The 288358-nt window shown below is 46.3% G+C and overlaps 3 protein-coding genes across 6 annotated transcripts in view; 1 reads left to right on the top strand and 2 right to left on the bottom strand.

The window, feature by feature from the left end:
• The window catches only part of PPIL4 (peptidylprolyl isomerase like 4), a 159921-nt gene extending 128932 nt beyond the window's left edge, over nt 1-30989 (bottom strand). For both annotated transcript variants that reach the window (XM_075338233.1, XM_075338234.1), the window contains exon 1: nt 30820-30989. In XM_075338233.1, the coding sequence (XP_075194348.1) occupies nt 30820-30889 (70 nt within the window). In that variant the 5' untranslated portion in view covers nt 30890-30989. The remainder of the gene's footprint in view (nt 1-30819) is intronic.
• Nucleotides 30990-31372: 383 nt separating this feature from the next.
• On the top strand, nt 31373-91621 carry GINM1 (glycosylated integral membrane protein 1). Of its 2 annotated transcripts, none has more exons than XM_075338232.1 (8): nt 31373-31548; nt 37037-37093; nt 54687-54783; nt 65795-65940; nt 73056-73215; nt 82857-82987; nt 86275-86438; nt 90493-91621. In XM_075338232.1, the coding sequence occupies exons 1-8, from the start codon at nt 31417-31419 to the stop codon at nt 90599-90601; spliced, it is 996 nt and encodes a 331-aa protein (XP_075194347.1). In that variant the 5' UTR covers nt 31373-31416; the 3' UTR covers nt 90602-91621. The 2 variants fall into 2 exon arrangements, with proteins under 2 accessions (XP_075194347.1, XP_075194346.1); XM_075338231.1 differs by having other exon boundaries at nt 31374-31548; nt 82854-82987.
• Nucleotides 91622-120238: 28617 nt separating this feature from the next.
• On the bottom strand, nt 120239-236871 carry KATNA1 (katanin catalytic subunit A1). Of its 2 annotated transcripts, none has more exons than XM_075339789.1 (11): nt 236752-236871; nt 193149-193312; nt 176691-176848; nt 158444-158627; nt 153593-153714; nt 153004-153109; nt 140231-140389; nt 129732-129858; nt 124902-125036; nt 123603-123729; nt 120239-122941 (listed from the first exon to the last, which is right to left on the bottom strand). In XM_075339789.1, exons 2-11 carry the CDS (start codon nt 193305-193307, stop codon nt 122743-122745), a joined length of 1476 nt encoding a protein of 491 aa, XP_075195904.1. In that variant the 5' UTR covers nt 193308-193312; nt 236752-236871; the 3' UTR covers nt 120239-122742. The 2 variants fall into 2 exon arrangements, with proteins under 2 accessions (XP_075195904.1, XP_075195905.1); XM_075339790.1 differs by having other exon boundaries at nt 236777-236855.
• Nucleotides 236872-288358: the final 51487 nt, after the last annotated feature.

Here is a 288358-nt window from a genome sequence, read left to right as displayed (position 1 = left end):
GAAAAAGTGGAGAAAAAGTGGAGAAAAAGTGGAGAAAAAGTGGAGAAAAAGTGGAGAAAAAGTGGAGAATAAGTGGAGAATAAGTGGAGAATAAGTGGAGAATAAGTGGAGAAAAAAAATGGAGAAAAAGTGGAGAAAAAGTGGAGAAAAAGTGGAGAAAAAGTGGAGAAAAAGTGGAGAAAAAGTGGAGAAAAAGTGGAGAAAAAGTGGAGAAAAAGTGGAGAAAAAAATGGAGAAAAAGTGGAACACCCTTTGGTACCTTTCATGTGGCACTAAGGGGTGCTTAGCTTTGTATTTAGCCAAAAAAATGAAAAAAAAATGACATAGGGTTCCCCCTAGTTTTGTAGCCAGCTAGGGTAAAGCAGACGGCTGCAGCCTGCAGACCACAGCTGGCAACCTCACCTTGGCTGGTAATCCAAAACTGAGGGCACCCCACGCTGTTATTTTAAATTAAATAAATAATTTTAAAAAAAAAACACGTAGGGGTCCCCCAAAATTGGATCACCAGCCAAGGTAAAGCAGACAGCTGGGGCCTGATATTCTCAGACTAGGGAGGTCCATGGTTATTGGAATCTCCCCAGCCTAAAAATAGCAGGCCGCAGCCGCCCCAGAAGTGGCGCATCCATTAGATGCGCCAATCCTGGTGCTTCGCCCCAGCTCATCCCGCGCCCTGGTGCGGTGGCAAACGGGGTAATATTTGGGGTTAATACCAGATGTGTAATGTCACCTGGCATCAAGCCCTGGGGTTGGTGAGGTCAGGCGTCTATCAGATACCCGACATCACCAACCCAGTCAGTAATAAAAAAAAATACACGACAAACACATTTTTATTTGAAAAAACACTCCCCAAAACATTCCCTCTTTAACCAATTTATTAGATTGAAAAACAAATCCAGGTCTGGTGTAATCCAAGGGGTTGCCATGACGATGCACACTGTCCCAGTCAATGAAGAGCAGGATGTTCCCCATTGGCTGGGAGAGCAGTGCAGTGACCTGAGCTAACATCAATGGGTCAGCCCAGGTCACTGCAGGGGGGTGACAAGTGCTGCTGTCAGTGAGGTACATTACCTGCGCTGATCTCCAGCACACTGACAGCCCCTGTCACTGAGGTCAATGACCGGCGCCTTCACATCAAGTATCGCGAGAGGTCCGTGACGTCACCGCCAGTGTCAGTCTCGGGTCGGAAGCGATAGGTGATGTGACAAGCGGCGGCCATGGAGGACAGTGACAGCGCTGAGGTCGGGATGGCGGGACTTCATCACCGCAGGTAAGCCGAGCGGGGGGGGGGGTGTATGTGTGTGTGTGTGTGTGTGTGTGTGTGTATGTGTATGTATGTGTACATGCCGCGGGCATGAGGAGGTGGAGCGAGCTGAGCGGGAAAGTGTGGGCTTCCTGCACGTAACTAAGATAAACATCGGGTTACTAACCAAAGCGCTTTGCTTGGATACCCGATGTTTATCTTGGTTACCAGCTTGTGGCAGGCTGCCAGCGATGGCTCCTGCTCACTGTAGCTGTAAAAAGCCCTGCTTTTTGCTGCTAGAACCGTTCTCGAACGTATCTAGAACTATCGAGCTTTTAGCAAAAAGCTCGAGTTCTAGTTCGATCTCGAACAGCCCAAAAATCACTCGAGCCTAGAACTGGAGAACCACGAACCGCGCTCAACTCTACTCATGAACTCCTGGGTAGCTTTGGCTGTATGCTTGGGGTCATTGTCCATCTGTACTATGAAGTGCCGTCCGATCAACTTTGCGGCATTTGGCTGAATCTGGGCTGAAAGTATATCCTGGTACACTTCAGAATTAATCCGGCTACTCTTGTCTGCTGTTATGTCATCAATAAACACAAGTGACCCAGTGCCATTGAAAGCCATGCATGCCCATGCCATCACGTTGCCTCCACCATGTTTTACAGAGGATGTGGTGTGCCTTGGATCATGTGCCGTTCCCTTTCTTCTCCAAACTTTTTTCTTCCCATCATTCTGGTACAGGTTGATCTTTGTCTCATCTGTCCATAGAATACATTTCCAGAACTGAGCTGGCTTCATGAGGTGTTTTTCAGCAAATTTAACTCTGGCCTGTCTATTTTTGGAATTGATGAATGGTTTGCATCTAGATGTGAACCGTTTGTATTTACTTTCATGGTGTCTTCTCTTTACTGTTGACTTAGAGACAGATACACCTACTTCACTAAGAGTGTTCTGGACTTCAGTTGATGTTGTGAACGGGTTCTTCTTCACCAAAGAAAGTATGCGGCGATCATCCACCACTGTTGTCATCCGTGGACGCCCAGGCCTTTTTGAGTTCCCAAGCTCACCAGTCAATTCCTTTTTTCTCAGAATGTACCCGACTATTGATTTTGCTACTCCAAGCATGTCTGCTATCTCTCTGATGGATTTTTTCTTTTTTTTCAGCCTCAGGATGTTCTGCTTCACCTCAATTGAGAGTTCCTTAGACCGCATGTTGTCTGGTCACAGCAAAAGCTTCTAAATGCAAAACCACACACCTGTAATCAACCCCAGACCTTTTAACTACTTCATTGATTACAGGTTAACGAGGGAGACGCCTTCAGAGTTAATTGCAGCCCTTAGAGTCCCTTGTCCAATTACTTTTGGTCCCTTGAAAAAAAGGAGGCTATGCATTATAGAGCTATGATTCCTAAACCCTTTCTCCGATTTGGATGTGAAAACTCTCATATTGCAGCTGGGAGTGTGCACTTTCAGCCCATATTATATATATATATAATTGTATTTCTGAACATGTTTTTGTAAACAGCTAAAATAACAAAACTTGTGTCACTGTCCAAATATTTCTGGCCCTGACTGTATGTACTATAAGGTCCCCTCTGTAATACATGTACAGAGTAACGGCAGACAGTGTGTGGGAGTTCAGCTCTCAGGGACTATGCACTATAAGGTCCCCTCTGCAATACATGTGCAGAATAATGGCAGACAGTGTGTGGGAGTCCAGCTCTCAGGGACTATGTACTATAAGGTCCCCTCTGTAATACATGTGCAGAACAATGGCAGACAGTGTGTGGGAGTCTAGCTCTCAGGGAATGTGTACTATAAGGTCCCCTCTGTAATACATGTGCAGAGTAAAGGCAGACAGTGTATGGGAGTCCAGCTCTCAGGGACTATGTACTATAAGGTCCTTCTCAGTAATAGATGTGCAGAGTAATGGCAGACAGACAGTGTATGGGAGTCCAGCTTCCAGGGACTATGTACTATAAGGTCCCCTCTGTAATACATGTGCAGAATAATGGCAGAGAGTGTGTGGGAGTCCAGCTCTCAGGGACTATGTACTATAAGGTCCCCTCTGTAATACATGTGCAGGGTAATGGCAGACAGTGTGTGGGAGTCCAGCTCTCAGGGACTATGTACTATAAGGTCCCCTCTGTAATACATGTACAGAGTAAAGGCAGACAGTGTATGGGAGTCCAGCTCTCAGGGACTATGTACTATAAGGTACCCTCTGTAATACATGTGCAGGGTAATGGCAGACAGTGTGTGGGAGTCCAGCTCTCAGGGACTATGTACTATAAGGTCCCCTCTGTAATACATGTGCAGAGTAATGGCAGACAGTGTGTGGGAGTCCAGCTCTCAGGGACTATGTACTATAAGGTACCCTCTGTAATACATGTGCAGGGTAATGGCAGACAGTGTGTGGGAGTCCAGCTCTCAGGGACTATGTACTATAAGGTACCCTCTGTAATACATGTGCAGAGTAAAGGCAGACAGTGTATGGGAGTCCAGCTCCCAGGGACTATGTACTATAAGGTCCCCTCTGTAATACATGTGCAGGGTAATGGCAGACAGTGTGTGGGAGTCCAGCTCTCAGGGACTATGTACTATAAGGTCCTTCTCAGTAATAGATGTGAAGAGTAATGGCAGACAGTGTGTGGGAGTTCAGCTTTTAGGGACTATGTACTATAAGGTCCCCTCTGTAATACATCTGCAGAGTATTGGCAGACAGTGTGTGGGAGTCCAGCTCTCAGGGACTATGTACAATAAGGTCCTTCTCAGTAATAGATGTGCAGGGTAATGGCAGTGTGTGGGAGTTCAGCTCTCAGGGACTATGTACTATAAGGTCCCCTCTGTAATACATCTGCAGAGTAATGGCAGACAGTGTGTGGGAGTCCAGCTCTCAGGGACTATGTACTATAAGGTCCCCTCTGTAATACATCTGCAGAGTAATGGCAGACAGTGTGTGGGAGTCCAGCTCTCAGGGACTATGTACTATAAGGTCCCCTATGTAATACATGTGCAGAGTAATGGCAGACAGTGTGTGGGAGTCCAGCTCCCAGGGACTATGTACTATAAGGTCCCCTCTGTAATACATGTGCAGGGTAATGGCAGACAGTGTGTGGGAGTCCAGCTCTCAGGGACTATGTACAATAAGGTCCTTCTCAGTAATAGATGTGCAGGGTAATGGCAGTGTGTGGGAGTCCAGCTCTCAGGGACTATGTACTATAAGGTCCTCTCTGTAATACATGTGCAGAGTAAAGGCAGACAGTGTGTGGAAGTCCAGCTCTCAGGGACTATGTACTATAAGGTCCCCTCTGTAATACATGTGCAGAGTAAAGGCAGACAGTGTATGGGAGTCCAGCTCTCAGGGACTATGTACTATAAGGTCCTTCTCAGTAATAGATGTGCAAAGTAATGGCAGACAGACAGTGTATGGGAGTCCAGCTTCCAGGGACTATGTACTATAAGGTCCCCTCTGTAATACATGTGCAGAATAATGGCAGACAGTGTGTGGGAGTCCAGCTCTCAGGGACTATGTACTATAAGGTCCCCTCTGTAATACATGTGCAGGGTAATGGCAGACAGTGTGTGGGAGTCCAGCTCTCAGGGACTATGTACTATAAGGTCCTCCTCAGTAATAGATGTGCAGAGTAATGGCAGACAGTGTGTGGGAGTCCAGCTCTCAGGGACTATGTACTATAAGGTCCCCTCTGTAATACATGTGCAGGGTAATGGCAGAGAGTGTGTGGGAGTCCAGCTCTCAGGGACTATGTACTATAAGGTCCCCTCTGTAATACATGTGCAGGGTAATGGCAGAGAGTGTGTGGGAGTCCAGCTCTCAGGGACTATGTACTATAAGGTCCCCTCTGTAATACATGTGCAGGGTAATGGCAGACAGTGTGTGGGAGTCCAGCTCTCAGGGACTATGTACTATAAGGTCTCCTCTGTAATACATGTGCAGAGTAATGGCAGACAGTGTATGGGAGTCCAGCTCTCAGGGACTATGTACTATAAGGTCCCCTCTGTAATACATGTGCAGAGTAATGGCAGACAGTGTATAGGAGTCCAGCTCTCAGGGACTATGTACTATAAGGTCCCCTCTGTAATACATGTGCAGAGTAATGGCAGACAGTGTGTGGGCGTCCAGCTCTCAGGGACTATGTACTATAAAGTCATTCTCAGTAATAGATGTGCAGGGTAATGGCAGTGTATGGGAGTCCAGCTCTCAGGGACTATGTACTATAAGGTCCCCTCTGTAATACATCTGCAGAGTAATGGCAGACAGTGTGTGGGAGTCCAGCTCACAGGGACTATGTACTATAAGGTACCCTCTGTAATACATGTGCAGAGTAATGGCAGACAGTGTGTGGGAGTCCAGCTCCCAGGGACTATGTACTATAAGGTCCCCTCTGTAATACATCTGCAGAGTAATGGCAGACAGTGTGTGGGAGTCCAGCTCTCAGGGACTATGTACTATAAGGTCCTCCTCAGTAATAGATGTGCAGAGTAAAGGCAGACAGTGTGTGGGCGTCCAGCTCTCAGGGACTATGTACTATAAGGTCATTCTCAGTAATAGATGTGCAGGGTAATGGCAGACAGTGTGTGGGAGTTCAGCTCTCAGGGACTATGTACTATAAGGTCCCCTCTGTAATACATGTGCAGAGTAAAGGCAGACAGTGTATGGGAGTCCAGCTCTCAGGGACTATGTACTATAAGGTCCTTCTCAGTAATAGATGTGCAGAGTAATGGCAGACAGTGTGTGGGAGTCCAGCTCTCAGGGACTATGTACTATAAGGTCCTCTCTGTAATACATGTGCAGAGTAAAGGCAGACAGTGTGTGGAAGTCCAGCTCCCAGGGACTATGTACTATAAGGTCCCCTCTGTAATACATGTGCAGAATAATGGCAGACAGTGTATGGGAGTCCAGCTCTTAGGGACTATGTACTATAAAGGTCCCCTCTGTAATACATCTGCAGAGTAATGGCAGACAGTGTGTGGGAGTCCAGCTCCCAGGGACTATGTACTATAAGGTCCCCTCTGTAATACATGTGCAGGGTAATGGCAGACACTGTGTGGGAGTCCAGCTCTCAGGGACTATGTACAATAAGGTCCTTCTCAGTAATAGATGTGCAGGGTAATGGCAGTGTGTGGGAGTTCAGCTCTCAGGGACTATGTACTATAAGTTCCCCTCTGTAATACATCTGCAGAGTAATGGCAGACAGTGTATGGGAGTTCAGCTCTCAGGGACTATGTACTATAAGGTCCCCTCTGTAATACATGTGCAGGGTAATGGCAGACACTGTGTGGGAGTCCAGCTCTCAGGGACTATGTACTATAAGGTCCCCTCTGTAATACATGTGCAGAGTAATGGCAGACAGTGTATAGGAGTCCAGCTCTCAGGGACTATGTACTATAAGGTCCCCTCTGTAATACATGTGCAGGGTAATGGCAGACAGTGTATGGGAGTCCAGCTCCCAGGGACTATGTACTATAAGGTCCCCTCTGTAATACATGTGCAGGGTAATGGCAGACAGTGTGTGGGAGTCCAGCTCACAGGGACTATGTACTATAAGGTCCCCTCTGTAATACATGTGCAGAGTAATGGCAGACAGTGTGTGGGAGTCCAGCTCTCAGGGACTATGTACTATAAGGTCCCCTCTGTAATACATGTGCAGAGTAATGGCAGACAGTGTGTGGGAGTTCAGCTCTCAGGGACTATGTACTATAAGGTCCCCTCTGTAATACATGTGCAGAGTAAAGGCAGACAGTGTGTGGGCGTCCAGCTCTCAGGGACTATGTACTATAAAGTCATTCTCAGTAATAGATGTGCAGGGTAATGGCAGACAGTGTGTGGGGGTCCAGCTCACAGGGACTATGTACTATAAGGTCCCCTCTGTAATACATGTGCAGGGTAATGGCAGACAGTGTGTGGGAGTCCAGCTCTCAGGGACTATGTACAATAAGGTCCTTCTCAGTAATAGATGTGCAGGGTAATGGCAGTGTGTGGGAGTTCAGCTTTCAGGGACTATGTACTAGAAGGTCCCCTCTGTAATACATCTGAAGAGTAATGGCAGACAGTGTGTGGGAGTCCAGCTCTCAGGGACTATGTACTATAAGGTCCCCTCTGTAATACATCTGCAGAGTAATGGCAAACAGTGTGTGGGAGTCCAGCTCACAGGGACTATGTACTATAAGGTCCCCTCTGTAATACATGTGCAGGGTAATGGCAGACACTGTGTGGGAGTCCAGCTCTCAGGGACTATGTACTATAAGGTCCCCTCTGTAATACATGTGCAGAGTAATGGCAGACAGTGTGTGGGAGTCCAGCTCTCAGGGACTATGTACTATAAGGTCCTTCTCAGTAATAGATGTGCAGAATAATGGCAGACAGACAGTGTATGGGAGTCCAGCTTCCAGGGACTATGTACTATAAGGTCCCCTCTGTAATACATGTGCAGAATAATGGCAGACAGTGTGTGGGAGTCCAGCTCTCAGGGACTATGTACTATAAGGTCCCCTCTGTAATACATGTGCAGGGTAATGGCAGACAGTGTGTGGGAGTCCAGCTCTCAGGGACTATGTACTATAAGGTCTCCTCTGTAATACATGTGCAGAGTAATGGCAGACAGTGTATGGGAGTCCAGCTCTCAGGGACTATGTACTATAAGGTCCCCTCTGTAATACATGTGCAGAGTAATGGCAGACAGTGTATAGGAGTCCAGCTCTCAGGGACTATGTACTATAAGGTCCTCCTCTGTAATACATGTGCAGAGTAATGGCAGACAGTGTGTGGGAGTTCAGCTCTCAGGGACTATGTACTATAAGGTCCCCTCTGTAATACATCTGCAGAGTAATGGCAGACAGTGTGTGGGAGTCCAGCTCCCAGGGACTATGTACTATAAGGTCCCCTCTGTAATACATGTGCAGGGTAATGGCAGACAGTGTGTGGGAGTCCAGCTCTCAGGGACTATGTACAATAAGGTCCTTCTCAGTAATAGATGTGCAGGGTAATGGCAGTGTGTGGGAGTTCAGCTCTCAGGGACTATGTACTATAAGATCCCCTCTGTAATACATCTGCAGAGTAATGGCAGACAGTGTGTGGGAGTCCAGCTCCCAGGGACTATGTACTATAAGGTCCCCTCTGTAATACATGTGCAGGGTAATGGCAGACAGTGTGTGGGAGTCCAGCTCTCAGGGACTATGTACAATAAGGTCCTTCTCAGTAATAGATGTGCAGGGTAATGGCAGTGTATGGGAGTTCAGCTCTCAGGGACTATGTACTATAAGGTCCCCTCTGTAATACATCTACAGAGTAATGGCAGACAGTGTGTGGGAGTCCAGCTCACAGGGACTATGTACTATAAGGTACCCTCTGTAATACATGTGCAGAGTAATGGCAGACAGTGTGTGGGAGTCCAGCTCTCAGGGACTATGTACTATAAGGTCCCCTCTGTAATACATGTGCAGAGTAATGGCAGACAGTGTGTGGGAGTTCAGCTCTCAGGGACTATGTACTATAAGGTCCCCTCTGTAATACATGTGCAGAGTAAAGGCAGACAGTGTGTGGGAGTCCAGCTCTCAGGGACTATGTACTATAAGGTCTCCTCTGTAATACATGTGCAGAGTAATGGCAGACAGTGTATGGGAGTCCAGCTCTCAGGGACTATGTACTATAAGGTCCCCTCTGTAATACATGTGCAGAGTAATGGCAGACAGTGTATAGGAGTCCAGCTCTCAGGGACTATGTACTATAAGGTCCTCCTCTGTAATACATGTGCAGAGTAATGGCAGACAGTGTGTGGGAGTTCAGCTCTCAGGGACTATGTACTATAAGGTCCCCTCTGTAATACATCTGCAGAGTAATGGCAGACAGTGTGTGGGAGTCCAGCTCCCAGGGACTATGTACTATAAGGTCCCCTCTGTTATACATGTGCAGGGTAATGGCAGACAGTGTGTGGGAGTCCAGCTCTCAGGGACTATGTACAATAAGGTCCTTCTCAGTAATAGATGTGCAGGGTAATGGCAGTGTGTGGGAGTTCAGCTCTCAGGGACTATGTACTATAAGGTCCCCTCTGTAATACATCTGCAGAGTAATGGCAGACAGTGTGTGGGAGTCCAGCTCCCAGGGACTATGTACTATAAGGTCCCCTCTGTAATACATGTGCAGGGTAATGGCAGACAGTGTGTGGGAGTCCAGCTCTCAGGGACTATGTACAATAAGGTCCTTCTCAGTAATAGATGTGCAGGGTAATGGCAGTGTATGGGAGTTCAGCTCTCAGGGACTATGTACTATAAGGTCCCCTCTGTAATACATCTACAGAGTAATGGCAGACAGTGTGTGGGAGTCCAGCTCACAGGGACTATGTACTATAAGGTACCCTCTGTAATACATGTGCAGAGTAATGGCAGACAGTGTGTGGGAGTCCAGCTCTCAGGGACTATGTACTATAAGGTCCCCTCTGTAATACATGTACCGAGTAATGGCAGACAGTGTGTGAGAGTCCAGCTCCCAGGGACTATGTACTATAAGGTCCCCTCTGTAATACATGTGCAGGGTAATGGCAGACAGTGTGTGGGAGTCCAGCTCTCAGGGACTATGTACAATAAGGTCCTTCTCAGTAATAGATGTGCAGGGTAATGGCAGTGTATGGGAGTCCAGCTCTCAGGGACTATGTACTATAAGGTCCCCTCTGTAATACATGTGCAGGGTAATGGCAGACACTGTGTGGGAGTCCAGCTCTCAGGGACTATGTACTATAAGGTCCCCTCTGTAATACATCTGCAGAGTAATGGCAGACAGTGTGTGGGAGTCCAGCTCACAGGAACTATGTACTATAAGGTACCCTGTGTAATACATGTGCAGAGTAATGGCAGACAGTGTGTGGGAGTCCAGCTCTCAGGGACTATGTACAATAAGGTCCTTCTCAGTAATAGATGTGCAGGGTAATGGCAGTGTATGGGAGTTCAGCTCTCAGGGACTATGTACTATAAGGTCCCCTCTGTAATACATCTACAGAGTAATGGCAGACAGTGTGTGGGAGTCCAGCTCACAGGGACTATGTACTATAAGGTACCCTCTGTAATACATGTGCAGAGTAATGGCAGACAGTGTGTGGGAGTCCAGCTCTCAGGGACTATGTACTATAAGGTCCCCTCTGTAATACATGTGCAGAGTAATGGCAGACAGTGTGTGGGAGTTCAGCTCTCAGGGACTATGTACTATAAGGTCCCCTCTGTAATACATGTGCAGAGTAAAGGCAGACAGTGTGTGGGAGTCCAGCTCTCAGGGACTATGTACTATAAGGTCTCCTCTGTAATACATGTGCAGAGTAATGGCAGACAGTGTATGGGAGTCCAGCTCTCAGGGACTATGTACTATAAGGTCCCCTCTGTAATACATGTGCAGAGTAATGGCAGACAGTGTATAGGAGTCCAGCTCTCAGGGACTATGTACTATAAGGTCCTCCTCTGTAATACATGTGCAGAGTAATGGCAGACAGTGTGTGGGAGTTCAGCTCTCAGGGACTATGTACTATAAGGTCCCCTCTGTAATACATCTGCAGAGTAATGGCAGACAGTGTGTGGGAGTCCAGCTCCCAGGGACTATGTACTATAAGGTCCCCTCTGTTATACATGTGCAGGGTAATGGCAGACAGTGTGTGGGAGTCCAGCTCTCAGGGACTATGTACAATAAGGTCCTTCTCAGTAATAGATGTGCAGGGTAATGGCAGTGTGTGGGAGTTCAGCTCTCAGGGACTATGTACTATAAGGTCCCCTCTGTAATACATCTGCAGAGTAATGGCAGACAGTGTGTGGGAGTCCAGCTCCCAGGGACTATGTACTATAAGGTCCCCTCTGTAATACATGTGCAGGGTAATGGCAGACAGTGTGTGGGAGTCCAGCTCTCAGGGACTATGTACAATAAGGTCCTTCTCAGTAATAGATGTGCAGGGTAATGGCAGTGTATGGGAGTTCAGCTCTCAGGGACTATGTACTATAAGGTCCCCTCTGTAATACATCTACAGAGTAATGGCAGACAGTGTGTGGGAGTCCAGCTCACAGGGACTATGTACTATAAGGTACCCTCTGTAATACATGTGCAGAGTAACGGCAGACAGTGTGTGGGAGTCCAGCTCTCAGGGACTATGTACTATAAGGTCCCCTCTGTAATACATGTACCGAGTAATGGCAGACAGTGTGTGAGAGTCCAGCTCCCAGGGACTATGTACTATAAGGTCCCCTCTGTAATACATGTGCAGGGTAATGGCAGACAGTGTGTGGGAGTCCAGCTCTCAGGGACTATGTACAATAAGGTCCTTCTCAGTAATAGATGTGCAGGGTAATGGCAGTGTATGGGAGTCCAGCTCTCAGGGACTATGTACTATAAGGTCCCCTCTGTAATACATCTGCAGAGTAATGGCAGACAGTGTGTGGGAGTCCAGCTCACAGGGACTATGTACTATAAGGTACCCTGTGTAATACATGTGCAGAGTAATGGCAGACAGTGTGTGGGAGTCCAGCTCTCAGGGACTATGTACTATAAGGTCCTCCTCAGTAATAGATGTGCAGAGTAAAGGCAGACAGTGTGTGGGCGTCCAGCTCTCAGGGACTATGTACTATAAGGTCATTCTCAGTAATAGATGTGCAGGGTAATGGCAGACAGTGTGTGGGAGTTCAGCTCTCAGGGACTATGTACTATAAGGTCCCCTCTGTAATACATGTGCAGAGTAAAGGCAGACAGTGTATGGGAGTCCAGCTCTCAGGGACTATGTACTATAAGGTCCTTCTCAGTAATAGATGTGCAGAGTAATGGCAGACAGTGTGTGGGAGTCCAGCTCTCAGGGACTATGTACTATAAGGTCCTCTCTGTAATACATGTGCAGAGTAAAGGCAGACAGTGTGTGGAAGTCCAACTCCCAGGGACTATGTACTATAAGGTCCCCTCTGTAATACATGTGCAGAATAATGGCAGACAGTGTATGGGAGTCCAGCTCTTAGGGACTATGTACTATAAAGGTCCCCTCTGTAATACATCTGCAGAGTAATGGCAGACAGTGTGTGGGAGTCCAGCTCCCAGGGACTATGTACTATAAGGTCCCCTCTGTAATACATGTGCAGGGTAATGGCAGACACTGTGTGGGAGTCCAGCTCTCAGGGACTATGTACAATAAGGTCCTTCTCAGTAATAGATGTGCAGGGTAATGGCAGTGTGTGGGAGTTCAGCTCTCAGGGACTATGTACTATAAGTTCCCCTCTGTAATACATCTGCAGAGTAATGGCAGACAGTGTATGGGAGTCCAGCTCTCAGGGACTATGTACTATAAGGTCCTTCTCAGTAATAGATGTGCAGAGTAATGGCAGACAGACAGTGTATGGGAGTCCAGCTTCCAGGGACTATGTACTATAAGGTCCCCTCTGTAATACATGTGCAGAATAATGGCAGACAGTGTGTGGGAGTCCAGCTCTCAGGGACTATGTACTATAAGGTCCCCTCTGTAATACATGTGCAGGGTAATGGCAGACAGTGTGTGGGAGTCCAGCTCTCAGGGACTATGTACTATAAGGTCCTCCTCAGTAATAGATGTGCAGAGTAATGGCAGACAGTGTATGGGAGTCCAGCTCTCAGGGACTATGTACTATAAGGTCCCCTCTGTAATACATCTGCAGAGTAATGGCAGACAGTGTGTGGGAGTCCAGCTCCCAGGGACTATGTACTATAAGGTCCCCTCTGTAATACATGTGCAGGGTAATGGCAGACAGTGTGTGGGAGTCCAGCTCTCAGGGACTATGTACAATAAGGTCCTTCTCAGTAATAGATGTGCAGGGTAATGGCAGTGTGTGGGAGTTCAGCTCCCAGGGACTATGTACTATAAGGTCCCCTCTGTAATACATCTGCAGAGTAATGGCAGACAGTGTGTGGGAGTCCAGCTCTCAGGGACTATGTACTATAAGGTCCCCTCTGTAAAACATCTGCAGAGTAATGGCAGACAGTGTGTGGGAGTCCAGCTCACAGGGACTATGTACTATAAGGTCCCCTCTGTAATACATGTGCAGGGTAATGGCAGACACTGTGTGGGAGTCCAGCTCTCAGGGACTATGTACTACAAGGTCCCCTCTGTAATACATGTGCAGAGTAATGGCAGACAGTGTGTGGGAGTCCAGCTCTCAGGGACTATGTACTATAAGGTCCCCTCTGTAATACATGTGCAGGGTAATGGCAGACAGTGTATGGGAGTCCAGCTCCCAGGGACTATGTACTATAAGGTCCCCTCTGTAATACATGTGCAGGGTAATGGCAGACAGTGTGTGGGAGTCCAGCTCACAGGGACTATGTACTATAAGGTACCCTCTGTAATACATGTGCAGAGTAATGGCAGACAGTGTGTGGGAGTCCAGCTCTCAGGGACTATGTACTATAAGGTCCCCTCTGTAATACATGTGCAGAGTAATGGCAGACAGTGTGTGGGAGTTCAGCTCTCAGGGACTATGTACTATAAGGTCCCCTCTGTAATACATGTGCAGAGTAAAGGCAGACAGTGTGTGGGCGTCCAGCTCTCAGGGACTATGTACTATAAAGTCATTCTCAGTAATAGATGTGCAGGGTAATGGCAGACAGTGTGTGGGGGTCCAGCTCACAGGGACTATGTACTATAAGGTCCCCTCTGTAATACATGTGCAGGGTAATGGCAGACAGTGTGTGGGAGTCCAGCTCTCAGGGACTATGTACAATAAGGTCCTTCTCAGTAATAGATGTGCAGGGAAATGGCAGTGTGTGGGAGTTCAGCTTTCAGGGACTATGTACTAGAAGGTCCCCTCTGTAATACATCTGAAGAGTAATGGCAGACAGTGTGTGGGAGTCCAGCTCTCAGGGACTATGTACTATAAGGTCCCCTCTGTAATACATCTGCAGAGTAATGGCAGACAGTGTGTGGGAGTCCAGCTCACAGGGACTATGTACTATAAGGTCCCCTCTGAAATACATGTGCAGGGTAATGGCAGACACTGTGTGGGAGTCCAGCTCTCAGGGACTATGTACTATAAGGTCCCCTCTGTAATACATGTGCAGAGTAATGGCAGACAGTGTGTGGGAGTCCAGCTCTCAGGGACTATGTACTATAAGGTCCTTCTCAGTAATAGATGTGCAGAATAATGGCAGACAGACAGTGTATGGGAGTCCAGCTTCCAGGGACTATGTACTATAAGGTCCCCTCTGTAATACATGTGCAGAATAATGGCAGACAGTGTGTGGGAGTCCAGCTCTCAGGGACTATGTACTATAAGGTCCCCTCTGTAATACATGTGCAGGGTAATGGCAGACAGTGTGTGGGAGTCCAGCTCTCAGGGACTATGTACTATAAGGTCTCCTCTGTAATACATGTGCAGAGTAATGGCAGACAGTGTATGGGAGTCCAGCTCTCAGGGACTATGTACTATAAGGTCCCCTCTGTAATACATGTGCAGAGTAATGGCAGACAGTGTATAGGAGTCCAGCTCTCAGGGACTATGTACTATAAGGTCCTCCTCTGTAATACATGTGCAGAGTAATGGCAGACAGTGTGTGGGAGTTCAGCTCTCAGGGACTATGTACTATAAGGTCCCCTCTGTAATACATCTGCAGAGTAATGGCAGACAGTGTGTGGGAGTCCAGCTCCCAGGGACTATGTACTATAAGGTCCCCTCTGTAATACATGTGCAGGGTAATGGCAGACAGTGTGTGGGAGTCCAGCTCTCAGGGACTATGTACAATAAGGTCCTTCTCAGTAATAGATGTGCAGGGTAATGGCAGTGTGTGGGAGTTCAGCTCTCAGGGACTATGTACTATAAGGTCCCCTCTGTAATACATCTGCAGAGTAATGGCAGACAGTGTGTGGGAGTCCAGCTCCCAGGGACTATGTACTATAAGGTCCCCTCTGTAATACATGTGCAGGGTAATGGCAGACAGTGTGTGGGAGTCCAGCTCTCAGGGACTATGTACAATAAGGTCCTTCTCAGTAATAGATGTGCAGGGTAATGGCAGTGTATGGGAGTTCAGCTCTCAGGGACTATGTACTATAAGGTCCCCTCTGTAATACATCTACAGAGTAATGGCAGACAGTGTGTGGGAGTCCAGCTCACAGGGACTATGTACTATAAGGTACCCTCTGTAATACATGTGCAGAGTAATGGCAGACAGTGTGTGGGAGTCCAGCTCTCAGGGACTATGTACTATAAGGTCCCCTCTGTAATACATGTGCAGAGTAATGGCAGACAGTGTGTGGGAGTTCAGCTCTCAGGGACTATGTACTATAAGGTCCCCTCTGTAATACATGTGCAGAGTAAAGGCAGACAGTGTGTGGGAGTCCAGCTCTCAGGGACTATGTACTATAAGGTCTCCTCTGTAATACATGTGCAGAGTAATGGCAGACAGTGAATGGGAGTCCAGCTCTCAGGGACTATGTACTATAAGGTCCCCTCTGTAATACATGTGCAGAGTAATGGCAGACAGTGTATAGGAGTCCAGCTCTCAGGGACTATGTACTATAAGGTCCTCCTCTGTAATACATGTGCAGAGTAATGGCAGACAGTGTGTGGGAGTTCAGCTCTCAGGGACTATGTACTATAAGGTCCCCTCTGTAATACATCTGCAGAGTAATGGCAGACAGTGTGTGGGAGTCCAGCTCCCAGGGACTATGTACTATAAGGTCCCCTCTGTTATACATGTGCAGGGTAATGGCAGACAGTGTGTGGGAGTCCAGCTCTCAGGGACTATGTACAATAAGGTCCTTCTCAGTAATAGATGTGCAGGGTAATGGCAGTGTGTGGGAGTTCAGCTCTCAGGGACTATGTACTATAAGGTCCCCTCTGTAATACATCTGCAGAGTAATGGCAGACAGTGTGTGGGAGTCCAGCTCCCAGGGACTATGTACTATAAGGTCCCCTCTGTAATACATGTGCAGGGTAATGGCAGACAGTGTGTGGGAGTCCAGCTCTCAGGGACTATGTACAATAAGGTCCTTCTCAGTAATAGATGTGCAGGGTAATGGCAGTGTATGGGAGTTCAGCTCTCAGGGACTATGTACTATAAGGTCCCCTCTGTAATACATCTACAGAGTAATGGCAGACAGTGTGTGGGAGTCCAGCTCACAGGGACTATGTACTATAAGGTACCCTCTGTAATACATGTGCAGAGTAATGGCAGACAGTGTGTGGGAGTCCAGCTCTCAGGGACTATGTACTATAAGGTCCCCTCTGTAATACATGTGCAGAGTAATGGCAGACAGTGTGTGGGAGTTCAGCTCTCAGGGACTATGTACTATAAGGTCCCCTCTGTAATACATGTGCAGAGTAAAGGCAGACAGTGTGTGGGCGTCCAGCTCTCAGGGACTATGTACTATAAGGTCCCCTCTGTAATACATCTGCAGAGTAATGGCAGACAGTGTGTGGGAGTCCAGCTCACAGGGACTATGTACTATAAGGTCCCCTCTGTAATACATGTGCAGGGTAATGGCAGACACTGTGTGGGAGTCCAGCTCTCAGGGACTATGTACTATAAGGTCCCCTCTGTAATACATGTGCAGAGTAATGGCAGACAGTGTGTGGGAGTCCAGCTCTCAGAGACTATGTAATATAAGGTCCCCTCTGTAATACATGTACCGAGTAATGGCAGACAGTGTGTGGGAGTCCAGCTCTCAGGGACTATGTACTATAAGGTCCCCTCTGTAATACATGTGACGGGTAATGGCAGACAGTGTGTGGGAGTCCAGCTCTCAGGGACTATGTACAATAAGGTCCTTCTCAGTAATAGATGTGCAGGGTAATGGCAGTGTATGGGAGTCCAGCTCTCAGGGACTATGTACTATAAGGTCCCCTCTGTAATACATGTGCAGGGTAATGGCAGACACTGTGTGGGAGTCCAGCTCTCAGGGACTATGTACTATAAGGTCCCCTCTGTAATACATCTGCAGAGTAATGGCAGACAGTGTGTGGGAGTCCAGCTCACAGGGACTATGTACTATAAGGTACCCTCTGTAATACATGTGCAGAGTAAAGGCAGACAGTGTATGGGAGTCCAGCTCTCAGGGACTATGTACTATAAGGTCCTTCTCAGTAATAGATGTGCAGAGTAATGGCAGACAGTGTGTGGGAGTCCAGCTCTCAGGGACTACGTACTATAAGGTCCTCTCTGTAATACATGTGCAGAGTAAAGGCAGACAGTGTGTGGAAGTCCAGCTCCCAGGGACTATGTACTATAAGGTCCCCTCTGTAATACATGTGCAGAATAATGGCAGACAGTGTATGGGAGTCCAGCTCTTAGGGACTATGTACTATAAAGGTCCCCTCTGTAATACATCTGCAGAGTAATGGCAGACACTGTGTGGGAGTCCAGCTCCCAGGGACTATGTACTATAAGGTCCCCTCTGTAATACATGTGCAGGGTAATGGCAGACACTGTGTGGGAGTCCAGCTCTCAGGGACTATGTACAATAAGGTCCTTCTCAGTAATAGATGTGCAGGGTAATGGCAGTGTGTGGGAGTTCAGCTCTCAGGGACTATGTACTATAAGTTCCCCTCTGTAATACATCTGCAGAGTAATGGCAGACAGTGTATGGGAGTCCAGCTCTCAGGGACTATGTACTATAAGGTCCTTCTCAGTAATAGATGTGCAGAGTAATGGCAGACAGACAGTGTATGGGAGTCCAGCTTCCAGGGACTATGTACTATAAGGTCCCCTCTGTAATACATGTGCAGAATAATGGCAGACAGTGTGTGGGAGTCCAGCTCTCAGGGTCTATGTACTATAAGGTCCCCTCTGTAATACATGTGCAGGGTAATGGCAGACAGTGTGTGGGAGTCCAGCTCTCAGGGACCATGTACTATAAGGTCCTCCTCAGTAATAGATGTGCAGAGTAATGGCAGACAGTGTATGGGAGTCCAGCTCTCAGGGACTATGTACTATAAGGTCCCCTCTGTAATACATCTGCAGAGTAATGGCAGACAGTGTGTGAGAGTCCAGCTCCCAGGGACTATGTACTATAAGGTCCCCTCTGTAATACATGTGCAGGGTAATGGCAGACAGTGTGTGGGAGTCCAGCTCTCAGGGACTATGTACTATAAGGTCCCCTCTGTAATACATCTGCAGAGTAATGGCAGACAGTGTGTGGGAGTCCAGCTCCCAGGGACTATGTACTATAAGGTCCCCTCTGTAATACATGTGCAGGGTAATGGCAGACAGTGTGTGGGAGTCCAGCTCTCAGGGACTATGTACAATAAGGTCCTTCTCAGTAATAGATGTGCAGGGTAATGGCAGTGTGTGGGAGTTCAGCTCTCAGGGACTATGTACTATAAGGTCCCCTCTGTAATACATCTGCAGAGTAATGGCAGACAGTGTGTGGGAGTCCAGCTCCCAGGGACTATGTACTATAAGGTCCCCTCTGTAATACATGTGCAGGGTAATGGCAGACAGTGTGTGGGAGTCCAGCTCTCAGGGACTATGTACAATAAGGTCCTTCTCAGTAATAGATGTGCAGGGTAATGGCAGTGTATGGGAGTTCAGCTCTCAGGGACTATGTACTATAAGGTCCCCTTTGTAATACATCTACAGAGTAATGGCAGACAGTGTGTGGGAGTCCAGCTCACAGGGACTATGTACTATAAGGTACCCTCTGTAATACATGTGCAGAGTAATGGCAGACAGTGTGTGGGAGTCCAGCTCTCAGGGACTATGTACTATAAGGTCCCCTCTGTAATACATGTGCAGAGTAATGGCAGACAGTGTGTGGGAGTTCAGCTCTCAGGGACTATGTACTATAAGGTCCCCTCTGTAATACATGTGCAGAGTAAAGGCAGACAGTGTGTGGGCGTCCAGCTCTCAGGGACTATGTACTATAAAGTCATTCTCAGTAATAGATGTGCAGGGTAATGGCAGACAGTGTGTGGGGGTCCAGCTCACAGGGACTATGTACTATAAGGTCCCCTCTGTAATACATGTGCAGGGTAATGGCAGACAGTGTGTGGGAGTCCAGCTCTCAGGGACTATGTACAATAAGGTCCTTCTCAGTAATAGATGTGCAGGGTAATGGCAGTGTGTGGGAGTTCAGCTCTCAGGGACTATGTACTAGAAGGTTCCCTCTGTAATACATCTGCAGAGTAATGGCAGACAGTGTGTGGGAGTCCAGCTCTCAGGGACTATGTACTATAAGGTCCCCTCTGTAATACATCTGCAGAGTAATGGCAGACAGTGTGTGGGAGTCCAGCTCACAGGGACTATGTACTATAAGGTCCCCTCTGTAATACATGTGCAGGGTAATGGCAGACACTGTGTGGGAGTCCAGCTCTCAGGGACTATGTACTATAAGGTCCCCTCTGTAATACATGTGCAGAGTAATGGCAGACAGTGTGTGGGAGTCCAGCTCTCAGAGACTATGTAATATAAGATCCCCTCTGTAATACATGTACCGAGTAATGGCAGACAGTGTGTGGGAGTCCAGCTCTCAGGGACTATGTACTATAAGGTCCCCTCTGGAATACATGTACCGAGTAATGGCAGACAGTGTGTGAGAGTCCAGCTCCCAGGGACTATGTACTATAAGGTCCCCTCTGTAATACATGTGCAGGGTAATGGCAGACAGTGTGTGGGAGTCCAGCTCTCAGGGACTATGTACAATAAGGTCCTGCTCAGTAATAGATGTGCAGGGTAATGGCAGTGTATGGGAGTCCAGCTCTCAGGGACTATGTACTATAAGGTCCAATCTGTAATACATGTGCAGGGTAATGGCAGACACTGTGTGGGAGTCCAGCTCTCAGGGACTATGTACTATAAGGTCCCCTCTGTAATACATCTGCAGAGTAATGGCAGACAGTGTGTGGGAGTCCAGCTCTCAGGGACTATGTACTATAAGGTCCTCCTCAGTAATAGATGTGCAGAGTAAAGGCAGACAGTGTGTGGGCGTCCAGCTCTCAGGGACTATGTACTATAAGGTCATTCTCAGTAATAGATGTGCAGGGTAATGGCAGACAGTGTGTGGGAGTTCAGCTCTCAGGGACTATGTACTATAAGGTCCCCTCTGTAATACATGTGCTGAGTAATGGCAGACAGTGTGTGGGAGTCCAGCTCTCAGGGACTATGTACTATAAGGTCCTCTCTGTAATACATGTGCAGAGTAAAGGCAGACAGTGTGTGGAAGTCCAGCTCCCAGGGACTATGTACTATAAGGTCCCCTCTGTAATACATGTGCAGAATAATGGCAGACAGTGTATGGGAGTCCAGCTCTTAGGGACTATGTACTATAAAGGTCCCCTCTGTAATACATCTGCAGAGTAATGGCAGACAGTGTGTGGGAGTCCAGCTCCCAGGGACTATGTACTATAAGGTCCCCTCTGTAATACATGTGCAGGGTAATGGCAGACACTGTGTGGGAGTCCAGCTCTCAGGGACTATGTACAATAAGGTCCTTCTCAGTAATAGATGTGCAGGGTAATGGCAGTGTGTGGGAGTTCAGCTCTCAGGGACTATGTACTATAAGTTCCCCTCTGTAATACATCTGCAGAGTAATGGCAGACAGTGTATGGGAGTCCAGCTCTCAGGGACTATGTACTATAAGGTCCTTCTCAGTAATAGATGTGCAGAGTAATGGCAGACAGACAGTGTATGGGAGTCCAGCTTCCAGGGACTATGTACTATAAGGTCCCCTCTGTAATACATGTGCAGAATAATGGCAGACAGTGTGTGGGAGTCCAGCTCTCAGGGACTATGTACTATAAGGTCCCCTCTGTAATACATGTGCAGGGTAATGGCAGACAGTGTGTGGGAGTCCAGCTCTCAGGGACTATGTACTATAAGGTCCTCCTCAGTAATAGATGTGCAGAGTAATGGCAGACAGTGTATGGGAGTCCAGCTCTCAGGGACTATGTACTATAAGGTCCCCTCTGTAATACATCTGCAGAGTAATGGCAGACAGTGTGTGGGAGTCCAGCTCCCAGGGACTATGTACTATAAGGTCCCCTCTGTAATACATGTGCAGGGTAATGGCAGACAGTGTGTGGGAGTCCAGCTCTCAGGGACTATGTACAATAAGGTCCTTCTCAGTAATAGATGTGCAGGGTAATGGCAGTGTGTGGGAGTTCAGCTCCCAGGGACTATGTACTATAAGTTCCCCTCTGTAATACATCTGCAGAGTAATGACAGACAGTGTGTGGGAGTCCAGCTCTCAGGGACTATGTACTATAAGGTCCCCTCTGTAATACATCTGCAGAGTAATGGCAGACAGTGTGTGGGAGTCCAGCTCACAGGGACTATGTACTATAAGGTCCCCTCTGTAATACATGTGCAGGGTAATGGCAGACACTGTGTGGGAGTCCAGCTCTCAGGGACTATGTACTATAAGGTCCCCTCTGTAATACATGTGCAGAGTAATGGCAGACAGTGTGTGGGAGTCCAGCTCTCAGGGACTATGTACTATAAGGTCCCCTCTGTAATACATGTGCAGGGTAATGGCAGTGTATGGGAGTCCAGCTCCCAGGGACTATGTACTAAAAGGTCCCCTCTGTAATACATGTGCAGAGTAAAGGCAGACAGTGTGTGGGCGTCCAGCTCTCAGGGACTATGTACTATAAAGTCATTCTCAGTAATAGATGTGCAGGGTAATGGCAGACAGTGTGTGGGGGTCCAGCTCACAGGGACTATGTACTATAAGGTCCCCTCTGTAATACATGTGCAGGGTAATGGCAGACAGTGTGTGGGAGTCCAGCTCTCAGGGACTATGTACAATAAGGTCCTTCTCAGTAATAGATGTGCAGGGTAATGGCAGTGTGTGGGAGTTCAGCTTTCAGGGACTATGTACTAGAAGGTCCCCTCTGTAATACATCTGAAGAGTAATGGCAGACAGTGTGTGGGAGTCCAGCTCTCAGGGACTATGTACTATAAGGTCCCCTCTGTAATACATCTGCAGAGTAATGGCAGACAGTGTGTGGGAGTCCAGCTCCCAGGGACTATGTACTATAAGGTCCCCTCTGTAATACATGTGCAGGGTAATGGCAGACACTGTGTGGGAGTCCAGCTCTCAGGGACTATGTACAATAAGGTCCTTCTCAGTAATAGATGTGCAGGGTAATGGCAGTGTGTGGGAGTTCAGCTCTCAGGGACTATGTACTATAAGGTCCCCTCTGTAATAAATCTGCAGAGTAATGGCAGACAGTGTGTGGGAGTCCAGCTCACAGGGACTATGTACTATAAGGTCCCCTCTGTAATACATGTGCAGGGTAATGGCAGACACTGTGTGGGAGTCCAGCTCTCAGGGACTATGTACTATAAGGTCCCCTCTGTAATACATGTGCAGAGTAATGGCAGACAGTGTGTGGGAGTCCAGCTCTCAGGGACTATGTACTATAAGGTCCTTCTCAGTAATAGATGTGCAGAATAATGGCAGACAGACAGTGTATGGGAGTCCAGCTTCCAGGGACTATGTACTATAAGGTCCCCTCTGTAATACATGTGCAGAATAATGGCAGACAGTGTGTGGGAGTCCAGCTCTCAGGGACTATGTACTATAAGGTCCCCTCTGTAATACATGTGCAGGGTAATGGCAGACAGTGTGTGGGAGTCCAGCTCTCAGGGACTATGTACTATAAGGTCTCCTCTGTAATACATGTGCAGAGTAATGGCAGACAGTGTATGGGAGTCCAGCTCTCAGGGACTATGTACTATAAGGTCCCCTCTGTAATACATGTGCAGAGTAATGGCAGACAGTGTATAGGAGTCCAGCTCTCAGGGACTATGTACTATAAGGTCCTCCTCTGTAATACATGTGCAGAGTAATGGCAGACAGTGTGTGGGAGTCCAGCTCTCAGGGACTATGTACAATAAGGTCCTTCTCAGTAATAGATGTGCAGGGTAATGGCAGTGTATGGGAGTTCAGCTCTCAGGGACTATGTACTATAAGGTCCCCTCTGTAATACATCTACAGAGTAATGGCAGACAGTGTGTGGGAGTCCAGCTCACAGGGACTATGTACTATAAGGTACCCTCTGTAATACATGTGCAGAGTAATGGCAGACAGTGTGTGGGAGTCCAGCTCTCAGGGACTATGTACTATAAGGTCCCCTCTGTAATACATGTGCAGAGTAATGGCAGACAGTGTGTGGGAGTTCAGCTCTCAGGGACTATGTACTATAAGGTCCCCTCTGTAATACATGTGCAGAGTAAAGGCAGACAGTGTGTGGGCGTCCAGCTCTCAGGGACTATGTACTATAAAGTCATTCTCAGTAATAGATGTGCAGGGTAATGGCAGACAGTGTGTGGGGGTCCAGCTCACAGGGACTATGTACTATAAGGTCCCCTCTGTAATACATGTGCAGGGTAATGGCAGACAGTGTGTGGGAGTCCAGCTCTCAGGGACTATGTACAATAAGGTCCTTCTCAGTAATAGATGTGCAGGGTAATGGCAGTGTGTGGGAGTTCAGCTCTCAGGGACTATGTACTAGAAGGTTCCCTCTGTAATACATCTGCAGAGTAATGGCAGACAGTGTGTGGGAGTCCAGCTCTCAGGGACTATGTACTATAAGGTCCCCTCTGTAATACATCTGCAGAGTAATGGCAGACAGTGTGTGGGAGTCCAGCTCACAGGGACTATGTACTATAAGGTCCCCTCTGTAATACATGTGCAGGGTAATGGCAGACACTGTGTGGGAGTCCAGCTCTCAGGGACTATGTACTATAAGGTCCCCTCTGTAATACATGTGCAGAGTAATGGCAGACAGTGTGTGGGAGTCCAGCTCTCAGAGACTATGTAATATAAGGTCCCCTCTGTAATACATGTACCGAGTAATGGCAGACAGTGTGTGGGAGTCCAGCTCTCAGGGACTATGTACTATAAGGTCCCCTCTGTAATACATGTACCGAGTAATGGCAGACAGTGTGTGAGAGTCCAGCTCCCAGGGACTATGTACTATAAGGTCCCCTCTGTAATACATGTGCAGGGTAATGGCAGACAGTGTGTGGGAGTCCAGCTCTCAGGGACTATGTACAATAAGGTCCTTCTCAGTAATAGATGTGCAGGGTAATGGCAGTGTATGGGAGTCCAGCTCTCAGGGACTATGTACTATAAGGTCCCCTCTGTAATACATGTGCAGGGTAATGGCAGACACTGTGTGGGAGTCCAGCTCTCAGGGACTATGTACTATAAGGTCCCCTCTGTAATACATCTGCAGAGTAATGGCAGACAGTGTGTGGGAGTCCAGCTCACAGGGACTATGTACTATAAGGTACCCTCTGTAATACATGTGCAGAGTAATGGCAGACAGTGTGTGGGAGTCCAGCTCTCAGGGACTATGTACTATAAGGTCCTCCTCAGTAATAGATGTGCAGAGTAAAGGCAGACAGTGTGTGGGCGTCCAGCTCTCAGGGACTATGTACTATAAGGTCATTCTCAGTAATAGATGTGCAGGGTAATGGCAGACAGTGTGTGGGAGTTCAGCTCTCAGGGACTATGTACTATAAGGTCCCCTCTGTAATACATGTGCAGAGTAAAGGCAGACAGTGTATGGGAGTCCAGCTCTCAGGGACTATGTACTATAAGGTCCTTCTCAGTAATAGATGTGCAGAGTAATGGCAGACAGTGTGTGGGAGTCCAGCTCTCAGGGACTATGTACTATAAGGTCCTCTCTGTAATACATGTGCAGAGTAAAGGCAGACAGTGTGTGGAAGTCCAGCTCCCAGGGACTATGTACTATAAGGTCCCCTCTGTAATACATGTGCAGAATAATGGCAGACAGTGTATGGGAGTCCAGCTCTTAGGGACTATGTACTATAAAGGTCCCCTCTGTAATACATCTGCAGAGTAATGGCAGACAGTGTGTGGGAGTCCAGCTCCCAGGGACTATGTACTATAAGGTCCCCTCTGTAATACATGTGCAGGGTAATGGCAGACACTGTGTGGGAGTCCAGCTCTCAGGGACTATGTACAATAAGGTCCTTCTCAGTAATAGATGTGCAGGGTAATGGCAGTGTGTGGGAGTTCAGCTCTCAGGGACTATGTACTATAAGGTCCTCCTCAGTAATAGATGTGCAGAGTAATGGCAGACAGTGTATGGGAGTCCAGCTCTCAGGGACTATGTACTATAAGGTCCCCTCTGTAATACATCTGCAGAGTAATGGCAGACAGTGTGTGGGAGTCCAGCTCCCAGGGACTATGTACTATAAGGTCCCCTCTGTAATACATGTGCAGGGTAATGGCAGACAGTGTGTGGGAGTCCAGCTCTCAGGGACTATGTACAATAAGGTCCTTCTTAGTAATAGATGTGCAGGGTAATGGCAGTGTGTGGGAGTTCAGCTCCCAGGGACTATGTACTATAAGTTCCCCTCTGTAATACATCTGCAGAGTAATGGCAGACAGTGTGTGGGAGTCCAGCTCTCAGGGACTATGTACTATAAGGTCCCCTCTGTAATACATCTGCAGAGTAATGGCAGACAGTGTGTGGGAGTCCAGCTCACAGGGACTATGTACTATAAGGTCCCCTCTGTAATACATGTGCAGGGTAATGGCAGACACTGTGTGGGAGTCCAGCTCTCAGGGACTATGTACTATAAGGTCCCCTCTGTAATACATGTGCAGAGTAATGGCAGACAGTGTGTGGGAGTCCAGCTCTCAGGGACTATGTACTATAAGGTCCCCTCTGTAATACATGTGCAGGGTAATGGCAGACAGTGTATGGGAGTCCAGCTCCCAGGGACTATGTACTATAAGGTCCCCTCTGTAATACATGTGCAGGGTAATGGCAGACAGTGTGTGGGAGTCCAGCTCACAGGGACTATGTACAATAAGGTCCTTCTCAGTAATAGATGTGCAGGGTAATGGCAGTGTGTGGGAGTTCAGCTTTCAGGGACTATGTACTAGAAGGTCCCCTCTGTAATACATCTGAAGAGTAATGGCAGACAGTGTGTGGGAGTCCAGCTCTCAGGGACTATGTACTATAAGGTCCCCTCTGTAATACATCTGCAGAGTAATGGCAGACAGTGTGTGGGAGTCCAGCTCACAGGGACTATGTACTATAAGGTCCCCTCTGTAATACATGTGCAGGGTAATGGCAGACACTGTGTGGGAGTCCAGCTCTCAGGGACTATGTACTATAAGGTCCCCTCTGTAATACATGTGCAGAGTAATGGCAGACAGTGTGTGGGAGTCCAGCTCTCAGGGACTATGTACTATAAGGTCCTTCTCAGTAATAGATGTGCAGAGTAATGGCAGACAGACAGTGTATGGGAGTCCAGCTCTCAGGGACTATGTACTATAAGGTCCCCTCTGTAATACATGTGCAGGGTAATGGCAGACAGTGTGTGGGAGTCCAGCTCTCAGGGACTATGTACTATAAGGTCCCCTCTGTAATACATGTGCAGAGTAATGGCAGACAGTGTATGGGAGTCCAGCTCTCAGGGACTATGTACTATAAGGTCCTTCTCAGTAATAGATGTGCAGAGTAATGGCAGACAGACAGTGTGTGGGAGTCCAGCTTCCAGGGACTATGTACTATAAGGTCCCCTCTGTAATACATGTGCAGAATAATGGCAGACAGTGTGTGGGAGTCCAGCTCTCAGGGACTATGTACTATAAAGTCCCCTCTGTAATACATGTGCAGGGTAATGGCAGACAGTGTGTGAGAGTCCAGCTCTCAGGGACTATGTACTATAAGGTCCCCTCTGTAATACATGTGCAGGGTAATGGCAGACAGTGTGTGGGAGTCCAGCTCTCAGGGACTATGTACTATAAGGTCCCCTCTGTAATACATGTGCAGAGTAATGGCAGACAGTGTATGGGAGTCCAGCTCTCAGGGACTATGTACTATAAGGTCCTTCTCAGTAATAGATGTGCAGAGTAATGGCAGACAGACAGTGTATGGGAGTCCAGCTTCCAGGGACTATGTACTATAAGGTCCCCTCTGTAATACATGTGCAGAATAATGGCAGACAGTGTGTGGGAGTCCAGCTCTCAGGGACTATGTACTATAAAGTCCCCTCTGTAATACATGTGCAGGGTAATGGCAGACAGTGTGTGGGAGTCCAGCTCTCAGGGACTATGTACTATAAGGTCCCCTCTGTAATACATGTGCAGGGTAATGGCAGACAGTGTGTGGGAGTCCAGCTCTCAGGGACTATGTACAATAAGGTCCTCCTCAGTAATAAATGTGCAGAGTAAAGGCAGACAGTGTGTGGGAGTCCAGCTCTCAGGGACTATGTACTATAAGGTCCTCCTCAGTAATAGATGTGCAGAGTAATGGCAGACAGTGTGTGGGAGTCCAGCTCTCAGGGACTATGTACTATAAGGTCCCCTCTGTAATACATCTGCAGAGTAATGGCAGACAGTGTGTGGGAGTCCAGCTCCCAGGGACTATGTACTATAAGGTCCCCTCTGTAATACATGTGCAGGGTAATGGCAGACAGTGTGTGGGAGTCCAGCTCTCAGGGACTATGTACAATAAGGTCCTTCTCAGTAATAGATGTGCAGGGTAATGGCAGTGTGTGGGAGTTCAGCTCTCAGGGACTATGTACTATAAGTTCCCCTCTGTAATACATGTGCAGAGTAATGGCAGACAGTGTGTGGGAGTCCAGCTCCCAGGGACTATGTACTATAAGGTCCCCTCTGTAATACATGTGCAGAGTAATGGCAGACAGTGTGTGGGAGTCCAGCTCCCAGGGACTATGTACTATAAGGTCCCCTGTGTAATACATGTGCAGAGTAATGGCAGACAGTGTGTGGGAGCCCAGCTCCCAGGGACTATGTACTATAAGGTCCCCTCTGTAATTCATGTGCAGGGTAATGGCAGACAGTGTGTGGGAGTCCAGCTCTCAGGGACTATGTACTATAAGGTCCCCTCTGTAATACATGTGCAGAGTAAAGGCAGACAGTGTGTGGGCGTCCAGCTCCCAGGGACTATGTACTATAAAGTCATTCTCAGTAATAGATGTGCAGGGTAATGGCAGACAGTGTGTGGGGGTCCAGCTCACAGGGACTATGTACTATAAGGTCATTCTCAGTAATAGATGTGCAGGGTAATGGCAGACAGTGTGTGGGAGTTCAGCTTTCAGGGACTATGTACTAGAAGGTCCCCTCTGTAATACATCTGAAGAGTAATGGCAGACAGTGTGTGGGAGTCCAGCTCTCAGGGACTATGTACTATAAGGTCCCCTCTGTAATACATCTGCAGAGTAATGGCAGACAGTGTGTGGGAGTCCAGCTCACAGGGACTATGTACTATAAGGTCCCCTCTGTAATACATGTGCAGGGTAATGGCAGACACTGTGTGGGAGTCCAGCTCTCAGGGACTATGTACTATAAGGTCCCCTCTGTAATACATGTGCAGAGTAATGGCAGACAGTGTGTGGGAGTCCAGCTCTCAGGGACTATGTACTATAAGGTCCTTCTCAGTAATAGATGTGCAGAGTAATGGCAGACAGACAGTGTATGGGAGTCCAGCTCTCAGGGACTATGTACTATAAGGTCCCCTCTGTAATACATGTGCAGGGTAATGGCAGACAGTGTGTGGGAGTCCAGCTCTCAGGGACTATGTACTATAAGGTCCCCTCTGTAATACATGTGCAGAGTAATGGCAGACAGTGTATGGGAGTCCAGCTCTCAGGGACTATGTACTATAAGGTCCTTCTCAGTAATAGATGTGCAGAGTAATGGCAGACAGACAGTGTGTGGGAGTCCAGCTTCCAGGGACTATGTACTATAAGGTCCCCTCTGTAATACATGTGCAGAATAATGGCAGACAGTGTGTGGGAGTCCAGCTCTCAGGGACTATGTACTATTAAGTCCCCTCTGTAATACATGTGCAGGGTAATGGCAGACAGTGTGTGGGAGTCCAGCTCTCAGGGACTATGTACTATAAGGTCCCCTCTGTAATACATGTGCAGGGTAATGGCAGACAGTGTGTGGGAGTCCAGCTCTCAGGGACTATGTACAATAAGGTCCTCCTCAGTAATAAATGTGCAGAGTAATGGCAGACAGTGTGTGGGAGTCCAGCTCTCAGGGACTATGTACTATAAGGTCCTCCTCAGTAATAGATGTGCAGGGTAATGGCAGACAGACAGTGTATGGGAGTCCAGCTTCCAGGGACTATGTACTATAAGGTCCCCTCTGTAATACATGTGCAGAATAATGGCAGACAGTGTGTGGGAGTCCAGCTCTCAGGGACTATGTACTATAAGGTCCCCTCTGTAATACATGTGCAGGGTAATGGCAGACAGTGTGTGGGAGTCCAGCTCTCAGGGACTATGTACTATAAGGTCCCCTCTGTAATACATGTGCAGAGTAATGGCAGACAGTGTATGGGAGTCCAGCTCTCAGGGACTATGTACTATAAGGTCCTTCTCAGTAATAGATGTGCAGAGTAATGGCAGACAGTGTGTGGGAGTCCAGCTCTCAGGGACTATGTACTATAAGGTCCCCTCTGTAATACATCTGCAGAGTAATGGCAGACAGTGTGTGGGAGTCCAGCTCCCAGGGACTATGTACTATAAGGTCCCCTCTGTAATACATGTGCAGGGTAATGGCAGACAGTGTGTGGGAGTCCAGCTCTCAGGGACTATGTACAATAAGGTCCTTCTCAGTAATAGATGTGCAGGGTAATGGCAGTGTGTGGGAGTTCAGCTCTCAGGGACTATGTACTATAAGTTCCCCTCTGTAATACATGTGCAGAGTAATGGCAGACAGTGTGTGGGAGTCCAGCTCCCAGGGACTATGTACTATAAGGTCCCCTCTGTAATACATGTGCAGAGTAATGGCAGACAGTGTGTGGGAGTCCAGCTCCCAGGGACTATGTACTATAAGGTCCCCTGTGTAATACATGTGCAGAGTAATGGCAGACAGTGTGTGGGAGCCCAGCTCCCAGGGACTATGTACTATAAGGTCCCCTCTGTAATTCATGTGCAGGGTAATGGCAGACAGTGTGTGGGAGTCCAGCTCTCAAGGACTATGTACTATAAGGTCCCCTCTGTAATACATGTGCAGAGTAAAGGCAGACAGTGTGTGGGCGTCCAGCTCCCAGGGACTATGTACTATAAAGTCATTCTCAGTAATAGATGTGCAGGGTAATGGCAGACAGTGTGTGGGGGTCCAGCTCACAGGGACTATGTACTATAAGGTCATTCTCAGTAATAGATGTGCAGGGTAATGGCAGACAGTGTGTGGGAGTTCAGCTCTCAGGGACTATGTACTATAAGGTCCCCTCTGTAATACATGTGCAGGGTAATGGCAGACAGTGTGTGGGAGTCCAGCTCACAGGGGCTATGTACTATAAGGTCCTTCTCAGTAATAGATGTGCAGGGTAATGGCAGACAGTGTGTGGGAGTCCAGCTCTCAGGGACTATGTACTATAAGGTACCCTCTGTAATACATGTGCAGAGTAAAGGCAGACAGTGTGTGGGAGTCCAGCTCTCAGGGACTATGTACTATAAGGTCCCCTCTGTAATACATGTGCAGGGTAATGGCAGACAGTGTGTGGGAGTCCAGCTCACAGGGACTATGTACTATAAGGTCCCCTCTGTAATACATGTGCAGAGTAATGGCAGACAGTGTGTGTCAGCTCAGTTTCCATGTATATACCTCTAGGCCTTTCCTCTGTGTACAGGTCTATGACTATATCCCCCAGCGTCGTCTCCAGGAGGACAGCCATGGTAACAGGACCGGCGTCGCTGCCTTTTACTGTGCAACACCGAGAAAGGCCATTTCCTTACGTCACAGTCACATGACAGCCCTGTTCTCCGTATCCTGCAGTTCTGACAGGAAAAGGAGGGCGGAGTGCTGTGATTGGACGTTCTCGTTCGTGGCCACGCCTCTTAAGCCCCGTATGTTCGGGAAAATCCTAGCGGCTAAATGATCCGGGGTCGCGAATGAGCATCGCTTATTGCGCATGGTAGCGGCGCATGCGCAATAAGCGATGCTCATTCGCGACCCCGGATCATTTAGCCGCTAGTGCGTGGCAGGAGAGGAGGAGGCGGTAGCGGTAGCGGCGCATGCGCAATAAGCGATGCTCATTTGCGACCCCGGATCATTTAGCCGCTAGTCTGGTAAAGGACCTTTCGATACGTCACGGTCACATGACGGCCATGTTCTCCTGATTCTGCCGATCTGACAGGAAGAGGAGGGCGGAGTGCTGTGATTGGAATTTCCCGTTGCTGGCCACGCCTCTCCAGCACCCGTATGCTGGGGAAGATGGTGTGGTGTGGGCTGTACTCTGCAGGGCCCTGCTGCCTCTACCTGCAGGTGGCTGCCCTTCTTCTCCTTGCTGTGCCTGGCAGCACCCAGGAGTATGGGGTCCGGACACGTGTGCAGGTAATGCGGCCATCACTGTCGTCAGGTTGGTAGGACGATCACAGCTCTTCCCGATCATGTTCCTGCACAGGATGCAGTGGCAGGTGACGGACGTCTGTGGCTGGCGGCGCTTCTATGCAGGATGTGCGGATCCTCCGTCCAATCCTTCCTATAGAGCGTCCCCCTGTGGCCCAGGTATCTGCTCGCGCTCCAGCTGTGCATGTCACCTCCGATGTGTCATCAGTTTTCTGTACACCACAAAAAGGTTCCTCAGACGTGTCCCAGGGACTAGTCCGTGATAAGCCCCGCTGTCCGTATTTAGCTACATGTGCACGCTGCAACCACCTTGTCACAGAGAGCCTGGAAATGTAAAAAAAAAATATTATATGATAGCTAGAATAGATAGATAAAGAAAGAAATAACCGAACAGCTCAATAGAGGGATTCCGTAGATAGCTTAGACAGCTGATTGTTGTTTTTTTTTTTTGGGGGGGGGGGCTGGGTAAATGACGTGGGGTTCCCCCTCTTTGTATATCCAGCACATGACCAGCTGCAGGCTGCAACCCTCAGCTGTCTGCTGTACCTTGGCTGGTTATGAAAATTGGAGGGGATCCCATGACTTTATTAATTTAATTATTTGATTTTAATTTTTTTTTTTTTTAATGACGTGGGGTCCCTCTCTATCTTTCTAAAACTAAACAAGGTACAGCAGACAGCTTGGGGCTGACATTATTAGGGTGGGAAGGGCCATTGTTATTTGGTCCTTTCCTGCCTAACAATAGCAGCCCGCAGCCGCCCCAGAAGTGGCGGATCCATTAGATGTGGCAATTCCTGAACTGGACCCAGCTCTTCCCGATTACCCTGGTACGGTAGCAATTGGGCTAATAAGGAGTTAATAGCTGCCACCAAGTCCTAGATTAGTGATAGAAGGCATCTATGAGACACCCCACATCACTAATCTGTAAATGAAAGTAAATAAACAACCCCCTAAAAATCATTTATTTGGAATAAAATAAAGAGCGCTCTCTTGCACCACTTTTTTAACCCCCAAACACCCTTGCATGTCCGAAGGAATCCACACGAGGTCCCACGGCAATTCAGCTCTGCTACATCCCTGTCCTGTCACAGCGAGCGTCATAGAGCATGACTGCCAGCTGTGAGTGTTGACAGATCCGCAGCGATCAGAATGAATTGGAGTGAACCCCTGACATCACAGCTACCTGTCCCGCAGTATGGTGTGTATTGCAATAGTGACGTCATGGGCTCAACACTGAGGTTCAGGCAGTGACTGGAGTGAGTCGCGCGATCAGCAGTGAAGTCACTTAGGTGAGTCCTCCACCTGCAACTCACTCCCTGATTTGTTGTCACTGGTGGAGGACTCCAGCTGTGGTTAACTTGAGTGACATCACCGCTGACCGCACGGCTCATACCAGTTGCTGCGTGGTGCTCACAGCTGGCAGCCGTGTTCTATGGCGCTCGCTGTGAGCGTCAGATGTAGCAGTACTGGAAGTGTTGTGGGACTTTGTGTGGATTACGTCGGATCTGCAGGGGTGTTATTGAGGATAATAAAGTGGTAAAAGAGTGGCTTTTTTGTCTTTTATTTCAAATAAAGGGTTTTTGGGGTGTTTGTGTTTATTTGCTTTCACTTACAGATTAATGATGGGGACGGGGTCTCATAGACGCTGCCATGACTAATCTAGGACTTAGTGGCTGCTGTGGGCTGCCGTTAACTCCCTCAGTACCCCGATTGCCACTGCACCAAGGCAATCGGGAAGAGCTGGGGAAAGTGCCTGGATTGTCACATCTAATGGATGCGGCAATTCCGGGCGGCTGCTGGTTGATATTTTTAGGCTGGGGAGAACCTAATAACCATAGGCCTCTCCAGTCTGAGAATACCAGCCCCCAGCTGTTGGGCTTTATCTTGGCTGGGTATCAAAATTGGGGGAACTATATGGCTTTTTTTTTTTATAAATATTTTATTGTATATAGACACGCCCACCAGCGTCTGTGACTGGTTGCGGTCAAACAGCTGTCACTCAGCGTGGGGGTGTGTCTGACTGCAACCAATCACAGACGCGGAGGAAGCAGTGAATATGTATGAGCCTAATGAGCGGCCTGCTTGTGAAGAATAAAGAGCCGCCCTGGTGATCGGTAAGTATGTAGCACCTGGAGAGAGAGACACCAACACCCCAAAATCGCTCCAGCATTGATTTTGTCATTCTGGAACTAAGTTGGTGAGCTGAGGATTTGTTGGCAAAACCGTGCGTAAAACGTATGCAAAACCGTAAACAATTTATAACCATGAGTTTTGTCAAGCGTTTTTCATCCCCTCATTAATTTCAACGGGTGACAAGAGTTGACAAAAACGCAAGAGGAATGGACATGCTGCTTCTTTTTTGTCACAAAATTTTGTCAAAAAAACTGCTGACAAATAAACTGCAACATGTCCACAGCAAATCTCACTTCTCATAGACTTTGCTGGGAAGTCAAAAGTAAGAAAGTTCTAACAACAAAACTGCACCAAAAAAATGCAACAAAAACTGCAGCCTGCGCATATAGCCTTTCATGTGGACCTGTTCTCTGAAGAAGGCGAGTTTGGTTTGCAAACCATCTGACCTCTTAAACAAAAAAAAGCCAATCTGTGTCTACAGAACCAGACAACACATGAAGAAATCCTGGTGTCTTTATCGGGCTCAGTACACACTGCGTTTATGGCCACTGTTTAGTGTACTGAACCGATGGAGGCCGAAAATGTTTTCTTTGCCTATATTCCTTCTCTCCCGGTGGGGGCCACAGAGGTGTGCTTTGCTTATATTCCCACTCACTCAGTGGAGGCCACAGAGGTGTGCTTTGTCTATATTCCTACTCACTCGGTGGAGGCCACAGAGGTGTGCTTTGCTTATATTCCTACTCACCCGGTGGAAGCCACAGAGGTGTGCTTTGCTTATATTCCTACTCACCCGGTGGAGGCCACAGAGGTGTGCTTTGCTTATATTCCTACTCACCCGGTGGAGGCCACAGAGGTGTGCTTTGTCTATATTCCTACTCACCCGGTGGAGGCCACAGAGGTGTGCTTGACCTATACTCCTGCTCAATCCCGTGCGGGATACGAAGGTGTGCTTTGTCTATAGTGCTACACACCAGGTGGGTTCTCTCCTGCACAGTAGTGATGACAGAGAAGACAACATTGTTAGAAGCGAGGAGAGAGTGATTTGTGGGCTTTCTCCTGCTCTGAAGTGATAGCAGAGGAGATAGCAATGTTAGGAGGAGAGGGTGATTTGTAGGTTCTCTCCTGCACAATTGTGATGGAAGAGGAGTCTACAGTATCAGAAACAAGGAGAGAGCGATTTGTGGACTGTCCTGCATAGTACATAGCAGAAGAGACTGCAATGTCAGAAGGAGGAGAGAGTGATTTGTGGACTGTCCTGCACAGTAGATAGCAGAAGAGACGGCAATGTCAGAAGGAGGAGAGAGTGATTTGTGGGCTCTCTCCTGCACAGTAGATAGCAGAGGAGACGGCAATGTCAGAAGGAGGAGAGAGTGATTTGTGGGCTCTCTCCTGCACAGTAGATGGCAGAGGAGACGGCAATGTCAGAAGGAGCAGAGAGTGATTTGTGGGCTCTCTCCTGCACAGTAGATGGCAGAGGAGACGGCAATGTCAGAAGGAGGAGAGAGTGATTTGTGGACTGTCCTGCACAGTAGATAGCAGAGGAGACGGCAATGTCAGAAGGAGGAGAGAGTGATTTGTGGGCTCTCTCCTGCACAGTAGATAGCAGAGGAGACTGCAATGTCAGAAGGAGGAGAGAGTGATTTGTGGGCTCTCTCCTGCACAGTAGATAGCAGAGGAGACGGCAATGTCAGAAGGAGGAGAGAGTGATTTGTGGGCTCTCTCCTGCACAGTAGATGGCAGAGGAGACGGCAATGTCAGAAGGAGGAGAGAGTGATTTGTGGACTGTCCTGCACAGTAGATAGCAGAGGAGACTGCAATGTCAGAAGGAGGAGAGAGTGATTTGTGGGCTCTCTCCTGCACAGTAGATAGCAGAGGAGACTGCAATGTCAGAAGGAGGAGAGAGTGATTTGTGGGCTCTCTCCTGCACAGTAGATGGCAGAGGAGACTGCAATGTCAGAAGGAGGAGAGAGTGATTTGTGGGCTCTCTCCTGCACAGTAGATGGCAGAGGAGACGGCAATGTCAGAAGGAGCAGAGAGTGATTTGTGGGCTCTCTCCTGCACAGTAGATAGCAGAGGAGACTGCAATGTCAGAAGGAGGAGAGAGTGATTTGTGGGCTCTCTCCTGCACAGTAGATAGCAGAGGAGACGGCAATGTCAGAAGGAGGAGAGAGTGATTTGTGGGCTCTCTCCTGCACAGTAGATGGCAGAAGAGACGGCAATGTCAGAAGGAGGAGAGAGTGATTTGTGGGCTCTCTCCTGCACAGTAGATAGCAGAGGAGACTGCAATGTCAGAAGGAGCAGAGAGTGATTTGTGGGCTCTCTCCTGCACAGTAGATGGCAGAGGAGACTGCAATGTCAGAAGGAGGAGAGAGTGATTTGTGGGCTCTCTCCTGCACAGTAGATAGCAGAGGAGACTGCAATGTCAGAAGGAGGAGAGAGTGATTTGTGGGCTCTCTCCTGCACAGTAGATGGCAGAAGAGACGGCAATGTCAGAAGGAGCAGAGAGTGATTTGTGGGCTCTCTCCTGCACAGTAGATAGCAGAGGAGACTGCAATGTCAGAAGGAGGAGAGAGTGATTTGTGGGCTCTCTCCTGCACAGTAGATAGCAGAGGAGACGGCAATGTCAGAAGGAGGAGAGAGTGATTTGTGGGCTCTCTCCTGCACAGTAGATAGCAGAGGAGACGGCAATGTCAGAAGGAGGAGAGAGTGATTTGTGGGCTCTCTCCTGCACAGTAGATGGCAGAGGAGACGGCAATGTCAGAAGGAGCAGAGAGTGATTTGTGGGCTCTCTCCTGCACAGTAGATAGCAGAGGAGACGGCAATGTCAGAAGGAGCAGAGAGTGATTTGTGGGCTCTCTCCTGCACAGTAGATGGCAGAGGAGACGGCAATGTCAGAAGGAGCAGAGAGTGATTTGTGGGCTCTCTCCTGCACAGTAGATAGCAGAGGAGACGGCAATGTCAGAAGGAGCAGAGAGTGATTTGTGGGCTCTCTCCTGCACAGTAGATAGCAGAGGAGACGGCAATGTCAGAAGGAGGAGAGAGTGATTTGTGGGCTCTCTCCTGCACAGTAGATGGCAGAAGAGATGGCAATGTCAGAAGGAGGAGAGAGTGATTTGTGGGCTCTCTCCTGCACAGTAGATGGCAGAAGAGATAGCAATGTCAGAAGGAGGAGAGAGCGATTTGTGGGCTTTCACCTGCTGTGAAGTGTTAGCGGAGGAGACATCTGTGTGTAAACACCCAAATCAGACCAATTTATCATCTGTGAGAGAAGTCTACTCTTTCCAAAACCTAAGTGCTGAAACCCAACTTAACACTGATGGGTTTTTTGTTTTTTTTTTAGGAGACTGTAACTGTGAATGTGACAACTGAACATGGACAAGAGAAGGTGACAGAACAGGTAACTTATTGTACGATTCAGAATAATAGACAAACAATATGGTAAAAAAAATGCATAGTGACAAGGGATTGTTTCACAACAGTTGAATTCCTGGGTAAAACTGTTAACATGGGGATATTTCCTACATGGGAAATGTAGACTTACTTGGCAGCCATTTGGATAATGGACAACCTAAGTCTACCAAAGCTGTGGCCTCCTTTTTTTAGCAATGCTTCGCTTTGGCTCATGAAGCAATATAGGGTTCTTTTTGAAAGGGTGCATTTGCTCAACCGCTTGAATTGGTCCAATATCAGACCACAATGCTCGGACTGGCTGCAGCTCTCCTGACCTGAGCGTGATGGCTTCATATAGTTCTATACAGCTGTCATACTCTGGTCGGATGACGCCCATTTTGAGCATTGCAGTCTGATATAGAACCAATTTATACAGTCTAAATAATTAATAATGTCCTTAGGATATCAATCCCCAGTAATGGATAGCACCTCAAAATAACATGAAAAAGCATCACCTTGAGATATATAAATAAATTCTCAAAGAAAATTGAAAATAAGTGACAATTCAATAAAAGTTTATAAAAAAAAAAGTAAAAAAAAAAACCAAAACAATAAAACGCAACGTCATTCCTTGTTATGAATTAACGTAATCACAAAAACCACACTTCCACTAAATTTCAGCCCTGTCATTACAAAGACCTGCTTCCATCATTACTGAGATCTTGTCATTAGCTCAGGAGAAACTGTAAATCAGCACTCTCAATAAATTTATCCTCTTAATATATTGCAGTCATCATATTTATATGGCACTTGGTTCTTAAAATTGCTCATTTTGCCCTTCTACCCAGTTAATTCTTCTCTTTTACATTAGGTCTATGCTCACGTGATTAAAAACAGACCAGTTGAATCCTTTGAAGTTCCAGGTATAAGAGTATCACTCATCTTCTGACCCAGCTGATCCGCTCATTCCCATACCAGTGATTTTGCACTGATGTAGAACTGTAGTTCAAAAGGAGAAAGAGTTCTTGTTTCTACATAGTACTTAGACGGATTCAGCTTGTCTGTTTTTAATCACATAATGTCATAAACCTAATGGAAAACCAGAGCAGGCTGTAGGAGTTTACAAACAAATGCTGCCAGTATTCGCGAGATTGCCAGAAACTGGCAAGCTCTTGGAAATCATATTATCAAACCAACAGGTGCATGATAACATGGAAAGAAAGCTGATTAGTCTGTGTAAACTAATGCCCCATTGTTCTAATTAGCATAGAAAAAGCAGAGGCTATCCTTTTTTAAATCATTGGTTTTAGTGAATAACATCATTCAGAGCTGGTTAGGCAGGGAATTTAGTCATTCAGAATGCTGCTGAGTAGGAGGGCACAGGGTACCTCACAGGTTATCTTTAAAAGAGGGTGCTTGAAATTATCTTTTTCTGTTAACCATGATCACCTTCAAGGATAGTAATTATTACCGTATTTTTCGGACCATAAGACGCACTTTTTCTTTGTCGCTCCATTGGGAGACCCAGACAATTGACAATTGGGTGTATAGCTTCTGCCTCCGGAGGCCACACAAAGTATTACACTTAAAAGTGTAAAGCCCCTCTCCTTCTGCCTATACACCCCCCCGTGCATCACGGGCTCCTCAGTTTTTATGCTTTGTGCGAAGGAGGCACACATGCACGCATAGCTCCACAATTTAGTCAGCAGCAGCTGCTGACTATATCGGATGGAAGAAAAGAGGGCCCATAACAGGGCTCCCAGCATGCTCCCTTCTCACCCCACTCTGGTCGGCGGTGTTGTTAAGGTTGAGGTACCCATTGCGGGTACATAGGCAGGAGCCACATGCTGTTTTCCTTCCCCATCCCTTAAGGGCTCTGGGTGAAGTGGGATCCTAATCGGTCTCCAGACACTGGGACCGTGCTCCCTCCGCAGCCCCTGGGGAATCTGCTGGACAGGAGCCGGGTATCGTCAGGGACAAGGCCCTGCTACTGTGAGGTACTCTGTGTCCCCTTGGGGACGGCGCATAGAGCGCCTGTGTTATACACGCTGCAGCACTGCTGGGTGTGTTGGTGCGCCGGGACTGCCGCGCTTGTTTGCCGGCCGCGCTTATAACTTTAGTCCCCGGCTTCTGCGGCCTAGTACCACATACTCCCGCCCCCCGGCCTGCCAGTCAGGGGAAGGGAGGGACGCTGCACTGGACGTCAGCGCTGAGGGCTGGAGCATACTTTGTATCCTCCTCCCCCCTCACTGAGCACAGTGGGGCACCAGATTCCCGCACTTTTTAGGGCACGCCTACGGCCCCCTCCTCCTCACAGAACGCTGACAGCCATTCCTGTCAGCACTTCAGAAGCTGGAGAGGAGAGACAACACGGCTCTGGGAGGCCCAGGCAGGGAATCTGGTGGTCACACAACCGCTTTGGGCGGTCGGTAAGCCGCACCTGTTACTAGGTGCTGGCCCCCCTGGGTGCCGAAGTTTATATATATATATATATATGCTTATAGGCTATACATATACTCTGTACGGTCGCACTGTTGATTTTTGGCTATATACCCTCCCGGATTGTACTCTGAGGAGACAACAGCATGTCGTCCGCAAAAAGCAAGGGTGCCAAAGCACAGGCTTACTTTGCAACCTGTACCTCATGTGCGGCTATGCTACCGGCAGGTTCCACCTACCCTCATTGTGTACAATGCTCGGCCCCTGCGGCACTTACTCAGCCGGAGCCTCTGCCACTGGTGGCCCAGGTGGAACCACCTGCTACCACTGTCCAGGTGACAGGGACGGAGTTTGCAGTATTCGCTGACAAACTTTCTGAGTCTATGGATAAATGGTCTGCTAGGATACTAGAAGCTTTGCAGTCCAGGCCGGTAACACAGGCCCCGGGCACTGTGGAATCATTGACCCCAGGCCCCCCTCGGTTGGAGCAGCAAAGTGCTCCTGGGGTGACTCATAGGTCCCAAGGTGAGGTCTCCGACACGGACCGCAGTCCCAGACCGCCTAAGCGGGCTCGCTGGGAGCTTCCCTCGACCTCATCACACTGCTCAGGGTCTCAGCAGGAGGACTCTCTAGAGGATGAAGCGGAGGTGGCAGATCAGGATTCTGATCCTGAAGTCGCTCTCAACCTAGATACACCTGAGGGAGACGCCATAGTGAATGACCTTATAGCGTCCATCAATCAGGTGTTGGATCTTTCTCCCCCAGCTCCTCCAATTGAGGAGTCAGCTTCTCAGCAGGAGAAATTCCGTTTTAGGTTTCCCAAGCGTACAATGAGTACGTTTCTGGATCACTCCGACTTCAGAGAGGCAGTCCAGAAACACCGAGCTTGTCCAGATAAGCGCTTTTCTAAGCGCCTTAAGGACACACGTTATCCCTTCCCCCCTGAAGTTGTCAAGGGTTGGGCTCAGTGTCCCAAGGTGGATCCTCCAGTCTCCAGACTGGCGGCCAGATCCATAGTTGCAGTGGAAGATGGGGCTTCACTCAAAGATGCCACTGACAGACAGATGGAACTCTGGCTGAAATCCATCTATGAAGCTATCGGCGCTTCCTTTGCTCCGGCATTCGCAGCCGTATGGGCACTCCAAGCTATCTCAGCTTGTCACTCGCAGATTAATGCAGTCACACGTGTCTCTGCTCCGCAAGTGGTGTCCTTAACCTCTCAGGCGTCGGCATTTGCGTCCTACGCCATTAATGCTGTCCTGGACTCTGCGAGCCGTACGGCGGTAGCATCCGCCAATTCGGTGGCAGTCCGCAGGGCCTTGTGGCTACGTGAATGGAAGGCAGACTCTGCTTCCAAAAAGTTCTTAACCGGTTTGCCACTTTCTGGCGACCGCCTGTTTGGTGAGCGATTGGATGAAATCATTAAACAATCCAAGGGAAAGGACTCATCCTTACCCCAGTCCAAACCAAACAGACCTCAACAACGGAAGGTACAATCGAGGTTTCGGTCCTTTCGGCCCGCGGGCAGGTCTCAATTCTCCTCGTCCAACAGGCCACAGAAGGGTCAGAGGGACTCCGATTCATGGCGGTCTAAGTCACGTCCTAAAAAGACCGCCGGAGGAACCGCTCCCAAAGCGGCCTCCTCATGACTTTCGGCCTCTTCAAACCGCATCCTCGGTCGGTGGCAGGCTCTCCCGCTTTTGCGACGCCTGGCTGCCACAGGTACAAGACCGTTGGGTGAGAGACATTCTGTCTCACGGTTACAGGATAGAGTTCAGCTCTCGTCCTCCGACTCGTTTCTTCAGAACATCTCCGCCCCCCGAGCGAGCCGATGCTCTTCTTCAGGCGGTGAGCACTCTGAAGGCAGAAGGAGTGGTGATCCCTGTTCCTCTTCAGCAACAGGGTCACGGTTTTTACTCCAACTTGTTTGTGGTGCCAAAAAAGGACGGATCTTTCCGTCCTGTTCTGGACCTAAAACTGCTCAACAAACACGTAAAAACCAGGCGGTTCCGGATGGAATCGCTCCGCTCCGTCATCGCCTCAATGTCCCAAGGAGATTTCCTAGCATCAATCGACATCAAAGATGCTTATCTCCACGTACCGATTGCACCAGAGCATCAGCGCTTCCTGCGTTTCGCCATAGGGGACGAACACCTTCAGTTCGCGGCACTGCCTTTCGGCCTGGCGACAGCCCCACGGGTTTTCACCAAGGTCATGGCAACAGTGGTAGCAGTCCTACACTCTCAGGGACACTCGGTGATCCCTTACTTAGACGATCTGCTTGTCAAGGCACCCTCTCGAGTGGCATGCCAACACAGCCTGGACATTGCTCTGGAGACTCTCCAGAGATTCGGGTGGATCATCAATTTCCCAAAGTCAAATCTGACACCGGCCCAATCACTGACATATCTTGGCATGGAGTTTCATACTCTCTCAGCGATAGTGAAGCTTCCGCTGAACAAACAGCGTTCACTACAGACAGGGGTGCAATCTCTCCTTCAAGGCCAGTCACACCCCTTGAGGCGCCTCATGCACTTCCTAGGGAAGATGGTGGCAGCAATGGAGGCAGTTCCTTTTGCGCAGTTTCATCTGCGTCCACTTCAGTGGGACATTCTCCGCAAATGGGACAGGAAGTCGACGTCCCTCGACAGGAACGTCTCCCTTTCTCAGGCAGCCAAAGCCTCCCTTCGGTGGTGGCTTCTTCCCACTTCATTGTCGAAGGGGAAATCCTTCCTACCCCCATCCTGGGCGGTGGTCACGACGGACGCGAGTCTGTCAGGGTGGGGAGCGGTCTTTCTCCACCACAGAGCTCAGGGTACCTGGACTCAGCCGGAGTCCTCCCTACAGATCAATGTTCTGGAGATAAGGGCAGTGTATCTTGCCCTGAAGGCGTTCCAGCCGTGGCTGGAAGGCAAGCAGATCCGAATTCAGTCGGACAACTCCACCGCGGTGGCATACATCAACCACCAAGGCGGAACACGCAGTCGGCAAGCCTTCCAGGAAGTCCGGCGGATTCTGCTGTGGGTGGAAGCCACAGCATCCACCATATCCGCAGTTCACATCCCGGGCGTAGAAAACTGGGAAGCAGACTTTCTCAGTCGCCAGGGCATGGACGCAGGGGAATGGTCCCTTCACCCGGACGTGTTTCAAGAGATCTGTTGCCGCTGGGGGATGCCGGACGTCGACCTAATGGCGTCACGGCATAACAACAAGGTCCCGGCATTCATGGCACGGTCTCAAGATCACAGAGCTCTGGCGGCGGACGCATTAGTTCAGGATTGGTCGCAGTTTCAACTGCCTTATGTGTTTCCTCCTCTGGCACTGCTGCCCAGAGTGTTACGCAAGATCAGGTCCGACTGCCGTCGCGCCATCCTCGTCGCTCCAGATTGGCCGAGAAGGTCGTGGTACCCGGATCTGTGGCATCTCACGGTGGGCCAACCGTGGGCACTACCAGACCGACCAGACTTGCTGTCTCAAGGGCCGTTTTTCCATCTGAATTCTGCGGCCCTCAACCTGACTGTGTGGCCATTGAGTCCTGGATCCTAGCGTCTTCAGGGTTATCTCAAGAGGTCATTGCCACTATGAGACAGGCCAGGAAACCAACGTCCGCCAAGATCTACCACAGGACGTGGAGGATATTCTTATCCTGGTGCTCTGATCAGTGTTTTACTCCCTGGCCATTTGCCTTGCCCACTTTTCTTTCCTTCCTTCAATCCGGATTGGAAAAGGGTTTGTCGCTTGGCTCCCTTAAGGGACAAGTCTCAGCGCTCTCTGTGTTTTTTCAGAAGCGCCTAGCCAGACTTCCACAGGTACGCACGTTCCTGCAGGGGGTTTGTCACATAGTCCCTCCTTACAAGCGTCCGTTAGAACCCTGGGATCTGAACAGGGTGCTGATGGCTCTTCAGAAACCACCGTTCGAGCCAATGAAAGATATTTCTCTTTCACGCCTTTCGCAGAAAGTGGTCTTCCTAGTAGCAGTCACATCACTTCGGAGAGTGTCTGAGCTAGCAGCGCTGTCATGCAAAGCCCCTTTCCTGGTGTTTCACCAGGACAAGGTGGTTCTGCGGCCGGTTCCGGAATTTCTCCCGAAGGTGGTATCCCCCTTTCATCTCAATCAGGATATCTCTTTACTTTCTTTTTGTCCTCATCCAGTTCACCAATGTGAAAAGGATTTGCACTTGTTAGATCTGGTGAGAGCACTCAGACTCTACATTTCTCGTACGGCGCCCCTGCGCCGCTCGGATGCACTCTTTGTCCTTGTCGCTGGCCAGCGTAAAGGGTCACAGGCTTCCAAGTCAACCCTGGCTCGGTGGATCAAGGAACCAATTCTCGAAGCCTACCGTTCTTCTGGGCTTCCGATTCCCTCAGGGCTGAAGGCCCATTCTACCAGAGCCGTGGGTGCGTCCTGGGCTTTGCGGCACCAGGCTACGGCTCAGCAGGTGTGTCAGGCGGCTACCTGGTCGAGCCTGCACACTTTCACGAAACACTATCAGGTGCATACCTATGCTTCGGCAGATGCCAGCCTAGGTAGGCGAGTCCTGCAGGCGGCGGTTGCCCACCTGTAGGAAGGGGCCGTTTTTACGGCTCTATTACGAGGTATTATCTTACCCACCCAGGGACTGCTTTTGGACGTCCCAATTGTCTGGGTCTCCCAATGGAGCGACAAAGAAGAAGGGAATTTTGTTTACTTACCGTAAATTCCTTTTCTTCTAGCTCCAATTGGGAGACCCAGCACCCGCCCCTGTTCCCTTCGGGCTGTTGTTCTTTGTGTACACATGTTGTTCATGTTGAATGGTTTTCAGTTCTCCGAACTTCCTTCGGATTGAATTTACTTTAGAGCAATTTATAAGTTTTCCTCCTTCCTGCTTTTGCACCAAAACTGAGAAGCCCGTGATGCACGGGGGGGTGTATAGGCAGAAGGGGAGGGGCTTTACGGTGTGTGCGCACGTTGCGTAAATTCATGCAGTTACGCTGCGCTTTGCAGCGCAGCGTAACTGCATGCGTCCTGCGTCCCCTGCACAGTCTATGGAGATTGTGCAGGGGCCGTGCGCACGTGGCGTCTCAGAGCGCAGCGCTTCGGCTACTGCCGAAGCGCTGCGCAAAAAGAAGTGACATGTCACTTCTTTCCTGCGCTTTGCCGGCAGCTCCTGCTCTGTCTATGGCAGGAGCTGCAGGCAGAGCGCATGGAATCGGCGCTCACTACGGACATTTCTGCAGCGATCTAAAGCGCACATGTGCTCTTCAGATCGCTGCAGAAATTTCTGCAGGCTAGTACGCAACGTGCGCACATAGCCTTACACTTTTAAGTGTAATACTTTGTGTGGCCTCCGGAGGCAGAAGCTATACACCCAATTGTCAATTGTCTGGGTCTCCCAATTGGAGCTAGAAGAAAAGGAATTTACGGTAAGTAAACAAAATTCCCTTCTTTTCCCCCAAATGTTGGGGGTGCGTCTTATGGTCTGACTATAGGGCTGCGGCCGGGAATGAGGGTGCTGCGGTGGAGCGGGTCATCGGGGGCACGAGCAGGCAGCAGCAGCGCCTGCCTAGACCACGTGGGCCCGCTCATTACATATGCACGCCCATCCTCCCGCCCATCTCTCAGCGCAGAAGTCGGAGCTGACAGGTGGGCGGGAGGATGAGCGGGGACGCGCGCATAGTAAAGACCCGGTCCGCATGATCACCCCTGGCAATTACAGCCTGGAGTGATCATGTGCGGCTGTATTCACTGCCCCCCGCGCGTCGTCATCATCAGCGCGGGGTGCAGTGAATCAGTACACTCACCCGTCCCCGTGTGTGGAGCTGTCCCCCTGCAGCACGCGATGTCTTCCTGTCTGTGCCGGTCAGCTGATCTGTGCTGATCAGCTGATCGGCACAGACAGGAAGACATTGCGATGCTGCAGGGGAACGGCTCCACACACACAGGTCAGTGGCGCAGAGAGGAAGATGATCGGTGCTGGAGGGAGTGAGGAAAAGGTGAGTATAAACGTTTATTTTTTTTTTCTCTGTGCTATAGGATACAGGCCATATACCAGGATGGTATATGAGCACGATGGGGGCATATAGCAGGATGGGAGTATATGAGCAGGATGGATGGGGGGTATATGAACAGGATGGGGGTATATGAACAGGATGGAGGTATATGAACAGGATGAGGGTATATGAACAGGATGAGGGTATATGAACAGGATGGGGGTATATGAACAGGATGGGGGGTATATGAACAGGATGGGGGGTATATGAACAGGATGGGGGGGTATATGAACAGGATGGGGGTATATGAACAGGATGGGGGGTATATGAACAGGATGGGGGGTATATGAACAGGATGGGGGGGTATATGAACAGGATGGGGGGGTATATGAACAGGATGGGGGGGTATATGAACAGGATGGGGGGGTATATGAACAGGATGGGGGGTATATGAACAGGATGGGGGGTATATGAACAGGATGGGGGGTATATGAACAGGATGGGGGGTATATGAACAGGATGGGGGGTATATGAACAGGATGGGGGGTATATGAACAGGATGGGGGGTATATGAACAGGATGGGGGTATATGAACAGGATGGGGGTATATGAACAGGATGGGGGTATATGAACAGGATGGGGGTATATGAGCAGGATGGATGGGGGGTATATGAACAGGATGGATGGGGGGTATATGAACAGGATGGGGGGTATATGAACAGGATGGGGGGTATATGAAGATGATGGGGGTATATGAATATGATGGGGGGTATATGAATAGGATGGGGGTATATGAGTAGGATGGGGGTATATGAACAGGATGGGGGTATATGAACAGGATGGGGGTATATGAACAGGATGGGGGTATATGAGCAGGATGGGGGTATATGAGCAGGATGGGGGTATATGAGCAGGATGGGGGTATATGAGCAGGATGGGGGTATATGAGCAGGATGGGGGTATATGAGCAGGATGGATGGGGGGGTATATGAACTGGATGGGGGGTATATGAACTGGATGGGGGGTATATGAACTGGATGGGGGGTATATGAACTGGATGGGAGGTATATGAACTGGATGGGAGGTATATGAACTGGATGGGAGGTATATGAACTGGATGGGGGGTATATGAACAGGATGGGGGTATATGAACAGGATGGGGTATATGAGCCGGATGGATGGGGGGTATATGAACAGGATGGGGGTATATGAACAGGATGGGGGTATATGAACAGGATGGGGGTATATGAACAGGATGGGGGTATATGAACAGGATGGGAGTATATGAGCAGGATGGATGGGGGTATATGAACAGGATGGGGGTATATGAACAGGATGGGAGTATATGAGCAGGATGGATGGGGGGCATATGAACAGGATGGGGGCATATGAACAGGATGGGGGTATATGAACAGGATGGGGGTATATGAACAGGATGGGAGTATATGAGCAGGATGGATGGGGGAATATGAGCAGGATGGGGGTATATGAACAGGATGGGGGTATATGAACAGGATGGGGGGTATATGAACAGGATGGGGGGTATATGAACAGGATGGGGGTATATGAACAGGATGGATGGGGGAATATGAGCAGGATGGATGGGGGGTATATCAACAGGATGGGGGTATATGAACAGGATGGGGGTATATGAACAGGATGGGGTATATGAACAGGATGGGGGAATATGAGCAGGATGGGGGAATATGAGCAGGATAGGGGTATATGAGCAGGATAGGGGTATATGAGCAGGATGGATGGGGGTATATGAGCAGGATGGATGGGGGTATATGAGCAGGATGGGGGTTTATAGAAGGATCATATACAAGGCAGGAGGATCATTACCAGGATGGGGTACCTTAGTAAAGAATTTGGGGACATTACCCCCATAACAGTGTCAGCAGCAGATCCTCACCCCATAACAGTGTGTCATGACCACATTTTTTTGCTTAAAGTTTTATTTTCCTCCTCTAAAACCAGGGTGCGTCTTATAGTCCAGTGCGTCTTATAGTCCGAAAAATACGGTACTTTCCATGAAAAAGGCTTTACTGCTTGTAAGATTGCCCATACATCAACTATTTATCGGATCATCAAGAACTTCAAAAGATAGAGGTTAATTTGCTGTGAATAGATCTTGTGGTACCCAAAAAAATCCCAGTAAGTGCCAGGACCGTCTCCTAAAGAGAATTAAGTAATGAGATCAGTTCAATGCTATTGCAGAGCTTGCTCAGGAATGTCAGCAGTCAGTTATCTGTGCATTTGTAAGCAAAGGCTTTTGGAGTCTGGCTGTGTGTCAAAGGCAGCTTCTCTAAAAAAAAAAAAAAAAAAAAAAAATTCAGGACAGACTGACATTCTGCAGGAAGTCCAGGGATTAGAGCAGAGGATGGGAGTAATGTTATTTTTTTTTCTCTGATGCAGCCTCATTGGGGCAGTTTGGGACATTTGGAAGAATAATTGGAGAAAAATTGTGAGTGCTACCATGAGTTCTGTGGCATGCCAGCAGGAAAGCATCCTGAGACAATTCATGTGTAGTGTTGCTTTTCATCCAAGGGAGTGGGCTCACTCACAATTTTGCTCAAGAGCACTGGCATGAATACTATCTAATCATCATCCAAGAGCAACTTCTCCCAACAATGACCCAGGAGTACTTTAGTGATGAACAATGCTTTTTCCAGCACCATATCACAAGGCAAAAGTGATAGCTAAGCGGCCCAGTGAACAAAATAGTGAAATATTCGGTCCATGGCTAGGAAACGCCACACATTTCAATCCCATTTAGAACCTGAAGTAAGTCCTCAAATGTGTAGACAGACAAAAACTCAGGAATTGTAATAAACTGCAAGTACTGATTAAATAAGATTGTGTTGTCATCAGTCAGGATATGGTGCAGAAGATGATATCTAGTGATCAGTCCACGTGCACACATTGAGTATTTGGTGAGCCTTTTACCTCCCTGTATTTGTGAGGCAAACCGGGAATGGGTAATAATACAGAAGTGGTGCCAGTGTTTCTATTGTACTTTTCCTCTGAATGATCTACTCCTGGCTTTGTCTTACAAATACAGAGGTAAACTCACCAAATACTCAATATGTACACGTGGCCTTACAAATACTGAGGTAAGAAAACCTCACCAAATACTCAGTGTGCACATGGCCTTACAAATACTGAGGTAAGAAAACCTCACCAAATACTCAGTGTGCACATGGCCTAGAGGTCTTGAATAACTGTCAAAACTGCAAGTATTGAATCTTTTGCATAAAGTTATTGTATTTGACAAAAATATAAAATGCTTATAAGGCTATGTGCGCACTTACCGGATTTTGCCGCGGATTTTCCGCGGATTTGCTGCATGTTTCGCTGCAGAAAATGTTCATAACATCTCTGCAGTGAATCACCAGCAAATCCTATGGAGAAAAAAAATCCTGTGCGCACTGGGCGGAATTTGACAGCTGCATGTTTTGCTGCGGGAATCCCGCAGCAAAAACAAGTGCATGTCACTTCTTTTCCGCACATCGCTGCGGGATTTCACTCCATTGACTCAATGTTAATCATGAAATCCCACAGGGAATAACGCAGGCAGCAAATTCTGTGCGGTTCACTGCGTTTTCCTGCGTTATTCCCTGCGGTATTTTGCGGTTTACCTCCGGTAATGTACATCACTTGCTTGCGGTTTTGCAGGGAAGTGATGTCATTACAGGAAGAGGAAGCGGAGCAGAGACTAAACACACAGATCACAGACACACACACACAGACATAGATCACATAGACACAGACACATAGAACACACATAGAAAGAAAACGGAAATATAGAAAAAAAAGAACGTGGGCTCCGCTGCACATTCACCTTCCAGCCGAGGTAAGCACACAGCGACGGCCGGTATTCTCAGGCTGGGGAGGGAGAGGGGCAGGGATAATGTCCCCTGCCTCACTCCCCCTCCGGCAGCCGAGAATATCAGCCGCAGCTGCCCCGGCACTGTCGCATGCATTATGCGGCAATACCGGCGTGTCCTCAGCTCTTCTTGCCACCGTGTAGCAGTGGTGGCAAGGTAATACAAGGGGTTAATGGTGATGGGGGACCACCGCCATTAACCCCAGGCTTGATCATGGCAGCGTCTATGTGACAGCTGACATGATCAACCCGTAAGTAAAGTGAAAAAAACACACCGAAAAATCCTTTATTTTAAATAAAACCAACAAGCCTCGTTCACCCTTTTATTAACCCCCCCCAAGCAAAGCTCCGGCGTAATCCACAGCTCCGACATAATCCACAGCTCCGGCTCCTGCGTCCTGCACTGCTGACATCCAGCCGCGACTGTCACAGACACAGCGCTGAATGCAGCAGACAGCAGAGGTAATTACCGGTCATTTCCCACGGCCGGTAATGTGAACTCACTGCCGACCGTGGGAAATGCAGCGATCTGTCCTCTATTTATCTATCTATCTATCTATCATCGATCTATCCCTCTATCTATTCTTCTGTCTCTTTATCTATCTATCTATCTATCTATCTATCATCTCAGAATTAAATGACTTTTTTTTTTTTTTCAATGTGCTTTATTGCATTGAATGCAATAAAGCACATCCCAACCCGCACGTGGCAAAACCGCGGCAATACCGCGAATAATACCGCGGTAAAACCGCAGCAAACCGCATGCGGTTTTCGGGTGCGGTTTCCCGCATTTTTTTTTACCGCGGGTGCGGTAATCTTTGAGAGCATGCGGAATTTTCTCAAGGAAATTTCATTTCCCAGTGCGCACAGAGCCTTATTGTACTTCACTAACCATAGAAACATCTGACTAAAACGATCTTCAGTGCTGGCCAAAAGTATTGGCACCCCTACAATTCTGTCAGATAATACTCAGTTTCTTGAAAATGATTGCAATCACAAATTCTTTGGTATTATTATCTTCATTTATTTTGCTTGCAATGAAAAAACACAAAAAAAAATGAAACAAAAAGCAAATCATTGATCATTTCACACAAAACTCTAAAAATGGGCCAGACAAAAGTATTGGCACCCTTAAGCCAGCTTTACACCTTACAATTAGGTATGCGATGTGACACGCCCAGGTCGCATATGCGATTGAATGAGATTGCACGTAGGTCGTTCATTTGCTGTCACACGTGCGTTAGTAGTCTATGTTAAATTGATCAATTTTGTGTGCGATCCTTTAAATCATGTGTTCTGTGACGTATGCATTGGGCACCCTTTTTTTTTTTTTTTATTTATTGACTTGCCAAGCGTGTGTAATGTGTAGGGATGCGTTTTTACTATGTCATCTGCCTTTCAGCTCTGCTACATGGCCGCTAACAGCAGACACAGACAGCCATGTAGCAGAGCTGAATGGCAGATGACAGCAGAGACAGACAGAGCCGCACTGTCAGAATGAACTTGGGTGAACTTCACCCGACTTCATTGTCATGCTGCGGCTCTGTCTGTGTCGCACTGATTAGCGGTCACCAGTGAAGGACTCACCGGTGACCGCTAATCCCCTGAGTAACTGAATTGAGCAGCCCTCTCTCATACTCACTGATCCCCGATCTCCGGCTCTGCACGGCATTCACACTGCTCCGGCGGCTTTTACTGTTTTGAATATGCCGGCCGCCCATTAAACAATCTCGTATTCCCTGCTTACCCCGCCCACCGGCGCCTATGATTGGTTACAGTGAGACACGCCCCCACGCTGAGTGACAGGTGTCACACTGCACCCAATCACAGCAGCCGGTGGGCGGGTCTATACTGTGTAGTGAAATAAATAATTAAATAATTAAAAAAAACGGCGTGCGGTCCCCCCCAATTTTAAAACCAGCCAGATAAAGCCATACGGCTGAAGGCTGGTATTCTCAGGATGGGGAGCTCCACGTTATGGGGAGCCCCCCAGCCTAACAATATCAGCCAACAGCCGCCCAGAATTGCCGCATACATTATATGCGACAGTTCTGGGACTGTACCCGGCTCTTCCCGATTTGCCCTGGTGCGTTGGCAAATCGGGGTAATAAGGAGTTATTGGCAGCCCATAGCTGCCAATAAGTCCTAGATTAATCATGTCAGGCGTCTATGAGACACCCTCCATGATTAATCTGTAAATTACAGTAAATAAACACACACACCCGAAAAAATCCTTTATTAGAAATAAAAAACACAAACATATACCCTGGTTAACCACTTTAATCAGCCCCAAAAATCCCTCCATGTCTGGCGTAATCCAGGATGCTCCAGCGTCGCTTCCAGCGCTGCTGCATGGAGGTGACCGGAGCTGCAGCAGACACAGCCGCTCCGGTCACCTCCACACAGCAAATAAAGACAGCCGCGCGATCAGCTGAGCTGACACTGAGGTTACCCGCTGTCACTGGATCCAGCGGTGGATGCAGCGGTAGCCGCGGGTAACCTCAGTGACAGCTCAGCTGATCGCACTTCTCACCTCAGTTGCTGCTTGGAGGTGACCGGAGCGGCTGTGTCTTCTGCAGCTCCGGTCACCTCCATGCAGCAGCGCTAGATGCGACGCTGGACCATCCTGGATTCCGCTGGACATGGAGGGCTTTTTGGGGCTGATTAAAGTGGTTAACCAGGGTATATGTTTGTGTTTTTTATTTCTAATAAAGGATTTTTCGGGTGTGTGTTTACTGTAATTTACAGATTAATCATGGAGGGTGTCTCATAGACGCCTGACATGATTAATCTAGGACTTATTGGCAGCTATGGGCTGCCAATAACTCCTTATTACCCCGATTTGCCAACGCACCAGGGCAAATCGGGAAGAGCCGGGTACAGTCTCAGAACTGTCGCATATAATGTATGCGGCAATTCTGGGCGGCTGTTGGCTGATATTGTTAGGCTGGGGGGCTCCCCATAACGTGGAGCTCCCCATCCTGAGAATACCAGCCTTCAGCCGTATGGCTTTATCTGGCTGGTTTTAAAATTGGGGGGGACCGCACGCCGTTTTTTTTTAATTATTTAATTATTTATTTCACTACACAGTATAGACCCGCTCACCGGCTGCTGTGATTGGGTGCAGTGTGACACCTGTCACTCAGCGTGGGGGCGTGTCTCACTGTAACCAATCATAGGCGCCGGTGGGCGGGGTAAGCAGGGAATACGAAATTGTTTAATGGGCGGCCGGCTTTTTCAAAACCGTAAAAGCCGCCGGAGCAGTGTGAATGCAGTGCAGAGCCGGGGATCGGTGAGTATATGAGAGAGGGGGATAGACTGACATGGACAGAGAGTGAGGGACAGAGATAGTGACCGACTGACAGAGATTAGTGAATGACAGACATTGTGAGGTGCTTCAGAACGCAGCTTTTCAGCTGCGCTCTGAAGCGGACCTTTTTTAAGCTGCGGTGCAGAGCGCACACCTGCGCACATAGCCTCAGACACCAAAATCGTATGAGGGATGTCACACGTTACAATTGCCTAGGTTCATACAACAAAACGTCCAATGTATGAGGAATAAACGACGTGTATGCGATCACCGTATTTGCGTTCAATCTTGATCACACGTAGGTTTCACACGAAAATACGTCACGAACGATGCCGGATGTGCGTCACTTACAACTTGACCCCGACGACGGATTGAAAGATTTATTGAAGCGTGTAAACCAGGCATTAGCCTAATACTTGGTTGCACAACCTTAAGCCAAAATAACTGCGAACAACCGCTTCCGGTAACCATCAATGAGTTTCTTACAATGCTCTGCTGGAATTTTAGACCATTCTTCTTTGGCAAACTGCTCCAGGTCCCTGAGATATGAAGGATGTCTTCTCCAAACTGCCATTTTGAGATCTCTCCACAGGTGTTCTATGGGATTCAGGTCTGGACTCATTGCTGGCAACTTTAGTAGTCTCCAGTGCTTTCTATCAAACCATTTTCTAGTGCTTTTTGAAGTGTGTTTTGGGTCATTATCCTGCTGGAAGACCCATGACCTCGGAGGAAGACCCAGCTTTCTCACACTGGGTCCTACATTATGCTGCAAAATTGGTTGGTAGTTTTCAGACTTGATAATGCCATGCACACGGTCAAGCAGTCCAGTGCCAGAGGCAGCAAAGCAACCCCAAAACATCAGGGAACCTCAGCCATGTTTGACTGTAGGGACCGTGTTCTTTTCTTTGAATGCCTCTTTTTTTTTTTTTTCCTGTAAACTCTATGTTGATGGCTTTTCCCAAAAAGCTCTACTTTTGTCTCATCTGACCAGAGAATATTCTTACAAAACGTTTTAGGCTTTCTCAGGTAAGTTTTGGCAAACTCCAGCCTGGCTTTTTTATGTCTCGGGGTAAGAAGTGGGGTCTTCCTGGGTATCCTACCATACAGTTCCTTTTCATTCAGACGCCGACGGATAGTTTGGGTTGGCACTGTTGTACCCTCAGACTGCAGGGCAGCTTGAACTTGTTTGGATTTTAGTCGAGGTTCTTTATCCACCATACGCACAATCTTGCGTTGAAATCTCTCGTCAATTTTTCTTTTCCTTCCACATCTAGGGAGGTTAGCCACAGTGCCATGGGCTTTAAACTTCTTGTTGACACTGCGCACCGTAGACACAGGAACTTTCAGGTCTTTGGAGATGGACTTGTAGCCTTGAGATTGCTCATGCTTCCTCACAATTTGGATTCTCAAGTCCTCAGACAGTTCTTTGCTCTTCTTTCTTTTCTCCATGCTCAATGTGGTACACACAAGGACACAGGACAGAGGTTGAGTCAACTTTAATCCATGTCAACTGGCTGCAAGTGTGATTTAGTTATTTCCAACACCTGTTAGGTGCCACAAGTATGTTACAGGTGCTGTTAATTACACAAATTAGAGAAGCATATGATTTTTCAAACAGTGCCAATATTTTTGTCCACCCCCTTTTTTATGTTTGGTGTGGAATTATATCCAATTTGGCTTTATGACAATTTTTTTTTTCTTCATTGAAGACAAATTAAATGAAGATAATAATACCAAAGAATTTGTGATTGCAATCATTTTCAAAAATAAACTGAGTATTATCTGACAGAATTGCAGGGGTGCCAATACTTTTGGCCAGGACTGTAAAGCCACTGGTACAGAAAAGTTTGTGAAAAACAATACTTATGTCTGTCTCAACACATTGGCTCTGACTGTAGCAGGATAACTTGGCCTTCCTTATCTGTTCAGTGCAACTGGCATTTTCCTTCTTTCCACGTTTTCGGGCTGTGATAATTTCTTTTTCCCATTTAGGTCAGTTCCAATATTAGCTTTGTAAGCGGACAAATACACCTAAATGGATTTCCCGTAAACAGAGGTGTTTCTCGCATAACCTGCCCAATGGACACAAGTAAGTTTTCTGTTTCATCAGTTCTGTAAACTCGAAAAATTGCAGAACAACATGTATGTAATCCTTGGAATCCGCTACATGATGGTATCCTTGTTCCAGCAGCTCTTAGGAATGAGGCGAAGAGTAAGTTCACTTGAACCTATTTTTAGTCTGACCGTTGTACATGTGGAAAACAGACAGCACGCTGACCAGTGTTAGTGAATGGGTATGTTCACATGAACAATTTTGTACACGGTCCATCGATTGGAGTAAAAAATCTCAGCGTGTGCTGTTCAATTTGTTTTTCAGTTGAGACTGTTATATAATATAATTGGCACATAAAAGAAAAAAAACGCCATACGGACATTATTATCTGTATTTAAAAGAACTAATGTCATTAGGAAGTTATAGTTGATCTTGTATAAATTTTTGAATTGTTGCATAAAAAATAATGCCATAAATATACAGTGTGAGATGAAGTCCAGCGCAGGAAAGAAGGCACTCTTCAATATAAATTTCCATATGGTTTTTTCCATGTGCACACGTATGAAGGTAGGTACAGACAGCCCCTAAGCAGGGGGAAAATGACTAGCAACGCGTTTCGACCGTATTACACGGTCTTAGTCTTTGACTAAGACCATGTAATACGGTCGAAACGCGTCGCTAGTCATTTTTCCCCTGCTTAGGGGCTGTCTGTACCTACCTTCATACGTGTGCACATGGAATAAACCATATGGAAATTTATATTGAAGAGTGCCTTCTTTCCTGCGCTGGACTTCATCTCACATGCTTGCAGCTGCCCGGCCGATTGTCCGTGCTGCAGAGAGAGGGCCTGGAGACTTGGAGTGGGTGAGCTGAATTCCTTTGTCATTCATAAATATACAGAGGCATGCAAAAGTTTAGACACCCCTGGTCAAACTTACTGTTATTGTGAACAGTTAAGCAAGTTGAAGATGAGATGATCATAAAAGGCATACAGTGAAAGATGACACATTTCCATTTGTATTTCAGGTAAAAATAAAATAATTATCTTTTTACATTTTTAAATTTAACAAAAAAAGGAAAATATTATCCAATGCAAATGTTTGCACTTGGAGATTTGTGTGCTCAGATAACTTTGGCCAAGGTTTCAGACCTTAATTAACCTGGTAGGGTTATGGCCTGCTGACTATCATCATTAGGAAAGACCAATGCACATTTTACAGCTTTATAAAAACCCAGCCACCTCAAATCTTGTGCCAAAAAATAGCAGCCATGGGTTCTTCTAAGCAGCTGCCTAGCACTCTGAAATTGGTGAGAGCCCACAAAGCAGAAAAAGGCTATAAGATGATAGCAAAGCGTTTTCAAGTTGCCCTTTCCTCACTTCAAAATGTAATTAGGAAATGGCAATTAACAGTAACATTGGAGTTCAAGATAAGGTTTGGATGATCAAGCAAAATATCTGAAACAGCTGCTTGTAGCATTGCTAGAGAGGCAATCAGAACCCCCACTTAACTGCAGAAGACCTTCAGGAACAGTTAGCAGACTTTGGAGTTGTGGCACATTGTTCTACTGTTCAGAGACAAATGTTACCTTCATGGAAGAGGCATCAGAAGAAAACCCCTCCTGCGTCCTCACAATAAAATTCAGCTTTAGAAGTATGCAAAAGAACATGTAAACAAGCCTGATGCATTTTGGAAACATGTCCTGTAGACTGTTTATGTTAAAGTAGAACTTTTTGGCCACCGTGATTAAAGGTATGAGTGGGGAAAAAGGGACAATTTCAGGAAAAGATTATCATGACAACCATTAAGCATGGGGGTGGATCACTCATGCTTTGGGGTTGTGTTGCAGCCAATAGCACAGGAACATTTCACTGGTAGAGGGAAGAATGGATTCATTGGAATTTCAACAAATTCTTGATGCAAACATAACACCATCTGTAAAAAAGCTGATGTTTAAGAGGATGGCTTCTACAAAGGGATAATGATCCTCACAATCCCCTTCTCTGAATATCATTGAAAATCTGTGACTAGACCTCAAAAGAGCAGTGCATGCAAGAAGAGTCAGGAATCTCACAGAAATGGAAGCCTTTTTTTCCAAGGTAAAATGGATGAAAATCCCTCAGACAAGAATTGAAAAACTTGCCTGGCTGCAAAAAGTGTTTACAAGCTGTGATACTGGCCAAAGGGAGTGCTACAAGGTAGTAACCATGCAGGGTGCCCAAACCTTTGCATCTGCCCATTTTACTTTTTTAAGTTTTTTATTTTCATCTTTTTAAGTTTTAAAAAAATGTTTTGCCTAAAGTACAGGTAAAATATATCTTTGTACAGTGTTGGCCAGTAGAGATAAAAAAAAAGTTTGTTTAAAAGAACTGAGAGTCCTCAGTAGTTGATACCTTTTAATGGCTAATCAGAAGTGTCTTTAGTTCCATAAAGATGCGGTACATTCTGGTTTCCTCCATTTTGATACAGGTAAAATATATCTTTCTACCGTGTTAGTCATTAGAGATAACTTGTCTTATTTACTGCCTCATTCTATGTCCTGTTGTGTATAAATATGTGACTCTTCAGATTTTGTGTTATACCATGCCTGATGAAGAAACCTGAGAGTCTCGAAAGCTTACTATTATTACCACCTTCTCAGTTAGCCATTAAAAGGTATCAACTACTGAGGACTTCAGTTCTTTTAAACAAACTTTTTTTGCCTAAAGTACAAAGGAAATGTGTCATCTTTAACTTTGTCTTTTAGAGCTGGGGGTTATTCATAGTTATCCCGTCCCTGTGTTAGAATTAGCATAAGTATTATACAAACAGGGGGAGGGTATATCTATTCATACCCACCCAGATATTATCTCATCCTCAGCTGCTGTCACTCAAGAAGCTGCTGATTTTATAAACTTTACCTTCTTGGATTTCAAAACCTAAACATCAGAGCTGACCACTAAAAGTATGTAGAGAATCAAATATACAAAAATATCCATAAGAGCTAATAAATTATCAAATCAAAGTACATAAATAATGCAACAAGCATTGATAATAAACATGGAGAAACCTGTGTGGAAATCCATGTAAAGTTCTGCAAACCACTAAGGCTGCTTTCACACATCCGGTTTTTGCAGTGCGGCTCAATCCGGCTCAAAAACCTATTCAACGGATGCGGCGAAAAAAACGGATCCAATGCATAGATTTTTCCATGCGGCCCGTCCGTTTTTTGACTGATGCGGCTTGATACTGAGCATGCACAGTGCAAAGAAACGTGGCGGCCGGATGCGGTTCTTGCCACAGGACGTCGCATCTGGCGTCCATAGGCCTTTATTGTAAATTGCGCCGGATCCGGCGCAATGCGTTTTTTTCGCCGCACAAAAAAATGTGCCAGGCAACGTTCCATCCGGCCGCCGTATGGGCTAAATATGCCGCATCCGGCAAAAACCGGACGCAACGCAAGGCCATGCGGCACAATACGGCGCTAATGCAAGTCTATGCGGAAAAACGCAACTGGCAAAAAACGGTTGCGTTTTTTCTGCAAAGCGCCGTATTGTGCCGCTCAGCAAAAACCGGATGTGTGAAAGCAGCCTAAAACATTCAGAAAAAAACAGAACAAAAGTGTATTTGATGCAAAAAATATATGTAAAGGTTTATTACATCATATAGAAATAAGGCACATGGTTAACATATACGTGCAAAGACAAAGAGAATATTGGCACAAATAGAAGTCATATGGCAATGATAGAAAATCACAAATTGTATTGTAAAAAGCATTGGCCCAAAGTATATATAGTATATATAGTATTGCAAAGTATAATCCGTGCTACATACCAAAAGCCGTACAGTTAAAAAAATCGCTAGCGAATAAAGTGCCAATAGTGCAAGACAGAAAGACCTGGAGTCCACCCTGGGGAGGGTAACGCGCGTTTCACGTGTTATGTGTATAACGCTTCATCAGACCAAGGCGGGATGAAGACTCCTCTGTTCCAGGACCTTTTGTATACATCGTGTGACTAATCATATGATTGGGAGTGACCAGCCAGCAATGATTAGTATGGCGCATGCGCGGTCAGCATCAGTCACCCCAGCGAGCGCGAGCAGCGTTAGGCACAGGAGTGCACGGGAGGGGGCATAATGACGCGTCAGGTACAGCCCCCACACGTGCACAGCGCCGCCCCAGAGACACTGCCGAGCACGCCGGGAGGCCACGCAGGCCACGCATGTGCACACATCAGCTGCTGGGACTTAGAAGAAAGAGACTCCAAGAAAGCAAGCAATACAGGAGAGCAGATGAAAAGGCCAGTAACAATACATATTCAATAATAACAACAATAATGGTTCATGTTGTAGCCAAAAAATCCAATGCCCAATCCAAGATGTAACGGAGCAGAGATCTTCTTTTTATCAGTCAGACTGTACGATGTGTCCAAGCAATCAGATGGTAAGGCAAAAGTCCATGTAAAACAGGAGAAAAAAGCTGACAGGCCGGAATACGTCTGCGTCTCCTCACTCCGCATCTCCTCACTAGAATCAGTCTGATACTGCCAGTATAGCATTGGCTTTAGGTTATATATGAAAATCCTGGTGATTTGGTTCCCGTTAACTGTTCACAATAACGGTAATTTTGACCAGGGATGCCCAAACGTTTGCATGCCCCTGTACATATGGATGTGAAAATCTGATGATTTTTTTCATAAGCTTGTGGGAACCTAGCTTAATGTAGAGCATATAGTTTTTGTTTGTTTTGACAGCTGGATAAAAATACTCCTATTAGTATTTTTGAGGAGTGTTTTTGTTTTTTTTTTATTTGTTGTTTATTAACCTCATAACGACTGCAAGCAGTAATATTACGTCCCTGCTGTCAGTGTTAATCCCCACCTGTGCTGCAGGCGGGGATCCGCGCACATGTCAGCTGTTTTGTACAGCCGACGTGTGCCTGGCAGGTATGAGTGGCTTTGCTATCCATCCGTACCTGTTAACCCCTTAAATGGCGCTGTCAAGATGTGACAGTGCCATATTAACGGTGATAGCGGTAGAAGTTTACTCACCGCTCGATACCAGAAGTCACGTGACAGGATCACGTGGATCTGGTGGTTATCAGTTCTGAAAAATTAAAAATACCTAAAAGTTCAAATCAGCCCCCTTTCACCCCATTGAAAATTAAAGTGTTTAAAAAAATTTAAAAATATACACATATTTGGTATCGCTGTGTTCAGAAATGCCCGATCTATCAAAATATAAAATCAATTAATCTGATCGGTAAACGACGTAGCAGCAAAAACATTCCAAACGCTAAAATTAAGTTTTTTGGTCGCCACAAATTTTGCGCAAAATGCAATAACAGTCGATCAAAACATAGCACCTGTTAAAAACGTCAGCTTTCGACATAAGAAATAAGCAGTCACTGATCCATAGATCTTGAAAAATAAAACCGCTACAGGTTGCGGAAAATGGCACAAAACGTACGCCACTTTTTTCAAACAAACTTCAGATTTTATTTTTTTTTTTACCCCTTAGATAAAATTAAACCTAATCATGTTTGGTGTCTACGAACTCGCACCAACTTTTCTTTGCTATTTTTCCACATTTGGAATCTTTTTGTTGTTTTCCAGTACACTAAATGGTAAAACTCATGGTTTCATTTAAAAGTACAACTCGTTCCTCAAAAAACGAGCCCTCACATGACCAGATTCGCTGAAAAAATAAAAAAGTTAAATCTCTCGGAAGAATGGCGGAAAAAAGAAAAAAAAACTTGAAAGCTCAAAATCGGCCAGTCGTGAAGGGGTTAAATGACATCAATTTTTATTAAACAACTCAGTTTCCATTTTATACCAACATATAAGCAATTCATACAAACGGTGTAAGGGGGGCTTTACACGTTGCGACATTACTACAGATATATCGTCGGGGTCACGTCAGTAGTAACGCACATCCGGCGCTGGTAGTGACATCAAAACGTGTAAATTTTAGGTGAGACGATGAACGAGCACAGAAGCGTACAATATCGCTGATCTATGGAACGTCGTTCATTTCCATAATGTCGGGTCGACCGCAGGTACAATGTTGTTCGTTGTTCCTGCAGTTCCACACATCGCTGTGTGTAAACCCGCAGGAGCGACAAACATCTCCTTACCTGCGTCCCGGTGGCAATGCGGAAGGGAGAAGGTGGGCGGGATGTTACATCCCGCTCATTTCCGCTTCTATTGGCCGCCCGATTTATTGACGTCGCTGTGACGTCGAACGCACCTCCCCCTTGAAGGAGGGATTGTTCGGCAGTCACAGGAACGTCGCCGACCAGGTATGTGCGTGTGATGCTGCCGTAGCGATTAATGTTTGCTATGACAGCAAGCACCAGATATCGCATGTGCGACGGGGGCGGGTGCTATCGTGCTGGACATTGCTAGCGATAGCAACGTGTAAAGCCTGCCTAAGTATTTTCATTTTAAACCGCAACTTGGTCCCTCCCTTCCGTACCAAATGTCATGTCGCTCATTCTCTACGTAACTGCTGATGGCAGGCCAGGAATATCCAGCCACGGTCCCCACATCTTTTCATACTTGTGCTTGGCGATCCAATCAATTTTTATATATTCCTTTTTACATTCTGATTATTTAAATTCATTTTCAATTTTTAATTCAGTCAACATAGGTGGTAAGGGTTGTATCCATCTTCAAGCAATAATACTTTCTGGCTTGAAATATTTAAATTCCTGAACTTGACATCATAGTCCATTTCTCCTATATCAACCCTAGAACACATTATTGGTTTTGACTGTAAAGAAGTTATGTTATATATGATATGGATTATATTAATTATATTTTTCCAATAATTCCCCAAAGAATGGCATTCCTATAACATGCAGTATACGAGTATTTTCAGAGTTGCACCTGGGACACTTGTCATTTGCTTTCAGGCTTTTTATGTAAGAAGCTGGGGGTTCTATGCTTTCTATGGATCCGTTATAGCTGTGATAGTCTACAAACTTTACACAATAATAATTGTGGAGTAAGTTCCAAGATTGTATTCCACTGGTTATCATTTAGCTCGCCCAGCTCTACTGCCCATTTGTTTTCTACTGACAGTACGAATTGTTTAAAGTATTCTGTTATCAAAGATTGATATGTAAGGGGACCCTTAAGGTGGTGTCACACATAGCGACGACGACAACGACGTCGCTGCTAAGTCACCATTTTCTGTGACGTAGCAGCAACGTCCCGTCGCTCCCGCTGTGTGTGACATCCAGCAACGACCTGGCCCCTGCTGTGAGGTCGCCGGTCTTGCTGAATGTTCTGCTTCATTTTTTGGACGTTGCTCTCCTGCTGTGAAGCACACATCGCTGTGTGTGACAGCGATAGAGCGACGAACTGAAGCGAGCAGAGAGCCAGTGTCTGGCAGCCTGCGGTAAGCTGCAACCACGGTAAACATCAGGTAACCAAGAAGCCCTTTCCTTGGTTACCTGTTATTTACCTTAGTTACTAGCGTCCGCCGCTCTCACGCTGCCAGTGCCGGCTCCCTGCTCCCTGCATGCGTAGCTGGAGTACACATCGGGTAATTAACCCGATGTGTACTCTGGCTAGGAGTGCAGGGAGCCAGCGCTAAGCGGTGTTCTCTCACGCTGCTAGTGCCGGCTCCATGCATACGTAGCTGGAGTACACATCGGGTAATTAACCCGATGTGTACTCTGGCTAGGAGTGCAGGGAACAGGGAGCCGGCACTGGCAGCGTGAGAGCGGCAGACGCTAGTAACTAAGGTAAATATCGGGTAACCAAGAGAAGTGCTTTCCTTGGTTACCCGATATTTACCTTAGTTACGCTTCCACATGTCGCTGGGGGCTGGTCGCTGGTGAGATCTGCCTGTTTGACAGCTCACCAGCGACCATGTAACGACGCAGCAGCGATCCTGATAAGGTCAGATCGCTGGTCGTGATCGCTGCTGCGTCGCTATGTGTGACACCACCTTTAGAAGAGTTCGCTCCAGTAGCCATATCAACAAAAGGATGATAATTTCCCATAATCACCACTTGTGTTTTTGTGTATTATAAGCGTGTCTAAACTCTAGATACAGTGCCTTGCGAAAATATTTGCCCCCCCCTTGAATTTTTCAACCTTTTCCGACATTTCAGGCTTCACACATAAACATAAAAATGTTAATGTCATGGTGAAGAATCAACAAATGGGACACAATTGTGAAGGTGAACGAAATGTCTTGCTTATTTTAAACTTTTTAAAAAAATAAATAACTGAACAGTGGGGCGTGCAATATTATTCGGCCCCTTTAAGTTAATACTTTGTAGCGCCACCTTTTTGCTACGATTACAGCTGCAAGTTGCTTGGGGTATGTCTCTATCAGTTTTGCACATCGAGAGATTGAAATTCTTGCCCATTCTTCCGTTGCAAACAGCTGGAGCTGAGTGCGGTTGGATGGAGAGCGTTTGTGAACATCAGTTTTCAGTTTTTTCCACAGATTCTCGATTGGATTCAGGTCTGGACTTTGACTGTCTGTTTTGGGTTTTTTTTACAGTCTCAGGTCTTTTGAAGACTCCCAACAGGTTTTCTGCAAGAATGGTCCTGTATTTAGCGCCATTCATCTTCCCATCAATTTTAACCATCTTCCCTGTCCTTTCTGAAGAAAAGCAGGCCCAAACCATGATGCTGCCACCACCATGTTTGACAGTGGGGATGGTGTGTTCAGGGTTATGAGATGTGTTGCTTTTACGCCAAACATATCGTTTGGCATTGTGCCTAAATAGTTCAATTTTGGTTTCATCTGACCAGAGCACCTTCTTCCACATGTTTGGTGTGTCTCCCAGGTGGCTTGTGGCAAACTTTACAAACACTTTTTATGGATATCTTTGAGAAATGGTTTTCTTCTTGCCACACTTCCATAAAGGCCAGATTTGTGCAGTGTACAACTGATTGTTGTTCTATGGACAGACTCTCCCACCTCAGCTGTAGATCTTTTCAGTTCATCCAGAGTGATCATGCGCCTCTTGGCTGCATCTCTGATCAGTCGTCTCCTTGTTTGAGATGAAAGTTTGGATGGACGGCCGGGTATTGGTAGATTTGCAGTGGTATGATACTCCTTCCATTTCAATATGATCGCTTGCACAGTGCTCCTTGGGATGTTTAAAGTTTTGGAAATCTTGGAAACAGTATCACAGACCTGCCTGTTGTGTTCCTTGGTCTTCATGACGCTATTTGCACTTTAAACAGAACACTGAGACTATCACAGAGCAGGTGCACTTATACGGAGACTAGATTACACACAGGTGGCTTATATTTATCATCATCAGTCATTTAGGACAACATTGGATCATTCAGAGATCCTCAATGAACTTCTGGAGTGAGTTTGCTGCACTGAAAGTAAAGGGGATGAATAATATTGCACAACCCACTTTTCAGTTATTTTTATTTTTAAAAAGTTTAAAATAAGCAATAAATTTCGTTCACTTTCACAATTGTGTCCCACTTGTTGTAGCACCCACCCCCGTCGTATGTGCGACATTTGGTGATCGCTGCCGTAGCAATCATTATCGCTACGGCAGCATCACATGCACATACCTGGTTAGTGACGTCGCTGTGATCGCCGAACAATCCCTCCCTCAAGGGGGATGTGCGTTCGGCGTCATAGCGACGTCACTGCGGCATCACTAAGCGGCTGGCCAATAGAAGCGGAGGGGCGGAGATGAGCGGGGCGTAACATCCCGCCCACCTCCTTCCTTCCGCATTGCCGGTGGACACAGGTAAGGAGTTGTTCGTCGCTCCCGCGGTGTCACACTTAGCGATGTGTGATGCTGCAGGAACGACGAACAACATCGTACCGGTGGCAGCAGCGATATTAAGGAAATGAACGACGTGTCAACGATCACCGTATTGGAACGATTTTGCGATCGTTGATCGTCGCTCATTAGTGTTACACGCTGCGATGTCGCTACGGGCGCCACATGTGCATCACTAACGATGTGACCCCGACGATATATCGCATGTAGCGATGTCGCAGCGTGTAAAGTACCCCTAAGTCTTGCAGTCTTGCAATTTTTTTTTTTTTTTTTTTTTATTTTTTTTTTAAAAATGATCGAAATAATCCATGAAGTTTTATAGAACTGCTGTTGTCAGATAAGATGAAAGTATAATTTTTGGGCAGAAAGCAAAATACTGTGTGGCAGAAAACTAACACTGCACATCACCATAAATAACACCGCCGTCAAACGTGATGGTTGCAGCATCATGCTGTGGGGATCCTTTTCTTCAGCAGGGACAGGGAAGCTGGTCAAAGTTGATGGGAAGATGGATGGAGCTAAATATAGGGTAATCCTGAAGGAAAACCTGTTAGAGGCAGCAAAAGACTAAACATAGTGTCAGAGCTTCAATAGAATGGTTTAGAGCAAAACATATTCATGTGTGTGAATGTCAGTCCAGACCTAAATCTCAATGAGAATCTGTGGCAAGACTTGGAAATTTCTGTTCACAGCCGCTCTCCATTCAATCTCACTGAGCTAGAGCTAGTTTACAAAAAAGAATGGGCAAACATTTAAACGGCTAGACTGCTGAATACAAGTGCATGTCCCAATTTTTAGATTTATATTTTTAAAATACTTGAAAAACCATGTATCATTCCATTACGCTCCACAGATACTTGCTGCTTAGTGTTAGTATATTGCATAAAATCCCAATAAAATATATTCAAGTTTGTCGGTGTAACATGAAAAAAATGTGCAAATGTTTACGGGGTATGAATATTTTTCCAAGGCACTGTAGGTGTACGCTACAAGGACAGGCACCCTAGTTTACAAGGCCAACATTGTTGGGCCTGGATGCATCTTTCATAGAAATTAAAAAACGGGCAGTAAAATATTAGTTAAAAATACATAAGCTCGCAACCCACATCAAGGGTCCTCCTTGTCCACACTTTTTACAACATTTTTTTTCTTAGTAAAAAGTGAGTCTCAGAAAAATACAGTAACTTTTTTGTCTCTAAAATGTTGTGAATTACCTGTAAGTTTGCATTTGAATCATAAAGTTGTTCTCTTTAGTATTTACTAAGAATTTGCTTATTCTTTTTTGCAGAAGATTCTGAGACCTCTGGCGAGCAGCAGCATGCTATTCATAATGTGTTGGTCAGTGTGCGCCTTCTTGTCCTCCACAACCTTCTGAACTACAGTAGAACAAGTATAATTGTTCAGCAGGAGGTCATCGCTATTAGTGGTAATAAGGTAAGCATAGCCTAAAGCTAAATACATACACAGAAAGTTTATTAGAGCAAAAGAGAGGGAGACCGCACCTTTAGGATTAAACATTTTCCACAGAACAGAGTACAGGTCATTAAAATGGTTATCAAGGAATAGGAAAAAATAAATTACTAAAGGAAATGTCAGATAAATTCCTAAACATATTTAATAAGCAAATCACAATCATTTTGTCTATGGAAGTCACTACTACAGAATTATAATGGCCACTGCCATTACAGGGACAGAAACCAGTCCTAGAAGGTTAGGACAAGATGCCTGTGAGCATGTGTAGTCATGAGCTATTAATGTGACCTGAAGATACTTATATTGTCATTCAGAAAGACCGGGTGCACTGACGTTTGAGACCTTTTCTTACCTCTTAATTGAGTGCACAAAGTCAGAGTGGATCAAAGACTCTTCATATACATTAAAAAAAAAAAATTCCACAAACCCTGCGGCCGGCTTTTATGAAGATCAGCTGATTGCCCGGTGGCCGGCTTTCATTAAGATCAGCTGATTGCCCGGCGGCCGGCTTTTATGAAGATCAGCTGATCGCCAGGCGGCCGAACGATCAGTTGATTGCTCACAAAAGCCGGCCGCCAGCTGATCGCCCGGCGGCCGGCTTTTGTCAGCGATCAGCGGATTGGCTGGCTTTTATGAGCGATCAGCTGATCAGCCGGCGGCCGGCTTTTGTGAGCAATCGGCTGATCGCCCAGCCAAACAGTAAAAGAAAAATAATAAAAAACATCCGTTTTTTTTTGTTTTTGGTTTTTTTTTGCAGTATTCGTCACATAAGTTGTGCCACTATCTGCAACGCATCCGTTGCATCAGTCACACAACGGATTGTGACTGATGCAAAACTGGAACTGGGAAAGTAGCCTTACCTATAGTCAAGCATGGTGAGGGGAGTGTCATGGTTTGGGGCTGCATGACTACTGACGTCTGTGAGAAGGTCCAATTCATTGAGGGAACCATGTGACAACCTGAAGCAGAGCATGATCCCCAACCGCTCATGGCTTCTGTGAAGCTCTAATGAACTACAGTGCCTTGAGAAAGTATTCAGCCCCCTTGAATTTTTCAACCTTTTCCCACATTTCAGGCTTCAAACATAATGATAAAAATTTTAATGTAATAGTGAAGAGTTAACAACAAGTGGGACTCAATTGTGAAGTCGAATGAAATTTCTTGCTTATTTTAAACTTTTGTAAAAAAAACAATAAACTGAAAAGTGTAGCGTGTAATATTATTCGGCCCCTTTACTTTCAGTGCAGCAAACTCACTCCAGAAGTTCATTGAGGATTTCTGAATGACCCAATGTTGTCCTAAATGACTGATGATGATACATATAAGCTACCTGTGTGTAACCTAGTCTCTGTATAAATGTACCTGCTCTGTGATAGTCTCAGTGTTCTGTTTAAAGCACAGAGAGCATCATGAAGACCAAAGAACACAACAGGCAGGTCCGGGATACTGTTGTGGAGAAGTTTAAAGCCGGACTTGGTTACAAAAAGATTTCTAAAACTTTAAACATCCCAAGAAGCACTGTGCAAGCGATCATATTGAAATGGAAGGATTATCATACCACTGAAAATCTACCAATACCCGGCCGTCCATCCAAACTTTCATCTCAAATAAGAAGACTGATCAGAGATGCAGCAAAGAGACCCATGATCGCTCTGGATGAGCGAGATCTACAGCTGAGGTGGGAGAGTCTGTCCATAGGACAACAATTAGTCATACATTGCACAAATCTGGCCTTTATGGAAGAGTGGCAAGAAGAAAGCCATTTCTCAAAGACATCCATAAAAAGTGTTGCCACAAGCCACCTGGGAGACACACCAAACATGTGGAAGAAGGTGCTCTGATCAGATGAAACCAAAATCAAACTTTTTGGGTATGATGCCAAACGATATGTTTGGCGTAAAAGCAACACAGCTCATCACTCTGAACACACCATCCCCACTGTCAAACATGGTGGTGGCAGCATCATGGTTTGGGCCTGCTTTTCTTCAGCAGGGACATGGAAGATGGTTAAAATTGATAGGAAGATGGATGGAGCCAAATACAGGACCATACTTGAAGAAAACCTGTTGGAGTCTGCAAAAGACCTGAGACTGGAATAGAGATTTGTCTTCCAACAAGACAATGATCCAAAACATAAAGCAAAATCTACAATGGAATGATTCACAAATAAACGTATCCAGGTGTTAGAATGGCCAAGTCAAAGTCCAAACCTGAATGCAATGGAGAATCAGTGGAAATAGCTGAAAACTGCTGTTCACAAACGCTCTCCATCCAACCTCACTCAGCTCCCGCTGTTTGCAAAGGAAGAATGGGCAAGAATTTCAGTCTCTTGATGTGAAAAACTGATAGAGACATACCCCAAACGACTTACAGCTGTAATCGCAGCAAAAGGTGGTGTTACAAAGTATTAACTTAAAGGGGCCAAATAATATTGCACGACCCAATTTTCAGTTATTTATTTTTTAAAAAAGTATAAAATAAGCAATAAATTTCGTTCAACTTCACAATTGTGTCCTATTTGTTGTTGCTTCTTCACCATAACATTAAACATTTTTATCTTTGTGCTTGAAGCCTGAAATGTGTGAAAAGGTTGAAAAATTCAAATGGGTCGAATACTTTCGCAAGGCACTGTACATGCCAAACAGAGTTGAGGCAGTGCTTGAAATTAATGGTGGCCACACAAAATATTGACAATATTTAGCTATTTTTACTTATGGCTGTACTTACTTTTGTAATGTTGTCATTGGTTTTTACATTAATGGCTGTGTTGTTATATAGAGGGCACACCAAATTTACACGGTTATACAAGCTGAACACTGACTACTTTTCAAAGTGTCACATCTTCATTGGTGTCCCATGAAAAGCTATGATAAAATGGTTACAAATATCTGAGGGGGTGTACTCACTTTTGTGATATACTCTAGTTCTCTCTATCTGTGTAATTAATACAGAGCAGGAGGGACTGAGCTGAGCTTACTATCAGGTTAGTGAAAGCTTTTGTCCACATGCACATGAGGGTTAATAGAAAGGATCTTTGGTGCACAGGCTGAAGAAAAGTGTAAAACTGTCCATGTAGTTAAGTTTATTCACCCCCTAGGAGAAGAGTCTCGGTATCACTGACAAAAGCCGATCTGCATTTCCACATGTTGCTCAGTCTGCACCATACCGGATTCATATGTGATGCCGTCTTTGCCCACATTTATGTGCGGTCACAAAGGGCACAGGACTGCTTGATATAAAAACTGCATTAAGCATCCTTTATATTTTGGGGATTAGAATAAATTTATAGTGTACAGCTGGCTGAATCATGTAAAGGGAGTTTACATAGCATAAATGAAAGACCTTACACATGTAAGACACCAGCCACATACCCTCCTAATATTCGTCTACCACTCTGGAATAAATTCTTACCCCCTGCTCTTCTACCCTAGAGCACCAAGAAATGAGCACAAGTGTAGACCACTAGTGTTAGTGACTTTACCCCCTTCCATCACTAGGGTAGTTGTAATATTAATATTTTCTTATTTTCTGTTGTCCAAACCTTTTATAGTGTGAAAAATATTGTGTATTGTCAACACTCTGGATGTCGCCTCCTAGTGGTTACTTGCATTTTTATTCTTGAATTATTTTAATTAATATCTCAATAAAAACTAATGTTTTATTATTAGGAAGGCTTTATAGCACGTTTTTCCCCCATTCGGGAATGTCCCTTGGGTTCCTTGACGCATTATCTATTTTTTGCATTCCCCGCCATGACTTTATGATCAATTAAGGTTTGATATGTACCTGTGTCGCCCAGGGAATGGGGTACTCGTTCCCGGGCAATGTATCACTGGGGAATGTCACTTTGGTGGCCATTGCCCAGTCCCGTGCCCTGGATGCTTTTTAATGGGGAGTATTTACAGGGGAGATAATGCGGGATGTGGTTAATGTTGTGGAACCGCCGCTGCTCAAGTGGGTACTCCTAGGGCTGGCGATAATGGCAGCTGTGGGGGTAGGCCCTCCGCAGGTAGGGCTGAGCCTGGGAGGTATGTGATGTAGTAATAATGGAGGCCACACCGGGGTTGTAGTTAACAGTCTCTACTCACTCCGGACTCTTGGACAGCTGGTTCAGTTCCCTGTACTTCCAGTGCCAGTTGATGACTCTGTTGCTCTGTCCCCAGCACTCTGTGTGGTTGGGTCCCCGTAGCGTAGAGCGTTTGGGGCCCGACTGTCCCTTTTCGGTGGCAGTCTCCTTCTCCGTACGGCGGGCAGCGTGGACCCTGTAGGGCTGGTCTGTGTCTCGAACCCTTATCCTTGCTTTACTGCTGATGCCCCCAGATTTGTGGTTCAGTGAAGTCTGTGAAGGTCCCCTCACTGTGCAAGTATTTGCCAGGCCGTCGGAAACTGTCGCCTAAGCTAGGGCCCTGTGCCTCGTGCGTGCTCTGGTCCCAGCGGTACCCGTGTGTACCTGCCCTGGCGACCACTCTCCTGTGTCCCCGGCTCACTGTTACACGACCCAGCTCTCAGGTCCGTCTTTCTACTTTAACTTCTACTTCAGACTGTTTGTAGACTGACTGCAGTCCCCTCCCACCAGGCTGTCTAGATCCCTGGTCAGGCTCTGCCCTCTAGGTGGCCCTCCCCTTGTCTGACTAGGCAGTGGTCCCTGGGGTGGAGTGGTAACTAGGATTTTGGTGTGTGGGTGTTTCTGGCACAGGTGTTCCAGGTCCCAGGGGGTAGGTCCTGCATCCCCGAGAGGATGCAGTTCCCTTTAGTGCCCTGAGTAGCTCAGGGGCGCTACATACCAAATGTGGTGTATACCTCAGACTGTGTACCCTATGTGCTGTACACATCCTGAGATATACATTACATTAAACATCCTGTGGTATACAGACCTTTTGGAGGGGGAAGGAAAAGCTTGTTCAGATATAACGTCTGGTTTAAATGCTATAATGGCATGAGGAGGTAAGGAGAGCATGGCTGTTCAACTCTTCCCACACATAATGTCCTAATGCTGGCACAAGCCAGCATCGGACATATCGTGCACACATTTAAAGAGTTAATCTTTCAACAGGTGAAAATTGGCAAGTTCTTGCTTGTATTTTATTCCCACTGCTCCCGAGTATTCTTTATTTTTTTTCTTTTAAATACAGTTCCAGAGATGTAGGCTTTTCTAATTAGTGCTAATATTTTATGTTGTTTTCCAAGGGGGCTTGGCTCACGGGGTAATAATGCAGAGCAGCCAAAAGACACTCGATCACAGAATGCCGTGAGCACTGACCACTTCTAAAGAACAAGCTCTAAATAATAAAGCCCTTAGCTCTTGAACCATATGGAAGATTTAATAAAAATCTAAAACATTTACAGTATTTATTGGAAAAATACATTGAAGAATCTAATTCAACGTACATAATAATCAACTTCTGCAGCTATATAATAGTAACTGTGTCACTCTGTAACTGCAGACTTGTGAATCCTCACATCGCACGCACCGTGTCACTCTGTAACTGCAGACTTGTGAATGTTCACATCGCACGCACCATGTCACTCTGTAACTGCAGACTTGTGAATGTTGACATCGCACGCACCGTATCACTCTGTAACTGCAGACTTGTGAATCCTCACATCGCACGCACCGTGTCACTCTGTAACTGCAGATTTGTGAATCCTTACATCGCACATACCGTGTCACTCTGTAACTGCAGACTTGTGAATCCTCGCATCGCACGCACCGTGTCACTCTGTAACTGCAGACTTGTGAATCCTCGCATCGCACGCACCGTGTCACTCTGTAACTGCAGATTTGTGAATCCTTACATCGCACGTACCGTGTCACTCTGTAACTGCAGACTTGTGAATCCTCACATCGCATGCACCGTGTCACTCTGTAACTGCAGACTTGTGAATCCTCACATCGCATGCACCGTGTCACTCTGTAACTGCAGACTTGTGAATCCTCGCATCGCACGCACCGTGTCACTCTGTAACTGCAGATTTGTGAATCCTTACATCGCACGTACCGTGTCACTCTGTAACTGCAGACTTGTGAATGCCCACATCGCACGCACCGTGTCACTCTGTAACTGCAGACTTGTGAATCCTCTCATCGCACGCACCGTGTCACTCTGTAACTGCAGACTTGTGAATCCTCGCATCGCACGCACCGTGTCACTCTGTAACTGCAGATTTGTGAATCCTTACATCGCACGTACCGTGTCACTCTGTAACTGCAGACTTGTGAATCCTCACATCGCATGCACCGTGTCACTCTGTAACTGCAGACTTGTGAATCCTCACATCGCATGCACCGTGTCACTCTGTAACTGCAGACTTGTGAATCCTCGCATCGCACGCACCGTGTCACTCTGTAACTGCAGATTTGTGAATCCTTACATCGCACGTACCGTGTCACTCTGTAACTGCAGACTTGTGAATGCCCACATCGCACGCACCGTGTCACTCTGTAACTGCAGACTTGTGAATCCTCTCATCGCACGCACCGTGTCACTCTGTAACTGCAGACTTGTGAATCCTCACATCGCACGCACCGTGTCACTCTGAGAATTCTCCAGTGCCAGAGCTGGGAATGGCCTGTTATGTGAATGTAAGTATGTGATATATATTCTCCATACCCAAATCCAACTAAATGGGCACGGCCTCATTCAGTACATGCGCATTGATTAAAGCTGTAACCTTCTAGTCAGACTTTGGACAGGAGTATATATATCGCATACTCGCAGCCACATAAATGCTGTTCCCAGCTCTGACACCGGAGAATCCTCACAGTGTGTGTAATGTGAGGATTTACAAGTCTGCAGCTACAGACAACTGTAGACTTGTGGGTTTCGACTAGAAAACTCCTTTGCATATCAATATTAGTTTACAATTGCTCTATACATGTATACTACCTTATAAGGGGAGTTATCTAAAGTATATAGCACCCTTGTGAGCTGTATTATACTGGTGCAGTGTTCTCTAAATACTATAGATTAAGTCTTAACAGTGAGAAGAACCGATCAGCACATGGAAGTGTCCAGCTCTGTTCACACCTGCATTTTGAGCTCTGTAAAATTATCACTGTTTATTGTTTTTAACAGGTGAATGAAAGTCAGATAGCAGAAGTGGAATTCATAATGAATAAACATATGGAAATTCTCTGGTATACAAGTTCAACATTAAACCTTGAAGATTCACACCTCTCCTCCATTCCTTGGGACAATGATGTCTTATTTACCTTTCCAAATATCCCAGAATCGGGTAAGATTCCTTAGGATCTTCTTATTTGTAGAAATATATTTTTTGGGGGTCATGTATAGCTTACTAAACTAGTGTATGAGAAAATTAACTTATTTCATCAGGATAGTGGTCAATGTTTCTCACACAGAATTTACTCTTCTTAATTACACTCCAGTTCATTTTTTTTTACCTATAATGGTTTACTTATACAGTGCTGTATACCCCTATAACAAAAAATAGCAAGTACACAGTATAAAATATGTAAAGTTTATTGATATATAAAATAAAAAGCAAGGTAAGAAGTAATGCAAAACAGCACCACAAACGGCACAGCAAGGGACAATTGCAATTGTCATCTGTTTATTTGTTATATCAATAGCAGTGTAATGCACCACAAAAAAACATATATTTGTTTATAGTATGTGGCCAGTTACACGAAATGTAACACCAAGAGGAGTACAAACAACCTCGATAATAGCCAATATGTACTATACCAATAACAATAAAAGAGATATTAATCAAACATTTTACACACCCAATTAATAAATATCTGTATATTACAATATATAGTAAGGTGACGTATGTGCAAACTGACAAAGGAGCTAAACATTGAATGGTAAACAGCCCAATACAGAAATATTTACCACAAGATATAATAAATACATGATGTAATGTAGTATATAAAAAATAACCCAGAAATGGTATGTGTGTGTGTGTATATGTATATATATGTGTATGTATGTATGTATATATATATATATATATATATATATATATATATATATATATATATATATATACTAGAAGGTGGCCCGATTCTACGCATCGGGTATTCTAGAATTTACGTATTGTGTAGTTCATGTATGATTTTTGTTATATATATAGATGTTGTTGTGTGTAGTTACCAAGTGTTTGTGTAGGGCGCTGTACATGTTCTGAGTGTCGCGGGGGGTGAGAGCGGTGTTGTATGTGTGTTGCGTGTGTTGCGTTGTTTGTGGAGCGCTGTGTGTCTGTAGCGTTGTGTGTGTGTGTGTGTTGTGCGGTTTGTGTGGGTGTGGTGTGTTTTGGGGGAGGTATGTTTTGAGCAATGTGTGTGTTGTGCAGTATGTGCGTATATTTGTGTGTGCAGCGTTGTCTGTGTGTGTGGGTGTCTGTGTAGGGCGTTGTTTGTGATTCCTAGTGTGTGTGTGTTGTGCAGTGCGCGTGTGTGTGTGTGTTGGGGGGAGGTGTGCACCTCCCATCGTGCTCCATCCCCCATGCTGCGCACCCCCCATCGTGCTGCATCCCCCATGCTGCGCACTCCCAAACGTGCTCCATCCGCCATGCTGCGCACTCCCAAACGTGGTCCATCCGCTATGCTGCGCACTCCCAAACGTGCTCCATCCGCCATACTGCGCACTCCCCATCGTGCTGCATCCCCCATGCTGCGCACTCCCAAACGTGCTCCATCCGCCATGCTGCGCACTCCCCATCGTGCTCTATCCGCCATGCTGCACACTCCCAAACGTGCTCCATCCGCTATGCTGCGCACTCCCAAACGTGCTCCATCCGCCATGCTGCGCACCCCCTATCATGCTCCATCCGCCATGCTGCGCACTCCCAAACGTGCTCCACCCGCCATGCTGCGCACTCCCAAACGTGCTCCATCCGCCATGCTGCGCACTCCCAAACGTGCTCCATCCGCCATGCTGCGCACTCCCAAACGTGGTCCATCCGCCATGCTGCGCACTCCCAAACGTGCTCCATCCGCCATGCTGCGCACTCCCAAACGTGCTCCATCCGCCATACTGCGCACTCCCCATCGTGCACCATCCGGCATGCTGCGCACTCCCAAACGTGCTCCATCCGCCATGCTGCGCACTCCCAAACGTGCTCCATCCGCCATGCTGCGCACTTCCAAACGTGCTCCATCCGCCATGCTGCGCACTCCCAAACGTGCTCCATCCGCCATGCTGCGCGCTCCCAAACGTGGTCCATCCGCCATGCTGCGCACTCCCAAACGTGCTCCATCCGCCATGCTGCGCACTCCGAAACGTGCTCCATCCGCCATACTGCGCACTCCCAAACGTGCTCCATCCGCCATACTGCGCACTCCCCATCGTGCTCTATCCGCCATGCTGCACACTCCCAAACGTGCTCCATCTGCCATGCTGCGCACTCCCAAACGTGCTCCATCCGCCATGCTGCGCACCCCCTATCATGCTCCATCCGCCATGCTGCGCACTCCCAAACGTGCTCCACCCGCCATGCTGCGCACTCCCAAACGTGCTCCATCCGCCATGCTGCGCACTCCCAAACGTGGTCCATCCGCCATGCTGCGCACTCCCAAACGTGGTCCATCCGCCATGCTGCGCACTCCCAAACGTGCTCCATCCGCCATGCTGCGCACTCCCAAACGTGCTCCATCCGCCATACTGCGCACTCCCCATCGTGCACCATCCGGCATGCTGCGCACTCCCAAACGTGCTCCATCCGCCATGCTGCGCACTCCCAAACGTGCTCCATCCGCCATGCTGCGCACTTCCAAACGTGCTCCATCCGCCATGCTGCGCACTCCCAAACGTGCTCCATCCGCCATGCTGCGCGCTCCCAAACGTGGTCCATCCGCCATGCTGCGCACTCCCAAACGTGCTCCATCCGCCATGCTGCGCACTCCGAAACGTGCTCCATCCGCCATACTGCGCACTCCCAAACGTGCTCCATCCGCCATACTGCGCACTCCCCATCGTGCACCATCCGGCATGCTGCGCACTCCCAAACATGCTCCATCCGTCATGCTGCGCACTCCCAAACGTGCTCCATCCGTCATGCTGCGCACTCCCAAACGTGCTCCATCCGCCATGCTGCGCACTCCCAAACGTGCTCCATCCGCCATGCTGCGCACCCCCCATCATGCTCCATCCGCTTAGGAGTGCGCAGCATGCCGGATGGTGCACGATGGGGAGTGCGCAGTATGGCGGATGGAGCACGTTTGGGAGTGCGCAGCATGGCGGATGGAGCACGTTTGGGAGTGCGCAGCATGGCGGATGGACCACGTTTGGGAGTGCGCAGCATGGCGGATGGACCACGTTTGGGAGTGCGCAGCATGGCGGATGGACCACGTTTGGGAGTGCGCAGCATGGGGGATGCAGCACGATGGGGAGTGCGCAGTATGGCGGATGGAGCACGTTTGCTCAGCCTCTCTCCTTCCAGCCTCCCTCAGCATCAGCCCCCCCCTCCCAGCCTTCCCCAAGATCAGCCTCTCTGCTCCCAGCCTCCTCCAGCACGCCGTGCTCCTCTGCCGACACTCACCCACACCCGATCGCATCCACTCACCCACACAACCGATCGCATCCACTCACCCACACAACCGATCGCATCCACTCACACACACAACCGATCGCATCCACTCACACACACAACCGATCGCATCCACTCACACACACACCCGATCGCATCCACTCACACACAGAACCGATCGCATCCACTCACACACACAACCGATCGCATACACTCACACACAACCGATCGCATACACTCACACACAACCGATCGCATACACTCACACACACAGACACTGACGATATTGCACATACGCGCTGATACTCACAACATCCGGGGATATCACATGCTTCTGGCCATGTGATCCTCCGTCAGGTCCTGGAAGCTCACAGCACAATATCGCCGCCGAGAAGCAAGCGATATCCCAGGATGTTGTGAGTATGTGGATGCGATGTGATGTGTGTATGTGAGTGAGTGTGATCTGATTTGTGTGTGTGTGTGTGTGCTGTTATGTTATGTATGTTCTGCAGCTGCAGGACCTTGATGTGTGGATGCGATGTGATGTGTGTGTGAGTGTGAGCCGGTGTACACTGGTAACTATGATACACATCGGGTAACTAAGGGACCTTAGTTACCCGATGTGTATAATGGTTACCAGCTTTCACGGCCTCCGTTAAGATCCCAGCATCGCAAGGTTATGTCTGGCGCTGCCGGGATCCTGACGGAGCCGGTGTAGAAGCAAGCGATATCCCAGCATGTTGTGAGTGTGTGGATGTGATGTGTGAGAGTGAGTGTGAGAGTGAGTGTGATCTGATGTGTGTGTACTCACCTGGGAATCGGAGCCCCGTGTCAGTTGGGCCACAGCGAGCGTGCATTGCGTGAGGGGGCGGGGCCTGCAGAGAGCCGGGGCGAGAGGCCAATCCGTGTGGGGGGGCGGGGCCATGGCGAGCCCAGCGGCCAATCAGCTTTGTGTCACCGTAAGGACACAATTTCGGAGCATGACAGACAGACAGACAGATAGACAGACAGACAGACAGACAGAATAAGGCAATTATATATATAGATATATAATATTATACACACTAGATAAGTTGCAAGATTAAATGTGTCAATATAAATATCAACATGATGCACAGTAATTCTAAAGATAGTTGATAAAGGAAGCAACTAACAATGGCAGAGCACAGTGATATGTAAAGATGATATATAGCTAAATGAATGGCACGGTGTCGGGACTGCAATTGTGGGACATGCCCTCGGGTAAACTCTTGTTCATTTAGTTATATAGCACCTTAATTTTCAGCACCTATCTTTTTTTTTTTTTTTTTTTCTTGTATTATTCCACTGTACTAGGTAAGTTATTTTTATAAGGATGTTTATTATACCAAGATCATTTGATCAGTCATTGGTACCTGACATTTCTTTATTGCATTGGTCTTTTATTATCTAGTTTTGTGTGCCATTTCATTTAGTCTTCCTGACTACTGCGAGAGGTCCTTTAAAGAGACCCAACCAGCAGGATTTTGCTATAGGAAGTATAGGCAGGGCCATACTGGCACTAGGATGCTGTATCCACGCATACCTGTTGTATAGATGGGTTGCTTGATTGCTGAAATAGCTGTAATCAAAGTTACAGAAATGCAATGCACTTTGATTGACTTGTGCATTGTGGGTGGGGTTCACCCGCCCCTGTCTGCTGTCCAGGCCACCCCCCCATTCCCTTCCCAAGACAGCAGACAGGGGCGGGTGAACAGAGCAGAACCCTACCCATAATGCACAAGTCAATCAAAGTGCAGTGCATTTCTGTAACTTTGATTACAGCTATTTCAGCAATCAAGCGTCCCATCTATACAACAGGTATGCGTGGATACAGCATCCTAGTGCCAGTATGGCCCTGCCTTTGCTTCATATAGCAAAATTCTGCTGGTTCTCTTTAGCGATGTAGGAATTTGGATTCATAAGTCATATTGTCATTACCATGGGAGGTTTGTAATCGGGGCAATCTGGGTGACCGACCAAGATTCCGGCAGAACCAGGGCCAGATTGCCTTCATTATAAAGTTTTTTGTGCGCTGGGCAAGAGGGAGCTTTCCTTTTTAGCTCCGTTGCCGGCAAGACAGAATAGCAGCAAAACGCAGGTTAACAGCAGCGAGGTGAGTATGTAAAGGTGTTTGTGTTTTTTGTTTTTTTTTTTGTTTTTTTTTCATCATGTGGAATTTTGCCTGTTTATAGAGGGATATGTGAGGGCTTTTCCTTTTATATAGGGCGCTATGCAAGGGCTCAGCATTTATATAGGGGAACTGTGTGAGGGCTCATCCTGTATTTAGTGGGCTATGTGAGGACTCATCCTGCATATAGGGGAACTTTTGTGAAGGCTCATCCTGCATATAGGGGGCTGTGTGAGGGCTTATCCTGAATATAGGGTAGTGTGTGAGGGCTCATTTTACATATAGGGAGCTGTGTGAGGGCTCATCCTGCATATAGGGGTCTGTGTGAAGGCTCATCTTGGATATAGGGGGCTGCGTGAGGACTCATCCTCCATATAGGGGGCTGCGTGAGGGCTCATCCTCCATATAGGGGGGCTGTGTGAGGGCTCATCTTCCATATAGGGGGCTGTGTGAGGGCTCATCCTCCATATAGGGGGCTGCATGAGGGCTCATCTTCCATATAGGGGGCTGCGTGAGGGCTCATCCTCCATATGGGGGGCTGCGTGAGGGATCATCCTCCATATAGGGGGCTGCGTGAGGGATCATCCTCCATATAGGGGGCTGCGTGAGGGATCATCCTCCATATAGGGGGCTGCGTGAGGGATCATCCTCCATATAGGGGGCTGCGTGAGGGCTCATCCTCCATATAGGGGGCTGCGTGAGGGCTCATCCTCCATATAGGGGGCTGCGTGAGGGCTCATCCTCCATATAGGGGGCTGCGTGAGGGCTCATCTTGGATATAGGGGGCTGTGAGAGGGCTCATCCTCCATATAGGGGGCTGCGTGAGGGCTCATCTTGGATATAGGGGGCTGTGTGGGGACTCATGCTGTATATAGGGAGGCTGTCCAAAAATAACAAAACTTGTTTCACTTTTGCCAGAAAGCATCTAGATCAGAGGTCTGAAACACCAGCAGACACCTAGACCGCGTGACCACCAGTACTTTCCTTCCAGCGGCACTGCGCAGAGCAGCATGCCTCTACACAGTTTTACTAATGGCAGCTGCCACCGGCCAATCAGAGGCCAGTAGCTAATGTGGGTGTATTCTGATTGGCCAGCACGGCTGCCATTAGTAAAGATGTGAGGAGAGCAGCAGTGCCGCAAATCACTCCCCAGTAGGAAAACGCTGATGGCGGCCTTGTGTACCAGACAGCAGTTGTCACGACCCTCACGGGGTCTAGGTACCTGCTGGCTGCAAGACATCAAGGGAACGGAGGAATGGTGAGAAAAATCTTTTTTTTTTTTTTTTTTGTGTGTGAACGTTATAACGGGATACTACAGGAGACATTACTACAAGGGGACAATATGGCCACATTACAACAGAGAACAATATGGAACAAAGCAGCGAAAGCATCCAGCTGGACTCCAAAGGATAAAATAAAAAACTTTTCTGTATTTCATCTTGATTAAAAAATATCCATAGTAAATGTAAAGACGACGGCTTGTACACACTGATAAATGGCAGATGTATACCAAATCTGGAGGACCTGAACAACTATCAAAAAATCCTGCTCATCAGTATGTAACATTGGGTTCTCGATGCATCAGAAGCACCCAAGCAAAATTCCTTTGTACCGTATGTTATCAAAGGTTTAACTTTTGTTGTTACTGCCACGGATGACATAACCAGTTATTAGGTTTTGGAGCGGCCATTAGTCTTTCACATCAGAGATGTATTTATTCAGTAAGTGTCTATCTCCAATAAATGGAATGATCATTTTGTCTTTATATTACATTCAAATTGGTTACATGATCTGAAAGATGTAAAAATGACAAATGTAGCAAATATAGAATTATTTGGGAGGGGAGAAATACTTTCACAGCTCTGCATGTGTAATGTCCTGGAGTTTATGATTGGCTTCCTGAGCTATTCTAAAGCCCTGGAACAGTAGTGCCAGTGTCACACTCGCCGCCGGTGATGGTGGTACTGCAGCGAGCAGAAGGGGACCACGGGTCTACCCTTTTAGTGGGAAGGGCTTGACTAAGCACCCACCGCAACGCGGATGCCAGGTGTTACTCCCAGGGCAGGGATCGGGACTGTGGCAGCTGACCCCCAGGGCATGGGCGGGCACAGGAGAAGACAGGGCTGAGTCTCGAGTGTAAATAGGGATCACGAGGGAAGCAGAGGCTGGAGGCATAGCTGAGACGGACAGACAGTCTCTGGTGTGGTGATGGCCACTGGGATAGCTGAGGCTGGAGGCTTGACCGGGCTGGACAGGCACAGTCTCTGGTGTGGCAAGTGCCACCAGTGTTGCTGAGGCTGGAAGCACAGCCGGGCTGGACAGGCACAATCTCTAGTTTGGCAAGGGCCACCAGGGTTGCTGAGGTTGGAGGTGTGGCTGGGCTGGACAGACAGTCTCTGGTGTGGGGAGGGCCACTGGGATAGCTGAGGCTGTAGGCACAGGCACAGTCTCTGACATAGCGAGGGCCACAGGAGCAGCTGAGGCCAGAGGCACAGCCGGGCTGGACAGGCACCGACAGGACCAGACTGACAGGCAGGGAACCAACAGGACTAAACAGACGGAACAGACAAGGGGACCTGGCAACTAGCTAGCTGGAGTAGTGGACACTGACTAGCTTAGCTAAGGCGTTGATCAGGCAGCTCCCCTAGTGGGAGCCTGCCCTAAATACTCAGTATCTCTCAGCAATAGGCTGAGGTGCAGCGGTGCGCGTGCACGCCTTAGGAGAGCACCTGGAGATGCAGTGACGAACGCACAGACTTAGGGAGGCGGGAGGAGAACCCACGTAGAGAAGAAGCAGGGACGCCGGCAGCGTGGAGGGACCCGGCCTCGGCAGTGAGTCAGAATGTGTCCCTGCAACAGAGCAAGGAGTGCAGGGACGCAGTGTTACAGCTGACTTGTCAGGCACTGCTGTGCTTCCAGAGCTACGGTAGATTAGAAGTGGTCTCTTCAGCTCTAGCTACAAAGGAGGTATTATATAAAATGTAATGCATATAGTATATAGAATCAACTCCGATGTCTATTTGGACATATCGGAAGAAAGGAAATCCTGTCCTATCCTAGTAGTTAACCCTAGACCTGTACCCTATGCATACTCTATCTGAATGTTACATGTGATCATGGCTGGCTCCAGGTTTTTGTGGGCCTGGGGCGGAAGAGTCTCACTGGGCCCCATCCACATGCAGACACGAAAATACACAGATACGTACACATACATGCATACGTACATATACATATTTGAAGACAAACTCACAAAAATACATATAAACAGACAAATCTATACAGAGTCATTTACGGTGACATACATACAGTAGAAACACATCATACATGCATACAGACACATTCTCGCTTGTCTCCATCCAGCTCCTCCTGGGCATGTGGCTGTGCTGCATGATGGCCGTCACTAACAGATACACACTCGGCCCTGCTGCACCCAGACACACACTCACACACACTGTTGTAGTTATCTCCTTTTAATGCAGGGGGTTGTAGCTTATGATGGGACAGCTGAGAAATGTGCACACGAGGCTCTGGGGGCCCCATAAGCGGCACTGGGGGCCCCACACACGTGGCTCTGGGGTGCCCGAACACGTGGCTCCGGGGGCCAGCACATACATCTCTGAGGGGGGAGCCAAGACATACATCTCGGAGGGGGGGGAGCCCATACAGCTCACTGGGGCCCATAAATCGGGGGGCTGGGAGGGCACATACAGATCGTGTGGGGGGGAAGGGGGTGCAACATACCCCTCAAATCACGGTGGAGAGGGAGCCCACACAGCGCCGGAGGGTCGGTGGCTGGCACTGCTCCTTGTTTTCATCTGTGGGACTGGAGCAGCACGCCGTGCAGTAGCTCCACCCACAGATTAAGTTCAAACAAGGAGGACGCAGCGAACGCTGTGGACTGCGCGCCTTAAAGGGATGGCAGCCACAGTTTCCTGCCGAGGACAGTGGTCCCCGGAACTCTGCAGCAGAACTGACTAAGGCGAGTGGGCCCCCCCAGCTGTCCAGGGCCCTGGCATTTGCCCCGGCGTGCAGGGTGCTGACGCCAGCCCTGCATGTGATGATAAGGGACATAATGTTGTACTTTTGATTTGATGGTGCTAATTTAAAAAAAAAAAAAAATTTTAAACTTCTATCACAAGCACATTAGATCTGTTATTAATGTCTGTCCAATAGATTAAATATCTTGGTTTTAAAGCTGATATCTACAGATGGCATGTGCTCTCTGATACAGCAGGGGATAGTGTTCCACAGCAGACGACCAGAGAATACAGCATTGGCCAGAACACTACGGTGGATGAGGAGCCATTTCCGGGCAAACTCCCAGAGACTCCAATCAGAACCGTTATACCAGCCTCCTCTTATAAGGTGACCTGATATTTGTCTTGCAGTATACTGACTTTGCTGAGTGCGGTTAGCTGTGGTATGGCAAACTCTAGCTCAGTATATCCATACCACCACCATTCACTCAGTGGAGCTTAAAAAGTGGGTTTTGCCTACATGAGGCTCAAATACACTCCTCAGAAATATTTGGACAGTGACCAATATTTTTTATTTTGTATTTAAAATGAAATAACTGATGTAATTGTAGTGGAGACTTTCAGGTTTAATTTAAGGGGTTGAACAAAAATATCCTGTGAAACGTATAGGAATTGCAACCATTTTTCTACAACGTCTCCTCATTTCAGGGGCTCAAAAGTAATTGGACAAATTTAGTTTATAATAAAATGCTAATTTTTAATACTTTATAGAGAATCCTTTACAGACAATGACTGCCTTGAGTGTGGAAGCCATGGACGTCACCAAATGCAGGGTTTCTGCCTTTTGTAAGGCTTTACTGCGTCCGACTTAAGTTGTTGCTGGTTTGTGGGTCTTTCTGCCTTAAGTTTTGTCTTATAGAGTTTGTCCCATCAACAAAATATTATTCCAAGACCTATTGATTAAAATTTAGGTTTCACAATTGGATGTTATATAAAATGTTCCTGTGCCGAGATAATCTTATATATGTCTCCCTGTTATGTGCTGTGTAATGGCCGTGTCTGACCGTGCAGGAACATGGTCTGATCATACCACATCTCCTGGACAGAGCAGGAAGTAAAAAAGTATACAGACAGTTCTGCATGAGATTGCAAGTTATTCTTTCTATTTGTCCCTGCTGTGTATTGTGTAATGGATGTGTCTGACTGTACAGGGACATCGTCCGATCGTACCACCACATCTGGGCAGGAAAGGAAGTAAAAAAAAAGTATATGGACATACGAGATAGCAGCTGATTCTTCCTTTGAAGTAAAACTTTAAAAAAAAACAAAAAAAACAGGCAGGGAAATGCTTTACCTCACAAAATGATTCATCTATGACCCCGTGCTGTAATGTCTGTTTACTCTTGTTTATCCTCCCCTGCCCAGGAGCTATGGTATGATCAGACCATAGACCTGTACGGTTATCCATTACACAGTACATAGCAGGGGCACATATATAAGATTTAAAAAAAATGTTCCTGTGCTGAGAAATTATTATTCCAGGATCTATTAATTAATATGAACTTCAAAATGAACTTTGTTCTTGTGAACACCCTTACTCCAATTAGGATTTGATTACCCTCAAATTAAAGCGGAGTCTCCACTGTAAGCCCATATTGATTATATAACTGTATCTTGAATATGAATATGCCAAAACCTGTCACTGTCCAAATATTTCTGTATATATGTATAATGTGTGTGATATATACTGAACAAAATGATAAACGCAATACTTCTATTATTGCTCCCAGTTTTCATGAACTGTACTCAGACGTTTTCTATATACACAAGAGGTCTTTTTCTCTCAAATATTGTTCAAAAATTTGTCTAAATCTGTGTTAGTGAATGATGAGCGAGTTTCGAAATGCTCGGATTCACGATACTCATAACGAGTACTGTCAAAACTCATGTATTCATTACGAATAGTGTGTGCAATGCAAGTCAATGGGGAAAAACTCGCAAATTTTATTACTATTTGTGTGACTAGCGAATAGTATGGCATTTGGGTTACTCGTTACTTTGCGAGTTTTCCCCATTGACTTACATTGCACACACTATTCGGAATGAATACGCGAGTATTAGACAGCACTCGTTATGAGTATCGCGAATCCGAGTATTTCAAAATTCACTCATCATTATTAGTGAGCACTTCTCCTTTGCTAAGATAATTCATCCACCTGACAGCTGTTGTATATCAAGATGCCATTTAGACAGCATGATTATTGTATAGGTGCACCTTAGGATGTATGTATATAACTGTTTGAATATTTACTGACGTACCAAGATGGCCATCACATGGGCCTTCTGCAGACCTCCAGTTGGCATTTTAACCCACGGGTGTATCAGCGTACTGTCAACTAATCCATTTAAGTGCAACTGTTGGAAATTGACTAAATGATTAATGGCTTGGGTCCGATCTGTTGGAGACAGCCGTCGTCAACTGTATGTGGAATGAGCCTGCTCCACATTTGCCGACCTCAGTACTTAATGTACAGTTCCGTAACTTTGCACTAAAGGGTTAAAAAGTGATATTTTAGGAATTGAATACATTTTTATTCTCTACTCCCTTCTGAAAATAAAAATATACCTTGATCTCCATCTTTTCCAGATTACAGTGCTGCTGCAGTCTTTCTCTAGAGCAGGGGTGGGGAACCTCTGGCCCGCAGGACGTTTATGGCCCATGATGACTTTTTCTGGGGCCCCTGGGCATATTCCAGGAACCGCTGTGCTCGAGCGCAACTACGCTTTTGCCAGCTGCTGGCCCTTTAAATCCCACTGCATCATGCGAGAAAGTGCACGCACTCTCGCCTGTGGGTAAATGCTAGAACGTATGGGTTCCTTCAAGGACCTGACTGCAGCCCGTACATTCTAGGCTCAACCCTGGCCTGTGCTAACGTGCTCAGGGCTTACCTTGTGGGCAGGGTAAGCAGTGCGCTGCGCTCCTGTCACAGAAGGAGAGATCCGGCAGATTTACCAGCCTCCCTGATGTACATGCCTCCCAGACCTGTGCTGTGTGACTCCTACTCCCTCCCCCCCGTACTGCGAATCTGCTATCCATCGCTGTACCCAAAGTGCTGCGTACCGCCTCAGTGCTGTGTAACCCCCACTGCTGTCCGTGCCACCAGCCCCTCCTGGGATGTCCGCGCGCCCCCAGCCCCTCCTGGGATGTCCGCGCGCCCCCAGCCCCTCCTGGGATGTTCGCGCACCCCCAGCCCCTCCTGGGATGTCCGCACGCCCCCAACCTCTCCTGGGATGTCCGCGCACCCCCAGCCCCTCCTAGGATGTCCGCACGCCCCCAGCCTCTCCTGGGATGTCCGCGCCCCCCCAGCCCATCCTGGGATGTGTACTCCCAGTGTCTCCAGCCCGAGACAAACCTGGAAAAGCGGCAGAGTGGCAGCTGCTTTTCTCATATATGATTATGGAAAAAAAACAGTTCTTGAGCTCCAAAAATAATTACACACCCAAGTTTTATGTATTTATTTTTTTAAGCAGTAAAACAAAATATACATTTTGGTATTTCTGTATTCATATTGAACTGAAAGCTCAAGTGACGAGAGGAATTATCCCACAATGAGAATGAAAATAGAGTAGATTTGTTTGAGAATTTTATTTCTCTTTTTGCTGTTTTCATTACAGGTAATGTGCGAGTTTGCAGATGAACTGAGAGACAAGTTGTGCCTTATCTGGTCCAGGCTGTATCCTATTATGGTTGACATTGCACAAGTTCTTATTGTTGGAGTGATAGGAGCAGCCGTTGTGCTTGAATTTCTTAAGATATTTTATCCATTGAAAGAACCAAAGTAAGCAACCAATTTCCACAAAAAATTACCCCTCCCTTTTTTTTTACTAGTTTCTAGGCAAAAAAAAAAATAAACCGAATTGTAAATATAAGTAAAAAAAATCATTAAGAATAGGGCTGTTAATACTATAAGAGGATATGCAAATAATATGGTAATACTGCTATTGGTAAAAAGTCACTGCTGTGTTGCGACATCTAGCGGCACTTCATTGCTCCGCTAATCTATATGCATACACATTATAAGCATGTGTGGCACAGAGGAATTGGTGAGAAGCTTTGCCATCCAAAGATGCAGCGAGCTGTTATTGAGAAATAGGGGCACACAAACCAAAGGGTTTTATATAATCTTTTTAAATGGGCCCTATCAGGGGCATACATACATACATGCACACCCAGAGTTTGGTTTACCAACAGTGCCTGCCCCACAGTTTCGCCCCACATATATATCATATTTTCCCATGTTTTTTGGATTATAAGACGCATTTTTCCTCCTAAACATTTGGGAGGAAAATAAAGGGTGTGTCTTATAGCCCGAATATAGCTTACCGGGAGGTGGTGGAAGAGGCAGGTGCTGTGCTGTGGGCTGTTGGTGCTGGCGGATGGGGACTGTTGTGCTGGGGGGTCAGTGAGGCAGGGGCCATCCTTAGGTCAGCGGTGCGGGTTCAGATAATGGCACCCGGAGTTGGCGGAGCTCTCGGATCAAGATCTCATCTGCGCACGCTCCACTTCCACCCCAGCAGCTGACTTAAGGAAAATGGCGCCCGGAAGTGGTGCGTGCGTAGATGAGATCTCGGCTTCTCATTGAGCCGATAGCTCAATCTGTGCATTCGCCGACTCTGGGCTCCATTTCTTTGAAACCCGCACCGCCTACCTAAGGATGGCTCCTGCCTCACCTCACCGACAGCAGCCCCCAGCACAGCAGCTCACAGTAGTTTCTGGATCTTGCCTGCCTCAAGCCACCCGCGGCAAGCATCTTGGACCCCGGCCACGCCATTGCCCTGCTCCACCACCGTCCCTGCCTCTTGTGACACCGCTCCACCACTGCCACCCCCTTCCCCTCCAGTAAGACAACACCAGATTATAAGATGGGCCATCTTTTTTTTTTTTTTTTTTTTTTTTTTCCTTCCTGTAAATTTGGGGTGCACCTTATAAACTTGGAGAGCTTTTACAGCTTTGACTATGGCTCTGTGATTTCTATGTACGCTACTGGTTACTGTTATTTCATCAAGATTTTCATGTATCAGTAGTTTAAGCAGAGAAATCTTTTTTTCCCACTTACAAGTGACTTGTCACCCTCCCATTCCCCAACTGATTTTACCATCCACTCTAAAAATCAGCTCAAATCCTTCTTGGGCAAGTAAAAATAAATAATAAAAGTAGGATGGACTTTGACTGGAGGCACAATGAGGTGTCAAGTTATAGAGCCTATTACTCTCAATGGGAAGAAGGCGAGGAGCACTGAGAACTTAGGCAGACATGGGCAGATCGAGCTGCAGCTTTCAACAGATGTATTTCACTTCAGTGCTGGAATCACAGCCACGCAGCTCAGTACTACTGTATGTCTTCAATACTGCTACTTTTATCTGTGTGCAGCAGAGAAAGTAGAGCGTACTGTGTATGCAAGAAATCATAGTAGCTAATCTCCAATAGGTCTGATATATCAGAAAATTATTGATAGAGCCTGTAGAGGGAAACTTGTGAAAAATTCGGGATACATCATACGTCATAATGGCCAGTAATTTAATTAATGCTCTTCTGAACACACATATAACCTATTCTGAAGTTACCAGAAACAACACTGTAAAGGCATATCCAGTTTCCATACTAGGCAAAGGGAATGTGTCATCATGAAAATACAGTAGATTGTAAACTGCAGGCAGGGGAGCGGAGTAGGTGAGATTCAGTATAACCTGTGACTTAATCCTCTGCTCTATATTGGATATTTGACAGCTTTCTTTGAGTCCGCACATAGAGGTAAGCTGCCAGTCACTGATAGGACCATTTATTGGGCCACAAATTCAACAAAGAGCAAATGTTTAAATGGTAAAACACAGGTTATACCATATCCCTTCTTCCAAAACCATATATCTGCCCTGCTCTCTAAAATGATGTATGTAGATTGGACTGCATTTCATGGTAACAAGGCGCTTCAGTGAACCCTTGGCATGGCCTATGTCTCCAATCTGCTGGTACCTTACATTGATTGACTTGTGTCTGAGGCCCAAAGCGAATGCTGTTTTTCTGCCTGCGCACTGACACTGGATAATCGTGGTGACGCGCTCACACAGGCAGTGCGGTTTACGCTCTGGGTCCCGCACTCAAGGAGCCAGACATCAAAGCGCGCCCGCAGCTATTGTGTTCACGCCTGCCCTGACACTATGAACGGCTGCCACAATCTGTGGCCTCTGCCTGTAAAGCCTTTCCCTTTTTGGAGGTTGCTTTGCCATTGCCTCAGAAGTGCAGCTATTGTCACTTTGATATGCACCAAAGCAGATGAAATTGATTCACAATAGATATGTGCTTCCTAAATGGCCAAATGGATATCCTTAAAGATTAGAGAGCCAGCTGCTCTAACCCCTTTAAACCACTTTTTGAGGCTTATAGATTGTTGAATCGCCATAAAATTAGTTTTAAACTGTCCCACCAATATAATAATTAGTGAGCGACTAGCCTTGGGGCATTAATTTCCCCAGAGTTCTCCTCCCAGTAATCATGTTCTCATGCCTCTGTGGGAGTGAGTGACATAACTTGTAAGAGCGATGTCTAAGAACATGCACAGGATTTTCAATCTCCTTGGCAAAATGCAGTGGAGCTATGTATCACTGAGGCTATGTGCATACCTTGCCATTTTGTCCCTACAAAGATGCAGCGTTTTTGGCGGCTAAAAATGCATGCATTTTTACCGCATTTTTGGTTGCGTTGTGCTGCGTTTTTGATCACTGCGTTTTCCTGCGTTTTTCCAATGAATTGTATGGGTGGAAAAACGCAGGAAAAAAATTGACATGCTCATTTATTTTTTTCCAGCTCAAAAACGCAGCCAAACAAAACTGCACTGTGCGGACAACAAAAATGAAATCTCATAGGCGGGGTCAGGTCAGGTCACTGTCAATCAGTGGCGGGGTCAGGTTATAAAGAGCACAACAACATGGAGGGCCACCTGGTGGCAGGTTTACTAGTCCTCTAGTGATCTCATGCACTAATTTTATTGAAACTCTATTAGGCCTCTGTCACACGTCCCTGAAAAACACGCACGTTTTTCACGGACGTGTCAGAGGTGCAGATTGCCCTTGATGTGCTGTGTGTATGGCACACGTGTGTTCTCCATGTGTTATCCGTGATAACACACGGAGAATGGGAACTTTGTACTCACCTGTCCCTGGCGTTGCTGTCCGTGGTGCTGATCTTCGGTCTCCGCTCCTGCCGACTCCCCGCTGCTGCTGCTTCCGGCCGCAGTGAAGTGAATATTAAACGAGCATAATGAGCAGCGGTCGGCAGCAAGTGACAGCAGCGGCAGAGACAGGAGGGCTGGAGAAGGTGAGTAAAGGTTTTTTTTTTTTTTTTTTAAAAGACACATGTCTTTTCTCCGGCGCGTGCGTTCCGTGTGACATCCGTGATGCCAGAGAAAAACTGACATGTCGGTGTATGGAGCACACGGGCACACATAAGTATGGAACGGACACACGTTCCGTGCAAAACTACTTACGTGTGTCCAAAACCATAGGAATACATATGTCAACGTTTGCCTGTGTCTCCGGTACGTGAGAAAAATATCCATACACGTACCGGAGGCACGAACGTGTGACAGAGGCTTTAAGCAGCTCAGTAAGTGACACATCGCTGGAATCCGGGTCTCTGTCTCTACAGATGGGGTGGCAAAGATATGGTGACAGATTCCCTTTAATGTATCCACTAATACCTCTGTTTGAATTAAAAAAAAAATGTATTGTGACTCAGACTGCAGAGATGCAAAGATAAGGGAAAAAAAAACTGCATTCTAATGAAGTAAACGTGCCCATAACGTGTTTTTAATTATTCTTCTCATTTATTTTGTACAGGTGGACTCTGCAAGCCAGTGACTTCAAGGACGCCCCTCTATATGTTCCTTTATTACTAAGCAGCAGCGATACAAAGGAGGCACCCCAAGACACAGGAAACGTCTCCTGAATGTGAATTCTCCAGTTTTCGTCAGGGTTCAATGTTTACGATTGGATTTCCTGCATCCAACTGTGATTTTTAAGCTTGCGGCTTAAAAGCCTTTTCAATGATTGTAGGAGCAGCTCATGAGAGACTGATATACTGTACACCTAGAAGGACACGTGGGAAAACAGACTCTAATTGCCATGGTTGACCGTGGCCTCTAAACACTACAAAGGCATCTGACTCTGCAGTGCACTCGCTTGTGTGAAAGCTTAAAAGGACATTTTTCAACAAAGGTTGATGGTTTCACAACAAATTTGTGTCCCTTGAACCTGTTAGTCTTATCTAACCATAAATATAGTTGTTTAAAATATTCTATTTTACAAAATGTTTCATTTATATTCCGGATAAAGCATCTCATTTATGAAAAGGTTGTATTTATAAGTTTTAATTAAAAAACCTCAGATTTCATTATTTCCGCACATAATTTTGAGGAATTTTAGGGTATTTAAAATAGGTTAACATTACATCAAGTGCTTTTTAAGCCATGGATTTTTAAAACTGGAAAATTAGTATTGGTGTGATGTCCAGACAATAGCTTTAATTAAATTAGCGGTTCTTTGGGATCCAGGTTTTATTGACACAAGCATATTTTTTGTTTAATATTTTATTAATCTTTTGGACCTGCATCTATTTCTTGATCGATTTTCACGAAGCAGTTTATGTGGCATAGTTGAGGGTATCTGCATATTCTCATATATCAGGACAATGCTATATCATCAAGCCAATAATGTAAGTTGTATTGTAAAGTAGCCACCTCCAAATATTGGTGTCCCCATTCCTCAGGAACATGTAATGACAGGCCATATTCCAGTTTTTCATCGTAAGTTAAATATGGCAAACCATGAAACTGTTTATCTAAATTAAAAGCTAAATAACCAAACTGATTTGTTTTTGCTTTTACACAATGCACTTAATCATTTTACGGTGTCAAGCAAACTTATACGGTGAATATCCTTAATAAAGAGGTTTGTATATACAAGTGAATCTGTTTCCGACTACTTTTTCTCAGTTTGTACAATACGCTGTAGAAGAATATGTTATTGATGTGGAAGACAGAACAACCTTTTGGGAGAAATATTGGGACAGCATTTTTACAACAATGCCCTTGAAGATTAAGGCGGGCTTTGCACACTACGACATCGCAGCTGCGATGTCGGTGGGGTCAAATCGAAAGTGACACACATCCGGCGTCGCAGTCGATATCGTAGTGTGCAAATCCTTTTTGATAAGATTAACGAGCGCAAAAGCGTCGTTATCGTATCATCGGTGTAGGGTCCGACATTTCCATAATGCCGGTGCAGCGACAGGTACGATGTAGTTCCTCGTTCCTGCGGCAGCACACATCGCTGAGTATGAAGCCTCTCCTACCTGCGTCCCGGCTGCAATGTGGAAGGAAGAAGGTGGGCGGGATGTTTACATCCTGCTCATACCCACCCCTCGGCTGCTATTGGCCGCCTGCCGTGTGATGCCGCACGACCCGCCCCCTTAGGAAGGAGACAGGTCGCCGGCCAGAGCGACGTCGCAAGGCAGGTGAGTGCATGTGAAGCCGGCGTAGCGATAATGTTCGCTACTGCAGCTATCACAAGATATTGCTACGGGGGCGGGGACTATCGCACTCGACATCGCAGCATCGGCTTGCGATGTCGCAGCGTGCAAAGTACCCCTTAGGGCTCATGCGCACGTTGCATAATTGTATGCATTTACGCTGCGTATAGCACTGCAGCGTAAATGCATGCATCCTCCATCCCCAGCACAATCTATGAAGACTGTGCATGACATGTGCGCACGTTGCTTTTATGAACGCAGCAATTTGGGTGCTAAAATTTTGACCCAAATCCGTGCGTTCATAAAAGCAGCATGTCAATAATTTGTACATTCTGAATGCAGCTCCCACTCTGTCTATGGTGGGGACATCATCCCAAGCGCATAAAATTGGCCTTTTTTTAATAGAAAAACTGCATCCATTATGCAGTGTTTCTGCAGAGATTTGAAGTGCACATGTGCTGTCAAATTGCTGCAGAATATTCAGCAGGTATGTGCACATTAGCCCTTAAAGGAATCTGTCAACAGTTTTTTGCTACATAATCTGGGTTAAAACGCAGATGCTTCTCTTTAAGCTCAGTGCTGTTTACTTGTAATGATTGTTTTAGCACCAGGAGATAATCAGTGCTCCGAGTCCAACACACCCCTCCTCTGATGAGCAGCTCACTGTCCATAGACAATGTACGTAGATACCAAGCTTCAAAAATGGCCATGTAAGTATAAAGGGGAAAGTTCCCCAACCAGAAAGCTCCGCTATAAATACTGAACAAATTCAGGCAAAAACAGATTTCCTAAGGAAAGGAACCAAAACTTGGAATAAAAGTAATATATTTTGATATCATAATAAAATATATAGAATAAAAAAAGTACAGCAATAATATGCAATAAGGGACCTGAGGAAATGTGCAAAAATGTGTTCTGCCAGACCCTCAAGTATAACACCATCCAAACTGAAGAACAAGCTCCATCAGATCTCCATGACGCATGAATACAAGGTGAGTATTAATAAAGTGACAAGTGACTATACACAAAATACAATGTTATGTATATAAGTTAGAAAGTGTTAAATGTAGTAGCAAAAAAACCTCACTAATCACCAATAAATCATACAGAACCTTGTAGACTAACGTTATAACCACGAGGTGGCAGCATTGCTCTCTATTAATGTGGTTCTCAATGAAAGCTGTACTACACAGTGCATACACAACCATTAAGGTTATGATCAACAAAACCTGCACAGCCTTGTGGGTTATACGATCAGGAGAAATACAACGTAGGTGCTGGCAGAGAAGTATGTAATCCTCAGATCCCTCCACACCTTAAAATATATAGAATAAAATGTTTTCAGAGGGCTCTGAAGATTACATACTACTCTGCTAGCACTTAAGTTCTATTTCTCCTAACCATGTATTACTAACCTATTGATGATATACATATTGTATAATCCACAATGCTGTGCACATATTCTCTATCATAATCTGAATGGTTGTGTATGCACTGTGTAGTACGGCTCTCATTGAGAGCCACGTTAATAGAGAGCAATGCTGCCACCTTGTGGTTATAACATGTTAGTGTAGTTTACAAGGTTCTGTATGATTTATTGGTGATTATTAGTGAGGTTTTTTTGATATTACATTTAACACTTTCTAACTTATATACATAACATTGTATTTTGTGTATAGTCACTTGTCACTTTATTAATACCTTGTATTCATGTGTCATGGAGATCTGATGGAGCTTGTGCTTCAGTTTGGATGGTGTTATACTTGACGGTCTGGCAGAACACATTTTTGCACATTTCCTCAAGTCCCTTATTGCTGTACTTTTTTATACTATATATTTTAATATTATATCAATACAATTTTATTTGTAGTCAAAGTTTTTGTTCCTTTCCTTATGGGATCTATTATCTCTTATTTTTGTTCAGTATTGTACATGGAGAGCCTGGTGTGGAGAAGGTTAGCTTTTTCAGCCCTGATTGTGTTCTAACTGCTTCACCCAGTAAACTAAGTGATACATTGTTGGAGTCTGGGTTTCATTCTTACGTTATGGGCCTCTTAGGTGAGGTACCAAAAACCTGCTGACAGATTCCCTTTAATAGGCAGAAGAATTTGCAGGAAAGGGTAAGAAATCACCATGACAGAGGGCAGTCAATGTAGATGGCTAAAAGGGGAGAGAGACACATTGGAAATGTAGATAACTGCAGCAGTTGGCAATATTGGTGGGTTTCATGAGGCCATGAAGTCGCCTTGTTTAAGTAACATAACCAGTAACTGCAGAGATTCCATCTAGAACCTTTTAATGCTCAATTTAATGTGTCAAGAACCATTTCAGGTCATCTTAGAAACTGAAAAGATTCAAAGAAAACCATTGGAAACGCTAGAAGATCCCTAAACCCTGGGGGATCCATAAACCCTGGGGATAGAGAGCATGAATAGCTTAGAAAAATTAAACCAATATGCAACACTGTGAGTAATCTCCATACCCACTTGAAGGGGATGTGTTGCACTACCATCCATTCCGTGTGTGTCTGCACTCGTTCATCAGGTGAAATTTTATTTAGCGCAGCACAAAAAAACCAAAAACATTCTTGGCGGTGGCGCCATCCACCGTAAACAGTACCTGCACTGTCAAGAACTATGGCAGCATATTCACTCTGAGCATCTAGTATAGCTCGGTCAGTGCACATCATTTTCTTTAATCTGCCTGTGTATACAGGCATTTAAATAATCGCTGATAAGTGAAGGTTTGCCCTATTTGTGGTCATATCGTGCCACCTGTTGGCTCCTAAATTTAAGAGTCCGTTTGCATGGACCAAGGAACAAGCCTGCCAGGGAGGCATGGGCCTGAAGAAAGTTCTTCAATAGAAAGAATATTTGGTGCTCTCAGTTCTTTGAGGAAAGAAGTCACAAAAATGGCAAAATCTTTGTTGACATGCAGTGGATCATTCCGAGGGAGAAAAAAAAAACAAACTTATACCACTGGTGGCTTTACAGTTTTCTCATCAGAACAGTTTGCCATTAGAGATAAGGAAAGCTGTAGAAGCATTTTGGTGGCAGAGTCCACCTCCCAAAAGTTAGCTGTTGCCCTATTAAAATTTTCTGACTACAGAAAGGCATTGCAGACAGGAATTGTGAGGCACGCACTACTAGATCCAATACAGCTGTTCTTGCAGAGACTCATTGCTGAAGCATTAGCCTACATGCGCACGCTGCGGAATTTTCTGCACACAAACTGCAACCAAAACTGCACCTTGTCACAGAGAGCCTGGAAATGTCAAAACAAACGCTTGTGATGATGATGATGCATTTTTGTTGCTTTTTTTGGTGCTTTTTTTGTTGCGTTTTTGTCAATTCTGACTGCAAGTGTTTGTCAGTATAGAAAGTGTGACAAAACTGCAACAAAAAAAGCAAGAGGAATGAATATGCTGCATTTTTTTTGTCAGAGGTTTGAGAGAAACTGCACAGAAAAAAAATGCAACATGCGCACAGCAAATCTGAGTTCTCATAGACTTTGCTTGGAAGTCAAAAGTCAGAACTTGCTGACAACAAAACTGCACCAAAAAAAAGCGACAAAAAAGCAACAAACACTGCAGCGTGCGCATATAGTCTTATGGCCCAAACCATTCAGGCCAGTGCAAGTGAATGACATTTAGGCCCTAAGGCCAATTTAAACATTTTAAACTGGTTTAAAAAAAAAAAATCACACCCAACCCCTAATTCTCCATCCAAAAATAAATTACAAAATAGTATTATAAAAGCATATATTAATAAAAAAAAAACCCAGCAATTATCTTTTTTTTAATTGCTGCACTAAGCTATGAAAATATTTCATTTATCCCAAGTGATACCATTAAAACCATTGCTTGGCACACAAAAAAACCCGAGCCCTTCTACAGCTCCACTTACAGACAAGAAAAGTTATGGAATTTTTTATTTTTTCAGAATTTTTTTTAAGCCACTAAAATAATTCCAATAATAATACTTTACAAGTTTGAAATCCTGTGAATATGGGAGTTATGGGGGCCTTTAAGAAATGGACAGCAGCATTTGATTGGAACCTGATTATTGTATTTGTCCATACTATATATACCCCTATTCACTTGTAAAGTGCCATGGAATAAATAACTTATGTAATATAAAAAAGGGAGAAACCTCTTAACCTGCAGATATGGTGACCCTGAACTGTGGTGAGGTTGCTGATGCCGCCTCTCTTCAGAGGTGCTGGGTCTGCCTAAATGCAGCATGACCCAGAATTGCCTGTCAGCAAAGGCTATGGAGTGACAGAACGATGCTCCATAGGTTTTGTTTGTCTCTTCAGTTTTATTCTTGATGGAGCATTTCTCCCTAAACAAATTTGGTGCATCTTATGCCAATGTTACCTTGATTAGGACTGGGATGCAGAATGCCAGTTTTAATGAATCAAACCCAAAGTATCTGCAAAAGAAAAGACAAAACTAGGAATAAACCGCTTCTGTCTTCTCAGGGTCCCCAAATATATGCCTGCAATACACAGCAATGGCATGAAGTAAATTAAGAAGGCAATACAGGGTGTATTCATTTTTGACTGGGCTTACTTGACTCTGCTGATTCCAATTACCTATGTGCAGTACAGAAGACAGTATTTATCACTATGGCACGCTCCCTAAGGTCATCATATCATTGTGAAGTGCTCTACACTCTTGATAATAGTAGGGGATGGTAGGTGGAGGGGGTTTCTGAAGCTAGAGGGGACATTGGGGCCGTGCATAAAGCAGAGTGTGGGACACTTGGCAGACTGCTGAAGACTGCAGGGCAGAGGCCCAAATCCAGACCTGTCCTACTGTATCTGACGGTTGGGACTTATGAAGTTTTTATACAATTTAAATTTCTTAACAAAAACAATGTTATTTTGAAAAGTTACCTGAAATTGCAGTTATACTTTAATGTATCTATAATTTCCAGCTTAAGGCTTCACTTCCCAGAAGATTATATGACAGGCATGGGGGGCCTTCAGCTGGCTCCTGTCTGTCATAGTAAACCATCTGCTCCCCGCAATTGCGTTACGGCTCGATCAGTGCCCAAACTAATGTCACTACGTACCCAATTCTGTATCAAGCTGTGTAATCATTGGATATGAAATACTCATAATACTATTTAAAGCATCTCCACATGCATTTTGTTGTGCAGTTTCTGCCTTCTATATTCAATAGTTCTACAGAGCTCAGTGGTTGACCCCAAAAGGAACTTGCACCCGAAACAAGCTTCACTAATTTCACAGGGTGTGCTGCCTACTCATTTAATTACCCTACTTCATGCACAGCCTTTAGTCCATATTTCCAGACTCTAAGATGGCTAATAGATGTGTATGCAGCAGCTAAGACTAAATATATTATTTAGGATGCTTTATCTTTAGGCCCGCTCATTAATGTTAGAGATGTCATCTACAGCCAGAAAATTAATATTTAAGACTTATGAACATCCTGAAACCAAAATAATTGTGATGGAATTTTTAGACATGGCATCATGCCCATGTAATGTAAACCGTGTTAACAATACATAATGTAGACTGGAAGATATGCAACGTACTCCGCTGGCTATGTAGCTAATGTGCTGGGAAAACATGATACAGTGTGGTCAAGAATTATAATTTGAGAACAAAAAATGCATCCTGTGCAAGGTCCCTGCAATTTGATCCATCTAATGGTTGAACATGGATATATTTGGAAGACCTTATTGCTTGCATTCACTGTCATATTAAAAAACATTAATTCATAAGAATACACGGCACTTTACATTACTGGGAATTAGAGATGAGCGAAGTCAAAGTTTGGTGTTCGTACCAAACACAGACTTGACAAACAAAAATATAATTTGGGTTCGGAGTTTGGGTGATTTACTTATGCAAACCATTCACGTGAGCATCGCTGTGCTTGGGTACGCTCAGTGCTCAGCCCTCAGCCCAGTGTGAGCCGCTTGTAGTGTTTGAACTGCTCGCATAAGGCGTAACAATGTTATCAGATGTAGTGTCCACAAAAAAAAAAATCCTGCCCACCCTCCCCCGGTAGAGTTCTTTTTATGGCTGGCTGCATGTGGGGTGGAAACCTGACCTGTTTAATTGTGACTTTCACTGGGGTTCAGGTCAAGTCCAGCGGCACTTTTCAAAAGGTTCACTATGATACACGCTGTGTGCGTATCTTGGGCATGACATTTACTGCACCTTTGGCGATTTTTGAGGCAGTACCCAAGGCCTTTCACCCATACTCCCCTGATGATTGATCCCAAGAAACGCGTTGGGAGTGAGTGTTTCTGACAGACATGTGGAGTTTCATTCTGTGGCATTCCTGTGGGATCTGAAGAGCTGATTGACAGCTCCCCTAGGAGACCTAAGTACTTTGATACAGTCGCCCTGCCATCTCTTCAGGATCTGGTAAGAACGTTCCCTATAGGGGATCCAATGAGAAATACGTTTTCCCTGATCCTTATGAAGCAGTCTTGAGACACTATTGCTTGTCATTGTGGTCTCTAGTATTTGGCAACAAGAAGGTATGTGTCTCTGTTTGTTGTTCTGATCATCCCTTGGGTAATCTGTAGGAGGCTCCCTATTTCTTCTGAAGGTTGCCATCTTGGATTCCTATTACCAAGGTTGATCTGATTTGGGCTCGTCTAGATATGCCCTGATATAGCACTGGTATATACTGTGTGCTGTTTTGCTCTTACTCACTTGTGAGCTGCTGCTCATTTTTATATGTATATTTATTAAACGTTATATTTTAGGTCTTGTTTATCCTATTGTTCACTGCTCCTCTTGGATTCAGCTATTTACACTCAAGTCCAGGATCCAAACCGAACTTTATCTAAAGTCCAGCTGAACAAGTCGAATTGAACATCCATGGGTCCGCTCATCTCTACTGGAGATAGAAACTATTGAAACATACAAAAGCCATTTGCTATCACTTGAGAAGACTGTTGAAATTACCTTTTATAATTGGGATGCTCTAAGGCACGGGTGGGGAACCTTTTTTTTGGTGGGGGTCATTTGGATATTTCATCTGACCTTCAGGGGCTGCACAAAATTATGAACTTGAAAATTACCCTGCTATATTTGGTCAGCAATTAACTCACCCTGCTGTGGTGGCTAAAACTGCTTCTCTTCGGTGCGGCTGTGATGTTAAGGGGTATTGATCATGTTGCTTCTCACAACAACTTTTCCATGTTTTCATTAGTCTATAGCGCAGTCAACTCGTTGTGGTAAGTTTTGTAAAGCATATACATCAAATAGGAGATGATGGGACTGCTGTACATACATCGGATATGAGATGCTGAGACTGCTGTTTATACATCACATAGGAGACACTGAGACTGCTGTATATATCTCATTGGAGACACTGGGGCATCTATACGTCACAAGAGATGCTGTGGCATATACATCACTGTTAGGGGGTTGGAGAGTGCTAAAGCATATACATCACTGGGAAATGCTGGGGACACATGCATCACTGGGAGGCTGGGGCACATACATCACTAGGGAGGTTGGGGCACATGCATCACTGGGAGGCTGGGACACATACATCACTAGGGAGGTTGGGGCACAAACATAACTGGGGATTCAGGGGCACATACATCACTGGAGACGCTGGCATCATACACAGCACTGTGAAGGTTGTGGCTACCGCTGCTCTGTTCATCTGTGGTACGGAAGCGCATCAAGCCATCTCCATCTACAATATGGACAATAAGTCCCTCACGCTGGGACTTGTCAGCATGAGGATGTAATCTTTCAATCCATGTGTATGCAGTGTTCAGTAGTGAACACTGTACGTCTGCTCGAAACGCAAGTGGGAATTTAAAGAGCACGTGTGCTGCCCCCGGTAGACCTCTGATGTCACCGTGGTGGCTCCGAGTGGCGAGGTGGCAGTGCCGGGCGTGAGTGACAGGCTTTTGTAATTGGGGATAAAAACATTTAAAAAGGGAGAAAGAAAATAATAAATAAAACAAATAAAGAGTTTGTGACGCCAGTTGGGATGTTCGGCTTTAGTATGGCTGGGCACTGCTGGAGGTCCCCAGGAGTTACGTGGTGATGCGCAGTATCAGAGGGTTGTCCTCTGACACTGGTGCAGCAGGGAATAATTCAGCCATAAACAGGATAGGGAACTTGTACTGTTTTAATGGAGCTCTGCAGAACTTTTATCACAACATCCAACGATGGGGGTACTTTCTGCCCTTTTGAACGTTCACTTCTCTGCTGTATGGTGATGGTATACTCTTCCTCTGCTACTAATTCACTACCTGGGAATAGGTATCTTGGTATCCTGGGATTTCCAAGACAAGAACAATTCGTATTTGTAATCCCTTCTGGCGAGCAGGTGACTGGAATCCTGAAGGAAAACTTACTATTTCTTCTAGAAGTTTCCAGTCTCACTGTGTCACTGTGCTCCCAGCAAATTCACTGCTACTTATAAATACAGAAGTTCTGTCACTTATCCATGTTATGTAAATAAAAGCTTATAACCTGACTTTAAATTCATCCATTGGTAGGCCCCTGAGTAGTGCTGCAAACAACATCCGCTCCCGTTTGGATTTGCGATATGAAACGAGTGAGCCACAGATTTCTTTCTTCCTTGGTCACACTTCCCCGCCTGACTTCCTTCCACCTCTTCCCTCCACCCATCCTCTCACATTCCCCCTTTTTTTTTTTCCTCTTTCCTTTCTTTTATATCTCACTGCTCTATCCTCTTATGTATATCTATTTTCTTCCTGAAGTTATTAACCTTCCTAGAAGGCATGTACATTTTTTTTGTTTTAGTGAAATGCTTTAATCAAATGGTTTGTAATTGATACTTCATTTCTTACCATGGACAGTTCACCCGGACAAAACCATGTTGAACTTTTTGTTTGGTCCTGATTGTTTGGATGTGACTCGTGTCCTTTGTTACTTACGTGTTCATCAAACTGATATACTACTATTCTTTGTTTGTTTAGGTCATGGACCTTTCTGTAAATGTTTTCAATTTTCAAGCCTGATTATTTCTCTATCGTTTCATTGGGGGACACAGGACCATGGGTTATGCTGCTGTCACTAGGAGGCTGACACTAAGTAAACAGAAAAAGTTAGCTCCTCCCCAGCAGTATAACCCCTGAGCCGGAGGCGGGTTCAATCAGTTTTTTGCTTAGTGTCGTAGGAGGCTGATGTGGGCCGACTGGGCCCCCTTCAGCCACTTGATTTTTTGCGTATTTTTTTCTTTTTTTCTCGGCGACGCTGGTCGCTCTCATCTGTGGTACTTTTCTGTTTCTGCAGGTATCGTACTTATCTTCCTCAGCTCTCGCAGCCCGGTGGGTACCACTCCCTAGGGTCGCAGAGGTTTGAGTCTTCGGGCCCTCGCCCCCGTCCATTCCCGCGGTACCAATCCCTGGTGTGTTCGTGCGGGGCAGAATCTTCCTGGGCACCCCTATCCGCACTGCGGTATCACCCCAAAGGGCGCAAGGGGCTCGGCAAATAGGGACTGGACCACAGCGCATCACGATCTGGATGGGGCCCGCAGCGCTGCTACGTTTTTTAGGGGTTTCTATCCCCACCAGGTCCACCTCCCTGCCTTCTTCAGCCAGCTCCCTGGTGCCCGCAGCCATCCCTTCTGCGAGCGGAGCACACAGGAGTATGTGCAGAGTCTCAGCCTGCACTCTAGAGCGCGCCGAGGATCAGGTAGGACACCCTCTCCTACCTTCTCCCCCTCGGGCGGCTGCAAAAATTTAGGCCCCGGTCTGGGCCTAGTCGCCGGGCACCCCCGCAACATCCGCGGAGCTCCCTGAAGACTCCTAGGCCGGGCAGATTCGGATCGCTGCTGCGGCGCGGCAGCCTCAAATTTAGCCCCCGGCTTCGGCCGGGTCCGTGGGGTCCCAGGCCGCGACGCCGCCGCCTCGCGGCCAGGTACGCCGGCGCTGCCTCTGCCGCGCGGCAGCGTCATAATTTACCCCCCGGCTTCGGCCGGGTCCTCGGCGTCCTAGGCCGCGCCGCCGCCTCGCGGCCGGATCCGCCGGCGCTGCCTCTGCCCGCGCGGCAGGGTCATACCTTAGCCCCCGGCTTCAGCTGGGTCCTCGGCGTCCTAGGCCGCGACGCCGCCGCCTCGCGGCCGGGTCCGCCGGCGCTGCCTCTGCCGCGAGGCAGCGTCCAAATTTAGCACCCGGCTGCGGCCTGGTACTCGACGTCCCAGGTTGCGACGCCGCCGCCTTGCTGCCGGATCCGCCGGTGCTGCCTCTGCCCGCGCCCGCGCGGCAGCGTCATAATTTACCCCCCGGCTTCGGCCGGGTCCTCGGCGTCCTAGGCCGCGCCGCCGCCTCGCGGCCGGATCAGCCGGCGCTGCCTCTGCCCGCGCGGCAGCGTCATACCTTAGCCCCCGGCTTCAGCCGGGTCCTCGGCGTCCTAGGCCGCGACGCCGCCGCCTCGCGTAAAAATTTAGCCCCCGGATTCGGCCTGGTCCTCGGCGTCCCAGGCCCGCCTCCTGCGCAGCGCTATTGGCCGCCGGCCTCTCCTTCTCCGCCCTCCGCTCTGCCCCAGGCATCATCAGGGGGGTGGGGGATATTTTTTCCCGCTCCCTCAGCGTTCATTTTATTTAAAAGACAAAAAAAAAAAAAAAAAACAACAAAGATTATGGCAGACTCCCGGATCTGCGGATTGCTGAGGCTGCAGCAACCTTTTTCGGGGAAAAACAAAACACACTCTTTTGGTAGTGTATATTTTTTTATATGGGTCGATTTTTTATTATAGATACGTGCACGATCTTTCATACATTGACTCCTACATTGCTTATGCGGGCACTTGTTTTTCTATCACGTTTTTTAGTACATACCGTTTCCAGCTCGACTTTTTAGTGATTTTGGGCCGGTAAGCCCAAGACTCGGTCCCCTTTTTTGTGAGTCAGTTTCAAGAAGATGTCAGTTTGCTGTTGACCCCTGCCGGCTTGTAACGCCCTGTCTCAGGCCACAACTCCCCTCGCTACGTCCCTCGGGTTCGTGCGCATGCGCCGCGTCTCCGGCCGATGCTCGGTCATACCATCCATAGGACTGGCGCAATCCCCTCGGGGAGGGGAGTCCCGTACCAGGGACCTTTTCTCCTATGCTGGAAGCGGACCCGCCAGGTCTCGTCCTTGTGGCCCCCCAGTTTCCACTTATCCCCCAGGTCCAGACTGTCCTTCCTCTGGCAGTCTTCCGACTCTGGGGTGATGGCCCAGGCTTCCACCTCCGCTGGATTCCGAGCAGGACCCGGATGTCTTGGCGCATGACGAATAGCCTGCTACAAATGGTGAGTCAAGCCGTAAGGCTACGGACAGCCCTCTTCTCTCCGTGCATGCAGGTCTCCCTTAAGACATTTGAAGCAGACCCTTACGTGCTCAGAGGACATCCAAAGCTCGCCGAGTTACCGCGGGCTCACAGACAACTACCAGACACGGAGTTGACCAGCAGTAAGTCTTGTCATTGTCTTTTTTCCCTTCTCCAAGGCGATTTCGGAGAGAAGGGGCACACTATACTGGAGTCGCTAATGATCACAGACGGCAACCAGACACGGCGTTTACCAGCGGTAAGTCGTGTTATTGTCATTTCATCCCCCCAAAGGGCTCTGGAGAAAGGGGGCATGCCTCTTTGCAGGGAACAAGGTGGGGGCCACTGCGTGATCATGGATAATCCCCGGACGTGTTTTTTCCCAGTGGTAAGTCTGTTTATTTGTCTTGCCCCTTCTCGAAGGGGGCTCCGAAAGGAAGCGACACGCTACCCTTTATGCGACCCGCCTGGGTTCCTCTGGGCTTCTCGTCACTATCGTGCCGCTCCGCAGGGACTTCCCGGACACCATACGCAGCGGTCCACGTCCCACCTATGCCGACCCAGGGCTGGGTATCCTCTTGAGTGAGTACCCTCTTTCACAAACCTGATGTCTGCCCGATACTCGGCCTGAACCTCTAGCATCAGTGTTCCCACCATCGAGACCTCTGTCTCGGGATCAGGAACGCAGATTCGATATCTAGGAAGTCGCTGACTTTTTTTCCGACTTTCGGGAACGCCCTTTCGGAGATAGGTCGAGTCGAGTTTATCCCTAGGCTACGTCAGGGTAGGCTACTCTCCTCCCTAGGCTACGTAAGAGAAGGGTATATCCCTTTCCCGGCATCGGCCCTGACGCACCAGGTTCGTTCCCTCACGCAAACCCGTCTGGAAGCCTTTATCCCTACAACAGCCATCTCCGCCTTGCAGGGCTGCGGTCCGTTCCAGCCTTTCTAAAAACGCTTACAGGGATCACCGTCCCTACGTATCCTACTCTGCAGAGCTGCTAGGCTTTCTCCGCCCAGAAACGACCGGGAGGCCCAGAGTCTCCCTTCAAGAACCATCGCCTTGAGGCTCAGACCATCATCACCCTCTAGGAAGCTACCCCTTCCTTGCTACTAGGGTAGCTGAGCTACCGGAAGGAGCCCTCCCGGACCCGGTCCGGTCCATCATCCCTCAGGCACAGTATTCGAGCCGTTCAAGGGTGGCTACTCCTCACGCAGGAGTAGTTTTTTCCCTCCTGGCACAGAGTCCCGCGTGCTTTTTGCCTCCTGCGCCCGTTTCTTCCCTTCGGTTTTTTGGCTCCTTCACAGCCTGTGGTGGTGATAGCGACGGTGCTCATACCAGATTTCATCCCGGACTCTCCAACGGAGCGCACTGAGGAACGGAGACAGGAAGGTTCCGTCGTCGCGGGTGACCCGCCAATCCCCTCCTAGCGGACCAGTCTTCGCAACCATCCCTGGGAAGCTCCCTTTCCTCCTCTGGAGCTTATTATCAACCGTCACCAGCCCCCCGTGCTAGGGTTTGCTATCCCACCATTCCTCGGCGGGGTCCCGAGGGACACTCCTAGAGAGTCGTCTCTCCTTCAACATTCCGGACTTCAGAGGCAGCTGGCTAGCACAGTTACAATTTATTCTCTAGGTCGCGGTGACCCAGCCAGGTTCCAGCCGGACCATGCCACAGCGGTGGTTACATCATCCACCAGGAAGTTGCAGAGAGTGTCATGGCAAGGGAAGAGGCCAAGAAGATCTTGCTCTGGGACGGGTCCCTTCGCTCGCTAATCCCGGCAGCACATCCCTAGCGTGGACGTTTAGACGGCCGATGTCCGCGGTAGGATGGACCTCGCGTAGGTAAAGGGCTCCAACGCGGAAATCACCAGCCAGATCTCTGGCGAAGGAAGACCTCCGGTCGTGGACCATTTTTGGCCTTCCGATCCAAATCTCAGTCAAGGGTGCTTAGAGTATGCACCTGCTCTGGACTAGATGTCGACGCCCTAGTCCGGTCGTGCAGCCTGTTCAGGCTCTCGTGTATCTGCCCGCGGCTTCCTATGATATCGAGGGTTCTCAAGATGGACCAAGGCAAGCGATAGATCGGGAGTGACCCAGGCGAGCATAGTTTCACATCATTTACTCATCTCCTCGCAAATTCCCCGTGGCCCCTTCCAGACCGCAAAATTCTTCAGTGTCGGGGCCCCTCTATTCTACCAGGGCTCAGAAGTCCCAAGTTACATGGCCTCATCAGTGGATCCCGGATGCTGGCTCGTCAGGACTGTGGACAAGATGATGGCAGGCATTGAAGAGGGCCGGGAATCAAGTTTCCTCGAAGATTTATTTCTTCGTTCACTAGAGATGTGGGACCTGAATCCAGTGATGGGTTCGATCAAGGTTCCCCTTTTTCTTCTCTGCTCCCACCTGTTGTGATAGGTGGGCTCCTCGTGGCCATCGGGTTGTTACAGATGACATCAGGGCGGACAGCCCTCTTGTCGTTTTTTCCCCACTTTTCCGGCTCCGCCAGCAGGACAAGGGGGGGCTACATCCAGAACCTTTCGTTTCTGTCCAAGACACCTCGCTGTTCCTTCCAGCAGAGGACTTTGGTTTTCGGTTTTTTTCGGTTCTAGGCTCCTCTCTCGGCCTAGAAGGGGCATAGTTCGTTCCAGGGCTGGTGCGAGCCCTCAGTTTTTTGTGCCTGCAGGACACCATTTTTCGGTCTCACCGTCCGTCAATCCATCCTTCCACCCTTGCCCAAGAAGCGTGTGCTGGCGCCAGGGGCCAGAATTTCACATGGATCCTTTCCTCCATATGTGCAGACTATCGCATGAAGGACGGACTTCCGCCGCGGTCTACCGGGCAAGGGGCACCCTCGAACGATTGGACTCCAGTCGTCGTTTGACCAGGGCCGCTCTGGCTGGCATACCTTGACTTTTTTCTACCAGGTTCACACCCAAGCTTCGGCAGAGGCCAGTCTTGGCGTAGGGTTTGCGGGTGGCATTGGCACACCTGTAACAACATTAGGCGCTTGTAGGTCTTGGTCAAGCCCAGCAAGGGGGAAGTGGCTTCCTTCCTATCTCCGGTGATGGTTTTTCTTCCCACCCAGGGACTGCTTTTGGACATCCCATGGTCCTGTGTCCCCCAATGAAACGATAGAGAAAGAAGGATTTTTGTGTACTCACCGTAAAATCTCTTTCTCTGAGTCTTCATTGGGGGACACAGCACCCACCCTGCTTGTGTTTTTTGTTATATAGGACATGCCTGTTGCCCCAGTGCCTGTATTCCCAGGTCACTGGTCACACGAAGGATCGTCATAGTTTCTTACCTTGTTTTATTCAGGATTGTTTGGCTCTCCTCCTACTGCTTGTGCACTAAACTGATTGAGCCCGCCTCCGGCTCAGGGGTTATACTGCTGGGGAGGAGCTAACTTTTTCTGTTTACTTAGTGTCAGCCTCCTAGTGACAGCAGCATAACCCATGGTCCTGTGTCCCCCAATGAAGACTCAGAGAAAGAGATTTTACGGTGAGTACACAAAAATCCTTCTTTTTGTAATAATGAAAATCAACTTTAATAAAAATAGATTGAACATAAATTCATCCATTGGTTTCATAAATTACTCTATTGAAAGCTGAAACCCTCCCAAATTTGTTTTAGGTTATGAAAATAAAGTTGCTGCAAAGCTAAAATATTGATCATGTAATGAACACAGAAAGGTCAGATTTTGGCAAGACAAAAGTTTTGTCGCCCACAGAAAGTAATGTGAAATTCAAACAAATAATTAACTTTTAATGCAAAGATATGTTGCATAACATTGGTGAATGAAGTTGCGGTGCTATTAGAGCCATATTTAATATTTTGTGTGACTATATGAGCTTGAAGGACTGCATCCATGCGGTTCAACAATGATTCATACAATTTATTGATGAAGTCATCAGGAATAGTAAAGAATGCAGTCTTACATGCCTCCCAGAGTTCATCTAAATTCTTTGGTTTTGTCTTCCAAGCTTCCTCTTTCATCCTACCCCAAACATGTTCAGTGATGTTCATGTCTGGTGACTGGCTGGCCAGTCCTTGAGCACGTTGATCTTCTTTGCCAGAAGGAACTTTGTTGTAGAGATGGATGGATGAGATGGAGCACCATCCTGCTGCAGAATTTGACCCCATTTATGATTGGGAATGTAAGAGGTAGCAATTACTTCTTGATATTTTAGGCTTTTGATATTGCCTTCCACCTTGCAAATGTTTTGCACACTCCCATACTGAATGTAACCCCAGACCATGATCTTTCCACCACCAAACATAACTTTTCTGGATCCAAACAGGCTCCAGTAGGTCTTCTGCAGTATTTGCTGTAGCTGTGGTGTAATTCAACTGAAAATTCATCAGAGAAATCCACCTTCTGTCACTTTTCCAGCGTCCATCTGTTCAGCAGGCTGTGGGACTTGGCAAATGCCACACAGTTTTTTAATTGCCTTTTGTTTAGTGCTGGCTTCTGGACACTGATTCGACTATGGAGGCCATTTCGAGACAGAATCCTGCAAACTGGTCTAGTTGACACAGGGACTTGAGGTGACCAGGGCTTTTGGAGCTCTGCTGCAGTGGAAGAGGGGGTGTCTTTGGATTTTCTAACCAAGAAACGTTCCTCCTGAGCTGTTGTCTTGTGGAGTCTGCTGGACCTGGGCTTTTCAAAAACATCTCCAGTCTCTTCAAATCTTTTTTTTTAATCCTTTGTACTTGACACTGAGACACATTAAAGGTGCCAGCCACCTCTGCAGTGGATCTGGTCTTCAGCCTCTTTATAATCAAAGCTTTGGTCGCAGGGTAGATTTTTGGCATGTTGTCAGAGGTCAAGTTGCAGTTCAACTGAAGGTGTTGGGTGCTGGGTTTCTTTTTATACACACCCACTATTTAACCAATCATTTAGTGAGCACAGGTGAGGATGTAAACTAAGATTGGGTGCATTATATGACAAGGCGACAAAACTTTTGTCTTGCCAAAATCTGACCTTTCTGTGTTCATTAAATGATCAATATTTCAGCTTTGCAGCAACTTTATTTTTATAACTTAAACCAAATTTGGGAGGGTTTCAGCTTTCAAAAGAGTAATTTATGAAATCAATTGATGAATTTAAAGTCAGGTTATAAGCTTTTATTTACATAACATGGATAAGCTTCAAGAACTTCTGTCACGGACTGTAGGCTAATAGCAGTCTCTCAGTTTGCTACTGACTTTAAAAGTACTGGTGGCCTAGGGACTGATACCCGGCCAATGTGTAGCTGGCCCTCCAGAGGTTTAAAAGTTACCTCAAGACAGGACCATCTCCATGTTACACTCCTCTCTTCACCTCACACACCGACTGACTTTACCTCAGAACTAAGCTCCCCCCATATCCTTCTAGGGTTCTCACTCAAAGATTGGTTTGATCTCAAGAGAACAGCCCTAGTAAGGGAGTGTATGCAAATGTGTGTTTTGTGCTGAAAAGCAGAGAAAACCATATTTCATTAAAGCTAACAATACATGTTATACAGATTGAACTGCACATTTAGTTATCTGTGGAGACTAGGCACAGGGCTAGTGGCAGCCAGCAAAATACAGCTGTGGGCCTGGGGCCACAAAAAGGTCATCACGGGTAGCATGTGGCCCCTAGGCCAGAGGTTCCCTACCCCTCCTCTAAAGTCATGTTTTTTTTAGTACATTTGAGGAAGACACTTGGCGCCATGGAAAACATAATTAAAAGCCTATGACAAAAGTTCACAGTTTATTTTTGCACTCAGTTCTTCAATTCCTTAATGTTTTTCTGCAGTCGAAGGTCCAATGGTACATCACTTGCACTTTAAACCACAACAAACAACCCCTTCATTATTTTATAAAAAGTATAAATTTTATTCAAACTAAATCAACAAAGTGAAGGTTAAAAACCAATCTGTTGGTACATAGCTTATGGTCAGAGGAGAGTCCTTGGGCACCTTCCCTATTCTCCCACTTCCTAATAGTGGGGGTCGGCACCCTAATAAATATCGTTTTGGTGCCCCCACTCCACGTTGACTGATCCTAATTGACCCTTTACTGTTCACTAGTACGTGCTGCTATTCTCAGTGGGGGGCCTTACCAAAATTACAGTGGTTCTCATTCATGCCTCTCACCATACAGTTATGATGGTATCAGTAAAGCCAATATTCCATTGTATTCCATCCAGGGTACAAAATTACTCAAATTCTTTAGGGTGCAGTCATATTACTATGTCACAATTTCATCAATAATTCATCAATATGCCAGCATAATAGCTCATCCTTAATTATGCTGGCATATTGATGAATTATTGATGAAATTGTGACATAGTAATATGACTGCACCCTAAAGAATTTGAGTAATTTTGTGTGGGTATGTGTGTATATATATATATATATATAAAAAAAAAATTTTTATATATTTTTATACACTTTTTTTTTTATATATATATATATATATATATATATGTTTTTATATGGATATTTATATATATATTTTTCTACATACACGATTATACTTTAGGGAAAATTGTATATATTCACATACTGCCATTTCATTTCACTTATATTTTATTATGAGTCTTTTTCAATTTATATTGCCGCAATCTAATTCTATTTTTTTACATATTTAGATGGGCATTCTTGTACTTTTATTTGTAAATTTTCTCCTTGATGATGCTGTATATGTGCACATGTATATATATATATATATATATATATGTTTAAACATGGTTATATTTATATATTTATATGTATGTACATTATTAATAATTAATATGCACATTATGGAGCATCATTTTTCTCCCGGAGTAGTTTGATGTATTTTTTCAAATTTTTCTCCCTATTGTATTCTTTATATGGTGAGAACGCTTTTACAGGGATGAGATTTATTATTTTAATGTTGTTTCGTCTTTTAATTCATGATACATACAAAAGGCTTTCTTTACTTATAAATCGGCGTCTTTTTTGTGTCTGGGTCTGTGCGCATGCGCTGTCCCCGTGCATTGCGCTGTCTGGGGGCGTATCTTGACCATGTTTTGGTGGGGCCGGATTATTTCGCATCACAGGTACCACGTGATATGATCATGTGTGATCGTGCAACGAATCTCCGTGCACCCACTTGGTGTTGACGCGCCTGTCCTGTCCGTGCATTGCATTGGTGAGTACAATGCGCATGCGCCGAATAACATGACTTGATTGGCTGGGACGCCGTATTTAATAGCTTACTCTGCTGATATGACGCCACGCCCCCCTGACGAAGGCTAGCGCCGAAACGTGCGTAGGCGTGATCTGGCGTCATCTCTGCGGTAAGGAAGTCTCCGGTTTTTATTACTTTGTGCACATTTAGCCGTTTGGGTTCGGTCTTTGACCACAGGGTCTTACAGTCTGACCGTTTGGTCTGTGGTTCTTGGTACTTTTTGTCCCTTATTAGGCTGCATAGTGTTTTCTATCATTACCGGATATTTGTCCCTCACCACGCTAGTACGCCACCTTGTGCACTGTCTTATTATGACACCCCTATTTGTCTTTTAATATCTATTTAATAAAGATTTACCTTTTACATTCTGGCTTCTGATTCTTTTTGTGCGATTTGGTGTACTTACCCAGTCAATGTCTGGACTATATTTTCTATTCATTATGCAACTCATTTGATTAATAAAAGGATGGTTTTCATGAAAAAGACAAAATTGTCTGGGTGACCCCAAACGTTTGAACAGTAATGTATGTATAATAATGATGTAATTAATACAGCACGATAGAAGTTACATTGCACTGGTCCAAGATGATATTGCACTTAGATTCACACTGAAAATAGCCCAAGAAATAAATTAACATAAAGGGTGGAAGGGTAATGTGTATATGTGCAAGTACCAGGATCCAGAATAGGACTATGCTAGGCAAATTATACTTGCAATGAGGAAAAAGTCAAAGAAATGGGTATATAAAAATATTATACAGTGGGTAACATCCTGAAGTGCAATACTATTATTTCTATTGTTTTTACACTAGATATCAATTTTTTTTGCATTGACTTTTGATTGTAGTTAGTAAATGGTTAGTAATTAGTAGCACTCCTTTTTTGTCCAGTATCACAGCTTGCAAACACTTTTTGTAGCCAGCTAAAAGTCTTTCTATTCTTGTTTGAGAGATTTACATCCATTCTTAAATGGGAAAAGTCTTCCAGTTCTGTGAGATTTCTGGTTCGTCTTGCATGCACTGCTCTTTTGAGGTCTAGCCACAGATATTCAATGATGTTCAGATCAGGGGACTGCAAGGACTATTCTAAATTCTTCAGATTGCACCTTTTTGTGGTCTGAAACACACTTCCGCATAAAAAACGTACGTGTCTCACGTTCCATTTTTCGGGTCCGTGTTCCGTTTTTTATGGGCGTTTCTCCGGTACGTGTGACATCCGTGTGATGACATATGCTTGTCGTGTGTGCGTGTGGAATGTCTGTGTATGCGTATGTGTAATGTCCGTGTGGTGTCCGTGTTGATCTGTGTGTATTGTAAAATGTCATTGCTACATACCCGCTGACAGCCGACACAGACAGAAACGAGCGATGAGAATGAACTCGGGTGAACCTCACCCGACTTCATAGTCATACCACGGCTCTGTCTGTGTGTGGCGTCCTGATTAGTGGACATCCGTGATGGAATTACCGGTGTCCGCTAATCCCCTGAGTAACTGAAGTTAGCGGCCTGTTTAGGGCTGCCATCACTCAGGTTACCCATGGCTTGCTGGAGTCACCCACCCGACACCACCACAACTCACCTGTGACTTCTTCGCTGATCGTGCAGCTAACTTCAGTCACTTTGGACGACTCGCTGTCACAGGTGGAGGATCCAGCGGTGGCCGCGAGTCACGTGACTGACATCATTGGTGATCGCGCAGCTCATCTCAGTTGCTGCGTGGAGGTGATAGAGAGCGGTCATTGTGTGTGGCCGCTCCTGTTACCTTCATGTAACAGAGCTGAGAACGTTGTGGGACATCCATGGATTACGGCGGACCTGGATGGGTTTTTTGGTTTTATTAAATTGGTGAACGAGGGTGTTTGTTTTAATTATTATAAAGGTTTTTTTGAATGTGTGTGTTTATTTAATTTTAATAACATGTTAATCATGGAAGTTATCTCGGGGAGACCGCAGCCATGTTTAACCTAGGACTTAGTGCATGGGTCCCCAATTCCAGTCCTCAAGGGCTGCCAACAGTGCATGTTTTCAGGATTTCCTTAGTATTGCACAGGTGATAATGTAATCACCTGCACAGTTGATGATTCCAACACCCATGCAATGCTAAGGAAATCCTGAAAACATGCACTGTTGGCGGCCCTCGAGGACTGGAGTTGGGGAACCCTGACTTAGTGGCAGCTATGAGCTGCTGCCATTAACTCCTTATTACCCCGATTGCCACTGCACCAAGGCAATTCAGGATGAGCCAGGTAAAGTCCCGGGATTGTCGCATATAATGGATGCGGCAATTCCGGGCGGCTGCTGGCTGATATTGTTAGGGTGGTGGACTCCCCAAAACGTTGGGCTCCCCATCCTGAGAGTACCAGCCTTCAGCCGTGTGACTTTACTATGGCTGGTATCAAAAATGGGGGAGACCGCACGCCGTTTTTTTTTTAATTATTTATTTTTTTTAACTGCACACTATAGACACGCCAACTGGATGCTGTGATTGGCTGCAGTGAGACAACTGTCACTCAGCGTGGGGGGGTGTCTGAATGCAACCAATCATAGGCGCCGGTGGGCGGGGAAGCAGGGAATAGAGGATTGAATAAAGAGCGGCCGGCATTTTCAAAATAATTAAAGCCGCCGTATCTTTTGCACACATGTTCTTCGCCGCGCTGGTGATCGGGGATCGGTAAGTATGAGACAGGGGGAGATACAGACCAACCGACAAAGGGAGATTGACTGACCACAGAAAAAAAGTTAAATTGACTTATAACCAAATAAAAAATAGATTGACCGACATTGCTCAATTAAAAACGCACACGGACGGTACGTGTAGCACACGGACATGCTTTGATTGATATGTGCAGTGGGGTGTGCCTTTGTGGGTTGAGTGTAAATTCCTCCTCTGGCATCCACCTGGCTTGCCCCTTTTCTTTATTTAAATTTCATGCTGCACTGCCATTAACTCTATTGGCAGCCCATGTACATTGCTAGCGTAATGATGTCTTCATTAAAATGGCGCCAGAGTCGGCGCATGCGTGTACCACGATCTCTGGCACCGTTTTATTGAAGACGCTGAGGACCTGACCCACAATAGCCCGCCCCGCTGCACACGTCAATCAAAGAATTCACCAATTTCTGGACCTTAAGGCCATGTGCCCACGGGCGCTCGTACCTGCGGATATATTCGCAGGTATGGCCGCATGTTTCCCGCAGCTGCCCGCCGGCATCCGCAGCTATTTTTAGCTGCGAGTTTCCAGCGGAATAGCTGCGGGAAACATGCAGACTTTCACGCAATTTACCTGCGGACGTCCCGACCTCTATCTCCATAGCGGAGGGCCGGGATCTCCGCAAGTAAATCCGCAAGAATAATTGACATGCAGTTAGGTGCGGCTGAGGGATCTCCGCAGGAGATTCCGCAGCCGCACTTTCCGCAGCGTGGACACAGACACTCCCCATGTCCCATAGGGTAACATGGGGAGTGCCTGTACATGCTAGAACCTGCGGATTTATCTGGAAAATCCAGAAAAATCCGCAGGTTTAAGAACGTTTTTTTCCGCAATCAAAGATCCAATCTGAAAACTTTTAAATCACCATATTAGTGCAAGTAAGGCACTACATACCTTTATTTCTATATGCGGAAAATAAAAACAACTTTTGACCCTTACTTACAATCAGGTGTGATTGCCTGCAAGGTACAGTAGGTACGGAAAGAATTCAGATCCCTTTAAAATTTTCACTCTTTGTTTCATTGCAGCCATTTGGAAGATTCAAAAAAGTTCATTTTTTTTTCTCAGTAATGTACACTCTGCACCCCATCTTGACAGAAAGAAACCAAGAAATGTAGAAGTTTTTGCAAACTTATTTTAAAAAAAACCCAAAACCTGAAATATGACATTGGTCATAATTATTCAGATCCTTTGCTCAGTATTGAGTAGAAGCACCCTTTTGAGCTAGTACAGCTATGAGTGTTCTTGGGAATGATGCAACAAGTTTTTAACACCTGGATTTGGGGATCCTCTGCCATTCTTCCTTGCAGACCCTTTCCAGTTCCGTCAGGTTGGATGGTGAACGTTGGTGGACAGCCATTTTCAGGTCTCTCCAGAGATGCTCACTTGGGTTTAGGTCAGGGCTCTGGCTGGGCTAGTCAAGAATGGTCACAGAGTTATTCTGAAGCCACTCCTTTGTTATTTTAGCTGTGTGCTTAGGGTCATTGTCTTGTTGGAAGGTGAACCTTTGGCTAAGTCTGAGGTCCAGAGCACTTTGGAAGAGGTTTTCTTCCAGGATGTCTCTGTACTTGGCCGCATTCATCTTTCCTTCAATTGCAACCAGTTGTCATGTCCCTGCAGCTGAAAAACACCCCCATAGCATGAAGCTGCCACCACCATGTTTCACTGTTGGGATTGTTTTGGGCAGGTGATGAGCAATGCCTGGTTTTCTCCATACATACTGCTTAGATTTATAACCAAAAAGTTCTATCTTTGTCCCATCAGACCAGAGAATCTTATTTCTCATAGTCTGGGAGTCCTTCATGTGTGTTTTTGCAAACTCTATGAGTGCTTTCATCTGTCTTGAACTGAGGAGAGGCTTCCATCGGGCCACTCTGCCATAAAGGCCCGACAGGTGGAGGGCTGCAGTGATAGTTGACTCCTTTGATAAAAAAAACAAAAACCTTCCTTCTTGATACGGGGGATTTTTTTAAGCTTATTAGCGGTCCAGACAATATACCCCAAGATTCCCCCTTGGTCACCTAGGATGTGGGGAGTTTGTACACGTCAATCGCACATTACAAGATTTGTAGCCAAACTGTTATCTGATCACAATTTTTTTTGCGCCACATGAAAGACATTTTTGTATGGATTTACTGAATATTGTCTTAAAAGAGAACTTCTTATTTCAGGATGTGTTTTACCTCCAAACTCAAAGCACGGCAATGGGGTCCAATGTACCCCCTTCACCTTATGCTAACTGCCACATGTCATTCTTTGAAGATGTTTGTATACTCCCATCATCTATTATAGCTCAACTGAATTTGCTGGTGTTTTTACATAGACAACATTTCCTGCATATAGATGGGCCCCTTGTACTCCTTGCTGACCTTTAATGAACATTTGAACTTGTGGCTAGAAATTCCGTTTACTATGCACTACAATCTAACTAATGTGAGTTTCCTTGACACCATGGTACTTAAGGGACCTGGGGGCAAATTGGAGACTGATTTGTTTACGAATTTAACTTGCACTTCACAAGTTATCACCTGCTAGCCACTAAGAGATCCATACGAACCTCACAATTCTTGTGAGTGGATAGTATATATAGCCAAAAGGATGTTAAGACCAGTAGACTAAATGAAATGTTTTCTAAATTCAAAGCCAGGGATTATCCTGAAGGCATTCTGAAATAAAGCAGAATCTTGACCACACATACCACAAAATCAATTGTCTGCGTAGCATCATCTGGTCACTCCTACAGGGTACATAGGTTGACCCGTAGCCTTAGGTCATTCCTCAGCTGAGGGAAGCCAGATATTGCAGAATTCCAAAATCCAATCTCCCCTGCTTTCGTTGGGCCCCCAATTCAATCAACACACTGTAAGGGCCAACATTGGTATGACCACTACTAGATGTGTGCACTCATCTGTCCACACTTTAGAAAGGTGCATTCCTTTATCTGTATTGACTCCAGTCCAATAATGTCTGCAAAGGGGATAAACTATTCCATCCACATACAGAATGCGTGATCCCATAAAAGGATTCCTCATGTATGAATCATCGTATGTGATCTATACAAATGCCCATGTGGTTTAATGTACAAGGGGGAGACCACACAGCAGATACGGGATAGAATTTTAACACCCAAGTCCATAATACGTTGTGAACGGCAATCCCTCCCTCTTCCTTCCAATTTTCATAAAATGGGCCACAAACTCTCTCAACTCAAATCTCAAGTTCTCAAACAAATTCCACATTGGTCCATTCAGCTTCAAAGGGAAGCTTTCTGGCTGTTTTAATTACAGACTTTTTTTTTTGCCAATTTCAGCTCTGTCCCAACCACCTAAGAGCACGGGAACACTCCCAGCAACAGTGGGCAAAACTAGTCTTTACCTTTTTTTTCCCTTTCTTTTTCACCAACATACGATGTTATACTATTTTTCATTTCCTATTTGTCATTCTGCATTTTTTATGTGTTTCAATATTTTTATTACATAACAATCATAGAATTTCAAACACTTATGTAAATATATCTGAAAGTAGATAAGTAATCATAAACATGTTTAACCATTGAAATTTAAGGGGGAGAAGGATATTGGGAGGGAAGAAAAATAAGGAAAAAGGTTTTTATTGGGGGAATTTTGGAAATATATAGGGAAAACCATGGGGGGGGGGAATGAGAGAACATATATGATTAAACTATTTACAAAGATTGTTAGAGACTAGTGAATATTGTAGACTTGCAGATGTTGACACCCATAATATTTTCAATTGCCTACTTCATTATTTGACAGTGTGAAGACAAATTCAGATGCAATAACAAGCAAAGAATGAAAAAGAAAAGAAAAAGAAAGAAAACAGAAAAAAAAATGTGGGACGGACGGGGTTCATCCCATTTATGTTGAGGCATTACTGATGATTGTAGGCCATAAACTCCATCTTTTGTAGTATGAACCGGAAAGATTATTGTATATTGCATACTTTCATATTCTTTGGTGTGTATTCATGAGCTTAATTATTTCAGAGGTGGTGGGGATAACATTACTTCTCCAGTTTACTGTTAAAAGTTGCTTAATAATCAGAAAGATATCAATAAATATGGGAACTAAGGCAGGGTCAGTGTCCTCCAAATCTAGAGACAGAAGAGCCATTTGTGGGGAGACTGTAACCTTTGAAGTAGATATTTGATTCAAGAGGTTGTTGATCTCTGACCACACGTTTCCAATCTTAGGACACTCCCATAGGATATGCAATAGGCTACCCTTATCTCCACATCCTCTCCAAGAATCTGGAGAGTTTGATTTATCAAATTTGTTTAAACGTACTGGAGTAATATACCATCTTGATAATGTTTTACAAAAGGTTTCTTGCAAGACAGTGGAGATGGTGGAGGAGTACGTAGCTTTTAGGCAGTTTTGCCACTTCTCACCAGAGAAACACATCTTTAAATTCTTCTCCCATCTTTCCATGTAGGTTTGCTTATAAAATATATAGTCATCATTTAAGAATCTATAAATGATTCTAAATAAAGATTTTACAAAAAAAAAAAAAAGAATTATATATGGTATTAGTACTCCAGATGCTTTGCTTCTCTAAATTGCAGAATAGGGTACTAAAAGTCCAGGAGGAGGTAGTTAGTATTCAGAATTTTCCGGAGGGAGGTCCTCAGAGAAATTAGGAACTTAAAAATCAGAGTCAGGTATATCATATTTTATTTTAATGTCCAAGAATGAGATGAAATCTCTGCCATTGTGTATGTCTTTTATTAGTTTTAGGCCTAAAGTATTCCATGTTTCAGGAATGGTCTCATTTGTCACTAAGGCAAGGAATTTTAGGGGGAAATTACTGATTTGTTCAAATTTGGTTAATTTGGATTTTTGCTTGGTAAAGTTTTTCCAGATTGATATAGTGGATGCAATTGTAGGGGCGTTTGGAAGAGGTAGCTTATGATTCAGGATATGAAGTAGGATAAGGGATCGCAGGGAATAGTAGTTATTGAGGGATAATTCCAAATCGAGCCATGGGAGGGTGTGAATGTTTAGTATCCAATTTATACTCTGTTTGATATTAGTCTTATAGTAACATATGTTAGATAAGCTGAACCCACCTCTTTTGTCAGTGTGTTCATGGCAATTCTTGGCTTTTTCTTGTCCCAGATGAACTCATTCAGGAGACTTTGTAATTTGTATAGATAATTTAATGGGATTAACAGGGGGATAGCTCTAAAGTAGTATAAAATCTTACGTAATATAATCATTTTGAATGCCATAATTTTTCCCAACCAGCTTATATTATTCTTGGGCATATCTGTAATCTTTCTCCGAGTAATCTCGACAAGGTCCTCCATATTTGTTTCGATTAAAGAATCCAGGTTATCGGTAATTTTGATCCCTAAATAGGAAAATGAGTTTTCTTCCCAAGTAAAAGAGGAAACTTTTTTAATGAGACTAATAGTACTAATGTTTAGGAAAAAGTGAAGAATTTTAGATTTATTGTTGTTTAATTTATAATAGGAGGCCTTTGAATAGTCATTCAGAATTTTTTGGGCTTCTATGATAGAGTTTAGAGGTTAGAGAGGGAAAGAATAATGTCATCCGCAAAAAGTCCAATTTTATGATGGCGGTTACATGTTTTTATACCAAAAATGTTGGGATTGTTTCTGATTAATTCTGCGAGGGGTTCTATAGCCAGGACGAAAAGGAGGGGGAGAAAGGTGGCATCCTTGTCTGGTACCATTTGAATATTGGAAAGGGGTTTGATAAGTGATTATTGGTGTATATTTTTGCAGTGGGATTAGAATAGAGGACCAAAATGGTTTTAACAATTTTTTTGTCGAATCCAAATTTTATAAAGCCAATTCCAAATATTTCCAATTGATTCGATCAAAAGCCTTCTCTGCGTCCAATGCAAACAGTAAAGAAGGGATTTTTCTACTGTTGATATGGGAGACTAGATTTATTACTCTTCTTATACCATCAGAAGTCTGTCTGTTTTCCACGAATCCCATCTGGTCATTATTGACAATATCAGGTAGTATTTTTTTTTTAACCTGTCCACAATCATCTTGGCATAAATTTTACAATCGGTATTTATCAAGCATATAGGCCTGTAGTTGCTTACGAGGTCTTAATTTCCCTTTGATTTTGGGATCATAATAATTGTGGCTTCTAGCATTTCTTTGGGAAATGTTCTTGTGTCAGCGGCTTTATTAAAAATCTTGACCAGATGGGAGGAGAGGACAAGGGGAAAAGCTTTATAGTAGTCATTGGTAAACTCATCTGGCCCCAGGGATTTTTTTATTTTTTGGATTTTAAGTTTGATATCGCTCTAATAATTTCTAAATCTGTATTCTGAATTTTTTATCATTATTTATTTCATTTTATCATGCACTCCATTTTCATTTAATTATTCTTCCAATTTTTATTTCTTTATTTTTCCGCATAGGTATTTTATTTTCATTTTTCCTTTTTTAATTTAATTTGTCATATGTTCTTTACTTATTTCCTCGTTTCCTTTTTCCTTTTCACCTTTATTTCATTTATGTAAATCCCCCCCTTTTTGCGTTCTTCCTACTTTTTCATTTAATTTACTCCTTATCTTCTCTTCTTGTCACCTTTTTTCTACGGTCACCCCTACCCTTTAGCCCATGATTTGAACTATTTCGTCCACCTACAACTACATCAACAACTACATCACATCCGTATATTTTATCCGGATGTGTGTTAACAGCAACTATTGCTATCCAAGATAGTGGCTTCCAGTTTCCGAGGCCAGATTCTTCTAGAATACCAAATATCGTCAGCATCATGTAACAGGACGTGATACATCTACCAATTAGTGCTATTCAACTCACTTCCAGTCTTCATGGCTGCAATTCTCCCCTATATATATAATGCTGGGCTATTAAATGGCCACAACACTATCATTTGTTAGCGCTCTGCCCTAGCAATGCTGTCGCCATTCCTCTAATGCTGCATGCCATCATGTATACCTCTAAATCATCAACCTTGGTAAGAATATATGATTGATTCTTTTCTTTCTCAGACAGGGATCAGGGATTCTTTTCATACTTACATTATGGAAACTGTCTCAATAGGATGGTAGAAGCTTCCTTATTTGCCTATGAATGATGATCTCCTTGTTATTGCATGACGTACAATCCATTGACATAGATTTGCTCTATAGTTCTCATCTTTTTGTTTAATTTTGGATATGTGGGCACTGTAGACTTTGGTCAGCCAGAATGCTGGTATGCTTCTATGTACATATAATGCAAAAGTTCCAATTTGTTATTCTTGATTTTAATTATATTTTTATTTATCCTGTACCATCTTATATACAGTTTGTCTTGTTATTTTGTAGTGCATGTTTGACAAACAGCTAAGATTGACCAAAACGTTACACTATTTTTACACAATTTTTGTTGGTCCATTAAACAAAAAAAGCACCAATGGTATGAAATATATGTCTTTTTGAGTTCCAGATTTTCTTAATATTTTATGGTACAGAAGAAGATTACAATACAGGTTGGAATGCAGGTCTAGGTTATTCAGCAAAGTCCTGCTTTTGTCTTCCCCACGTGGTCTCCAGACCAATATCCGGCTATCATTGTGACCGACACCATTAACAGGCCTTCACGAAGGAACGCCTCACTGGTCCTACTCCAGCAATCATATTGTGTTGGATGGAATAATGTACAGTAGCTCAGCATTATAGTACATCCATTTCTCCAAAGTGGACCAGGAGCCATTTTTCAACAAAGGAGGGGAGCAAGGACACCAAACTACATAGGTATACAGTAAGTACACAATATATGAGAAGTTTAGAGTGCGACAGTTGGGTGCTACAGTCTGGAAGAAAAAAAAAACCTGGGAAGGATTCTTAAACCCCTTAACAACCAAGGACATATATATGCGTCTTTGGTTAAGTATGGTCCTTTAATTACTGCCTGTACATATCTGTTGATCTGATCAATAGCTAACAGGTGTGAGTGGATCTAACATGCTCCGGCAGGCATCGCACTGTTGCCTGTGGCCCCGTGATGCAATCACAGGGTGTCAATGGCTTGTCTTGACAGAAGCGATCGGACGGTGCAGGCATAAGGTCCCCTAACGGGAATAGTAAAATCAATCTAAAATGTAAAAAAATAAAACGTTTTTAAAAATCTGGAAAACCCCTAAAAAGTTTAAATTCCCCTCTTTTGCTCCCACTGAAAATAATACAATAACAAAATACACATATTTGGTGTCGCCCCATCTATCAAAATATAAAATCAATTAAACTGATTGGTGAAGAGTGTAGCAAGAAAAAATTCCAAACGCCAGAATTACGTTTTTGGGTTGCTGCAACATTGCATTAAAATGCAATAACAAGCAATCAAAACATTGTATCTACACAAAAGTGGTAGAATTAAATATGTCAGCTCAAGATGCAAAAAATAAGCCACTAAGTCACTGAACCCCAAATCCCAAAAAATTAGAACACTATGGGTCTTGGAAAATGGCAAGAAAAGTTAAATTTATTTTTACAAACTTCGGAATTTTTTTTAACCACTTTGATAAAAGTAAAACTACACGTTTGGCATTTGTAAACTCATACTGACCAAGGAAATCATATTACAAGGTCGGTTTTACCATATCGTAAGCATGGTAAATAAATAAAAAAAAAACCTGAAATTTCACTTTTTTTGCAATTTTTCCACACTTGTATTATAAAAGGTGAAAAAAAATTCCAATATAGGGCAAAATGAATTGTGTCATTCATAAGTACAACTCGTCCTGCAAAAAACAAGCACTTATATGGCTATATCGATGGAAAAATAAAAAAAGTTACGGCTTTTGGAAGAAGGGGAGGAAAAAGAAAAAACAAAAACAAAAAATTGCCCTGGGTGAAAGAGGTTGAGAATCATTTTGAAGGTCAGAAAAAAATGTACACCCACATCTATTCGGGTTAGTTAGGATAGAGCTAATTTTGTATTTGATGATCTGAATGCTCACAAAGTTTGCAGGAGCATACCTTGTCTGATACAGGAGTGGATAGGTCACAAGTATCACTCAGTAGTGCAGCCTCAGCCATTGGCCTTCAATTTCATGCAATCTTAACATAAATAATCTTATATTTTAAAGATTCACACATTTTTAAGACCTGTATTCATAAGCATCGCTTCTAAAAAGCTATTGTTGAGAAATCAAACATTAAGGCTGGCTGACTCCTGCTGATTAACATAAAAGGTAATAGAATAAAAAAATGCTTTCTTTTTTTTATTTTAAGAATCATGATAGTTTACAAAGAATTAAAAAAATAACAGCAGCCAGTGCCAACTACATAAACTACAGAAAAAATTAAGACTTCAGGGAAATTGATATCTTTAACATCAAGTTTTTAAGAGTCATGTTAACAAGACCCAAACTCTTCTATCCACTTTTCATATTTTTCAATATCTGATGCAGACACGGATTTGGATACTTTCTTCAATGCCATCTCAAAGTCTTCCATTGTAGTGGGCATGTGCATATCATCTCTGGAAAGATTGCGAATTTCTTCTGGAGTTAAACCTTCAATACGTCTTCTCATTGCCATCAAAGAAGCATCTCTGTGGAGATACGTACATTTAAATGTCAGAAGTATTCATGAGAATCTGCTACATTTTGCCACCTAATCTGAGAAAAGCATAATGTAAGTGTACAGACCCCGATTACATTGATATGTCACTTATTGGGCTGCTTGCTGTAGTTATGATAATCTCCTGATGATAAAACGTTGATTTTATCACCAAGTTTTCTGCCAAATAGTCCTTCATACTTTTTAGTGCTGTGGAACCCCACCAACATCACTGATTGTTCACTGTGCATAGACAGAAAGGTGCCAAAGGAAACTATCCATCAATGGTGGGGACAGAATTACGCAGAGCTAAGTATTCAGAGAACTGGTAAATTTGCAGCAGTTTTATCAAAACTACAGCAAACAGCCAAGCAAGTGATACATCGCTAGAATTAATGTCTCTGCCCCTACATTATGTTGCTCTCAGGTTAGAAAACAAATGACAGATTCTAATCTTTGTCATAACAAATGTGTTACTACAGGGGCTCAACCAGGTAAGTTAGTAGTGAATTTCTCCACTAAAGAATAAGTTTAATTCTTATATTTGCATTATTGTTAATATTTTGAATAAGATAAATGTAGTATAAAAGTTTATCATTAACATATCCACTGTCTTGGTATTAACTTTTGCACATTGGTTTTGTAAGACATACCTGCATACATTGGTAATATCTGCACCAGAATAACCATCCATGTTTTCTGCTATATTGTCAATGTCAACATCATCTGCCAACTCCAACTCTTTAAGATTTATTCTTAAGAGCTCTCCTCTGCCTTTGGCTGGAAAAGAAAATGCAAAAATTAGACACAATAAAAAGGCAGATTCATCAAGACTGGCGCATTCCCACTATTCCAGTCTTGATGCAGTGGAAGAGGCACAGAAATTCATTGTGAGGCGCATGCCACTTAATCAATTTAGCATCTACTCTAAGTAGAGTAGCATGTCTAGCAAAAAAAGAAAAAATATGCTTCCACTCTTCAGGAATCGGACAGCCGTGCATGACCATGACCAGTCCCGCTACTGCCATTTTGGTGGAGTTGATTTAAAGTAGTGTGTAAACACCATAGGGCATAGTTTTTTTGAGGAAATCCGTTTGCATAAAAGAGATTGCAATTTTTAAGAACTCTTGTAGCATAAAAACAATTGATGAATCTACCTCCAAGTATCCAAAAATTAGATATATATGAAAAAGATCTTACCTACAGTATGTTTCCATTAAGGGAAAGACAACCTTTTTTACTGCACTTAAAAGCAGTCAAATAGCCTGACTATTGCTACAGGAGTGATAGCCACACTCGTATGATCGAGCAGGGATGCCTGATCACTATAGTGTATATGGGTATTATGTCATTACTAGTACAGCTACTGGTACTACAAACATGACAATAAGGCCTAAGACACACGGCATGAAAATCGGAGCCAGTGGAATGCGATGTTTTATCGCATTCCACTCGGACCAATATTAGCCTATGTCCCACCACCCATGAGCGATTATTTTCTCAGCCTTAATCAGACTGCGAAAACAATCGCAGCATGCTGCGACTGTAATGCGAGTCTTGTTTCTCTCGCACCCATTCAAGTCTAGGGGGCGAGAGAAAAATCACACTGTACTCGCAGTACACCCGGTGTACCGCGAGTGCAGGGAGAGAATGGCAATAGCTGAAAACGGAGGAGAGGGGGAGATAAATCCCTCCCTCCCCTCCTCAGTGCCGCCCTACCCCCCCCCGCAGCTGAGGTCCAATCGCATGATCGGACCTCAGTCGCAGTGACACTCGCATGACACTCGGTTCCTGCTGTGCTGCCAGCGTGAGCAGAGTGTCATGCGAGGATCGCAGTAGATCCCCGTGTGGCCCCGGCCTAAGAAATAGCACCACATAATTCCGTAATGGAAAAAAAATCTTGGAGAACATTTCAAGCAAAAGTTAGGGGAAAGAAGAAACTGTCCACATACCACATGGCAAAGGGATGTAAATCCGCTTTTCCAAACGCCTCCTTAAAGCTTCATCAATATCCCATGGAAAATTAGTAGCAGCAAGGACCATTACCATTTTAGATGGATCTTCATTTTCAGAAGCACCACCAACACCTAAAAAGGGAAGACTGGTTACTTTCTTGTTGGAATTACATTTCTTGCTCTAAAATCTTGCATAGCTATGTCCAACATTTAATCAGACAGCTTATCTAATAATCTTGTGTTTGCAAAATTTCCCCTTCTATAACTTCAGAAATCCAAGCTTTCACTCAAAGGATGATAATTCTTATTTTGATTTAACATTTTTTTCCTGTTTCATTAAAAGCCAGTGCACTTTTCAGCGCAATTTGCATTAATGGGTATATGACAATAAGATCACCTCATATTAGCTATGGGGGTAGGGGTGTCGATCTTATTGAGATTTCCTTTAAGAAATCCCAGTAGCCTAGATCCCTGGCTTCCCTTGTGCCTGGCAAGATGGCGGAATCAAGTCAGAGAATGAATGAAGAGATAGTTGCACATATGTCAACATTGTGTGTGTTGAGTGGGCTCAGAAGCTGTGTGATCTGTTTGATACAAGTGCAACTACGAAGTGCTGAAATTGAGAGGGTGCCATGGTCAGTTTCAACCCCCATCAGCGCCCCATGCAACACGATTGTGGGAGGGTCAGTGGGTTGCCATGACAGTCAGAATTCTTTTGAAGATCTGATCACCATCATATTCATCACATTACTCTTATCCCACTTGCAAATTCAGACATGGCAATTTTTGTACTATATTGTTTGAATGAACGTAATATAGAGTTCATGTTGAGCAGCAGTTGAAAGCCACTTCTTAAGAGCAATAACTGGGCACTGAAATAGCACTGCACTATAGAATTTGGGTAAGGAGGTGGCTAAATAAGTTAAAGTATATGGAATCATGGCCGAAAGTGATGGCATCCATAGTAATAATAAAGTTTATTTTTATAGTGTCATCATATTCCGCTGCACTTTACAATCAAGGGGAGGCTTATACAGATAAAAACAATACAAAGTCATACATAGTTCAGTACCTACAAAAGGAATGAGGGCCCTGCTTGTAAGCTTACAATCTATGGAGAAATATAGGGACACAAAAGGTAAAGCATGCTTGTAATGTCTGGTCGGCCATTATTTTAATAAATTATTGAATTTGTGTAAAGTTGCATGATCCGGTCATCTGACAGTGATCTTTTAAGTTCACTTATGTGCTATTGGCTGTAGGGAGTATGTGAGTACATAAATAGGAGGGAGAAGGTTATGATTACCATTTAGAAGGCGGGGAACATGGAAGAGTTAGGTTAGTGAGTTAAGATGACAGGATTGTCTGAAGAGATGTGTTTTTAATGCACGCTTTAAAACTTGAGGGCTGGATATTAATCACATAATTTGGGGTAGTGCATTCTAGAAAACTGGCGCAGCATGAGAAAAGTCCTAAAGACAGATGTGTGAGGATCGGACTATTCACTCCTTGAAATTGTTGCAGAAAAGGAAGTATTTTTCCTAGAAAATTACAGCAATTTCATGTTTTGTTATACACGTTTGTTTCCTTTGTGTGTACTGAAAGAGCACACACACAAAAAAATAAATAAATAAAAATAAAAAGTTGGCACCTTTCCAAAATTGTGGGTGAACAACTTGGTTTCCAGCATGTGATACTCGTTCATACTCACCTGCGCAAGTAACAGGTGTGGGCAATATGAAAAGATAAAAAGGGGAGAAGTTAAAAGTCAAATTTGGTGGAGGGTAAAAGATGTTTTGGGGCTGTTTTGCTGCCTCTGGCACTGGGTACCTATACCGTGGGCAAACCATCATAAAATCTGAACATTACAAAAGGATTTTGTGTCGCAATATAGTGGACACAGTGTCGGAAATCTGGGTTTACGTCCTAGGCCATGGGTCTTCCAGCAGGTCAATGACCCCAATCATGCTTCAACAAGCAACGAGGGATGGATGGAAACAAAGCGCTGGGGAGTTCTGAAGTGGCAGCAATGAGTCCAGATGTCAATCACATTGAACAACTGTGTACAGATCTTAAAATTGCTGTTGGGAGAAGGCTCTCTTCAAATTTGAAACCTGGAACAGTTTGCAAAGAAGAGAATGATCCAAAATTCCAGTTGAGAGGTGTTAGAAGCTTTATTGATGGTTATAGGAAGTGATTGACTACAGCTATTTAATTTAAAGGGTATGCAACCAAATATTAATTTGACAACAATTTTGTCTGGCCCATTTTTGAGTTTTGTGTAAAATTATGGTATGTCCAATTAACTTTTTTTGTGTTGCTCCAATACACACAAAAGGAAATAAACGTGTGTAATTGCAATAATTTGATGGGAGAAATACTTTGATTCTGGAACAATTTCAAAAGGTGCTGACACTTTTAGCCATGACTAGCAAAAATTCATAACTTTGCAAAGGCTGGAAGATAATTGGAGGAAAAAATGTGGTCACTATTTTTAAGACTTTCCCATATACATTGTATCATAATTTTTTTAAGTTATTTACTTTTTAGGCTGTGTGCGCACGCTGCGTTTTTTGGTGCAATTTTGTGACACAAATGCATATCTATCCATGGGCCAGCAAAGTCAATGAGAACTCGGAAGTGCTGTGCGCACGTTACTTACCGTATTTTTCGCTTTATAAGACGCACCTGATTATAAGACGCACCCCCAAATTTGGTGAAGGAATAGAGAATTTTTTAATAAATGGGGTCCGTCTTATAATGCCAGTGTCCGTCTAACAAATAATATAGGGTATATGTCCCTCATTGCCCCCTCATCCTAAAATTAGCCACCTTAATCTGGATATGGCCACCTTATATTGAACACGTCCCCCAGGCCCACTGTTTGCAGGCCCACAGGCCCACTGTTTGCAGGCCCACAGGCCCACTGTTTGCAGGCCCACAGGCCCACTGTTTGCAGGCCCACAGGCCCACTGTTTGCAGGCCCACAGGCCCACTGTTTGCAGGCCCACAGGCCCACTGTTTGCAGGCCCACAGGCCCACTGTTTGCAGGCCCACAGGCCCACTGTTTGCAGGCCCACAGGCCCACTGTTTGCAGGCCCACAGGCCCACTGTTTGCAGGCCCACAGGCCCACTGTTTGCAGGCCCACAGGCCCACTGTTTGCAGGCCCACAGGCCCACTGTTTGCAGGCCCACTGTTTGCAGGCCCACAGGCCCACTGTTTGCAGGCCCACAGGCCCACTGTTTGCAGGCCCACAGGCCCACTGTTTGCAGGCCCACAGGCCCACTGTTTGCAGGCCCACTGTTTGCAGGCCCACAGGCCCACTGTTTGCAGGCCCACAGGCCCACTGTTTGCAGGCCCAAAGGCCCACTGTTTGCAGGCACACAGGCCCACTGTTTGCAGGCACACAGGCCCACTGTTTGCAGGCACACAGGCCCACTGTTTGCAGGCACACAGGCCCACTGTTTGCAGGCACACAGGCCCACTGTTTGCAGGCACACAGGCCCACTGTTTGCAGGCACACAGGCCCACTGTTTGCAGGCACACAGGCCCACTGTTTGCAGGCACACAGGCCCACTGTTTGCAGGCACACAGGCCCACTGTTTGCAGGCACACAGGCCCACTGTTTGCAGGCACACAGGCCCACTGTTTGCAGGCCCACTGTTTGCAGGCACACAGGCCCACTGTTTGCAGGCACACAGGCCCACTGTTTGCAGGCACACAGGCCCACTGTTTGCAGGCACACAGGCCCACTGTTTGCAGGCACACAGGCCCACTGTTTGCAGGCACACAGGCCCACTGTTTGCAGGCACACAGGCCCACTGTTTGCAGGAACACAGGCCCACTGTTTGCAGGAACACAGGCCCACTGTTTGCAGGAACACAGGCCCACTGTTTGCAGGAACACAGGCCCACTGTTAGATATCGCCCCCATGTTGCTGCTTTTAGTAAAAAACTCCTTACCTTCTGCAGCAGTGTCCTGTCTAGTGTCACCCTCCTCGGGGTTGAGCTCCTCCAGCGTCTCCTGCACTTCCTACTTACTGGTTCTAGTGCCAGTCATGTGATCGGGACAGCAGAGAGAGATATCTCTGCGTGCAAGATCACAGCAGCAGGAGGGAGACCGGGCAGACACGCTGGAGGAGGTGAGTAAAGAGTTTATTATTTTACTATGGGCAGCAGCATGGGGGCCATAGCTAACACAGGGGGAGGGGGCATGTGCGATCAAAGGTAAGCACAGGCAGATAATATGCGCAGCTCCCCCAGCCCATCGCCGCGGTGCAGTTTCAGCACCATGGTGGTGGACAGCAGCTGTGCATATTATATGAGCGGATGCAGGAGATCAAAGGCTGCCGCCTGCAGCTTCACAAGCCTCTACCAACCCCCCCAGCACCGCTCCAGAGCGGCCTCCACCTCCCCTGGACCCTGCAGTATATAATCTGTATATTCGGTTTATAAGACGCACCCCCTACTTTCCCCCAAAATTTGGGGGAACAAAAGTGCGTCTTATAAAGCGAAACATACGGTATATTTTTCCTTGCAAATCTTGGTGCAGAAAAAATCTGCGGCATGTAAATTGTTGGGGAGTTTTTTTTCCCTGCGTTTTGTAGCCCACCCAGTCATTGACGTCAAAAAGAAAAACAACAAAAAACGCATGTAGCAAAAATGCCCCTAATGCAGCAAAAAAAATTTTTGATGCACTTTTCTGCCAAAAAGTGCAGAAAATTTCTGAACCAAATACTTAGCGTGCGCACATCACCTAAGACAACTTGTTTTCCCATTAGGTAAATAAATCAAAGTTTTCTAAATACTATACATTGTAATAATTACCATCCATCTGAACTAAAAGCTCTGCTTTCACTCTCCTACTGGCTTCATGCTCTTCAGAGGTACCTCGTCGGCTGCATATTGAGTCAATTTCGTCAATAAATATAGTTGTTGGAGCATAAAAACGGGCCTAAAGTGAAAAGTTTAATTGGTATTAAGCAAAAAGGAAATGCAGTGAATGCCTATGTGCAAAGTTCCCAAACCGTAAAATAAAAATGTAAAAAAAACATAATTAAAATAAATAAAATAAAATCGAAGGACTTTTCACCAAATTTTCCAGAATGGAATAAAGAAGTTTTTTTGCCTTTTTGTTGTTGAGATAAGCAATCACATTTTTACCACCTAATGAGAACTTTAGTGTGGAGCGATTAACTTCAGTTAATATTTACAGAACTTCTGTGGAGTGTAATGTATCTTCAGTGCTTATTAAGGCTGCACATTCCGTCTGGCAGGACTTGCGGACTCTGGTCATGTGACCCTGATGGCATCATCACAGGCCTGCTTCACGCCGCTGCAGTTGACCCGCCGCTGCTAGCACATCCTCTGCTTCCGGTGACCTTGCTCCACCACCACTGCTGCCCCCCTCCGGTAAGACAACACCGGAGTATAAGACGGACCCTATTTTTATTTTTTTCTACTTTTTTTTTTTTTCTCTCTAAATTTGGGGTGCGTCTTATAAAACGAAAAATACGGTACTTCTTAAAGCAAGTCTAAACTTTCAATAAACTGTACATAAATCAATAGTCCAGCATATATATGTTCTCTCTGTTGATCAAGCCAATTGGTGGGGCAGCACTTATTTAATTATTGAGCTTTTACTTAAATTGAAACCCTTTCTTGTAGGCATGGCCAACCCTCAGGTAACACTAAATAAAAGTTAATGGACACAGGTGGCTGAATTGAAGGAATTGCTTCCTCAACGATTTACACTGCCTAAAAAATTACAAGTTGAGGATTTAAGTCCTGGCATTTTCATAAAGGAGTGGAAGAATCTGTTTTACCTGTCGCAAAAAGGAGGTTTAATCACAGATGGCATTGCTGCTTGAATGAAATGGAGAGAGACACAGCTATTAGATAATAAAATTCTTCTGGCAGCTCTGTATGTGGACCCAAGTCATCGTATACTGCTTGATGATCAACAGCTTACTAAAGGAAAAGAACCTCTGACAGATAGTGGTTAGGATGAATGGCTACAGGACTGCCCAGAGTAAAGTAGGCTTTACACGCTACGAGATCACTAAAGCGATCTCGTTGGAGTCACGGAATTTGTGACGCACATCCGGCCGCTTTAGCGATGTCGTTGTGTGTGACACCTATGAGCGATTTTGAATCGTCGCAAAAACGTTCAAAATCGCTCATCGCTATGTGTGCTGCCGCAGGAACGACAAACATCTCCTTACCTGCGTCCACCGGAAAAGGAGGAAGGAAGGAGGTGGGCGGGATGTTCTGGCCGCTCATCTCCTCCCCTCCTTTTCTATTGGGCAGTGGTTCAGTCACGCTGCTGTGACGCTGAACGCACCGCCCCCTTAGAGAGGAGGCGGTTCACAGGTCACAGTGACGTCGCAGAGCAAGTATGTGTGTGTGACGCTGCCGTAACGATAATGTTCTCTACGGCAGCGATCACTACATATCGGCCGTGCGATGGGGGCGGGTGCTATCACGCTCGACATCGCTAGCAATTGCTAGCAATGTCGTAGCGTGTAAAGCAGCCTTTAGAGAACTTGGGTCCTGCCAGTGCTACTGCTGCTGTATCTTCAGGCTCATCAGATGAGGAGTTTAATTTTGAAAAACATTTGAATGACATGAGCAGACAAAGCTTTACAGCAGGGAAAAAGATTCCACTCCCATAGCACACAGTTTGACCATATTTTAGCTACAGTATTCACTTGCTCTCAAAGAAGTAGAAGAATTCAAATGTTCATCAAAACTGACTGTGCATGAGGCAATTCCTTTATCCCCAGAGATTGTTAGAGATGTTGCCCATGTGGTTACGGCTTTGCCATCAACCCAAGTTAATGTTGAGAGGTTGTTATCTAGCCTTAAAATAATTAGATCAGATTTGAGGTCATCTATGAAGGAGGATCTGATGGAGGCGATACTATTTCTCAGAACAATATTCATAGATTGCACAAATGTTATTCCATACATTATTGTTAAAAATGTTTTTTTTTTCCCCTCACTTCTTGCATAGTGTATTGCATATTTACAATTCATTAAAGTTTTTTTTGTGTTCTAAAGTTGTCTTTCTATAAATATATGTTATGTTATATCTAAATCGCTTGACTATTGTATCATAGTAACGATTAAAAGCCTGATGCTACCATTTTACCACAGTAAGTTCATCACTTAAACATGAGCCATGTATGAGGGAGTCAGAAGTTTGGATTATCGACTCCACAGCTCTGGTAAAAATAAAATAATAATAATAATAATAATAATAATAATAATAATAATAATAATAATAAAAAAAAAAAAAAGTTAAAACAAATGAATATGAATAAAATAATAAAGCCTCCCCCCCCCCCACCCCAAAAGTTCAAAACACAACTAGTGATGGTCGGACGTGGACTGTAAAAGTCTATTACTAATCTAGAGCTGTGAACGGTCGTTAACCCCTCGGTACCCTTGCTACTGCTACTGCACCAGAGCAAGTGAGATGAGCAGGGTAAAGTTCCGGGATTGTCGGGTCTAATGGATGCGATAATCCTGGGCGGCTGCAGGGACCCAATAACCATGGGTCCTCGCCAACCTGAGAATACCAGCCCCCATCTGTCGGCTTTATCATGGCTGGGTATCAAAATTGGGAGGGTGGGTAAAGGGGGTACATGCCGATTTTTTTAATTATTTTTTATTTATTTTTTTAAAAAAAGCCTCCTGCAGTCCCTCTTATTTTGATAAACAGCCAAGATAAGAGCACGGCTGGGGGCTGCACCCATATGCTTCATCTGTGCTGGATATCATTATATGGGGGACCGTATGCCAATTTTTTAAAAATTTCTTTTGATGCTATAGCAACGCACAGTGTCTGTGATTGGTTGCAGTCAAACACGCTATCACACAGGGTGGGGGCGCATCTGAATGCAACCAATCAGAGACGCCGGGACTGCTGGTGGGCGGGGTAAGCAGTGCATATGCATGAGGTTAATGAACGGCATCGGGAGTAGCATTATAGCAGTGCGGGAGACTGGTAAGTATAACGCACTTGCTCTTATTCCCCTATCCCTTCTACCACCATTTTAAAGCGCCAGATTCTGGTCACCATAGACTTATATGGGGATCGGCATCCAGGCAGATATCTGGAATCAATTCTGGGCCTAAACGGTTTTGTTTTTTTTTTTCTTGGTAACCTGGTTGAAGCCACGAGTCCCGGGTATCTTCTAGGGGTCCGCCCATCACTAATCACCACCCCTTTTGCCCCATTGAAAATAAAAATTTAAAAGATACACCTATTCGGTATTGCCACAATTAGAAATATCCGATCTATCAAAATATTAAATAAATTAATTCAAATCGGTAAACAACTTAATGAAGAAGAAAAAAAAAAGGCGAAAATTAAGTTTTTTGGTCCATGCAACATTGCAATAAAAGGTGATCAAAACATTGCAACAACCCAAAAATGTTATCAGTAAAAACAGCTAAGTACAGCTGATTGGACTGGCAAAAAAACAGGACCGGTGGATCACTGCTCAAAAAAAAAACAAAAAAAAAAACCCCGATCCGCTCCGGAATCTAGTGCCCATATAAATCAATAGGGACCAGAATCCGGAGATTAAAAACGTTGGTGGAAGGGATAGGGAGGTAGGAGCGCGCGCGGTCTACTCACCGAGGCTGTGTCATAGCGGCAAACTCCTTCCGGGTTACACTTTTCCCTTCTGGAGCCGACAATTCAATATTCACTGTTTTGCCCCACTAGCACGTGTACTTCGTTGCAGCTAGACGCGCCCCCACTCTGAATGGCAGCGTGTCAGCTGACTGTAACTAATCACAGGCGCCAGGACGGCCGGTGGGCAGGGAAAGCAGTGGAAGTATCTGCAGGTCAGTATGGTAAATGTGCATGTAGACAGAAACACATGCGGCCCGCTCCTGTCAGAGTGTGCGGCTGTGTCGGTGATGCGATGTCAGACTCGTGCAAGTCTGGTCGGGCATGACATCACCCGGCACGGCCTGCCGCTCTCTGAACATGAGGTCCCCTCGTGGACAGGCTCCCCTGAATCTCCTCTGCACAATCGGTAAGCCCTACTCTTTGGTCCACTTACATAACTTATATTGCGGTAGTGGTCATGACCACTTGATGTAAATTACACTATACGCCTAAGTGCATCGAATTGTGACCCCACTACCTGCTACATTCTTCACTTACACTTTATATTGTATGTTGCCTTTTTGAGAGCCTTACCTCAAGTCAGGGTGGATAAAAATATATATAATTTTTTTTAAAAAAATAAAAAAAAAAATTGGATTTTTTTGATTTAAAATCGGATTTTTTTCAATAAACTGCTTTTTGAGGAAAATATTTTACCATCCAAAGGTTCTTCCATCATGAGATAAAGCTGAGTTGTTTAACTCAGTAGAATAAAGGCTGTATATGTGTAAGATTCACAATGCCATGCTCTTCCAGAGGTTTCTGTAGGATTAGTGTGCAGTTTCTCTCCTATATTATCACAGACGCTCGCTTTACTTACGCAGCTCTCAAAACTGAATTTGACTCCGCAGAGGTCCCAGCCTCTTCTTCACGGCAAAAATATTACAACATGAACAGAGTTGAGAAAAAGACCTTAATCCTATTGTTCTACAAACCTATGAATACAGAATCAACCCCTTCAGTGCCAAGTCCAAGAAGTTAGACAATATGTTTCTGATTGTTTGGAGTGGAATAGATCTGCACAACATAAGAAGAATGTGAATCTAAGTGTGAGGAGGAGGAAGGGCAAGCAGACAAGAAAATGAAAGTGAAACTTTGAGCACAATACTGCAGCATAGCCACAGACAGACAAGTCTGGATCTGTTTGTGTGTACGATCTGAGGTTTATTACATTCTTTCCTTATAATGGCAGCAGGCCGTAAAAGAGACCCAGTTTGGGAATATTTTAATGAAGCTCCTTCGCCTATCGGTAAGGCAGGCATGCGTGCAAAATGCAAACGATGCAACAAAGAGATGCAAGGCCTGGTGGCGCGAATGAGGCAACATCATGAGAAGTGCAGTGATGAAGATGACCAAAGAAACACTTCTGAACAGGCAGGATCTTCAGGTTGGTAACCATTTTTATTGAATCCTATTTCTAAAGACTGAACTGTCATGTGTGAGAAAAATTATATTTCTTATTATTACTGCATGTTACTGTCATTTGGTACAGTTATGAAGAAAAACAAATATTCCTTTTGGGGCAGGGGCAGTGATGTGTTGTGTACAATAAGCAGAAATTGTATAATAAACAATAAAATAACAGCATTGACTTTTTTTTTTAGGGGAATTCATGGATTCTGGAAACTATCCACCTCTATCTACAGTTTCAGAGTAATCTATCCAGGATAGTGCTTCATTAGCAGCAGCATCATCATCAGACACCCACAACCACATATCACCATCACCCAAAAGGAAGAAAAAACCTTTACCTCCTGGAACCACCATAGATAGGTTTGTGATAAGAACTAGCAGATTAGAAAAAGAGTTGATTGATGAAAAAATTGCCCAGTTTATTTATGCAACGAACTCTTCTTTCCGTCTGACTGAGAACCCACATTTCATTAATATGGTTCAGTCACTGAGACCAGGATACAGTCCACCCAGCAGAGCTGATGTTGCAGGGAAACTGCTGGATCAAGTGTATGACAGAGAAATGGAGCAATGTGCAACAGCTCTGGAGGGTAAAATTGTTAACCTAAGTATTGATGGGTGGAGTAATGTCCACAATGATCCTATTGTATGTGCTTGTATAACAACAGAAGAAGGTAAAGTCTTCCTTGCACAAACAACTGATACGTCAGGAAATGCACACACAGCAGAATACTTACAAGAAGTGGCAGTAAAAGCTATAACGACATGTGAACAAAAATTCAAATGTCTAGTACGCAGTTTGGTCACTGACAATGCTGCAAACGTATCCAAGATGAGAAGAGATTTAGAAGAGCAGGGAGGGAATACAAAGCAGCTAATAACATATGGTTGCAGTGCTCATTTGCTGCACCTCTTAGCCAAAAACTTAAGTGTTCCAGAAATAAAGGCTAATGTTGTTGAAATTGCTAAATACTTCCGTAATAATCATTTTGCTGCAGCAGCTCTGAAAAGGATGGGTGGAACCAAGCTAACGCTCCCACAAGATCTTAGATGGAACTCTGTGGTGGACTGTTTTGAGCAGTATATCAAAAACTGGCCTATTCTGATGACACTTTGTGAAGAAAATCGAGATAAAATAGATGGCACTGTCACGGCCAAAATCCTCAACATTGGGCTTAAGAGAAATGTTGAACATATGCTGAGCTTCCTGAAACCCATCTCTCAAGCTTTAAACAAAATACAGAAAAATAGCTGTTTTATTGCGGATGCTGTTGAAATTTGGAAGGAACTGAGTGAACACTTAAAAACAGAACTACACATGGACAGAATTAAATTACAAGTAGCAAACAAACGAATGGGACAAGCACTGACTCCAGCTCATTTTTTGGCAAATATTGTCAATATCCAATATCAGGGTCAAAACCTAAGTGCTGAGGAAGAGGAGTTAGCTATGACATGGGTATCCAGCAATCATCCATCTTTAATGCCAACTATAATAAACTTCAGAGCTAAGGGGGAACCATTCAAGAAATATATGTTTGCTGAAGATATTTTAAGGAAGGTCACACCAGTAAACTGGTGGAAGTCACTTAAGCGCTTGGATTTAGAGACTGTTCAAGTAATGATTTCACTTTTAACAGCAGTAGCTTCTTCTGCAGGCGTTGAAAGAATATTCTCTTCCTTTGGACTCATTCATTCTAAATTGAGAAATCGGTTGGGACCCAATAAAGCAGGAAAGCTTGTTTTTCTTTTCCAGATTATGAATAGGAACAAAGAAGAAGATGATGATGAAGATGACGACAAGTGAGCTACAGAGGACAGCAGGGACAGTAGTATTTAAGTTTTTCATGTGTCGGCTGGGCTGACAGTCTAAGTTTCTTAAAATATATATATTTTGTTTAGCCAAATTAGTTAACAAACATGGATGTTTGTTTAAGCAAATAACTTATGCTGTAATGTTGTTATTGTTTCAGTTGAATAAATCTATTTAAATTGTTATTAAGGTCAGGATTATTTTTCTCCTTCCTAAGTACAACAGAACAGTGGTGTCCAAATATGAATGATTAACCCATTAAACTGGGGAGAAAAAAGTAATATAAAAAGTGATTCTAAAAATCTTCATCTACTTGCATGTTAAAGTAGCAAGAACTAGTTTAGGTAGAAACTTTGATTTAAATCACTGATTTAAATCAAGCCTTACTGACTAGTGATTTAACTCGTGATTTAAATCGTGATTTAAATCAGTTCGATTTAAATCAAATCCACCCTGCCTCAAGTGTGCTTTTTCATCTCCCAATATATAACTGTTGCTTGTGCTGCTCTTTATCTTCAGGTTTATGGGACCTTTGTGAGACCCCTAGGGTCTTGGTTCTCGTGAACCATTGTTGTGCTTTGGGGTATTGTTATCATACATTTTTGACTATATATATTATCAATATTGGTTATTTTATTCTGATTGCAATCTCTTGCTCTCTGATCCAAGTATTTGTATATCTAAGGATACCTTCTACAGATGCCTTTTTATCTTGATGACATCTATACAGATTTTTTTATATATATATGTCACTACATTTTTTCTGTATTTTGTAACCAGCACTCAGGCACTTTAAAATTGATCTACCTGTCACGCTGTACAAAGGCTAATAAGTCATAGCATAGCATAATCCCCACTAGGTGGCAGCAGAGTAGTGAAGGAGAGACAAAGAAACACTGTAAAGAAAAGGCAGCTGAAGTATAGCAGAGTAACTTCAGCAGGCAGTAAACAGGCGAACGATCAGGGGGCAATAGATTAGTCAAACAGTCAGGGTCTAGCCAGGAAAGTTGAGTCACAGCAAAGGGAGGATCAATATCAAAGTCAGAAAACAGAACCAAGATGGAAGGCGGGAGATCAGGTATGCAGAGGGAAACACAAACAACAGACAGGAGAGAGAAGTCAGGGACCAGAACAGGCAGACGAACGGGGTAGGTTCAAAGTCAGGACACAGTAGCAGGGAGACAGAACAGATCGGGAACACTCACCAGAGCCAGTATACAAGCTGCAAAGCAGAAATATCACTGGCAGTGAGCCATAGGTAGGGAGGCAATATATAGCATCCTGGAATCCAGAACGAGGCAAGGGAAGTTAACCTCTGACCTGACCAGGCCAGAGATGGGTGTAACTAGCAGCAGGGAAAAGTCGGCCTGGATCATGACACTACCATCATTTTTTCATGTGGTTCATGGGATCCTTGTGATTTCTCTCCATCCTTTGCTTTTTTCTGTCCTGTATACTAATTTTTTACATTTAATAAATTATTCTTATTGCACGTATCAGCTCTGTTTTCTCCTTTTTTTGTCAATTGGTATTTGGAGGGTGCTGTCTCTTGGTCATTCTGGGGGGCTTACTTATGCCCTTTTCCAGTATGACCTGCTTGAGACCTTAAGGTGAAACCAAGTGGCTCTTTGTGTGGATCGTGCAAGTCTGCCATGACATCAGCCGGCACGGCCTTCTGTTCCCTGAACATGAGCGTGCATGTCCCTAGAAACACATGCATGCTCCTGTCAGAAGAGTGTATGGCTGTGCCGGTGATGCAATGTCAGACTCGTGCGAGTCCCTCGCAAGTGTGACTACGGCCTAAGATAAACCACATGCGGCTTTTTTTTTTAAATTTAAATAAATAATTTAAAAAAAATAAAAAAAAACAACCCGTGCGGTCCCCCCTACTTTTCATCCCCAGCCAAGATAAAGCCAGCTGGGGGCTGGTATTCTCAGCCCGCAGCTGCCCAGTATTGACGCATCCATTAGATGTGACAAACCCAGTGCTTTACTGGCTCTTCCCAATGCCCTGGTGCGGTGGCAATCGGGTAATGAGGGGTTAATAACAGCACACAGCTACTACTAAACCCTAGGTTATGATGGAACAGGCATCTATGAGATACCTGCATCACTAATCTTTAAGTGACAGTAAATAAAGACAAACAGAGAAAAAAAATCCTTTATTTGGAAAAAAAATACAAAAACACACCCTCTTTCACCACTTTATTAACCCCCAACACCCTGCAGGTCCGGTGTAATCCACACGAGGTCCCATGATGACGCATCCAGCTCTGCTACATCTCACAGCTAGCAGCCATAGAGAACGACCGCCGGCTGTGAGTGTAGCCTATAACTGACCCGCGATGACCAATGACTGCAAGCAGACACTGTCACGGGCTGGGGGCGCGTCTGACTGCAACCAATCACAGACGACAGAACGGTCGGTGGGCGGGGAAAGCTGCGCAGTACAGGATGTGAATGCGCGACCTGGAAGCAGTTTGCCGCCATGACTCCGTAAGTATGAAACTCTCACTTAATTCTTGTTTTCTTTATTTTTCAATTAATTTCCCCCAGTGCCGGAACCAGACCGTGCACCCGTATCCCGGGTCCAGCACCCGGGCATCTTTTAAACCTTGCGGATCTGGACCTTTACAGTCCAGATTCATCAGCCCTACAGCTCAGGGATCAAAAAATAAGCCATCACTTACTTAACCCCAGATCCTGAAAAATAAAAATCTTACGGTTCTCGGAAAATGGCACCAAAAGCAAACTTTTTATTATTTTACAAATTTCTGAATTTTTTGTTCACCACTTAGTTTAAAAGAAAACTATACATGTTTGGTATCTATGTATTCTTACTGACCTTGAAAATCATACTACAGGTTAGGTTTAGCATATAGTGAACATGGTAATTAAAAAACCCAAACAATTGTGGATATTGTACTTTTTTTGCAATTTCATCGCATATGGATTTTGTTTTCCTGTTTTACAGTACATTATATGGTAGAATGGTTTAATTCAAAAGTACAACTTGTCAAACAAAAAATAAGCCTTCATACGTCTATACTGAAGGAAAAATAAAGTTATAGCTTTTGGAAGAATAGGAGTGGAAAAGAAAAAAAATGGAAGGGTCATGAAGGGGTTAAAATTATTTCTCAAGTAAAGATAGGTTGTACATAAATTTGGTCCCCTTAAGGTATTTTATTAGTTTGAGCCAAAATCATTTAATTCATAAAGTGATCAGTAAAATGTTTTTGTCACTTCTATTTTTTTTCCCAATGAAACAGTATGGAGCGCTTGTATGTTTTATAGGACAAATTGTATTTACAATTACAAACAACATTAACAACTATTTTGATGGGTTTTATTCAGCAGTTAGAGCTATTTTAAATGCACATAATGGATTAATCTATAATCAAAATGAAGGTTTACCATTTCAAACAAAAGACGGACAAGCTTCTCAGATTCTCCTCTGTATTTGGATGTAAGTGTAGAGGATGAAACATTGAAAAATGTAGTCTTGCATTCTGTTGCAACAGCTTTGGCTAAGAGAGTCTTCCCTGTTCCCGGTGGTCCAACCATTAAAACTCCCTTTAGAGAAGAAAAAAGAAATTTCAAATTGCACATATCATATCTAATGCAGTAACCACTAAAACTATAAAAAAAAGGGGTATTGCCATGTCAGCCATTCATCAAGTGGCCAGAACTTCGGCTGGCCATATTGTTTCTGTAACTCCTATAAACTGCTATAAATGTTTAAGGGGTTGTTTGGTATGACAAGTCTGCAGTCTAGGGAGTGACTGCAGACTCCAAACATTTCATTGCTTATCTCTATCTAGTTGGATTTTGGCTGGGAGTATGCACATATGACCGCTGTTCCTGGCTCTCACACAGTGCACGCGATGTGCGGAGTAACAAGTTAGAAAAACTTGTCATTTTAGATATAGACCTTTTAAGACACTTATAGCTCAAGCAGCTTGGGGAATTCTAAAGCTCCAACCACTTTTGTCTGGCATATAGGGATACTTAAACTAACAACTGCAAGTGCTTTTTAGCCTTCCCCCTCAAACAAACAAAGAAAAAAATGATCATAATAATTGAACCTAATGGGTATCTGGACAGATTCTGAAAATATAATTAGACTTACCAGTAATTTGGTTTCCAGGAACCCTCCACGACAGCACCACAAAATGGAGGGATAGGAAACACAAAAGAGGTCAAATAGCATCTCCCGGCAGTCTATCTCCAATGTTTTAGAGGACCACGCTAGCATGAATTTTTCACATACCGTATTTTTCGCTTTATAAGACGCACTTTTGTTCCCCCAAATTTTGGGGGAAAGTAGGGGGGTGCGTCTTATAAGCCGAATATACGGGGGGAAGGGGGGTTGTGTGTATATATACATATTATATTGTATTACATTATATAGATAGATAGATTATATATATATATATATATATATATATATATATATATATATATATATATATATATATATATATATATATATATATATATATATATATATATATATATATATATATATATATATTACACACACATACATATACACGGACACACACACACACACACACATATATACACACTGCAGGGTCCGCTCTGGAGCGCTGCTGGGGGCAGGTGAACGCTGTGGTCGGCAGTGTTAGATCTCATGCTCCCGCTCATATAATATTCACAGCCGCTGTCCATCACCGTGGTGCTGAAACTGCACTGCAGTGACGGGCTGGGGGAGCGGTGTATATTATATGAGCCTGCGCCCCCCTGTGATCACACATGCACCCCCTGTGTTAGATATGGCCCCCATGCTGCTGCTCATCCTAAAATCAAAAAGCTTTACTTACCCCCTCCAGCGTTTCTCCCCCGTTTCTCTGCTTCCACTGTGATCAGGCAGGCACGCAGAGATGAAGTCACTCTGCTGTGCCGATCACATAACCGGCACTAAGAACCAGGAAGTGGAGGAACAGAAGCACGGAGGGAGACAGGAGGGAGATCAGCGCTGGAGGAGGTAAGGAAAGAGTGTTTTACTATGGGCAGCAGCATGGGGGCGATATCTAACACAGGGGAACGTGTATAATCCATAGGGGGCCATAGGCAGCACAGGAGAACGTATGCAATCTATAGGGGGCCATAGGAAGCATAGGGGAACATATGCAATCCATAGGGGGCCATAGGCAGCACAGGGGAACGTGTGCAATCCATAGGGGGCCATAGGCAGCACATGGGAACGTGTGCAATCCATAGGGGGCCATAGGCAGCACAGGGGAACGTGTGCAATCCATAGGGGGCCATAGGCAGCACAGGGGAACGTGTGCAATCCATAGAGGGCCATAGGCAGCACAGGGGAACGTGTGCAATCCATAGGGGGCCATATGCAGCACAGGGAACGTGTGCAATCCATAGGGGGCCATAGGCAGCACAGGGGAATGTGTGCCAGCAAAAGGGGGCTATATTCAATAATGGGGGCCATATCCAGATTAAGGGGGCTAATTTTAGGATGGGGGGCTATGAGGGACATATACCCTATATGATTTGTTAGATGGACACTGGCATTATAAGATGGACCCCATTTAACATTAAAAAAAAAATTCTCTTTTCCTTCACCAAATTTGGGGGTGCGTCTTATAATCAGGTGCGTCTTATAAAGCGAAAAATACAGTATTTATTTACAAAAAGTAACACTGGATAAATACAAATAAGAAGGGAGGGAACTACCTGTGCTGTCGTGTACAGTTACTAGAAACTAAATTACAGGTAAGTCTAATTCTATTTTCTCTAGTCACTCTCCATGACAGAACAACAGGCAAAATACCAAAGAAATAATGCCAGGGAGGGATAATGGCCTGGAGAACTTTTCACCCAAAGGCCAAATCTTCATTGGACATTATATCTAATCTATAATGTCCAGGAAATGTATTGACTGTGGGCCAGGTAGCGGTGCTGTAGACCTGCTCGATGGAAGGACTAGCTTTCTCAGCCCAGAAAAAAAAGACAGTGTCTTAGTGAAATGAGCGATAAACTTCCCTGGAGGTGATAGATTCTGGTTTCATATGCTCTGTATATTGCCTTCTTATTCCAGCCAGCGATGATACTCTGATGGCTTTTTGCCTTTATTTTGAGGGTAGTACTGAATAGACGTTCTGATTTTTCCTCCAGGGTTTTGATAGTAGAAGATAATTATGCACCACTCTGAGAACATCTAAAGAGTGAAACTCTTCTTTCTTGTTTGCAGGGTTTTGTCAGAGTGAAGGCAGGACAATTTCCTGAGCCATATGGAATTCTGAAGTTACTTTAGGTAGAAAAGATGTATCCAGCGGGAGAACAATCCTGTTTTCTAGAATTCTTAGCTAGGGTTCCTGGATTGAAATTGCCTGAAGATCACCGATTCTACTGACTGTTGTGATTGCAACTATGAAGGCAACTTTCCAGGATGCTCTATTCAAGACTACCAATGGTTCAAAAGGTGAAACTGTTAAAACCTTTGAGAACGACATTCAGGTCCCACGGTGGAATCAAGCTGTCTAATCTTGGCTGTAAACTGGAAGTTGCCATCATGAATTTTCATATCCAGTGAAAGCTCGCAAGGTTTTTCATGAAAGAATGAGCTTAAGGGTATGGTTCCACTTGCATATAGCTTCCGATGTGAGATCGCTAATGTGCTAATGACCCTCTGCTGTGTAAGTCAGCAGAGGGTCATGGGACTGTGATGGGATCTTGCGATCGTATCACAGCTGTGGAGAAGAGGGAGCACTTTCTCCCCATCTCCTCCGCAGCATGTCTCTGTGTACATCGCACTGCAGTCGGATGACATGTGAGTGCAGTGCTATGTTTCACACACTATAAATAAACTTGTATGGGGGTGCGTGAGCCGAGACTCAATGCCAAACGCAGCATGCTGCGATTCATTCCCCATGCTGCTGTGGCATGAGAAATCAATTGCAGATGGACACTGTCCTACAGCTTTGCACTAGAGAGAGCAATCCGATGTTTTATCAGATTGCACTCGTACATGCAAAATGCAAGTGGAACTGTACCGTAAGGCTGAGACCTGTACCTTATGGACGCTGGTGCCCAAAATCTTCTCTAGATCATCTTGAAGAAAGTCCAGAATGTGGACTAAGTCTGGGTGGAAGGACTCTGGAGGTCTAGATCCACACCATGATAAAAAGTCTTCTATATCTTGGAGTAGATGGTGTTTGTTACCTGCTTTTTAGTCTTTTGCAGGGTACCAATGACTTGGTCTGAAAGGTATATAAGCTCTTAGTCTCAAGAACACAGAAGCCATGCAGTCAGACGTAATATCTTAGGATCTGGATGGTAAATTGTAACCTGGTGAAGAAGATTGTAGACTGGTGGGAGAATGAAAGGACCTTTCAGTTTTAGACTGTTTAATGCCCCTATCCAACTTTTTATGACCAGAGAGGTGATACCAGGACTGCTCGACTCCTGATCTTCTGTAGAATTCTTGGTAGAAATATGATTGGTGGGAAGGTCTGAACCCCCAGGGGTGTATCAAAGCGTCTGCTGCTATACAGGCGTCGCTTGGGTATAAAGAGAAATGTTGGTCTACTTTTGCATTCTGCGTGCCTGCAAACAGGTCTATCTCTGGATAGCCCCATGGATAGCCCCACTTATTGACTAACATCTGGAAGACTTCCATATCCAGACGCAATTATCCTGGTTGTATGATTTCTCTGCTTAGGAAGTCTACCTGAATGTTGGTGGAGCGCTGAGAGGGAGAGGAGATGTTTTTCTGCCCAAGAGTAGATTTCTGAAGAAATAGATTTTACATGTTCGTATTTTGAACTCCCCTGGTGACAGCGGTAAGTTACTGTGGTTACATTGTTGGATACGATCTTCTGCTTTCAATTCTCTGCAGTTGGAAGATTGTAGACTGACATCATTAGTCCAAGTTCCCTGATGATAATTCTGGGAGACCACAACTCCCCATCCTTTCTTGTTGGCATCTGTAATGACTTGTCAAGAGGATACTGAAACCAGGAGACCCTCTTCGTCAGGTTTATTGGTTGGCGTCACCAGAAGAGAGAAGATTTCACCTGACTGGGCAAGGAAATCCTCTTGTTTAGGTACCATGGGGATTGCTCCCAGCAAAGGAGGATGAAAGACTGCAGAATTCTCGCATGAGCCTGAGACCAAGCCACTGCCTGAATGCATGAGCTCATGGACCCCGTACTGACATTGCGAACCTTACTGATACTGTTATTTGATTTTGTAGGACAGATATTCTGGATCTTATCTAACTCTCAAGTAGGAATGATGTTTGCTTCTGAGAATCTAGTAAGATATCTAGAAATTACTTTCTAGAAGAAGGTACAAAATTGAACTTCTGATGGCTCATTAGGCAATCTGGGGATGTTAAAATCTTAAGGGTTCTTTGCAGATATTCTCTTAGTACTAGTTTAGATGATTCTGTTACTAGGAAATCATCGAGATATGGAACCTATCTGATGTTTTGGTTCATGATGTATTACACCATTTCTGCCATAATTTTTGTAAATACGTGTGGAGCCGCTGAGATCCCGAAGGCTACGACATGGAACTGGTAGTGCAGTACCTGTTGGCCTTGAGTGACACAAAATCTTAAGCATTTCCTCTAAGCTGGATGGATAGGGACATGATAATAGGCATCCAGTAGATCAATAGTTGCCATGACACAATTCTATCCTATCAGGGAAATTGTCGATCTGATGGACTCCATCTTGAAACTTTTGCAAAGGATACGCTGATTTAGTGTCTTTAAGTTTATGATTATACTGTAGGAATCTTTTTTTTTTTTTAATGCTATGAAGAACAAACAAGAATAATGACCCTTTCCACATTCAATTTCTAGAACTGGGGAGATCACTCCTAGAGATTTTAAATTTTGAATGCCGTACATTAATTAGAGAGTTTGATAATTTCTGGGATGTTGTGTGGCATATCTTCAAACATTGTGGAGGATAAGAGAATTCCCTATACATCCCTTCTCGGACTGAATTCCAGACCCTACAATCTGAAGAGATATTCTGCCACTTTGGAAGGAACCTTGAGAAACAGCCCCTCACTTCTCTAACATCATTGTCTTGTCATTGGTTGTTACCAAAAAAACGGTTACTTCCTCTTCCCCCTTTAGGGTAACTCCAGTGACCTGACTTCCCTTTCCCACAGTATTGAGAGATCTCAGTCTTCTTTGTTTAAAGTAATGATTTCTTCTTATCCGATGCCTTCTCCAATAAGTCATCCAATGCTGGATCAAACATGTATTTTCCCCGATAGAGAATGGAACACATTCCCATTCCATGACTTGAGCCCCAGAACTTGTTTTGTTTCATTTGATAATACTAGAACTGACTGCAACTCTCACTGCTTCTGTGGAGACATTTGCTAGGAACCCCATAACCTTCTGAAGAAGAGGAATGGATGCTAGAATATCCTCTCTCTTTTTTTTAAATTCTTTATTTTTAAGACCGACTCGAGAACATACAAAGTAACACCTGCTCCACAAAGAGCAGAATAACAGATTTCAAATATTTAACATTGACATGTAGCCTACCCTTCCGCATTACTGTACATATCTAGTCACTGCAACTGCTCAAGTCAGGCCCAATTTAATCCTTTTATGAACCAACCCAACAAGGGTAGAATACAGAACATGGAAAGAGAGAGCAAAGCCTGAAAGGAGTTTAGAACAGGTTAAGAGAAAGAGGTAGAAAGGGGAATAGGGGTGAGGGGAGAATAGGGGAAGATAGGGGACAAAGAAGTGAGAAGGAGGGAGAGCGAGAGAAGAAAAAAAGACGAAAGGGGGAGAGGAGAGAAAAAAAGAGAAAAAAAGGGGGGGGAAAGTGTTTCCCCAGAGCCTCACAGCAGCCGTGGAACAGAGAGTAATCTGGCGTATTCCGCCGAGTAACTGAACTCCAACCATGGAAACCAGGTCCTATGAAAATCTTCCTGTCTGTCATTGAGAGAGGATGTCAGGTCCTCCATGTGCCTTAGGTCGTTAATCCTTGAAACCCACTGTGCCAGTGTGGGGGGGTTAGAAGACTTCCAGCCAAGCGGGATGCAAGACCTGGCAGCCATTACCAGAAATCTAAGCAAGGAGCGCTTGTATCTAGGAGCTGGGAGTTCCGAAAACTGTAAGATAAACAGTTCCGGACCCAATGTCTCAGCCGTGCCGGTCACCAGTCTAATTACCTCCCTCACCTCTGACCAAAACCGTTGCAAGGAAGGGCAGGAGCAAAAGAATATCCTCTCTCTGAGTGACCAAGGAGAAATGATTTTTCAGCTAGTTCAGCAACACATGTTGAAACTACGTTCATCCTCAATGATAATGCTGATGTCTCCCATGATTTTCTTAACAGGCTGTCCATTTTCCGATACATGGGATCTCTGAACTGGGAAGAGTCTTCAAATGGCAATGTTGTCTTCATTGCTACTTTGGCCAACTGGATGTCGACCTTTGGTATTTCAGACCAACATCTCGCTATTTCTTCTTCTAACAGGAATCTGTCTTTCAGCTCACCAAGGATTTCTAGGCATCTATCTGGAAACTCCTATTCATCTGTCACATATTTTCATAAACAGGAAACACCATTATCTTTTTGGACTTATGTCCTCCAAACATGTCGTCCTGAACAGTTCAGAGTCGTTTTCTCGTCTTCTACCTCCATAGTACTTCTTACTTCTAAGTAGTTGATCCATGTCTTCGGACGAAAAGTAATATCTTTTGCCCTTTAGGGACATGTCTGGAATGGAGCCTAGCTCACCTTCTTCTAGTAATTCCTCAGAGATGGAAGCCTGTTCTTACGAGTCTGAATCAGATTCCTCCTTGAAGGCAAATCTTCCTTTTCTTAAACCCTGATGGTGTCAGAGAAATGGATTGTCAGAAAGAAGAAAGTGAAGATTGAATTTCCTGGCATAACATCCCTTTAATTTCCTCCATTCATTTTCTCTATGCAGCTCTGGCATAACAGTTTCTTACAAGAAGATGAAAGGTTTTCTATTTTTAGCACAGGTGGTACATTTGTGACTTGCAGTAACCAGAAAGAAAAAAACCCCATATAAAATATAACCTTTAATATTAGTATAATGGGTGGGGATAAAGCTAACGCTTATGGGCCCTAAGCCTGTCCTTACCTAGCAATGGAGGGTATGACACCCTAGGGTTGTGGCCCCATTCACCGACGGGAAGCCCTAGTGGTTCATAGTACACCCTACACTATACAAAAAGTGCACCACACAAAAGGGAAAAAGATATTGAAAAAAGTAAGTCAAAATTGTACCATAGATAATAAATGACTCATCTGGTTAGAAGATCCATCAGTCAGGGTATTCAATGGAAGAAATCGTCCCGGCTTGGATGAGATGCCTCCACCTGGTCTTGGAAGTGCCCTGTGGTTTTAATGTGGTTCCCTGCTTGAAACAAGGAACTATGCTGCTGCCATTTGGACCTTACAGAACAGAAATTCAGCTAACCGTTCCACCTTGGAATGCAACTGGAAGTGACATCACTTTCGGACCTCGCCAGCCAGGAAAAAGAGGGGAGGAGTAAGGCTAGAGAGCTACAGGAAGCCCTTGGCCTGGCCACCATTCCACTTTGCCACTTAAGAATAGGAGGGCGGGGGTGTGATGGTGGGATATGGGAGAGGTGTATCTTGCTGTACAGATTCCTATTTCAAGCATGGTTCATTGTCTTATTTGAACTACTTCTGTGTACATTACTATTGTTGTAGGTAATCACCCCCTATAGTGCAAGGTTGTAGCCTCTTGAGGCACTTCCATCCCTGGGAGTAGGGGGAGGTGGGCCTAGAGTCCAACTAGTGTAAACTCTCTGCTTACCTTTGAGATTCAGTCAGTCTGTGTGAAACTTGAAGAAAGAAGATTGATCCTCTGGGAGGGAATAGCTGAGGCTGGATCTTAGAGCCGGTGTATGGACAGTTACAGATTGGAGATCAGTGGCCACGTGGGATTGCGTTTTGTTGTTCACCTGTTGGACTCAAGGAACTCATATAAGGACCATTGCTCTATTTTCCCTGGCATCGGAATACCAGGCGGTGCCCCTGGATCTTTTATTTTGTTGTGGACTCCTTGCAGACTTTAAGGATCTATATTTATATTTGGTGCTTTATCTTTGTGGTTCCAATAAAGCCCTTTGGATTGTTCCTTGGCCTGTTGTCCCTCCTTGCTCTGCTGTACACCCCGTCACAAACTGGTTGGCAGCGGTGGGATTAGAGCAGAAGGAATGGAGGACAACGGCCCATCAACAGCTGGAACCAGAACCTCAGAGTACAAGAACTGGACTGTGGTGAACCTACAAACAAAGGCCCGTGAACTGGGAGTCAGCTACAAGGGACTCTCCAAGGAGCAGCTGATTGAGGCGTTGGAAGGAGTTTGCTTGCAAAATGACGCTGAGGAAGGATCCTCCCAGCAAATGGAAGAAAGACGGCAACCGGAGGTAAATACCCAAAAAAGTCAGTGGGTTGTGTGGTACGAGGAGGAGATGGCCTTGCTGGGAGAGGAGACCATCATAGAATATAAGATGGAGGTCATGCGTGGAGCTAAAGAGAAGGAGCGCAGGATGGAGGAGATGGCATTGCTGGATAAGAAGCTCACTGTGGAAGCCGCTAGAGGATCAAGACAGACTGTAACCCCAGCACCCACCATGAGGGAACTTCCCAGAGTGTCCCGCAAAGACTTCAAGCAGTTTAATGAGGCTGCTGGTGACATTGAGGGCTTCTTCCAGGACTTTGAGCATCAGTGTCGATTAATGGAAGTCCCAGAAAGGGAGCGCGTCCGGCATCTGGTTGGGCTCTTAGAGGGTGGAGCTGCCGCCGCCTATACAGCTATGGACCCTCGGTGGAACTGTGAGTATGCGGATATTAAACAGACTATTCTAGAACATTATGCTGTAACGCCAGACACTTACAGGACTCAGTTCCGTACTTTAGCATGTGATGAGGAAGTGTCTTTCAAGATGTATGCCCACAAACTCAAACATCTGTGGCATCATTGGCTGGAGGCAGAGGAGGCCTTAACCTTGGAGACCGTCCTCCAGGTCCTCCTAAAAGAGCAGTTTTACTTCAAGTGCCTCGCTGAAATCCGGGAATGGGTGTGTGAAAGGAGACCAGCCACTGTGGAGGAAGCTGCAGCTCTAGCTGATGAGGTGCTCACTATCAAGCCTCAGTGGAAGAAGCTGCTAGCAGAGGGAGCAAAAATGACCAGCTCCCCAACACCAGAGGTTCCTTGTCTTTCAGTGCCCAATGTTCCTCGACCTCCTAGATCACCACCTCATGTGGATACCCATGTGTATGTGCCTCCAGTTGTTTCTACCACATTTTCTGGAATGCGACGAGGAGAGAAAGTAGAAGAGCGAAGATGTTATAGCTGTGGGCATCCCGGGCATCTGCGGGCCATATGCCCATCTATCCCATGGAGTCATCCTCCAAATCGACAACCACCTCCAGCACCTGCACCTCCCTATCAGTCACCAAGGTCTCCTACCTACTTCTCCAGAAGGCAAACTGGAAGGAGTGAGACGCAGCGCAGAAGTTATCAATGTGGGCAGCCTGGTCATCTGCAAGCTCACTGTCCAGGTGTTCAGAGGCAGAACAGCTGCAGACCACCTTTGCCTGTCCATTATCTACAGACACCCTCAACAGGAGAAGAGCTGGATTCTGGCCCTGATGATTTGCCAAGTGATTCTGATATGTTGACTTCCCTACCAGGAGTCTATGGAGTGCGAGCCACAGCCACCCGTTCTTATGATCTTCAGCATAAAAATCTACAGGAGGTCGTGCTGGATGGCCAAAAAGTTGTTGGCTTTCGTGACACTGGGGCTTTTCTCACCATAGCAGATCCCCGAGTAATTCAACCAGAAGCACTTCAAAAGGGAACAAGAATTGCCATTGAATTGGCTGGAGGTACTCAGAGATATATTCCAAGAGCAAGTGTAACCCTGGATTATGGCTTTGGGGCAAAACAATGCATAAATCGGTGTGATGAGCGGCCTTCCTGCAGACATTCTCCTAGGCAATGATGTGGGAGATATACAATGCCGATTTGTGGGTGCAGAAAGCTGAGTTTGAGTGAGGGAGGACACAAAAGGAAGCTTGTCCTTCCAACCCTATCACTCTACAAGGGATTACCTACAGCTTTTCCATCCAATACAAGTGTGGAAGCCAACACCAGAATACTGATGGACTGTCCCAGCAAGAAGAACCATAGACTATTCACAGCTGAGCAACATGGAAGTAAGTGAGATGGCCAGAGGTCTGTGTAGACCTCGTGGCATACTCACTTATTCAAAAGGGGGGACAGGTTGTGATGGTGGGATATGGGAGAGGTGTATTTTGCTGTACAGATTAATATTTCAAGCTTGGTTCATTGTCTTATTTGAACTACTTCTGTGTACATTTCTATTGTTGTAGGTAATCACCCCCTATAGTGCAAGGTTGTAGCCTCTTGAGGCACTTCCATCCCTGGGAGTAGGGGGAGGTGGGCCTAGAGTCCAACTAGTGTAAACTCTCTGCTTACCTCTGAAATTCAGTCAGTCTGTGTGAAACTTGAAGAAAGAAGATTGATCCTCTGGGAGGGAATAGCTGAGGCTGGATCCTAGAGCCGGTGTATGGACAGTTACAGACTAGAGATCAGTGGCCACGTGGGATTGCGTTTTGTTGTTCACCTGTTGGACTCAAGGACCTCATATAAGGACCATTGCCCTATTTTCCCTGGCATCAGAATACCAGGCGGTGCCCCTGGATCTTTTGTTTTGTTGTGGACTCCTTGCAGACTTTAAGGATCTATATTTATGTTTGGTGCTTTATCTTTGTGGTTCCAATAAAGCCCTTTGGATTGTTCCTTGGCCTGTTGTCCCTCCTTGCCCGTCACAGGGGGGAGGCGGTCCCAAGTCCAGGGGAAGACTGGAGCAGTGAGAAAGGGGTAAACGGAGATTGCCCTCGACTGCCTGGCCCCAACAGGTAACAGGGAGAGGTGTCTGCCGTCGGCCAAAGAGCACCATATGGACAATAAACACTGGAGATAGACTGTGGAAAGGAGCTATTTGACCTCTTTTGTGTTTCCTGTGCCTATCAGGGAAGGGGAGACAACCTCCTTTATGTGGTGCTGTCGTGGAGGGTGACTAGAGAAAAATCCTATTATTGCACAGATTGTTTTGAAAAACATTTTCAGAGCAGAAGCTCACTTTCTGTCCCGTGTGGCATCAGTGCTCTAGGAGGTGACATCACATCCACAGATTGATCACATAACCATATGACTCACGTTAGATAAGATAATAATGTCATGGACATAATGTAACGACAAGTCCTAGCATTTCAAAGAGCCTTTTATTGCCACTATATTGAAAGTACATGTCCTATATTGTAATTCTCCTCCTGGACTGATCATCCATTCTCAATTCACTGTCTTCAATGAATGCAGATTTCAGCTCACAGAGAGTGGGTACAAAAAGTATTCCGACCCCTTTAAATTTTTCACACCGTTTCATTGCAGTCATTTGGTAAATTCAAAACCGTTCACTTTTTTCTCATTTATGTACACACTGCACCCCATCTTGAGTACTGCAGAAATTCTTTTGTAACCTTGGCCAGATCTGTGACTTGCCATAATTCTGTCTCTGAGCTCCTTGGGTAGTTCCTTTGACCTCATGATTTTCATTTGGTGTGACACACAATGTGAGCTGTGAGGTCTTATATAGACAGGTGTGTGTCTTTCCAAATAAAGTCCTATCAGTTTAATTACACACAGCTGGACTCCAATGAAGGACTAGAACCATCTCAAGGAGGATCACATGGAAATGGACAGCATGTGACTTAAATATGAGTGTGTGAGCAAAGGGTAAATTTGCCAAAAATTTCCACATCTACTTTTTTTCTGTCATAATGGGGTGCAGAGTGTACATTAATGAGAAAAAAAATTAACTTTTTTGAATTTACTAAGAGGCTACAATGAGACAAGAAGTGAAAAATTTAAAGGAGTCTGAATACTTTCCATACCCACTGTATCAAATGATGCTCGTAAAGGTCTATGGTGTGGAGAACAGGAGGCATTAGAGAAAGATAGACACAGCTACTGAAGGTTCACTTTAAATGAAAATGACACTATGTACATTTTATCTATGAGATAAATAAATTCATAATAAAATGCATTCTGAATGGGTTGAATTTGAGGTTTACCTTCCATGGCCGCCTTATTCCTTTAAAAAATTCTGGCATCCACATTGGCAGAACTACAGCTTCCTTCAACAATTTTTTGGCTTCTTCCAGGTCTGCAATGTCATCCCTGCATAGGAAAGATTTATGTTCAATACTGATAAAACATACAACTTTTCCAAATTACGTTAACGTTTGTAACAAGGAGCATATAACACTAGCTCGCGCTTTTTATAAAACAAATAATCTGTCTAGGCATAATAGAACAAAGTTGACAAAAATGGACGTTTTCAACCATAGCCAACGTTTGTCATGTGAAATGTAACTATAGTGATCTAATACAACCAACATTTTAGATGACAGATTACAATATCTGGACAATAGTAAGCTTTAATTTTTTATTAGTAAGTTTTAATTTTTTTTTTTTTCTCATCTGATACCCAGATGAAAAGCTTTTCTGAAAGAAATGATCACAAGCAAAAAATGTTCCATAAATATGAAAACATTCCTTGTAGAGATCTTTCATTCATCACTTAGAGTGATATCGTTCACCAGGGGATCAAAGTTTAGCCATCAACCTTTGTCGGATGTGTATGGCCATCTTCACACTCACCAATGAACATTGGGGTTCTGTGAAATTATATCTCTTTCCAAAGCTTCCACCAGATCCTTATCATATCCAGTTCCATCAAATTTCTTGGGCTCAATCTCAGATTCATCAGCAGATGACTTGTTCTACAAACAGATTACATTGGTAAATGATAAGGTTTAAAAGCACACACCATGAAAGGCTGTGTATAGGTGAAACACAATGGTTTCAATCTCAGTTTTTTGTATGTATACTCGGATTGTGTGATTGTAGAATTGATTTTAATGGAAAAATAAAATTGAGGTGTTATTCTGATGTATCCTCCATTGTGGACGAGTTCCTACTATGCTGGATCTTCAGTTTTTTTTTACTGATCTTTATACTGTGCCAAGGTGGTATCTGTGCAATCCAAGTGGAAGAGCTGACAATTTTTTCCTTTTTTTGGAAGGTTTAAAAGGGGTTTGCTGGGCTGAAAATTTGCAGTAACTCTCACGAATCCTGATAATGTATAAGGCTGGTTTCACACTACGTCTTTTTAACATCCGTTGAAAACGTTATTTTAGCGGAAGTACGGATCCAGTGCAAATGCGTTTTCATTTCAATGCATTTGCAATGGACTCGCGTTAACATGCGTTCACCTGCGTTTGCGTGCGTTATAGTGCGGATCCGGTGACTTGCAGTTTTTTAACATGTTTCAAAAACGCTACTTGTAGCGTTTTTGAGCTGCGTCAAAATACTGCAAGTCACCGGATCCTGACTAAACAGCACGCGAACGCAGGTGAACGCTGGCGTGCTGATAGACAGGATCCTGCTTTTGTACTGAGCATGCCCAGAAAGTACTGAGCATGCCCAGAACCAGTCTCGCGTGATCTGTCTCTCTCCTCCTCCCTCCCTCACCCTCTCTCTCTCTATGTCTTTCCCCCTTCCTCTCTCTCCCACCTGAGAGCTACGGACACTCGTAACCAAGGTAAATATCGCGTAACCACTTCTCTTAGTTACCCGATGTTTACGTTGGTTACGTGTGCAGGCAGCCCGGCTCCTAGCAGCTGCAGACACTCGTAACCAAGATAAATATCGGGTATCCAAGCCCGATGTTTACCTTGGTTACCAGTGTCTGCAGCTGTCAGAAGCCGGCTCCCAGTCTAGTTTCCCTCACTCCCGATCACATGACTCCAATGCCTGCCCCTAAACATCCAGTGCAGGATCCTGCAAAATAACAGATGCGTTTGCATACGTTATTTGCTGTAAAAGCAGGATCCGTATTTCCGCTAAAATAACGTTAAGGACGGATGTTAAATAAACGTAGTGTGAAACCAGCCTAATCTGCACTGTTACAATCCCCTGTATTTGCAGTGCCAATGGGCAGTCATGTGACCACATGTATTCAGGGATCATGTGCCAACTAGATTGTCAGCCTCGTCTATCAACAAATTTGACAGTCACGTGGAGCAACTGCAGACTTTTCTTTCCAGCCTTGAAAACCCAATCAAGCACATTTTGCTGCATGTGACTTAAAGGAGTTGCCCAGATTTGGAGCGGAAGTCTGCAGTCACTATGCGACGACAGACTTGTGAACCCTCACAGCCTGTCGACTAGACCAGCTAGTCAACTCAAGAAGGTCAGACAAGTCTAGCTGCAATGTGGCCAGAAATATACAAATCACATACTTGTGGTCACATGACGGCCAGCTCTCGGTGCCGGAGAATCCTAGAAGCACGCATGCTGTGACGATTCACAAGTCTGCACTTATAAAGTGGACAGCCCTTTTAACAGTTTAAAAGCTCTATAAAATTCTGAGATTTGCATGTATATTAAATGCATAGGCCATCACTTTTAAAAGCCTTCTGAACCCCCCAGAATGGACAACACACTGAATTAACAAATCGCATTTTATAGCTTTAACAATAAAGGCCAAACTACAACCACAATGTCATGTACGTGCCATATTAAAGTATACGTAGATGAAACAGAAGTTATAAACTAAAAAATCCTAGCACCAGTTTTATTATAGCAAAGGGAAGCTGCATTTTGATTGATGGGGAAGAGGAAGGTTACAGAACTCTCTTTAGAATCAACATTAAACAAGGACTCCCAATAAAAAAAAAATATTGGCTAAACCTGTGTAATATACATGTTGTGTAAGTACATTAATAGACTGACTTATACCAGTCTTCCCTGACATCAAGCAAATCTCCGATCCTCTTTTGGGTCACATGATGGCTATTCCAACTTGTCGATTCACACTGGGGCCACATGTGAGCCTGGAGTCTGTTTTTATAATCTAAGTATATGGAGTGTAAGAAAGAAAAACTCCATTGAGCCTCTGCTCCGGTAATGTCCTGTTCTTTTTAGCATGTAAACAATAATTGGTGACCACACTTTTGGGCACTACAAATCACCTAAAAAAGTCATACAAAGCCACAAGAAGTCAGATGAAATCCAAAGTAACTCCATCTGCCTCACAGCGAGTGGTTCCGCTGCGATTTTTTTATTTTTATGTTTTTCATTGTGTAATAGACAGCTTTGTTCTTCAGGTCAGTACAATTATGATACCAGATATAGGCCCTGTGCGCACACTGCATTTTTGCTGAAGAATTGGTGCAGTTTTTGTTCATAAACGTCATGCAGTCCTTCCCAAGCAAAGTCTATGACAAATTCGAAATGCTGTGCGCACGTTGCTTCTTTTTTCTTTACAGGTTTTGCTGCAGATTTTCTGCAGCAAAAAGAAGCAGCATGTGACTTTTTTTCTGCAGGTCCCTGCATTTTTCTCTGTGTTTTTGCCATTGATAATGTTAAAAAAAAAAAAAAAAAAAAAAAAAACCTGCAAGGACAAAACCGCAGGCAAAACCATACCAAAACGCGGTAAAAACGCATGCGTTTTTTCAGCCAGAGGTGATATTTCTGCCAGAGGGTGCGTTTTTTAGCTGATCAAACAAATCTGCAGTGTGCGCACATAGCCTTACATACGTTTTGCTATTCTTAGGGGTATTTTGCACGCTGCGACATCGCAAGCCGATGCTGCGATGTCGAGCGCGATAGTCCCCGCCCCCATAGCGATATCTTGTGATTGCTGCCGTAGCGAACATTATCGCTACGGCAGCTTCACATGCACTCGCCTGCCCTGCGACGTCGCTCTGGCCGGCGATCCGCCTCCTTCCTAAGGTAGCGGGTCATGCGGCGTCACAGCGACGTCACACAGCAGGCGGCCAATAGCAGCGGAGGGGCGGAGATGAGCAGGATGTAAACATCCCGCCCACCTCCTTCCTTCCGCATTGCAGCCGGGACGCAGGTAAGACATGTTCCTCGCTCCTGCGGCTTCATACACAGAGATGTGTGCACCCGCAGGAACGAGAAACAACATCGTACCCGTCGCTGCACCGACATTATGGAAATGTCGGACCCCACACCGATGATACGATAACTACGCTTTTGCGCTCGTTAATCGTATCAAAAAGGATTTGCACACTACGATATCGACTGCGACGCCGGATGTGCGTCACTTTTGATTTGACCCCACTTACATCGCACCTGCGATGTCGTAGTGTGCAAAGCCCGCCTTAGGCTATGTGCCCACGATCAGGACTCGCTGCTTTCAGAACGCAGCGAGTCCTGACGAGGGGGGGGGGCGCGTCTCCTCCGCAGGAGACCGCAGCTGTCACTACCCACGATCAGGGTTCCATGTGCTGTAGTCTCCTGCTTGTGTTCTCCTTACGGAGGACACAGGCAATTCCGCAGTAAACAATTGACATGCTGCGGTCAGGAAAGACGCTCCGCAGGTCAGTGTTTGCTGTGGAAAAAACAAGCATAGTGGGCACTGGATTTCTAGAAATCCATCCACTATGCTTGTATTTTACAATGCAGCGGTTTGGACGCAGCTGACATCTGCTGAATCCAAACTGCTGCAAATACTGATCGTGGGCCCGTACCCTTACATGCTAAAAACATATTTTACAAAAATAATTGTAAGTTACACACACACACACACACACACACACACACACACACGTATTTCGATATATTTTTTCTGCTTCGCCATATTTTGAGAGCTGTAACCTTATTTCACCCAGAGTTTTATGAGACCTTTCTTTTTCTGAATTTCTGCAGATCCAGTGGATGTGATAATTAAAAACACAAAGAAAAAAATGACTTTGATCACTTCTTATTCTATTTTTGAGTGTCAGCATGCTGAAAAGCAACATTTATTGCATGTTTAATACTTTGTGTTCCCGCTATTTTTTAGTTTTATAGATCGAGTTGTTCTGGATGTAATTTTATACATTTTTTGACCTATTTTTTACACAAAAGCTGTGGTTTTAGCAGCAATATAGCTTTATATTTTTTTTGGTGTTTATTTTAATTATTTTTATTGTTATTTCTTTTTCTCACTTTCTTACTCAAAGTGTCTTAAAGTGGGACTTGAATTTTTTTTTTACTTTACATGACCTGAAGTTACTAGCAGTCATCAACACTTAAGGTCACATGGTGCAGACAGTGTTAAAGAGGGAGCTTTCTCCCTCTTTTAACCATCTAGCTACCGCTGTCACAATTCACAGTGACATCCAAGGAGTTAAAAAGCCCCAACTGGTGCTAAAGTCAGTTGTAACTGATGCCGCAGGGTATCAACTCTACAATACAGCTAACACCCCCCACCATTCCCACCTGTCTGGGTGCACTATTGACTTATTCCTCAACACTGGGAAAAAGTGGTGCTGAAAAGTAAGGCCTGTTAATTAGCAACATAACAAAGATATATCAGCAGGCGTTAAAGGGTTAAAATTAAAATGTAACTTACACAAAAACAGCAAAGTATGTATTTTTTTTCCTGCAAAAATAGGCTGATAGGGTATTTTAACATGTGTAACATTTAGCTACTACCTTTTCCTTCACTTTATTCAAGGGATCTTTCTTCTCTCGTGCTCTGGCAGGTTTTACTTTCTGGTTATTGACATTTCTTGAGGATGGTGGGGTTGGACCCTTTCCAGCCACACTTATGCGGTTGTTATGCACTCGATTATCACCGAATTGAGCAGACTGTCGTTTCCGGAGTCCTGGTGAAGGTCTTAAAATATAAATACAGTGAATTAAAATAAGATTTCTTTCATGTTCATAAAGATTTGAAAAGGCAAAACTTGGTAAATGAAAAGAATCTGAACATAAAAGTTAAAAACTGTAACAGATACAGTTAAAACCAGTTTACATACACTATCTGAAAAGACACACATGCATGTTTTTCTCACTATCTGACATGAAATCAGAGTAAACCTTTCCCATTTTAGGTCAGTTAGGAACCAAAATTATTTATATTTGCCAAATGGCAGAATAATGAAAGCGAGAGAGAATGTTTAAGGCATTTTTATTACTTTCTGCAAAGGCAGAAGCTTACATACACTAAAGGGTACTTTACACGCTGCGATATCGTTACCGATATCGCTAGCGATCGTACCCGCCCCCGTCGGTTGTGCGACATGGGCAAAATCGCTGCCCGTTCCACACAACCTCGCTTACCCCCATCACACGCACTCACCTGCCCTGCGACGTCACTCTGGCCGGCGATCCGCCTCCTTTCTAAGGGGGCGGTTCGTGCAGCGTCATAGCGACGTCACACGGCAGGCGTCCAATAGAAGCGGAGGGGCGGAGATGAGCGGGACGTAAACATCCCGCCCACCTCCTTCCTCCCGCATTGCCGGTGGAGGCAGGTAAGGAGATGTTCGTCGCTCCTGTGGTGTCACACACAGCGATGTGTGGTGCTGCAGGAACGAGGAACAACATCGCTAATAAGCAAAGAACGAGTTTTAGTTTCAAGACGACCTCTCCGTGGCAAACGATTTTGACCGCTTTTGCGATCGTGTAAGATTGCTCATACTTGTCATACGCTGCGATCTCGTTAATGACGCCGGATGTGCGTCACAAACACCGTGACCCCGACGATAATTCATTAACGATATTGCAGTGTGTAAAGCCCCCTTAAGATTACTATGTCTTTAAATAATATTGGACAGCCCATATGATGATGTCATGTCTTTAGAAGCTTCTAATAGGTTTATTGGCAACATCTGAGTTAGAGACACACCTGTGGATATATTTTAATGCACACCTGAAACACCTAGAGTCAAAAGAAATCAGTCAAGATCTCAGGATGAGAATTGTGGACTTGCACAAGTCTGGTTCATCCTTGGATGCAATTTCCAAATAGGTGCCTCGTTCATCTGTACAAATAACTATATGCAAGTACAAACAAGATGGGTATGTCCAGCGATCATACCACTCAGGAGGGAGGCGCATTCTGTGTACCAGAGATGAATGTGCTTTGGTCAGACACCTACATATCAACTCAAGAACAAAAGCAAAACAAAAACAAATGCTGGTGGAAAATGGCAAGATTGTGTCATTATCCACAGTGAAATGAGTACTGTATTAACATGGGCTGAAAGGCCACTCTGCAAGGAAGAAGCCATTACTCCAAAAGAAACATAAAAAAAATACAGATTAAGGTTTGCAAATGCACACAGGAACAAAGACCTTAATTTTTGGGAGACATGTCCTGTGGTCTGCCAATACTAAAATTGAACTGTTTGGCCATAAGGACCATCGTTACATTTGGAGGAAAAAGGGAGAAGCTTTGAAGCCAAAGAACACCATCTAAACTGTGAAACGTGGATGTGGCAGCATCATGTTGTGGGGTTGTTTTGCTGCAGGAGGGACTGGTGCACTTCACAAAATAAATGGGATCATAAGGATGTAGCATGTAGCAATACTGAACCAACATCTCAAAACATCAGCCAGGAGATTAACATTTGGGCTGAAACGGGTCTTCAGCAATGACCTGAAGCATACTCCCAAACTGGTTACAAAGTGGCTTAAGGGTAACAAAGTCAATTGTGGGGCCATCTGACTGCAACCAATCACAGGCAGCGGTGGGTGGGGAAAGCAGTGCACATGCATTAGCGGCCTAGGAAGTGAATGCGAGGCCTGGGAGCAGTGTACAGCACTGCCGGAGCCTTGGTGAGTAGAGTGTGCTTGCTCCCATTCCCCTATCTCTTCTACCACAATTTTTAATCTCTGGATTCTGATCCTCATAGACTTATATGGCGACTGGATGCCGGAACAGATAAAAAGATTTTTTTTATTATTTAAAAAGGAAACAAAAAAAAACATATCTGCGAGTCCGCTCAAGTCTACAAATGGGCACTCCTTTAGTGTTCAGTGTCTGATGACCTCTATCACAAATGATTAAACCTTTCAACGTCATATACTGATGTTCTATAAATTTACCAGGATACTTAAAGGGAATCTGGCAGCATTACCCCCCCCCCCAATATCCCCCAAAAAACTATTTGTATGCCAGCAATACCTTTAACGCAGAAAGTGAGTTCCTCAGTTCTTGAGAAATCAGAATCTGAATAGATATGCAAATGATGCTGTAGATCTGAAGCCTCTGTCACTCTAGCTCTATGCCATTCCCACCTACTTCTGCTCGACTGACAGATTGTTAGGTTGAAGTCGCACAGCAAAAAGGGGCTGTTAGACAAGTAGGAGAAGGTGGTTCTGGGTGGGGAATAGAGCTGGAGTGACAGAGGCTTCAGATCTACAGTATAATTTGCATATCAATTCAAATGCTGATTTCCAGGTAAGGATTAGCCATGTAAAGGTATGGCTGAATTTGCCTTTGAAAGATATATGAAGATTTTTGACACGCACATTAAAATCTTTTTCTCGTAGTCTTTATTGGGGGGACAAAGGAGGCTGATACTAACAGGACATCTTACCAAAAGAGTTGGCTGTTCCCCAGCAGACTACACCTGTCCTGCTACCAACAAGCTTCCTCAATTAGTGAGAAAAAAAATCTACAAAGCTAATTGGAGTTGAATAGCCATAATTTTGTATAAAAATTATATCTTTATTAGAAACCATTTTAAAATTAAATAAAAGATCAGGGGATAAACTAAGAACATTTCCTCCTCATAACGTTAATTATGTAAACACGTATGCATCACAATAGAAATGGTAATGGATAATAATAGCCACTATGTAAACAAATACAAGATTTTCCAAGAATAACCACTAGGGGTCACCATTATACAAAAGGATAGTGCAAAATAAATCCATTCACATAGATAAATAAAATATATCCTCTAAGGCTATGTGCCGACGGGGACAGTGTCCTGCGGTTATATCCGCAGGACATTCCGCAGGTGCTCCCAGAAAACTGCGGCAAAACTTCTGTCTGTTTCCATGCTGCGGATGTATTTCAGAATGTCCTGCGGATATGGTGCGGGTATTCTGCATTGAGGATACAGTACCATGGCTTCGGCACTGCATCCTCAATGCAGAACAAGTGCTGCAGTGATCGGGGGAGTTCATACTTACCTCCTTCATGCAGCACCTCGCTTTCCGGTGGCCATTTCACTCTGTCAGTGTCTGGTGCACTGTGCTGAAGAAGGTGGGCGGGCCTGCACTAGCTCCGGCTGTCACATGACCGGAGCTCGTGCAGGCCCCGCCCACCTCTTCCTTCCTGTACCTGGATCGACCGCGCTCCTGTGCACCGGACGGAGAAAGTGACATCGTTGTCGTCTATCAAGGCAGGTAAGTATATGGGACCCTGCGGAGAAGTCCGCAGGAATAATTACCATGCTGCTGATTTTTCCGCAGGAAAATCAGCATTATTTCCGCTGCGGGAAAAAACGCAGCGTGGGCACAGCAGTTCCCAAATGGCATAGAAATGGCTGGGGAGTAGCTGTGCTGCAGATGTTTGAAAAATCAGCGGAATTTCCGCGAAAAATCCGCAGCACATTCCGCGCATTTTCTGCAGCGTGGGCACAGCCTTAGGCTGCTTTCACACATCTGGTTTTTGCTGAGCGGCACAATACGGCGCTTTTCAGAAAAACGCTAGTTTTGCCGCAGGTTGCATTTTTCCGCATAGACTTGCATTAGCGCCAGATTGTGCCGCATGGCCTTGCGTTACGTCAGTTTTTTGCCGGATGCGGCATATTTAGCCCATGCGGCGGCTGGATGGAACATTGCCTGGCACTTTTTTTTGTGCGGCGAAAAAACTGCATCGCGCGATTTACAATGCAAGCCTATGGACGCCGGATACGGCGTCCTGTGGCAAAAAATGCATCCGGCCGCCGGATGTGGTTTTTTGAACAGCGCATGCTCAGTATCAAGCTGCATCCGTCAAAAAAACGGACGGACCACATGGAAAAACTTATGCAACGGATCAGTTTTTTTCGCCGCATCCGTTGCATAGGTTTTTGAGCCGGATTGTGCCTGATGCAAGAAAAATGAGGTGTGAAAGCAGCCTTAGGCTATGTGCGCACTTTGCGTTGTCCTAGTTGCAGTTCAAAACGCATATTTTGGCAGAAATTGCTTATGCCAAAGTTGCTTTTGACCATCAGAACGCAGTAAATACGCGTGCGTATTTACCGCGTTTTAGCTGCGTTTTTAGCGTTTTTACTTGCTTTTTCATTGCCTAAAGTCAAATGTGTTTTGAACACAGACACAACAAAATAAAGTTTTCACATACAAACACTATGAAAAAAGGGGGAAAAAAAAAAGAAAACAAATATAATTATTTAAATCATAACGAAAATAGTTATATTTAATGAAATTATAGCGGTTTTATACTATTTTTGCCAAAATTAACAATAATTAAATAATTTTCTTTATTTTAATTGTTGGACTATGTGTGTGTGTAAAGGGACATATCATTACATTATTTTGATGTCAGAAACGCATGCGTTTATATAGTCCAAAACGCAGTGTTTCTGCAGCTAAAAAGCAGGTAAAACGCTGGAATTTTGATGTTGCTTGCTTTTTGCTACTTCTCATTGACTTCAATGTTAGCAAAACGCAGCCCAAATGGCAAAAACAATTGACATGCTGCTTCTTTGAACGCATGGTTTTTGCCACAAATTATGCAAATTAAAAGCAGCGTTTGAAAACGCAAAGTGCGCAGAAGAAATCCCCATTTTCCATAGACTTTGCTGGAAAATCAAAAAGCATGCATTTTGGCATGAAAACGCTGCAGTTCAAAACGCTGCGGAAAAGCAGCTGAAAGGCAGGTGGTCCCGGAAAGTGCGCACATAGCCTTAGGCTAGTTTCACACTTGCGTTGGACGACATCCGTTGCATTGCGTTGTGTAACGGATGCGTTGCATATAGTGGCACAACGGATACAACGGATCGCACAAAACAACGGACTCAGCTTTTTTTTTTTTTTACAGTTACCGGCGGCAGACTATTGCGAACGATCAGCTGATCACCCGGCTGCCGGGCGTTCAGCTGATCGCTCACAGCAGCTGGTCGCCGGGTGATCAGCTGATTGTTCGGCCGCCGAGAACGTGTGCGGGGGGCGGAGTGGGTGGAGCCGAGCGGGGCCATGGCGCTGAGGACAGGTGAGTGTGTGTGCGTGTATACGCCTGCGTGTGTACATGCGGAGTGGAGTGTGGAAGGGGGCGGAGCCAATCGGAGGAAGTATCGGGCTCCCTGCACACGTAGCCAGGGTAAAAATCAGGCAACTAAGCAAAGCACTTTGCTTGGTTACCAGATATTTACCTTGGTTACCAGCGTACACCGCTTAGCACTGGCTCCTTGCACACGTAGCCAGGGTAAATATCGGGTAACTAAGCAAAGCACTTTACTTGGTAACCCGATGTGTACCCTGGTTACGGGTGCAGGGAGCCAGAGAGAGCATGTGCAGTGAAATCCTACGGATTCCGCTGCTCAAAAAAACGTTACATGCTGCGTTCCTTCCGCCCGGCGGAAGCAACGCAGCATCAGCCAGGGGAAGCAACGCAGGTACTTTTGTCACAATCCGTCATCCATACAAGTCTATGGGAAACAGCAGAATCCGTTAACGGATTCCGCTGTTTTCCAAAACGGCGGATTGTGACGGAAGGAAAAAAACGTAAGTGTGAAAGTACCCTTAGACTAGTGCAAAACATATAAAAATTTATAAGGATTATATACAAAAACTGCAAAAAGGATTTTTAGTGAATAATCCCAAAAAAATATATAAGGGAAGTGAGACAATAAATGACATAAAAATAAAAAAATATTACAAATAATTATTGCACCGCCCAAAAAATAAATTCTAGATCAATCCACATAATGAGAATATTGCACAATTCCATAAGTATTTATGCTCACAAAAAAGATCTAATGAATATTGCACTTGCCCATTAGTGCACAAGGATAAGGTGGCTAGAAAGATAGTCTCAACCGCACATGATGCGCAGTAACATATGAAAATCAAATGATCAGTGCTATATAAGATATATATTACACAACCCCTATAAATAGAGAAATAAAGCCAATTAGTAATGGCTAAGGGTATGTGCGCACGCTGCGTTCTGTGCAGTGCGGAAAAGAACTCACCCTCTAAAACTGTAAACACTGCGTTTGTCAAAAAAAATGCATCCAAAACACATGCATTTTGGATGCATTTTTTGCAATACGGTCCCACCTCATTAAGCTCTGTAAAATGGCGACTGACAGCAGACAAAGTCGCGCGATGAGAATGAACTCAAATGAACTTCACCCAACCTCATTGTTATACCGCGGCTCTGTCTGTGTCGCATCCTGATTAGCGGTAAGCCGTGAAAGACTCACCAGTGACCGCAAATCCCCTGAGTGACTGAAGTGAGCAGCGTAATCAGCGCTGCCGTCACTCAGGTTACTTGTGGCCAGCTGGAGTCCTCCACCTGAGACCGCAACTCACCTGTGACGTCATCGCTGATCGCGCAGCTCACTTCAGTCACTCGGGCGACTTGCTGTCACAGTTGGAGGATCCAGCGGTAGCCGCGGGTAACCTGACTGACGTCATCGCTGATCGTGTGGCAGTTGCAGCATGGAGCTGGCAGAGCGGTCTGGTCTGTGACCACTCCTATCAGCTTCATGTAGCAGAGCTGAGAGCGTCATGAGACAGATTGGTATTTGGGGGTTAATAAAGTGGTGAAAGAGGGTGGAGTTTTTTGGTCTTTTATTCCAAATAAAGGATTTTTTCGGGTGTATGTGTTTATTTTCTTTAACTTACAGATTAATCATGGAAGGTATCTCGGGGAGACGCATGCCATGATTAACCTAGGACTTAATGGCAGATATGGGCTGCTTCCATAAACTGCTTATTACCCGGATTGCCACCGCACCAGGGCAATTCGTGATGAGCCGGGTAGAGTCCCGGGACGGTCGCATCTAATGGATGAAGCAATTCCGGGTGGCTGCTGGCTGATACTGTTAGGCTGGGGAGCTCCCCATAACGTGGGGCTCCCTATCCTGAGAATATCAGCCTTCAGCCGTGTGGCTTTACCCTGGCTGGTATCAAAATTTTTTTTTTTAAGGGGGGGTGACCACACGTCGTTTTTTTTGTAATTATTTATTTTACTGCACGATATAGACCCACCCACCGGTGGCTGTGATTGGTTGCAGTAAGACAGCTGTCACTCAGCGTGGGGGTGTGTCTGACTGCATCCAATCATAGGCGCTGGTGGACGGTTAAAGCAGGGAATACGAGATTGAATAATGAGCGGCCGGCATTTTCAAAAGAGGAAAAGCCGCCGGAGCTTTGTGACAGCCATGCAGCGCCGCGCTGGTGATCGGGGATCGGTGAGTATGAGAGAAGGGGAGAGACCGACCGACGGACAGAGAAAGGGACAGACAGAGAGAGAGACACCGACGGACAGAGAGAGAGAGAAAAAGACAAACAGAGCGACCAACTGACAGAGAAAAACACCGACCGACAGAGAGAGATTGACCGACATCCACAGACAGAGATTGACTGACAGACAGAGAGAGACTGAAAAGACCTGCATTTGCTTGTCAAAAAAGCATGCGGAAAGCAACAAAAATGCAGTCCAAGTGCATTTTAGTTGCGTTTTGACCCACATCATTGATTTCAATGGATGGAGAACGCAGCTACCACACACAAAAGAAGTGACATGCTGCTTTTTTTTCCGCAGCGATTTTTGGCATCCAAAATGCTGCGTTTAAAAATGCAGTGTGCGCATTGAATTTTCAGACTTCTCATAAACTTTGCTGGGGAAGCAGAATACATGCAATTTGAAACTGAAACGCTGCAATTCAAAATGCAGCGTTAACGCGGGAAAAAAACGCAACGTGCGCACATAGCCTAAAGAGATCACCAAACTTGCATGAGATGCAGAAAAACAGCCAAAAGTGACATGATGTCAGGCTGACGATACCGTGCTGGCAGCGTTATGACCAGAGGAGGGGTCAGTTATCGGTCTCCTCAGTTAGTGAGAAAGCAGAAGGAGAAGCAAAAGAACTAAAGCATGAAAGAAAACGTACAGTGGTGTGAAAAAGTGTTTGCCCCCTCCCTGATTTCTTAAGGCCCAGTCACACTAAACAACTTACCAGCGATCCCAACAACGATACAACCTGATAGGGATCGCTGGTAAGTTGCTAGGACGTCGCTGGTGAGATGTCACACTAAGCGACGCTCCAGCGATCCCACCAGCAACCTGACCTGGCAGGGATCGCTGGAGCATCGCTACACGTGGAAGCATGCTGCGCTTGGTAACTAAGGTAAATATCGGGTAACCAACCCGATATTTACCTTTGTTACCAGCGCACACCGCTTAGCGCTGGCTCCCTGCACTCCTAGCCACAGTATACATCGGGTTAATTACCCGATGTGTACTCTGCTACGTGTGCAGGCAGCAGGGAGCCGGCTTCTGCGGACGCTGCTAATCACGGTAAACAGCGGGTAACCAAGAAGCCCTTCCCTTGGTTACCCGATATTTACCTTCGTTACCAGCGTCCGCCGCTCTCACACTGCCAGTGCCGGCTCCCTGTTCCCTGCACACATAGCCACAGTACACATCGGGTTAATTACCCGATGTGTACTCAGGCTACGTGTGCAGAGGGCAGGGAGCCAGCACTGACAGCTGAGAGCAGCGGACGCTGGTAACGAAGGTAAATATTGGGTAACCAAGGGAAGGGCTTCTTGGTTACCCACTGTTTACCAGCGTACGCAGAAGCCGGTTCCTGCTGCCTGCACATTTAGTTGTTGCTCTGTCGCTGTCACACACAGCGATGTGTGCTTCACAGCGGGAGAGCAACAACTAAAAAATGGTCCAGGACATTCAGCAACAACCAGCGACCTCACAGCAGGGGCCAGGTTGTTGCTGGATGTCACACACAGCGACATCGCTAGCTAGTTGTGCCTCAGCAGCGATGTTGCTTAGTGTGACGGTACCTTTAGTATTTTGCTTGTTTGTCACACTTAAACGTTAAAAATTATAGAAGTATACACAAACTGCAATTTATCCCTTTACGACGGCTTTACGGATTAAAATAACGGTAGTGAAGGGTACTTCTTACATATTCCCAGTTTAAACTGGCGAAAAGAAAAAAGTGAGTAAGCGTTCCCCAGCGTCGGAAAATCTCCAGGGTTTCAGCTACCGAGGGTAGCCGAGACCCTAGAGATCACGAATCAGGCCTTTTTTTTGGTCCCCGGTCATGTGATCACCGATATACACCGTATAACTGTGATGACATGACAGTAAATGGCAGCGCCAGTAAAAAGTGATTTATCTCCCACCTGGCATGATTAAACATGTCAGATGGGAGATAAATCTCCTACGCTGGTCCACTCTGATTCCCCGGTGTGGCCAAAGTGCCCCCAAGGCTCTCTCTAAAATGGCGGCCGCACGAGTGGCGCGCATGCGGCATTCATCCTCCTCCTCGGATTCCTATCGCGTCTGACATGTCCGATGCAACAGAAAAGTCCTCCCCAGATCCAGCCAGGTCCCCCTCCCCCCCCTGGGTACCTCCTAAGGCGCTGCTCCCCTATGATCCCTCTTCCTCCTTCTCAGAATATGGAGGCCGCATGCCAGAGTGCGGCTTTCAGCCGGCTCCCTGCGCGCAGTGAAACTGAGGTTACTGCACCTCACACTGCCGTGGTGTGGACCCGGGTAGTGTGGCTGCAATATTCCTAGGTCACTGCACCCACACTCCTCACATGGAGTGCCTGCACTTCCAGAAAATCGGGATACATTGACTGAGCATGCCCCCCATATTCTGGAAGGTCCAGAATTGTCGTGGGACCTCCAAAATGGCTTACGGTGGACCAGATATTTTTTTCTTTTCAATAAATTGGTGAAAGAGGGAACATTACAGCTGGTATCAACCCCATATATTACCCCATTTGCCGGGGCGAAACACCAGGATTGGCACATCTCTTGGATGCACCACTTCTGAGGTGACTGCGGCCTGCTACTTTCAGGCTGGGAAGGGCCAAATAACCATGAGAATACCAGACCACAGCTGTCCGCTTTAACTTGGCTGGTAATACAATTTGGGGGGGGGGGGAATCCCACGTTATGGTTTGTTTTTTTAAAATTAAATTTATACAAAAGTTTAAAAAACAAAGAAAAAAACCCCCAAAACAACAATGTGGGGTTCCCTTCCTTTTGGATTACCAGCCAAGGTGAAGCTGACAACTGTGGTCTGCATCAGTCCGCTTTACCCTAGCTGGCTATCAAAAATGGGGGGACCCAACATTGTTTTTTTAAAATTATTTATTTTTTGGGCTAAATACAAGGCTAAACACCTTTTAGTGATACCTGAAAGTCACTAAAGGGTGCCAGCTTAGAATATGCAGGGAGTGGGACATTATATATGTGTTTGACATCCATCCAGTCGTCCATCGATGCATCCATCCAACTTTTTAGGCTATGGCCCGCCATAGGGGGTTTACAGTGTTTTGGATGCAAAGCGTTTTTGCGGCTCCAAAATGCTGCATTTCGCCGTACAAGCACACTGGAAGGATTTTTAGAAATCTCCTGCCCACTGGTCTTCTTTTCTCCACAGCATAAACTGACCAATGGCATGACTTCCTGAGTCTCAGCTTGTCAATTTATGTTGCAGAGATGAGACTGTTCTCCGAGAGAATAGAGCTAAAGTCCTCAGCAGCCTGAACCCAGATCGATGGCACGGACTGCTGCGTTCTCCCGTGGACAACACTCGCATCTCCGCAGGAGGAATGACACTGTCTTAGACGCAGTGCCGCTGGATCGTGGGCACAGGCAGCTGTGTTCTCCTGTGAACAACACTCACATCTCCGCAGGAGGGCTGACACTGCGTCCTAGATGCAGTGTCGCCGGGCTGTGGGCACATAGCCTAAAAGTAAGAAATTTGGCACTACAGCAACATTTTTGTGAAGTACTTGTGGATTCAAAAGGCTCACTATCCCCCTGAATAAAATCCTTGAGGGGTCTACTTTCTAAAATGGGGTTACTTGTGGGGGTTTCTGCTGTATAGGTACCCTGGGGGCCCTGCAAATGCAACATGGTACTCGCAATTAATTTAAACGTTTCCAAAAATCAACTGGTGCGCATTCCGTTCTGAGTCCTCCCGTTTGTCCAAACAGAGATTTTTGTCCACATGTGGGGTATCACCGCGCTCATAAGAAATTGCATAACAAACTGTGTCGTCCAATTTTTGGTGCAGCCTCTTAAAAAAAGTGAGAAATTTGGTACCAAAGCAACATTTTTGTGAAAAAAAATAAAAATTTTCCAATATGACAATGTAAGGTTATCAAATTCTGTGAAGTACCTGTGGGTTTAAACCGCTCACTACACACTATACCTCTGGATAAAATCCTTGAGGGGTCTAGTTTCCAGAAGGCGGTCACTTGTGGCGGAGCTCCACTGTTTAGGCACCTCAGGAGCTCTCCAAACATGACATGGTGTTCGTTAAAGATTCCAGCAATTTTGCATTCAAATAACCCTCCTTCCCTTCCGAGCGCCCAAACAGTTTATTTCCACCATATACGAGGTACCGACAAACTCAGGAGAAATTGCACAATAAATTTTGTGGTGCATTTTTTCCTGTTACTACCCATGTCAAAAAAAGCTATCTACATGAAGTAACAATTTTGTTGTAAATTTTTTTTTTTTATTTTCACGGCTCAATGTTATATAATATTCTGTGAAGCCCCCGGTTGTTTAAAGTTTTCACCAAACATCTAAATAAATTCCTTGAGGGGTGTAGTTTCTAAAATAAGGTCACATGTTGGGAAGCTCCACTGTTTAGACACCTCAGGAGCTCTCCAAATTGACATGGCGTCCGCTGATTCCAGCCAATTTTACAGTCAATTGACGTTCCTCCCCTTACGAGCCTTGCCATGGCAGTATTTTTATTTTTTTTTTAATTTTCACGGCTCAACTTTACAAAACTATGAAGCACCCGGGGATTCAGGGTACTCACCAAACATCTACATAAATTCCTTGAGGGGTCTAGTTTCCAAAATGGGGTCACATGTGAGGGGTTTCTGCTGTTTACCTACCTTAGGGGTCCTACAAAATCCAACATGGTACTCGCAATCTTTTTCAGCCAAATTTGCTCTCCAAAAGTCAAATACTGTTCCTTCCGTTCCCAGCCCTCCCATGTGTCCAAACAGAGGCTTCAGACTACATGTTTGGTATCACCATGCTAATAAAGTGGGTAACAAACTGTGTATCCACTTTTTGGCCTTGCCTCTTGAAAAAGTGAGAAATTTGGTCATATATACATATATATATATATATATACACATACATACATACATACATACATACATTATATATATATAATTTGGTCATATAAATATTAAGGAATTAGACAAGATACATGATATACATAACATTTGATAGACCAGAACTCAGGCCAGAGAGACTGAGTAAATGGTGGGAAGAGAAACACAGGGGAAGTAGAAGGCCCATTTGAAGGGAGACTGAAAGACAAGGACTTGTATCAGAGGCTAGTGAATAGCTGACTACAGTGAAGAGCATTTGTATATATCACAAGGAAGTTATGGTAGCCATATTGGGACATGCACAGGGAGCTGAGGGTGCCCTGGAGTCTGTGACCCTCCAAGAATGGACTTTGTCAGTATCAGTGAGGAATCTTACAGATGTGATGTCTTCAGGGGAGGCCTCACAACTCAATTGGTAGCTGAGAGCAGCCGTTGCATTACACCTTGACCCATGCGGAGACCTCACAGGGAAAGATGAGATCTCCCAGGATTGTTGACTGGACTGTGATGAAATACAAATGTATGAAGTGTCAGGAAAAGGAAGTGGAGAATTGTGCCTATTATCTAATGTCTATCGTTTGTATAAATTTGAAATTAAAGTAAAGAATGCATTTTTTTGGTCTCCCTTAATTGCAAACCATCTGGTCCTGGCCTGCCATCTCCATCGGCAACATGCAGTCTTTGGAGAGGCATCACCCAGGTAACAAGCACGACAAGCACACACACCAGCCAGGACCCCCAAGTTTATGAATTGTGGCAGGGCATAGGAGAGCAGTACCTCACCCACGGCTACGACCCCTAGCCACGTTACACTATGACTAAGCAATTGCAAAGCCAATGCACTGACCGTGACCACCAGTAGATCTTGAAACATTTGTAAACCTCAGCATCTTGGTTATGGCCTGTCATTAGATCGAGAACTGGAATGCAACACCAAAGACATCTGGCTGTAGACGTCCAAATGAAGTGACCACTATCCCGTAGCTTAAATAATCTGTGGTCGAATTGTCCACTGTGGGTATGTGGATTGCAGAGATCAATGGCACTCTGTCTGCACAATACAAAATCCTTGTGACCGCTGCCATGGCTGACCGTCTTCGAGTTCTGCCCTGACTGTTGATATAAGCCTTGTGACAATGTTGGATTGAATCTGCATGGGCAAACCCAAAAGCAAGAACTGCCAATAACCCACCAGGAGATGTACAAGGAGAGATGGGACACAAGTACTTGGCCAGAACTTGGACGCTGAGAGGTTGCAAAAAAGAAAAGCAGCAACGCCAAAAAATGTTCAGAGGGAAGCCAGTGCAATGCAAAGGAAATAATTGTTCTGAAAAAGTATGATCCGGTGGCTAAGCATTGGGGAGTCCGGACTCCATCTTCCACTCCATGCAAACGTGCTGAGATAGACTGGTTGGGCAGGAGTCAAATGAAAAATGAAAAACCACCCCAGGTAACTAATCGCCAACTGTGTCAAGGTACAATGTTCTGCCAAATCTACGAGAGAGAATATAAGCTGACCAGTACTAGTTGCACTCCCAGTCGCTCTGTGGGATGAAACAAAGAGGCAACATCATTTTCTGTTACCCATTCTATCAATCAACCAAGATCTAAAAAAACACAAAAAGAGAGCAACCTATCACATATCCTAAGCAAGGCTAAGACTGGCCTAAGACAAGGACTCATGTCTGCCTCCGAATGACTGTAAACTAAAGTGAGGAGGCTTGGTGCTATTAGGCAAGGTATAGTCTGCTGGAGAGGAGCCAACTTTTTTTTTTTAAATGCATTGTTAGTGTCAGCCTCCAGGTGGCAGCAGACTAATCCATGGTTCTTGTGTCCCTCAATGAAGTGACCAAGAAAAATCGTTCAGGAGGTGAAATCCCGCTGATAGATTCCCTTTAAAAAGGTAATGTACCTTCATAATTCGTTGATATGGAAATGTGAAAAATAGAGCTGTTCAATGGAATATACATTCATTTTTAATTACCAATATTTTATGCAAAAGTTAAAAGATCTTGAAAATTAAATAAAATATTTGTTTTTCACATAATTAAATAAGTGTGTGTGTGTGTTACATATATTTTCTAAGTAAATATATTTCTAAAGGTGCTATTCACATTAATTTCTCATCAGATGTCTGTAACAACCCATTAAATTCACATAGGCAAAGGAATCAAATGATACAAGTGCATCTCAAATTAGAAGATGATCAAAAAGTTAATTTAGTTCAGTAATTCAATACAAAAATGGAAACACGTATTATATATAGTCATTACACACACAGTGATCCATTTCAAGTGTTTATTTCTGTTGATGATTATGGCTTACAGCCAATGAAAACACATAAGTCATTATCTCAGAAAATGATTTTAACCTCAAATGTTGGCCTACTGAAAATTCTGTACAGTAAATGCACTTAATACTTGGTCGGGGTGTTCCTTTTGCATGAATTACTGCATCAATACGGCGTGGCATGGAGGCGACCTGCTGAGGTGTTATGGAAGCCCAGGTTGCTTTGATAGCAGACATCAGCTCATCTACATTGATGGGTCTGGTGTCTCATCTTCCTCGTGACAATACCCCATAGATTCTCTATGGGGTTTAGGTCAGGAGAGTTTGCTGGCCAATCAAGCACAGTGATACTGTGGTTATTTAACCAGGTATTGGTACTTTTGGCAGTGTGGACAGGTACTAGTTCATGCTGGAAAAGAAAATTTCCATCTCTAAAAAAGCTTGAGAGCAGAGGGAAGCATGAAGTGCTCTAAAATTTCTTGGTAGACGGCTGCGCTGACTATGGTCTTGATAAAACACAGAGGACCTACACCAGCAGATGACGTAGTTCCCCAAACCATCACCGATTGTGGAAACTTCACACTAGACATCAACAGCTTGGATTGTGGCCTCTCTGCTCTTCCTCCAGACTCTGGGACCGCGATTTCCAAATGAAATGCAAAATGTACTTTCATCTGAAAACACCACCTTGAACCACTGAGCAACAGTCCAGTTCTTTTTCTCCTTGGCCCAGGAAAGACGCTTCTTGTGTTGAGTGGCTTGACGTAAGCAATGTGACAGTTGTAGCCCATGTCCTGGATACGTCTGTGTGTGGTGGTCTTGAAGCACTGACTTCGGCAGCAGCTCACTCCTTGTGAATCTCCTCCAAATTTTTGAATGTACTTTTCTTAACAATCCTATCAAGGCTGTGGTTATCCCGGTTGTTTGTGACTGTCTTCTGGACATCTGTCATGTCAGCAGTCTTCCCCATGATTGTGTAGCCTACTGAACCAGACTAAGGGACGATTTTAAACAATTAGGAAGCCTTTACAGGTTTTTTTGGTAATTATTCTAATTTTCTGAGATAATGACTTTTGGGTGTTCTTTGGCTGTATGCCATAATCATCAACATTAACAGAATTAAACTCTTGAACTAGATCACTGGTTGTAATGACTGTATAATATATGGGTTTACCTTTTTGCATTGAATTACTAAAATAAAATTAACTTTTTGATGATATCCTAATTTACTGAGATGCACTTGTAGAAGTCCATAAATTAACTTATGTGTAATATTGAGAAATTACACAGGGAAAAAAATATTGAACAAATGCAAACAAGAGGTGAAAAAAAGCCATGGAAAGCCATGACACCGGCTGAAATCTATCAGTAATTAGAAAGCAATCCTGCCAGTTACTGAAAAATTTCAGCAGGTTCAATTGATGGCCTACAAAGAGGTGTCTCATTGCCAAGGTTTTACACAAGAAACATCTCATGATTGGTAAAACTAGTGAACTGTCTCAAGACCTTTGAAACCTAATTGATACAAAACATACTGATGGCATTGGTCAACAGAAGAATTTCTAAACAGAAGGTTACAGTGAGCACTGTTGGGGTAAATAATCTGGGTGTAGAAAGAACATTTCACCATAAATTGGCCACAACCAGGTGCTCCCAGCAAGATTTCAAACAGAGAAGTGAAAAGAATTATTTAGAAGAGTTGTTCAGTAGCCAAGGACCATCAGTGGAGAGCTACAGACAGACCTGGAATCAATGGGTACAATTATTTCAAAGAAAACAATAAGCGATTAACTCAATGTTCATGGCCTGTATCCAACTCAAAGCACAAGACTCCATTACTGAACAAAAAGCATATTCACAGGCATTTAAAGTTCGCTCAACAAAATTTAATCAAGCCTGTAAAACACTGGGAGAGTATAGTCTGGTCAAATGATACCAAAATGTAACTGTTTGGATACCAAGGCAGTTCACCTAAAAAACACAATGCCAACAGTGAAGTTTGGAAATAGGAACATCCTGGTGTGGGGCTATTTTTCAGCATACAGCACTGGCAAACTTCATTTAATTGAGACATTCTTAATAAAAATGTACTGCCATCTACCAGGATGATGAAGATGAAACTAGGGTGGACATTTCAGTAAGACAATGATCCCAAATACACAGTCAAGAAAACTCTCAGTTTGTTTCGGAGAAAGAAAATAAAGCTGGTAGAATGGCCTAGCCAATCACCTGACCTGAATCCAATAAAAGAAGCTAAAAGGTCAGAGATCATAGAAGGAGCCCACTGAACCTTCAGGAATTGCAGTGTTTGTGTGGAAGACTGGACCAAACTCACACCTGAGCAATGCATGTGACTAGTTTCTCCATGAGGCGTCTTGAAGGAGTCATCACCAACAAAGTGTTTTCTGCGACGTATTAATTAAATATGAGTAAGCGTGTTAAATACTTTTTCCCTGTCTCATTTCTTATTATTATACAACTTAATTTATCGGCATCTATGGTTTGATTTCTTTTCTTGCGTGGATTGAATGGGTTGTTACCGACATCTGGTGACAATTTCATGTCAAAAGCACCTTTAGGCTATGTTCACACTAGAAAAATGATTTTTCTTAAGAAATTTCTTAAGAAATTTCTTAAGAGTGCACCTGTGTTAAAAAACGCACCAAAAACGCACCTGCGTTTTTGCCGCGTTTTCGGTGCGTTTTTGGTCCGTTTTCGGTCCGTTTTTGGTGCGTTTTTACCGCTGGTTGCTCCCTGCGTTATTGTGCCAATTATCTATGGCAAAAAACGCAGTTAGCTGCAGAAAAGAAGTGACATGCTCATTCTTTTTCTTAAGAAAATCTACTGAAAGAATTTTCTTAAGAAAAAAACGCAGTGTGTGCACAGCTAATTTGTTTTGCCATAGGTTTTGCTGGGGAATGTCTGCAGAAAGGTTACAAGAATTTCTCAAGAAATTTCTGCAGCAAAAACGGACCCAAAACGGACCAAAAACGCAGGTAAAAAACGCAGTGTGTGAACACAGCCTTAGAAATATATTTTAGAATTCGTAATGTGCTCAATACTTATTTCACTTGGTGTGTGTGTGTGTGTGTGTGTGTGTGTGTGTGTGTGTGTGTGTGTCCAATCTTCTTTTATTTGACTGGTCTTCCAGGTGAGAAATTCATGTTCAGCAAGATTCCAGGCTCTATGTATAAAATTAATGTTCAGCACCATTTGCTACATAAATAAAAGCACGCCATATCCTGCATATAGACAACATTCTCATTTATGCAGTTCAGTAAATTCACTTTTAGCTCACCTACGCTCAACTGGCACTGGTAATGACCAGACCTCGCCGTCCTGAGCTGGAAAGTCATGCTGTGCGGCCTTCACAGGAGAACTGTCCAATTTAAAACTTTCCAGAGTAGACATGATGTCCTTCACATGTTTAGCTTCCACGCTGATTTCATGCCAAACCTGCCAATTAGATAAATCTTGGATTATTTAACAGATCCAGCATAATCTATTTATCTTTCTCTCCAGTTTACCATACTCATATTATAAAGATACTTGAGAGAAGGATCTAAGCACTTTCTCAGCTGGACAGGACAGGCATATATAGACTTCCATATGAAGCCTCGATTGTGAGTAGGATCCAAGCTACACCTAATGCCTGCCATCGCTACCCTATGCTGGAGATGCGAGTGAAAAAAGGGTACCTTGCTGCATATGTTTTGGGAGTGCTTAAAGTTGCCTGTGTTTTGTTCAGTACTACAGCATACTGTCTCTAAATTTACATTTTATTTATCCCTCTTTCCACTCCAGGGAGATGTGCTTTTCTGTGTCTTAGCATTCTTACAATCATCCAGATTGGGAAGGGTGAAACTTGTACACAGTAATATGGTTTCCTACTACTATTATCAAGTCCCTGTCAGGGCCTTTTTACTCTCTAATCCAGCACTGATGGCCGACACTCCTGCTCCTGTGCACTATAAACAGACCCAAACCAGATGCTGGATTTTGTTAAAAAATAACTTTAATCCCTGGGCATACAAGGTGTCTTGGAAGTGGCGAGACCCTGGAGAGAAGCTGAGCTGGCTGTGCTCCAATCCCACGCAAGCTGGCTTGATTGATGTCCCCGGAGACAGGGCACATCTTCCTAAATCCTATAATCAACAACTTCAATCACGCTAGGTTGGGTGTGATTAATGCCCGCTTGGCTTCTCTCAACCTCCTTCACTCCAGAACGGTAAATAGCTTTCACTAGTACTCAATTTAACAAGATCTAGAACTTGCTTTGGTTTAATAAGGATTAAATGGACACCTTTAGGCTATGTGCGCACAGTGCGTTTTTCGCGGCGTTTTTGCGCGTTTTTCGGGTGCGTTTTTGGCCTCAAAACTGCAGGACTTTGCTTCCCCAGCAAAGTCTATGAGTTTTCATTTTTGCTGTCCGCACACATCTGTTTTTTTTATCTGCGTTTTTGAGTTAAAAAAAAAAAATGGACATGTCAGTTCTTTCCTGCGTTTTTCTGCGTTTTCCGCCCATGCAATGCATTTGAAAAACGCAGCAAAACGCAGAGATCAAAAACGCAGCAAAACGCAGCCAAAAACGCACCAAATCGCGGCAAAAACGCATGCGTTTTGATGCGTTTTTTCGACGCAGGTGCGTTTTTATGCGTTTTTAGTGGCCAAAAACGCACAAAAACGCAGTGTCAAAAAGACGCAGTGTGCGAACCTAGCCTTAGAAATCATAAGAGCAGACGTCAGCTAATGGTGATGGTTTGGAGAGCAAACACCTAACAGCAGAATGGAAGTTAAAGTAAACAGAGCAATGGGACAGCTCTAATTCTATAAGGCTAAGTTCACACTTCAGTTGTTTTCAATCCATCAGCAACGGATCAGTTGTTTTTTAGATGTCAACTGATGCAACTGATGTGTTTTTCACAGGAATCCTGTGAAAAAACGGATCAGTTGCGTCCGTTACATCCGCTGTGCGTCCGTTTTTTGACGGATCAGTCATGATCCGTCTGTGTTTGGGACAGCCCAGTGGGCGTCAGTAGAGCATGACGGAATCCTGCGCTGGATTCCGTTGTAAGACTGATTACGACGGAATCCAGCACCATAGACATACATTACAAGCTTGACGGATGGCGACGGATTCCTGTGCGGCGCGTTAATTTTGACGGCCCGAAAAACGTTACATTCTGCGTTGCTCCCCGCTCGGCGGTCAGTCAAAAACGACGGACCGCGACGCAGCGGATGCAACGCAGGGTCATCAGTCGCAATCCGTCACTAATAGAAGTCTATGGGGAAATACTGGATTCCTGCAAAATATTTTGCAGGATTCCGTAATTCCTCAAGGCTACGGATTGTGACTGATGCAAAACAACTGAAGTGTGAACTTAGACTAATAATGACATTAGTTACTGAGAAGAGCAGGTAGGTAAGGCTTTTCATTTCCGAGAAACACATCCAATGCCTGAGCGAACATTAGATGGCAGAAATAAGTTCTGCTGGCTGGGACAAGTTATCATGTGTGCACAGCAGTAAAGCACGCTAGATGTTCTTCATCGGGAACAGTAATGAACTCATATGAGTGGAATGATAACAGCCAACGCAGGCATAAAAACAGACTTTACATGGTTGTAAACATACCATTCTAATAAATAACCCTCACCAATGTCATAGCCACTTAGGACTCTAGTCACGCTCGCTTGGATGGACAAATGTCCTAATGAGTGTGAGCAAAAGGGCTAAATATTTTTAAAAACTCTTTCTAACCTAGATTATTGAATACATCCTGAAGGGTCCTACAAGGCTTTATCGGCCCCAGAATACCCTCTCACTGTGTACAGCTAATTGTTTGTCATCTTCTCATCCGGGGAGCTACCAATGCTAGTTCAATACTATTCAATATCTTCATTAAAGCCTTAAGTTGATCGCTCTCAAGGTCCAAATTTTTTGAGCTGTGAACTTTAAAAAGTAGCAAGATCTCAGGTCATTCGATAATAAAAACATTTTTAAAAATGATATATTAAAGTAAATAAAATAAATATTGAAATTTGTCTTATCTTCCAAGCCCTTCCTTGGATTTATCCATGGTCCTTAAAGGGGTTGTCTAGGCTGAAATTAAAAGTTTGCAGCCATCCTATTTGACTGCAGAGTCGTGAATGTGCGATGCACACACCATCATATTTCAGTGTATTCCCCATACAGATGGGTGGTCATGTGACTGCATTACTTACTAGCAGCAATGTGCAGACTAGACTCATTCGGCTTCTCTTAATAGAGCAGAAATGAAGGAAGGCAAGTGAGACTAGTCTGCATGTTACCACAAGTAAGTAAATTGCTTACATCTGGTCACGTGTCTTCTCTAAAGTGTAGTTCCACCCTTACAGTTGTGCAGTCTTAAGTTTGCTTCCTAGAAGGCGATTTCTAGTAGCTATAACTTGTCCTAGAAGGATTAGTGATTTTACAGCATTATTCTGCAGGGAAGCTTACCTTAGGGAATACAGATGATTATTACCAAAGCTAACAATCACTTCTCTATACCCTACTTCTAGACCTGTCCTCAGCCTTTGACACTGTCGACCACTCCCTTCTATTACAGATCCTCTCTTCTCTTGGTGTCAGAGATCTTGCCCTCTCCTGGATCTCTTCATACCTTTCCAAATCGCAATTTTAGTGTCTCCCACTCCCACACAACCTCCTCATTCCGCCCTCTCTCTGTTGGCGTCCCTCAAGGCTCAGCCCTGGGACCCTTACTTTTTTCCATATATACCGTATTTTTCGCATTATAAGACGCACTTTTGTTCCCCCAGTAGGGGGGAGGGTCTTATAATCCGAATATACGGTGAGGGGGGGTGTATAATATATATCTCTCTGGAGCGGTTCTGGGGGCTGGTGAAGCTGCGGGAGGGAGCCTTTGATCTCCTGCTCACGCTCATATAATATGCACTGCCGCTGTCCATCACCATGGTGCTGAAATCGCACCGCGGCGATGGGCTGGGGGAGCGGCGCATATTATATCTGCCTGCGCCCTCCTTTGATGACACATGGTCCCCATGCTGCTGCACATAGTAAAATCAAACACTCTTTACTCACCTCCTGATCTACCAGTGTCTCTGCTGCTGTCTGTGATCAGGCACGCAGAGATGATATCACTCTGCTGTGCCGATCACATGACCGGCACCGAGAACCAGGAAGTGGAGGAAGCCGGAGCTCACAAGCACTGAGGGAGACACGAGGAGGGACAGCGCTGAGAAGGTAAGGAAAGAGTGTTTTATTTTACTAAAAGCAGCAGCCTGGGGGCGATATCTAACACAGGGTTATGTGTGCCAGCCACAGGGGGCCGTGTGCCAGCCACAGGGGGCCGTGTGCCAGCCACAGGGGGCCGTGTGCCAGCCACAGGGGGCCGTGTGCAGCAATAGTGGGCCGTGTGCCAGCCACAGGGGGCCGTGTGCAGCAATAATGGGCCGTGTGCCAGCCACAGGGGGCATTGTGCAGCAATAGTGGGCCGTGTGCCAGCCACAGGGGGCCGTGTGCCAGCCACAAGGGGCCGTGTGCCAGCCACAGGGGGCCGTGTGCCAGCCACAGGGGGCCGTGTGCCAGCCACAGGGGGCCGTGTGCCAGCCACAGGGGGCCGTGTGCCAGCCACAGGGGGCCGTGTGCAGCAATAGTGGGTCGTGTGCCGGCCACAGGGAGCCTGTGCAACAATAGTGGGCCGTGTGCCAGCCACAGGGGGCCGTGTGCAGCAATAATGGGCCGTGTGCCAGCCACAGGGGGCAGTGTGCAGCAATAGTGGGCCGTGTGCCAGCCATAGGGGGCCGTGTGCCAGCCACAAGGGGCCGTGTGCCAGCCACAAGGGGCCGTGTGCCAGCCACAAGGGGCCGTGTGCCAGCCACAAGGGGCCGTGTGCCAGCCACAAGGGGGCAGTGTGCCAGCCACAAGGGGGCAGTGTGCCAGCCACAAGGGGGCAGTGTGCCAGCCACAAGGGGGCAGTGTGCCAGCCACAAGGGGGCCTGTGCAGCAATAGTGGGCCGTGTCCAGCAATAATGGGCCGTGTGCCAGCCACAGGGGGCAGTGTGCAGCAATAGTGGGCCGTGTGCCAGCCACAGGGGGCCATGTGCCAGCCACAGGGGACATGTGGCATCACTGGGGGACGTGTGCCAGCACAGGGGGGCTATATTCAATATAAGGTGGCTATATCCAGATTAAGGGGGCTAATTTTAGGATGGGGGGGCTATAAGGGACATATACCCTGTATGACTGTTAGACGAACACTGGCATTATAAGATGGACCCCATTTATTAAAAAATTCTCTATTCCTTCACCAAATTTGGGGGTGCGTCTTATAATCAGGGGCGTCATAAAGCGAAAAATATGGTACTTTTGACCTGAGACAACTCAAAGTCTCATGGCTTCCAGTACCACCTATATGCCGATGACACTCAGATCTATCTGTCTGGCCCAGATGTCACATCTCTGCTGTCCAGAATCCCAGAGTGTTTATCGGCTACATCCTCCTTCTCTCGCTTCCTAAAGCTCAATGTTGCCAAAACTGAACTAATCATATTTCCTCCATCTCACCTACACTCTCTACCTGATCTATCTATTACAATAAATAACATCATGCTCTCCCCAGTATCCAAAGTTCGGTGCCTTGGAGTGACCCTCAACTATGCCTTGTCCTTCACACCACACATCCAATCCCTCACCACCTCCTGCCGTCTTCAACTCAAAAACATTTCCAGAATTCGTCCCTTCCTCAATTTGCAATCTACAAAACTGCTAGTGCATGCCCTTAATCTCCTGCCTGGATTACTGCAACATCCTCCTCTGTGGCCTCCCTACTAACCATCTTGTCCCTCTCCAGTCCATCCTTAATTCTACTGCCCGACTGATCCACCTCTCTCCTCAATACCACCCCGCTTCTCCCCTCTGCAAATCCCTCCATTGGCTCCCAATCTTCCACCGTATCCAATTCCAACTACTAACACTGACCTACAAAGCCATCCATAATCTGTCTCCTCCATATATCTCTGAACTAATCTCCCACTACACTCCAAAACGTAATCTCCGGTCCTCCCAAGATCTCCTTCTCTCCTCCTCTCTCATTCGCTCCTCATGCAACCGCCTCCAAGACTTCCCCCGAGCAGCCCGTCTTCTGGAATTCGCTGCCTCACCACATCAGATTATCTGCTACACTCGCAAGCTTCAAACGGAACTTGAAAACTCATCTGTTCAGGAATGCCTATAATCTTCAATGACTGCACTGCTTCTCCACCACCACAGCTACTACCTCCCCACCGCGCGGAGCCACTACCGCGGAGAGCCGCCGCCACCTCATCACCGTGCGGAGCCGCCGCCCAACCAACACCCCAACTATTGTCTCCTCCCCAAAATCCTATAGAATGTAAGCTCGCAAGGGCAGAGTCCTCTTCCCTCTGTACCAGTCTGTCTATTGTAACTTGGATATGTATTCTATATGTAACCCCTTCTCATGTACAGCACCATGGAATTAATGGTGCTCTATAAAATTAATAATAATAATTACCCTAAAATGCCACACATCACCATCATTTTATACAGGAATAGGTGCAAGACATTGGGAAATCAAAAGCTCCATTTCCCCATCACAGAAGAAACCAGTCAAAATGTGAGTCTTGAGTGTCTGCTCAATGTCAGTCCTAGTTGACTAAGCTACGCGATCGCAGCCTTTATTCAACTGCTGATCAGTTACATGTAAGCCGATTAGTGGTCATGTGGTTAGACAGACCGCCCCACTTCCAAAGAGCACAAAAAATGACACTCAATATTCCATACATACAGAATGATCATAGTATTTTTCCCTGCATATAACAAACTCTACACACCTGTTAAAACAACTTTTTTTTGTTGCATGAAAAAAAATATAAAATAAAAATAAACTAAGGAATAGATCATACCAAGAAGAATCATATCAGTACTTTTTCCCCCTTCAACCGCCTCACCCCCAGCCTGATATCACCTTCCTGAGCTGACCAAATTTTGCATTTCTAAGGCTGGTTTCACACTACGTCTTTTTAACATCCGTCGAAAACGTTTTTTTAACGGAAGTACGGATCCTGTGCAAATCCGTTTTCATGTCAATGCTTTTTCAATGGACTCGCGTCCAGCTGCGTTTGCGTCCGTTAGACGCAGGATCCGTCCTTTTGCGTTATTTTAACATGTTTCAAAAACGCAACATGTAGCGTTTTTGAGCTCCGTCCAAATACTGCAAATTGCTGGATCCTGACTATAACGCACGCAAACGCAGGTGAACGGTGCATGCTGATAGACAGGATCCTGCTTTTGGACTGAGCATGCCCAGAGTGTCTGTCTGTCTGTCTGTCTGTCTGTCTGTCTGTCTGTCTGTCTGTCTGTCTGTCTGTCTGTCTGTCTGTCTGTCTCTCTCTCTCTCTCTCTCTTGCTCCTAGCAGCTGCAGACACTCCTAACCAACATAAATATCGGGTATCCAAGGCCGATGTTTACCTTGGTTACCAGCGTCTGCAGCTGTCAGAAGCCTCCTCCCAGTCTAGTTCCCCTCACTCCCGATCACATGACTCCAATGCCCGCCCCTAAATATCCAGTGCAGGATCCTGCAAAATAACATATGCGTTTGCATACGTTATTTGCTGTAAAAGCAGGATCCGTACTTCCGTTAAAAAAACCTTTTCAACGGATGTTAAAAAGACGTAGTGTGAAACCAGCCTAACCCTGGAACGCTTCAATGGCTCCCAATGATTCGGAGACTGTTTTTTTTTGTGACATATTGTACTTCATGTTAGTGGCAACTTTTGGTCGATATCAGCTGCATTTATGTAAATTTCAAAAATATGACAAACAAAAGTGAAAAATGTTGCAATTTTCAAACTTTGAATTTTTATACCCTTCAACCAGAAAGTTATATCACACAATCATTTAGAACATTTCCTCTACTTTACATAAGTACCATTTAAAAAAAAACAAAAAAAAAAAAAACTTAACCCTTTAACTTCCTAACAAAAAAATTATCAACAATGTCAAATTTTCCAACAAAATTATTTTTTTTTATTTTATTTTCTAGAGACCACTAGGCTTAAAATTACTTTGAGAGACCCAAGTGACAGAAAATACTCAAAAGAGACACCATTTAGAAAACTGCACCCGTCAAAGTGCTAAAAACCACATCTTAGAAGTTAATTAACCCTTTAGGTGCTTAACAGCAATGAAAGCACTGTGGAAGTTAAAAGTGAAAAATGTAACTTTTTCCCACAAAAATATTGTTTTAGCACTACATTTTTTGAAGCTCCTCACATGCAAATTAGCCATGTGATAGCAAGACTGTGGAGGGGGGGCCTGGCCCAGGGCTTAATAAAGTGAAGTAATTACCCCGGTAGGGCCCCACTGTTTTCTAGGCCCCATCAGTAAAAACAGTAATGCCCTGATGGCGGCCCTGCCAGCAGGTGCCAGTGCCTGTCCACCAAAGGAAAGGAGCACTTTGGAGCACAGATTTTATTACAATAGTTTGCGGACTCCATCTGCAGCGCCCATAAGTGCCAGAACTGCAAACACCCCCTCAAGGGACCATATTTTGGATACTACATGCCTCTGGGAATGTATGTAGGGATGATTTTGTCTCTGGAAAACATCCATGAACTCAAATGCAGCAAATGTTGCATAATAAAAAATTGCAAATAAGCCCCTGTAATGCCCAGTACATTTTAGTGTCCATACATTGTGCCCAGCTTGTGCTTCTGGAGAAACACCCCCCGTAAATTAGGTGGGTCTGCTCACTAGACCAATGCCAAACATGTGGACATTTACTGTGATTTTGGCGCATTGTTGTGTTCAAAAGGGAGGGGGCATTTGGATTTTGGATTGGGGATTTTGCTGGTTTTCTTTTTGGGAGGAGCCGTAGTGATTTTCCAAAGAATTTGTGCTACCATTAATGTGGAAGTCAACTATATTTCCATTAACAGATGATGGACCTGACTTTCTTTTGTGAATCGAGTTGCATGGTATAGGTGGAAGTGTGGGGTGCAGAATATTCTAGATCAGTTCACATTTATCCTCTCCTCTATGCTAAGCACCTACATTTGGGTTTCCATCTACATCTCCGAAATACGTGATTCAGTTGAAACCCTTGACAGATCCATTCTCTAATGAATAGAGCTGATCAAACTGGCCAAAAACCGGGACCGGCGAATTAAAAAAAAAGTAAAAAAAAAAAAAAAAACACAACAAACTCCGCTCTGCTCCAAAATCCGGTGCCCATATAAGTCAATGGGGACCAGAATCCGGAGATTAAAAACGTAGGTGAAAGGAATAGGGGGTAGAAGCGCACGCGGTATACTCACCCAGGCAGTGTCATGGCGGCAAACTCCTTGCGGGTCACACTTTTCCCTTTCGGAGCCAACAATTAAATATTCATTGTTTTGCCCGATCACTGGCACGTGTAATTGGTTGCAGTTAGATGCCTCCCCACCCTGAGTGTCAGCAGACTGCAACCAATCCAAAGCGGCAGGACGGCCAGTGGGTGGGGAAAGCAGTGCAAGTGTCTGCAGGTCAGTATGGCGAGCGTGCATGTAGACAGAAACACATGCACAGTCCTGTCAGAAGTGTGCGCAGCTGTGCCTGGTGATGCGCTGTCAGACTCGTACAAGTCTGGCACGACATTAGCCGGAACAGCCTGCGCTCTCTGAACATGAGCGCGCATATACCTAGAAACACATGCACGCCCCTGTCAGAAGTGTGCGCGGCTGTACCGGAGATGCGAAGTCAGACTCGTGCGAGTCCCTCGCAAGTGTGATTCCGGCCTAAGAGAAACCACATGCGGCGCTGCCTTTTTTTTTTTTTTAATTGAAATAATGAAAAAAAAAAAACAACAACTTTCAGCCCCTCCCAATTTTGATGCCCAGGTAAGATAAAGCCGGCTGGGGGCTGAATTCTCAGCCCGCAGTCGCCCGATATTGCCGCATCTATTAGGTCTGACAATCCAGGTGCTATACCGGCTCTTCCTGTTGCCCTGGTGCATTGGCAATCGGGGTAATGAAGGGTTAATGCTCACAGCTGCTACTAAACCCTAGGTTAGTGATAGCACAGACGTCTATGAGATACCTGCATCACTAATCTGTAAGTGACAGTAAAAAAGTACAAACACAGAAGAAATCCTTTATTTGGAAAAAAAAAAAAAAGATACAAAAACGCACCCTCCTTCACCACTTTATTCTCACTGCAAGTCCAGCGTAATCCACACGAGGTCCCACGGATATTCAGCTCTGCAAAATCTGAATATCACAACGAGCGGCCATAGAGCACGACCGCTCACTATGAGCTCCAGAGAATGAATGAGCTGCGCAATGAACAGTGACGTCACTCAGGTCATTTGCGGTCACAGATGGAGGTTCCCACGGTCCTTCACCTGTGATCGCAAGTAACCTGACCTCAGGTGGAGATCACTGCGAGGCCCCAGGTATGCGTTCTAGGGTTAATTTTCATCACCAGCCATGATAAAGCCGGCTGGGGGCTGGTATTTTCATCCCGTAGCCGCCTGGTATCTATGAGATGTGACGATCCCGATGCTATACTGGCTCTTCCCGGTGCCCTGGTGCGGTGGCAATCAGGGTAACAAGGGGTTAATAACAGTGCACAGCTGCTACTAAACCCTAGGTTAATGATGGCAAGCGTCTACGAGATACCTGCATCATTTACCTGTACATGAAAGTAAATAAGTACAAACAGAAAAAAAATCCTTTTCCCTATTTTACTTGGAATAAAATACAAAAACGCACCCTTCACCACTTTACTAACCCCAAACACCCTGCAGGTCCGGCGTAAGCCATACGAGGTCACATGACGACATATCCAGCCCTGCTACATCTCACAGCTAGCAGCCATACAGAACGACCGCCAGCTTTGAGTGTAGCCTATGACTGAGCAGCGATGAGCAATGACTGCAGGCAGACACTGTCACAGGCTGGGGGAGCATCTGCCTGCAACCAATCACAGACAACAGGACTGCCGGTGGGCGGGGAAAGCACGGAAAGCTGTGTGCATGCGATGAGCCTACTACACAGTGCAGGAAGTGAATGCGCGACCCGGAAGCAGTGTGCCGCCATGTCTCAGTAGGTATGAAATGCTGTTTATTTCTGTTTTTCTTTATTTTTCAGTTATTTTCCCCAGTTCCAGATCGTGCACCCAGAATCCCGGGTCCGGCACCCGGGCATCTTTGAAACCGCGTGGATCCAGACTTTTATAGTCCTGATCCGCTCAGCCCTACTAATGAGGCATCAGAGTTACACCATAGTCCGTTTGGTCTCTGTTCAGCGGTGTCCTTTTTAAAAAGGTACACAAAACTGATGTAGAACGCACTTTTGTGCATACCTAAAAAGATGGTCAGCCCCGAACCACAGGCCAGACGGGAGTTTAAACTGACTCCCCCTGCCTCATTGCAGTAAATTTTCAGTTGGGTATTTTGTCTGAATCACGTTTTTTTGATATTTACATGCAAACCATGATGTAACGGCCCATTTACACACAGCGATATCACTAACGGGATATCGTCAAGGTCACGGTATTGGTGACTCACATCCGGCCTCGTTAGCGATGTCATTGTGTGTGACACCTTTTTACGATCAGTAACGATCGCAAAAAGGTGTCAAATCGTTTGTCGTTTACACGTCGTTAATTTTTAAAAAAATCATTCCTCGTTTGGAACGCAGGTTGTTTGTCGTTCCTAAGGCAGCACACATCGCTGTGTGTGACACCGCAGGAACGAGGAACAACATCGTACCTACGGCCGCCGGGATTGAGGAATAAAGGAGGTGGGCGGCCTGTTCCGGCCGCTCATCTCCGCCCATCCACTTCTATTGGGCGGCCGCTTAGTGACGCCGCTGTGACGCCGAACGAACCTCCGCCTTAAAGGAGAGATTGTTCGGCTGCCACAGTGACGTCGGTGAACAGGTAATTGCATTTGACGCTGCCGTAGCGATATTGTTCGCAACGGCAACGATCACCCCGTGATGCGCCACCGACGTGGGCGGGTGCTATCGCTGGCGACATCGCTAGCGATGTCGCAGCGTGTAAAGCCCGCTTTAGTGTTCAATGTATAGAGCAAGATAAATGTCAACTGCTCCTTACTGCGATCTTTGGGAGACAGAGTACACAAATCAACACCAGTTCAAGATTTTCCGTTATTTATTTTTATGCCGTTCACTGTGCGATATAAGTGATTAGTCGGCTTTATTTCCCAGGTGAGTGCGATTACATCGACTATTGAATTTTGAAGGTTATAGTTTTTTTTATATTTTTCTGCTGACAGCCATGTGAGGGCCTGTTTTTTGTAGGATGAGTTGGAGTTTTTATTGGAACCATCTTGGTACACATTTTTGGATAGTTTTCTCTTCTGTTTTTTTTGTGAGGCTAAATCAAGAAGAAACAGCAAAAATAATTTGAGAGTTACAGCTTTTTTTAATTTTTTTTGCTGACAGCTGTATGGCAACTTATTTTTTGCAGGATATGATGACGTTTTCAGCAATATCATGCGAGCCCACATAAAAAGCAGGGAAATTGCTCATGACATACATAGCTCATGATGGGTCGTAATGGGTTAAGCGTTCCATCATTTTATTAACGTGTGCTGCTTTTCATCTGAAGCACCACATTTTGTGACGCACATCTGTCTGTGGCCACATTGCATTCTATGGGCTGGTGGTGTTGTAATGCATAGTGATGGCTGTGGAGACACGGGGCTCAGTGGGTGCTCTCGTCCTCTGGCCCAGCCGCTTTTAGAAAGACAGCGTGGCTCAGGGCTCATCCCAACTGAACGCACGACCTCCTTAACCGTGGGCGTAACACTACTCAGACAACACAGGGTGAGGGAACCACAATAATGAGACTTTATTGGATCCCCAAAATATTAACGGCACATAACACATAACCAGCAAAACACACAAATGTAACAGGCAACAGAGTCTCACCCTTCCGCTGGCTCACCAAGGATTTAGAATGTCTATGCCTCAGATGTTCCAGGGCTAATTACTCCAATCCAGCAGCACCCCGCTTTCGGCGGGCACCCACCGTGACTGGAATAACGCCAGATTTAGGAAGCTGGCTGAGGTCTGCAAAGTCTGTACCAGGTGACCGATTTGTCCCAACCTGGGTTTCCTCCTTAAGTAGTCTCTGGTATGATTATATAATCCTGGCAGCCGGAGTCGAAATCCCTAGACTGCGGATATGGTCTCTAATCGGAACCGAAGTCCCTAGATTGAAGCCACAAGGTATCCTGATCCTCTAGCTAGCTCCTAAGAGCTTAGACTGGATCATGCACATCCATCAACAACAAACAAACTGGTGACTTAAAGAAATTCCCTTGTATAGCCACAGCCTTCCTTTTGGGTACACTGCGGCCTCATCGGATTGGTTGGACAAGATTGCTTCTCTCATTGGAGGAATTTCAAGCTGCATGGATAATGGTCATTTAAATGATGTGGGTAGGAAGACTGAGGATATCTACATGGAGTCTGCAAGTCACCGACTAGACAATGGCTACTAAGATAATCACATTCGCAATACACAACTACATTACAATGATTACTGGAAGGGTCTGGAGAAACAATAGCTAAGCAAACATGAGGTAATACACAAAAGAACAATACGTCTGGCTAAATGTTAAGAAACTTTAACCCTTGAGAGTCCATGTCGTCACAATGGCAACAAATTTTTGGTTAGTGGCCATCTTGCTGCACTTTAATAGACACAGGCTTCCTGTTTCCAGGATGAAATTGGGAGCACTAGTAGGCAATTTAACCCTCCCATGTTGGAGGAGGGGTTGGTATGATATTACATCCTACATGTGTTTATAAGCAGCCACTTTAGGGGATGCACATGCAATTTATGTCCTGTTCCTCTGTGTTGAATACACATTCACGGCCTCTTGATGAACTTTATATTACATGCAGGAATGCACTGAGGTCGTAACATGGACTAAGCAGATATGTATCTATTTCTACCGATGAGCAGGTAATATGTATCAGTAACTAGTAACTATATATTTCGGTTGCTCTTTTTATCTCCATGGGATTATTGTTTGGTTTTTTTTTTAATTATCAATATATGAAGTGTTTAGGGATTAGCAGACATTGAGTGGGGGGGCACCATTTATGCACATTTAGGCTGCCAAGCAATGCGGCTTAGGTAGGTCTTCTATAACATTCTGTGTACAGCGTCCTCTTCAGGTCTAAACACAAGTTTTCAATTAGATTCAGGTCTTGGCAATTCCAAAACGTTATCTTCTGGTGAAGCCCTTCTTTTTTTTTTTATCTGGAGGTATGCTTAGGGTTGTTTTCATGCATAAAAAGGTAAAATTCCTCATGGTCAGCTTTTTAGCAGATGCCTGAAGTTTCAAATGTAAAATTGACTGATATTTGTAACTTTTCATAATTCCCTCCACCTTAACTAAAGCCCCAGATGCAACTGCCATACAGCAGCTCTATTACATAATGCTGACTCCAGCTTTGCACTAAACATAAGTTTTGATAATCTGGCCAAAAAGTTGAACCTTGGTTTCAGCAGACCATACTACATTTTCCCACATGCTTTTGGCAAAAGATGTAGGTTTTCCTAAAACATAGCCGGGCTTCAAAGTTTTTCTTTGCAAGAAAAGTCTTCCGTCTTGCCCATAGGTGAACATATGAGGAACATGGGAGATTGTTGTCACATGCGTTACACAACCAGTATTTACCAGAAATCCAGCATCTCCTTAAATGTTGCTGTAGGCCTATTGACAGCCTGCTAGACCAATATTCTTCTTGTTGTTTCATCAACTTTTGAGAGACTTCCATTTCTACATAATGTCACAGTTGTGCTTTTATGTAATGTCATTGTTGTGCCAAATTTAAGCAATTTCTTGATGGCCGTCTTCAAATTGTTCCATGCTAGCTTGAATGCCTTGGAAATGTTATTGCACCCTTCTCCTGACGTATTACTTTCAATAATGTGATCCCATTGCTTTGTTGTAAGCCGTTTAGGGACCATGACTTTCTGTAAAACGCATCAAAGAAAATGTAGGGAAAATCCTACTAGAACAGTTACACGTTATATGGGCTTAATCAGGATCAGGTCAAATGATGGTAGCTGTCCACTAACTACTATTTACCAGGAGTTTAAATGTAATTGTCTAATTCTGAACACAAACACATCTCTAATTATGAGAGGGTGTTCACATTTAGACTATGTGCCCACAGGACTATGTACCTGCGGATATATCCACAGGTACGTCCGCAGTTTTCCCACAGCAGTTCCCCGGAATCCGCAGCTATCCATAGCTGCGGGATTCCAGCCAAATATCTGCGGTAAACCCGCGGACATTCGTACAACTTACCTGCAGAAATTCCAGCCTCTATCTCCATAGCGGAAAGGCGGGATTTCTGCAAGCATTTCCGCAGGAATTATTGAAATGCAGTTACGTGCGGCTGCGGGACATCAGCAGCATGTTCCGTAGCCGCACATATCCGCAGCATGGACACAGCACTCCCCATAACCCATAGGATAACATGGGGAGTGTCTGTACTTGCTAAAACATGTGGATTTATCTAGAAAATCCAGATAAATCTGCAGGTTTTCCACGGCAAAATCCGCAGGTACATAGTCCTGTTGGCACATAGTCTTATGTGACCATTTTTGTTATATTTATTTTTTGCCTCAAAATGATTTGTGTCTCAATAGATTTATACAGACACAGACATTTTAACAGAGGTATCTACCCTTTATGTCCTACCTTTATAGGACAATGTGATGCTAACAATGATATTTTTTAAGTAAATGATAAACAAGCATTTTGCTCATTTCTTGGGGTGATTAGCAGCCTGTTTACACACGCCGAATAATGGGATATGAGAACTTCTAGGAATGTTGAGTGTAAATGCACCTTTAATTTACTATGACTTCTTTAATAGACCATTATCAGATCCCTGTGGAACAGATTTGCAAATCAGCCACATTGGCCTCCTCACCTATCATCATCAAGCACACCCAGATACACCTTATGATCAGATGTTTAAAGAGAACTTACAAAAATGAAGATTGAACAGTTGAAAAGATTGTCTACGTTTGACAAACTATTAACACAATAAAACAAAAAGACTGGAAAAGAAAATATACGTGCAGCTTATTATTCGTCTGTATTTATTATCATAACAAAATGTCCATTCATGCGGAGATCTAAATATTTAGAAACTTCAGATTAAAATTATATTATATTCATTGTAATGACTAATATATAATCTGCTTCTATATGTTCACATAAAAAAAAAAAAAGTTAACAGTAACACCACAAAATCCATGCTATTAAAATATAGTAGGAACTGTAAAAGCAAATGGATTGTAATGAACATGGCACAAAGCATGCACAACACCTGGATGATGGTGGACACGTAATGTACTTACATCTCAAACCTCCAGTGGTGCAGTGTTGGAGGATTTAAAAAAACAAAAAAAAAAACAACAAAACAGTATTTAGTTTCTGCTATTTCTTTCAGCCTTATACACACGCTTTCCATAAAGCATTAAACATTTTCTGGACCCCATTTTACCTCCCCATTTCTCTCATTTGTTAATCCCTGGTTGGCCACATAGGTTTCTACGTCTGCACCTTGTCAGTAAGAAACCTTTCAGTAAAGTATCCCATACAACCTTTGAGTGATGCCAAGTAAAATACCAATGTGTTTTTTCATTCTAAATCATGTAATAGTCATATAGACATATCATAAACCTTACCTGCTGCCATTTCTGCTGTAGGAAGGTGTCTTTGACGTATAAATATTTGTTCATCTGATCCAACACACCCTGGTAGTAAACCATGGCAGAATCATAGTTACCCAAAAGAGCGTACTCCCGTGCAAGTTTCACATTTTCACTTATCATGAGCAGACTCATCTTATCTGTAAAAGAAAAAAAAATTAAGATTAGGCAACTGGATATTTTTTTTTAAATAATTTGTATACATGGATGCAGTAAAATACAAGTTTGAGTCTTATAAGATACCACACCAGAACAGATTAGTTGGAGGCTCAGTGAAGAGCATATTATGCCCGAGTCGCTACATATGAATTGGACCATAGGGAGACATGCCACATGCAATTAAGACATTTTGTAAGAAAACCTTTATAGAAAACCTGACAGCTTCCCCAGGCCCTCCAAACCGCCCACATCGGTTTACTATTACCTTCATACCCTTCCTAACAAGACCTTTTTGTTCTCTTCTTGATGCTGCTTCTACCATGCTTCACTGGGGGTATATTTTTCTTCTGGTATTGTGTAGTGCTGGCTTTCTGCCAAACATGCCTTTTGCAATTATGACCAAAAAGTTCAACCTTTGTGTTATCAGACTATAACATGTTCTCCCACATGCTTTTAGCAGACAATGTAGGTTGTGAAAAGAGATAACATCAGAGGAGGGAGAATTGGTACCAATTTGGCACGTTTGGAGGCTAAATGGATTTGGTTATTAAAAACTCTACAACCTTTGGGCTTAAATGAAAATATTGGTTTTGCTGCTTTTTTATTTCAAATCTGTTTTATTGATGAAACTGTTGTCAACATACAAACATATCATTTGTGCAATTACAATACATAAACATCATTTTCTCAATGCCGGGATAACATCCAGAAATTGTTACATTACTAAATTTCTTGGAATTCTTCAAATTATCTTTGTGATATTACCATACAACCACTTATAAATTATAGGTCAGAATTCCCACTTCTTTTGACTTCCCGTATCCTAATATACTCATTCTCCTTGTGTGTCTATTGTCTTATGAATTATTGATAAATCTTTTCATATAAAAAATGAAACTAGAAAAATGCAGATTAATGTTCAGAAATGAAAGAAAGAAGAGGAAAGATACAAGCATAAAGAAGAGGAAATTAGAGAGAAGGGTGGAGAGGGGGGAAAGCAAGAAAAGCAAAGAAAAAAGGGGGGGGGGGAGGAATGAGACTCCCCACCGTTTCTCACTTCAAAAAGCTCGCCAAACTCTCCACAAACTCTGGGGACTCCATGAACATAATCCATGGTCTCCAAACTGTAGTAAATTTTTCTGTGTTCCCATTTAGTTCTGCTGTCAGCTCCTCCATTCTCTGGAGGTTTGTCATTTCCTCCAACCAATCCAGCACCGTAGGGCATCTAGTCTGTTTCCAAAATCGTGGGATAATCATACGGGCAGCCGCCAGGCAAAATCGCAACATGTCCCTTTTTTGTGTTTTAATAGCTCCTGGGAGCATAGAAAGAAGAGCAACCTGGGGGGATTTTTCTACTTCACCTCCGCTCATCTTTTTGTACAGGTAGAACACTGAGTCCCAAAAGGGTTGCAGCTTAGTACAGCTCCACCATATGTGTAGCATTGTACCTGTGTCTGTGCCACACCTCCAGCACACATCAGACACAGAGGGAAATATAGCATGTAATTTAGTCGGGTAATGGTACCACCTTGTGAGAATTTTATAACTTTTCTCTTGAGCGGCGCACGCCAAGGAAAGCTTGTGGGTCCACAGGTACGCTCTGCTCCAATCGTCCTCTGGAATATCCTCTCCCAGTTCCTCTCCCCACCTACAGACAAAGTGAGGTTTATCCACCCTATTTCTCTGGTTCAGCATTTTATAAATGAGTGAGATGCCATGTCCAGGTGATGAGCCCTGTAAAAATATTTTCTCAAAAGGAGTAGGGGGTGTCCTCATCCTTCTCTCCCTGTCCTGGTACGAGAGGAAAGATTTCAACTGCATATATTCCATCCAGGAAATCTCTTTCCCTGTGGCCTGCATGGAAATATAAGTTGGTAGGGTGTGTCCCTGGAGCACGTGACAAAAACGAGTATCATCCGCCCGAGTAAATCCCCCGAATCTATGGGAGTGGAGTCCTGGGGGGAACTTCTTATTACCGAATACGGGGGTAAGTGGGCCCTGCTCCTGAGAGAGAGATCCCTTTTTTATCTCTCCATCCCACATCCCCATCGCTGTCCGCGTGAACTCCATTCCTTTCGCTATCTGGATCCTACTTTCTTTCTCTAACCATGGAAGTAAATGTAAGGGAGTTCCCAGCACATCCTGTTCAATCACCACCCATTGTTTCGAATTACCATGAAAATGCCAGTCCAGTAATCTCGTTAGGATAGCTGCCTTGTAATATAATTGAAAATTTGGGAGCCCCGCCCCCCCGTCACTTTTGTGTCTGGTCAGAGTTTTAATTCCTGTTCGGGGTCTCTTGTTCCCCCAGACAAACCCAGACAAGGCTGTCCGGATCTTGGAGAAGTAACTTAGCGGTAGCTGTATGGGTATTGTCTGAAACAGGAACAGGAACCTCGGTAACACATCCATTTTTATCGCGTTTATACGCCCAAACCACGTCAATCTCTTTTTGTCATATTTCTTTAAGTCCCTGATTGTCCTTTCTAATAAGGGGAAAAAATTGTGATGTACAATTTTTGCTGGATCCCTAGGTACCATAACTCCCAGATATTTTAAAACTGACGGTTGCCACTTAAAAGGGAAGTTTTGTGATACTCTCGCAAGGTCTTCTGCCGATAAAGTCACGTTCATGGCCTCTGATTTGGAAAAATTTACTTTGAAGTTGCTTAAGTTGCCAAACTCTTCGAACTCCTTGAGCAAGGACGGGAAGGATATGTGTGGTTGGGAAATGAACATGAGAAGGTCATCCGCGAATAGAGCCAGCTTACGGTTCTCCCCACCCGCCTCTATCCCGTGGATGCTTGTGTTGTTTCTCAGGGCGACCGCAAGGTGCTCCATGACTATGACGTATAAGAGGGGCGACAGTGGACATCCCTGTCTCGTTCCATTGTGGACCAGAAAGGATGATGATAGAAACCCATTTGTCCTCACTTTTGCTGAGGGTCTCGTATACAGGGACGCAATTCTGCCCAAAAATTTCTGACCCAAACCCACCTGTCTCAAGGCTGCCATCATAAAGCTCCAACTGACCCGGTCGAAGGCCTTCTCCGCGTCCACTGAAAGTAAACACATGGGGAGAGACTGAGCCCTCGACCGAGCCATCAGGAGGAACAATTTGTTGGTGTTGTCCCGTGCCTCCCGGCCTTTTACAAATCCCACCTGGTCCGTATGTATTATCCCAGGCAGGGACAGGGCAAGTCTGTTGGCAAGTGCTTTAGAGAAAAATTTCAAATCTAAATTAATCAGTGAGATGGGTCTGTAATTTGTAACCAGCAAGTGGTCCTTTCCCGGTTTGGGGATAACACATATGTGTGCTTCAAGAGACTGCGCTACCCACTGGGAGTTTTCAGATATGGAGTTAAATACTTTGGTCATGAACGGGGATAACGGAGTCTGAAAAATTTTATAGAACTTGGGGGTAAACCCGTCCGGACCTGGGCTTTTGCCTGAGGGAGAATCCCTGATAATAGATGCCACTTCTGTCTCTGTAAAGTCTGCTTCTAGGTTTTCAACCTCAGTATTGGGTATAGTCGGCAGGGCTGTTTTAAGTATGTAATCATTTATTTTAGTCTCCAAAGCTTCTTGTGGCATATCCCCAAATTTGCCCCTTATGTTGTAAAGGTCACTATAATATTTTTGAAACTGGTCCGCTATGTGGATTGGGTTCTGAGTCAAAAGGCCGTCCGATTTTTTGATCGTAGGGATGTGACTGGGGTCCCCCCTCGGATGTAATAACCTAGCTAGTGGTCTGCCACATTTGTCCGCATATTCATACATAAATCTTTTTAGTCTATTCCTGTGGCGCTCGTATTGTCGGTCCAGAATGGATTTAAGTTCCTCTCTGTTTTTAACTAGCTCTGTCAGTGTCACCGGGGATAATGTCTGCTTATGGATCTTCTCTAGGTCTGAAATATTCTGAAGTAGAGACAGAATAGTTTGGGCTCTCTCCCTCTTAATCCTAGCCCCATGTTTGATCAGAATCCCTCTCAACACACACTTTAGTGTCTCCCATTGAACAGGTAGGGTAGTAGTGTCTCCTGAGTGTATCTCCAAGAATTCATCTATTGTGTTCTGCAGGTCTTTCAAGCATCCCTGGTCCCTCAGCAGACTATCATTCAACCGCCAAGACCATGGCCTCCCAGGCTTGCTGCTTTTTTATGATCACTTTTTCAGTCATGTTTTATGTGTTTTTAATTCTCTTGTCTTTACTTAAATTTTTAGTCTTCCTTGCCTGGTATAGTTATCTCCACGGATCCTTACAAGCAATTAGTACCATATGCGACTTACACTTCTTCTATCGGCGCATAATTTATTTATATGGATTGTATGGTGCTGCATTTATATTTTATATCTTGCCATGATCTTAATACAACTATATTGGTTTACTATCACCTGCCACATTTATATAATATTAATTGAATAATCTCTGAATTTGTCTGTAGCATATGTGACTATCGTCACTGATATTGTTCTAGGCCTATAACAATATTTATATGTACGCTCTACATGAATTTGTATCCATCGGGATTGCAGACAGTAATGCAATACATTATCTTGCCGCTTATATGATTTCATTTACTAAGTGCCGCTGTGGTAATTGTACGCATGCGCGGCCAGTGGTGGCGTGTTCCGCCCATCCCCCGGCCGTGTCTTTAGGGGCGGCTCCGCCTGTCCGATCATGTGACGCTTTGTGATCTGGTGGGCGGAGTTTAGCTCTTGACGCGGCGGATGTGGAGGATCTGTCGCTCTGGAGGCTCATGCGTCATCAATGATTACTTCTGATCTGATTGGTCCTCGGGCTCTTTTTATACTTGCACACTTCCTGGCATGACACCACCCCTGACGTAGGCATCCGCCGAAACGCACGTTCGTCGGGTGGGGTGCCATCCGGTGTTGCGGTGACACACTTCTATTGGTAAGCAATACTATATTATTATACACTATCATTATTTCCATGTGTTATTGTCTCCTGCGGAGGGTTTTTATGGATCTAAATAGGATTGTAATCTACTGAATTATATTTATATCTCTCAATCTTGTTATGAGTCACTGGTTGAGGGTTTTTGGTCCATACATTCTCTCCATGTCTATATAACTTGTGGCCCACACCGGATTGTGCACCCTTTTTGTATGTTTGTTACTGTGCCTTACACCTATGCATAAATAAATATCTTTATTGATATTAGGAAGTCTGATCGCTTCTTTTCTCTCGGTGTTGGTCTGCTTGTTGGCGATTTTTTCCATGGTCCTAATTGTCACACACCATGTCACTCACATAAATTGTGGTATTGAATGGATTCTATCATGGTGGTGTATATGTTGAAAAGTAACTTTGTGAAAAGAAATAGCCTAGCTTGAATGTTTTTCTTTGTAAGAAAAGGCTTTTGTCTTGTCATTCTACCCCGCACGCCAGACTTATGAGGAATAAAAGGATATTGTTGTCACATGCAATACACAACTAGTACTTGCCAGAAATTACTGCAGCTGCTTTAACCTCTTAATGATACATGATGTACTGGGTACGTCATGGATTGTGTCAGGTTAACCCATGCCTACTGCCACCGGCAACGATGTCTCACATGTCAGCAGATTTGAACAGCTGACATGCGTGGCTATCAGACATGAGTGGATTCACTACCCACTCGTGCCTGTTAACACCTTACAGCATGCTGTGAAAAATGTCACAGCAAGATGTAACAGTGGGCCATGGAAAGCATGGCCCACTGTTAGAAATGCCCATAAACAATGATGGCCATATTCTTATTAGTGGGTGTTTTGTCGTGGGTGCAGTGCACTGTATTTCCCATTCTAATTGTTCCAAGGGGCACTGCTAATTATTCCACTTCCCAGGCTCTGGCTGTGACCTATGGATATGCTGCCTCCCTGGGCATGCACAGTGCATCTACGAAGCCAGAGTGCATACACCCGGCCTACTGAGGGAGGCAGATATTTGCCAAAACCCAGCAGTGACACAAATCACATTGCTCCTGCTCACAGGCGTATAACTTTATTAGGGTATGTTCACACATCAGGTTTTTGCTGTGCGGCACAATCCGGCGTTTTTCTGAAAAACCGGACGTGGCAACAGCTGTCGCCGCATCCGGTTTTTCCCCCATAGACTTGCATTAGCGCCGGATTGTGCCGCATGGCCTTGCGTCCGTTTTTTGCAGTATGCGGCATATTTAGCCGATGCGGCGGCCAGATAAAACGTTGAATGCTGCGCTTTTTGCTGCGGCGAAAAAAACCGCATCGTGCCGGATCCGGCGCAGTGCGGCGCCATTTACAATGCAAGCCTATGGACGCTGGATGCGGCGTCCTGCGACAAAAAAAACGCATCCAGCCGGCGGATGCGGTTTTTTGAACTGCGCATGCTCAGTATCAAACCGGACCCGGCAAAAAACGGACGGGCCGCATGGAAAAACGTATGCAACTTTTCCGTTTTTTTTCACCGCATCCGTTGCATAGGTTTTTGAGCCGGATTCGGCCAGACAGAAAAAAAAACTTGTGTGAACTTAGGGGTACCTCACACACAGAGAGATCGCTACCGAGATCGCTGCTGAGTCACGTTTTTTTGTGACCTCATTAGCGATCTCGCTGTGTGTGACACTGAGCAGCGATCTGGCCCCTGCTGTGAGATCGCTGCTCGTTACACACACTGCTGGTTCGTTTTTTTATTGTTGCTTTCCCGCTGATAAGCACACATCGCTGTGTGTGACAGCGAGAGAGCAACAATCCTGAACGTGCAGGGAGCAGGAGCCGGCGTCTGACAGCCTGCGGTAAGCTGTAACCAAGGTAAACATCGGGTAACCAAGGTGGTTACCCGATATTTACCTTCGTTACCAGTCTCCGCAGCTCTCACGCTGCCAGTGCCGGCTCCTGCTCCCTGCACACGCTAAGCTAAGCGGTGTGCGCTGGTAACTAAGGTAAACATCAGGTAACCATACCAGATGTTTACCTTAGTTACCAGTGTCCGCAGCTTCCAGGCGCCGGCTCCGTGCAAGCGCAGCGTCGCTTGCACGTCGCTGCTGGCTGGGGGGGCTGGTCACTGGTCGCTGGTGAGATCTGCTTGTTTGACAGCTCACCAGCGACCATGTAGCGACGCAGCAGCGATCCTGACCAGGTCAGATCACTGGTGGGATCGCTGCTGCGTCGCTAAAGTGTGACGGTACCCTTGCCTTAGTGGAACGACTAGATTGGAGAAAAAAACGTCCCCATGACTAGTCATTCATCCACTAATTAGCATATCACTAACAGTGATAAGATTGTTTTTTGACATTTGTAGTAAACAATTAGATAATAAAAAGATTCTTAAGCTGGGTTCACACTAAACGACAGCGACAACGACGTCGCTGTTACGTCACCATTTTCGGTGACGTAACAGCGACCTTGTAAGTCGCTGTTATGATCGCTGCTTAGCTGTCAAACACAGCAGAAGCAGCGATCATAACGTCGCTGTGCTACATGTTCAGAGAGCAGGGAGCCGCGCTTAGCGCTGGCTCCTTGCTCTCCTGCAGCACACATCGGGTTAATTAACCCGATGTGTGCTGCAGCTACATGTCACAGTTCAGAGAGCAGGGAGCCGCGCTTAGCGCTGGCTCCTTGCTCTCCTGCAGCACACATCGGGTTAATTAACCCGATGTGTGCTGCAGCTACATGTCACAGTGCAGAGAGCAGGGAGCCGCGCGCACTGCTTAGCGCTGGCTCCTTGCTCTCCTTGCTACAGTATACATCGGGTTAATTACCCGATGCGTACTGCAGCTACATGTGCACAGTGCAGGAGCCGGCACTGGCAGCAAGAGCGGAGGCTGGTAACCAGCGTAAACATCGGGTAACCAGGGAAAGGTCTTCCCTTGGTTACCCGATGTTTACGCTGGTTACAGCTTACCGCAGCTGCCAGTGCCGGCTCCTGATCGCTTCATTTCGTCGCTCTCTCGCTGTCACACACAGCGATGTGTGTGTCACAGCGGGAGAGTGACGACCAAAAAATGAAGCTGGACATTCAGCAACGACCGGCGACCTCACAGCAGGGGCCAGGTCGTTGCTGGATGTCACACACAGCGACAGCGACGGGACGTCGCTGCAACGTCACAGAAAATGGTGACGTAGCAGCGACGTCGTTGTCGTCGTCGTTATGTGTGACACCAGCTTTAGGAAGGGTATAAAAGTAGCTATAAATACATTGTGGGAATTTGGGAGGGGGTCTAGGGAGGCTGTCAGGTTCCCTTTTAGCTCTTCACATAGTCACTATTAAAAATAGTTGACAGCAGGTCTCTGAGTAGTTCTGGTAGAGGGATAATGTGCCTTGCTTATTACAAACCTGCTGAGTAACAGCCTGTACATGTCCGACACTAATACACAAATATCATAAAAGTAGAGTGACTCACAATGAAGTACAAGCACAATGCATAGACACATCCAGGCACGACATTACACATGCCACTGCAGAATTATCACATGTGCAGAGCTCCATAGACTGAGCCGCAAGGAAAACATTCTGATCTATACAGCTAAGAATTATGTACATGGTGCACTAGAAACAAATTCTGACAATTCAGAGACAAAACATGCCATGTGTTCAATCTTTTCACAGCTGAAGAAATGTACCTACAAAGAAAAAAAATGTCCTCTCTCCCAACTCGCTAGATCTTGTATGTTAAATGCTCATCGTGTTGTCCAGCTTTGGGGACTTTTTATTTCTCCTAAGTGCATGTAGTTGTGGCTAAAAATCATTTTGACAATTATTTAAAAATTTGCACCACTAGCTCCATATAGCCCCCATGTTGTACAGTTTATTGCCAGCTGCAGAATGAGTTAAAGGGGTTGTCAACTTTCAGGAAAGAGGGCCCCAAACTGTTAAAGGGCCTCTGTCACCAGGATTTTGCTCCCCCATCTGAAAACCGCAAAATGCAGGGGCAGAGATCCTGATTCCAGCGATGTGTCACTTACTGAGCTGTTTGCTGTCATTTTGAAAACATCAATGTTTTCTCTGCTGCAGAGCTAGCAGTTATACGGACATCATGAATATGCTAGACTACCTGCAGCACGCCAAGTAGTCCTCTAATGATAATCTACTGCTGATTAATCAGTGACTTTGTCAAAACTACACTAAGTAGCCCAGCAAGTGACACACTGCTGGAATCAAGATCTCTGCCCCTATATTATGCTGCTCTCAGATTAGGTGGCAAAAACCTGGTGATAGATTCCCTTTAAAAACTATAAAATAAATAAATATAAAACCTCAGGAGTAGTGCTGAGCGGATCCGAACTGTACTACTCTCTCTCTCTCTCGTCCCGGATCCGCTCCCCATTTACATACATGGGTCCTGATTCCGGATCGGATCCAGACTTAGTTTCAAACCCGTGACGGATCCGCTGGACCCGGATTATTAGAAGTCTGCTCAACTCTACTCAGGAGTTATAAACCCTTTCTACAACTCGTAGCGCTGATCAGGTTCTAGCATTTCGGTTGCAGTTGTGGCGTCATAGAAAGACACCTAGCATTTAGGCCTTGTGCGCACTAGACGTTTTGGCCGCGTTTTTAGCGGCGTTTTTTACCGCGTTTTTGTGCTGAAAACGCAGTGACATTGCTTCCTCAGCAATGTCTATGGGTTTTCATAAGTGCTGTCCGCACACAGCGTTTTTTTGTAGCTGCGTTTTTGTGGTGACCACAAAAATGCAGCATGTCAATTATTTCTGCGTTTTTCACTGCGTTTTTCACCCATTGAGTTCAATGAGATGTTCAACAACGCAATGAAAAACGCATATAGCCGCGTTTCTATGACTAAAAACGCAGCTATAAACGCAAGGGGTGGGAACTGCAGTGACGTGTACAGGAAGAGGATTCCTTCTGTTGGTAAACACAGAAGCAGGAATCCTCCCGGTACAGTCACCGCTGCGTCCACAACCCGCCCGGTGCCATGTCAGCTCCGTGCGGCGCCATGTCTGGGCGGGAGGAAAACCAAAGTGAACAGTAGAAAAAAAAAAAATGTCATATATACTCACCTGTCTGCAGGGTCCCGGTGCCATGCCCGCTCCCAGCCCCTGTCTCGGTACCGCCGCTCTGGCTGTGTGCAGTCTCCCCGGGGCAGGACCTTGCTTGCAGGACCTGGCGGTGGATCACCTGATGCAGTCACCTGACGCATCAGCTGATCGTAGTCTCGCCGGCTTTTTCGCGCCCGGCCGGCTATCAGCTGATCCTGCCGTCAGGGGACTTCATCAGCTGATTACCGGCAGCTCCTGCAGCGATCGGACAGGATCAGACTCCTGTCCAATCGATCGCTGCAGGAGCTGCCGGTAATCAGCACAGCACATAAGTGAGTATTATTTTTTTTTTCTACTGATGCATCAGCTGATTGTATAATCGGCTTTTATACAGTCAGCTGATGTGTCATGTGATTCACATCCTTTAACCTGACACATCATCTGATCGCTTTGCCTTCCAGCAAACCGATCAGATGATATTGGATCCGGTTGGACGGCGCAGGACCCTAACCCAGGATTACTGCGGAGGGGGGTTCTTTATTTCAATAAAGATGGAGTCACTAATTGTGTTGTGTTTTATTTCTAATAAAAATATTTTTCTGTGTTTTTTTTTTTTATCATTACTAGAAATTCATGGTGGCAATGTCTAATATTGGCGTGACACCATGAATTTCGGGCTTAGGGCCAGCTGATAATATACAGCTAGCCCTAACTCCATTATTACCCAGCTAGCCACCCGGCATCAGGGCAGCTGGAAGAGTTGGATACAGCGCCAGAAGATGGCGCTTCTATGAAAGCGCCATTTTCTGGGGTGGCTGTGGACTGCAATTCGCAGTGGGGGTGCCCAGAAATCTTGGGCACCCTGCACTGTGGATTCCAATCCCCAGCTGCCTAGTTTTACCCGGCTGGACTCAAAAATTAGGCGAAGCCCACGTCATTTTTTTTTTTTTTTAATTATTTCATGAAAAAAAAGGGCTTCTCTATATTTTTGGTTCCCAGCCGGGTACAAATAGGCAGCTGGGGGTTGGGGGCAGCCCGTACCTGCCTGCTGTACCCGGCTAGCATACAAAAATATGGCGAAGCCCATGTCATTTTTTTTTTCTTTTTGGGCAAAAAACTGCATACAGTCCTGGATGGGGGATACTGAGCCTTGTAGTTCTGCAGCTGCTGTCTGCTCTCCTGCATACACTAGTGAATGGAGGATGCTGAGCCTTGTAGTTCTGCAGCTGCTGTCTGCTCTCCTGCATACACTAGTTCTGCAGCTGTCTGCTCTCCTGCATACAATGAACATTTTGAAGAAGGAAATGACATCAGACCTTTTTTTTTTTTTTTTCATCAACAATCTTTAATGGCATTGTGCGCTGATTAAAAACGCAGTGAGCAAAAACGCAGCAAAAAACGCACCAAATCGCGGCAAAAACGCATGCGTTTTTTAGCCGCGGGTGCGTTTGAGACAAAAACGCACATAAAAACGCAGCGTAAAAAAAACGCCTAGTGCGCACATACCCTTATAGTCCAGTAAGGCTGTGTGCACAAAGGGCTGTGTGCACACAGTGCGTTATTATCGCGTTTTCTAATGTACTTGAGTGCAGATGTCACAAAACCTGCAGGAAATCCCAATGCCAGCAAAGTCAATGAGCGTCCTGAAGACTACTGCTCAGTATTTTCTCCTTGCAGATATAAATCTGAAGCATGTCAATTCTTACAGCAGTTTTGCTGCAGATTTCACTGATTCTAACAAATGGGAAACATGTACACCAAACAGGAGTCAAAAAAGCACATTTTTTCCCGCTGCATTCTTCCTTCCAAGAGATGCAGAAATGGACATTCCTGCACCAAATCCTAAACGTGTGTACATACCCTAAGATGCTCGCTATGTTACAGTCAGGTAGTTTATAATCTGGCCCTACCTAGTATTGGATCCCTTCTTTCCCCATCACTAAACACTGACATACGCAGAGTCCCACCATAGGAAGGACGCCCTGCACAGACACAGGAATCTAGTCCGTCTTCTTGGTACGTGCAGAAGGGATGATTGTTCTCATTTACATCTACAGGCGCACAGTTTACTAAACAATGCCCGAGGCTGTACAGATTGCTGAATATAATGTAAGAACATCAGTAGTGAGCAGTATTAGCTCTGTAACAGCAATCATTTCTAGTGTTGAGCGGACCCGGATCTAAAAAGTCCGGATCCGCACGGTTCGAGGTTCCGATCCGAGTCCGACCAGTACCCGGGATTCGGGGTGCACAATCCGGATCTTTTCCTCTTTTTTTTCCTCTCTCTCTTTTTTCTCTTTTTTTTCCTCTTTTTCTTCTCTTTTTTTTCTCTCCATCTCTCTTTTTTCTCTCTCTCTCTCTCCAGATCCGACTTCCCATTCATTTACATAGCCGTGGATTCCGGATCAGATCTTATTTTTTGCGTCTCGAAGTTAACATTTTTAATGATACTATTTTTTGCACCATTGCTACATTTTGATCGCCTGTTATTGCATTTTGCGCAAAATTCATGGTGGCCAAAACACGTAATTTTGGCATTTGGAATTTTTTTGCCGCTATGCCGTTTACCGATCAGATTAATTGATTTTATATTTTGATAGATCGGGCATTTCTGAACGCGGCGATACCAAATATGTTTATTTTTTTTAACCCTTTCATTTTCAATAAGACAAACGGCGGGTGATTTGAACTTTTAGGGATTTTTTTAAATTTTAACTTTGATTTTATTTCATTAGACCCCCTAGGGGACTATAATGATCAGCAATCTCATCGCTCATTGTTTCTTGTAGATCAGAGCAGAATTGCTCAGATCTGCACCAAAGCAGCTCTCCTCTCACACACAGCCCTCTACTGGGTGTAAGAGGAACTGACTGACTCATGATAGCTACAGGAGTCATCACATGACCCTGTGCTACCATGGCAACCATTGGATCCTCGTGATCACATCACGTGACTTCCGATGGAGCCGGGTAAGTGAATGCTTACCAAAGCCCGCTGTTACATCGCGCTGTGACATTTTCACAGCAAGTTGTAAGGGGTTAACAGGCACGAGTGGGTAGCGAATCCATTTCTGTCTGATAGCCGCACATGTCAGCTGCTCAAATCAGCTGACATGTGTAGAGATCGTTGCCGGTGGCAGCAGGCAGGGTTTAACCAGACACGATCCATGACTTACCCAGTACGTAAGTGTCGTGAAGAGGTTAAAGGAGCTGCAGGAATTTCTGGCAAGTACTAGTTGTGTATTGCATGTGACAACAATATCCTTTATTCCTTAGAAGTCTGGCCTGGCAAGACAGAAGCCTTTTCTTACAAAGAAAAACATTCAAGATAGGCTTTTTCCACAACCTACATTAAGTCTGCTAAAAGCATGTGGGAAAACATGTCAGTCTGATAAGCCAAGGCTGAACTTGTTGGTCATAAAAAAGGGATGGTTGGTACAAAGCCAGCACTCCACATTACCAGAAGAAAACCATACCCCCAGTGAAGCATGGTAGGAGCAGCATTGCTTTGGGGTTGTTTTTTTAGGAGCTGGAACTGGGACTTTAGTCAAAGTGGAGGGAATTACGAACAGTTCCAAATATGAGTCAATTTTGCAGCAAGACCTTCAGCATCTGCAAAAAAGCTGATGAAGGGGAAATTCACCTTTCAGCATGACAATGACCCTAAGCATACCTCCAAATCAACAAAAGAATGGCTTTACCAGAAGAAGATAAAAGCTTTGGAATGGCCCTAAAGGCCCCTTTACACACAGACTTTCTAGAGATCCCACCAGCGATCCCAACCTGGCCGGGATCGCTACAAAGTCTCTGGTGAGTCGCTGGTGAGCTGTCAAACAGGCAAACCTGGCCAACGACGCAACAGCGATCCGGACCTGCAGAACGACCTAGCTAGTCATTGGGGACGTTGTAAAGCAGCTCTTTGAAAGGGAAGTCGCTACTGAAGTCGCTGTAAAGGCCCCTTTACACACTGAGACTTTCTAGCGATCATGCTGCACAGCGGGAAACAAAGGACCAAAGAATGGTCCTGAGAGATGTGTAGCGATCAGCAACTTCACAGCAGGGGCCAGGTCGCTGATGTGTTTCACACACTGCAATGTCGCTGGGGAGGTCGCTATTACGTCACAAAACCGGTGACGTTACAGCGATATCGCTAGCGATGTTGCAGTGTGTAAAGCCACCTTAACAGAGCCCAGACCGGAATCCAATTAAAAATCTGTGGGTGACCTGAAGAGGGCGCAGTACACAGGAGATGCCCTCACAATCTGACAGATTTGAAGTGCTACTGTGAGACACAGTGGTCAAAGATTGCAAATTCTAGATGTGCCATGCAGATAGACTCCTAACCCAAAAGATTGAAAGGCATTATAATCTCAAAGGGTACTTCCATAAAGGATTCCATTAAAAGCTCACTCACACCACTGTATAAATTGGATGAGCGCTATCTGATTTTTTATTGGACAGCATTTGAACCAATGAAATTCAATGGGCAAGTACTAATAACCAACTAATATCACTGATAGAATATGTCAGTGAAAAAAAAATTGCAGCATCCTGTGATTTCACTTTGAAAATGGTTGAGATTCAGCCATTCAAGTCTATGGGTGTGTAGAAATCATCGGTCTGCTCTCTGACACCCTAGGCTCACATAAGCGGTATTTTGCCGCAGAATCGGATTCGTTACAAATGTTTTCAGTTCAATTAATTTCCAATGGAATCGCGGCAAGATGCGGTTGTGTATGACGCACGCAACCGCATGTGACCGCATCTTGCTGCATTTCCATTGGAAATTAATTGAACTGAAACACATTTGTAACAAATCCGATTCTGCGGCAAAATACCGCTGTGAGGTGAGCCTTAGTGCAGTCAGATTTCCGGCACTGACACAATGGAGAAGACGGAGAATTTTTGTTCTCCATCTTCTCTTCTTATCCGAAAGAATCGGATCACACTAAGCAGACTCGGATTAAACTCTGATCAGAGTTTTATTATAGTGTCATTTGCAAAATCAACCAGATTCTCTCAGTAGACCCCGACTTTAGGGTGAGCATATTAATATTTAGGAAACCACATTATTGGAATTATTTATTTTTCCACCTGAAAAAAAGATTTGTTTGTTTTTCAATTGAGAGACATAAAAGGAAGAAAAGGTTCTGAAAGGATTCTTCCACGCGAAAAAAACTGGCATTTTAACAAAGGTGTGTAGACTTTTATATCCACTGTACACCAGAAGTACAAAGATCGTGTTGTGACAAAAGTGTATAATGTCTGTGTGTAGAATTTTATGTAGCAGTCACTCTATATAAGACAAAGTAAAATTTGTCACAACTCACTTCATTCTGCAACTACCGTAATTTTCGGACTATAAGGCTACATCCGCACGCTGCGTTTTTGGTGCAGTTTTGTTGTCAGACCTTTGACATTTGACTTCCCAGCAAAGTCTATGAGAAGTCAGATTTGCTATGCGTACATTGCAGTTTGTCAGCGTTTTGTCAAAAGTTTGTGACAAAAAAAATGCAGCATGTTCATTCTTCCTGCGTTTTTGTCAACATTTGTTACAAAAACGCATGTTGTAAAAAACGCACCGAAAACGCACCTAAAATTACAAGCATTTTTTGTGACATTTCCAGGCTCTCTCTGACAAGGTGCAGATTTGGCTGCAGTTTGTGAACACGAAAAGATGCAGCGTGCGCATGTAGCCTAAGACGCACTTTTTCCCCCCCAAATGTTGGGGAAAAGTAGGGGGTGCGTCTTATAGTCTGAATGTAGGCCTGTGGGGAATGAGGGCGCTGTGGTGGAGCGGGTCATCGGTGGCATGAGCAGGCTGTAGCAGCTCCTACCGTGACCACATGGACCTGCTCATTTCATAATTTCATATGCACGCCAATCTTCCCGCCCATCATCTCTCAACGTCGAAGCCGGTGCTGACAGGTGGGCGGGATGATGGGCGGGGGATGCGTGCATAGTAAACAGCCGGGGCGTGATAACCCATGGCAACTACAGCCTGGAGTCATTATGTGCGGCTATATTCACTGCCCCCCCCCGCGCATCATCATCAGCGCGGGGGGCAGTGAATAAGTACGGTACACTCACCATTCCCTGCAGCATTGCGATGTACTCTTGTCTGCCGGCCAGCTAATCTGTGTAGAGAATGGTGAGCACAGCCATGATGTCATCCCTGTGCGAGCTCTCCACACACATCAGCCGGCAGACAGGAGGGCATCACGATGCTGCAGGGGGAACGGCTCCACACAGGTCAGTGGCACTGCTGCTGACACAGACAGGAAGACGAGCAATGCTGCAGGGAGTGAGGAAAGGTGAGTATAAACGTTTATTTTTTTTTTTCTGTGCCATAGGATACAGGCCATATACCAGGATGGGGGTATATAACAGGATGGGGGTATATAACAGGATAGGGGCTATACCAGGATGGGGGTATTTATCAGGATGAGGGACATATATACAAGGATGGGGATCATATACAAGGCAGGTGGATGATTACCAGGATGGGGTACCTTAGTAGAGAATTTGGTTACATTACCCCCATAACAGTGTCAGCAGCAGATCCTCGCCCCATAACAGTGTCATGACCACATTACCACATTTTTTGCTTAAAATTTTATTTTCCTATTTTCCTCCTTTAAAACCAGGGTGCGCCTTATAGTCAGGTGCGTCTTATAGTCTGAAAAATACTGTACTTTATTCCGCAAAATAATCTGTCATAGATTGTGCTTTCTAAACTAGATGATATGCTCATCATATACAGTGCCTACAAGTAGTATTCAACCCCCTGCAGATTTAGCAGGTTTACACATTCGGAATTAACTTGGCATTGTGACATTTGGACTGTAGATCAGCCTGGAAGTGTGAAATGCACTGCAGCAAAAAAGAATGTTATTTCTTTTTTTTTTTTTTTTTTTTTTTTAAATTGTGAAAAGTTTATTCAGAGGGTCATTTATTATTCAACCCCTCAAACCACAAGAATTCTGTTTGGTTCCCCTAAAGTATTAAGGAGTATTTCAGGCACAAAGAACAATGAGCTTCACATGTTTGGATTAATTATCTCTTTTTCCAGCCTTTTCTGACTAATTAAGACCCTTCCCAAACTTGTGAACAGCACTCATACTTGGTCAACATGGGAAAGACAAAGGAGCATTCCAAGGCCATCAGAGACAAGATCGTGGAGGGTCACAAGGCTGGCAAGGGGTACAAAACCCTTTCCAAGGAGTTGGGCCTACCTGTCTCTACTGTTGGGAGCATCATCCGGAAGTGGAAGGCTTATGGAACTACTGTTAGCCTTCCACGGCCTGGACAGCCTTTGAAAGTTTCCACCCGTGCCGAGGCCAGGCTTGTCCGAAGAGTCAAGGCTAACCCAAGGACAACAAGGAAGGAGCTCCGGGAAGATCTCATGGCAGTGGGGACATTGGTTTCAGTCAATACCATAAGTAACGTACTCCACCGCAATGGTCTCCGTTCCAGACGAGCCCGTAAGGTACCTTTACTTTCAAAGCGTCATGTCAAGGCTCGTCTACAGTTTGCTCATGATCACTTGGAGGACTCAGACAGACTGGTTCAAGGTTCTCTGGTCTGATGAGACCAAGATCGAGATCTGTGGTGCCAACCACACACGTGACGTTTGGAGACTGGATGGCACTGCATACGACCCCAAGAATACCATCCCTACAGTCAAGCATGGTGGTGGCAGCATCATGCTGTGGGGCTGTTTCTCAGCCAAGGGGCCTGGCCATCTGGTCCGCATCCATGGGAAGATGGATAGCACGGCCTACCTGGAGATTTTGGCCAAGAACCTCCGCTCCTCCATCAAGGATCTTAAGATGGGTCGTCATTTCATCTTCCAACAAGACAACGACCCAAGGCACACAGCCAAGAAAACCAAGCCCTGGTTCAAGAGGGAAAAAAATCAAGGTGTTGCAGTGGCCTAGTCAGTCTCCTGACCTTAACCCAATTGAAAACTTGTGGAAGGAGCTCAAGATTAAAGTCCACATGAGACACCCAAAGAACCTAGATAACTTGGAGAAGATCTGCATGGAGGAGTGAGCCAAGATAACTCCAGAGACCTGTGCCGGCCTGATCAGGTCTTATAAAAGACGATTATTAGGTGTAATTGCAAACAAGGGTTATTCCACAAAATATTAAACCTAGGGGTTGAATAATAATTGACCCACACTTTTATGTTGAAAATTTATTAAAATTTAACTGAGCAACATAACTTGTTGGTTTGTAAGATTTATGCATCTGTTAATAAATCCTGCTCTTGTTTGAAGTTTGCAGGCTCTAAATTATTTGCATCTTATCAAACCTGATAAATCTGCAGGGGGTTGAATACTACTTGTAGGCACTGTAGCTCTGACAAAAATTGAGAGACCACTTCCAAATTTTCAGTTTTTCTGATTTGTCTCTTTATAGGAATATTTTTGAGTAAAATGTAAATTGTTCTTCTATTCTATAAAACTACTGACAACTTGTCTCCGAATTTCCAAGCAATAAATTTTGTACCGTATTTATTTTCTGAAAATGAGAAATGGTCAAAATAACAAAACAATGCATTGCTTTCAGACCTCAAATAATGCAAAGAAAACAAGTTCATAATAATTTAGAAACAACAATACTAATGTTTTAACTCCGGAAGAGTTCAGAAATCAATATTTTGTGGAATAACCATGATTTTTAATCACAGCTTTCATGCGTTTTGGCATGCTTTCCACCAGTCTTGCACACTGCTTTTGGATGACCTTATTCCACTCCTGCTGCAAAAATATAAGCAGTTCTTCTTTGTTTGATGGCTTGTGACTATCCATCTTCCTCTTGATTACCATACATTTCAGAGGTTTTCAATGGGGTTCAGGTCTGGAGATTGGGCTGGTCATGACAGGGTTTTGATGTGGTGGTCCTTTATCCACACATTGATTGACCTAGCTGTGTGGCATGGCGCATTGCCCTGCTGGAAAAACCAGTCCTCAGAGTTGGGGAACATTGCCTGAGCAGAAGGAAGCAACTGTTTTCCCAGGATAAACTTGTATGCAGCTTGATTCATATATCCTTCCCAAAGTTTAATCTGCCTAATTCCAGCCTTGCTGAAGCATCCCCAGATCATCACCGATCCTCCATCAAATTTCACAACGGGTGCAAGACACTGTGGCTTGTACGCCTCTCCAGGTCTCTATCTAACCGTTAGACGACCAGGTGTTGTGCAAAGTTGAAAATTAAAATCATAAGAGAAGATTACCTTACTCTAGAAATTGGGCAGATTAAATTTTGCGAAGGATGTATGAATCAAGCCGCATACAAGGTTATCCTGGAAAATCAGTTGCTTCCTTCTGCTCAGGCAATGTTCCCCAACTCTGAGGACTGTTTTTTCCAGCAGGACAATGCACCATGCAACACAGCTAGGTCAATGTGTGGATGAAGGACCACCACATAAAAACTATCATGGCCAGCCCAATCTCCAGACTTGAACCCCATTGAAAACCTCTGGAATGTAATCAAGAGGAAGATGAATAGTCACAAGCCATCAAACAAAGAAGAACTGCTTAAATTTTTGCACCAGGAGTGGCAAAGTCACCCAAAAGCAGTGTGAAAGACTGGTGGAAAGCATGCCAATACGCATGAAAGCTGTGATTAAAAATCATGGTAATTCCACAAAATATTGATTTCTGAACTCTTCCTGAGTTAAAACATTATTAGTATTGTTGTTTCTAATGATTATGAACTTGTTTTCTTTGCATTATTTGAGGTCTGAAAGCAATGCATTGTTTTGTTATTTTGACCATTTCTCATTTTCAAAAAATAAATACAAAATTTATTGCTTGGAAATTCAGAGCCATGTGGTCAGTAGTTTATAGAATAAAAGAACAATTTACATTTTACTCAAAAATATACCTATAAAGAGAAAAATCAGAAAAACTGACAATTTCACAGTGGTCTGTTAATTTTTGCCAGAGCTATAATATGCACTTGTGTTTATGACAGTGTCACTAACAGTGTCAGTAACCCTCCCGGTAAACATGCATGAACAGGATCAGGGAGTTATCCACGCAGGATGTTTATGAGAAACGCGCTGCTCCACCTCTACTACAGTCGATGTAGCACTTTTCTCATAAAGCTTCCCACAAAGCAAATAAATGGTTTGATGGAACGAATTGACGTCCTAGTTACATTCCTTTGTTTACATTTCAGCATACAATAATGTAATGAAATATTATTCCATAAAGCAAAACAAAACCTGACGATACATCTTCTAAAGTGTGCTTGAATAAATCTTAAGGAGGTTGTCTAGTTTTCAAAACTCATTTTTACACACCCTAAACGTGATGGGGAGGAGAGGGTGAAGCAATACAGGTAGGGGGTCCCTAAGTTAAAGGGAAGCTGTCAGCAGAAATTTCGCAATAAACCTAAAAGATTCCCCCTCTGCAGCTCCTGGGCTGCATTCAAGAAAGGTTCCTGTTGTTATTGTGCCCCCTTTGAGACCTAAATAAATATAAAGTCTTACCTTTTTGTATGCAAATCTTTTTTTATGGTCACGGGGGCGGGCTGTCTTGCGTCCGTTATTCGCCCTCCTGCCGCTTTACGCCGTCCCCCATTGCTCATTTCCATACCTGAGGACGCCGCCCAGTGCTCCCGAGGTCTCGCGCATGCCCAGTGCCACTCTCGTGGGACTGAGCACTGTGCACAGTGTGACCGCTGGTGACGTGTTGCGCAGGCGTGAGATTATGGGCAGCGCTGTGATTGTCATCAGCAGCGTCATCCAAGTACCCGCACTTTTCACTCTGCCTCCACCGTTATGCTGCTCTGCTCCTCCCATCTATTTCCTGCTCCAGGGAAAGATGGGTAATAGGTAACGTGGATGATATGGCCAGCGCTTGCGCATAACGGTGGAGGCAGAGTGAAAAGCGCGGGCACGAGATTATGGGCGGGTACTTGGATGACGCTGCTGATGACAATCACAGCACCACCCATAATCTCACGCCTGCGCAACACATCACCAATAGGTTTATTGCGAAATTTCTGCTGACAGGTTCCTTTTAAAGATCTACTAGCCAAAGTGATGTGATCACATGAAGAGACTCTCTGCATCTCAAGTACTTGTGCAGGAAAATGTTGCCTGACATCAGCTACATTGGCTGAGGCCCCGCCCCTTCTGGTCACATGGGTACGACCTCACCACAGGTCCTGCTAGGTCGATTGTATAATACTTATGCTAATTCTAACAGAGGGAGGGGATAACTATGAATACCACCCCAGATAAAAAAACAAAAACAAAAAAAGCCAGCTAAACTCAAAATGGCATGTATTATAAGATGTGCACTGCACTAAAAATTCCAAACTCCTTTAAAGGGAGCCCATCAGGTGCAATATGCACCCAGAACCATGAGCAGTTCTGTGTGCACATTGCTAATCCCTGCCTAATTAGTCTCTGTATACACTAGTATAGATAAAGAGATTTTTAAACAAAAGTATTTCTAAAGATCTTTAATCTTATGCTAATGAGTGAGGGGACTAGTCCCAAGTGCGTTATGTCCCCCGACAAGCCGCCCTCTTAGGAATAAGCCACACGGCGAGAAAAACGGTGTGAGTGGAGTGCGATAAAACATCGCATTCCACTCGGACCAATTCTAGCCTGTGTGTCAGCGCACATGAGCGATTATTTTCTCAGCCCTAATCGGACCGAGAAAACAAATCGCAGCATGCTGCGATTATAATGCGAGACTCTTTCTCTCACACCCATTCAAGTGTATGGGGCGAGTGAAAAATCGCACTGCACTCGCGGTACACCGGTGTACCACGAGTGCAGGGCGAGAAATGACAATAGCCAGCTACTGAGGAGAGAGGGAGAGAAATCCCTCCCTCCCCTCCTCCCTGCCGACCCGCACCCCGCAGCTGAGGTCCGCTAGCACAGTCGGACCTCAGTCGCAGGGACACTCGGCTCTGCAGTACTGCCAGCGTGAGCAGAGTGTCTTGCGAGTATCTCACTAGTGAGAGACTTAGCACGGTAGCATGCACACAGGGGTGTACTAACATGGTATTCAATATCACCACCAACGCGTGTTCCTGTGTCCGCTGTGACCGTGCTTCTGAATGCACCGGCACTTCCAGTCATGCGCAGTAGACCTCTCTGAAAGCGGGACACGTACACCCGGCTTCATACTGTGCATGACTGGAAGTGTCTGGCATTCAGAACCACGGTCACAGCGGACTCTGCTACATACGTCACCGCTGGTGATGCTGAATTGAATACCATGCTAAGAGGTCGGACTAGTCGGGGGATATAACACCCTTTGGACTAGTCCCTGCGCTCATTAGCATGATAAACGATCTTTAGAAATACTTTTTCTAAAGATCCCTTTATCTATGCTAGTGTATACAGGGACGGTGTAACGCCTGCCTGGATCCACAGACTCAGATGGGCTGTAAAGAGAAGGCTAGAGGGAAGCCACTCACCAAGTAGAACCCCCAGAACCCTGAAACCCTTTAACCCCTATACAGGGATTTGGAATTACATAGGATCCTGGAGATCACTACCTGTGGAAGGCTGCAGTCCAATGAGAGTAGTAGTCAGGCAGGGTCAAACCAGGAATTGCGGAACAGGGACAGAATCGGCAGGCAGTGACGTAGTCAGCAAACGTAGCAGAGGTCAGATCCGGATCGGGCAGCAAGGTACAAAAACAGTAGGCAGAAGGGTAGTCAAAAACACGCAGAAGTCAACACAGGAATCACCAACAGAATAGGACGTAACAGGAGCTAAGAAAATCAGAACTCTCTCTGGCAGTGGTCATGTGACAGGAGGGGAAATAAGAAGGGTGTGGTGTCTTCCCATTGGCTGTAGCTGAACGCTGGCAACTTCAGCTGGAAGACACATGCCACCCACAGTCAGCCAGCGGTATTGCAGATCCCAAGCTAACCCAGCCCAGTGGATGATCGGAGCCTGCGCCCACTGGTGCCCCTGGCATCGACTTCTCTCCCATCACCAGCACCATCCACGGCAGGAACACTGCGTCGCCTGGCGATCGGAGCAGAAGTCGCTGGAGCAGACTCTGGCAGTAACGTAACAGACGGTTAGGCAGGGATTAGTAAAATGTACCCAGAACGTCTTGTGGCTTTGGGTGCATATTGCACCTGACAAGTTCCCTTTAAAGGGAATCTCTCAGTAGTTTTTTTTACATGTAAATGAATTGTTCCAGGCTATGGGCCGGACACTGATTTGCACGAGATTCTGTCTCAAGAGATTATTTTTACTAAAAAGGGGCATTACTAGTGAGACATATAACTAACACAGAACAGATGAACTGAACTTTTTCTTACAAACTCATTTGCTGCAGCTGTATTACAACAATATTGCAACACTGCGTGTGATATGGAAGCTGAGAGGGTCCTGCAGATGTGTCAGTTATGCCTAAGGCTACTTTCACACATCCGGTTTGAGCACTGCGGCTCAATCCGGCCGTGAAAACTATGCAACGGATGCGGCGAAAACACCGCATCCGTTGCATAAGTTTTTACATGCGGCCCGTCCGTTTTTTTCCGGTTGCGGCATGCTACTGAGCATGCGCAGTGGAAAAAAACGCATGCGGCGACCGGATGCGTTTTTTTCCGCATCGCGCCGCATCCGGCCTCCATAGGTATGCATTGAAAAATGCGCCGCAGCGGCCGGATGCGGCGCGATGCGGTGTTTTTTGCCGGAGCAAAAAACGTTGCAGGGAACGTTCGATCCGGCCGCGGCATCGGCTAAATCTGCTGCATGCGGCAAAAACCGGACCGAACGCAAGCCCCTGCGGCACAATACGGCACTAATGTAAGTCTATGCAAAAAAAAAACGCAACCGGCGTTACAAAAGCCGGTTGCGGTTTTTCTGCAGAACGCCGTATTGTGCCGCAGAGCAAAAATTCGGATGTGTGAAAGTAGCCTAAGACACACGGCATGAAAATTGGAGCACGTGGAATGTGATAAAACATCGCATTCCACTTGGACCAATATTAGCCTGTGTGTCAGCAACCATGAGTGATTATTTTCTCAGCCCTAATCGGACCGAGAAAACAATCGCAGCATGCTGCAACTGTAATGATATCCTGGTTTCTCACGCACCCATTTAAGACTATGCAGCGAGAGAAAAATCGTACTTCACTCGCGGTACACCGGTGTACCGCGAGTGCAGGGCGAGAATGGCAATAGCCGGCAACGGAGGAGAGAGGGAGAAATCCCTCCCTCCCCCCCGCAGCACGGCCCACCCCTCCTCAGTGCCGGGCCGCGCCCCACAGCTGTGGTCCGATCGCATGATCGGACCTCAGTCGTAGTGACACTCGCATGACACTCGGCTTCCGCTGCGCTACCAGTGTGAGCCGAGTGTCATGTGAGGATCGCAGTAGTCCCTTGTGTGGCCCCGGCCATCACACTGGTAAGGTCCTCCTAGTTAGAATAATCTCTGGAGGCAGAATCTCATGTAAATCAGTGTCTGGCCCAAAGCCTGGAACAGCTCATTAACATATAAGAAAACGTGGCTTTCTCTGGAATAAGCTTTCTATGACCTGTATGCACATATAGACAGCTTAGAATGGTTCATCCTACTGACAGATTGCTTTTAATATTAATATTAGCTTCTGGTAAAGAAATATGCCAGCATCTCTCACTTACGCATCAGGAGATTTGCATGCCAGGATGTGTGGACAATTCGCAGACATTCTTCACTTGTCCTATTACTTTATTATTATTATTATTATTGTTTATTTATAGAGCACCATTGATTCCATGGTGCTGTACATGAGGGGGTTACATACAGAATACATATACAAGTTACAATAGACAGACTGGTACAGAGGGAAGAGGGCCCTGCCCTTGCGGGCTTACATCCTAAAGGATTTTGGGGAGGAGACAGTAGGTGGGGTGTAGGTGGGGCGGCAGCTCCGCACGGTGGTGGGGCGGCAGCTCCGCACGGTGGTGGGGCGGCAGCTCCGCACGGTGGTGGGGCGGCAGCTCCGCACGGTGGTGGGGCGGCAGCTCCGCACGGTGGTGGGGCGGCAGCTCCGCACGGTGGTGGGGCATCATTTGTTGACGACTTGATATGTATTCTGTAGTTAAGGCTGCTTTCACACATCCGGTTTTTGCAGTGCGGCTCAATCCGGCTCAAAAACCTATGCAACGGATGCGGCGAAAAAAATGGATCCATTGCATAAGTTTTTCCATGCGGCCAGTCCGTTTTTTGACGGATGCGGCTGGATACTGATCATGCGCAGTGCAAAAAACTGCATCCGGCGGCCGGAAGCGTTTTTTGCCGCAGGACGCCGCATCCGGTGTCCATAGGCTTGCATTGTAAATTGCGCCGCATCACATCGGTTCCGGCGCGATGCGTTTTTTTCGCCGCACAAAAAAACGTGCAAGGCAACGTTCCATCCGGCCGCCACATGGGCTAAATATGCTGCATCCGGAAAAAACGGACGCAACGCAAGGCCATGCAGCACAATACGGCGCTAATGCAAGTCTATGCGGAAAAAACGCAACTGGCGGGAAAAAAAAACGGTTGCGTTTTTTCTGCAAAGCGCCGTATTTTGCCGTACAGGAAAAAACGGATGTGTGAAAGCAGCCTAAGAGTTGGGACATTTTTGTCCCTGAACGAACACACACACACACACACACACACACACACACACACACACAATATCTTTAAAACACCAGTGGACGCGCCAAGGTTTTCCTAGGCAAAAGAGCTTCAGAAGAAAAGCCAGCACTCTTTTCCCTAAAGTAACTTTGCTGGCAGTATCAATGTCACTTTTGAGGTGGATGAGCCACCATCATCTTTTTTTCTATAGATTGACACACAACTAGCCAGTGGCTTCCTAGTGGAAGCTGTCCAAGGAATGCCATTTCTTTTACGGGCTTCATGGTTTCCAAACCTAAAAATGGCTAAAAGAAGTGACAAGACAACATAGTGATGTCGTTTTTACCCTGCTGTGCACTAGGTTTATCAGGTAGAATGTATCTGAAAGACGGTCGTGTGCACTTACCCTTATTGCTTTATTGTGCACAGAGTTGTAGCCAGGTTTTTGCCATCAGATGTGACACTGACAGTCATTTCTCATGTGACAATATAAGTACAGGGTGAGTTTGCATTTCTATGACACCATAAGTTCGCACCAGAAAAGACTATTTTTTTGCTTCTAAGCATTAATACAGTGGCATTTTTTTATTTGCAAAAATATTCTTATTAATAGGAATATTAAACCAAGATCCAATTATATTTTTGAGGATTCAAAAGGAATCTCTCTGGTCTCTAGAGTTACACATGGAAGATACTGTGTTCGAATAGTTTTCTTTATTTTGCACACAAATGCTGACAATCTTTAAAGAAAAAAAAAGAAAAAAAAAAAAGGGATTTTAAATCTGCTGCTCATGATACGCTAACGAAGGATTAGTCCAAAGCGGTGTCTTCCTCCAGACAAGATCTGTCCTCTAATCGCGTTCACTTGGGAGGACCGACGTTTTCTATCCCCATCACTGTAGGAGCGCTGGCACACTGTATGCATATGCCAGATTTCCGACAGACCTTTCATGAAGATTTTCCTGGCAGGTGTGATTAGAGGATCCGAGACAGTAGTAGTCTGTGGGAATGGGAAGCGATGCCAAGCCGGACTAGTCCTGCCTCATTAGCATATACTGAGCAGCAAATTAAAACTACTGTTTTAAAAGAAACCTTCATTCAGATAATTTTTTTTCTAGCAAAATAATAGGCAACATCTGGTCTACATGTCAAGGTAACACACACACACACACACACACACACACACACACACACACACACACACACACACACCTCGACGCATGCCATCCCTCCACTTCACTGTAAGGAATAATGCACAAAAATGTGATGAAAGTGACAGTAATGTCATGTAATACCGATATGTCAGAACTACTGTGCCTGACCTCCTTTTTGAGCTAGTCAATTCATTTATATAGTTTCCTGTGGGCAGATGTCTGAACACTCAGGCCCTGATGCTGCTCGGCCCCATCTACACTAAGGTCGGTTGACATAAGGTGAGGCTTTAATACTAAAAATTAGAACAGACTGGAATGGGGTACACCTTGTCATTATGGGATGGCTTTTACACTTTTACACCAAGTACCGCATGTTACCTATATGTACTATTACAACTTACTGCTGGTTATATGCTCACTTTGTTTCTTACTTAACTAGAGATTTTGGATTAGCAGCTTAGAAAACTGAGGCATTTCAATATTATTCAGGATCCCCTGCAATGCTCAGTTCATGTTATGTTCTGGCTTAACCCTAGGCTTGTACTTCAGGGAAATCTCCATGTGCCATACATAACCCATAGGCTCACATGCTATATATAATGGCTTCTCTGGCAGTCCTAAAGAAGATTAATGGAGAGAAGGTGTACATTTTAGATCTCGGTTTTCGGGATCAGTTTAGATCCCGGTAGTCAGAAGTTCTCCCATATCCTCTGGATTTGACACATACCCTATAAAAGCCACCTGAGCATCAGGGAAGTGCAGAGAAAAGAGTGCCAAGTGCAAAAACAGATAAGGTATAAATGCTAAAGCCCTTGAACCCCAGGGGATTAAAAATCTTAGGCTTATGGCCGCTTTACACGCTACGATTTATCTGACGATATGTTGTCAGGGTCACGGTTTTTGTGACGCACAACCGGCATTGTTAACGACGTCGTTGCGTGTGACACCTACGAGCGACTCCGAACGATCGCAAATAGGTTGAAAATCGTTGATCATTCACACGTTGTACAGTTACAAAATATTGTTTGTCGTTTGGAAAGCAGCAGACATACAGTTAGGTCCAGACATATTTGGACAGTGACACAATTTTCGCGAGTTGGGCTCTGCATGCCACCACATTGGATTTGAAATGAAACCTCTACAACAGAATTCAAGTGCAGATTGTAACGTTTAATTTGAAGGTTTGAACAAAAATATCTGATAGAAATTGTAGGAATTGTGCACATTTCTTTACAAACACTCCACATTTTAGGAGGTCAAAAGTAATTGGACAAATAAACCAAACCCAAACAAAATATTTTTATTTTCAATATTTTGTTGCGAATCCTTTGGAGGCAATCACTGCCTTAAGTCTGGAACCCATGGACATCACCAAACGCTGGGTTTCCTCCTTCTTAATGCTTTGCCAGACCTTTACAGCCGCAGCCTTCAGGTCTTGCTTGTTTGTGGGTCTTTCCGTCTTAAGTCTGGATTTGAGCAAGGGAAATGCATGCTCAATTGGGTTAAGATCTGGTGATTGACTTGGCCATTGCAGAATGTTCCACTTTTTTGCACTCATGAACTCCTGGGTAGCTTTGGCTGTATGCTTGGGGTCATTGTCCATCTGTACTATGAAGCGCCGTCCGATCAACTTTGCGGCATTTGGCTGAATCTGGGCTGAAAGTATATCCCGGTACACTTCAGAATTCATCCGGCTACTCTTGTCTGCTGTTATGTCATCAATAAACACAAGTGACCCAGTGCCATTGAAAGCCATGCATGCCCATGCCATCACGTTGCCTCCACCATGTTTTACAGAGGATGTGGTGTGCCTTGGATCATGTGCCGTTCCCTTTCTTCTCCAAACTTTTTTCTTCCCATCATTCTGGTACAGGTTGATCTTTGTCTCATCTGTCCATAGAATACTTTTCCAGAACTGAGCTGGCTTCATGAGGTGTTTTTCAGCAAATTTAACTCTGGCCTGTCTATTTTTGGAATTGATGAATGGTTTGCATCTAGATGTGAACCCTTTGTATTTACTTTCATGGAGTCTTCTCTTTACTGTTGACTTAGAGACAGATACACCTACTTCACTGAGAGTGTTCTGGACTTCAGTTGATGTTGTGAACGGGTTCTTCTTCACCAAAGAAAGTATGCGGCGATCATCCACGACTGTTGTCATCCGTGGACGCCCAGGCCTTTTTGAGTTCCCAAGCTCACCAGTCAATTCTTTTTTTCTCAGAATGTACTCGACTGTTGATTTTGCTACTCCAAGCATGTCTGCTATCTCTCTGATGGATTTTTTCTTTTTTTTCAGCCTCAGGATGTTCTGCTTCACCTCAATTGAGAGTTCCTTAGACCGCATGTTGTCTGGTCACAGCAACAGCTTCCAAATGCAAAACCACACACCTGTAATCAACCCCAGACCTTTTAACTACTTCATTGATTACAGGTTAACGAGGGAGACGCCTTCAGAGTTAATTGCAGCCCTTAGAGTCCCTTGTCCAATTACTTTTGGTCCCTTGAAAAAGAGGAGGCTATGCATTACAGAGCTATGATTCCTAAACCCTTTCTCCGATTTGGATGTGAAAACTCTCATATTGCAGCTGGGAGTGTGCACTTTCAGCCCATATTATATATATAATTGTATTTCTGAACATGTTTTTGTAAACAGCTAAAATAACAAAACTTGTGTCACTGTCCAAATATTTCTGGCCCTGACTGTATTGCTACATTTGACACCCTGCCAAAGATGAACAACATCCACACGATCACCTTGGTCAAACAATATATCGCTGAACGATGTTGCGTTGTTTGTGAGAGGTGTATGTGTGACCGCTACTAAACAACCTATGTGCGATCTCGGCAAATCGTAACTACGATCTGGGCGTGTCACATTGCTAACGAGATAGGTAAACCGTAGCGTGTTTTATCGGAATCACGTTTTTCAGATATTTACACATTTTCACCGTCAAGACTGGGCGATTTTTTCCAATTCTAACCATTGTCACTTTATGATGCACCGTATTTTTCGGACTATAAGACGCACCGGACTATAAGACGCACCCTGGTTTTAGTGGAGGAAAATAGGAAAATAAAATTTTAAGCAAAAAATGTGGTCATGACACACTGTTATGGGGCGAGGATCTGCTGCTGACACTGTTATGGGGGTAATGTCCCCAAATTCTCTACTAAGGTGCCGCATCCTGGTAATGATCCTCCTGCCTTGTATATACAGTATATGTCCCTCATCATGCTATATACCGTCATCCTGCCATATGGCCGCATCCTGCTATATACTGGCATATGGCTGCATCCTGCTATATAACCCATCATGGCATATGGCCCCATCCTGCTATATACCCCCATCCTGCTCAGAATATACCCCCATCCTGCTCATAATATACCCCCATCCTGCTCATAATATACCCCCATCCTGCTCATATGACCCCATCCTGCTCATATGACCCCATCCTGCTCATATGACCCCATCCTGCTCATATGACCCCATCCTGCTCATATGACCCCATCCTGCTCATATGACCCCATCCTGCTCATATTATACCCCCATCCTGGTCTATGGCCGCATCCTGTGGCACATAAAAAAAAATAAACGTTCATACTCACCTCACCTTACCTCACTCCCTGCAGCATCGCTCGTCCTCCCGTCTGTGTCAGCGGCAGCGCCGCTGAGAGGAGCCGTCCCCGTTACCCTGCTGCATCGCGATCATCTCCCGTGTCTGTGCCGGGCCGGCGGCTGCGTGTGGACACGTACGAACAGCGATTACATCATCGCTGTGCGCGCCGCTAGTCTCCACCCAGCCGACGGCACAGACATAGGAGATGATCGCGATGCAGCAGGGTAACGGGGACGGCTCCACTCAGCGGCGCTGACACAGACGGGAGGACGAGCGATGCTGCAGGGGAATGGTGAGTACTGTACACTGATTCACCGCCCCCCGCGCTGATGATGATGCACATGGGGCAGTGAATACAGCCGCACATGATCACTCCAGGCCGTAGTTGCCAGGGGTGATCATGCGGGCCGGCTGTTTATCCCCCGCCCATCTGTCAGTGCCTGCTTCAGCGCTGAGGGATGATGGGCGGGGGATGGGCGTGCATATTAAATGAGCGGGTCCACGTGGTCACGGCAGGCTGCTACAGCCTGCTCGTGCCCCCGATGACCCGCTCCACCGCAGCACCCTCATTCCCCGCAGCCACATTCAGACCATAAGACGCACCCCCCACTTTCCCCCAACATTTGGGGGGGAAAAAGTGCGTCTTATGGTCCGAAAAATACGGTAATAATGCTAAAAATGTTCAATGGATCCTGGTGATTCTGAAATTGTTTTTTGTGACATTGTACTTCATGATAATGCTAAATTTAGGACGATTTGTTGCATTTATTTGTGAAAATATCGGAACTTTAGAGAAAATGTTGAAAATTTCGCTATTTTCAAACTGAATTTTTATGCGCTTAAATCAGAGTTCTGTCACACAAAATAGTTACTAAATAGCATTCCCCACTTGCCTACTTTACATCAGCACAATTTTTGAAACACCATTTTTTGGTAGGAAGTTAGAAGGGTTCAAAGTTCATCAGCAATTTCTCATTTTTCCAACAAAATTTACAAAACCATTTTTTAAGCAACACATCACATTTGAAGTGACTTTGAGAGGCCGAGGTGACACAAAATACCCAAAAGTAACCCCATTTTGAAAACTGTACCCCTCAAAGTACTCAAAACCACATCCAAGAAGTTTATCAACCATTTAGGTGCTTCATAGGAACTAAAGCAATGTGGAAGGAAAATATGACATTTTATTTTTCCCCACAAACATGTTACTGTAGCCCCTACATTTTTTTTTTTAACAAGGGTAATGAGAGAAAATGCAAGATACAATTTGTTGTGTAATTTCTACCGAGTACACCAAAATCCCATATGTGGTGGAAATCTATTGTTTGGGCGCACGACAGGGGACGGAATGGAAGGAGCGCCATTTGACTTTTTGAACGCAAAATTATCTGTAATAGATAGCGGATGCCATGTCACATTTGGAGACCCCCTGATGTGCCTAAACAGTGGAGCTCCCCCACAAGTGACCCCATTTTGGAAACTAGACCCCTCAAGGAAGTTTGTGTAGATGTTTGGTGAGCAACTTGAACCCCCAGGTCCTTCTCAGAATTTTATAATGTTGAGCCGTGAGAATGAGAAAAAATTTTTTTTACCACAAAAGTGTTGCTTCAACCACAAATTTTTATTTTCACAAGGGTAACAGGAGAAATTTTGTTGTGCAATTTCTCCTGAGTATGACAATACCCCATATTCAGCGGAAATCTACACAGCAGGGCTCGGAAGTGAAGGAGCGCCATTCGACTTTTTGAACTAAAAAAAAAAAAAAAAAAAAAAAAATGGCTACATCTAGGGGTGCAGTAAGCATACTGACACTACAGGTGTGTCACATAATTTTATACTATGTGGTGGTAAAGAAAAAAATAATTACATTTTTACCACGAAAACGCTGTTTTAATCCTAGATTTGCAATTTTCACAAGGTGAATAAGTAGAAAAGGCCACACAATTTGTCTTGAATGTGGCAATACCCCACATGTGACTGTACAGCACTGTTTAGCCACACCACAGGGCTCGGAAGAGAAGGAAACCCATTTGACGTTTGGAGCACATATTTCCTAGAATAGTTTGCAAACTCTATTTGCAGAGCCCCTAAGTGCCAGAACAGCAGAAAGACCCTCAAGTAACAAAATATTGGAAATTACACCCCTCTGGGAGTTCATCTATGCAAATAAGTCTTTGTAGTCCCCATACATCGTGCACAGTTCTTGCTTCTGTAGAAGCACACCCCGTAAATTAAGCGGGCTGTCCTTACTACAATGCCAAAAATGTGGTTCAGGCACATTGTGGTACTCAGAAGGGAGGGGGCATTTGGATTTGGGAGTGCAGATTCTATTGGCTTCCTTTTTTGGGGGGAACCATAGCACTTTTCCAGAGCCTTTGTGCTACCAGTAATGTGGAAGGCCCCTATATTTCCATTAACAGATGATGGTCCTGAGTGGGGATTTATGTTTGTGTGAGTTGAGTTGAATGCTATTTGGTGGCAATTTGGGTGCAGAACTTATTGGATCGGTTCACATGTATCCTATCCTCTGTGCTGAACACTTGCATCAAGTTTTCCAGCTTCATCTCCGAAATATGTGATTCAGGTGAAACCCCAACCGATCCATTTATAATGAGGTAGCAGTTACTTCGGACTGTGTTTGTCCTCTGTTCAGCGGTGCCGTCTTTTCAAAGGTGCACAAAACTGTTGTTGACAGCACTTTTGTGCAAGACTAAAATGACACGTCAAAAGATGGACACCGACAGACTAGAGGCCACACAGGAGTTCAAAGTCACTGCTTCTGCCTTATTACAGAGCATTTTCTGTTGGGAATTTTGTCTGAATCACGTTTTTCAGATATTTACACGTAATCACTGGTGTAAGCATAGGAGTGCAGGATAAATGTGAGCTGCATCATGCTGCGATCCTTGGGAGGCAGAATGAAAAAAAAAATAAACAGCAGCTGAAGAATTTGCTTAATTGCACCGTTCACATTGCGGAATAAGTTATATGATATAAGGGATACCAGATTTACATAGTAGCCAAACCTAAAAAAACAAAAACCTATCACACTATATATCACATATATTTCATTTTCACGGCCCAATATTATAAAATTCTGTAAAATGTCATATGGTTCAAGATGCTCACCACACCCCTTGATAAATTCCTTGAGGGGTGTAGTTTCCAAAAGGGTGTCACTTTTGAGGGTTTTTTGCTGTGTTGGAACTCTGGCAGCTCTGCAAATGTGACATGGCGTCCACAATCTAGTCCAGACAATTTTACCTTCCAAAAGTCAAATAGCGCTCCTTCCCTTCCATAACCTGCTGTGTGCTTAACGAGACATGGCATCCGTTAACGATTCCAGCCAATTTTGGGTTCCCAAGAAGTCCCATACCGCCTTCCCCCGCACTCTCCCACACATTCCTTAGTGCAGTGGTTTCAAAGACACGGCCCGCATGCAGTCCCTGATGCTTCTTGCGGCTGCAGCCCTCTTGATGATCGCTGCCTGTGCTGGGGCCCGCGCAGTCAGCGCTTTATTTCAATGACAGATTTCCTGGAGCTGCGCAGATGCGAGCTCTCTATACAGCTACTCCTATGAGAGGCGCCGGGAAATTAGAGGCCAGCAGCTCATCATTGGAATAGCTGCATAGAGCTCGTTTCTCCACAGTGCCCGGAAATCTGTCATCTGATATAACGCTCTGACAGCGCCGGCCCCTAGCTCCAGCAGCATTCATCAAGGGGTCTGCAGCCGCAAAAAGCAGGAAACCGAGGGAACGGAGTGTGTGTGTGTGTGTGTGTGTGTGTGTGTGTGTGTGTGTGTGTGTGTGAGAGAGAGAGTGTGAAGAATGGCACAATGGGGGACAATTCTGCAGTATTGAGCATTACTACAAAAGAAGTACCAGAAAAAGGGACATTACTACAGAATGAGCAGAAAGATGGGCACAATACTACAGGATGGTCACAAGGATGGGGCACATTACTATAGGATGGGGACAAGGATGGGCACATTACATTATATGTGCCCATCTTGTCCCCTGTAGTAATGTGCCCATATTGTTTCCTGTAGTAACGTGCCGATCCTTTACAATGTCCTCATTCCGGTTCCCCATTTGTCCCCCATTATGCTGCTGTTCACATGCACAAAAAAAATTATTCTCACCTGTCCTCCATTCCTGCGATGTCCTCTTACCTGCTTCTTGCGGACAGCAGGCAGGCACATAGACCCCTCCGTGATCACGGCTGGTACATGGGGCCACCGCTGTTGTCGTCAGTGCTTTACTCCAGTTGAATGCTTTGCGGCGCTGCAAATCATTCATTGTGCCAACGGTCCGCAAGCAGCAAGTAAGAGGACACTGCGGGAACGAAGAACAGGTGAGAATAATTTTTTGTGGAACCCTCACTCAAGTATAACCCAGGGGGGTGTTTTCATCAAACAGACACATACATACACACACAGATCTACTATAGACTCACATTAGGTGCTATATATAGTCTTCATTACACACTATTCATTTATCTATAAGGGGGTGAGGAGCATGTAACAACTCTATTTGTTACCACTGTGGATGTGATGTGAGGTGATTGTGGTGTCATAGATGATAAGCAGGATCTCTCACGTTATTTCCACATGCTGGAGTGATGAGAGGTCGGTGCTGGGGCAGAATACTGACAGCCAACGAGTGTACAGAAAACAGGTAGAGGGCGGGGCTGGACAGTGAGGTCGGACAGTGCCAGCTCTGACTGGGAGGTTTGGCAAACAAGCATGGGAAGATGTCAAGTTTGCTTGAGCTGCAGGTAAATAAAGTGGGTGAAGAACTGTAGACTGTGAGCCCTCGCGGGCAGGGTCCTCTCTCCTATACCAGTCTGTTTTGTACTGTTAATGATTGTTGTTCGTATACCCTCTTTCACTTGTAAAGCGCCATGGAATAAATGGTGCTATAATAATAAATAATAATAATAATAATAATAATAATAATAATAATAATAATAATAAAGAGAATAAAGGGCTAAGGCTATGTGCGCACGTTGCGTATTTACATGCAGTTACGCTGCGCTCTGCACCGCAGCGTAACTGCATGCGTCCTGAGCATAATCTATGAAGATTATGCAGGAGACGTGCGCACGTGGCATATTAGAGCGCAGCGCTTCCGCTGCTGCCCGAACCGCGCGTTCTAAGAAGTGACATGTCACTTCTTTCGTGCGCTCTGCCTGCAGCCCCCGCTCTGTCTATGGGAGGGGCTGCACTCAGAGCATGAAATCAGCTTTTTTTTTTTTCTTCATTACGGACTCTTTCTGCAGCGATTTGAAGTGCACGTGTGCTGTTCAAATCACTGCAGAAATGTCTGCAGGGACAGAACGCTACGTGCGCACATAGCCTAACTCAAGAGGAACAAAATTTAGAAACCAAAAAAATATGTAGGGTTGTTTTATACAATACAGCACAGATTAGCTTAAAAAAAGTTGGAGTTTATGGTCGGAAAACTTCTTTAGCTGTTTATTTTTTCCTTCACAGTGTTTTAATTTCTGTGAAGCAACTAAAAAGTTAATAAACTTCTTAAATATGGTTTTGAGCACTTGGTTGCAGGTTTAAAGGGAGCCTGTCAGGTGGAATATGCACCCAGAGCTATGAGCTGTTCTGGGTGTATATTGCTAATCCCTGCCTAGCAGTCCCAGTTTATAGTAGTTTACATAAAGGGATCTTTAGAAAAAGTATTTCTAAAGAACTTTTATCTTATGCTAATGAATTTGGGGACTAGTCCCAAGGGCGTTATATCCACCGACTAGTCCACCCTCTTGGCATGGTAGCACGCACACAGGGGTGTATTGACATGGTATTCAATGCAGCGTCACGAGTGGCGCAGCACATACCTGTGTCCGCTGTGACTGCTCTTCTGAATGCCGGCACTTCCTGTCATGCGCAGTAGACCTCTCTGAAGCCGGGACACGTATTCCCGGCTTTATACTGCGCATGACCAAAAATGTCCGGCATTCACAAGCACGGTCACAGCGAATGCTGGTAATGCTTAATTGAATACCATGTTAGTACGCCCCTGTGTGCGTGCTACCATGCTAAGAGGGAGGACTAGTTGGGGGATATAATGCCCTTGGGACTAGTCCCCGCACTCATTAGCATAAGATAAAAGATCTTTTGAAATACTCTTTCTAAAGATCCCTTTATCTATGCTGGTGTATAGAGGGACGGTTAGGCAGGGATTAGCAATAAGTATCCAGAACTGCTCGTGGTTGAGAGTGCATATTAGGGTAAGTTCACACAGTGCGTTTTTCGCAGCGTTTTTGCGCAGTTTTCGGGTGCGTTTTTGCTCAGAAAACTGCATGACTTTGCTTCCCCAGCAAAGTCTATGGAGTTTTCATTTTTGCTGTCCCCACACAGCATTTTTTTTCAGCTGCGTTTTTGTGGTGCCACAAAAACGCAGCATGTCAATTATTCCCGCGTTTTTCACTGCGCTTTTCATCCACTGAGTGCAATGAGATGTTGAAAGACGCAATGAAAAACGCAAATTGTTATTATAGCTGCCTTTTGGTGCGTTTCTAAGACCAAAAGCGCAGCTATATAAACGCAGGAGGTGGGTAGTAAAGTGACATGTACAGGAAGAGGATTCCTTCTGTCAGTATATACAGAAGCGTGAATCCTCCCGGTACCGTCACCACCGCTTCCACCTCCCGTCCTGTGCATTATACTGCTGTGCGGCGCCATGTCTGGGCGGGAGGTGGAAGCAGCTGCAAAATCAAAAGTGAACAGTAGAAAAAAAAAAAAAAAGTCATCCTCACCTGTCTGCAGACTCCCGGTGCCATGCCCGCTCCCATCTCCTCCCGGTACCGCCGCTCCGGGTGCGTGCAGTCTCCCCGGGTACGTATGCCTGCAGGATGCAGGACCTGGCGATGGATCACCTGACGCATCAGCTGATCGTAAGTCTCGGGGTGACGCCAGCGACCGGCCGGCTTAACCTATCAGCGGATGCGTCAGGAGACTTCATCCCTGATTACCGGCAGCTGCTGCAGCGATCGGACGGGATCAGACTCCTCCAATCGCTCTAGGAGCTGCCGGTAATCAGCACATAAGTGAGTATTTTTTTTTTTTGCACCGATGCATCAGCTGATTGTATAAACGGCTTTTATGCAATCAGCTGCTATGTCATGTGATTCAAGCCCTTGATCCTGACACATCATCTGATCACTTTGCCTTCCAGCAAACCGATCACATGATATTGGATCCGGATTGGACGGCGCGGGACCCTTGACCCAGGATTACTGCGGAGGGGGGTTCTTTATTTCAATCAAGATGGAGTCACTAATTGTGTTGTGTTTTATTTCTAATAAAAATATTTTTCTGTGTGTTGTGTTTTTTTTATCTTTACTAGAAATTCATGGTGGCCATGTCTAATATTGGCGTGACACCATGAATTTCAGGCTTAGGGCCAGCTGATAATATACAGCTAGCCCTAACCCCATTATTACCCAGTGAGCCACCCGGCATCAGGGCAGCTGGAAGAGTTGGATACAGCGCCAGAAGATGGCGCTTCTATGAAAGCGCCATTTTCTGGGACGGCTGCGGACTGCAATTCGCAGCGGGGGTGCCCAGAAAGCATGGGCACCCTGCACTGTGGATTCCAATCCCCAGCTGCCTAGTTGTACCCGGCTGGACAAACAAATTAGGCGAAGATCACGTCATTTTTTTTTTTTTAATTATTTCATGAAATTCATGAAATAATTAAAAAAAAAAAAAAAAAGGGCTTCTCTATATTTTTGGTTCCCAGCCGGGTACAAATACGCAGTTGGGGGTTGGGGGCAGCGCGTACCTGCCTGCTGTACCCGGCTAGCTTATAAAAATATGGCGAAGCCCACGTCATTTTTTTTGTTTGGGGGGGCAAAGAAATCCTGCATACAGTCCTGGAAGGAGGATGCTGAGATTTGTAGTTCGACAGCTGCTGTCTGCTCCCCTGCATACACTATTGGATGGAGGATGCTGAGCCTTGTAGTTCGACAGCTGCTGTCTGCTCTCCTGCATACACTATTGGATGGAGGATGCTGAGACTTGTAGGTCTGCTCCCCCTGACTCTCCCTTCAGCATACAGTCCTGGATGGAGCATGCTGAGCCTTGTAGTTCTGCAGCTGCTGTCTGCTCTCCTGCATACACTATTGGATGGAGTATGCTGAGCCTTGTAGTTCTGCAGCTGTCTGCTCTCCTGCATACACTAGTGGAGAATGAAGAACATATTGAAGAAGGAAATGACATCAGACCTTTTTTTTTTTGTACACTGATAAAAAACGCATAAAGACGCAGTGAGCAAAAACACAGCAAAAAACACAACAAATCGCGGCAAAATCGCGTGCGTTTTTGCCGCGTTCTTTCACACGGGTGCGTTTTTGTGCGTTTTTTGCCGCAAAAAACGCACACAAACGCAGCGTCAAAAAAACGCAGCGTGTGAACGTAGCCTTACACCTGACAGGTTCCCTTTAAGAATGGTTTCACTATTGGAATTTTCTGTCACAAGGATCCCTCAAAGTCACTTCAAATAAGAGGTGGTCACTACCCTAAAAAATTGTTTTTGTAAATTTTGTTGGAAAAATTGGAAATTATTGATAAACCTAATTCTTCTAACCTAAACAAATTGTGTTTCAAACATGTTGCTGACGTAAAGTAGACATGTGGCAACTGTTATTTATTAACCATGTCGTGTATCTAGTTAAAAGCCTTAAAAATTTCAGTTCAAAAACTGTGAAATACAATGTCCCCCTCTGTGAGCGGGCACCACATATACATACAGTGCCCCCCCTGTGTGAGCGGGCACCACATATACATACAGTTCCCCCCCTGTGTCAGCGGGCACCACATATACATACAGTGCCCTCCCAGTGTGAGCGGGCACCACATATACATACAGTTCCCCCCCTGTGTGAGCGGGCACCACATATACATACAGTGCCCTCCCTGTGTGAGCGGGCACCACATATACATACAGTGCCCCCCCTGTGTGAGCGGGCACCACATACACATACAGGTCCCCCCTGTGTGAGCGGGCACCACATACACATACAGGTCCCCCCTGTGTGAGCGGGCACCACATATACATACAGGTCCCCCCTGTGTGAGCGGGCACCACATATACATACAGGTCCCCCCTGTGTGAGCGGGCACCACATATACATACAGGTCCCCCCTGTGTGAGCGGGAACCACATATACATACAGGTCCCCCCTGTGTGAGCGGGCAACACATATACATACAGGTCCCCCCTGTGTGAGCGGGCACCACATATACATACAGGTCCCCCCTGTGTGAGCGGGCACCACATATACATACAGGTCCCCCCTGTGTGAGCGGGCACCACATACACGTCCCCCCTGTGTGAGCGGGCACCACATATACATACAGGTCCCCCCTGTGTGAGCGGGCACCACATATACATACAATGCCCCCCTGTGTGAGCGGGCACTACATATACATACAATGTCCCCCTGTGTGAGCGGGCACCACATATACATACAATGTCCCCCTGTGTGAGCGGGCACTGCATATACAATGTCCCCCTGTGTGAGCGGGCACCACATATACATACAATGTCCCCCTGTGTGAGCGGGCACCACATATATACATACAATGCCCCCCCTGTGTGAGCGGGCACCACATATACATACAATGCCCCCTGTGTGAGCGGACACTACATATACATACAATGCCCCCCTGTGTAAGCGTGCACTACATATACATACAATGCCCCCCTGTGTGAGCGGGCACCACATATACATACAATGCCCCCTGTGTGAGCGGGCACCACATATACATACAATGCCCCCCTGTGTGAGCGGGCACCACATATACATACAATGCCCCCCTGTGTGAGCGGGCACCACATATACATACAATGCCCCCTGTGTGAGCGGGCACCACATATACATACAATGCCCCCCTGTGTGAGCGGGCACCACATATACATACAATGCCCCCTGTGTGAGCGGGCACCACATATACATACAATGCCCCCCTGTGTAAGCGTGCACTACATATACATACAATGCCCCCCTGTGTGAGCGGGCACCACATATACATACAGTGCCCCCTGTGTGAGCGGGCACTACATATACATACAATGCCCCCCTGTGTGAGCGGGCACCACATATATACATACAATGTCCCCCTGTGTGAGCGGGCACCACATATATACATACAATGTCCCCCTGTGTGAGTGGGCACCACATATATACATACAATGTCCCCCTGTGTGAGCGGGCACCACATATATACATACAATGTCCCCCTGTGTGAGCGGGCACCACAAATACATACAATGCCTCCCTGTGTGAGCGGGCACCACATATACATACAATGCCCCCCGGTGTGAGCGGGCACCACATATACATACAATGCCCCCCTGTGTGAGCGGGCACCACATATACATACAATGCCCCCCTGTGTAAGCGTGCACTACATATACATACAATGCCCCCCTGTGTGAGCGGGCACCACATATACATACAGTGCCCCCCTGTGTGAGCGGGCACCACATATACATACAATGCCCCCCTGTGTGAGCGGGCACCACATATACATACAATGCCCCCCTGTGTAAGCATGCACTACATATACATACAATGCCCCCCTGTGTAAGCGTGCACTACATATACATACAATGCCCCCGTGTGAGCGGGCACCACATATACATACAGTGCCCCCCTGTGTGAGCGGGCACCACATATACATACAATGCCCCCCTGTGTGAGCGGGCACCACATATACATACAATGCCCCCCTGTGTAAGCGTGCACTACATATACATACAATGCCCCCCTGTGTAAGCGTGCACTACATATACATACAATGCCCCCCCTGTGTGAGCGGGCACTACATATACATACAATGCCCCCCTGTGTGAGCGGGCACCACATATACATACAGTGCCCCCTGTGTGAGCGGGCACTACATATACATACAATGCCACCCTGTGTGAGCGGGCACTACATATACATACAATGCCCCCCTGTGTGAGCGGGCACTACATATACATACAATGCCCCCCTGTGTGAGCGGGCACCACATATACATACAATGTCCCCCTGTGTGAGCGGGCACCACATATACATACAGTGCCCCCCTGTGTGAGCGGGCACCACATATACATACAATGCCCCCCTGTGTGAGCGGGCACCACATATACATACAATGCCCCCCTGTGTAAGCGTGCACTACATATACATACAATGCCCCCCTGTGTGAGCGGGCACCACATATACATACAGTGCCCCCCTGTGTGAGCGGGCACTACATATACATACAATGCCCCCCTGTGTGAGCGGGCACCACATATACATACAATGCCCCCCTGTGTGAGCGGGCACTACATATACAGAACACTACACAATGCCCCCCTGTGTGAGCGGGCACCACATATACATACAGTGCCCCCCTGTGTGAGCGGGCACTACATATACATACAATGCCCCCCTGTGTGAGCGGGCACCACATATACATACAATGCCCCCCTGTGTGAGCGGGCACCACATATACATACAGTGCCCCCCTGTGTGAGCGGGCACTACATATACATACAATGTCCCCCTGTGTGAGCGGGCACCACATATATACATACAATGTCCCCCTGTGTGAGTGGGCACCACATATATACATACAATGTCCCCCTGTGTGAGCGGGCACCACATATATACATACAATGTCCCCCTGTGTGAGCGGGCACCACAAATACATACAATGCCCCCCTGTGTGAGCGGGCACCACATATACATACAATGCCCCCCGGTGTGAGCGGGCACCACATATACATACAATGCCCCCCTGTGTGAGCGGGCACCACATATACATACAATGCCCCCCTGTGTAAGCGTGCACTACATATACATACAATGCCCCCCTGTGTGAGCGGGCACCACATATACATACAGTGCCCCCCTGTGTGAGCGGGCACCACATATACATACAATGCCCCCCTGTGTGAGCGGGCACCACATATACATACAATGCCCCCCTGTGTAAGCATGCACTACATATACATACAATGCCCCCCTGTGTAAGCGTGCACTACATATACATACAATGCCCCCGTGTGAGCGGGCACCACATATACATACAGTGCCCCCCTGTGTGAGCGGGCACCACATATACATACAATGCCCCCCTGTGTGAGCGGGCACCACATATACATACAATGCCCCCCTGTGTAAGCGTGCACTACATATACATACAATGCCCCCCTGTGTAAGCGTGCACTACATATACATACAATGCCCCCCCTGTGTGAGCGGGCACTACATATACATACAATGCCCCCCTGTGTGAGCGGGCACCACATATACATACAGTGCCCCCTGTGTGAGCGGGCACTACATATACATACAATGCCACCCTGTGTGAGCGGGCACTACATATACATACAATGCCCCCCTGTGTGAGCGGGCACCACATATACATACAATGTCCCCCTGTGTGAGCGGGCACCACATATACATACAGTGCCCCCCTGTGTGAGCGGGCACCACATATACATACAATGCCCCCCTGTGTGAGCGGGCACCACATATACATACAATGCCCCCCTGTGTAAGCGTGCACTACATATACATACAATGCCCCCCTGTGTGAGCGGGCACCACATATACATACAGTGCCCCCCTGTGTGAGCGGGCACTACATATACATACAATGCCCCCCTGTGTGAGCGGGCACCACATATACATACAATGCCCCCCTGTGTGAGCGGGCACTACATATACAGAACACTACACAATGCCCCCCTGTGTGAGCGGGCACCACATATACATACAGTGCCCCCCTGTGTGAGCGGGCACTACATATACATACAATGCCCCCCTGTGTGAGCGGGCACCACATATACATACAATGCCCCCCTGTGTGAGCGGGCACCACATATACATACAATGCCCCCCTGTGTGAGCGGGCACTACATATACAGAACACTACACAATGCCCCTGGCGTTCTATGAACCATGGTTACGTATGGCGCTGTAGATAAGGGTGCGCAGTCAGGAGGGCACAGGGAGATAACAGCAGTGCCCGGCATTCCTCCACCACATACATGTGCACATCACCTGGAATAGCGGCGCTTCCTCTCACCCCGACTGCCGGCACCGGGAAACGACACGGAAAGTTGCCAGACTACACTTGTCCCCGCCGCCTCATCTCCATGTCTCCTCCTCACACATTCAAAGGTCGCGTCTAGATTGGAGCTGCTCCTGTGAGGGGGACGACGTCACCGGAAGAGGCGGGGCCTCCTCCAGCAGCGCTGACACTAGGAAGCTGCACTGAGCGCTGTACTGAGCGCTGTACTGAGCGCTGCACTGAGCACTGCACTGAGCACTGCACTGAGCACTGCACTGAGCACTGCACTGAGCACTGCACTGAGCACTGCACTGAGCACTGCACTGAGCTGAGCACTCTCAGGCTGCGGAGTGGAGCGATGTTATCCTTATGGGACTACATTCACACGTAGGTTCCGTTTTTTGCAGACCGCAAAAAACGGTCCTGTTTTTCCACGGATGCATCCGTGTGACAAATGTCTTTGTCCTGTTCCATTCTCATACCTCCCAACCCGTCCCGGATTCTGCGGGACTTGCACGATTTATCAGGGCTGTCCCGCACTCCCGCGGCTCACAGCTGATGTCCCGGCTCCTCCCCTCAGTGGAGGGAATAAATTAAATTAAATTATCATCGGCTCTTGATTTTCGGGATTCGAACTCGTGGCGCTGTGAGTTCATTGTTTCAAAGGCAGCAGCTTTACCACTGAGCTACTGCCTGTAATGAAAACAATAGGAAGATTTTGTTATCTTGACCTCTATAGTGCAGACAACAGAAGCAGGTTATTCAGCTGCAAAGATGGATGGAGGGATGGATGAATGGAGGGATGAATGGGATGAATGGAAGGATAGAGGGAGGGATGGATGGATGATAGAGGGATGAATGGAGGGATAGAGGGAGGGATGAATGGAGGGATAGAGGCAGGGATGGATGGATGGATGATAGAGGGATGAATGGAGGGATGAATGGAGGGATAGAAGGAGGGATGAATGGAGGGATAGAGGGAGGGATGAATGGAGGGATAGAGGCAGGGATGGATGGATGATAGAGGGAGGGATGGAGGGATGGATGGATGATAGAGGGATGAATGGAGGGATGAATGGAGGAATAGAAGGAGGGATGAATGGAGGGATGAATGGAGGGATAGAGGGATAAAAGGAGGGATAGAGGGAGGGATGGATGGATGGATGATAGAGGGATGAATGGAGGGATGAATGGAGGGATAGAGGGAGGGATGGATGGATGATAGAGGGATGAATGGAGGGATGGATGGATGATAGAGGGATGAATGGAGGGATGAATGGAGGGATAGAAGGAGGGATGAATGGAGGGATAGAGGGATGAAAGGAGGGATAGAGGGAGGGATGGATGGATGATAGAGGGATGAATGGAGGGATAGAGGGAGGGATGGATGGATGATAGAGGGATGAATGGAGGGATAGAAGGAGGGATGAATAGAGGGATAGAGGGAGGGATGGATGGATGATAGAGGGATGAATGGAGGGATGAATGGAGGGATAGAAGGAGGGATGAATGGAGGGATAGAGGGATGAAAGGAGGGATAGAGGGAGGGATGGATGGATGATAGAGGGATGAATGGAGGGATGAATGGAGGGATAGAGGGATGGATGGATGGATGAGAGAGGGATGAATGGAGGGATAGAGGGAGGGATAGAGGGAGGGATGGATGGCTGATAGAGGGATGAATGGAGGGATAGAGGGAGGGATGAATGGAGGGATAGAGGGAGGGATGGATGGATGAATGGAGGGATGGATGGATGAATGGAGGGATAGAGGGAGGGATAGAGGGATGAATGGAGCGATGGAGGGATAGAGGGAGGGATGGATGATAGTGGGATGGATGGATGATAGAGGGATGGATGATAGAGGGATATATAGATACACGACAGATAATAGATAGATAGTGTCACGCTCCCCGGGTCCCCTGTGCTGCCCTCCGGCTCACCTGTCACGCTCCCCGCTCTCCAGCACCCCTTGCCAGCGCGTCCCCAGCGTCCTGGTCCCCGCACCCGGCGTCCGTCGGCTTCACAGCCCCATCCTGGCCCTGCTGCTTCCTCCTCGCAGCTTCCTGCTCTGGCTTCTGGCACTCGGGCAGCGCGCATGCGCATTAGGGCGCGCGCGCGGTCATTGACCCTTTCTTAAAGGGCCAGCGTCCATTAACAGGAAATGATGCAAAACAGGTACAGGGTATAAAGGGGGTTTATGTCCAAGGGGGCGGGGCCTGATCTTCGTGTTTCTTAAGCTAGGAGTCAGGTCTCCTGGTGTATATGTGTATATACTCACCTATCTCTCTTGTAGAGCCGTGCCTGCCTCGCCATCCGGTCCAGACCGAATCCCGAACCCCGAACGCAGTCCATCTGCCATCCTGACAGTCCGTACCATCTCGGATCCCTGCGGTGACCTGTCATCTCGCTCCAAAGGTTCCGGACCCCGCCTGACATCTTCTCGGCTTCCGAACCTGAGCTGCGTCACCCGGACTACCACCAGTGACTCCGTAGTCCCAGGGACTTCTCCGTTATACTCCTGTGCACGGACTGTTCTGCTGCCTATAGTGCTCCAGCTACCGGACCCCTTACCACCATCTAGGAGTTCGGCCCAGTGGATCCACCTCCTGGGTCTGCCCGTCCACCTGGCCCTGACAGATAGAGATAGAATCATAGATAGATAGAGGGATAGAATCATAGATAGATAGAATCATAGATAGATAGAGAGATAGAATCATAGATAGAGGGATAGAGATAGATAGATAGATAGATAGAGGGATAGATAGAGGGATAGATAGATAGATAGATAGATAGAGGGCTAGAGATAGATAGATAGATAGATAGATAGATAGATAAATACTGCATCTCAATGTTGGTGAAAGAGTCAGATTCATTTGTTCCCATAAAACTACTATAAAGAAATGAGGAAAAAAATACAAATACAATTTTTTTTATTTTTTTTTATCTTCACCACCTTGGATTCAAACCAGCAACTTTCAAAACTTGTGTCTAGCAGCCTCCTAGCTTTCCTAGCTGCTCTAGCTGTTGAGCCACTAGGATTGATGATGTCAGAGGGAGGATTTCACATAAATGAACCTACAATGCAGCCTCTTACACAGCAGATTACACAGGACACAGCTACATTGTACAGAGCAGCATCTCTATGTCATGTATTCTAGAGGGAGAGGAAAAGAGGATTTTTTTTCTTCTAATAAAGTTACTAAAAATAATAAAAAAAAATAGAATAATGTAATTTTATTGCACTTTTTTATAAAATAATAAACATCACAAATCAGCAAATAACATGGACATATTTGGTGTCCCTGTAATCGTAATGACCTGAACAACACAGCGATCAGATTATTTATGGGGATCGGTAAATGGCGGGGAAAAAAAGGCGCAATTTATTATTTTTCTTTATTAAAACCCATAAAAAATGTAATAAAAATGGATCACTGAGGCCGTGTTCACACATAGCGTAAATGCGGCATTTTTTCTGCAGGTGTCCGCGCCACGAGTGCAATAACAATGTTCTCTGATTATTGCGTGTTTGCGGTATTTTTTATACATTGTCCCCCTTATTTGATACATGTTTGTTGCTGATGTGAATCCTGAAGCTTATAAAGAAAGAAACACCAAATCCGCACAGTTCAGCGGCGTCTTTCCACGCACCAGGAGCGGAGATTTCAGGACGTCTCATCCACTTTGCTTGGACAATTAGTCCATATTCACATGCAGTGTAAATGCTGCATTTTTTTTTGCTGTTTCTTTGCACATTTATTCTGCTGTGTTTAATTGTCCAAGTAAAGTGGATGTGATTCCATGAAAAGACGCTGCTGAATTCTGCGGTTTTCGGGGGGGGGGGGGGTGTTTCTCTGGAGGTTTCTACGTGGAGCTTAAAAAAAGGCAGGAAAAAGCTTCTCTGTACAATAAAAACACTTAAAAACGCAGATTCAGATCTGAACCAAAGACGCATTAAATAATGGAGAAAAGGCAGAAAAAATGCAGCAAAAATGGAAAAAACAGAGAAGATTGTTATTGTGTAGTTTGGTGCAGACAGAAACAAAAAGAAACAGAATTTATGCAACGTGTGAACACGGCTTTATAGGCACAAATAAGCAACATGTCATATAGTGACACAGAAATATAAAAAAATTCTGACTGCTTTAAATATGAATGAACAGTCCGGGGCATCTGCTGAATGACCCTTACTTCGAAATGGGTGTGGCTAGGGGTGTGGCTAGGGGCGTGGTCAAAATTTGCCACGGCGCGCTGCGCGCGCCGCATTCTTTGTCCATCTTTGCTTTCTTGAAAAGTTGGAAGGTATGCATTCTGTAAACGGTCCGTGTGTCATCCGTGTCATCTGTCCAGATGCTGGTCCCCATATAAGGTCTATGGGGAACAATCCGGCGCAAAGGGGTAGAAGCAAGCTACATACTCATCGATCACTGGCTCGGCTGTCACACTGCTCTTGCGCAGCTCTTTGTTCTTCCAGAGCTGGCCGCTCATTAGGCTTGTAACATATTTACTCCCCCCCCTGTCTGTGATTGGTACAGTCAGACGCACAGCCATGCTGAGTGACAGCTGTCACGCTGCAACCAATCACAGCCGCCCGTGGGCAGGTCTATATCGTACAGTACAATAAATAATAATTTAGAAAAACAGCATGCAGTCCCCCCCTTCATTGTGATACTAACCAAGATAAAGCCTCCCAGCTGCTGGCTGGTATTCTCAGGCTGGGGAGACCCACGTTATTGGGCGCTACCCAGCCTAAAAATATTAGCCAGCAGCCAGCTAGAATTGCCACATCCATTAGATGCGACAATCCCGGGACTTTACCCGACTCATCCCGACTGCCCTAATGCGGTGGCAAATGGGGTAATATATGGGGTTCATACCAGCTGTGTAAAGTCACCTGGATCAAGACCAGAAGTTAGTTATGTCACGGCTTCTATCAGATACCCGACATCACTAACCTAGTCAGTAATAAAAAAAATAGACAACAAAAACTTTTATATGAAATAACGCTCCCCAACACATTCCCTCTTTCACAAATTTATTGGAAAGAAAAAACAAATTTGTAATCCAATAAGGGGTCCCACGGCGATCCATACTCACTGTCCCAGTCAATGAAGAACAGAATGTTCCCCATTGGCTGGGAGAGCCGTGCAGTGACCTGAGCTAACATCAATAGGTCAGCCCAGGCCACTGCATTGGATGACCAGCGGTGACTTCAGGAGGTTATCGAGGTACATTACTTGCGATGATGGAAGCCGCTGCACTTCTGAGATCAGCACTCGTCACTGAGTTCAATGACCGCCGCGTTCACAAGCGAAGTATCGCAAGCGGCCTGTGATGTCACCACTAGTCACAGTCTCAGGCCGCCCGTGAGATGTGATGTGAGAACTCGGTGGGCATAGAGGTCAGTGAGAAACGCTGACATCCGGAGTGCAGGACTTCATCACCGCAGGTAATGAACTTTACTAACCTCCTGACGGCAACAATCATCATCCCCGCAGGTGCTCGCACACTGCAGTGCAGGCAGCTGCTGACACACTGCAGTGCAGGCAGCTGCTGACACACTGCAGTGCAGGCAGATGCTGACACGTTGCAATGCGGGCAGCTGCTGACACACTGCAGTGCGAGCATATGCTGACACACTGCAGTGCAGGCAGATGCTGACACATTGCAGTGCAGGCAGATGCTGACACGTTGCAATGCAGGCAGATGCTGACACACTGCAGTACGAGCAGCTGTGGGGCTGACGCTGGACACAGACTGCACGGGCACCCGACGGAAGTCACACGGAATTGCTTTCTTGTGGCTTCCAGGGATTTTGCGGACACATTGACTTGTATTAAGTCACGGTCCGTTATTACGGAACAGAATAGGACAAGTTCCATAATAACGGAACGGACATACGGCATCCGATCTGTTTATTTGTAGGATCGGATGCACACGGAAGTGTTTCCGTGTGCCATCTGATCCTACACAAAAGACATTGAAAATATGGTCCTGTCAGTAGGTCTGCAAATAACTAGGAACTGACCAGGGCAGACAGAACGGTCATCTGAATAAGCCCTAAGTGCAAGGCAGCAACGGTAGGGGGTGATGTTACGTGTGTCAGGCTGTATAGATGAAAGGTGTGATCTTGCATGTAAGGGGCTGCTTGGGTAAGGGGTGAAGGTCCTCTCATAGCAGCGTGGAAAAGAGAGTGACATTACTTGGGGGAGGGTGATGTTGTGCACAGTGGGCTGCATGCTGGGGGGCAGTGTGGGAATGGGGGTGCTGGTGGGAAAGAGGGTGACATTAGTGCTGGGGGCTGATGTTACACGTGTGGGGAAGGGAGTGATGTTCTCAGCCATGGCTGTTTACTGGAGTCTATGTGGGGGAGTGTTAGGCTACATGCGCACACTGCAGTTTTCTTGTCACAAAAAACTGCACCTTGTGCCAGAGAGCTTGGAAAGTGGAAATGTTAAAAAACAACAACAAAAATCATGCTTGTAATGATTCTGCATTTTTGGTACGTTTGTTAGTTTTAATTTTTATTATGCGTTTTTTTGTGAAAAAATAGTGATGGTTGGACCGGACTGTGAAGCCCAACCCCCTCAGGCACAAAGGGTGCGGTCGGACACACAATTAAATAAAAAAACAAACAAAAAAATAAAGCAAGCGCGATTTACTTACCGATATTGCATATTCACTGCATCCTCTGCCCACCGGCGCCTGTGATTGGTTGTAGCAGTCAGACAGTTCCCCCAGCCTGTGTGACAGCATCTGACGCTTCCAATCACAGACCCGGTCTGTGGGTTTATAGCGTACAGTGAAAATAAATAAATAAATAAAAATTGGCTTAGAGTCCCCCCATATTATGATACCCAGCAGAGATAAAGCCCACGGCTACAGGCTGCAGCCCCAGCCGTGTACTTATCTTGGCTGTGTTTCAAAATAGGAGCTACCTCATGCGTCATTTTTAAAAAATATTTCAATAAATAATTTTTAAAAAATGGTGTGCGGTCCACCCCTATTTTGATAACCAGCAAAGGTAAAGCCAGAACCTGGGGGCTAGGATTCTCAGGCTGTGGAGACCTATTATTATTGTTATTATTATTATTGGAGGTTATTGGGAGCCCCCAGCCTAAAAAAAGCAGCCTGCAGCCACTCAGGATTGTCGCATCCATTTGATGCGACAGCTCCAGCACTTTACCCGCCTCTTCCCAATTGCCCTTGTGCTCTGGCAATTGGGGTAATTAAAGTGTTAATGGCAGCCCACAGCTGCCACTAAGCCATAGATTGTAATTAAACACAGCAGAATATATTTGCAAAAAAATAGCAGAAAAAAATGCAGCATTTACACTACATGTGAACACAGACTAAATGTCCAAGCAAAGTGGATGAGACGTCATGAAATCTCCGCCCCTGGTGTCTAAAGACGCTGCTGAACTGTGCGGATTTGGTGTTTTTTTTCCTTTATAAGCTTCAGGATTCACATCTGCACCAAACATGTATCAAATAAGGCGGACAATGCATAAAAAATACGGCAGACACACAATAATCAAAGAAGATTGTTATTGCACTCGTAGTGCAGACACCTGCAGAAAAAACGCAGCATTTACGCTATGTGTGAATGTGAAGCCCCGCTAGTATGTGTCGGTGCAGTACCTTCAGGGACTCCACGTGGATGGAACAGTCTGGTCACAGGTAGGGAACCTTCTTTTAGGATTGTCGTGACGCCACTCTCAGTATTGCGGTCAGCGGGGACCGCCACTGCAGATTAAGGGATGCCTGGGGCTGATGGTGGGTGCAGTCAGTATATTAGCCCCCTGAGAGTGAGGCAAGCCCCAGGCCCCGGTGTATGTGTGTGGGACCACAGGTCGCAGAATGACTCAAACACAGTCCAAGAAGTCTTTCAACGTGTTTACTCACTGTTTGGAGGTCACGGTGAGATGCCCGGGCGACACTGTGATAACCAGGTGGAACCAGGAATTCCAGGAGGCCGTTCTGAGGGTAGCTGTCCACTCGCCTTCCTTGCACTCTTTCTGTTTTAGGAGGATCCTTTGCTTGAAGCGTGGTAGGACCCCTCCAGGGAAGCTGTTACCACCCTGCTCCCCTCTCTCTGGCTCGTCTGCCGGCAGCGTGGCCTTGGTGGGATGGCTTCTGGCCCTGTCCCCTTATGGGCCTGGTGATTGCTGCTTGGCTCAAGCTCTGTGTAGTCGTGGTGAGGGCATGAAGTAGCCCCCCCACCTGTAGGTTAAGCAGCTCTGGATGATCTGCTGCCTGTACTGGGGACCTAGTTCCCCTTGTGTGCTCGGATACCGGGATCTCCGTACTCAGCCACCCTTCTCTCTGGATGATTTTCAGGCCGACCCACGGTACTCCTTTCTCCCCCGCTTTCAGCTACTGCACTCCTCAGGACCTGTCTGACACGAGAGCTCCTCTGCTCCCTTCCACACACTTCAACTTCTTCCTCTAGACTCTCCTCTTCCTCTCTCTCTCTGCCCTGCTTCCTAGCAACCAGCCCCTGAACACACCCCCAGCTGGGAATTGAAAGTTAACTCCTTCTGGCTACCCAAGGGTCCCCTCTGGTAATGTGGGAGGCCTGGTCACTATATGTTTGTGTGTGCACCTCATCCTGGCCTTTGGAGATTACCTGGAAGCATTGCTCCCGCATGGGTGCAATACTCTGTGGTGCCTGACCAGGTCAGGGGCGCCACATGAACATGGCCTCAGTGGTACATTTTTATTACATTTTATTATGGGTTTTAATAAAGAAAAATAATAAATTGTGTTTTTTTTCCCATAAATAATCTGATCGCTGTGTTGTTCGGGTTGTTGCAAATACAAGGACACCAAATAGGTACGTTATTTGCTGATTTGTGATGTTTATTATTTTATAAAAAAGTGTAATAAAATTACATTATTCAATTTTTTTTTATTATTTTTAGTAATTTTATTAGAAGAAAAAAAACTCTTTTGCGCTCCCTCTAGAACACAGGACACAGAGACGCTGGTCTGTACAATGAAGCTCTATGTCCTGTGTGAGAGGCAGCATTGTAGGTTCATCTATATAAAATCCTCCCTCTGACATCTTCAATTCTAGTGGCTCAACAGCTAGAAAAGCTAGGAAGGCTGCTGAACACATGTTTGAAAGTTGCTGGTTTGAGTCCAAGGTTTGTGCCGGGTACTGCACATCCGCCTCTTATTTATTTGAATGGGACGTGGATGTGCAGTATCCAGCCGCGATCAGAAGACATAACTCTGGAACTGAGCATTTCCATCCAGAGGCTGACGACGGCACTGAGAACAGATTATGCCCTACAATTTTTTAATCCACTTATTTTCTCTATCTTGTTCCGTTTTCGAGATAAAAATGCTAACTCTGTTGTTTTCCACCAGGTGGTGCTATAGGTGGTTTCATTGCATAGCGCATGGCTACTTTACTGTACCTAGACACCACTTCTATGCCTATAGCTGCCGCCGATCTCAAGTTAATGGCGATGGACAGGATATGGGTGGACACACTCAGGGCCGGACTGGGACTAAAATTCAGCCCTGGCATTTGGGGGTACACAGGCCCACTTTTCACGTGTTGAATGTGTAATATCTTTGTGCACTTGTAGATTGTGTAACACAACCATATAACATGCAGTCACGGCTGCATCCAGTATTACAGCTCAGGCCTATTTATTGCTCTTAGTAGCAGGACCTGGTGAAGCCGCAATTTTCCCTACAGAGCTGGGTCTCGCAGATAATGAAGAGGATGCTGCTCTCCATATAATTCTGCGGTCATATAGCTGATGGGCAGGGATAGACAACCAGATCCCCCAGAACTAATATTGATGACCTATTTTACAGAGAGGTGATCAGGGAAGTTGTTGTTTTCACTGGGAATAATTTTGGACACATACCACTTAGGGAATGTGCAATGATATTTTTTGGGGGCAGATCCCACCATGGAAACCACTATGAAGAAATCCTCGAATGACCATCTGCATCTACTCGCTGTGCACAGGTTCAGGATTTTGAGCATCTTTTACCCACTTCAGGTTTCTAAAACCACCAAGTGATTATAAGAAGTGACCGCTCCATTCTTCTGGTGTTTTCCACTTGGAAAACGCTCTGTATTTTACAATGCAAATCAATGGGAAGGCTCGGAAGATGCCCTGAATCTACAGCTCCCACCTTGTTCTTAACAATGGTAAGGAGATGCTGGGAGTTGTTGTTATCAGACTCCGGACCATGCAGGAACCACAATACTGATAAGACACAGGCAATATCACAAATAATCATTTACATCCAGGTACCTTTATAGGTGACATCTTCTGAGTCGTTCCCATCTCTTTTGTCTCCACGCAGTACAGATGCCATGATGAGGTTTCGCACCCACCGCTCGTCCCTGAAGCCCTCCCTCTTTATTCTTCAGCAGCACTTCCCCACACAGCACCTTTACAAATAAAAGTATCATTATACTGCCCCATAAATATAAATATCTCCCATGCTGTTCCCCTGAATAAATAATTGCTGTGCTTCCTTCACAAAATATCCCCCCACACTGCCCTTATCCAAAATACCTCCCTCACTGTCTCTCTCCTTAATATACCCCCACGCTGCCTCTTTCCATAATGTCCCCCATATTGCCCCTTTTTTATTATTATTATTATTATTATTATTATTATTAATAAGGATAATAATATTTTATATATTACCCCCAAACTGCTCTTTTGTAATTCCCACACACACACACACTATACAATGCACCCTCCACTACCCCTCCCCCCCCACACACACACAATACAATGCACCCCCCATCACCCCTTACACACACATACACAAATACAATGCACCCCACCATTACCGCCTCCCCACACACATAATACAATGCACCCTCCATTACCCCTCTCCCCACAAACACACACAATACAATGCACCCTCCATTACCTCTCCCCTCCACACACACACAAATACAATGCACCCCTATCACCCCCTACAAACACACAAATACAATGCACCCCCCGTCACCCCTCCCCCACACACAATACAATGCATCCCCCATTACCCCTACACACACACACAATATAATGCACCCCCCATCACCCCTCCCCCCACACACAATACAATGCACCCCCCATTACCCCTCCCCACACACAATACAATGCACCACCCATCACCCCCTCCCCACACTCAATACAATGCACCACCCATCACCCCCTCCCCACACTCAATATAATGCACCACCCATCACCCCCTCCCCACACAATACAATGCACCACCCATCACCCCCTCCCATACACACGCACACACACACACACACATACACACACACACACACACACACTATACAATGCACACCCCCTACACACAATCACACCCAATAATATGCACCCCCCATCACCCCCTACAGACACACTCATACAATACAATGCACCCCCCATTACCACCTCCTCAGACATAATACAATGCACCCCCCATCACCCCCTACAAAATACACTACCCCATCACTACACACTCCTGCCTCCCCCCTCCCTCGGAATACAGTAACCACCTCTGCCTGTCACAAAGCTGTGTTCCTTCACAAATGTTCCCCAATTATGTGTCCTCAGCCCCTCACCACTCATCCCCATTAATATCTTCGGCTCCTCCATGGAGCGCTTACCGCTGCCTGATGCATCCAGTGTAGCGCCCACAGCACTGTAATGACGTCAGCAAGGTGCTGATCTCATCACGTTGCTGCATGTCGGGGGCGGGGCCCAGTTCCGGCACTGTTCAAATGTATTTACGTCTGAGAGACGCAAATACATTTGAATAGGAAGGAGGAAGCTCCTCAGCAGTGTGGGCATGCCAGGCGGGCACACTATCACACAGCAGGGCTGGCACAGCGCAGCGCGCTGCCTCCTGGTCCTGCTGCAGCTGGTGTGCGCACGGCAAATAATGCAGCCCGGCCTGCACACTGCTGAGCAGAGCGGTGGTGACTACAGATACAGCGGCCCACTACAGGTACCTGTCCATCTGGCATTTGCCAGAATTAAACTATGGTCAGTCCGGGCCTGGACACACTGTATATTTGTTTTAATAAAACTGTGAGAACTATGGGTTGAATTTTTATTTCTATAATTACATAGCTTGGTGTGATGTTATTGAAAAGTAACTGCCAGTTTGAAATGTAACGGGGTGTGTTCACACACTGCAATTTCTTGGGGAAACTACATGCAGCAAAGTCCTCATATGTTGACTCGCACTAAGGTCCGTTTCACACGTCAGTGAAAAACACTGACGTTCTTCACCGACGTGTAAAACACGCACATGTCTCTCCGTGTTCCAAGATTCACGGCACACGTGGGTTGTCCATGTGCAATTCGTGATCCGTGAGCCATGATCCCGTGATTGCACATGGACATTACTCACCTGCCTTCACTGCTGCTGTCCATGGTGCTGAACTCCTCGGCTCTCCAGCGTCCGCCCACCGCTCTCAGCACCTACTTCCTGGTCGTCATTTCCTGCTCTCATGAATATTCATGAGCCAGGCAGGAGCTGCCAAGAGCGGAGCAGGCACAGCGAATCGCAGGCAAGGTAAGCTGAAAATTTTGAATATGTAATATGTCCGTGATTTTCTGGTACGTGTTTCACTGATCACACACGGACCACACCATAGTGTGGTCCGTGGGTCATCAGTGATGCCAGAGAAAAACTGACATGTCTCCGTGCAGAATCACGGCCAAGGGTGCACGCTGCACGGAGACACGTTCAGTGAAAAATCACTGATGTGTGAGCAGACCCATTGATTAGAATGGGTCTGCGTATGTCAGTGATTCTGGCACGTTTTAAAAAAAGCACAAACATACCAGAATCACTGACGTGTGAAAGGGGCCTAAATCATTGTTTTTTGCTGAGGGTATGACTGCTGGTGGCCACACTGTTCCATAGCATACGGTCTTGCGGAGGTTATACTACCTGTATAACAAACGGGTAACAGTACTCCTCTTAGCAATTTTGAGGAGTAAATTTTTGCCAAGGAGGAGTATATAATTTGCAGTAACTCATATCTATAATACATAGATGAATATACATAATACTAAGATCTCACTATTTATGAGGGGAAACTGCATCTTATAACAATGCTTCCAAGTATGAACAGAGAGAACATGTTTTCACCGGCAGACACTTTAAGAATGAATAGAGCAGTGGTCGGACATCCGAACTGCTGCTTCATTCTGTAACAGAGATAAAAATTCCTAGTTTTCCAGATCAGTGTGGGTCACAGCAGTCAGACACATAGGCCTAAGCCACACGGCATGAAAATCGGTGCGAGTGGAGTGCGATAAAACATCGTATTCCACTCGGACCAATATTAGCCTAAGTCCCAGCACCCATGAGCAATTATTTTCTCAGCCCTAATCGGACCGGGAAAACAATCGCAGCATGCTGCGACTGTAATGCGATCCTGTTTTCTCATGCACCCATTCAAGTCTATGGGGCGAGAGAAAAATCGCACTGCACTCGTGGTACACTGATGTACTGCGAGTGCAGGGCGAGAATGGCAATAGCCGGCTACGGAGGAGAGAGGGAGATAAATCCATCCCTCCCCTCCTCAGTGCCGGCCCGCCCCTCCTCAGTGCCGGCCCGCCCCCCACAGCTGAGGTCTGCTTGCACGATCGGACCTCAGTACTGCCAGCGTGAGCCGAGTGTCATGCGAAGGGATCGCAGTAATCCCCATGTGGCCCCAGCCTTACCGATCAGAAAGTTATCACCTATCACTTGGATAGGTAATGACTTGTTTTCACCAAAGAAACCCTTTAATGCTCATAAACACCCAATCCTGACAATCACATGCATGATCGCTGCAGATCAGCGAAAGAGTTAAATACTGCACTGCTGTGGAAGAAAATTCAAGACCAAATATATAAGAATTGTGATCTTTATTTGTCTGCGCGTTTCAGAGATTATTCTCCTTCTTCAGGACCAAAAATCACATTGGGATACAAGCACAAACAGAGGAGGTATTTATACACCCAGGGTAATTGATGGTGGTTTTTGAAGAAAGGTGCACTGATTGCGGCCATTCTGCTGTCACATGGAGAGAGTTTACAGTTCAAAACGACCATACAACTAAAATCAGACAAACCTCAATGCACTTGGTGAAGAGTGAGAGACAGAAAAAACATTAAAAAAAAATCTTTGCTTAGCTGACAACAAACTATATACCAGACATGTTGAATAAAAAAAAATATATAAAAACATACATATGATCACTTCAAAAGTCAGAATGGGAAATGAACCCAGATAGCCACAGGCGGTGGAAGCAAGTGGAACCATATGAGTTGGTCCACCTGAGAGGAGGCAGAAGAAAAAGAAATACCATAGACATAACAAAGACCTTTTAATTAATTCATACAAAGAAAAAGAAATCCATATAGAAATGTGAAAAAAACTGTTAGAAAATAAAATATATATTTGAAAATTGTAAATTATTGTGAAATAATAAAGTTGTAAATGTGTGGTCCCGTAGTATTCAGATGGTGTTTGGCTCTTGTGAGATTCAGTGGAACATAGATGACCGCTTTATAATATATAGTATTACTTCATGGTGGTGGAAAACTATATTTATTAAAAATAAGGCATAATCAAATCTGACTGAGACATATAAATTAAAGCAATGCCGGCACTAACCCTGCAGGATCACAGAGACTTGCAGGCGAGCAGACTTAATGTGCACCTGCGCTGGAAGGTAACGCAAGTGCACTACTGTAGGAAAAAGGGGCAGCACATGCTCCCTAGATTTATCTGAGTACAAAACTGTGGGAAAAAAGATTACTGCGCTTGCACAAAGACACAGAGCTTCTCTAAGTAGAATATCCATAGATCTGTAGAAGTAACTGATAGGCTTATTACAAGGTGGGATATTAGAACCACACACAAGTTCCATAAATTCAATTTCAGACCAATATTGATACGCTAAAACTCCAATTTAGAAAAAGAACTATGAGTTAGTACCAGATCTTTATATAAAAAAACACTTTATATAGAAAGCTTTATTGCACCATGTTATATATTGAAATATATTGAAGCATACTGCCATCTGGTGACCATTAAATAAACTAAAATTATCTTTTTGCTCTGTTTTAGTGCAGTAGAGGAGATTGTGTATGTGTGTGTGTGTGTGTGTGTGTGTGAATAATATTTTTTATATCAATCAGCTGATTTATAATGTGTATTGGGATCATATTTTGGAAATAATCACTGTATTTCTTGTATGGTAATGAATTTAAGTGGAATATCAGAACAAAATCGTATTGGAGGGAGAAAGATCAAAAAGAAAATGTGACGGATGAAGGAGAGAAATAAAACACGTGCCGTCAGCAATGACAAGCAGTGATGTCATGAGTTCACTGCAGTTCACTGCCAGCAAGATATCACACAGAAAGTAGCATGAGAGATGTGGCAGTGAACTGCAGTAGCCTCATCACGTCACTGCCACCGGCTCTCACGCTACTTGCTGTGAGCACCGTCTCTGGTAGTGAACTTAATGACTGTGACGACTGCCTAGAGCCACGGACTCAGGACCGGTGAAACAGGTGAATAGAGGCAACCGTCCATAAAGCAGGAACCAAGACCCCGCAACCCTTAACCCCTACACAGGCTATACAGGGATTTGGAATTACGACAGGGCACAGGTGATTGCTGCCCGCGGAAGACTGCGGTCCTGAGAGAGCAGTCACCAGGCAGGATCAAAGCCAGAAGGTAGAACAGGGACAAAAATCGTCAGGCGGTAGAGTGGTCAGATATCATGCTAAGGGTCAAAACCGGAACTAGCAGCGAAGTACAGAAAAGGCAGGCACAAGAGTGGTCGGGCAAACAAGCTAAGGGTCAAATCCGGAGATAGCAGTGAAGAACAGGAACGGCAGGCAGAAGAGTGGTCAGGTAGTCAAGCTAAGGTCAATACACGAAAATACAAACGAACAGCAAGGAACCAGGGTCTAGCAGGGAATTACAGGACTATATCTGGCACCTGCCAGCAGAAGGGAGAAACCATAAGAGGAGTGTGGTTTCTTCCCATTGGCCCCAGCTGAAAAGTAGCTACTCCAGCTGGAAGGCACACACCACCACAGTCAACCAGTGGTTCTGCAGGCCCTAGTGAAACCCAACCTAATGGAAGAGCGGAGCCTGCGCCCAGCAGAGACACTGACTGCTCCCTTGTCCCCAGCGCCGCCCACAGTGGTGACGCGTCATCGTATGGAGATTGAAGCAGAAGTCGAGTCCGGTGGACACGTGACAGTGACATCATCGCTCATCACAGTCTCCAGCGCTTCTCATGCTACTGTGTGACACGGATGCTATAGCTTCATGACTTCAGCGCAGTTTACTGCCAGCAGCGTTTCTCACACAGCAAAGGTTGAGAGCTGGCAGTGGCTGCTGCTCCAACCTATGGGGTTCGTTCTCTGAATATTCTTCATAGACTGGGCCACTGAGTTTAGGAATGTCGTGGGACCTTCATGTGGATTACAGCTGAACTTTTTTGATTTTTTGCTTTTTTGTTAATAAATTGGTGAATCCCCCTGTATCCCCCAGCAGGTCCCATGTAGTCCACAGCGACGCAGGACAATGTCTACAGAGCATCGTTCTGACACTCCATAGACCTTGTTAACGGGCACTTCTGGGTCACGCTGCACTACGCGAGACTCAGTGACGCTGAAGAGGGGTAACATCACTAAGATTACCGCTCATCACTTTCACCGAGTCATGAACAGCATAGAATGACCTGAAACTAGCGGTATCTTTACTGATGTCACCGCTTTTCAGACATTCCAGGTCATAAAGGCACAATTTGTTGTGCAATTTCTGCTGAGTACGCCGACATGCTATATGTGCTGGAAGACTACATTTTGGGTACACAGCACAGCTTGTAAGCAAAGGAGAATAATTTGACTTTTGACTGGCTGGAATATATAGTGGATGATTTACAGTTCAGGGCAGTCAATATGGACTACAGTCATAGTCCACGGGCCCATCCTGACTACCCTAGACTTTGAATGATACTGTGGTTGGTATAAGATTTATTTTATGTGAGGGATCCACTTGGATTTATTTCAATTGCTGCTGCTATGTAAATTTACTTGCATATCCCCTTGCTAAACTGCACTGTGCCACTTTATCCATAGATCACTATTGCAATTGTTTTTTGATAATAATATAGTACTTAGGATTTGTTCCATTATTTAGAGGATTATTTTACATAGAGTAGATTATTTATATTGCACAATGCCACTTTATTTGCAAATGTTGCTGTTATCTATGCTACTAGATATCTAGGCTGCACTGTGCCATTTAAAATATCTATACTGCGCTGTGCCACTTTTATCATCTATATTGCATGTGGTCAGTTTTTTTAGGATGAACCCTTAACCAATATGACAATTTTGAGAACATGGTGCCATTGTATTTATATTTTACTATCTATGGGTTAAAGCCCCCTTAATTCAAAAGTTTGGTACACTACTTCCATCTAGTGGACTTCCTCTGTATTAGTTTGTGTATTGCTATTCAAATTGATGTGATTTTTGTGCAGGGTTTTCAGTATATTCTGCATCTATCTCCTTGTTATTATTGTATTGTATGTTTTAAAACAATACATTTCACTGTTGTTCAATAAGTTTTTACTTCCGTTTTTTGTGCTTTATAGTTCATTTGGGAAGTATTTTGTGTTAGGTGTCCTATCAGTATTTAAGGTTTTTAATGATGTTGAGATCAGGGGACTGTGAGCGCTATTGTAAAACCTTCCGTTTGCACCATTTTGAGATACTCTATTGTGGACTTTGACTTGTGTTTATGATCATTATCCATTTGTAGAAGTCTCCTCTTCTCAACTTCAGCTTTTTACAGATGGTGTTATGTTTGCATCAATAATTTGTTGACATTTCATTGAATCCATTCTTCCCTGTACCTGTGAAATATTCCCCATGTAATTGGCTGCAACACAACCCTAAAGCATGATTGATCCACCCCGTGTTTAATGGTTGAGTCACATGGTGTTTGGCTCTAAACCTACAAGGTATTATGGCGCCTTCTGACCCTGTTCACACTGCAGAGTCTGATACGCCACCTGGTGCTCTTTGAGTTGTTCAGTTGGAGCAGGCTGTCAACCAGTTGTGAGTTTACTGATGGTCGGTCTAGCAGGAGGTAATTCCTGCTGGCCTGTGAATTGCTGCTTGCTGCTTGGGTCACGGGTTTCTGGAGGCTTATCACGGCCGCCTCCGCCCTTTAAAAGATGGTGGAACCTGCTTTTCCACGCCGATAATAGCTTATGCGATTCCAGTCATTGTGCATAGTTATCCAGCTCCTGTTGTACTGCTGTATGTAAGTATGGTGTGTTGTGGGAATAATTTGTAATTTATTTCCTCCCTTTTCATTATTTACCTCCTGAACATATTTTGTCTATGTGTCGCCCACCGCTCCCAGGGACATCTATCCACCTGCAGGGACGCCGCGGGGTCTCCACTTGTTGGTACTTCTGGCCACAGGTATGTCAGGTTTATTTACATGGGAGTCGTGACGCCACTCATGGTTTGCGGTCAGGGTTATGGGTGACCTCCACTGCAGGTTTAACGAGCGTCTGGTTTAAAAAGAGAGAACTCCGGCACTCTACCCCAATGATATCAGACAAAGTACTTGTTGAAAAAAGGTTCTTTTCTATTGCAAGAAAAGTTCATACATGTGTGATGTCCAAAACAAGACGTTTCAACCATAATATGGTCTTCATCAGAGGACCATCTGTGATTAGCAGGCTAGGTGAGTCGATAGCAGGAGATGCAGTGCAGCGAGCACCAAAGGGAATAGTGACTCACAAATATAGAACTATAGAGAACCTATAGTCTATTGATTATTGGTATGTCCACAATGACTATACTGGTATAGCCCCAAACTGATGTTAAACTGACGTATGGTCACAGGCCATATGCGCTTGTCTCATTGCAAAATGTTACTATCTTATAGGAGGGGAGCAGAACCGTATCCCTATGTCCTATTGGGGTATAGTAAATATATAGCCAACCTGTAAGGTATGCACTGATATATGTGTGCGCAGACCTCAATTGATATAGGGAAACTGGTAGATGTAATATAGGTATCCAGGGATAGTCTGGGCTCGTGTAGTATAGTAGACGGGCTTATAGGTATATTATTGGAGTCCTTACTTTAACATATAGGAATACACGCCACTTGTGCAGGGATGCATGTTATATTATGTAATCAGGAAAACTCTGGTCAGGTTCATAGATTGGAGTATGATATAGCCTAACAGGTGCAGGACTGAACCTGTGTTGTGGAATGAATGGACCGGCTCCCTGTGTATGGCGGTCAACAAGCGTCTGAGGCTGATGGAGTCTGCAGTCTGGTGGTGTGGCCTCCCGTGAGTGAGGCTGGCCCCAGGGGCTCAGATGTGTAGAACAACAGGTCCCAGAATAACTCAGTCACAGTCCAAAGTGTCTTTCAACTCGTTTACTCACTTTCAGATGTTTTTGTGAGGTAACCCGGAAGATGCTGAGATAAACCTTCAGGCTGGTCTAAGGGTAACCATTAACTCGCCTTCCTGGCACTTCTTGTTTCGGATAACCCCTGACTTGAAGTACCGTGGGATTCATCCAGGGAAGTCGCTACTGCCTTTTCTCCCCTTTTTGGCCTGTTTGCTGGCAGCGTGGACCAAGGAAGATAGCTACAGTCTCGATCCTCCTTACGGCCCCCCTCGTTTCTGCTGATGCTCGGACTCTAGTTGGTTGGTGTGGGACTTGTGGTTCCCCCAACCGGCAGGTTTAGCAGACCAGTAAATGGATATCTACTCTAGGGACCTGTTCCCCGTGTGTGCCTAGTAACCAGGAGTCTCCTACACGACCAGCTGACTTCCTCAGCGTCTTTCTGTCCAACTACTGGTAACCGTTCTCCCCCGCTAACGGCTACTACATGTGCAGGGTCTGACTAGCGTGTCAGTGCACGTCCCCTCTCCTTCTCACACTTTCTCTCTCTTTCTGCGCTTCTCTACTTCAGACTGGCTAACTTCTCCTACTTTCCTGACAGCCACTGCCACCTTAGCTTCCAGCCCCTCCCCTACACACCTAGATGAGATGTGGAGGAACGCCCCCTCTTGGGTCTGCCCAAGGGTCCCCTCTAAGGTGTGGGAGACCTGGTTGCTATGTATCTGTGCGTACACACCCTATTCAGCCTTCAGGATTACCTGGAAGTACTCTCCCAGCATGGGTGCAGTACTCAGTGGCGCCTGACCAGGTCAGGGGCACCACATTCCCCCTTGGTTATCAACAGCACGTCCTTGGGCTGCAAAGACAAGAACATTTTTAAATACAACTTTTCCCACACAGGGGAGTCATTTACATTTAAAACATACCAGGTACCATTCCACCACCACCCACCACCCACAAGTCCTGATCCCACCCAGAAACTTCCAAGAGGCATGTCACCGGTCCCTTTGGTGACCAGGTCTGGGCTATCTGTACCCCAGACCTTTCCTCCAATCTTCCTCTCCTGAGGAGAGTGGCGTAGGGTAGGCCTCATAAACAGGCGTACCAGCTTCCGTGTGTTGGAGAGTAGGCCCCATAAACAATCAAGCTCTCTTGGAGTTGGAGAGCAGGCCCCATAAACAGGCGTGCTCCCTGGTGGTGCAGAGCCAGGCCCCATAAACAGGCATGCTCTCTGGTGGTGCAGAGCCAGGCCCCATAAACAGGCGTGCTCTGAAGTTGGTACCACTGGGGTAACTTTTTTTACAATGCGAGAGTTTGTGGCTATAGCCAGTTCATAGCCTGTGGTCGATTTTTAAAGTGCACGTAACCTGGTGCTAAATAAAATCAATACCCAAACAGTTCACACAAAAGTTCTTGTGGGCACATTCTTAAACATTTAAACGTTGCTTAACTGGTAACAAACATTCTCTGAGAACTCTTTTGACTTTCTTTTTACTAAAAAATTTAAATGGACTTCCGTCTCCCAGGACCAGTGCTTGGCACTTCAGTGCACTGATCCTTGGAGGTTCTGTCTTGGGCGACCGCTGGTGGTGATGACTCTGGGGACCTGGTAGAAGCAGTGGGGATGGAGTCTGAGCTCACCAAGGTTTCCTTTGGACGTTGCACCACGTCCATGGCAAACCAGCCTCTTTCTCCCTTATGCCTGATGAACTCGACCACATCCCCAATATGCAAATCACGACCAGGGTGACCCCTTGGCAGATGTGACTGCACGTCCCGCCAAGAACCCATACCCCGTTCGGCAGTTGAATTCTTCTACTACCCCACGGTGGAGGGGAGCTCTGGCCTGGTATCTGGCCCGTCGCAGGGACTGCTTTTCCTGCAGGTCCCTGGCCTCCACTTGCTCTCTCTCTGGGGTGAGCTTCCCAAGGGGGTACCTGGCCTTCACACGCTGCTGTCCTCTGTGGGCAGGGCTCCACATCACCATCCCCTGCTCAGCAGGTAACCAGGTCACATACATGCTGGGGTTATATGCAACCAGGTCTTCCTCCCTGGCAGGGGATGCTGCAACCTCCTCCGATCATTGGGGGGACAGCAGCGCAAGCTCAGGGCCTCCCTTTCTCGCAAATGGTGCTGCGACCTCCTCCGGTCGGTTAGGGAACAGCAGTAATGATGGCTGGACCTCTTCTCCCTCCCTAGCGGAGGGTGCTGCAAACTCTTCCGGTCTATGGGGGAACAGCAGCGCGACCTCCTGGCCTCCCTCTCTTGCAGAGGGTGCTGGGTCCTCCTCCGGTCGGTTAGGGAGCAGCTCTGGGGACGAGCTCTCATCAGCCTGGCAGGATGGTGAGTCCCTCTCTAGGGGAGAGGGTGTTGTGACCGCTTCTGGTCGGGACAGCATCTTGCAGCCCATACACTTGGCAAACAGATCAGCCCAGGGCAAAGACTTCGATTCTTCCTCTGGCTGAGGGGGCACTGTGCCTACTTCAGATCGGGGTGCAGGTGCTGGTTCCCCAGTCAGCAACTGGGGTACTGTGACCACCTCTGGTCGGGCAACTGGGACAGGAGGCGTTGCGGCCTGGTCTGGTCTGGCCGGGACAGGAGGCGTTGTGGCTTGGTCTGGTCGCACCGGGCATCTCACCAGACGTCGCATCAGGCATCACATCAGGCGTCACATCGGGCGTCACATCGGGCGTCGCATCGGGCGTCGCATCGGGCGTCTCATCGAACGTCGCACCAGATGTTGCACCAGCCTCGGATGTTAATGCCGGTGGGATCAACACACCAGGTGGACTAGGGGCAGTTGTAGACTCACTCAGATCCGTGCTTGAGACATCCCATAGCATGGTCGCCACTGCTGACAACGACTCTAGCTGAGCATGGGCGGTGCCTCCAAGCGGGCCTTGCTGCACCGACAACCGCAGGTTCTTTATTGCCATTATCATCTCTTTCTTCCAAGCGGCTATCTCTTGCCTGCTCCGCTCTTCCACACCGTCGGTAATTCTTCCCACTTCTGCCTCCAACTTTTCTGTGGTCATGGGCCTGGTCCAACCCGGTTCTCCCTGGTCACCTCTTGCAGACGCCATCCTCTCTCTGTCTCTGCTCACCAGGTTGTGGTCACACCTCAGTCTTAGTTTCGTTTTTTGTTTTTCTCCTCCCTTTAGACTGGGATGTCCCCACAGTCCGGGGACAGATCCGCCTCCATCTTCTCTCGTCACTCTGTCAGAGCGCTCTTTCAATGCTGGAGCAGCCACACCTCTTCGTGGGCGGTTTCCTTTTTTTTGCACGGGCTGCAGCTTCCAACTTTGCGCACTTTTAACAGCAACAAAATGGCGGCGGTTCAAATTTTCTGAACGGACCTCGGAGGCGCACTGTCACCTGTCTTAACAGGTTTAGTCCTTATCCTGTTCGTGACACCAGAGAAGTGTGTCGCCGTTAACTGGTGTGACGCCAGATAAGGGACATTTAGGGACTCACCTAGCCTGATGGCCAGTTTTGGAGTCCCATTCCCATTTCTACTTCAGCCTTCGTGACAGGTTGTGGTTATGTTCTTTTCATGAAATTCTGTTCATTTTTTGTGGCCAAATAAATCTATTTTAACCTCATCAGTCAACAGGACTTGTTTCCTAAAGCGATCAGGCTTGTTTAAATGTTCTTTTGCATACTTATGATACTGAATTTTATGGTGAGGATGCAGGAGAAGTTTTCTTCTGATGACTCTTCCATGTGTGACGCCCCTGGACTACTCAGGTCGTCACAGGGTACTGCACGCTCTTTATCTCCCAGTGCAGGACTCAACCCCTCTTGGTTCTGGGTTCACAACTTGCGGCACTGCCTCCATCAGCATCCAAAAATCCCAATCACACCTAGCACCACACCCTGTCAGGCACATGAGTGGGGAGCGGGGCCCAGACAGCTCCAAGCTTACGGGCCACTTGGACACTACTAAAACGTGTGCACGGAGGCAAGCTGCGGACCATCAGGTAGTGCTGCAAGGAACGGAACCCGAACGAGCTCCCCCAAGAGGGCAGCGGCACTCAGAGACTTGGTTTACTACGTTGTCCGCATCTGCTGTGATGGCCTTCAGCCGATTCCGGATACTTCGGAGGTTATGGCCGGTGTTTCCCTCTGTGCGTCTCCTTTAGATGGTTTCCCTCCACCAAAGCTCCTGGGCCGTGGAATGGGTCATGGGTGCCTTCTCTGGTGAGGTGCAGTACCCTGTGGCCCCTGAAGCCGCAGGGGCGCCACATAAACACGTCAAAATCCACAATAGATTACCTCAAAATGCACTAGCTGAAGGTTTTACAAGTACCCTGATCTGAACATCATTGAAAATCTGAGGCTAGACTGCAAAAGAGCAGTACATGCAAGATATCCAGGAATCTCACAGAACTGAAGCTTTTCCAAGGAAAAATGGATGAAAATCCCTCAAATAAGAATTGAAAGACTCTTAGCTGGTTACAACAAGTGTTTACAAGCTGTGATACTTGCCAAAACATTGTACTAACTATGTACTATGTACTAACCATGCAGGGTGGCCAAACGTTTGCATCGATCCATTTTCCTTTTTTGTTAATTTAAAAATGTAAAAGATGAAAATATACAGGGTGGTCCAAAAGTAGGTGGACAGAAAATAACATTTATTTTGATTTATATATAAAATTATATTTGATAACACAAGCATAACATTGACAATTAAATTTTATTCTGAACAATAATACAAAAGCCCTAGAATTTTATCAACGCAGGTGCTCAAACAGTTTTCCATTACAATTTGCACAGCTTTGAAGTCTGCCTCTTACGCTTCGACAAACATTTTTGCACAAGTCTCTTTGGGTTTTAATTTCTTGAAATGCATTTCTTATGTAATTTTTCAAATCACTGACACTTTTTGGTTTTCGACTATAAACTTTGTCCTTGATTACTCCCCAAAAGAAAAAATCCATTGGGGTCAAGTCTGGTGAATGCGCTGGCCAATCAAGTGGACCTCTTCGGCCAATCCATTTATTAGAAAATGTTTCAGCAAGATACTCGTGGACTACTCTTGAATAATGTTGAGGAGTCCCATCTTGTTGGAAATAAAGGTAATTTGAATTAGGCTGTTGCTGTAACTGAGGAAGAACTTAATTCATTAGAATTTCAAGATACTTATCTCCTGTGACTGTTCCATCAAAAAATATTGGTCCTAAAACATCAAAACTTGAAATACCACCACAAACATTGACACCAGGCTCATTTAGTTGTTGCTCTAATGTTAAATGCATGTTCTCATTATAACAGTAAACACAATTATGTATGTTAATACGGCCAGATAATTTGAAAGAAGCTTCATCACTCCACAATGTTATCTAAAATTACTGGATTTTCTTCAATTTCGTTAAGCATAATCTCACTAAATTGCAGCCGCCTGTCTGGATCATCCTCCAATAAGCCATGAATTAGACGTGGACGATAAGTTTTCAGGATTTGCATGATAGAAGCTAGTGAAATTCCTAATTCTAAAGAGACTCTTCTGGGGTCTTTTTTGGACTCAGAACAAATGTTTCAGCAGCACGTTTTTTATTATTTTCTGTACAGGCTGTTTTGGGCCGACCAGTTTTTGGAGCATTATTGATTGAGCCAGTGGCATCGAATTTGTCACGAATGTGGTGAATGGTTTGTCTCTTTTGGGCTTGAGTACCAAATGTTTCAACCCAATTTGCTCTAACGTTTTCAGCATTTTGTAATTTCCAATACTCTTTTAAAATCCATTTTCTTTGATCTGTATTTAAATTATTTGCCATTATGGGTTATCTGAATTATCTGAAAAGAAAACAGATTTGGGGGAGAATTATTTGTGAAAACTGGATCTGTGAAACTAAGTCAGTTGCCCTTAGCAACCAATCAAATTCCACCTTTCATCTTCCAAAAAGTCTGTGAAGAATGAAAAGTGGAATCTGATTGGTTGCTAAGGGCAACTAAGTTTCAATTTACCCCATGTTTGATAAATCTCCCCCTTGATATATATATATATATATATATTTTTTTTTTTTTTTTTGCCTAAAATGCAAAGGAAATGTGTCATTTTTAACTTTATGCATTTTAGAGATCATTTCATGTTCAACTTGCGTAACTATTCACTTACGTAAAGTTTCATTAGTCCTCTACAAACCATCCACCCCTTTTTTTAGGGGAGGGGTGAGTGCACCTCCTTGCGATCCCAGCAGAACAAATCCTCCTCTATGTTTGATCAAGAATAGATGATAATTACTTACTGGTAATTAGGTTTTCCAGAGCAATGAAAGCACCATATGTGAGAGAGTGTATCCGCCCACAGGAACAGGAAACCTTTCTGAAATAAGAGGGGCGGCACCTCTCCAAAACCCCAGTGTGTTTTTAGAGCCTTAGAGGTAGCTGCCTTATTAATAGACATATCCATCACCATACAGGAGAAGCCCCCATTTTATACCTAGTGGGAGGGAACTAGCACTGCTGTCATGGCTCTGGAAAATCCAATTACAGATAGGTAATTATCATCTCCATTCCCATGACAGCACCATACGTGAGAGAATAAAATAAAAGAATTTTAGGGTGGGACCAGCGTCGGACTGGCCCAGCGGAGCACCAGAGAATCCTCCGGTGGGCTCCCGGGGCCCCCGTGGCCCTCCATCCCCAGTGAGTTCCAATGTTTATAAGGTGCGAGGTACCGCGGACTTGTTACCGTGGGCTGGGCAGGGGTGTTTAGCGGGCAGACTGGGCCCCCATGCTCTGATGGGCCCCCATGCTCTGATGGGCCCCCAGCCTTTCCATCATAATCTGCAGTGATCGCACAGAATAATCTGTGCGATCTCTGCAGTTTCCGTGGTTGTAGCAGTCATAGCAGTCATGTGACTCACCACAGGTCCTTGCAGTTCAGGAGTCCTCAGGCCTGCACAAAATGAGGTGTGCGCAGGAACTGCAGACTGCGCCTCTCATATTCAAATGTATGTGCGTCTTTTAGGCGTGTGTACATTTGAATGGTGCAGTGCCAGGACTGAGGCAGAGGAGTTCCTCAGTACCATACCGACATCTGTCAACCCCGGGGCCACACGGAAGGAGAGGATGCGCAGGTACCAGGTAAGCGCTTCTGCCTCCCCCTGAAGTGAGCCTCCTGCCTCCCCCTGCTGTGAGCCTGCCCCTTGCTGTGAACCTCCCCCTGCTGTGAGCCTCCCCTTTGCTGTGAGCCTCCCCCTTGCTGTGAGCCTCCCCTTGCTGTGAGCCTCCCCATGCTGTGAGCTCCCCCCTGCAGTGAGCCTCCCCCATGCTGTGAGCCTCCTGTCTCCCCCTTGCTGTGAACCTCCCCATGCTGTGAGCCTCCCCCTTGCTGTAAGTATCCCCATGCAGTGAGCCTCCTCCTGCAGTGAGCCTCACCTTGCTTTGAGCCTACCCATGCTGTGAGCCTCCCCCTGCAGTGAGCCTCATGCCTCCCCCTTGCTGTGAGCCTCCCCTGCAGTGAACCTCCCCATGCTGTGATCCTCCCCATGCTATGAGCCTCCCCCTTTTTGTGAACCTCCTGCCTCCCCCTTGCTGTGAGCCTCCACCTTGCTGTGAGCCTCCCTCTGCAGTGAGCCTCTCCCTGCAGTGAGCCTCCCCTTGCTGTGAGCCTTACCTTGCTGTGAGCCTCCCCTTGCTGTGAGCATCCCCTTGCAGTGAGCCTCCCCCTGCTTTGTGCCTCCCCCTGCAGTGAGCCTCTTCTTGCTGTGAGCTTTCCCTTGCTGTGAGCCTCCCCCTGCAGTGAGCCTCCTGCCTCCCCCTTGCTGAGCCTCCCCCTTGCTGTGAGCCTCCCCTTGCAGTGAGCCTCCCCTTGCAGTGAGCCTCCCCTTGCAGTGAGCCTCCCCCTTGCTGTGACGCTCCCCTTGCTGTGAGCTTCCCCCTGCAGTGAGCCTCCTGCCTCCCCCTTGCTGTGAGCCTCCCCCTGCTGTGAGTCTTTCCCTTCAGTGAGCCTCTCCCAGCAGTGAGCCTCCCCTTGCTGTGAGCCTCCAATTTGCTGTGATCCTCCCCCTTGCTGTGAACCTCCCCTTGCTGTGAGCCTCCTGCCTCCCCCTGCTGTGAGCCTCCTCCTGCTGTGAGCTTCCCCCTTGCTGTGAGCCTCCCCCTTGCTGTGAGCCTCCCCCTGAAGTGAGCTTTTCCTTGCAGTGAGCCTCCTCCCTCCCCCTGCATTAAGCCTCCTGCCTCCCGCTACTGTTAGCCTCCTGCCTCCCGCTGCTGTGAGCCTCCCCCTGCAGTGAGCCTCCCCTTGCTGTGAGCCTCCCCCTGCTGCGAGCCTCCTGCCTCTCCCTGCTGTGAGCCTACCCTTGCTGTGAACCTCCTGCCTCCACCTGCAGTGAGCCTACTGTCTCCCCCTGCAGTGAGCCTACTGTCTCCCCCTGCAGTGAGCCTCCTGCCTCCGCCTGCAGTGAGCTTCCTGCCTCCCCCTGCTGTGAGCCTCCCCTGCTGTGAGCCTCCTGCCTCTCGCTGCTGTGAGCCTCCTGCCTCCCGCTGCTGTGAGCCTCCTGCCGCTGTGTGCGCCCCTAGTACTGTGTGCCACCAACTTAGTGCTGTGCCACCCATGGTGTAGAAATTGGGGGAAAAGTGAGTAATGTGCTCTGGGAGTGATTGGCTATAGGTGACTGTGTTATTTTCGCATCATGGCAGGAAGAAGTGATGGCGGTCAGTGCCGAATGAAAAGGAAAAGTGAAGATGAATAACGTCAACTAGAGACGTCACTGGTAAGTCAGTGTATTACATGTACACAAACATTATACACTATATACAGAGCTCCTGTATATAATGTCACTAATTAATGTCACTGGTGATCACTGTATTACCTGTACACTGACATTACAGTATATACAGAGCTCCTTTGTATAATGGCACTGATGGTAATATTAGTGTTATTAGTATTGTGGTTTTTGTTCATGATCATTATTGTAGTAATATTCGGGCACTGTGTGGTGGTAATATGTGGTCTGTCCACAGTGTAGTTGTATTTCTCTGTTGTATGTGGTATTATTTGGTCATTTATGTTGTCTGGTCATAGTGTTGAGGTATTTCTCCCTTGTATGTGGTAATATTCGGTCACTATGTGCTCTGATTATGATGTGGCGGTATTTCTCCCTTGTATGTGGTATTATTGGTCTTGGTATAGTGGATTGTGTGGTGTCTGGAGGACATTTTTTCTCTCTATCAACAGACTATATTACGTACCGGTAATGGGATTTTCCTGAGTCCACGACAGCACCCACGAGAGAGGGATCCGCCCCCTTCAGGACAGGAAACCTACAGATAAAAAGGGGCGGTCCCCCTCCCTCATCAGTTGGTTGCAGAGACCGGGAGAGGAACCGCCAAAGAATTAGTAAATAACACAGACCAAGCCCAGGACACCGAAGCGTGAGAAAAAACAAACAAAGAAAGGGCAGGGGTATAAAGGGTGCTGTCGTGGACTCAGGAAAATCCCATTAATGGTACGTAATATAGTCTTTTCCTTTCGTTACGACAGCACCCACGAGAGACTTAGAGAGAAGACACACCAAGGGCGGGAAAACCACGCGAAGAGCCAAGCTGCCAAATGGAAGGTCAGTGGAAGAACCAAAGGCCAGCCGGCAGAGCCCGGAAAAGTGGAAAGAGAAGACCAGGCACAGCCTTACAAAACCGTTGAGGAGACATCCGCCACAGCCACCAAGGAGGAGGCCACCTCCCAGGAGAACGATCCGTCACCGTGGAGGACAGGAGAACAGGCTGCACCACAGACGCGAGGGAAACAGGAGCCCACAGCCATCGGGGCAAGGGACGGCACGATACCAGCGGAGCACAGCCGGAACCCTGAAAGACAAAAAACAAAAGACCCATCCAGCCGCCAAGGGGCCGCAGAGCGACCCGGGGGGGGGGGAGCGCGCCCCCCCCAAGCAAGGACGCGAAGGAAGGAAGGGAGAAAGAGCACACGACGGAGAGGGGCTCGAAGGGCGCAAAGGGCAGGGCGCCCAACCCTAGGGCAAGACCCCAGGGCGGAGAGCCGGTACACGGACCGGCCCGCAGCGCCCCCCCCCAGCCGAAAGGAAGCGCACAACCCCTCAGAACCCGCAAGACGGGAGTCAAACAGGGCGCCCAGGGCAGAAACAGGCACCCGGAGGAGACCGACCGAGAGACCCATAACCCTTCCCGACAGGAGAACGACAGAACGGAGGACAACGGAATACAGCAGACGAGGAGGCAGGAAGGGAGGCCAGGAAGAGCATCCACAGCCGACCACAAGGTTGGGTGCGGACAAGCGGCCTACAGCGCAGCAAGGACGGGAAGGCAGCAACGCCCCGACAAAAAACACCAGTAAGGGGAGTCCCGAGACGCGGGGGGGGGAGGACTCCGCGACAGGAGGGCTGGCCGGGACGGAAGAACCCAGGGCCCCGGAACAAGCACGCCACCAGGAGGGAGAACCAGGGACGGCAGGGCTGGAAGGGAGCAGAAAGGAACACCAGAAGCGAAGCAGGAAGCCCGAGGCACCAGGGCCGGCGCAAGGCCAGGGAGGCGCAAGGCGGCAGACCAGAACACAGGCCCCGGCGGTCCAAAGGCCACCGAGGTCCGGAGGCACAGAGGCCAAGAGACCCCGAGGCCAAGAGGCACAGAGGCCAAGAGGCACAGAGGGCCAGAGACACAGAGGGCCAGAGACACAGAGGGCCAGAGACACAGAGGGCCAGAGGCACACAAGCCCAGAGGCACAGAAGCCCAGAGGCACAGAAGCCCAGAGGCACAGACGGCCAGAGGCCAAGAGGCCCAGAGGCAGGAGACACAGAGGCCGAGAGGCACAGAGGCCAAGAGACACAGAGGCCAAGAGGCACAGAGGCCAAAAGGCACAGAGGCCAAGAGGCACAGAGGGCAGGAGGCCAGGAGACACAGAGGGCAGGAGACACAGAGGCCCGAGGCCAGGAGGCACAGAAGCATGAGGCCAGGAGGCACAGAGGCACGGGGCCCCGAGGCCCAAGGCCAGGAGGTCCAGAGGCCAGGAAGCCACAGAGGCCAAGAAGCCACAAAGGCCATAAAGGCCAGGAGGCCCAGGGACCAGGAAGGCCGGAGGCCAGGAGGTAAGGAAGCACAGAGACCAGGAAGCACTAGACCAGGAGGCAACAGAGGCATGTGGCCAGGAAGCACAAGGCACAGAGGCCCGAGGCCAGGAGGCATCGAGGGCAGGAGGCACCGAGGCCAGGAGGCAGAGAAGCCCGAGGCCAGGAGGCAGAGAAGCCCGAGGCCAGGAGACAGAGAGGCCTGAGGCCAGGAGGCACAGAGGCCCGAGGCCAGGAGGCACAGAGGCCCAAGACCAGGAGGCATAGAGGCCCCAGGCCAGGAGGCACCGAGGGACAGAGGCACGAGGACAGGAAGCACGAGGCCAGGAATCACGAGGCTCGGAGCACGAGGACAGGAAGCACGAAGCCAAGGAGCACGAGGCCAGGAGGCACCGAGGACCAAGGCCCCGAAGCACAGAAGCCCGGAGGCACAGAGGCCAAGAGGCACAGAGGCCAAGAGGCACAGAGGCCAAGAGGCACAGAGGCCACACAGGCACAGGCCACACAGGCACAGAGGCCACACAGACGCAGAGGCCACACAGACGCAGAGGCCACACAGGCACCGAGGCCACACAGGCACCGAGGCCACACAGGAGCAGAGGCCACACAGGCGCAGAGGCCACACAGGCGCAGAGGCCACACAGGCGCAGAAGCCACACAGGCGCAAAGGCCACACAGGCGCAGAGACCACACAGGCGCAGAGGCCACACAGGCGCAGAGGCCACACGGGCGCAGAGGCCACACGGGCGCAGAGGCCACACAGGCGCAGAGGCCACACGGGCGCAGAGGCCATACACGCACAGAGGCCATACGGGCGCAGAGGCCACACGGGCGCAGAGGCCACACACGAGCAGAGGCCACATGGGCGCAGAGGCCACACAGGCGCAGAGACCACACAGGCGCAGAGGCCACACAGGCGCAGAGGCCCCACAGGCACAGAGGCCAAAACAGGCACAGAGGCCAACCGGCACAGAGGCCAACAGGTACAGAGGCAAACAGGCACCGAGGCAAACAGGCATAAGGGCCACAGAAGCCAGGAGGCCCTGAGGCCACAAAAGCCAGGAGGCCAGGAGGCCAAAGAAGTCAGGAGGCCAGGAGGCCACAGAAGCCAGGAGGCCAGGAGGCCACAGAAGCCAGGAGGCCACAGAAGCCAGGAGGCCACAGAAGCCAGGAGGCCAGAGGCCACAGAAGCCAGGAGGCCACAGAAGCCAGGAGGCCCAGAAGCCCAGAAGCCGAGAGGCCCGGAGCCACAGAAGCCAAGAGGCCCGGAGGCCACAGAAGGCCAGAGGCCCGGAGGCCACAGAGGCCTGGAGGCCACAGAGGCCAGGAGGTCACCGGGGTCAGGCGGCCACAGAGGCCAGGAGGACACAGAGGCCAGGAGGACACAGAGGCCAGGAGGACATAGAGGTCCAGAGGACACAGAGGCCAGTAGGACACAGAGGCCACAGGGGTCAAGAGGTCACAGAGCCACAGGGGTCAAGAGGTCACAGAGCCACAGGGGCAGAAGGACACAGAGGCCAGGAGTCCACAGAGGCCAGGAGTCCACAGGGGCCAGGAGGCCACAGGGGCCAGAAGTCCACAGAGGCCAGGAGGCCACAGGGGCCCGGAGTCCACAGGGCCCAGGAGTCCACAGGGGCCCAGGAGCCCACAGAGGCCCAGGAGCTCACAGAGGCCCAGAGGCCACAGAGGTCCACCGATCACAGACCAGGAGAGCACCCCAGCACACCACCCGGACGCCGTCCACAGGGAGCAGAGGCGGCCAGGAATTCCACAGCATGTGAGACGCCGACGGCAGAGGGACCGCTACCCCGAAAAGGACCAACCCCGGACAGGAGAACAGGGGGAAGGGCTGGTAGAGACCCACATCCGAGCCCCCCCTAGCCGCAGGAGCAGGAGTACTGCCGGGCTACCGACGGGGAGACAGAGCGCGGACGCGGCGGGCCCCAGACAGCAGCTGTGAAGACGCAGGCACGCGTCAGGGAGAGGCTCCAGCCCGCCGACAGACATCAACTCACCCGCAGCGTCCGGCTCAGGATGGAGGGGAACACGGGCTTCACCAGGAACCTTCCCGGCCGCTCCCCCGGAAGCGCCCCTGTGCACTTCCGGGTCACTGCAGCAGGGAGCGTTCGCCGACGCGGCAGGGCCCCCCCCCGCCGCGCACACACGACGTCCGGAAGAAGCCCGCTCTGCTGCAGGCGCCATATCCCTGGAGGCAAAGCCGGACCAAAGGAAAGAGGACGAGGTGCACCGGAGGACGGAGTCCACGAGGTGAGCTCCACCGACCGTGCTTCTGGACCCTGAGCTCCGCCGTTCCCTCGGAGACCGCACGGACTCAACCGGACCCAGGTACTGTAGGTTCCTCTCCATGCAGGACAGGAAACCAACTGATGAGGGAGGGGGACCGCCCCTTTTTATCTGTAGGTTTCCTGTCCTGAAGGGGGCGGATCCCTCTCTCGTGGGTGCTGTCGTGACGAAAGGAAAAAAGGGAAGATTATTTTCAGTAGAGATTAAATACTTGAATGTTTAACACCTCCCTGTCCTGTGACTATTACACTGCACAAATATGCTAAGTAATCGCATATTCTAAGGCCACGTGCACACATTGAGTATTTGGTCAGTATCTTATCTCAGTATTTGTAGCCAAAACCAGGAGTGGTAAAATCAGAGGAAAAGTATAATAGAAACACCTCTGCATTTATCACCCACTCCTAGTTTTGGCTTAGAAATACTGACCAAATACTTAACGTGTGAACGTGGCCTAAGGATCAGTGATAACTTATTCATCTGTGGGGACCGATTGCTGGGACCTGCACCGATCGTGCAACTTTTATCCCCTTGAAAGTGGAGCTGATGTCCAACTCGTCCCCTGATCCATTCATTCAATAAGTGATCACCTACCGAACCTGAGGATCGGTGATCACTTGTTTTCATCAAAGATCCCCCCCTTACTGCAAACTACTGTAATTGTATATCAGTAATGTATGTGCACAGGAGATGTCCTGACGCTGAGTATGCCAAACTAATGACCTTCCTCAACCACCTAGCAATAGTGGACCTGGTGGCCGGTTTCCCTCTATTCGGACCGCCAAACAGGAAAAACATGAGAGAAGATTTTCGCCAGGGTATTTTTATCTCAAGGTATCTCAGGACGCTTCTCCTGACATCCAGGGAATGGAAGGCATGCTCACCCTTCGAATTAGGTTTATCATAGTAGGAAGGCAAAATTATTTCCTGGCCTCTATGGAATTTGGAGTTGACCTTAGGGAAAATAGCTGGGTCTGGCTTAAATATTATCCTGTCATCCAGAATCGTGGTGAAGGGAGGTTGATAGAAATGGCCGATGTTAATGCCAACAACAATACTGTGTAAGGATAGTCCTGGGAGTTGAACCACTGGACCATGCACCGGACTCCCCTGCGACGCCACCTCGAGCGAACCCCTATACAGGAACTGTCGGGCATAACCGCAGAGGGCCTAGATGCACAGAACCCGGGATCAGCAAGAGTCACTGGATAGAGTCTTATAGATACAGGATCCGATCTGAACCAGGTACAGGTTAACAGTATCAGGCAGAAGTCCAGAACTGAAGACTGGTGCAGGTCACAGGGATTAGACTGAGGTCCAGGAGCGGAGACTGGTGCAGGTTAACAGGATCAGGCTGAGGTCCAGGAGCGGAGACCGGTGCAGGTTAACGGGTTCAGGCTGAAGTGTGTACTCCGAACAGTACTCAGGATCTGCAAGCAGAGACAGAGTTACACAAAGCACAGGCATGGAGGGACCTGAACAACTGGTACAAGAGACAAGCTACAGGAACGCGTTTAACAAGCACTGGCCATGGGGAATAGGAAGTCTTAAATACCCAAAGTTAATTAATAGTCAAATCCCGGACAGCTGTGCTGGCCCTTTAAGTCTAGGTGAATGCACGCGCGTGCCCTCTAGTGTGCATGTGTGAGGACCGCAACCCAGAAGTCAGAGATGAGACCACAGGAGGAAAGGCAGGATGTTGGAGCACAGGTGGCTGCAGTGAGTGTGCGGCGCGGAGCCGGGATCGGCGGGGAAAAGGTATGGACGGGGTAGCAGGAGAGCGGGCTCGGCGGGGAGCGGGGACCCCAGGAGTTGGAGCAACGGGTGGTGGGCGGCGCGGTCGGACCGGGAGCGTGACAATACGCTAGTCAGAAGTCCCATCTCTGCATCTACTCCCTCCAGCCTCCCTCTTGGATTTAGGGAAAAGAACCTTTCTAGCTGCCAATTATCTTGATTTCCAAATAAATCTGTTTCTGGTTTTCCCCAAATCAGGCAGATTTGTTTGAAACCTCTCGGTTCACGGGCCATTCAATTTGTTTTGCATATGACGGCTTAGGTAGTCGACTACTATGTCTGAACCCTTTAGGTGTCGTACCATGAGTGACCGCAGGTTCTTCCCTGCTATTCTGAAAATTGTATCCGTCTCCACCAGCAGGGATTTTGATCTGGTGCTTCCTTGGTGATTTAAGTAGGCCACGACCGTGCTGTTGTCAAAAAAGATGACCACGTTTTCCCCCGTGATATTCCCTAAGACTACCTGTATTGCTTGCGTCACTGCTGCTAGTTCTTTCAAATTTGAGGAGCTGCCCATGAAAGCTAGGTCCCACTCCCCTTGAAGGTACTGGCCTCTTAGATGACTCCACAACCCACTGTGCTGTTGTCTGTGATGATATTAGAGGCTATTTGGTGTTCCAGGTAATTCTTTTCCTCAGATTCTGTTCGTCGAGCAATCAATCTAGTGATCTTAAGACTTCTTTTGATATCTGGAACATGTGTTCCAAGCCCAGCTCTACAGCCTGAATGGACAAAACCTGCCCCCAATGGTTTCTTGTGTGGAATTGTGCACACTGGACAGCAGGGTTTGTAGACGTGAAAGGGCCTAATAAGGACATCACTTGTCTCACAGAGATTTCCGGCTGTGTCTGAGCTGATAGCATTTTCTGTTTTACTTTGATTATTTTTTCTAGTGGGAGAAAACATTACTGCTGTACTGAGTCTAGATTAAACCCCCAAAAATATTTGAATCTGAGTGGGGTTTTCACTTGATTTTGCATCGTTTGTTAACACCCTTAGCTCTAGCAGGACCGAGATGGCCTGGCTGATGGCTGCTGAACAATCCCTCTCTGACTTTCCCACTATCAAAAAGTGAAGACTCTTGGGGTTACTGAGATGCCAAACAGGAGACAATGGTACTAGTGATGAGCGAGTATGCTTGTTACTACTCGGTACTCGCACGAGTATCACTATACTCGGGCTACTCGGCGGGGACCGAGTAATCTCGCGATACTCGTGCTGTACTCGTGGTCTTCATCCTTGCATGTTGGCGCTCTTTTGAGAGCCAGCCCTCATGCAGGGATTGGCTGGCAGACCACTGCAATGCCACAGCCCTGTTAGTTGTGGAATTGCAGTGATTGGCCGGCCCGCACAGCGTGACCGAGCCTTTATACCGGCGGGCGCGCTGTGCTCTGCACACAGCCATCTCATATTCCCTGCTTTCCCCGCCCACAGGCGCCTATGATTGGTTGCAGTGAGGCACGCCCCCACGCTGAGTGACAGGTGTCTCACTGCACCCAATCACAGCAGCCGGTGGGCATGTCTATACTGTGCAGTAAAATAAATAAATAAATAATTAAAAAAAAACGGCGTGCGGTCCCCCCAATTTTAATACCAGCCAGATAAAGCCATACAGCTGAAGGCTGGTATTCTCAGGATGGGGAGCCCCACGTTATGGGGAGCACCTCAGCCTAACAATATCAGTCAGCAGTCGCCCAGAATTGCCGCATACATTAGATGCGACAGTTCTGGGACTGTACCCGGCTCTTCCCGATTTACCCTAGTGCGTTGGCAAATCGGGGTAATAAGGAATTAATGGCAGCCCATAGCTGTCACTAAATCCTAGATTAATCATGTCAGGCGTCTCCCCGAGATTCCTTCCATGATTAATCTGTAAATTACAGTTAAAAAACACACACACCAGAAAAATCCTTTATTAGAAATAAAAAACAATAACAAAGTCCCTCATCACCAATTTATTAACCCCGACAAAGCCCTCCATGTCCGGCGCAATCCACGGACCTCCAGCATCGCGTCCAGCTCTGCTGCATGCAGGTGACCGGAGCTGCAGAATACATTGCTGCTCCGGTCAGCTTCACACAGCAACTGAGGTGAGTAGCGCGATCAGCTGCTGTCAGTCAGGTAACATACGGCCACCGCTGGATTAGCGGTGGCCGCGATTAACCTCAGTGACAGCTCAGCTGATCGCTATACTCACCTCAGTTGCTGCGTGGAGCTGACCGGAGCAGCGGTGAGTAGCGCGATCAGCTGAGCTGTCACTGAGGTTACCCGCGGCCACCGCTGCATCCACCGCTGGATCCAGGTAAGCTCAGTGACAGCTCAGCTGATCGCACGGCTGTCTTCAGTTGCTGTGTGAAGCTGACAGGAGCAGTGGTGTATTCTGCAGCTCCGGTCACCTCCATGCAGCAGAGCTGGATGCGACGCTGGAGGACTGTGGAGTACGCCGGACATGGAGGGTTTGTCGGGGTTAATAAATTGGTGATGAGGGACTTTGTTAGTGTTTTTTATTTCTAATAAAGGATTTTTCGTGTGTGTGTGTTTTTTAACTGTAATTTACAGATTAATCATGTAAGGAATCTCGGGGAGACGCCTGACATGATTAATCTAGGATTTAGTGGCAGCTATGGGCTGCCATTAACTCCTTATTACCCCGATTTGCCAACGCACTAGGGTAAATCGGGAAGAGCCGGGTACAGTCCCAGAACTGTCGCATCTAATGTATGCAGCAATTCTGGGCGGCTGCTGACTGATATTGTTAGGCTGGGGGGCTCCCCATAACGTGGAGCTCCCCATACTGAGAATACCAGCCTTCAGCCGTATGGCTTTATCTGGCTGGTATTAAAATTGGGGGGACCGCATGCCGTTTTTTTTAATTATTTAATAATTAATTTCACTGCACAGTATACACACACCCACCGGCTGCTGTGTTTGGGTGCAGTGAGACACCTGTCACTCAGCGTGGGGGCGTGTCTCACTGCAACCAATCATAGGCGCCGAAAAGTAGGAAAGCAGGGAATACGAGATTGTTTAATGAGCGGCCGGCTTTTTCAAAAGAAGAAAAGCCTCCGGAGTTTAGTGAACAGCTGTGCAGCGCCGCGGCAGTGATCGGGGAACGATAAGTAAGAGAAAGGGGGGAGATTGACCGACAGACTGTGAGAGGGGGACAGACAAGACAGAGAGAGACCGACCGACGGGAGATAGAATGAAAAAAAAAATGACCGACATCGCTAGTAAAAAGCACAAAACGTGCGTTTTGGACATCGGAGTGCCACACAATGTTTTACGTAAAATCTTTCATGTATTAATCTCAAAAAGTAACATACACCAGCTCTATCTCACTATTGGGTATGTGCCCTTAACATTTCCTCCATGAAAATTCATTTTGGTGTCATTTTGGAAGGTTTTCTGGTGAGTCCGTAAAAATGGCGTAAAACTCGGACAAAATTGTTCACAGCTGTGCCTTTTGAGTGATAAATGCTTCAAGGGGTCTTCCCCATGCTGTTGCCATGTCATTTGAGCACTCTTCTGAGACTTTTGTGACATTTTTAGGGTTTCTACATGCTGCCGGGGGTCATTTCAGAAAAATACTCGGGTCTCCCATAGGATAACATTGGGCTCGGTGCTCGGGCCGAGTACACGAGTATCTTGGGATGCTCGGCCCGAGCCTCGAGCACCTGAGCTTTTTGGTACTCGCTCATCACTAAATGGTACTGAAGGTGAGTCAGTTTTCCTTTGATCTTTACCGCCAGCCTCAGATATTTTTGATGGTCTACGTGGATCGGGATGTGGTAGTATGCATCTGTCAGGTCTATTACTGCTATGTAGCAAAAGGATAACAATGGTCCCACCTCTGACTTCAGGGTCTCCATTTTGAATCTTTCCACTTCTAAGTAGCAATTCACAGATCTTAGATTGAAGCTAGTCCTGAAGGACCCATCATTTTTTTTCTACTAGGAATAGGTTGCTGTAGTACCCAGTTCCTTTTTCTGATTCTGGCACCCTGATCAATACCTGTTCATCTAATCATAAGAGGACTTCCCGCTCCAGAACCCTCTGGTTTCTTGGGGCTACCTGGGAATTTATTACCCGCTGTGGCAGGAGGGAAGAAAAGGTTATCCTGACAAGGGATAAGGTTTTCAATACACAACCAGAGGCCGGAAAAGCGGCCCACTTGGGATAAAATTGCTTTAGCCTTCCCCCACCGAGACCTGGTGTCATTGTCTCTTGGGAATTCCCTTATGGGAGGGTTTGTCGAATAAGAACCCCTTGGTTTGGACCCTGTCCATTCCCTAAGGGTGTCCCCTAATATTACCTTCCTTCCCCCTAACTACTGAGGCCCGAAAGGAACCCCTAAATCTGGACCCAGAGGGGGGAGGAAAACTTCTCTTTTTGTCTGCTGCCTTCTGTAGAATGTCGTCTAGGGCTGATCCAAAGAGATAGTCCCCCTGGCATGGTACTGCGCACAACGTCATCATGGACTGAAAATCCAAGCTCCAGTTCTTTAGCCATAATGCCTCTCTACTGGAATTAGAAAGTAAAACTAAAAAAATGAGCCAAAGCAAGAGTTGGTACAGATGCACATGTGGCGCCCCTGAGGCTTCAGTCGCCACAGAGTACTGCATCGATGTAGTACTCTCATCCCAAGTAAGGAGTGGTTAATCGCTGGTGTTTCTCACATTCACACAGAACAGTTAGGTGCTTTCCCACTGGGGGGATGGCCTGGGGTAGATAGGGGGGTGGCCATCACGAAGAATGGGACTTTCCCGGTCACTGGGACAGCCACCTGGGGGGCGGGCACCACTTGGGGAAAAGGGAAGGAGCATCTTCACACTTGGTCAGTTAGCCCCAGGCACAGCTTGGGGTGAGACACACACCTGGGACCTTGGTCCAATCTTCTTTTACCTGACCCTTCTGGGAGCGCCATAGGACCCATGGCTTGGAGCATACAGCTCAGCCCAGGTTGTCTACAGCTACACGGGATTCCAGGGTCTGCGGTGAGTGCAGGAAATACCCGTGATCCATTCCATATTCCACATACACTGGGATTGGAGGGACCCCGACCAGAAAGGACTCACAGTAGGAACACCGGCGGTGACCTCACATTGCTCGGGACCGCCATCTTCTGGTTAAAACCAGGACTGTAAGTAAAGAAAACCTTGTACCCGCAGAGACTGTGTCCGCCAGTTCTTGCCGGCTCCGCCGCCCCGCGCCTGCCATTACTACTTCCCTCATCATCTTCCCCGGGGCCCGCTCCACCTGTGGGAAGCAGAAACACCTTAGCTGCTACTACCATCCACCCTGGAGTACAGCAACAGCATCGGTGGCTATTCCCTGGCCGCATACCGCAGGTGGCGTCATAATAATAATAATAATAATAATAATCTTTTGTCATGAAATCAAATCTCCATTATCACCACCCCCTACTTTATTGTACACCTCGGGACCACAAAACCGGGCAAAAGGGCCACCCCATGACATCCCCAGACCCCACATCACCAGGCCCGGCGACGAGTAATTTAACCCCTTGCCCCATGGGTGCTACATACGTAATAAGCGCATGTTCACACTGGCCATAAGACAAAGAAAATTCAAGATGAAAATAATATGGACGTATACCCTGCTGTAACTGAATAAAAGCATAGTGCGTATAAATAAACATAGGTTACTTATTAAACGCTATTTCTGATCAAAAAAGCATAAAGCCATCCAACTGCAACAAGGTGTACCCAAATTGGGACGGTACCTAACATTCTCTAATATTAAATCCTTACTATGTGTCAGAACAGAACTCAATCTGAAAAAGGGAAGAGAGTGACATCTGGATCCCGGGGACTTCCTAGCCTGCCGAGATCCTTCATCTGGAGAGCTATCCCCGATATTCTTCGGTATCCTCTTCCAGGAACATGAAACCACACTGGGGCTTTGGGCCCTTTTATTGTTAGCAAAGATTCCTGTTTCTGGGGGACCGATTCACTCTCTCACGTACAGTGCTGTCATGGGAAGGGAAAAGTAGGATTTTTGTGTACTCACCGTAAAATCTCTTTCTCTGAGTCTTCATTGGGGGACACAGGACCATGGGTTATGCTGCTGTCACTAGGAGGCTGACACTAAGTAAACATAAAAAAGTTAGCTCCTCCCTAGCAGCATACACCCCGAGCCGGAGGCGGGCTCAGATCAGTTGGTGCACAAGCAGTAGGAGGAGTACCAGAATTACCATACATAAACACAAGTTGTAACTAAAACAATGCAGCCGTGCAAACAAGAGGTCTATGAACATAAGACCACTGAAAAAATAGCAGGCAAATGCAATTGAATCAACCAAAAAACCAAGCAGGGTGGGTGCTGTGTCCCCCAATGAAGACTCAGAGAAAGAGATTTTACGGTGAGTACACAAAAATCCTACTTTCTCTATCGTTTCATTGGGGGACACAGGACCATGGGACGTCCAAAAGCAGTCCCTGGGTGGGAATACCGAAAAACCCGCAGAGGCAGACAACAACAACCTCCCTCGGCGGGCTTGCACTATAATTGAATGCTGCCACCCTATTACAGGTGCGCAACTGCTGCCTGCAAGACCTTTCTCCCAAAAATAGCATCTGCCGATGCTTGGGTGTGAACGTGGTAGAACCTAGTAAAGGTGTGCAGGCTAGACCAGGTGGCGGCCTTGCAGACCTGGTCGGCCGACGCCTGATGCCTAATCGCCCAAGAGGCGCCCACTGCGCGGGTAGAGTGCGCCTTTACCCCCCGCGGCGGAGACTTGTCCCGAATCCGGTAGGCCTCTGATATGGCAGAACGGATCCATCTGGCAATTGTGGCCTTGGATGCCGATTCACCCTTCTTGGGACCAGAAGGAAGAACAAACAGACCATCTGACTTACGGAACGGCGCGGTCCTGGAGACATAAATTCTAAGTGCACGCACTAGGTCCAGGGTGTGCAAGGACCTCTCCAAGCTGTGAGAGGGGCCAGGACAGAAGGATGGAAGGATGATTTCCTCGTTAAGATGGAACGGGGAGACCACCTTTGGGAGAAAAGCGGGATCTGGCCGGAGAACCGCTTTGTCCTGGTGAAAAATCAAAAAGGGGGAACGACAAGAGAGAGCTGCCAGCTCTGACGTCCTGCGAATAGAAGTGATGGCAACAAGAAACACCACCTTCCAAGACAGGTGAGACAGGGAAGATTCTCGCAAGGGCTCGAATGGGGAGCCCTGAAGTGACCCTAGGACTAGATTAAGGTCCCACGGTTCTAGAGGCCGACGGTACGGCGGTGCCAGGTGGGCTACTCCCTGGATGAAGGTCTTAACCTGTGAACGAGCGGCCAGTGGCTTCTGAAACAGGATTGATAACGCCGATATCTGGCCCTTTAGTGTTGCGAGCGAGAGACCCGCATCTAGGCCTGACTGCAAGAATGCCAACAGGGAAGGAAGGGAGAAGGCGAGAGGAGAAGAAATATTCTGCTCTTCACACCACCTGAAGAAAACTTTCCACGTGCGGTGGTAAATCTTTGATGAAGATGGCTTCCTGGCCCTAATCATTGTCTGAATCACTCTTGAGGAAAAACCAGCCTTAGCTAGAACCCAGGATTCAATGGCCAGGCCGTCAAATTTAGGACCTGTGAGTTCTGATGGAAGAGAGGCCCCTGCTGCAGGAGATCTGGACGGTCTGGAAGGCGCCACGGAGCGTCTGCGAGGAGCTGAGTTAGTTCCGCGAACCATGCTCGCCTGGGCCAGTCCGGAGCCACTAGGATGACCGGTATCCCTTCCGCCTTGATCTTCTTGAGGACCCTCGGAATTAGAGGGAGCGGAGGGAAGATGTACGGGAGACTGAACTGGCTCCATGACAGGGTGAGGGCGTCGACTCCTAAAGCCAAGCGGTCGCGGCACCGCGCTACAAAGTGCGGAACTTGACGGTTGAACCGGGAGGCCATTAGGTCCACGTCCGGAACTCCCCATCTGTCGCAGATCTGGTTGAAGACTTCCCGGTTGAGGGACCATTCTCCGGAGGCGAGGCCTTCCCTGCTGAGGAAGTCCGCCGCCCAATTGTCCACGCCTGGGATGTGTACCGCTGAGATCAGGGAGTGATGACACTCGGCCCAGTGCAATATCTTCTTGACTTCTCGCATCGCCCCGACACTTCTTGTGCCTCCTTGGTGGTTGATGTACGCCACCGCCGTCGCATTGTCCGACTGGATCCTGACCGGGCAACCCTGTACTAGGTGCCGAAACTGCTGCAAGGCTAGCCGGATGGCTCTTATCTCCAAAATGTTGATCTGGAGACAACTCTCTCTCGGTGACCATCGGCCCTGCGCTGTGTGATGTCGAAACACTGCTCCCCAGCCCTGGAGACTGGCGTCGGTGGTCACTATCTTCCAGTGGAGCGGGAGGAAAGACCTCCCTGATGCGAGGTTGCGCTGATTGAGCCACCAACGGAGGGAGTTGCGGGTCTCCGGCGAAAGATGAAACCTGCGGTCCAGAGAAAAGGGAGATCTGTCCCACTTCTTCAGCAAGGCCAGCTGGAGGGGCTGGAGATGGAACTGTGCAAAGGGTACCGCTTCCATCGCCGCCACCATACGACCGAGGACTCGCATGCCGAACCTGATGGACACTTGGCGCTGACGCCGAAGAGCGCGGAGTCCTCGTTGTAGGGAGGAGATCTTCTCCTGTGTGAGGAAAACTCGCCCTTGGATGGTATCGAATACCATGCCTAAAAAGGTGATCCGACGGGCCGGGATCAGAGAGGACTTCTTCCGATTTATCAGCCACCCTAACCGTGAAAGGGTGTCGATCGTGACCTGAACCCCGAGACGACAGTCCTCGAAAGAAGAGCCCTTTATCAACATATCGTCCAAGTACGGGATGACCATGACACCCCTGGCATGCAGGACGGACATGGCAGCAGCCATGATCTTCGTAAAGACCCTGGGTGCGGATGCGAGGCCGAAGGGAAGAGCTGTGAACTGGAAGTGATCTTCCGCTATCGCAAAACGGAGGAACTGTTGGTGAGAGGTGGCTATCGGGACGTGAAGATAGGCGTCTTGAATATCCAGCGATGCCAGGAATTCGCCTACCTCCATGGACGCGATGACGGACCGGAGTGACTCCATTCGAAACGGCCGAGGTCTCACCGATCTGTTCAGAAGCTTTAGGTCGAGGACGGGACGGACAGAGCCGTCCTTTTTGGGGACCACGAAAAGGTTGGAATAGAACCCCTTGAAACGCTCTGCGGGAGGGACTGGTACCACGACTCCGGTTCGGAGGAGGGAGTCTATGGAGTGAAAGAACGCGCGAGCCCGCGCGGTAGACTCGGGAGGGCGAGATAGGAAAAACGTCTCGGTGGTAACCAGAAGAGGATCTCGTGGACTGGCGGGGGCGTGAACGCCAGGCGGGATTGGTCTTGAATGACGGGGTCTTCCTGTCTCTCGGAGGAGAGCGGCTTTTCCGCGGCTGGGGATTGGAGCTGAAGCTGCGAAAGGACCGGAAACGAGCGGTGGAGCGCCGATTCTGGAAGCGCTTGGGGCGCAATTGGGGGAGAGATGTACTCTTTCCTCCCGTTGCATCGGAGATCAGCTGGTCCAGCCTATCTCCGAAGAGACGCTCCCCTAGGAAGGGCAGGGAAGTTAGTGACTTCTTAGAGGCCGCATCCGCGTTCCAGGAGCGGAGCCAAAGGGCTCGACGGATGGCCACATTGTTGCTGGCGGCCTGGGTCGCGCAACTTGCAGACGCCAGGGCTGCATTGAGCAAGTACTCACCCGCGAGGGAAATCTGCGAGGCGATGGGAACCAGGTCCGGATTGGTAGGAATGGCGCGGAGACCGCCGCGTAGCGTGTCCGCCCAGGACATCAGGGCCTTCGCCACCCAAACCGAGGCGAAGGCCGGAGAGAGGGATGAGCCCGCTGCCTCGAAGGCGGAACGGGCCAACCTGTCAATAGTACGGTCCGTAGGATCTTTGAGAGACGTACCGTTAGTGAGTGGAAGGACTGTGTGAGAAGACAGGCGGGAGACTGGGGGGTCAACCACAGGGGAACCTGCCCAATCCTTTCGAAGACCCTCAGGAAAGGGATAATGCAAATCGATGGACTTACCGCTGGTAAATACCCTGTCCGGCTGTTGCCTGTGGCTGCGCAGTAACTCAGCGAATTCTGGATGTCCGCTGAATGTGTTCTGGGCCCGCTTCACCCGCTTAAAGGAGACCTGGGTGCTCTGGGAGGAGACTGGGTCCACCTGTACCTTCAAGGTCTGGTTTACTGCTTCTATCAGGCTATTTACCATGTGCCGAATATCGGCCGCCTGCTCTGAGTCCTGTAGGGGTACCGCATCGGAATCATCCTCGGAGCAGTCAGAAGCCTCCCTGGAGGACTGACGGTCTGGACCTGGGGATGAAGGTGAAACCTGGGAAGAGTCTGAGGACGAGACCCGGCGGGTCCGTTTCTGAGCAGCAGAGGAGGACCCTGCAACGGGGCTCACCTGCTCCGGGGGCAATTGCGCCGGGTCTGCGGGAATCTGGGCGAGCGTCGGCAGCAGGCGTAGAGCTTGCGCGATGGTCCGAGAAGCCTCAGAGAGGGAATCTACGGACTGGGACAGGGACGCTAGCCAGTCGGGGGGGGGCGGGACGCAGGGCCCTGCAGCATATGGCGCTGTGGCGTCTGCGGTATCAGAACCGTCGGCCGCGGAGTCCTGCGGAGGCTGCGCGTCTGTAGAACAGACGGAGCATAGTGGGGCGTCCTGACCCTGGGAAAATTTGGAGCTGCAGGAGGAGCATGCAAAAAATAGTGCAAAGGGGGCCTGCTTGGATTGGGTGGGCTTAGCCTTAGGCATGGTGCACACAGGTACTCTCCCTGGTGGCTGCTAGGAAGGAGACAGGAGAGGGTTAACTCGTCCCTAAACTCAGAGAATGCTACCTAGTGAGAGCTACTCCTTAGGAGCAGAGCTTACCCAGGTCCTGCGTGCTGCCCACCAGTCCAGAAATGGAGTCCAGGAATGAGCTGGCCAGAAAACTCAGAACGCCGGCGTGCTGCAGCCTCAGGGGACCAGAGGCAGGCTAAAATGGAGAGGGGACGCTGGAGGAGGCTGGGGGAGGAGCAGGATTCCGGCGCGAAAAGTCTGGAGGATTCACAGCCCCCACCATCTGCCAGGAGGCAGAGCAGTGGGAGGTACAGAGGGAGACGACCGGCGGCCAATAGCATGCAGCGGGGGCGTGGCTAGGACGCAGGAGCGACTAGGCCGAAGCCGGGGACTAAATTTATGGAGGGGGCCGGGGGAAAGAGCAGGGAAGTCGGATCCTACCTGCAATCGGCGGCGCCGGCTCAGCGATGGATGCGGTGCAGGCAGAGCTCCCTGGCCCTGCCTGTGAACAGCGCTGCTCGTCCAGGAAGGCTCCGGGGGAGAGCGTGCTGAAGGCAGGGTAGTAGGCATCATGATGGGGGTAGACAGCCCCCTATCAGGAGAAGGCAGCGTGACAGGGCCCCATCTATCACAAACGCTGCTGAGGTTCCATCCCTGCTGTATTCCCCTGTACGCCCTTTGGGGTGATACCTCAGGGCGAATCAGGGGTGCCCACAAAACAACCTGCCCACACGCGCACCCCCGGGAGTGGTACCACGGGGACGGGCGGGGGAGAGGGCCCCGAAGTCTCAAGCCCCTGCGACCCTGGGGAGCGGTACCCACGGGGCTGCGGAGAATGAGTGAAGCGAATACCTGCAGAGAAGAAGACGACAGGTATGAGAGCGATGAGCGGCGCCGAAATAAAATAAAAAAGCGCAAAAAGTAGGATTTTTGTGTACTCACCGTAAAATCTCTTTCTCTTAGTCTTCATTGGGGGACACAGGACCATGGGTTATGCTGCTGTCACTAGGAGGCTGACACTAAGTAAACAGAAAAAGTTAGCTCCTCCCCAGCAGTATAACCCCTGAGCCGGAGGCGGGCTCAATCAGTTTAGTGCACAAGCAGTAGGAGGAGAGCCAAACAATCCTGGATAAAAACAAGGTAAAAAACTATGACAAACAGTCGTGTGACCAGTGACCTGGGAATGTGGGCACTGGGGAAACAGGCATGTCATATATAACGAAAAACACAAGCAGGGTGGGTGCTGTGTCCCCCAATGAAGACTAAGAGAAAGAGATTTTACGGTGAGTACACAAAAATCCTACTTTCTCTGTCGTTTCATTGGGGGACACAGGACCATGGGACGTCCAAAAGCAGTCCCTGGGTGGGAAGAAAACCATCACCGGAGATAGGAAGGAAGTCGCTTCCCCTTGCCGGGCTGACCCGGACCTACAAGCGCCTACGTTGTTACAGGTGTGCCACTGCCACCCGCAAACCTTGCACCAAGACTGGCCTCTGCCGAAGCTTGAGCGAGAACCTGTTAGAAACTAGCAAAGGTACGCCGACTAGATCGGGTGGTGGACCAGAGGACCTGGTTGACCGACGTCCGGAGCCCAATCGTGCAAGGGTGCCCCTTGCTCGGTAGACCGCGGCGGAAGTCCGACCTTCATGCGATAGTCTTCACATATGGAGGAAAGGATCCATGTGATATTCAGGCCCTTTGCGCCGGCCTATGCTTCTTGGGAAAGGGCGGAAGGATGGACTGACAGTCGGTGTAACCGACAAAAAAATGGTGTCCTGCCGACACGAAAGACTGAGGGCTCGTACCAGCCCTAGAACGAACTATGCCTCTTTCAGGCTGAGAGGGGAGCCTAGAACCGACAAAAACGAAACCTAAAGACCTCTTCTGGAAGGAAAGCTGAGGTGTCTCGGACAGAAACGAAGGGTTCTGGCTGGAACCCCCCCCTTATCCTGCTGGCGGAGCGGAAAAAGGGGGAGAAAAGACTACGAGAGGGCTGTCCGCCCTGATGCCGTCGATAACAAACAGATGGCCACAAGGAACCCACCTATCAAAACAGGTGGGAGCAGGGAAAAAAGGGGTACCTTGAGCAAACTCATCACTGGATTATGGTCCCACTTTTCTAGTGAACGATGAAAAACGCCGAGCCAGATGGACGTTTCTCTGAGCGAAGGCCCTGATTGACGGAAAGTGAAAAGTCTCTGAAGATGCTGTCCTCACACCACCGGGGGAGCTCTTTCCACGTGGAAATAAATCTTCGAGGGAACTGGATTCCATGCCCTCCTCGATGTCTGCCATCATCTTGTTTACAGACCTGACCGAGCCAGCACCCGGGACCCACTGGTGAGGCCATGGAACCTGGGACTCCTGAGTCCTGGTAGACTAGAGGGGCCCCGACACGGAAGAATCTGGCGGTCTGGAAGGAGCCACGGGGCATCTGCGAGGAGATGAGTAAGTTATGCGAAGCTATGCTCGCCTGGGCCACTCCCGAGCTATCGCCTGCCTAGGTCCTTCTTGAGAACCCTCGAGAACATGGAACGCAGCGGGAAGATGCACGAGAGCCTGAACAAGCAACACGACCGGGCTTGGGCGTCGTCCTCTAGTCCAGAGCAGGTGGCGTACTCGACGCACCATGGACTTGAGAGTTGGATCGGAAGGCCAAAAAGTCACGACTGTAGGGCTTCCTTCGCCAGAGATCTGGCTGCTGAGATCCCTGTTGGAGTCCTTTACCTACGCGAGACCTATCGTACCGCGGAAATCGGCCGCCCAAACGTCCACGCTCGGGATGTGCTGCCGAGATTGGCGAATGAAAGAGCCCGTCCCAGAGCAAGAACCTCTTGGCCTCTTCACTTGCCATGAAGCTCTTTGCGTCTTCCTGGTGGAAGATGCGCATCACTGCTGTGGCATGGTCCGACTGGAACCTGACTGGACAATACAACCCAGAGAAGAAATTGTAACCGGGCTAACCGAATGGCCCCGAGTCCGGAATGCTGAAGGGGAGACGACACTCCAGGGGTGTCCCTCGGGACCGTGCCGAGGAATGGTGTGGTAGCATACTCTAGTACGGGAGACTGGTGACGGTTGATAACAAGCTCCAGAGGAGGAAAGGGAATCTTCCCAGGGATGATTGGGAAGATTGGTCATCTAGGAGGAAATTGGCCGGTCACCCTCGAAGACGGAGCCTTCCTGTCCCCGCTCTTCCGTGTGTTCCGTTGGAGAGTCCGGGATGAAATCTGGTATGCGCACCATCGCTAACACCGCCACAGGCTGTCGAGGACTCGCATAGCAAAAAACCGAAGGGAAACAACGGGAGCGGGAGGCAAAGAGCCGCAGGACCCTATGCCAGGAGGGAAACTGCTCCTGCGTGAGGAGTAGCAACCCTTGAACGGCTCGAATACCGTGCCTGAGGAGTGATGGACCGGGCCGGGTCTGGGAGGACTCCTTCCTGTAGCTCAGCTACCCTAGTAGCGAAAAGTGATGATGATGGTCTAAACCTCAAGGTGAGGGTACTTGAAGGGAGACTCTGGGTCTCCCGGTCGTTCCTGGGCAGAGAGAGCCTGGGAATGCGTAGGGATCGTGATCCCTGCAAGCACTCTTAGAAAGCTGGGACGGTCCGCAGCCACGCAAAGCGGAGATGGCTGTTGTAGGGATAAAGGTTTCCTGACGAACCTAACGTGAGGGAACGAGTCCTGGTGCATCAGAGCCGATGCCGGGAAAGGGATGTACCCTTCCCTTACGTAGCCAGCCTACCCTGACGTAGCCTAGGGGATAAACTGGACTCGCCTATCTCCGAAAGGGCGATCCCGAGAGCCGGAAAGGAAGTCAGCGACTTCCTAGACGTCGAATCTGCGTTCCTGATCCCGAGTCAGAGCTCTCGACGGGTAGGTACCCTGATGTTAGAGGCTCAGGCCGTGTAGCGGGGAGACACCAGATTTTGTAAAGAGAGGGTACTCACAGAAGCTGATAACCAGTCCTGGATCGGCATAGGTGGAGCGCGGACCTCTGCGTAGAGTGACCGTGGAGGCCCTGCGGAGCGTCACGATAGGGACGAGAAGCCAGGAGGAACCCAGGCGGGTGAAGTACAGGGTAGCGTGCCCCTTCATCACGGAGCCCTCTACGAGAAGGGGTAAGACAATATAAGGGACTTACCGCTGGTAAAAATTGTGACCGAGGAATATCCGTGCTCACGCAGTCACACGGTGAACTGGATGTCCACTGAAAACCCGCAGGGGCCCGCACCTTCCTGTCTGCAAGGTGCCATGCCCCCTCTCTCCAGAGCCCTCTGGGGGAATGATAATGACAATAACACGACTTACCGCAGGTAAACGCCGTGTCTGGTTGTTGTCTGTGATCACCCAGCGACTCCAGTGTGGCCTGCCCATTCTCACCGAGACCCCTTTTTGTAGAAGGGAATAAAGACGATGACTAGACTTACCGCTGGTAAACTTCGTGTATGGCAGTTGACTGTGAGCACGCGGTAACTCAGCAAGCTCTGGATGTCGTCTGAGCAGGGTCCGCTCCAAATGACTTAAGGGGGACCTGCGTGCATGGAGATAAGGGGGCTGTCCGTAGCCTTACGGCCTGACTCACCAATTCCAGCAGGCCTTTAGACATGCGCCAAAACATCCAGTTCCTGCTCGGAGTCCAGCAGAGGTGGAAAGCCTGGGCCATCACCCGAGAGGTCGGAAGACTGCCGGAGAAAAAGCAGTCTGGACCTGGGGAATAAGGTGGAAAACAGGGGGGCCACAAAAGACGAGACCTGTCGGGTCCGCTTCTAGCATAGGAAAGGTCCCTGGTACGAGACTCACCTCCCCAAGGGGATTGCGCTAGACCTATGGAAGGTATAACCGAGTATTGGCCGGGGACGCAGCGCATGCGCGCGAAGCCGAGGGCCGGCGGCGAGGGTATCTATGACCTGAGACAGGGCATTAACCCGCCGGAGGGGACTAAACTAAAAACTCGAGCTGGGAGCGCGATATAAAAAAGGTGAAGCAAAACAAGTGCCCGAAAGTACTGTAAGAGTTAAGGTGCAAAAAACTCATGTATGTAAAATTTTTAATAAAAATCGACCTAAAATAAAAAATATCCACTAAGAAAAGTGTGTTTTAGTCTCTCCCCCGGAAAAATAAGGTGACGCTGAGGCCTCAGTAAACCCAGACTAGTAGTCTGGAATAAATTCCCATTCTCTTTTTTTTTTTTTTTTTTTTTTTTTTTTTTCCTCTCTTTATTTAAAATGGACGCTGTGAGCGGGAAAAAAAAAAAAATATCCCCCACCCCCCAAGTGATGCCTGGAGCATGGCGGAGGGCGGGAACGGAGAGGCCGGCGTCCAATAGCGCCGTGCGGGAGGCGGGCCTGGGGACGCCGAGGACAGGGCCGAAGCCGGGGACTAAATTTTGGAGGTGCCGGGGCGGACAGAGGCCGCGCCGGCGGACCCGGCCGCAGCGGCGGCGGAGAGGATCCTCGGCGCGCTGTGCGGGATGCGGCCTGGGCACGCCGAGGACGGGGCCTAAGCAGAGGCACCGTCGCGGGCAGAGGCCGCGCCGGCGGACCCGGCCGCAGGCGGCGGCGGGGCGGATCCTCGGCGCGCCGTGCGGGATGCGGCCTGGGCACGCCGAGGACGGGGCCCAAGCAGAGGGACCGTCGCGGGCAGAGGCCGCGCCGGCGGACCCGACCGCAGGCGGCGGCGGAGAGGATCCTCGGCGCGCCGTGCGGGATGCGGCCTGGGCACGCCGAGGACGGGGCCTGGGGGACCGAGGACAGTGGCCGAGCGGAGGTGCCATTGCGGACAGAGTGCAGCGCCGGCGGAGCCAACCTCAGGAGGCGCTGTTAAAAGGTACAGGGGCAGCGCCGGCGGACCCGGCCGCAAGCGGCGGCGGCGCAGCAGCGATGCGGGGCCGCCCGACCTCGGAGCCGGCAGGGAGCTCCACGGACGCAGCGGGGGAGTCCGGCGAGTAGGCCCAGACCGGGGCCTCAATTTCTGCAGCCGTCCGAGGGGGGGGGAAGGTAGGGGTCCTACCTGATCCGCGGCGCGCTGTCCAGTGTGCAGGCTGAGACTCTGCACATGCTCCTGTGTGCTCCGCTCAGCGAAGGCATGGCTGCGGGCACCTGGAAGCAGGCTGAAGAAGGCAGGGAGTTGGACGCCATTGGGGTGGAAACCCCTAAATGTAGCAGC

This window comes from Anomaloglossus baeobatrachus, chromosome 3 (genome assembly GCF_048569485.1).
Source record: "Anomaloglossus baeobatrachus isolate aAnoBae1 chromosome 3, aAnoBae1.hap1, whole genome shotgun sequence".
NCBI lineage: Eukaryota > Metazoa > Chordata > Amphibia > Anura > Aromobatidae > Anomaloglossus > Anomaloglossus baeobatrachus.
This window is presented reverse-complemented; position numbering and strand designations above follow the sequence as displayed.

Excerpts from the sequence above, each read along its gene's own strand:
- GINM1 (XM_075338231.1), top strand. The coding sequence starts at position 31,417 with ATGCTGGGGAAGATGGTGTGGTGTGGGCTGTACTCTGCAGGGCCCTGC. Across the intron at positions 65,941-73,055 it reads TCGCTATTAGTGGTAATAAG|GTGAATGAAAGTCAGATAGC; the intron begins GTAAGCATAGCC and ends TGTTTTTAACAG. Across the intron at positions 82,988-86,274 it reads TACCAGCCTCCTCTTATAAG|GTAATGTGCGAGTTTGCAGA; the intron begins GTGACCTGATAT and ends TTTTCATTACAG.
- KATNA1 (XM_075339789.1), bottom strand. The coding sequence starts at position 193,307 with ATGAGTCTGCTCATGATAAGTGAAAATGTGAAACTTGCACGGGAGTAC. Across the intron at positions 158,628-176,690 it reads CCAGTGCCAGTTGAGCGTAG|ACCTTCACCAGGACTCCGGA; the intron begins GTGAGCTAAAAG and ends TTATATTTTAAG. Across the intron at positions 123,730-124,901 it reads TTACATCCCTTTGCCATGTG|CCAAAGGCAGAGGAGAGCTC; the intron begins GTATGTGGACAG and ends TTTCTTTTCCAG.